We start from the raw sequence: 219,336 nt of genomic DNA, 5'->3' as shown, positions 1-219,336 counted from the left end.
GCTTAGATAGTACTGAGCTCTGGGCAAAATTTAGTCCTGCAGCCAAGACTGAAAGAGACTGTACAAGAGGAGGTCTTATATTTACCTCACCTTTAGGATAAAACCAAAACCAAAGTGTTAATCAAAAAAAATTCTGCCTCTCTGGGGTGAGGCAGGTTCACAACCAGGCAGATGTGGAGCCCAGTCAGAGCCCTCTGAGAGCCACCAGCCACCTCCAAACAACACTTGGCTTTTATCTCCTCTCTGGAGAGACTCCGGGGCTTAGGAAAGCCTCACCTCTGGTCAGCTCAAGTTACTCCAACAGGAATAATTCCAGATGATTCCTGCTCCCAGAGGAAGAGAAAGCCAGAGCCCAAGGTCTGCAGGTCTCAGTGCAGGGAAGACCAACAAGCTTACATGGAGTTCCATTTTCTCCCCAGAATTCCCTGCCAGTCTTCAATGCCCACAAGGCCCCTGGACTGCCAGCCCCAGAACTGCTTTATTGCCAACAGAAATAGGGCAGAGATTTCGTTACCAATTTTTAGCCAGGGAATTGCAGAACTGTGGTGGAAATCTGCCAGTCCCAGTCCCTCACCCCTTCAGTTTAAAACCCCAAAGACTTCAGTTCTTTCCTCCCAAAAGCCTATGCTGTTGTCCTATCCATCCCAAATGTAATTAATGTATTAAAAAAGTACTTTTCCATGAAAAAAGCAAAATATGTCCATTGGGTTGTATTTTCTATCCCCTGAAGATAATTTGCCCTTATTTTATGAGCACTTGGTACCAGAGATTCCCTTTAGAAACTGAAAATATTTAAAATAATTCTCTCTATATTAAGGAGAGCAGAAACATGGAAAAAATCTATGAAAGAAATACGAAAGTCCAGAGAGGCAGGGTAACCAAACAATAACCAAATCTCTGGAACACTTTCTCCCCTAACGTGAACTCCTAAAGTGCAAATCACAACATTCAAAACTCCAGAAATGCAGAGCAGCCTTTGTTATATCTGAAAACAGAGATACAGACCGATTATACCCAGGAGAAAAATACCTTAACATCATTCCTTGCAGGAGGACCTCTTTGAGTGAGCCATACCACGCTTTCAGCAGGGGTCTCTTAAACACCAACCACAGCCGATTGTGGTTTCGCTGCTGCAGGAAAACACTGGGATAATACTGTTTCCCAGCCTCGGTGTCACATTAAATCAGAAGCAAGGCTGTGGATTGCTGCTTTAGCCAGGAGATTCCAGGCAGAGACACTTTAGATCTGGCTCCCTGCAGCTAACAAAGCAAAAGCACACAGAGAGCCAGCCAGGTGGTTTGTGCTCACCGGGCCAGGGGCTTGCCTGCTTTGGGTGATGAATTGATTTCAGGATCCCTCCATGTCTGAGGGACTACCTGGAGATTTCCAGCTGTTGCCAGAGTGAACAGCTGGGGACAACAGGGCACCGACTCAGCACAGCTTCGTGCCTCGGTGATTGCTGGCTGCCACATTGGTGACCCTGGACAACTGGATGCTCTAAAACAAGCCCAACAGCCAAAGCATTTCTTGCCATAATGACAAACTACATGAAAAAAATCACTTAAATTTGTAATTGCTCCATCACCCCAGTCCACAGCAGACCTGAAATCAAACCAGTTACACTGATGGGATGGTCCAGCAGCAAATCAATTGACATAAAAAACGTTCCCGGTCACGAGTACAAAATCCACTGTTCAGAACTAGACCTCATCCCCCCCTTGGCAGCGAGCGCTGTCCCCCGGGCACCTGGGCAGGTCCGGTGCCAGCACCCAGCCTGCGGGATCGGGGATCCCCTTGCTCCCGAGCCGATTCCCACGATCCGCGGGGTGAATAAAGCCGCGTTTGTAACCGGCCTGACCCGCGCGTTAAGCGGCTGAGATCAGGCCTAAGGCCCTCCAGGAGCCGGGCGCGGACAAACGCACTCCTGCAGCGAGCCAACAAACGGGAACCCGCGCGGGCGGGCGACATCCGCGACAGTCGCGACAGCCGCGCGCCGCCCCCTCGCGGCCGGTAGATGGCGCTGGCGCACCGCGCAGCGCGTGCGGCCCCGCTGCCCCCGCGCTCCCGGGGCCGCGGGTTCGGGGCCCGCTCCCGCCCGGCCGCGCAGCGCGGGTCGCAGCTGCCGTCCCGGGGTTCTTACAGCGTTTGGAGCACGATTTAGCAACATAAAAAAATAAAAAGAATAAGAAAAAAAAGAAGAAATTACCATGAAAGCTTGAGCTGCTGCAACCCCCAGCAACTCCCGGGAATTCCTGTGCAGAGATGAATATGGATGAAAATCTATATTACCCCAGGCGCCGACTTAGCACAGGATGTTTATGAAATATTCCTGAAATGTAGTTTATTTACAAATCAAGTTATCCACTTATGTGAGATACTTAAAACATTGATGTGGTTAGTGGACTGTTATTATTATTACTTATCCCTTGTTACGCTCCAGGTGCTCTGCACGGTACCAGCCATGCACGGGAGGGCTTGGTCTCTCCTGCCAGGAACCTACAACGGACAGGCCTGGGCCAGATCTGGGGAAATTTTCCCTGAAATCAGGCTCTGGCTGGCGACAAGATGCCCGCTGAAACTGAGGAGGGAATAAAAGCTCTAAGGAATTTTTTTTTTTCCATTGGGTTTGTTTATTTGTTAGCTATAATTCCTCAGAATAGCGGCTGGATCAAAGTTCATTTCAAGCAATTTTGATCATGAAATAACCAGATCAGAAGCTGCTTCTTTCTTCCCTTCTTACGTATCTTCATCAGAGGCTTTTCCCTGCTGCCTTTGAGCACTAGGCAGCAGAGATCATGTACCCAGCCCTAACAAAACCCAGTTTCACACCATTAAAGGGAGGATAAATTGGAACACTCGCCAAGGACTAGACAAGCTTCAAAAGAATATTTTTAGCAAACCCCTGAGTCCTAACAATTTGTAAAATGAGAAAAATTCCTTAGCAGGCTCCTAGCTGTATTCCAGCACACGGAGCTCGCTCTCTGTGTACTGGCACTGCACTGTATGCAAATATCTGGCCTTTTCTGTGTTTGTCTGTGCATGTTTTGAGTAAGGGCACACTAAAGCACCATCCCTGCCTCATAGAGAAAGCTCTAACTGTGGTTGTTATCTGGATGTCATCTGTTGTATAACGCTGCAGTTGCATTTCTCCGGTTTTGTATTTTTTTTTAAATGGTGACTTCAAGTCCGCTTTCTCACACACATGTTAACGTTTTGCATCTGTAGCAAACCTGAGCTCCCTGAACAGGGTTTTGGAACAGGACAAACTTCATGGCTGGTGATTTCTGCGGAGGGTGTCCTTGCCAGGCAGAGCCGTGACACGCGGGACACAGAACCGAGCGCAGTGCAATGTAAGGGCAGAGGGGAGCAATTCTTTCCATGGAGAAGATTCTCTCCAACTCATCAAAACAGAGATAGACGCTGCCTGTAGAGAGTTTAAAATCACAGCAAGAACTTGTTACCCCTTTGGAACCTCTCTCTGGCCCGAGCCTGTGTCTCCAGGCGGTGCAGAGGGAATCGCTGGAGGTGCACGCGCAGCCCCTTCCCTTTTAACTGCCTCGCATCCCTGAGGAACAGAGGGAATTCTGTGCTTTACAGCAGGGTTGTTCTTTGTTTGTTGATTTGTTCCCCCTGTTCTATTTCAAGCCAGTATTTTAAATAAAAACCACCTAAAACAAATACCAGCTTCACAGAAAAAACCCCACTGTTAAACTACCCAATCTGGGGCACCCATATTATGTATATTTTGCATACACCATTTATTTTTCTTTGCCATTTTCTTTTACGAAATCATCCCCAAATAATCTCTTCCTGCCTATTAAAATTTCATTCTTTTTCACATCAAAGAGGTGGAAAATACGCACACAGTGGTTGAATCTTTGTTATTACGTGCTATGCTATTCCCCATCATATATTTAAACTCTTTCCTCAGGTAACCTTAAATTTTGCAAGTGCTTGGAGCAGCACAGGGACAGTGGGGTCCCCGTGCCAGTAATGAGCTCCCTCCAACCTTAGATCCCTGCCCACCAAATTACAGAGCTTTTTCCTGCATTATTTTTTCTTATTGAATATTGATTAAGAGCATAACTTGTTCATGAAGGGGGGAAAAAAAAAGAGCAAAACCTGCAATTTTAGAAGGTATAGCCAGAAAATTATTTCAGAGGGAGTTAATTGGCTAAAGCTGACCAAAAGCAAAAACACGGAACCCCTGAAACTCAAAGGCAAATATTCTGTCCTTAGCTCACCCCTTTGAGTGAGGTATTACAGCCCATCTCACACTGTTTGGAGAGTTATGCTCTTTGCACTGTGTAAATATGAAGCAGAGCAGAAGAGCCATCTCCCTTCTCGCTAAATTCCCTAAATTTTAGGGAATTTAAAGGCAGACCTTTAGCAGGCACTTTAAGCCCTTTGAATATAAAAATTTGCCCTTTCCCTCCTCAATAAAATCTGAAAAGGAAAAGCCCTTCAACAGCTTCCCTCTGGATGTTTTAAGGAAGTTCATCAACCAGACAAACACCAAATGCTGATGGAATGGGCATATTTTAAAAAATACATAATTTCTAAACTGATGTGCTTTGCTTCCAGTAGGAGCTGGCAGCAAGGGCTGGTAGGAATTTTGGTGTCTGTTGTGGACAATGTCAGATGACTTGGTCTCTTGTGCTCTTACGAATTTAGGAACTGCTGCAGTTATCTGTGAAGTCATTGTCCCTCTGAGTTCAGGGAGGTAAAAATGAAGTAGAATTAAAAGCTTTTAGAAAAAATACCTTAGATTGGTACTTATTTGAGAGGTCTTACAGTGCTGTGCCCATGTATATATATGAAAGATTGTTTACATGAGGCTTTTTAATGTTACAGATTCCCCTCCTATGAAGTTTCATTATTACATAAATGATGTCTTGAAAGCTGATTTTACATGTGAAAACTGAAAAGAGAAGCTTGAAGCATGGGTGCTAAGCCTGTGTACTGACATGTTTGAATTTTTTTTTAGGGCTCCTTAGCAGAAATAGCTCATATTTACAGTGAAATAAACCGCCTGCCTTTAATGGTCACTTTCCCAAAGCATCTGCTGAAAAGCTTTCATCCACGTGCTGCACCTGCTAAAATCAGATTAAAGAAGAAGCAAAGCTGTTTTCTAAAGAGTCCCTGTCTGGGGGGAGGGTGGAGAATTAAAAAAGGAGCTGCAATCAGCATTATTTAAAAAAAAAGTATTTTTTGGCATTGAAATAGGAAACTGAAAAGGTAATTCCTTTTTTTTTTTTCTTTTAACATGAAACAAGTACCTAAAATAAGACTGTGATAAAACCAGCAATAAAAGTCAGATTAAAAGCTCTCCTCTGGTAAAGATCTAATTCAAAGTATAAGAAAGTTTGTGACCAAATAAAAACTATCTCCATACCTAGCAATCCTCCAGTAGTTGGGGAGTATTCTGCAAAGAATGTATCTTTGCATTCTACCAATCTTTCAGGGCAGAAATACATCACCTTAGTTCAAAAATAGGTGTTTTAACGGTGTTGTTGGGTAAATGTTGAATTTTAATAAATTAAGTTACTAATTATTAATTTGGTGCTTGAACACCAGGGAAAAAATGCTTGGCTCTCAAAATTTGTCCTGTCTGAAGGGTAGAAATGAAAAGAAATAAAGCCCTGATGGACAGAATGTTTGTTTGGGTAATTACTAACAAAGACAGCTGTGATGTACCTAAAGAGCACATATCAGGTATCATTTCTGCTTTGCATACTGCGTCTGCTTTCAATATTTTTGGTCATTTCAGATCTCTGTGCAAAGTTATTTAACGCTGCCGTTTGTTGTGTAACACCAGTGTGTTCTGTGATACCGGTGTGCTGCTGGTTCAAAGGAGATGGCCCTGTGGAGCATCTTTTTGATGTCATGGCTTTTGCTAGAGGCTTTTGTTTAAAGCTTCCCACACACTGTCTGCTCTCTCCCCCGCTCTCTCTCCTGCTCACGTGTGGGAAACAGCAGAGTAATTTGCAATATAAATTACAAAATCAACTGTTGAGTATACAAATTGAATATGCATGAAAATATTGCATAATATTACTGTCTTCCTCAGCCTAATAAAGGTAAATATGTCTGAAATATTTGTTGGTGAAAGAGTTGGATATTTATATACTGTAGATATTAATTACAGTTGGGCTAATTTAAAGTTTCTGTTATTAATTCCCTTATAGTTTTTCTGTCATTGGGATTAACTGCAGCCACATACAAGCACAACCATTTGGTAATATTCTTAATTACAATGAGAAGCTGTTCCTCTTACAGATAAAACAGTGCTTTAACAAGTGCCTCCTAGTCTCTTTTGTTTATTCCAAATAAATATTAGCCCAGAAAAAAAAAAAAAAAAAGAGGAACCAACACTCTGAGAATAAAAATGGGCCATAAGGACTCAGAGGAGCAATAATTCTGGTGAGTGCTTAATTTCTTGTTTGGTTGAAAAAAGACTGGATTGGCTATTGACAGGTCCCTATCAATAGGCAGACCCCAGAGGTCTGGCTATTTGCACATGGCCTGATTGACTTGTCCTTAATAGACATATAATTGTTGACAAATACCTTCCAATAGACTGTGGCAGGCATGGCTGGCAGACAAAAGAGGCTTCCCTACGACCGGGAGCAGAGCCGAGCTGTTTGAGGGATGTGGCACCTTACCCAGGGAATAACCGGCTTCCCCGGAGAAGCTTCTGGAGAAAAACCTGCAAAACTGACCCTGTTCTTGTCCTCTGGTGGCTGACAGCCAGCTCAGACATAAAAAGCAGCATTGTCCAAAGGCTGTGTGGGATCCAGCCAGGGTGTCCCTTCTTCTAGACAACTTCAAACTTCAAAATACATCTTAATCACGACATGCAGCTTAATCATAACAGCAAACTCTGCACTGAGCCCCATCCTCTTCCCACAGCCTATGGTTTTTAAAGAGCACAACAAGAATTTTTCCTGTTATTGTTTGCTCTCTCTCAGATACTTTGTCCTCAGACATCCACTGCAGCTGTTACTTAGGGACAGGATCCCAGGGTAGGTGGCCCTTCTGCTGTTCTTAAGCCCTAATGTTTCCACTAATTCATTAAACAATATTGAAATATGAATTCTTAAGAGCAGAAAAGCCAAGGGCAGTGGCTGGAGGTGCACAGTACTGAAACATTCCAGTCTCCATTAATTCCTGCAGCTGCTGTGGGTGGTTGGTGCCTCCGAAAACAGAATTCAGAAATGGATGCTTAGTGTCGGTCACCCATTTATGAAAATCTTGGCTGACTTTCCAAGGCACCCCAGGAAATCATGATGGAGCCTGCAGTCTACAGCTAAGGATCTGGGTCTAAACACAGCCTCATTTTGTGCAGTGCCTTCACACACGCACACAATTCTAAATGAGAGACTTAAATAATACATTTACTGTGCTATTATTTTCTGTGTTAAATAACAGCACAGAAAAGAGAAAGAAGAGGTGTAGGCAAAGGGAAAAAAAAAGATAATAAACTGCATTTATCTGTCCTCAAGATAATAGTTCTATATTAGATATGTTGGGGCATTAATTACATGGATTTTTAGAATGTTTAGTACATTATAGGCATTGCAATACTTGTCACAAGACAAAAGGCCATTGAAATGATGCAGTACAGCCTTAGGCAGCCATAAAAGAACAAATTGTTCAAGTTTGTGCATCAGTGCGAGATCCAAAGAACCCTGGCTCCAAGAAAAATACCAGTGAAATTTAGAGATGTACCTACTGTGTGGATTTACCCAGAAGTGGGCTGAAGCCTGGACTCTTGCCTTGGTGTGCCTGCCTCTCCCTGTCAGCAGCAAGCTGAGAAATTGCTCCTGAAAGTTTGCCTTGCAGGATTTCTTCCCTTGGTCATTTTGGATTTAGTAACATTTCCCCCCTTGGGACACGGTGCCTGTCAGGTAGAGGTAACACCCTCACTCTGGAGCGTAAGTGACTCGCAGTGGGAAGGCAGAGAGGTGGAGGAGGAGGGTCAGGAAGTGCGCTCCTTAAATCTCTAAGCTAATGTCTTCAGCCTCCCACCTCTCAGCTCCCACACCTCTTTCCTCCCAAAGTAATAAAAACAAGCATTAAAAAAAGAGATACAGAGAGAAAAAAACCCCACAAACCAGTGCAGACTGTGATCACAGAGGCAAGCAAAGTAGGGTACAAATTAGTGTGACACCATCAAGGTGACACTGTAGACAACCTCTGACATCCAGCACAAAGCTGGATGCCTGGTGCCAAAAAGACCTTGAGCCTTGTCTTTGATTCTTATTGATCAAATACATAGATTAAATACAGTATCAGATGACAAGGCTAAAGCCTGGGATTCTGCGTACAGCGAAGACCCTCAAACATGAAAGAGCAGACAGACAACAGAGACAGAGAGACAGACGGAGAGATAGAATAATTGTATTGTGAATAAACAGGTGCAGGCTGAGGCAGGCAGCTCTATCGGGCAGATGGGCAGGGCTTTTTGTACTTACTGCACTTCTTACAGGTCATGAAATCCAAATGTCAATAATCTTAGGAATAAGGGACAATGTTTTTAACAGCAGTTTTGCAATCTCCAAACATTCCTGAGCATGTGCATCCTGTGACCAGCTGCTTCAAAATGGTGCATGCTGCGCCTGTCTGTGTATGTCCATTAATTCAGAATTACTCCAATTACAAGCTTTTGATGCTCCAAACCCCTCTTTCTAACCCAAAAGAGATGGAGAGCCCTCGGCCTGTCCAATCAGATCATTTTCCCTCCTGCCTGCAGCAGATGTAAGCAATTTACTTTTTTATTTCTGCATATTCAGTGCGAGCGGAGCTGTTGGTGACTTCTCACCCCGGAGCCTGCAGGATTCTAACCCTATCAAATTAAAGCATTTTGCTCACTTATTCCCAAGCGCTCGGCGGGTGCTTAGCAGGCCTCCCGCTGCATAGCAATGGCGGGCGTTCGTGTCCGCTCATACCCCGAGCCTAATCAGAGATTATTAAGGAAAATATACAGTGCTTTAATTTGATGAGACTGGTTATAGGTACTGCAGTTAAAGGTCACACTCTTACGTGTATCTCCCTCAGTCACTGTAATATTTTCCTCCAGCTCAACAATCCTCAGCTCCAAACAATAGGCCAAGGAGACACGTTTATTTTGGTCACGCTGTGATGAGCTCAATAGGGACAAAAATGAATTATTTAAAGTTCGCATAAACAAACAACCCGGGCCAGGTTCCCCTTAGCCCGCCCGCGCCCTCAGCAGTTTTGTGCACGAGTGTGTGTGTGCATGCTTGGTCCCGCTCTTGCCTTCAAAGAACTCGCAATAAAACCCTTCCTCAGCTGGAAGGTGAAGCCATTTAGATGCCAGCTCCAGACAGGATGGTGGCCAGTGGCCACTGCCTGCTGTTGGGTGAAACCCTGCTTGTTCAAGCCCTACAGAAGCACCTGGGAATGTCCCAGTGCCAGGTGCCTGGAAAGGACTTTTTAGCTGCTCTGAAAGCTTTCCCTACCCAGTAGGAAGTAATGGAGTTATCCAGGGAGAAAGAAACACTCACAAGGCCTGATCCGGCAGGCTCTGAGCCTTCCCACTGCCACAGTGGACACAGAAGGGTTCAGCTCAGCCCTACGTAATTCAGAGGTTGGGGGAGCGAGGGAAGGGCATCGACTCTGCCGTGCCCGCCTCTGCCATGGGAATCAGCTCCTGGCCTCTAAATCCTCACGGCTTCCAGCAGAGGCTCTGCGGCTGCGGGGAAGGGGGAGGGAGGGGACACAACAATTTTCTTCTTCTGTCAGCCTTAACTGTGCTGCCATTCGTTAAAATAGCAAGGTGTTTAGGCTCTTGTAAGAGCTGCGTGGTAGGGAGGGAAAGAGCAAGCCAGTGAGAGATGGGTGGGTTAATTCTAATCTCCTTTCAAGCCTAATGGTTTGAGCATATGTGTCCATGCAGCAGACCAACAGCAGGCTTATTTACCTCCAAAATTTACATGAGAATTGCTTTATGCAGCTGTATGTAAAAATTCAAACCACACAGTGTCACTGTATCACACAGGTCAATCCAAAGCCCAGTGGCATTATAGAAAGAGACAAAAGCCTCACCACTTCACCAGGGTTTCCTTTTGGACTGAAAGTTGCTCTATTAAAAAATGAAAAGCAAGAAAAACAAAAATGGGAGCCTATTTCCACTGCCACCCCCCTTCTAGATTCCCAAAAGGCTGCCGAAATTATGAGGACCTGGAGCCTGAGCCTGCTTTTGCCCCTCTCAGCAGGCTGCAGGGAGGCTGCAAAGGATGTCAGGATCGGGCCAGCTTCATTTTGTGTCTGTGAATAATCCCGTTAGCTGATCCCCAGGCATGGACTTTTTATATACACATTACTGATGGGCAGAGGCAGAAGAGTTCACAGAGGTGCGGTTTCAGTATTTATCCTAAACAGAGGCAGACAGGCTCAGGCTGCTTGGGATGCTACAGGCATCCTGCTCTGTCTGGTAAATTGCTTGTGATTGCCTGGTTGTTGGTTTGTTTTTCTCCCCCAGTCTGAAGGGTCTGTGATATCTTCAGAAAAGCCACAGCTATATGTGCTGTGCTGTATGAGGAAATACACATTTCTTCAGAGAGATGGGGGATCCTACATGGCAGAAGAAATCAGGATCTTTCAAAATCACCTCACTTATATTGTGCTACACTGATAGTACCCCATCTTTTTCCATATGAAATGTCATTCTGCTTCAGTACCCCTAATTCTACCTGTTTCTCAAGTAATCTGATCATCTTTGACTTCCAAATTTGACTGGTATTTCATGGTCTCATGCTGCATTAGCAGCCTCTGCAGTGGCACCCCCTTTAGAAAATGCACAAGTATATCAAGGGCCAAAAAGTTACCTGTACTTTTTTTAAACTTGGTAAAAACTTTTTCTGTGGAGGCTTGGGACAGTTCTTATTTTATTCTGAACCAATTATTCAGCCTTAATACCTGGACCTGGTATGCTTTTGTCTTTGATCAGAAAGAACTTGCCTGAAGGCCAGCTCAAGAGAGGTTCAAAGTCAAATGCTTTGATTTAAACCACTCTGCTCCCATCCATGAAAGAAGATGAGAAAGAGCTCTCTGGTATAAGACACAGATAAGTGCAATGCAGTGTCACATGCAGCATGACAATGCAAAGCATATGAAAAGAGATGTTTCGGGGAGCAGAGGGCTTCAAATACAAATCACCCAAACAGTCTGGTGGTTCTGGCAGTGGTAAAACACCCCAGGGACTACAGCAAAATTCCCCAGCCTGTGAGATGCTCCCCATATTCCACAGTAATGCAAGAAATAGAGATGTCAGCATGACCAAAGACCAGGATTCAGTTGTTTGTGGTCTGGGAGCCCCTGGAACATTTATTAGGGTCTTCGGAAGAGGATGGGATGCTGCTGGACCATTCCAGTTCTCTGAACAGTTCTTTCCTTGAGACTGTATTTTGCTACATAATTCCAAATAACCATTAACTATGTGACTATAAGGATCTTTCCAGAGTTGGAGCAAGCTAGAGACCCCTGCCTGATTATTTCAGAGAAAAGGAGCATGATTCCTAGTGCCTGCCATGGAAAGAAAACAGGAATCAGGCCCAGAAATCACCTTGGGTCTGCACAAAGAAAGGAAGCACAGACTTCTGATGGCAACGGGAGATTGCTCTCCTTCCCTACTTTCCTCAAACACCTTGATGAGTATTTCAGTCTTTGAACCCCCAGATGCTCAAAAAGAAAAAAAAATTCCCCTTGGCCTTCACACAGGAAATGAAATGCAGGAAACACAGTATCAAAATACAGCCTTGGACTGACAGTGTCACCATTTTATTGCTCGGGTTGTAATCACTCTTCGGGGGGGTGATCATTTCCCCATGTCCAGGAACGTGGCAGGCTGGCTGTACTGCCTGGAAATGCAGGAAGATGATTTTTCCCCATGCCATTCAGAACTTCACTTTGTTGACAAGAACTAAGGGAACAAAAAGAAGAGTTTTTCAGATATCCTTTTCCACTTCTGGTGAATGAAAGTAACTTTTCTTTAACTCTCAGTGCTGTGGCAAATACATTTAGTCACTGTATCCTGCTGGGTCTTTTCACTGGAGAAGGTTTTGATGGCAGAGCCCTTCTTTTCTCCACTGACTGGTACCTTAGACATTTTTCTGTCTTCTTCTTTTCATTAGTTTGCCCCTATCTATCCTTTCTAGTGTGCTGGTAATTTAAAAAGGAGAAGCCCAGAATTCATTGCAGCATAATACTACACCACTAAAGCAAACCAGATTTGATTTTTGCCTTGGAATGGGACCTGGGGCCTCTTTGGAGCAAGCTCTCTGGAGCCCATCCCTACAACTGCACTAGGGATTTCAGCAAGACTGCTCTGGTGTGTGGGCTCTGCTGGTCAAGGTCTCATTTCAAAACATACCTTAATGGGGGAATAGAAAACAGCCATGGTGCCAAGTTCCAGGGCTGCTATGTCACGTGTGGTGCCAGCAGCAGTGGCATCAGCAAAGGAGACAAGTGAAGAGTTTCTAATACTGAAAAAACCAACTCAGGCCACAAAAAAAAAAAGAGTTTGAGGGCAAGGCTTTAAAACTCTTCTTCCCCCCAACTCAATTATCAACATAAGGCAATCATGATTTAGAGATGATGCTTTCCTCATCCCGACTATCAAAACAGATTCTTTTTCAGGCTCTGTAAAGGGCTGTTATAAATGTATAATCCCACACAGCAAAAGAAAATCAAAATCAACATGCAAAAAAGCACACTGGGGCTGAGGACATGCAGTACAAGAGATCAAACCATCAGAGAAGTAAAACGCAGGGGAGGATGAACAAGGGCAGGAAAGAGACAGCGCAGGAGAAAGAGAATAATTAACAAACAGCATATGCTATAAGGAGCAGGAGACTCCAGCTCATAAAAGAAAACACTGGGCTCTCTACCTACACAGTAGTTCCAGAGGTCTTGAGATGAGAATGATGAGAAACTAATTTCCAAGGTGCACCTCAGATGTTTGGTGCACAACACCACAGAAGACCAGAGCCTGCTGCCATCAAAAAAATGCATCTTCCCAGAGGTGAAATTAAACTTTAATGCAACCTACCCTGTTAAACTATCCTGTCAGGCCAGCAAGGTGCTCATCTGCTGCTTACCAAGTGCGGGTTCTGGGAATGCTGCTCACTGTGCTGCTTCACCTGCACCATGGCTTGCTGAACTCCACACACTCCTTCCACACACCCCAGAATGACCCAGGTAAAATACAGAGGGAAATTTGACACACCTTGAAATCTATCCAGGTGAAAGGTGCTGTTAGATACCAGGATAGAAGGAAGGGGGGTTGTTTCTGGGTTCAGAAGTTCCTGCCATGTTCTCTCATGAGGGAGGATCTCTACTTTTTTGGTGTGCTGTCAGCCTCCACTTTTGGAAATGAGCAAATACTATTTCAGTGCTCTTCCTGAACACTAAGAGGGCACCTTTTGTAACCACTGCTTTTGTGAAAAAATGGGGGGTTGACTCCCATGGCATGACCTTCCTCCAGAGAGAGACAAATCTGCATGGATGTGACAAGAGAGCTCTTAAAATCTCTCCAAGCAGCTACGAGCCAGAAAGGGGAAAAAAAGAAGAGTTCAGAGAATCTTGAGAACACACCAAGGTTCATTAAATGTCATGGTGAGCCTTATGGAACTCTGGTCACTCGTTTCTTGCTGCAAAGCCTAATGCAATGTGTGTGTGTGATGTTTCCTTCTACACTGAGACAGGCCTGGAGCAGCCAGATTTTTGATTGCGACACAAAACTTTGGGATTCAAGCAGGAATTTGTAGTTTATAAGGACGTTGTGGAAGAGAGATGAGAGAAATGGGAACTTCAGAGAAATGTGTTGGATTTTGGAAAGGAAATGAACTGATCAGAACGTGATTTCAGCGAATGGAAAGAGAAAAAGGGAAAAAGGAATGAAAATTGCTGTGGGGGAAAGGATAGGTTGAGAGTGCAGAAAGTTTCACAAGCCTAAATGAACACTTTCCTTTTATTATCTCTGAAGAGTGGCAACATGATCCCTAACTGAGGATGAACACATGAAATTGCACATCCAGTAGCCACTGTAAGTTGTTAATAGAGCAGCGAAGTGCTGCACTGTAACACGGAGAGGGAACAGCAGCACCCACGCCCTTTGTACCCACTTCTTGCACCTTGTAGTATAATTTTCTTCTTCTTAGAGTAGATAAAGGGGATTTAGGGAAGACCTGTCAGTCAGACCCTAATAGCTTACTAGATTTCAGAACAAATTTGAGGAAAGAATCAAAAGGGGTAAAGGGCAGACATTTACCGTATGAGTTTCCTGGAGCTAGACTGTGCCCAGATACCCTGATAAAAAAATATTTCTTAAATTAAAATTCTAAAAATGTATCCAGTCTTCATTAACGTGTTTCAGCAGGTGCCACTTGGGAAGTACCCAGTTCACTGGGGGAAAATAGAGACTCAGTCAGAACTCTGAGGTCTGGGTTGGTGACCGGGGAAGGGAGGATGTGATGTACTGGAAGGGGAAATAGGGGGCTGGAGGGGAAATATTAGGGGAGTTCTTCAAAGATCAGCCTTTGGACTGATCTCATTTAATGCTTCATTAATAAACTTGGCACAAAAAGTAAGAGTGTTCAAATGAAATTTGCAGATTGTACAAAGTTGGGCGGCACCATCAACACAAACGAAAATTGCAATATCATGCAGGAAGAATTGGATGACCTTGGGGACAGAAGTAATAGAAATGGGATGAAATTGAACAGTACAAAATGCAAGGTCATGCACTAAAGGACTAATAATGAGAATTTCTGCTAGAAGCTGTTGGGAATGACAAAGGAAGAGAAAGACCTGGGTTTCCTAGTTGATTACAGGATAAATATGTGCCATAATATAATGCAACTGAAAAGAGAGATGCAATCCTGGGATTCATCACCTGTAATAGTGCTAATAATGACAGGAAAATATTAGTGCTACTGCACAAAGCACTGGTGAGACATTATCTGAAATACAATGTCAATTCTAGTTACCCATGCCCAAGAAGGCTGCATGCAAATTGGAGCAGAGAGTGCAAAGAGGACTATTACAATGAACAAGGAACTAGAGAGTTTCTGAGAGGAAACTAAAAGACAGCTTGTTCAGCCTACCTAAATGGTGGCTTAAAGGGACACTGATCCAATTCAGGAATGGTGGTGCCCATATGATCTGGATAAGGATATACGTGTGTAAAGGTGACCCAGGAAGACATGATTATAAATTGGTTTTAAATTCAGCTAATTTGGGAATTACAAGATGTTTCCAACCACTGGAGTAAAAGTTTCTGAAACGACTTTCTAGTGGGTGTAGTAGAAGGACAAAATCCCTGCCCAGAGCATTAAAATAGTTTTAGAATATAATCTAAGCAGATTATGAATTCTACAACATAACGTAACATGGTGGCCATGAGGCACCCATGGATTTGGTACTGTAAAGTGGATTTGATATTCCAGACACACATTCTTAGGTTTACAAGATGTCTTTTGTATTATTCCTTTAATGCCCAGCAAGATGGGAAGTGGCACCTCTTTGCCATTCAAGTGGATGACACCAGTAAATGAGAGAGTTTACAACACAAGAATCTTTTGGAGATAACAGTTAGTCATGCTAGTATCTTAAAAAGATAATGAAAAATTTAGTTCATGTGTGTATCATATCCTAAATTAATTTGGGGGAAAGATACTACTTTTTTTTTTTTTTAAGTTGAGAAGAACTGTGGATAAAAAATTGATTTTTCCTCATTCTAAGAGCCCACTTGCCAGCAGTAACCCATGTTCCTTGGTTTTCCCTGGAAATATGTCTTGATATCAATAATTTATGCAAAGTCCTAGTTTTGGTTGTCTATGACATATATCAGGTGCTATTGGTGCTCACGCAGCCCACTGTAAACAATTCTGGTTTTCAGAGACTCACTTTCATGTGAAAGGGAATATTAATAAGTGGTAAAACAATCTGGCAGTATCTGGGGTTCAAATCTCTGGGGTTTTTATATATATATATATATATTTGCCACAGTTTGCAAGAAAGGCTGAAGGGCTGTGAAGGAGCACCTCAGCAGAAAGCAGATATTTATTTTTGGTGGCTGGGAGGATGAATATTGACCCAATAGCTTTCAATATTGTACCCAACTACAGCATATGATCCTTCAACTTCATAAAGGCACAAGTTCCAAATACCTCCCCCACTGAATATTACAATAAAACACCTAAAATTTTAATAAGCGAGATATTAATGACATTTTAAATGCTGTGGCAGGGCATCGTCCTCACTGCCTGATCCTAAATGAAATTTTTCAGAAAATTAGTTTCTTCACTGAAAAACCCAACTTCAAACTGACCACTGTTATCTGTAAATTCTAATAAATAAGGCAAAAAAAATGCAAAAATATTCAGAAAAGTCTACACACACACACACTTTCAAGATTTTTTTAACCATATACATTGCTATCTCTCTCCAGACAATATTTTCAGTCCAAATATTGTTGGAACACATTAAAAAATAACATGAAAACAACCCAGATATTTTTTTATACAGGTCAAGCAAAATATTTTTGATAACCCAATGCACTTTGGGAGGGAGGATTTTTTTCTTGTGCAAAATATATATTTTTTTTTTCCCCCAAATGTCAGAAATGTCAGCTAAGCCTATTTTATAATTTTTTTCCTTTAATCTTAGTTATTGGATGAGAAAAATCAGTTATTCAGCTGCTCTAATAGCAACAGTTGGAGGGACAGAAGGGGAGATTTTACACTGCTGGAGTGTAAACACCTAAACTGGCCAATGCTGCTTGTGCCTAGCAAGTAATAATGATGAAATGAATTTGTCTAACTAATGCCTGGAGGATGTCTGTGATAGGAATGATATCAGAACTTCACAGCAAAACTAGCAGGGAGTCAGGCTCCACACAAAATACATAGGCACGTACAAATAGGAATATAAGTATATAAATAGGTAATAGGTGTATGTAAAAATGTAGTCAAATACGAGCACATGCCTACTTTGAAATTGTGTTATTCATTATGAATGCTTTTGCTGATTTGAAGCCTCACCTAAATATTGCATTAAGAAATGATTTTTAATTACAAACGTGACAGGCAGCTACAGCCATTTCTCCCTGCATTGACATGATAACATTATGTCACTGTAAATTCATGATTCGCTTTCTGAGGTAACTGGAATGGCCACGGGTGTGTAAATAAGGGAATGTGGGGATGTGCTGGAGAGTGCTGCTCTTTCCTGCTGTGTGGAATAACCTCATGTGCTGGAATTCAATTTGCCCGTTTACAGGGATGCGTCTTGGATGGGAAGTGTCATTGCTCTGCCTTGCCAAGCACTGCAGCTCCCACTATGGAAGCACAATGAAACCAAACAATTAGTTAGAATTATTGCTCTTAAAGAAAACTGATTTGCTTGTCTGTCTTCTAAGAGAAACTCAGTTACCGTATACCATCAACCTTGGCTTGACTGGCAGTGATTTCCCCGGTCTAGTCTGCTGGGAACCTTAAATGAACACGAGCAATTATAAACCCAAAGTCTTCAGCAATTTGTAGGCATTATCTCAGGATAATTGCCCTGAAACGTTCACATTGCAAAGCAAAGGTAGATAATTTAAAAATCCATCTTTCTCTGTCGGCACTGTGAGTTGGGCGTAACACTCCTCCCTCCTGTGGGCCTTGTAGCGGTGTAATAAAGCCTGGAATCAGTCCTTTGAAAAGGCCTATTGCTGTCTTTTAGAAAGCAAAGAGGCCAAGTCTCAGTTCAACCTTTTCTGGCTTTATTATTTTTATAAAATGAAACCCAAGTCTTATTTTCTGGCACAAACAGAAGAAAACTGGAATATTAAAAGTCAAGGGAACAAACCTGCCCTGAGGAGCTCTGCAGAATAACATCCATTGCAAGAAAACCTTCCTGCTCCCTGGGTAAGATAAGTATCCCTCAGAAGGAAACACTGGGTCTTGGCCTCCTCATGGCTGCCCATGCAGTAACGCAGCTTAGTATTTTCTGGGAGTTTTACTTACAAGCTTCTAAAAGTGCTCCTAAGTGCTCAGCTCCCTCTCTACGACTGGTAAAAACCTCCTGAGAAGTGCTGAACACTTCTCTCTTCTCATGACTCACAAAACTGCCTCATCTGTAGGTGGTTTCCTCAGTTCCTTGCCCCCATCCAACCGAGCAGGCAACTGAAATGCATTCACTGCCTGACTGTTTTATAGCAGTTCTTCCCTCCACTGCAAGGAAGGAAAGCTGCCTCTGGCTTACGAGCAAAGCACGGTGATCTCTGGGCTCCTTCTGCAAAGAACTAGCAGGAAGAAGGATGCTTGGAGTGAGGAGGAACAGAAAGGCTCACAACTCTCCAAATTTTCTTGGAGGCTTTCAGAAAAAGAAGCCATTGCTGTATTTTTTTCTTGCTTTGAAATAATCAAACCACACAAAAAACCCTTCAGTGGAACTGGACTCTTGCAAAGCCACAAAGCTCGTCTCAGTGAGGAACAGTGAGTACTGACTTCTGAGGAAGGAAGAAGAGGCTCCCAGAGCAAATACACCTGTTACAGTCAGTATCTCATACCTGTACTTCCATATATCAAAACTAAATTAGTCCAGCTCAGCATTTTCTAGAGAATTGTTACAAAAAAGGAATCATCAAAAATTAAAGCTGTACAAGCCCAAACCAAAGACTGGGTATCAGAAAGGCCACATAAAGAGTGCATTTACTAAAGAAGAAATCAGTGGAGTAACAGGTGTGTTGGAGATATCCAATAAATGCTTTGAGTGTTCTCCCAGTACCCTTCAGTTTGGAGCCCTTACTTTCCCATAGAGAGTAGGAGAAAATTCAAGGAACAAACGCTATTATCAAGGAAAAACCTCTGCAATATCCTGAGTTCCTGTAAATTTAATTGATTCTTGACAGTTCTGACCTTGGAATAAAACTTGAGTTTCAGAGACTGATCCAGTTCTTTGCACCACTTATGTGTTGTCTGTGAACACCATGAGAAGAATGGGACTTGAAAGCTTCCATCCTTCTGCACCCAAGTCCCTTTTCTCTTATCTCCCTCACTCCATTGTTTTTCACGCTCAGCTTATACTATAAAATTGCAAACTATCAACGTTGCCATGCTTCATCAGACCATTTCGGAGTCCATAACACACTCACTCCTGCTGCCTATCATGTTTGTTACTTGAGTTTCCTTCTGAAACGGGCCTTGTTCTCAGGCAGGGCTCCATTCACAGTGCTGGGACACTGCAAAGCATGACTGGACTGCAGGATATTGCCAGCTGTGCCAAACCCTTGGCCAGATCAGTCCAAAGGGTAGCACATGTACCCTCCCTCACTCCAGCACTGCCCGCTGCTGGAGCTGCCCAAGTGCACTTGTTTTCATAGGCCCTGGGGAGTTGGCTCTTTTCTCTCTCTATTTTTTTTTTTTTAAGTAATTGAGATGCAGAGTGAACAGGGGAGAGGAAAAATGGGAAAAGGGGAGTTATCAGCAAGAGGGCCAGCTGAGTGAGGTTGATGACCTGATTTCAAGCATACTGGGGGTACTCTGTGACCCCTGTAATTTTACTACCTCCTGAGTTATCGCTTGTGATTTTCACTGGAGTGAAATGACACATCAGGGAACAGTAAGGATTCCAGCAGTCCACAGACAGGCAGAATACAAAGTACCTACCAAAACAGCTGCTGTACCTCTGGCAAAGATATATTTTTAATCCTTTGGAATGGAGAGTCCAACTGCCTATCCAGGTCCCCTAAGGCTTTGTTAATTGAAAATGCTAGAGAAGGCACCTTTTATTTTTTTTTTACAATTGTGGGCCAAGCTCGCAGTGCAGAAGCTCCAGAGGCTTCTGTACTGTAGCTCTCAAGGAGATTAATCCAGTTTCAAATGTCCTCTCTTTGGACTTGTGGGACAGAGCTTGTTCCCCATGAAGACTCTTTTTTCTTTAATGACCAAACAGAAACTCCTTGCGTGCCCCAGTGGTGCTGGGCTCAGTGGAGTCCCACCAAATAGCAGGGGCTTGAAATCTCAGGTAGCTTAGCAACAACACAGTGTCCTATCAGAGACTGGACTGTATTAAAATAAAACAGTTCCAAGTAAAATACTCATCAAGAAACAGGTGATGTACGAAGAGATATTTCCTGCAAAAATAACAGAAACAGAATACATAGACTCTCTTTTGGGTGAAACTTCAGCTTGCACAAAAACCAGTTTTCTGCAGTGTTTGACACAGTCTCTGAGTTCATCATGGCTATCCTCAAAAAGAAAAAGCAAACATGAAACTTAAAATATTTGCTACATTCTGCTTTCAAGTTAAAAAAATGGTACCTTCTTGAAAAAACAGTGAAGTCCTGTTTCATTTCTAGTTGGAAAGGGGAAAATAGCTTTTATTTCAGATGGGTTGAAAAGAGCAAAAGCCAAAGTGACAGAACAGAAAGGATTATATACACTTTCCTTTATATGCAGAAAAATGCACTGAAAAAAGTTTAACCAAGACATTCCTGGCAAGATTTCTTGCTTGAATTGAAAAACCATTTTCTATTTAAAAAGTTTAGGCAAGGAAGTTTTGACTGAGTGCAGTATTCACACACCTTTTAAAAAGTGCTACAAGCTGAACATATAATTCCAAATCCCTCTGGAAAAGTCCTATAAAATTATTATCAAATAAATAGAATTGTATAATAATGACAGGAAACCATCTGTGAAATTGACTGGAGAATTAGTTCCCTGATAGCAGATGCAGACGGCAAGGCAAAAAGTGCTGTAGAAGTTTGTTCCCTCCAAAATGTGAATATTTTTAATCATTCAGTGAAAGATTTCTTTCTTTCTAACGGATTAATGTGTGAAGGGTCTCTGCACCAAAAGTGTGTGCTGAATACCTTTTAATTTTTAAAGAAGAAATCAAATCCAGATCATAACACTCATGGCTTCTGTCTTATTCAAGTGCTTGGAGCAGGGTGTGATTTGAATGCTGACACTGCCGACGTGCTGTTGCATCACAGTTTGTAACACGGGCACCTGTTTTACCCAAATCCCCAATTTTCCAACTGGTGCATTTTGTTCCAGGCAGGGGTTACCCGACATGACAGCACTTGTGCTGCAGGTGGCATAGGCCGGGTTTAACCAATGATCTACAGCTCACCTGACTCATCACACTGATGGCCTAATGCTGCCAACAGCGAGACAAGAGGGGGCAGAACAGATTTCTGCCTGTCCCAAAGAAGCAGAAGATCAGATGCTGCTCCTCAGAGCAGAGGCAATGGGAACTTTCAGGCGAGCAGCTTTGTTGCGATAGCTGGTCCTTCAGATCGCAACTGAAAACAAGGTTCCTAATACAAATTTGTGTGAACTTTCCCTCCCTCCTGTTCCCTCCATTGGCCTTGCAGAGCCTTTTGGCCATTTCAACTTAGAGCCTTAGGGCTTAATTATTAGTATGACAAGCTGAGCTTTCAGAGAGGTGAAGGGGGAGAGCAGAGGTGAAGTGGCTGGAGACATCCCGCCTCAATAGGGCACAGGCAGTGACGAGGCTTCGCTGCCTTTCCCAGCGTTGCTGGCTGAGCTTTCACAAACAGCTGGCTGGGGGCCCAGGTGGCCCATGGTCCTGTCCCTACCTTCAGTCTCTCCACTCTCTCTGGAGGGTACAAAGCTGCTTTTGGGACCCTGCTGTGATCTGAATATGGGAGCACTTGCTGTGCCCGCCAGCGCCCCATGGGGAGCAGCAGGCAGGTTTTTCTGTGCACACAGCCCTCTGTGTGTGCACACGTGCTCCCCAGGGCACAAACCCCTCCAAGTCCTCCTGACCTCTTAGTGCACCTTTCTGTTTTGATTCTTTTAAAACCCAAGACTTATGCTTTAGGTTTTGGCATGAGACAAGAAACAAAATAATCAACATCATTAGAAGGCAGCTCTCCTCTGTGCCCCTTGCCCCCATGCCACTTAGATGCTCCTCGCCCTTGTAATATTACTGTATGTATCAGACAAAACCCCACTATTTCATTGCCTTAAACAGGAAAATGTTTTCAACTCCCCTATGCGCTCCTGCCTAGTTCATGGCTTGATTTAATTTTACAAGGCAAGAGCTGGAACAATTATCTGATTCTTCATGTACAGCAGGCTTTCAGTGGTCATTTCTGAAGTTTTACTGGTTCATAACCTCTGTAATCAGAAGATCCAGTTAAAAAAAAAGAAACTAAGTGAACAGGCAGGAATCTGTTCATATTATCCCTTCCTAGCTGTCCAGGCTTTCATCCTCTTTTCTCCCACACATGCCCTTATTGCTCTGCTACTCACCCACCAATGAGGGTCTGTCAATGGCAGTGAGAGGTCAACATCAAAGCACTTTTACAGCTAGCAGCTTGCAGCTAATGCTGGCATTATGGAGAGAAATAGAGAGAGAGAGAGAAGCATAGGGATTGAATGAATGGCCCTCTCATATAGAAAGAGACCGAAGAATAGAACAAAACCTCCTATTCTCCCACTCTTTATAATACTCCTGGGCTGAGTGTGCGTATGTGGTACACAGCTGAGTTTGAACTGCATTAGCACTCTTTCAGTTTACAAACAAGAGGCCTAATTTAGAAGAAAAATCTCTTATCTGATTATTTCTTTGTGTTCACCCATGTGGTAAAAAAATGTCTGTACAGAGAAGGGAAGGGGGCTACAGAGGTGACTTATTAACTTCTTTGGCTGTATCATAATTGTGAAGGGCAATTGGGGGATCATTATTCATCCATAATTTTCAGACTTGAGGAAAAGAAGTAGTAAAACAGTCCCCCAAAAGATATTTCAATGTGGATTACTATTTTTCCAAAGAAGGTGTTGGAAAGACTGTGGGTCAGCCCCCCACCAACTGTATGACTGATGCCACTCTTACCTCCTGCCCACACAGAAACCCAGGAATTATTTCTGTCCCATGCAATTGACACTGAGATTGGATGTCTTCCTATAAATATGGTAGAGTGGATTTCACAATTATGGCCTCGGTAGAGTGGATTTCACAATTTGATGGAATTGCCACCTCATGCTAGGTGGGTAATTGCAATCACCTCTCCTGCCTCACCCAGCTCTGATTCTGCAGAGGGGAAAGGGAATTCAGGGCTGGTATGACTGCAAAGTTGTTACACAGAGACTCTAGCAGCAGGATTAGGCAGGAATATTGTTTCCAGGACTGACAACAGGTATCTTTTGTTTTTTCACCTTTCTCTGGAGTCTGGGACATCCCATCCTTCTAGCACTGCCCAGGTACATTACTTAACAAATATAATCAAAAAACCGTCTTGGATCACTCTGGCACTTTTTTAGTGACAAACCAAGGTTACAGTATTTAACTCATGTAATAAGGACCCTCAGCAAAAAAGATGCATAATGGTTACACTTATTTCACATCTCCACAGGTTATGCTATTCCCAAAAGATTGAATGTGATCTACTTGAAGTGGTCAAGTGAAGACCTATGGAGCCTTTGTGGGAGAGAAAGGCAGCTTGAAAGAAATACTGGGAAGAAGTTCTCACTTCCACCATCAGCAGATCCATGCAGTGTCACACCTCGAGAACCAAACCCTCTCTAGATCAGGGATTTCTGACAGCAAAAATTTGTTCATATCCATGCCCTAGCAAACAAATTTTACATCCATAACTGGGCTGTATGTCTACCCATTCAACCTGTAAATGCATCATCCCAGCTAAAACAGTCTTTACTCTGCACAGATTTACATCAGGGGAAACTACCGGGATACAAAAATCTTAGTGACTCTGAAAGTTTCACCATGTTTTTTCCTCCTTAGATTCAGGATGCAGAGATTACAGAATGGCTGGAAAAGTACAGAAGTGATAGGTACTGAATAAACCCTGATCTTGGAGACTAGCCTGAAGAAAGTATTTTGGAAAACAGCTGGATTGGTTTAGGGGAGCTTGTTTGCTGGGGGATTTGAATGCTCTATGTTTTCAGAGACAGGCCCTCCAAGTGTGACATGTAATGAATACCAAGACTTGCCTTTCAAGCATAAATATGACAGAGAGCTTAACCATGCAAGTATCTACTGCTCAAAAAATTCACTATGAGACCAGAAAAAACCAGAACAAGTAAACTACAGCATAAATACATCTGTGCCATGTAACTGCAGGAAGTCTTGATGCCTCGAATGCCTTTTGAATACTAATGCTTTTCTACTCTAGTACAGGAATTTTTCATGTTGAGTTTTGTAAGTATTACTTAATACACTTTTGAATCAGAAATCAGCATAATAAGCATAAGACAAATCCATCTATTTTTTCCCCTCTGTATCTTCTCACAGGATGGGAGTAACAGGGTACTTGTCTTAAAAAAATACAAACTAGTGGCCTTTGTGTAAGATGATGAATGTGCAACTTAGCTCACTATATACAGATTTGTTTTAAACAGAAAGCACTCCTAGTAACCTCAGAGAACTGTGTTCCAACCATGTTGGGCAAGAACTGCAAGTCCAGTAATCAATGAAGAAAGAGTGCTTGGTCAAAATTGGTGTTAATTGGTGGATAAGATTGACGACACCTGATCTCCCACCTACCCTTTCTGAGAGTGCCAAACACTTGTCCCTAGGCTATGAGCTAAAAAGGGCTGAAAGAATTATTTATATTACTGTCCTTTAGGGGTAACTGTTTTGGCCCTTTGAGCTCAGTAGAAGAGAAGCAGTCAGAGGATATTACTATTTTTATTATTACCATTTTTTTGCACACTCAATCAAAGCTAAGCCTGACTTTATAAATCTAATGGTTTAAAGTATTTGCCATGGCATTGATCTGTTTTGAAAATCCACACAGGAGCAGTAGGAAGCAGTTTAAGCAAGGAGTAGCCTTGGGAGCCAGAATACCAACTCGAAATTTTTTATTTATCTTCTTAAAGATGGCTGTGACGGTTCATTAGTGCACGTTCCTAAGTATAGACTGTTTCACACAGAAAAGAAGGACATAAATATTTAACCTTTGAAAAGGAACTCATTTACTGGAAATCCAACTTTATGAACTGAGGTTATAAATAACTCTGATGCGCTGCAATCAGCATACTATAATGAGATCATGTGAATGGCTGAGTTGTCTTTAACCTTTGATTGTTTAGAAGTGCAGTTATTCATTTGTGCTAAGGATTAGTGATGATGAGCACCGAAATGAAGCCGGGTACCACCAGGCCCAGGGCTGTATAGAAAACATCCCTGAAATGAAAGCAGTCCCCTCCCCTCCAGTTTCTACCCCCAGGATTTCTTTCATTCCCAGTAATTCACTTGTTGTCTGTCAAAACACTGAAAGGGACATATATTTCAACTTCATCTGTGGGGATTTTGTAATGCTAGAACAGAGCTTTTTCACTTTTCCAAAAGAGATCTCCTGAGGGAGGTCTGTTCAAGTTACACACTTTTTAAGCATTTGTATTAAAATGCCATGTGTAAAATACATTTTTTAAGGTATATTCTCCCACACAAAAATATCTGCTGCACAGTAGATACGTATTAGCACAACGCAGAGGAAATTCAAAAGTTTCAGCTCTACAGAGTCCTTCCTTGACATTGCTCTTGCAATTCCAAGTCTCTAGCAAAAGATGCCTGTGAGTAACCCAGGGAGGATAATTCTTGTTGGTATATTTTTTGGTTAATTGATTTTCAAAGCAGATGATTTAAAGATCATTACATTGCAATGTTTTATAGCAATGGAAAGCACTCCCAGCCTTCTGAAGACTTCCAAGACAGACCTAGATTAAATCTTACAATTTGTACCAGTGAAGCAAACCACTTACTCCTGTCTCCTTAAACTCGTAATAAATGCAGAAGGTGAATCATAGGACAGTTATGTAACCTGCCCAAGAATTACAGGAGAACACTGAGCAAAAAGACTAAGGGCCATAAATGTCCCAAAAATGCTCTTCAATGGGAAGGTTTGCAGGGTCATGTATTCCAAATATTGCCATTTTGCACAGCTTTACTTCTCTTGATCTGAAAGTATTTGCTGATTTTACAGGCCACTGCAACATACTTCACTGACCAATTTAATGATGAAATAGCCATGTTTTCAAAATTACTGATTTTAGGGTGAAAATAAGCTACTGATTCACCTCAAAATACAAAAAAACCCCCAACCCAATAACAACAACAAAAAAAACCCCCCAAGTGAAATGCAGAAAACATTCTTGACCAATCATTCTTTTATACAGAAAAATATGAATGCATTTTTTTCTCTAGTTCTGCTCACTTTCCTTAATACTTTGGGCTCGGGATTTGAACTGCGTTCTCGAGAGATGAAAAGCTTCTTCAGTACATAAGGATAATAGAACAAGCTGGTGTATGCTGAAAACACTGAATTTTTCATCCATTAGGAACATCTGCCTATTCCAGGAGGGATATCAGAAAACGTGTCCAGGCAGAAATAAAAATTGAGAAAACGTCTGTGGCAGCATTTGAAATAACCACAACAGGATAAATAATAAAATATTTACCATGACACGGTAAGGCTCTCTCACCATGGCAGTGTAGGGCAGGCTCCCCAACAACATACTTCCAGCATTAGGTCATGGAAGTGGTGTCAGAAGATGGTTTATTGTAAATTACGGCCTGGATTGCCATATATCCACTACACCTCTAGGAATCTGAACTCTGAAGTCATTTAGAGGTAGGGTTACATCTAGAAGAAAGGATATCTTCCCTGGGAGATAAAACAATACAGCACTTCTATGTTTTACAGATGTAGCAAGAGGAAAAAAAAAAACATTGGAAATGGACATCGAGCTGGGGAAAACTCTTCTGAAACCAGAAAACTTTTTCCAGAAAAAGCCAAATAAAAAGACTTGTTTCTTGAGCATTAATACTAACCCTGCCCCTCCTTTGGCCTTTAAACTGTAACACAGAGTCTGTATCTGATTTTAACTTCATCTCTTCTTATCACTTGGACAGAAATGCAGAAAATCTTTGCCATCTTTTTGCTCACCATGGTGTGTACTGTGGCTTGCACGGAACAGGCCAGCAAGAATAATGCCAATAAAAAGAGTCAAACCACACAGCCACTTTTGAAGTGGTATTCTATTAATCTGGATACCTTTCCCAGGCCTTTCTTCTTCTTCTGACTGCAGAAATTGGGGCACCCAAAACAGCAGCTATTCCTGATCTGTATCTCAGTTACCTCAGCAGTGGTGGCCCACCAGCATTGCATTTCAACAGATTGAAAGGCCACATTCCACTTAAAGGAATTCAATTAATGAATGAATTAATGTAATGAAACAATGAGAGCCAAATTAATGTTTTTAAAGTTAGAAATTTTGATGTTCTTTTTAAAATACAAAATGCTGATTTTTTTTTAACCCAAATAGGGTTAAAAAGCAGACTTCTCTCCCCTTTTTTCTCCAAGTCTTTTTAACTTTGATAAAGCTGATTAGGGACTGAAGGAGGTAGAAAGCTCCTTAAGTTATCCTTAAACACACCTCTTAAGTGGTGCCCCTGTGACACAGTTGTACATCATTGTTCCCTCTCAAAGCATACATGGAAAGACTCAGTGATTTCCTCAAAATTACACAGGCTATTGGCACCAAAACTTTTAGACAAATCCAAAAATTACCAAATTAAACTGCACCCCATTTTTCTGGAACACAGCCACTATGCCTAATTTTCCCTGAGGAAATAAATTACAATTAAATAAAAATTGAATGAATGAGGGAGGAGAAGCCTAAATATTAAACTATAAGTGTTGGAAGAGAATACAACTTTTTGGCTGATTCCACTGTGTCTATAAATTACAGCATAGCATAATGTATCATGTCTCAGATACAAGAAGAGCACTGAAAAGAATAATTTCATTTCTCATACACAGAGCTAATGAGGAATTACCATTTACATGTTCCATCATTCACTAGTACATATGGCTATAATTCAGGAATCGTGACAGTACAAAATCTATTACTCTAACAAAAGATTTGTATCAGACAATTATCTTGATGGTTCCTGTCTTGTTCTTGGAGTAGCAGCATATTCAAGGAGCTCTGTGACTTATCTGCCAGCTCTGGAAGTTCTTAGATACCAGAGAATCTCCCTCCTCAATCATAAAAACAGAGAAGAAAAACTAATGTTATTTTTATGAGTAACTTAAGAATGCTGGCATTGCCCTTCCTCCCTGCTTGGAGAGGCTGCAGTAAACCACTCACTGAGCCTATTCTTTCTGTTCTTTTAACAGGATTCCATGGCTGCATTTTTACCTGTGTTCTTCTTCAACTTTTATGTGTTATACAGTCAGTTTCTGAGGACTTGGCAATTCTTCTCCTCTGCACAAAGTAAGTGACTTTTCTTCCAAAAACACATTATATTATGATGTTACAAACTCTAAAGGTCATTAATTCATGATTTAATGTTGTATGGGACAGTAATTTTTTACTCCCCATACTTTCTGTAGAACTATAAACCAAAAGAAACCTCCAAATGAACTCTTTCATCCCTGAATATGATGCTTATATTCAGAGGCCTGTATCAAAAGCTATTTCTTGAAGTAGAATACAAGTAAATACATTATGAGCCATTGGGACACGGAATGAAGCCGTGAAATATTCAAATCCTGAATTTACTATTGACTCATTGTGCAAGCTTTCCCATGCCATTTCGCCTCCATAAATCTAGCTCTGAGGCTTCAATGACCACAGAACAAATTATGCCCAAATCCAACTGGGCCTATCTGGTTTCTGTCATGGTTTGACATCACCTGCTCCATTTTATAGCTCAACTTGCATTAGAAATCCATATCCAAACCCATGCAACCTCATCTGTGCAACAAAGTCCACGGAGAGAAGACCCATCTCTCTATTTAGGTTTTATGATAACTCTGTGAAGCTCTTCCTGGTCATAATTTTTCTCTCAATATCAAAGTAAATCTCTGTATTTTGATCCTCTACGCTGCTCCATAAGGCGGATATAAGGAACTTTTGAATGTGGTTTCAACTTCCATTTTCCACTGTAAAACTTTGCTTCCTGGAACGAGTATGAGAATCAAATGCATGTATTGACACTGTCTCTTTTATTTCCAGTGTCTTATCTAAGGAATTTTCAGTGAGTCTGTCAGATTCCTTGATTAAATCATACGCCTCAGCTTTGAGCCTGTTTTTCCCTCAGTTGACATCTCGCCCTAAATACAAGCTTCTGCTTAGGGCTACCTCTTCCTCATTCAACCTGTCAATCCTAAATTTATCAAAACTCAAGATGTGGATATCCTTTTAACCTATTTATCCACATTAGATAATTCTTGACTTCTCCCCAGGGAACGTTTCTGGGAAGCTTTCCATTCTTTTGTCTGCTTATTAGGCTTCAATGTTGTCACATTTATGCAATTTATTTGTACTTCTGACTTTCATTTCTTTCAGGAAATGACAATTCATTTGTGGAGGTCTGACTCAGTTAAGAAAAAGTCCATGGGATTTGAAAGCTCTGCTGCACCACTGAGGCTCCATCTGTAAAGAGACTTTGTCAGTTCTTTCCTGTAGCTGAAGATTCTGCCTTCCCAACAACAGGCTAGACTTCCTTATGACTTACACTTGATTTTATCTCCATTAGTGTAACTTACCACTTTCAATAGATTGACAGTTAAGTGATGAAGGAAGAGCTGGGACCTTCATAACTGCCTGGACCTGGAGACAATCTCTACAGTCTTGGCCACAACTTAACACTTGGAAAACCACATTAAAACATCAGGTGCGCATGAATACAGATGTTGGAGTCAGACCTCCATAGCTGAAAAGATAAAAAAGGTGAAATTGCTCTTCTTTTACTGTTTGTGTAGCTGAACACAGTGAGAAAGATGCAGAAAGGGTTGACCATCATCCCCCTCTTGCCCGTTATCATCATTTTTCTGTTCTGGAAATAGAATGATAAACTTGGATTCAGCCAGCCCCCGATTCAAATCCAAACTGGATCCAATTCAGGTCTCAGCCTACCTATCAAATATGCCCAGATACAATTAGCAGTCCTGCTGAACACAACCTGATTTTTCCAGTGGACAACATTAAGTGAAATCACTGAAGAAGGGATGCATTTAGCTGAAGAGCAACTATGCAGGTTCCAAGGACATCACATGCATTGCATCAGGAATAAATCTGTACGAAGGTGTTTTGCCACCAAATTTTTCCTTTTTTTTTCTCCTTCATGTCTGGAGGTGTCTGGAGCCCTATCAGTCTTTCATATAGCATATTACGTTCCCAAAATACACCAATGTGTCATCCTGTAAAAATAGTACCCAAAGTACCTTAACTATAAACTTTACTGTTTTATAGACACCTAAGTGAAAAAAAAAACAGGAAAATGAGGTTGTTGGATCCACACATTTTAACATGCAACTATATATTTCTCATCTGGGCTTGTCTTCAGAGCTATGATGAGCAGTTCAAACAATTTGTACACAAGCTATTGCTTGCAGTGCCTGGTAAAGTGGTGTTCAATTGTTATTCACACTCTCTCAACACATTCCCTATGGAACAAAATAGGAAGTTATAAGAAAGTGAGCAGGAAAATAGGATTAGAAGGTAAAGCATGGACTCAGGAAAAGGTTACAGCCCATTAAGTGACAGGCTGTCACGGTCATGTGCTGACTTAGCCCTGGTCACCCTCGTAAAAAGCACACATGTACATGGCTGTACAGATCTGCTATCACAGATCAGCAGCAGTAACTTGTTAAATCTGAGTCTTAATTCCCAAACAAATATGTCCATCACGCTAAATGGAAGTAGGTATGTGCCAATACACTACTGCGATTTAAAAAATTCACTGGAAGGACTAAAAATAGCTCCTAGAATACATTAAAAAAATGTGTTTCTGTGCTGTTCTTTGCGACACCCGTTACTTCACTTGTGAGAATGTTGCTACACCGTCCATCTTTATGAGATTATAGACCACAGAAAACACATGGGGAAGGCTGATTCTCTTCACATGAAGGCTTCTCTGCACCCATCTGGCAATATAAATAAAGCTTACTAGCGAGGATAGATGACACTCAGTTCCAGGCCCTTTACACTGCTAGACTGGTGCAAAGCAAAGAGCCAGTGTCTGGTGTTTGTCTGGCAAGAAGCAAATCTATTTTTGCTTATAGAACTCTGTGGCAGATCATCAGAATATAAAAAAAACCCAAACAACCCCACACCCAAACCCCAACCCCCAGCTATCTCACTTGTGCCTACTGGAGGAGAGCAGGCTGAAACAGCGCTGAAGACTCTGTTGAATCTTCCAGGACATTAATAACCAAGAACCACTAGAAATAACCATGGTAACAAACAGTAGCTAAGTACAGTACAATCACCCTGATTACCATAGAATTAGCACAAAACAAATGTTTATTTTTCCTAAATACGTGTATTATGATGATGATGATAGTGTTAGTAACTACCCCAAATTACAGAGTATTTGCCCAAAATGCCAATGGCATTGCATTAAATGCTTTGCTCTGCACTTGTTTTCAGACTTGCTTGTATTAATTGGTGTAAGAAGTGTATTTATAACTGATTCTTTCCTCACTCTTTCTTCCACCCTGTCCCCCCTCCCTGACTCTCCACCAACTTCATTAATTTGGATATCCATTGGATTCATTGATCACTTCACAGCTGACCACAACACTTTTCTGACATTAGTCATTGCACCATTAACCTTTTTTAGAATGCTCTCACCTAGTAGACAACACAGGTTTGATTTTAATTTACACTCAAGGATTTTGTATTCAAGGAATTGTACCATGAAAAATGAAAATACTAATTTAAACCAATAGAATATGTGCAGGGTTAAGTTCATTGAGGTACCGTGGTGCCATGTTAAAGGAAGTAGAAATATTGGTAGTGCAATGGGACTGTTTACTTTCTGTTTACTTTTCCTGAGCCCCTCTGTGTCTAATCCCACTTCTTGGCTTAATTCACTCTGCAAATGATTCTAGGATGTCATCTGAGTTCTCTGATGAACTCTCTCACTTCCACTGTGCCTCTGCTAATATTTGCTGGTTCCTGGCAAGCGTGTCTGGGAAGTTGACATGGCCAAAAGTCCTAAGCACTGCTCTTTCTGGCCCAGTTTATCTCCCCAGATTGAACACATTTGGAAATAATTTAAACTTCAAGATAAGAAAAATATTCTTGGGTATTGCAGGGACCACCAAGAAATTCTAGTAACACAGGTCCACTGGTTTATCAGTATACTAGATCTGGTGTAATAGTTAATGGCTTTCCTTTTAAGTATGGGGCCATCACTTTGTCAAGTGCAAAGAAGTCTTCAGTAGAAAAGAATCCAGCCCAAACTCACACATGGTTCTGCCACCTGGGACAATGAACACCAGATCGAGCAGGGAGTGACACTGAAAGGATGCTGAAAGTTAAACTAGAGGATGGAGGCAAAGCTGTTGAGTCTGGCAACTAGGATCTAGAATGAGATTGTCACACTGACTGACAGATATTCCATGGACCTGAGCTCCTTGTCACATTCACCTTGTATCAGTGGAAGTGCATCAACTAACATGCAATGACTCAAAATTTACACTGGTGCCAGTGAGAACAAAGGGAAAAAGCCCCGCAACAGAACAGGTTTTATAGGCACAACCTAGGGAAATGGTCAGCTGGTGCAAGTATCTGAAACTCTGAAGGGAACAGAACTAGGAGGTTATTTTGTGTGCACACATAGGGATGTTACAAAGCACATATTCCATAATTTTCATCATTCAGCACACATTTCCCTGCGACAAAAGCGCACACACACACACAGAGGGACACAAGCAGACACGGGTTCCGTCATTAGACACATCCTCTGCGTGTATTAAGATTCCCAGAAAGTTGAAGCTCCAGTGCAGTCCGAGACTCTCAGGCTGGGCTTGGTGTGAGCTGCACTGACAGCTGGCACTCGGCTGTGCTCAGCCCCCCTTTTGCAGTGTACAGCATCATGCTTCGACACGCGATTGAAGTAATTAGCTGCCGAGCGGCTGAACGTACCCCGCAGAGCACTGGTGTCTCGTCTGACACATCTGGGCACAGAAAGTAATTGAAACAGCTGCTTCTACCCATATGGCAGCAAAAGCTGGTGGTAGAGAGCCTGCTGGCTAGGCTGTACCAACCTCAGACAAATTAGCCATCATTAATCCCAGAATCTGACCAGCATACACACAGCCACTAATCAAGACATCTGGGGGAGGGGTGCTGGCTGGGAGGGGGAGGGAGGACTACCAGGGAAGAAAGAGGCCATTTAAGATTATTCTTAATGGCAACAAAGTGTGAAAAAAGAAAAAAAACAAAACCCAAGAAACCTAATACTTAAGGAAAAAAAAGCAACAAACAACACCCAGCAGACCACCACAGCCCTCCCTCACCAACACTTTTCTCAATCAGCTTGTCTAGGTGGCTTTGCCCACGCTGTTCATTAGAGAGCTGCTAAAATAGCAGCACTGCTTTCTGAAAGTGTCACACTGATATATGCACATGTCTGGCATCACACAAAGATTATAAATAGCGCTGTGTAATCTAAGAACCTGGGGTATTTTTACACTGTGGGGAATGCAGCAGTGAAGTCAAGTCTGTGGGTGAAAACTGGACCTGCCCTTGTATGTAGTTAGCTGAGGTGCACCCTCCTGTTCTGCAGGAGCAAGCGTGGGGCAAGCAGGCACATGTGGGCTGTTTTCTTTCATCTCTCTAATACCATTCTTGGCTCTGAACTTTGTCACCTGCAGTGAAGTTGTGCAAAACAGCGTGGCTCTTCTTGCCATTGCAAAATCCAGCGTGCAAGTGGGAGGACAGGGAAAACTTACACTTCAAAACCACAGACACACAGACTGCTGTGCAGTGGAGGAAGCAGTTTGTTAGGGCAGAAATGGATCATATGATGCCTATGGTATTCTGCCTCATGTTTGGATTATTTTGTGTCTAATAAGATGTGAGCCCTAATCTGAGTTTTTGCTGTTGCTGGGGTATTTATGGTCTCCCTCTGGATTCCCTGCAGTCTCTTTTTAATGGCTGAACTTACACAGCTCAGCCTTCACTTTCAGAAAGGTCATCCTTTTGGAGGGTTTTTCCTTACCCACCCACTCATGTTTCCTAAACTTACAGGAACAGAGCACCCAAGATTCTGCCCCAATATCACATGTTGAATGGTTGAATTTACCAGCCAATTTGAGAGTCACTGTGGGAACAGGCGTCCCAGCGACTGCACATGCCGCGCTGCTTCGGTCACAGCGCTAAAAGACCTTTGAGTGATGCCAAGTGCCTGTACATTAGCATTTTAGTTGGTTTCAGGAGTGTGCTTCTGATTAATCCTCCTTACTGTGCCTTGGCTGGAGCTGTGAAATGGCCTGGGCTGCTTTAGCTTCATCCATTCCACTTGGATGAATCCAAAGCAGAAGACACGTGCTGTGAGTGCACCTACTGCACTCCAGGTGCTAACAGGAGGAGAAAGAGCCAAGCCAAAAGCAGCCCCTCAAAACCAGGATAGCGTGGATGCAAACTCTGTGGTGTTTGACAGACCCTCCCCTTGCAGACTGCTTGCTAACACATCGTCTCCAACAGCACAACACTGGTGGTGTAGGGGTGTGATACAACAACCATGTGCATCACTCTGCTCTTACCATATTTACTCTGAGCGACCAAACTATGCTGCAATTTATTCACAAACTGCTAACGTTCTCCAAAAAAGCTCTTGGCACTGCTGCTTTCCTATTCATTTTAGCTGTTCTCTGCACTGCTCTGGTAGTACGAGTGGGATCACTAGCACAGGGTCCCACGGTGTCCCAAGCAGCACCACATTCCAAATTGTGGTTTAAAACAACCATGGATCTAGTCCCAGCCCCCAATTCCTCAGCTTTCAGATCCAGATATATGACAGGTTATTTTGCAAGGGGAAAATCCCATAAGCAAAGTGGAGAGGAGATTATAATCAGTGAACTGCATTGTGCCTGCACACCTCGCAGGTTTGCAAAGCAGACTCTCTCTGGCCCCACCAGTGCTTCATTATGATCTTAATCATGCACATCTCACTTTGCCCATGTGAGATGAAGAGTTTAAACCACTTGTCTTACACTAGAAGTAGAGACTCTTCCTGGATGTTCAGATAGGACTAAGTAGCAGTTTTGAGGTTATTTGGTGTTGGTGATCTCTCTCCCCTGCTCACATCTTGTCATGTCCCTCCAAGCTTGACTGTTCTGCAAAATCTGCTTTGTGGAGTACAATTTCTTACAGAGATTTGTAAAATTGGGATGCTTCCCTAAATAAATCTGCAATGTCTTTCTCCATTTGGAAGTCAGTTCTAATTGATACGCTGCTTTATGGTTCCTGGGATGAAAGATACGGTGTAAAAGTCTGTATTACATCATACCACTTTACAGCTTCACTGCCAGCTCATCTCAAGGAAGATGAGCTACAAGACAGCAATTGCACTGGTAATTAACTGAGTAAAAGACCTTATGGAAGGCACATGAAAGGCAAACATGATTTCTTTAGAAGGGTTTTCTCAAATGTGATTCCGTCTAGCAACACACTGTGGTTCCCTTGACATCCTAGTCCTGGTTTATTGTTTTAAACAAACCTATGTTACATAAGAAAAGTTTCTGTCTGGAAAGCTCTGCTGACAGCACATGCCTGATGACAAAGGAGGCCCATAATCTCCAGCACACTGGAAAAAATAGTACAAGCAATGTGACAGTCTTGGCTGCTGGAAGTGTCAATGCACTGGTTGTGTCCTGCCTGGCTCCTGAGGCACTGCTCAGACACAGCTTTGTGGGATGTGCCGGGTTGGAAGCAATGAGAGGAGAGTGAGGTGGCCCCTTGTGATTTGTTTATGGGAATGTTGCTTCCATCAATCTATGTCTGTGAGGGATGGAAGTGTGGTGTTAATGCTTCCCTTGATACATGGATCAGGTAACGTTGCCAAAATAATATCCCCCCCCCCCTTTTAGACATTCCACAGCTTCTGGATCCTGAAGGCAGATGTAAGTTTTGTCTTCTATAAAGGCATCTGCAACGTGGTCTTTTCTTTGGGTACAAATCCCTTTTTTTTGATTGCTTGGCTGGCAGGCTAAGGCACTCTTTACTATCAAGAAGGCCGTAAGAAGAGTCACAGGCTGAAATTTTTCTTTCAAATGCTGCTGGCCATTTTCTCTCCAAGTTTTTTCTTTATTCTACGCAGTTTTATTTCTATAGCTGGGCGCTGCAAATATTCTGCAATAATTTTGCTTCAGCAATATAAAATTGTGGGTGTTTTCCAAGAGCCATCTGGAATATCTTCTTTAATTTTTTTTTCCAGGTCTATCTCACAAGTTTTTCCAGATGCACATTTTCTTTTATGTAAAGGCAATTTATAATCTGATAGATTAGCACTCATTATGCACTAGTTGGTCCACTACTGAAACACCTGAAGTGGTGCCCACTTCCCTAATTCCCTAACAAATGTCCTGATGCAGCACTTCGTCTGGGATACATCCTAAAGCAAGTGAGAAAATGACTTACTGATCATCAGGCCTCATAGTCTGACATGTTTAGCTGTCCTGCCTAAGAACTTCAAGTAAATGAGATTTCCGTAATTTGGTGAATCAGCACAAATAAAACCAGAACAACCCCCCTCAGAGGTAAATTAACAAAGCATTTTCAACTGAACAGCTGAAATAGTTTCAAGTTCTGGAAGTAGAATCTAGATATTCAACTTTTTTTTTGGAAGACATTCTGCAGTTCAAACAAGTTGACAACACTGAAACAAATTAACTACACATTAGCATCAATTTGAGTCTGTGATCTTTTGTGAGGAAGCTTTGCTGAAATTCCTTTTGACAAAGGAATTTAGATTAAATGAAAAGAGATGGATGCAGGAACAGAGCAAAGCAAGAATTGGTTGCTATAATCCTGAAGTCTGTGTAAAATGCAAACAGGTGAAATGACAAGAGCAGGAGGAGATCAGGTAGTGCTGTGAGAAAGAAGAGAAACTCTGTCTGGCTCGGCTAAGTGATGACTAAGGCACAAAGAGTACTCTGGAAAGAAGAATGGCAAAATTCAGGGAATGCTTTAAGCAGCAGGAAAACTTTGCTGATGGGAGGATCTTTTAGCCTGTCAGTCTGAAAACTGAGTTCAGCTCTTTGAAACATTTGAAGTCTGACTTAAAATATATCGTAAACCTTGGTGGGAAATAGGGTTCTAGGCATGGAACAACCCTGAAATTGGAGAGAGGGAAACTTGGCACATCTGCATTGATTTTGCCTCTTCAGTTCTGCCATTGATCAGGACCACAGGTTGCTTTGGAAAAGGCAATGCCCTTTGCTTTTTCTATGGGAGTTGGACACTCTGCTTATCACCTTGCACATTACTTATCTGTGGAAAAAAGTGGAAGAGCAGCTTTTCCTGGCCAAGGATGCGAGAAAGGAAATGTGTATTTCTCCTTTCAAAGGATGGAATTTTGAGAAGTGTGGGTTTGAATGGTTGACTTTTAGCAGTAGCAATAAATACTCAGCATACGTGAGCACCTGCAAAGCTGCATTGGTAAACATCTAAAAAAAGGGACCTCTTCCCCCCCCCCCCCTTTGTCCACTACTATATTTATGAAACTAATTACATTTTTCAACAAGAGGATCACTGTTTTCGTTCCAATTTCCTTCCCAATTTGAGCCCCGGGCACAGGAACCACGCTGCACAATTAAAACAGTTAGCACAACACCTGGATTACAACTCTGCACTCGATTGGGGGCCATATGGTTTATTATTCCACGTCAAACCTCAGCCATGCATATATTCTCTCACATAAATGCAGCCCTTTGAAAGCCTATGTGCTTTATTTTTTTATATATGAGTAGCTGTTGCACAAACGAAAATTTCTGTGCTGCACTACAGCAGACAGTGGCCTGAAATGTTCAGTTTCCATAAAGGTTTGTTTCCAGGTATTTACGAAAAAGAAATAAAAATTCAATTTGAAACATCTGCAGTTCTTCATATGAAACCTGTCCTGAGGGCATGTTGTACCTGTGTCTCAAGCTTCCTGTCTGACCATACCAGGTTATGAATTAATTATTAATCTACATCTCACGTGTGCATGCTTGAAGAGGTGTTTATGTTACCAGTCTTTAAATACTTCTTCACTCAGATATTTTAAGTCACCTGCAAGGTCTGCTACCTACCTCTGCTAGAAACGTGTAGGCTCAAATCTATGGCATTGTCAGATTAAACTGCATTTGCAATGAGTATATAGGATTAAACAGGGTCTAAATTATTCTTTCATATATTTTATGAACAGGATTGTCCTTCAATATTCTATTAAAAAGTTGTTAGCCCAGAAAGTGAACTATCCTGGGCTGCAGCAGGATGGGCAGTGTGGGTAGGTAAGGGAGGTGACTCTGCTGAGGACATTATCATATCCTCTAGAATGTCTGTGGTCTCACCAGCTCAAATCACTTTATCTGTAAAGTTACAACCCTACCTGAGAAAGACAACAGGTTTGTAAATAGCACTGTTCACCTTTGTTGCCAAGCCCTTTTACCCCAAATTGTGTTTCCTTTATTTCACACTCTGCCTTCCTCTGTCCCTTAAGCAGCATCACTTTTTGTGTTGGGCTTCCACAGATCTCTTTTTTCATTTTTTAAATAGTTCTGAGAGCATGTTTTTAATTATAATCTGAGGAAGAAAATAAATGATATTTTTGGAGACCCCCTTGGAGCATTCTCAGGGTGGTTTGCTTATAAATCAAATTATTGAGGGCTTAATTGTGCAACCCTTCTGTCTTGCAAGCCCTTACTCATCTGAGTAAGTTCAGGGAGACTTCCCAGTGGGTAAATGCTCACCAACATGTGTGCACAATCTGGCATTACAGGAATATCACTCACATATTTTGTGGGCCAGTGTATTTCCAGTATTTGCAATGTGTTAGATACAGTTTAATGTTAAACAGCTGTTAGAAGTGATTTATCAACATTATGGGCCAGTTTCTAACATCCTTACTCAGAGTGGTACCTAACTCCTCAAGGAGTCCCTTTTAAAGCAGAAGGAATCACACACTGGAACATATCAGGATTCAGCCCTTGAAAGCTCAAGTCTGCTGAATACTTTGGCCTAGTCCTCCAAAATATTTAAACACACACTTAACTTTGAGCACATTCATATATGCCCTACATCTCTGTCCTCAGCAAAGAAAGCACTCAAAAAATCAAAAATGTAAATGCATTTTTAAAATTTTTCTGCAGGGTACTGATTTTGAAAGAGTTGCTAACATCTAATTATAGTTAAGTGCGTGCATAAGTTCTTTTGGTATTCTGCCTCAGTCACCAGCACCTTGCAGGATTGACCATGCCCAGAAGAAACAATTTCAAAACATATTAATCATCCAGTGACTGTCACTTATTGCTTTTAAATCTATCATATGTGGAGGGCTGGCATGGGGCTAAAATGCTGTAGCTAGGAAGTGCCTTTATCAAACTATGTAGAGGAATTTTTCTTAAGAAAACTAAAATACATGTATATGTGTGTGAGCTATGTGTATATACAGTGGATAGGTGCATATGCACATACTCATATTTCTGCATCTCAGCAAACGAAAACTTGTTTACTTCTGACCTTAACTTGATTTCAGAAACTGGATATATTCTACCAGGCCCCGTATGCAGGGACAGATATGCCACGTGATTAATTTAAATATTTCTTCTACAATCAACCATGCAAGCAACTGCTCTTCTGCCTATGGATTTATGGAAACCTCCCACTTTCCTGCTGGACATTAACAGAAAATTAAATACAAAGACAGGAGAAAGGAGACCAACACTTGTGTCAGCGAGCTCACTGGATCTCAGTCCATCTGTTAGTTTATAGGTTAATGTCCCACTCGTGCCCTTTCCTGTGAGATTACCCCTTGATTTCCCGGCGCATGATTTGGAAAACAAGACTCTGGAAGTCAGGCAAACACATTTGCTTGTAACAGAGAATATGGTTGATAAGATGCTCTGTAATAACAGACCCGTGCATCCTCCAACAAAATACAGCAAGACATGTAAGAAAAAAATTGGAAATTTAACTTTTAGTGATAGTGACTGCATGTAGAGCCTGCAGCAGTCTCATCCGTCTGACCTTGCTTTGTGAACTACAAATGACCTCACTGAAAAACAACAGAGACCTTTTCTTGCTCTAGGCTGTCTCTTGATTGTATCTCTTCCTTCAGGTTACTGTAACTGCTCTTTTCTAGGGGTTGGGAAGAAAAAAAAGAGAGAAGCAGAGTAGAAACACTTAGCTGAAGACCCAAAGGCCCCCCAGGCCTGCTTCTTCCTCAGTTCTACCATCACTCTATTAATAACAGACAACGTTTTCATTAAACGATGCACTTTCCCGCTCCAGGATAGACTTGAGTTTTCTGTACTGATCATTATAAAAGTCCCAGGAGGGCTCCTACAACCACACTGTCTTCACAACAGAGACAAGAACTATCTGTTCCTACACAAACCATACACTATAGTGATCCCAAGAGTGAAAGAGACCTAAAAACCCACAAGAGAAAGAGGTACGAAGCCTAGTTATCAAATTCCATCCTGCAGGATAAAAGCATCCCACATTCAAACTTCTCATATAAGGTCTTTGTGGATCAAAGGTTTCTCTGAGCTGCACCTGAATGGCAGGAAGCTGTTCCTTGTGCATGGCAATTGCCCTTGTTTTACTTGATTTTAAATTGAAGAACCTCCCTTATCATACTGAATCTTTTTCCAGTGCTGGGTGAGTTGTTGATGCATTTAAGAAACAGTCTTCTGTTCTGTTCATTTTAATACTTGAAGCAGTGACTTTCAAATTGTTGCCTCTTTCCCTCTCTTCTTTAAAGAATATTATTGATACCCACATAACTCCGTGTTAGGAAGGCCATTACTTTGGGCAGGGGGGTGCACAATCACATATGGTGACACCACCCCCTGGTCTGAGGAATTTTCAGTATAAAGAGACAATGCACAGCATCCAAAACTGAGCCCAGTCATCACCTTCCCCTTTCAGAATGGATGATATTCTCAGTACACCCTCTCCAATAGGTAAATTAAATCCTATTTTCATTTTCAAAGGCTCCCCTGTACTCTTAATCTTTTCTTATGAAAATTGGATGAAGAAAGTAAAAAGATCAATAACTTAAACATGAAAGTAATCAAGCTATCATGAATAACTGACTACAGGGAATTCCTCAAAGTACTTCCTTGGAGTTCTTGGAATAAAAGGCTACCAAAACCACTTATTTATAGAATATTAACTAAAATCTGGCTACAGGATAGCTAGATATGTAATAACATTATTTGAGTTAGCACTGCTCGTAAAACTCAAGTTCACGGTCTAAAAAAAGTTCTCAAGGATATTATCCCACCAGGAAAATAATGAAAATTTTACAGCTTGGAACTTTGTACTTAGAAAAATTATGACTATTTAAAATGTTCCATTACCAGCTGGAAACAGATTGTGTGGCCACTGGTACAGTTAATAATGCTGCTGGCATGCCAAACTCATAGGCACTGCTAGGCAGGGAGGATGAAATGGAGCTTCACTTTTTGGGTGGTCACCTTGATTTTCAGAGTAGGCTGCTCCATTGTAGCATCAGCTAATAAACTTGTAAGCCCTTGAATGAGGTTCCCTGTTTACTTATATATTCCAAACCATGGAACAGGAATGGTCCAGGCAGCAGCCACAGAGAACTTGCAACCAGCTAATGCTTCAGCAGTAAATAAACCTTCCTTCCCTGATGATCATTTTCATAAAGTCCTGGTCCACAAAAAGTACATACTCTGGATTTTTAAATGTCGTTATGCCTTGGAAATCTATATGACATAAACTTTTGCCTAAAAATCAATTCTGTGTTACAGTTTGATTAGCAGAAAATTGCCATCACATTTGTTTCTACATTTGTCTACCTCATGTCCTTTTCATTCATAGGCTGGACGATTTAAGCTTTCTTTAAAAACTCCCCAAGAAAGTCTGTGACATTAAAATGTCCTTTGATGCTCTTTCACTAAGCAGTGAATATTAACAGTTATGGTGACCCTGTTCCCTAATGTGTCTCTGTTGGATCAATAGCAGTTAAGTGCCACTGTTTTACAATTAAAGAGGGGATCATTTTAAATTTAAAAGCTCATAGCTAATTTTCTTCTTGGCACTTAATAGCATAATTCATTTTTGAAAAACCACATAGGGAGAGCATATACTTTATTCTTCGTCGGCAGCCTTACTGGGGCTAGTTTTAGTACTCATTGTTGCATTATGTATAATTTACAGCAATGCCCAGTCAAGCCATCCGCGTGGCAGGAAGTGTCATCTTGCTCCAAAATATGAGTTTGATCCATAGGCAAGAATTAGAGGAGGAACCTGCTGGCTTTACACCTCAGTGAACATCTCTCTGATAAGCATTTCGTACGACTCGCTTTCAGCATTTTGTTTCTGCACCTTCTTGCTAGGCAAGGCCTCAGCTCTTTGCAGGCTGAGGGGTTCTGCTCTGCTCAAAGAAGCCAACAGGCAGGCAGGAGTTGCTGATGTCTGGGCAATCCAGTAAGATAATATACACTGAGTAGCACAACTTTGCCCTTTCTACCTGCCAAAAAACACACACCATCTTCATTCCTATGAGTTTTTGTCTTGTTTTTATTTTGCAGCTGAAAAAAATGAACAGAAGAATTATGAAATATTTCCTGCTGGTTCTCCCTCAAGTTCCCCAGGGTTATTTTGAACACATGAATGATCTCAGATCTTAGATTTCCTACAGCTGAAAAGTACTTCTTGTAGGGCTTATCTGTGAGGGGACAGAAGTTGAGAAGAGAATGATGAGGTTTCTGGTGAGTAGAAGCTTTTCTGTTTCCAATGTTTCTACCCTAAGTATAGGAACTTAGGAGTTCCATGTACTCTTCAAGTACTGCAGTTTTAAAAACTGGTTCTTGTAGCCAAGATTTTGCAGTCCCTAAATTCAGGAGGCAGCCCATCGCCAAACAATACCAACTATTTTCAAAGAGGGAACATGGACATAGAACTGAAGGAAGTTTAGGACTACACTTCAGTAAAAGATGGCATGTCCTGAATTCAGTGTCTTTTCACACCAGAGCAGAGAGAAGCAACTGTCTGCAGCTGACAGCATCAAGATTGGGGTTTGTATGTGACTGCAGTCACAGCGGTGTTAAGGTGGTGTTGGGGCATTATTACCTGATTGTTTCAGTAATTTTGGGAAGATGAAACCTACTCTTCCCTGTTCCCCTTTCCCCCTGAATAATCCTTCAAGAACTCTAAAAGGTATTTGCAGAAAACAGCACTTCTGGCCCCCAGCTGACACTGATGGTAGCAGACAAATAAGCGTTCCTCATTTACAGGTAAAGACGAGCTGGGGCTTTTAACGTAAAAGCCCATCTTCATCCTGAATTAAATAAATTCTCTTTTAACAAATCACTTCTGTGCATTAGTAAAAAAATAACTGGAGCCACTGAGCTGCTGCAGTGTGATAAAGGCACATCAGAAAGAGGAAATGTTGGGTTAATGTGAGCTGGCCCCCCCGGGACACTCTCACCTAAATGGTCATCGCTGTAACCCAAGTCAGCAAGGGGACTGGCGGCTGGGAATGGCAGTAGATCAGGTTCTGACAAAGTGTGCTGCTCTAACACGCCTCTGTACAACACAATTGACTGCTTACACCAGGCGTTGCCTTGTTTCTGCCACGTTACACTTCTCACATTTCATGTAATAGTGTTTGCAAAGTGCTCCCAGTTTTCAATTAGCCAGCCTTGCCTTCCCCTCACACTCATCTGTGCCATTCCGGCTCAATCCAGAGGACTACCCAGAAGTTCAGTCTCTCAGACAAAAACTCTCAAGGCATGTGTTTCAAAGACACTGGTGGCAGTCTTGCATTTTTATTATTTTCTTTTTAAAGCTGGTCATTAGATGTAATTTATTCTGTACACTTCTGGGGAATCAAAATCAGGGATATAACTTCCCTTTACTTTCCTGCCCTAGGTGTACAAGATATTCCTAACAAAATAAGCAGTAACCACTTCATCTGCAGAGTAACCTTTCTGTGAGTGTCCTTCTACCTATTGATTTTCTGATCTCCATCACAAAATCTCAAACTACTGCTTCATACCCTGCTTCTCTTTGAAGTAGACTTATGTAATTGTATACAGAAAAAAAAATAAATCAAAGACCCAGGAGTTTTGCCTCCCCTCTCTGTGCCCTACCATGAAAACCACAATCACATTTGCCTTTTTTGTGTAATTACTCTCTTATACTCTTGTATATCCTGTACCTGTGTGAGATGGAGCACTCCATAGGCTTGGTTTTCATTAGGTACTAAGTGCTCACAAGTATCTGCAAGGCTGTCAGTCAGAAAATACACCACGTGATTTTCTAGGGCTGCAGTACTATGCTTATGAACCAGATACCACATGGTCACTTGAAACCAACTCATGTAAAACTTGATTTCAGACTCTCTTGGAGTTACAGAAGATTCAACCCAGTTACAGTTTATTTGCAAAACGCAGACACTGCAGGTAGCAAGCTAAATGGTCTGACAGGCTGAGCACTGACTTGGAAACCTCAGATGATCAGAAATCTTTAAGCAGGTTTGTGTTCAGTACGCCAGTTTCAAACAACTCTGAGAATTAACCAAACCAGCCTCCTGTAAGAATTTGATTTTTACACATCTCAACTCAGAAACCTCCCAGGATATGAACACCCCAGACTGTGGAACAAGAAATACTCTATCACACAAAACCAGATGCAAATGTAGTTCATGTTCTCAGTTTTCAGATCTGGATGTGAAACTGAGCTAAAATTATCTCTTAAACCCCAACTTTAATTACAAGAAACCAGTTATTTCCACTTGCCTGATCTAGAAAACAAAGAAGTGAGAATGTCTTGCTTTTTTTTCTCCTGTATTTCTAATAAGACATCAGATGAAAAGGAATAAAAACTACTATTTCTAAAACTTCTATGCCACAAAAACATCAGTTTAGAATGAAGAGTAAAACCCTATTTTAGTATATCTAACTGTTCTGTCTTCACAGTGGCAGTTGAAAAGGTAGTTTGTAATCAGTGATATTCAGCATGGCACAGGATCCTTTCTGGCAACCCAAGAAATGAAAGATGAAACAAAACCAGGGTATTTTGCCTGTTGCTGGAAAACCTCTGGCTCAAACCAGTCAGCTTAGCCTGGAGCAGGAATGAGCTGAAGCTGATTACAGTCAGGCAGGAGTCTTAACCAGGACTGGGAATGACTCTCTGTGTATGTGGATATTTTACCAGACATTTGGGGATGTTGGTGGTAAAACTCTTCTCATGGTACTTTCATCATCTGGAAGGTCCCCAGGTATGTCTACACAAGAGTCTGGGTATGAACAAGTTATAAGTGAAAATAGACCCCCTTCTTGAATAAGAATTGTAAACAAAAGCATCAGCTGGAGGAGTCTGACCTCTACTCTTAGCTAACATTCCGATGTCTGGAGAAGGAATCATTTTTGGTCCAATATATTTTCAAAACACTGAGAAAGGTCTGAGATATCAACCAGGCTTCAGACATGATCTGGAGGCCAGGGGCCCCCCTGCTGACTTTGTGGATTTGGACCAGGGCCACAGAGAAACAGCAATTCTTTCAGCTTGCATTAGAAGACAATTGCCATTTGTAGGCAATGTGTGAATATTCAGAGGACTTTATTACACTGAATCCAGTAAAGTTTTACTCTGTATTAAGTTATTGCAGTGTTTGAAACTGAGCTACAAAGTTTTGATTAAAAAAAAAAAAAATCAGTAAATTCCATATGGCTCCCAGGTGTTCCTCAGCCTGGTCCCCAGTTTCCCCTTTCCCCCTCACCAGAAAAAGAAAAAAGGGATCTGGATTTATACATAGAGATACCCTTCACTCTGCCACCACCCTGATATTATTGTATCCAGCACTGCAGACAAAGCTTGGAGCTTCCTGCACAGTATGGGCCCAGGTCTGCTTTCCCCCTATACAGCATTTACAGATGTTTCCAGGAAATTTGCTCCAGGCAGGTGAAGAAAGAAGTAAACTTTTTGGTTTTCCTCTATATTAATATTTCCTCCCTTGTCCCAACATCCATGTGTGATTCATTCTCCATTCGAGATGTTCACCTAAACAGGCACGAAGTCAGTCAGGATTTTATTTTAGACCTTGTTAGGTTATTTTTTAAAGCATGTTTATGAGTTTTCTTTTGTTCAGTTAATCTAACCACACAAAGTGTTTGAGTACAACCAAATCTTAGAGGTACCATCTTAGAAGTCACTTCCAATATTTTCCTTTTATTTATGACGTTGTAAAATGTTGCAGCACAGAAACAACCTTAACACCTTTCTTAGTTATTCATTTATCTTGATAGAAGAAAAACACAGTAAAATTTAAATTGATTCAGAGACATTTTTCAGTTACAAATCAAAATGGATTGTGTCATGTAAAACCACAGAACAAAACTCTGCACTTTCTCATTCTTTTTTTCCTAATTTTAAAACTTAGAAACTTCAGAAATGTAATTCTTCAGACTTCTACTCAAAAGTCTGCTGACATTTTTGTTGCTACAGGACAAATAGTTTTAAGTAGGTGAAACAAAAAGAATCACTCCAAGACATGGAAAAACTCAGCTAATGCTCCCTGCGATTTTGAGATAAGTTAAGTAGACTTCCCCACATTCAGCTCCTAAGTCTAATAGTTTTCCAGACACTCTCAAACACTGCAGGAAAAGTCAAGGAAAAAAATGCAAAAGCTCATGTGTCAATGAAAAGAAAATATATTTTCCTACTGAAGACTATTTTGGGACCAGGGAAAGGGACCAGCACAACAAAAACTGTACAAGTTTGTGGATATCTTTGTTCCTGTTTAGTGGGGAAGAACAGCGCAGCCCTTTGCCCAGGAAAGCTTGTCACTTTTACCCAACAGCTACTGTTTGTTCTCTTTTCTCTTCCTCCCTCTGCATGGTCTCTGGGTTGTTCTGCATTTCCTCAGTTTGCACACTTAAATTACCTTTCAATACAGGGCCCCTTCAGCCACTGGAACTTTTTAAATACATATATGTAGGTGACAGTTGTCTAGGGAGAAGTACATTTCCTTCTTCTGGTCCTTTATGCTAGAGTTGATGCCACACAATTCCCTAAATATGGGTATTTGCCATGGCAACAACTGCAGCACAGTTTTGCAGAACTCACCCCTTAAGTGGCTTAATGGATATGGTATTTATTCCCTTTCTGAAGATTTAGCTTCAGTGACACATTAATACAAACATAAATGGAGCAAATATTTGTGTGCTTCTTGGGAATAACAAAGGCACGTTTATCTGATACACACAGAAAAGACATTTTTGAACCTCATTAATACATGAGTAGAAGTCAATGGAGGAAAATGGATCTTGTTAACTGGCTTCTTGGATACCAATAAGCATCTCATTTGCCTTAAACATATCAACCTAGCAACACTATTTATTCAATATAGAATAATCAGTGACATTAGAGAGCCCCAGCATTGCACACAGAGGAATGATTAATCTATTATTCATTCCACAATAAAGACTCTGAGGGATTTACCATATGAAAAGTGATATTCAGAAAAAGAAGTGGTGGGTTTTTTTCCCTGACCTGTATGGGAATTCCTGTCCTAAGGGATGAATTCCATTGAATAACATTGAGAGTTTTGGTTGTGGGTTTTGCCTTTTTTTTTTTTTTTTTTTTTTTTTAAGTACCCTTCCTTCCTGCAAGGCAAGAGAGATATTCCAGAGGACTCTGGGACCGAGTACGTGGTATGAAAACACAGGCATGGAACTTTGTATAGGTTGTATCACTTTTATGCCTTCTGAAGAGAAGGAATTGTGTTGATTTGAGAAGTAGAAGCAGCTCTTTCTTTGCTGGTGCCCATCTTGCCAGGATGGTTGGTGTCGACACAAGGTTATATGCACATACAGACACTCGTGTATGTGCAGACTCCTGTGTACAGGGACAGCTGACAACAACAACTGTAAACCTCACACAAAACTGTCATCAGCCTGATGTCCACATCCAGAGGATATCCACAAGTCTTATACTGCACCCAGGAACCAAAACACCTCTGAGGACACCTTCCCTGCACACTCCAGCATGATGCCAGCTCGTGAACCAGATACCAGCTACTTCCATGAAGGCCACTAAACAACCAGACTGTGCACCTGCTTTGCAAAGTTTAGATGCAGCCATTAATTTTTTTTAATCAACTGTTTAATAATTATTAAGAATCATTCTGCTTACTCCGCAGTAACAGCCATGGTCTGAGCTACAGCACACCAGCAATCGAGCCCTGTACACAAACAGATGCACAGCTGTGCATTTAATTGGTGTCAAGATGGCACCTGAAAAGTAGTTATTTGAATATAGATTTAAATAACAGGACAGGTGACTTGCAATAACTACATGTGCATTTGTGTGGACAGCTTGGGATTCCGCTGTTTCAAAGACAAAAACTTCTTTAATTTCTTTCCTTCAGGAAGTTTCTTTGAGAAGCTAAGAGGCCATTACAATCAAGGAGAACTTTTGTGTAAGTAAGCACTAAGTAAAAATTATAGAACTGGGATTTAGATCATGAAACTGTCTAAAAGGCAAGTTGTTATTTGATTTTGAAATGTAATTGAAAATAAGAATAATGAAGATAACTCCAATTACTCTGGAATGGCCTTCTGCTCCTTGCAGTGTGTGCAGCGATTAACTAGCCTTTTATAGCACTTTGGGTTATTTTCCCTGGTGAGGGAAGATTTACCCAAGAATCCTTGGGTAAGAATAATTTGCTTTGGCAAAGGTATTTGCAGTAGAGCGGAGGGAGGTTGCTAACCTCCATCTCAGCCCACTCAGCTGATCAGCCCCTCTGGGCTGCCAGGGCAGGCCGAGGGAGGAACTGGAGGAGGAGGATTCTCCATGCCAGTTTGAGCAGGCAGCAACTTTGACCATCCTGGCTAGCACAAAATTAACCTTAGGGCTACATCACAACGTACCAGCCTCAGCACACCTGTAAACACCACTGAACTGAGTGTTTATGAAAAGAAAGCTGCACTTCCAAGAGCCTCTGGTGAATACTCCCACTTTACATTGTTGGACTCTGAATAAGCAGACCTCTTTGGTGCGTTTCTTTATTCTTTCACTATTAATTCTGGAGAGTCTACTGACATACATGAGTTATGTGTTGTCTTAGGATATTCCAGCAATACACTAGACTAAAAGCAATGGTAGCTTCTCTCATCAAGAACTCTACTGCATCTTACACTTGTCACCCATGTGCATCTTTACTGAACTCCAGAGATCTCAGAGAAAACACTTACTTTTTGATGACTAAAATAAGGGTGCTGGTTTTTGCCACAGTTTAGCTTAAATTATGCAAAACTCCAAGATATGCGAGGCATAAAGAAAGGAAGAACAAGGCCTTTAATTGAATTCAAGATCCATTTCAACTGAATTGCTAAAACCCTAAAACAGAAGAGCAGTTTTGCATTCCGCTAACATAATCCACCTCCATCCATGTTACTCCCCATGAGTCACACACACATAAACTCTCAGTGCACAAGATGCAAGAAAACACCACATAGCAAGCAGCTGAATCAGCCTCTCCTTTTAGGCCTTATATTTGCCCATGAAAATAGTGAATATTGAGACAGGACTATTCCAACTGTCATCTACAGCTCTTTGTTAGTGATAAGAAAGGAAATTTCTTCACTTGGAAATTCTGTTTTTTGTGCCAACAGCTGCATTGGTTCCTCTGCTGCTGTCAATAACTGTGTTCACTTTAGACCTTTCTAACACAGCATTTCAGAAACTGTTTGCTGCTTCTCAGCCCGCAGCAGAGTAATTCCATCTGTAGGGCTATGGCTCCTGGAGGAGACAGCATTTTTGTATTACTGTCCTCTAAATTATTTTGTAACACGGACAAGTGAAATGACAGGGGCAATTAAGAAGCAGAAGCACGTACCCTTTGTTCAGAGATTCAGGTCTTTAAAGCTTTAATTTACAGATCCTACAGAACAAGGCAGAGAGGCAGTGTTGGAATGTGACACATAGGAGCATTCCCCTGCTGGATGGCTGATGGATGAGCACTGGGATGTGCCTTTCCTTGCTCTCACAGCCTAGAGTGGATGGTCCCCCAGCAATGCTCACCTCATTGCCCTGCTCTGCCCACATTCCCCTAAGTATCAACACAGCTCCTCTCTCCCTCTCCACAGTTCCTTCTCCTCCTGCCTGCTTGGTCCTCTAACCCTCTACCCCCCTTCTCTCCCTGTGGTGATGTATTCCCACAGTCCTACCTGAGGCACTCCATGCAAAAAATCCCTCTTCTTGGTCCAAGTCAGTCTCCATGGCCCTAAACAGCACCCACAGCCTCCAGGAGGAGGCTGAGTAAAGCAGGGGAAAAATATCCCCTTGCACTGGTCAGCAATGGCACCATGAAACCACTGGAGCCCAGGCTGGCCAAGCACTTGGGGCCAGCAGCTGGCAGCAGTTACCTCAGGGTATGGAGGGCAGAGAGGCAGCCCAGGGCCAGGTGAACTCCTCAGCCCACTCACAGCTGTGGAAATGAGTTTCTAGATCATTCACCTCATCCCTGCACAAGGAGCAAATTTTCGATGGGGACCCCAAGGGGAGAGGGGTCATCTCTCCTGTACTACACCCATAGCTGGGGGAGACAGGAGACAAGTCCCTCAGAGAAGGGACACAGCAGCTGCTGTGAGAATGGGGGGAGCCTGGGAGTCATGGGGGGTCCCCACGAGCAAGAGGGGCCCATATCTCATTGTTCCCATGCAGGAGCAATCAATAGGGCTGTAATTACCACTGCTGCTATTTGGTGCACCTAAACAGGGGAGTGCAGCTTTGTGCCCGTTCTCCCATTGAGGATGCAGCTCTGCAAAACAGTCCTCTTATCCTTCTTTACATATTTATTACAACTCTTTAGACTGATCCATGCAAACTAAAGCAAAGCGACCAATGGAAAGGGGCTGGCTTGTGCCAGCAATCCCCAGACTGTCAAGCGATCACTGAAGATTGGACAGGTCCTGATGAAATAAATGTTGGCTGCTGACTCTTCCAATTTTGCAACACTCCTCTGTGTCACTGGAGCAGCCTTGTCCAAGATTGAGATATTTGCAAACTGTCATCTTTCATAAATATCTGGCTTGAGTGACACTTTGCCCCCCTCCATTTCCCTTTGAAATGTACCTAGCTGGCACGGAGCCTGCGGGATTTCATTGCTTGTGATAGGTGATTAGCAAAGAGATGATTTCCTCCTCCCTCCCCCTCCTCCCCTCTGCCAAAGGGCTGAGTGACAGGTCCAAAAGGCGAAAGGCAGACTGGGGAAGCAAATCTGCCAGAGGCAGAAGTGATGACACTCCGAAAACACTTCATTCATCTTGCCAAATTACAGGCTGGGCTGGGGACTGATGGAGACTGGAGGGGGGGGGAAGATAATCTCCTGCCTTTGCCTTGCATGTTCTGTGCTCAAAAAAATTGCAAAGCAGCTCCTGGAGCTTGAAGGATGCACCCCAAACCCCTGCAATTTCTGCTCTGTAATGCTCCCAGGCGAGCTGCTACCTGGCTCCAGCCTTGTGATGAGGCGCATTAAAAGTGTCGTAGTCATGGATGTCAGATCCCTTCAGCTCCCACAGGCTTCCTGCCTAGACGTCAACAATTGGGGCTGAGAGGGAATTTCAAACAGCACAATGAAGTAAGAAGTGTCTGGGCCTCCCAGACAGTGGAGCTGGTGCCACCTGCACAGCCTCCCCCTAATTTATCTGGTGGAGAACTGCTCAGAGGGCAAACCAGGCATTTGCGGTTGAGAGTTCCCTGGATCTGTTTTGGGAAGTTTCCAGCCTTTGAGAGGGTAATTTGGGAATGAACACAGGTGTGAGCCACTGATAATGTTGGTTCTCCATGAGCTGGGATGTCTTCTGAGCAACAGCAAAAACTAATTGTTTGCTTGGACAAAGTTCTGCACAAAACTTCTTTTTTTGAGAAGAGTACCAATTTGGAATGAGAAATCCATCGAATTTTTTTTTCTTTTTTTTCTCCTCAAAACATTATCTAAGGAATGGCTTGATTTGGGCTTTTTAATTTAGGGGATTTTTTTTCTGTTTCTGGGTTTGAAGTGGATGCCTGTCTCAAATGTAATTGCTTTTTTTTTAATCTTACATTTAATGGTTTAACATTGAAATGTTTCAGACTTGCCAATTAACTACTTCAACCCAAAGTATTTTGCCTGAATTCTCAACATGCCCAAAGTCTACTCTATTTACATTTTCAGACTTGACATTTCCTTTTAACAGTGAGATTGCTAACAAAGGAAATTATGTTTTCCTCCTGTCTTTGCCAATGGACATTGCAAGCAGTGATCATTGAATCTTAAAGTCACTTTTCCAACTGAAGAGCAAGTCAGTTATTTTAGCTGGTGCAATTGAAAGTCTCTCTCTTCTGTCACCCTGAAGTACTTCAAGAGATACACAAACCACTCCTGAAGAATGAGAGAGAATGATTTTATTTTTAATAATACATGAGTTTTTCGTTACATGTTAAAGGGAGAACATCAGATTGTGGTCTCTCCTAGGCTAGTCTAAGGCCTAGGGTGCACTCAAACACAGAATTAAAGCTGTTGTAAAAACTTACTTGAATTTTGTTGTATCAGAACTTACAGCTCAAATAGATGCTGATGTCACTTTTCATTTTTACTTGTGTAAATGAAGTCTTGGCTGGCTTTCTGTAGCATCATCGCTAGATGGTATCTCTCAGGATACACTGAAAATTGAGATCAGGCCATAATAAAGTGTGTTTCTAATAACAAAAATAGATGCCTTATACATTACAGAGTGAAGTGTCTACTCTGGACAGGAGAAGTATCACCAAAATTGATCCTTAGCTAATCATCCCAGAATCAAAACTGTCTGGGGTGGAAATGATGAACTGCACTGTCTCTGCTGGAAATGTTTGATACAAGCATGTTCATTAGGCATTTATTTGCTAAATTCTATTCAGCAGAAGTCATTCTGAAGAACATAAAAATTTTCTAACAATTGAATCCAAACATAACATGGTTCCCTTTTTCTCTTGAACACTCAAGATGTGCACAAATGGGACTCAGAATCTGCATGTTTCCAACTGCTGGGTGCCCTATATCCCAGTGCTCAGTATTGTCAGCTGGAAAAGACATTTCACTACAAGAAAATTATTAGATTTTTTTCCTTATTATATGAGCTTTTGCTTCTAAATTGGAAATGTTGGAAAATGACCATCATTTGGTGTTGGAACTGGGGAGTACCATCTAACATGAAAATGAAACACAGGAAGGATCAAAATGAGCCAACCTTTTCTGGTAGGCTTCACTAGTAAAAAGTGTGCAAAAAAAAAAAAATCTGATTTATTTTGAGAAGTTCTGTTCTGTCATCAATTAGCAATTTACAGCTTCAAAGATCTAACTGGGTATCTCATACAGTGTGAGGTAGGCCGGCCTAACAACGTAATATCCCTCCCCCTTCAGACTGAGAAACCTGGTAAGGGAAATTAAAATGAGTTTCTCAAGGATAAACATTGAGTTTGCAATGGAACAGAGATTAAAACTAGGGGGCCCTTTGTCTGCCTTCAACCACCTCACTGCTTTATACATGTTTGCATGCACCCAGATCTGCAGCCACACAGACAAACAGCAGAAAGGAACAACAGAGGGAGGGAGAGTGTGAATAAGCAAACCTGCATGTCAGCACATGGACAAATAACCCAGTTCTGCACCTACAGAGGAGTTCAGGTGAAGCTGAAGCACCTCCCTCAGTAATTGCAATTAAAAGTAAAAATCCTTCTCAGTTGTCCCTGCAGCTTAATTATTTTCCCCTGCAAAATTAGAATAAAAGAGAGAAGGGATCCCTCACCCAGAGTGCTTTAGGGTGTTGGGGGCTTTCTCTCGGGGGTGGGAGCTGTGATATGCAGCTCAGGTGAGTGGTGCCTGCCAGCAGAAGAGCAGCTGAGGCTGCTGCTCTCACCTTGGAGATGCCTCCTTGGAACTACGGATGAGGCCTCAGATCTGTAGAGAGGAGCAGGACTCATGCATCTGTTTAAGATTTCCCAGGGGTCATCTCCAAGGGTTTCTTAGCTGTACCCTGATGTCAGATGGTTCTGCATCAAGGCAGTGAGGTGTCTAAAGATTGTAGTGGATGTAGCCATCTAATTTTGGGAGATAAGGAGAAAGTGATAAATGCTACACATGTGAGCATGAGATGTGGCGTAACCCATCTGGCCACCTACAAACACATGTGTTGTACCCATGACAAGTTAATTGAGCATTAATCAGGATATAATCTCATACTGCTAATGCAAGTCATGATGTAATTTTACCTTTACTACTTATACAACTATGGCCATTATTATCCTGTTATAAATCGTATCACTTCAGACTGATGAATGACACCAGTTAATGTCTCTCTACCTAATTTGTTATTTCACATGGTGATGTAGCATTACTTTGATTTGGTTTTTACCCAGGGAAGCTGCCTTAGAGTTGTCTATACTGGACTTTTCCAGAACACTTGCAACAGAAGAAAAAAAAGAAGTTGGTATTTGTTTTTATTAAAAAATAAAAAGGAGGAGATTTTACCAGAGACAGTTGTTTGTTTTTCTTAGGATACTTACTCCTTTCCAGTGAGCCCAGCTCTGAGCAGAACCAGAGATACTTCAAGCAGCAATAACCAAAAATGCTGACTTGGAATTTAACACACATTTGGCCGTCCCCATGTTTGATGCAAGAATAAATAATTGCACATCCACACCACTCCCACAAGATGCACATAGGCCCACTTGTTCAGTGGCAAACAATTTAGCAGTGGCTGAAGAAGAAAAATGTCTGTGCTGGAATTACACAGACATTTTTTTTGGCTTTTGAAACTCACCTTTTTGCCTGCACACCTGTGTGTCCAACCCTTACACCTTGAAGCTTTTAGAAGTTCTGGGTGGCGGTTGTAGAACACTTTTTTTTGGTGATAAATAGGAAAATGCAGAGAGGGGACAGAGATCTAGAATGAGTTATTTTTCTAATGTTTTCCATTAAGCAGCAGCTGCTGTTTCCAAGCTGTCAGCTCTGTTGCCACGGTGATTTTGTGCGCATGGCACAGAGCGGGGCTGGTGGGTTCAGCGCATCCACCCTCCTGCGTGGCAATGTCACTGCATCAGTGAACTCCTGGATGAGCAAACCCCTTCCTCTGACTCTGGTGGGAATCAGGCTGCAGGAGCAGAACTCCTTGCTAAGGTCATTCAGCACTGCTCTTCTACACTGGCAGAGTCTTGTCTTCTCCCTTCCCCTGAAGAGGAACATATGAAACATTTCATTTTGACATTTTAAATTTCACATACAGTTCTTGGTCTTCTCCTCAAAGGACACAACAGATAACCTAAATAAGATCTTAAATATTTCAGGCAGTGGCAGCAAACACAGCCAACAAACCAAAACCAGTAATTGTCTGCACAACGCTGACCAGTGGCTTCAGTAGAACAACTTCTCCCCTAAATATTGTGCAAAGGTTAAAGAACTTTTTGAACTACACAGAGGACAACAGAGTCGTTTTGCGCAGAAAAGTGTCTACACAGAAACTAGGGGCTAATTTTGTTCCAATATTAAACTCAGTTTGCCTTTCAAAGTGCAACATTTTTCCAGTCTACAAGGTAGGACTCCAAGACAGGGAGAGCACCTTTTTCCATGGTTAGGGCATTATGAGAAATTTATGGTTTCTGAGGGTATAATGAATGCAGTAAGGAAGGTAAAACGTTCACAATTCTTTAATATACTGGTAAGAAAACCTTATCAGTTTACTGGAGAATCACAAATGGCAACAGGTCAGATCAAATTTCTCATGTGGCATAAAAATCATAAATGCAATTCCCAGGGCTACCTCAACTTTAATAAAATGAAGTCATCCATGTGTTGCTTTGTATTAATATTGCAACTAGGTTTAAGCATATATGAGCCATGGTTTTTCCTCAAGTGTTAAATCAAATTGAATCACAGGTTTTTATGAGTGATAAAATGATAATAGACCAGATCTGGTCAGCTAGGATAATAACTCGATTCAGTACTTTGGATGTAAGTGTTTAAGGTTTCCACAATAAAACTGTAATGTTATACCCTAAAGTGTGTTAATAACATTAAGTGATGTAACAGTGAAAGCGAACTGACAGAATGTAATACCCATAGGGCCGTCATAATAGAAATAATTTATAATGTAACAGCAATAAAATCTTTAATGTTATCTCAATCCAGTCCTGTCCCCAAGTCTGGGGTTTCAGATTACGTGTGATTTTTTTCTATGCATTTAAGTGTTAACTTAAAATAATTAAGAAAATGGTTTTCAAAGTGGAAGAGCTTTTCAAAGTTGCTGACCTGATAATAATACTATTAACTCTTTCCTTCCTACCAAATTCCCATGTGGCCAATAGCTGATATAAAAGGAGGTATATCTTTTTTGCTTCCATTTTTTTTTTTTCCTTTCAAAAGCAATTTGCAGCAATCAAGGAATAGGTAGGACTACCACACTGCATGAAAAAGGTATCCAATCCTCACCATTCTCACATCTAAACACAAACCCAAACCACACTGTAAAAGAGTTTGAACAAAGACCCAGTAAATGTCACCACACCATAAACACAAGGTTTGTGTTTGTGGCTACTTACAAGAGAAAGGGGAAGCCAATGGGATGTCTTCCCTCCTCACTGTGGCAAACCAAAACTTGTCCTGGAAGGGCCTTCTTGGATATTAGCAAATGCCCTTACCAGCAAAATGTTGGGATAAATTCCCTGGAGGGCCCATGGGATCTTTCACACTCAAATCTTCAAGAACAGAACTGATCAAACATCTCCAAGATGTGGACATAATGTGTTTTATCCAATCTATTAACAGAGAGGTAGATCAGAGAATCTCATGCATATGACAAAGTAATTTCCTCCATCTCATGCAGCATAAATATGTTTCCTGGAATCTCAATATGGACTGATGTTTAACATCTCTTAAGACCGTGATCTTTAGGAGATAAAGAGCTTTTTGCTTATTATTCTCTTCAAAACATATGAAAAGAACTAACCAGACAGACATGTGCACAGATCTTGCAAAATGTGCATGGAAACATAACATTTAGAAGTAAGCCAAAACCAATCTTTAATACTTAAACCAAGATTTATTTGTTTCAAGGTAAGGCATAGTTTTAGTCCTTCTTCCTGATCAAATTGCTTGCTGAGAATATTGACTGTTTCAGGCAGGAATACTAAGGGCTTTCTGTAATGTATGCCATGCCTTAGAGGAGCCAAACCAGAATAAATTCAGTATCTGAATTCTCTTGCAAACCCATCCAACTCAGGACTAATAACCTGCGCCTTTAGAAAATACTTCAGTATCAGACATACAAGATAGTTATTGTGCAATTAAGAAAAATCCTCTGACTCTCAGGTTCTCTCTGGACTCACCAGGGAATGCAGAAAAAAATAACTGGAACTGAACAGAGAAGCAGCTTATCATCTTGAAATATGCCAGGTTAATAGTCCCTTTAAAAGCAAATGTATCAGGAAAACATTAGATCCTTAGCCCTCTGTGACATAATTACACAGGCTTCTGATTAAACAGAGGCTCTCATTAAGTAAAACATTTTATTTTAGTTTCTTGTTGGTTGTTGGTATTATTGGGCTTCCTGCCCAATTCCAGCCAGGCTACCATATGAACAGTGAAAACAGCCAACATTGTTAGTACAATAACAACAACAACACTTGGCACTCACAGAATTCCCTTGATCTCAACATCTTACAGCAATTTACAGATATTACTTGGGTGCACCACGTGATGAAGTGGTGGAGCAGGTAAGATTGACCATGCTTATTTTACAGATGGATAAAGCAGGGCAGAGAGGGATTCACCTGGCTTTCCCTGGCTGCTAGAAAGTCAGTGGTAAGATCCAGAAGTCCTGAGGAGAAAACAACTTCGAATTACTGTTTCAACAACGAATGAACTTTTTTCCTCCCTCCTTAATTGCTGTTGTTCTTTACAGGTTCCTTGTAGCAGAAGAGGACTTGTGCTGTGAAAAATCAAGAGGGGATGCAAATCATACTGAAAGGCAATTAAGCATTGTTTATTATTTGTAGTTTAAGAAAGCCTGGTACAATTTCTCTCCAAAATAGATTTGGGGTGGTATATATAAAGCAGTAAGGACCTATTTTTGGCCGGCTAAGATGTAAAGTTTGCACTGTGAGTTAAAGAAGTAAGTAACAGAAGGATGTTTTAGTCTTTAGATCACCAAATCTGGCCCTTCAAACACATATAAAGAGGCTTCTTTGCAGAGCTTCCAGTGATGGGAATGTAAGAAGGACACTTTTTCATGGGATAAGGGATACATTTATAAATGCACAACCTCTGAGTTGCCAACAGCACTGAGCTTTTGTCCTCCCATCATCCTGATCCATCTTTGGCAAAGATACTCCTCCCCCAGTGGCTGTGAAGGGGGTTCTGGTAGACTAGAATGGATTTGTGCAGCCAAACTTACAAAAAAAGGCTCCAGTCTTCAGCCTGAGAAAGGGTGAATCAACTTTTGTCCTGCATCTGAGAACACCTCAGATGCTGAAAGCTGAGCACAGCTTACATTTGTTCATCATGGTGTGGGTGCAGGAGGAAAGTTTTGCAGAATACAGAGTTTCCCTTCACACATAGAGGGTTTAATCCCTAAGATTAATAAATATTTCTCAGTGGTGTGCTTGCTAGTAAGGAGAGTCATAGGTGATTTGCCACATTTCTGCCATAGCCAAGTAATTCTTTTTTTCTTTAGCCTAAAAGAGAGAACTTTGGTATCTTGGAGTATGAAGTGTTAACCTCCTCTTAGGCAGTGAGGTTTAGAAACAAAATCTCATGTAGTGCATATAAATATCATCTGTATCCAGATTCCACCAGTGTGGATTGTAATTGGCACTGCTGTGAATTATGTGTTACTGATACACACCAACACCCCCTGATTTGTAAGCTCAGGTGCCCCTTCCTGGCTGCAAAAATAAAACCCTAACACCTACGTGTAAACCTAATGGAGTCAGTATCAGAACAAGCTTTTAGGTCTGGGTGCATGTACTACAAGAGTAACAGAGGTGGAAACCTGCTTGTCACTTATTCAGCTGGATATGAACAACTGGCTTCAAAAGAAACTCAGGAGTGAAAGATTAAAGGGAAGATGACCATGAACTCTCCTTTCCCCAAAGAAGTTCAAAGCTTCCTGATTTAGGTTCTTATCGCACTATAAAGAGGGGAAGCAAGGAAGATAAAAATTTAAAAATAAATGATCTTTAAGAAATTATCCTCATCTGAGTGTCCTCCAATATGTCTGGTCCTCTAAGTGTTAAGTGAATTGTAACTAGATCCTAGGGAGACAGTTGCAACCTGGTTATCAGTGGCAGTAAATGGAAGATAATAGCCCCACTAGAGAGTTATGAAATGGCTTGTCTTTGAGCTGCCAAAGTGTTTAGGCTCTCTTTTATTATATTCACAGCGGTAATCCGATATGTCCTGACTTCTGTCATCTGTATGTAATGCTTATCAACTCTCTGCCAGTGATTCACCCCCTTGTCAGGGACAATTATTCCTCAAAGTGCTGAGGTTACGACTTAAGCAATATTATGACTGGAAAGAAAATATGAAAGGTGCAGCACATCACAGCGAGCAATCTTGAAGCTGACGTCAGAGTGGAGGAGAACATTGTTGATAAAAAAATAAGGCAAAACAGGAGTGTAGTACTGCTGTTCCCATAGCACTCCTGAGCTCTGCTAAGGTCATGCACACCTATGACGATGGTGATGGAGGATTTTCCCATTATTTTATTGGAGCTAGGTTTCCATACTTCCCTGGTCAGGTGTCTCTCTCAATTTCCCTTCTACGTCCCCATTTGAAGCCACTTAAAACTAAACAGGCAGAGTGTGTTCTGTCCCTCTAAATCTGCAGACAGGAGTTCAGCCCAGGAAATTAATTTTCCTCCAGAGGATCATAAAATGAAAAGCATAATCTAAGGGACAGAGGGCCCAATTTGCAGTTTTCAAGTTGCCTGAAATTACAGTAATGCCTGTGGTGAAATTCTCATCCAAGCACGTTCAGACCAACCTGTTCCATCACTCTTTTAGATGGCTCAGGCAAAACTGAAGTATATTTTGATCCTGAGCTTGTGACTAGGGGAGAGCACTGGGGATGCTAGTCAGTGTCATGGCACCATGAGGACAGCGCTGGAGAGCAGAAGGAAACCTGGGATCAGGGCACGGCCTCAGAGCACCAGAAGCTCAAGGCCATTGGGAGAGTGAGTGGCTGTGGCATTTCTTTGTCTCCTCTCATAGCAAGGGTTGACTGTGGCTTGGGAGCTTTGTCAAGGGCAGTGAGGAAAAGCAGCTGGTCAGTGAACATAATGGTGGAGACAGGGAGGCCAAAGAGGGGTGGCAGATGGTCCCAGGGGCCGTCCAGCTGACCAACAGCAGCACCTATGCCCTGCATGCACATGTGGCACCAGTCCAGGACGGGTTCTTAGGTGTCAGCCAGCACATAATTCACTGGATGGAGGGTTTCAGCCTACAGAGTAACAGAAGTGGAGGAAAACAATACCTCTCTGTGGTGTTTTGATAGTTCTTGGGCTCTACAAGTACAGTGCAAACTCTGTACTCCAGTCCATTTTGCAAACAAGGGGTTGAGAGAGGCCACTTCCCTGCTTAGAGGGTCATGTGGGTCCAATTGCAAGGTCAGGGAGGGTCCAATGTGAAGGCAAAACAAGTGGGGTTGGAGCATGGGAGGAGGGAGGAGGCACCCAGGGTTGAAAATGATGTCCCAAATCAGCTGGCTCAAATCAGAAAGTGGAGTCTCTTCTCTGGGCACAGAGCTGCGTGTAAGACAGGTCTCCTGTAAGGTTTGGTGTCACCACTGGTGCTGGGACATTTGGTGCTTCCTGCCAATGCACCAACAGGAGCCCACAGGAGTCCCAAGGGTCATGAGCAGCAGGGTCAGCTGTGCTTCCGTTGGGAGGAGAACAGCCTCCAAAAGCACTGAGGAGAGGGAATGAATCACTGTGCCTTGTCTAATATATTGCAGTAATGTAATATAACAGCAATAACCCCCAGAGTACCATCTGGTGAACTTGTGACTAAACACAGCTTGTTTTGCTCAAGGCACACAAGCAGTGGACAAGTATATATTTTATTCCTCCGCTTCACCCTGCCCAAGCACAAGTGGTAGCAAAACTGTTTCTGGGAATTTTAGACCATCTACAAATCAGAGCTGCAAGCAGTTATTTCTCCCCTCTGAAACACACAGGCAGCTCGCTCTGCAGGAGGGTGCTCAGCAGCATAAACTCCTGAGTCTCAGTTATGGCCACCAAAGTAGACAGAGACCTGATCTCAGCTGTTCACTCCGTGTTTCTGATGCTGCAAAATTCCCTCTTAAAGTCCTGTGCGTAGGTGGATGTTCCAGGTGATATTTCCCAGGGACGCAGGAGGCCTGACTCACCCATGAAGAATATTGGTGACTAGTTGCTCTGACCTTGGTCAGAGTTAATCCTGCAGGAATGAAAAGGTTCAGATTTCAGTACTCACTGGAAGAAAAGGGAAGAGAGGAGGAGCAGCCCCCTACTAACATAAAGACATGACCAGTGGCTCTGCCATCAGTTACAGCATTGCTTGCATTTGGCATTATATTATGAAAATACCTATTCAGAGTGGAAGATGAGATCAAAGACAACATTTCCGTAGCGATGACTTTAGCTCCACTTCACTCTTCTCCCTCTCCTCCTCCCGTCCTTCGCATTTCAAGGCTCCTGCTCTATTCATCTGCTCTGTGCCACCCCAGGTTTGTAACATCACATCAGCAGCAGCACTAATAACCCGTGATTCTTTCCCCCTATTGTGTTTGTCAGAGTCAGTAATCTGGGCACTACAGTGGCGCAGCACTGAAAAGCTACAGTGTGTTCCTATAGCAACCGACTAATCCGCAGGTGGAAGGTGATTGGGCACCTTTTGCACCGGAACAATAATTTGAAAGATCTTTTTCAGTGTGCTGTTCTGCAGCATGAGTTCATTGTATTGCAACCCACCACGAATCATTATAAGCTGTCAGGAAAATGCAGCCGCGGCCGCACAAATCACAGCGAGGAGAGACGACGTTTTCCAGCAACAAGCCCTTGAAATATTTCACGGCAGGTTAAGAGGCCAAATTGTGTATGGTGAGATATATTGTATAGGATAAAACAAAGAGCTTGTATAATAGCCAATGCTGACAGTCTCCAAGTCAGGGAATCCCAGTGAAGTGTAAGGCTGTGCATGAATATGAGTTTTCTTGAGCTGTGGAAGGAAAACAGCCATAATAAAAGAAAGTGCTGGGCAGAGCCCCCACGTTCGACTCTTCCAAAACCAATTACTCCCACCTGGCTATTCCCATTTCTACTAAAACATCTCCTGTTACAGAAGAGAATTTAATATTCTCTAATTGAAACCTCTAATTTAAGGCATTTGCTTGCTATCCTCAAAGTCTGAAATCCTGGCCTGGACTTTCACAGGGTGATTAGATATTGCAGAATCTCAAATTTTTGGCTATCCAAAGTCAAACTAAGAAACTTTCAAGAAATAAACAACGCTTTTCTTCTAAAAGTCAGGCCTCTTTATCTTTCTCACAGTTAAGTGGTCTGAACTTGAGGTAGGGAGTGATCTTCCCTGCCCATGGCAGGGGGCTTGGAACAAAATGATCTTTAAGCTCACTTCCAACCCAAACCATTCTAGGTTTCCCTGATCTTTCCAAGTAAACCAGCCCAAACCATGGAGTAAGTCTAGCATGAGAGAACAAGCATCTTCATACCAACCTCAAGCAACATTCCCTGTTATTTGCAGTCTATGTCTAATTTCTACTCTTTTTTTTTTTTTTTTTTTTAACTGGAGCAGATATAGTAGATATAGATAGAAACCTCTTTAAAGCTCGGTTGTAGAAGCAGATGCATTTCCCATACGGCCACTGCAGTGGAAGGTGAGAGCAGATCATGGAAATGATGTAACAGGCCCTGTCACAGGAAGGCAAAAAAGAAAATCTGTTAAAAACTTCAGTAAGAAGAGAGAAATAGCACAAGTGCTTCTTTACCTCAATTTGATCACATTGCAGAAAGAATATCTTTATTAAGTGCCTGGACTTAATAAAAATGTCAAAAACTCTCATTGCATAAATCAGCTTTTTCAAGATTTGTTGGGGTGATGGAGGGAGAAAACTTAAAAACAGAAGGCAAACAGAAGTTTAGTTATTAGGTTATGACTTCCAAGGCTGCAGCTTCAAAAGCTACCCTATATTTACTGGCCAAAGACTCCAACCTGGGACGCTTCCATCTAAAGCAAATCTCCTAAGTATGAGACAATGAAGTCAGTGTCTCATTTACAGCTGAAGAGTTTACAAAGCACATGTCCACTGAAAGATGAATCAACAAACAAACAGTACAGAACAGATACTGCCTTTATGACCCAACTGTTTTGCTCAGCCTGAAGTAGGATGAATAAAACGGATGAGGCAGGTTCACGTACTCAATCCAAACTGACAGAAGAAAAGCTTGGATGGGGTCTAGGATATCCCCCCTGAGACATTGGATTATTGAATATTCTACAGCAAATATCAGCATCTTCGTCCTTCTTCCCCCTCCTGCCTTTCCACCTACCTTATAAATCAGGACCTTTTCTCAAGGAAAGTTAAATGGTCAAATATCTCGGAAATTTTCTGAATAAACAATTTCCAGAAAAACATTAAAAACTTTTGACCATCTTTAATTGTGAAATGTATTGATTGTTCTTCTCAAGTAATGACATATTTTTGTTCCCTTCAGACGACTTGGATAGATAGCATTGTTTTTCTTTCCAAAGCACATCAAAGATCCCAAAGTTTGGCAGGCTTTCTGTTTTCTTTAAAAAAAGAAGGGGGGAAAAAGAAAGAAAAACATCAGCAAAACAAAGCTAAGAATAACTGCTCTTTTCTGAAGAGTTGTGGGCTTCTTCACTTCCAGATTCATGTCATGGTGCTCACTTCAGGGAGCTGCTGAGACACAGAGCCTGGAGGTGGGGAGGAGGAGAGGAATAGAAAGATCAGAGAATTGGCACGGGACACAGAGCCTTTTTCCTCTTGATGTTCAGGCTGAATCTAGACAAAGTCAGTCAGAACCCAGTGTCATCATGATTTTTAAACACTTTCATGGGCCATGCAAGGTCACACTGTAGCCTCTAACACAGGGGACAAGTTTCCACATATCTGCAGCTGGTACTTCATCGACAGCTCTGGTGATAGCTGGTCTCCAGTTTGTAGTATCTCAATTTTGCAAGTGAATAAATTCTAGAAATTGGCTGGATTTGGGTTAATCATGGCCTTTTCCATTCAGGACAAGGAATGCACATAAAGTACTGAGAGAGCTGAGTACCTCCCCCTTCTGCTCAAATGTTCAGAGGAAGCAGGTTGGTATTGCTGCAGAAAGGTTTTCAATTTTGAGAATGTTTTTGCCCCTGGACCCATTTTTCTTGATTTCCTTTCTCAGTCAGTGATTATGATTTACTTATCACAGACCTGCACTCCTGTGGCAGGATCTGATGTCTGTGCTATTGGTAAAATACCATGCACTATTGCCAGATGTTAAATATGAAGAAATAACGTCAAAACAATGCAAAAGAAATACCACCAGCTCTTAGTCTGTGAAGCAACTTTTATCTTGATTTACTGTGCAACTGAGCTTATTTACTGGTGTTCGAATCAGATTATTTTAAGGCTTAAAATTCTCCTGGTGGTTGTGGAACAAGTGGCAGAGTTTCCAAAGCTTCCCAAGCAGAGCTGCTTTGCTCTGAACTAAGAATAAGATATGAGGAAAGAGTAGGAAAAGAAGTGAAGATAATCTGAGGGAAATGCCAGCACGGCCTGCCTTATCACCCAAAATGTGATGTCACACTGAGCTGAAACGTGCAAACCTTCCCCACCATGGCCTGCTCCGGGGTAAAAACTACTTTTGGCTTTATGGGACTTTTAATGGACTGCTATCATCCAACAGCCCAGACACAGGGCTGCAGGAACTGGCAGTGCATGGCATTTCTGGAAAAATCCTGGAGGATTTTGTAGGATACCATCCCTGGTATGGAGCTGCACCCTGGCCCAGTTCACGTCGTGCCCACATTTTGAGGAATGAGCAGAAAGGCACAGTGACAGGGCAGCTGATACAAAACCCACTGAACTTCTCAGCTCGGCGTGATAAACAAAAGTGCATCACTTGGCTAACTTGTAAATGACTGGGGCAAAGAATACGTCCTCTGGATCAAGATGACAGGGTTCACTGCTAGAACAAATCACACAATATGTGAAGTTAGACTGTGACCTATTGCTTGGTACAATTATCTGACCTCCAAACAAAGCCTGGTGAAGATGGCAGCGATCCTGCATATAAAACAGAGCCTGGTGGAAAGTTGCTATTCTTCAAACCCGCATCTAGACATCTTTCAAGTGATTTCAGAATTTAGGGTGAAAGTGGATCTTAGGCCTTTTTTAAAAAAGCCATTTCAAATCCTCATTCATATCATAAATGCTTTTTTCTCCTTTTTTCTGCAGGCCACTGAAATCTCTGGGGCCATGACATTGTCTGGGACTGAATGCAGCCCCTTTTTATCATTATAAAGAAATAATGAAAGCATATGGTGGAGAGGCACTCATATTTCAGTGTATGGTGCCTTCCTCCTTCTCCATAACCAAGCCCTGAAGAATATATACTATGATGAGAACATTAAATATTTCCAACACACTAACAGAAAATTCCTAATAATTCAAAGTCATCCCTGCTGCCTAGTTTGATTGTAAGTTCAAAGTAAAAGAAACCAAACATATCCTCACTTTTGTGCATTAAACATCAGCAAGTGACCTGTATTTTATTACAGTACACAGCTGTTTTATCACATAAGTAAATAAATCACCATTGAACCAACTTTGGGAACGAAGATTTTGAATAATAACACAATTAAGTTTTCCCACAAAGTCCAAATAGCCCACTTGCTCATAGTTGCTACAAGCTGTGATTCCCACGTGAAAGATATCAACTTATTTCCTTTTCCTGTCAATCATCGGTACCAAGTGGGGCCCTGGTATGTCAGGTCATGACCTTTCACTCTGGGCATGAGCCTGAAAGCCACTAGTGAATCAACTAGTTTAATTATTTAGGCTGTTTTTAATAAATATAAAAATGTGGCCTTAAATATTTCACATGCTTGTTCAGTTTGGGCTTTCAAGGACCTCTCATCGGGCCCACCAGCCTGAAAGTGTGCTCTTATTGGTAGGAAAGCAGTCAATTAATAACCAAATCCAGCTTTTGGAATAAGGTTTATTTTGTTGATTTTGAGCTTCCTGGCTTGGGTGTCACTTGCTTGTTGGTTTAGAGGACAGGCTTTTTGTTATCTTTTTTTAAACTTAAGACTGTTTTTAATCAACACCAGCTATCGCCTATTTGCCTACCTCCCACAAAATGATCCTTTAATACAGATGCCAGCATGGGATTCACAGATTTCCATGTATGGTCTATTTTCCATATCCTCTTCACCTATGCGAAAAAAAAAAAGCAAACAAAAAACCAAGCAGGAAGAAATCCAGTATAGCAAAGTCCATATAAAACAATTATTTTAAAAATATTTATAATGTAATGTTGACAGGTTTGCTATTAGGTCCCTTAGCAGTGGACAGTTTTATTCCATTTTAGGTCAAAGTGTGATGACAACTTTCTTTGCTAAATTTCCTAACAATTTCTTTCAGCATGTAACTCCCATAATCTAAAAATCTAGGCCTGAACCAAGCTGCTGATTCTGCCCAAGATTCTGCGCAAGGAATATATAGTACCTACAACCATGTCAGTAGAACAAGGAGTAATACTTTCCCTGGATGTCAGGGGCAATGATTTATATTCCCCAAACCATTTATGCTTATTGCTCAACAAACTTCCCAGCTGGTTGACACAGGACAGAATTAAACTTGAGAAACTAATTGATGGTGTCTTTTTAAAGAATAAGCCTCTGAACTTGGACTGCCAGAGTTAACATTGCTTCTGAACATTCCTGAAATGTACAGAACTTTCCCAGCGTCTCTTAGATTTATTTTGTTCTTCTTTCCCCTAGTGCTCTAAAACTTCTCAAGAAAGTGAGTGTGAAGGGCTGTCTCTATTTATAGATGATAAACCCAATTCTTATCTTTCTCCCTCCTCTCCCCCCTGCCATGGTCCTGCATCAAAGAGAGGGCTTGGGGAAAGAGGAGAGAGATGCTCTTAGTCTGAATTTTCCAATCCCTCTCATGGGCTGCTGGGTCTGCAGGAAATATCAGCATGCCAAAATTTGCTTTTCTTTCATGCAGGAGTATTAATCTAAATGATGAAATATATCTCAAAAATGAAATTGCCGCAGCGTAGAGATCATCAAAAGTACTTTAATTGAATTATGCTTTGTTTGGGACAGTAGAAAACATTTAATCTCGATACTGTTTGAATTCTTCATTTTGCCTTAATGGCTTCAAGGTGTCCACAATAGCATGTTAGAATTTACAATATAATCAAACAAAAGTCAGCTGAAGCTGAAGCTTTATTGAAAGAAAGTGTCCTTGCCTGATAATGCTGCTCCTCAGCAATTTCAGCAAAATTGCTGTAGTCCAGAGAAATCTTTCCAATTCATCTAAGTCTGCATTTGATGAAAAGCTGCCTCCTAAGAAGTTTTCAATCCTCCTCCCTCAAGATGCACCAGCAGGAGCATGTGTTTATAACATGTGAGCAACCCCGAATCTCCTGGTGGAGGGGAGATCAAAATCAAAGCATCGATCCAAGGATCCACCACTTTGCAATCAGATATGGGAAGATGCTGAGGAGCAGTAGTGGTTCCGGGGGGCTTTGGGAGCGTGGGGAGTGCGCGGCATCGCTGGGAACACGCTGCAGCTTGCACTTACCTTATTTAGCTTTTCAAAGGCTGACCTCTCATGCACCAAGTTCAGCGACATAGCAGTCAACCTATTAATGTCCAAGGAAGCCGTGGACCAAATCAGACAGTTTAAATAACTCAGCTGTGAACACAGAACCCCATTATCATTTCTGTGAGGCCAATCTGAGCAGCTGATTCATCTTGAGCAGTTTACTCTGGACGAGAGGTCTCTGCCGCATCCATTTTAAGTTTTAAATCAGATGAGGGTGAAGAACTCTGCACTCAGACACTGTGTTGGGAGGTGCCATATAAAAGGACAGACAGGCAGAGAGGCTGGTATTAAAGGCCCTTATGTCCCATCATATTTTACTAGCTCTATTCTGACATAATTACTGATTCCAGTGGAATAAAAGCATGTAATGAAACAGACTTAGGAAACTGTATAGCTTTTATTCCCTTACAGGGCATATTTCCCTGGTAAACATGTCCTGGCTTTTCATGTATCTGATGGGTTTAGTCGTAGAAAAGCTGTATTTACCATATATTTCATTACCATGTATTTACAGCACAACCCACGAGAGGACCTAGCCCAGTTTTAGAAAATGATATGAGTTTCCTGATCCATATTTATTTTCTTCTTCCTTCTCTAGTGGGGGTTTACACCTTTTCTTACATGACCCTAAAGGCAGAAGAATGCTTCCACATTTTCAGCAATCTCTGACAGATCACACCTTTTGCATACTACCAAAATATTAACTGGACAGCAAACTTACGCGAGTCCTGAAACCAGCCTGTGAGATGCCAGAAACAACCGCACCTTACAGTTCTCTGACTCTCTTTCAATATGACCATGCAAGAAAATCACCATTATAAAACAGGAATGATGTAATTACATTACTCCTTTTCCCTTGGACTATTATTTCATCTAGTAGGCTGCTGCTTTTCAGACTTTATATGCGTATTCAGCAATTCCATAAATAAGATTTTCATTATCAACACTGAAATCCCCAACAGTTTTCAGCTCATAATGAGGTTTTCACTGTTCTCAGGCAACACTTGGAAAAGCCTTTTATATGATAAAATGAAGATGTGAGACAGACCGAGCAAGGTGTATGCGTTGCCAAAGGCATTACTTTCAAACAGTCCTCAATTTCTTCACTCAAACAGGTGGTGATCAGGTTCTAGTAAAAACAGACTTGAAATTATTTCAGTCATCCAGCCACTGGAAAAAAAAAAAAAAGAAAGAAAAGACAAAAAAAGCTGTTACTATAAGCTTCTTTACAGTCTCCAGAGAGCTCAACATAACATGTTTAGAAGAAATTTGCAAGCATTTAATTGATAAATTATGGCTTCCTGTAGGATGTTTCCAATAGTCACCCCCTCTTCTCTAAAGTTTAGACATGCTAATGCTTAGGAAGCGTGGAAAAAATAAGATCTTTGAAATGACATAACGAATTGATATATACAAAAAATGGTTCCCAACTTTCCTGTACACAAATCCAAGTATTGGTGAAGGCAAAGAGCTCCCAGAGTGCTGAGAAAAGGAGATAAAAGACAGGCTCAAGCCACACTGCAGTATCTGAACAGATTATTTGAGAGTGGAAAGCAGGTGTGGTTCAGATTTTATAACTGCCTCTTTGCCTCACAATGACAATGTACGGGGTTCATGTACTAACAGTGAAATGTGGGACCAAATTCTGCAGTGGAAGCCAGCCTGTAATTGAGGAAGGCAAAATATTTTAAATTTACGCTGAACTTGCATGCTTAAAAGCCTAATGAGCATTGGAAAGGTCACAAGAAATACAGGAACCTCATGTGACACTATTTTGTAGAAAGGTCAGACATTCTCCTTCAATTAAAATTAAGCTGTATTTATATCTTCCATACTTTGCATTAAAAAACAGGGGCTCGGTTCCAGAAGCTGAGAAACTACCAGATCCCTTCTGTATCTGACTTATTTGAGATGCCAAAATAACCTTGTGGAGTGGGAAGGTGAAGGGGATAAGCAGCTTCTGAAAGGCAAAGCAGTCCCACGGCTTTTACCAGAGACTGAAAGTATGGAGGGCCCAGACCCAAGAAAGTGTTTGTGCCCATGGAGACTTAAAATAACCACACAGGGCAGCCAGATCCTGGCATTAATGCTGTTTTTGAATGTCTAAAGTCACAGTGAGTTTTATGGCTACATGCCATGATGCTCTTTGAAGATTTAAGAAGTGTTGCATTTCATTTGAGATAACATGCTTTCGGAGTTGAATGGCAAGTTCCATAAATTCCTCTTGGATAAAATCTGAAGTAAACATCACAAAGTTTTGCATGGATTTCTTGCAATTAGTTTTGGAGCTTTTGTGTCAAACGGGACTGGAAAATGGCTGGCAATGTTTTATTTCACTTATTATACATAGATTTTGAGCATGCAAGTCTAAGCAAGAAATGTTTGGAGAGCATGGCTGTGCTGCATTTTTTTTTTTTCTGGAATAAGTGGCAGTTTTAATTAAAACAATTATACATGTCTTTGTTTTCTTCAACTTGTTTGATTTAGTTGGTTTCTTTAGCAACAAACAAAGCTTTCATGGCTTCTTCACGTTTGCACAGAATATTAATGTTGCTGCCTTTGATTTCAGAATCTTGTAGACTTCAGCAGCCTCTCAGCATTTTAGTCTCTAACACTGCTAAGATTATGTGAGCAGCAGAGATGGGGATGTGGATATCCCTGCACATGGGTCAGGGCAATCCCAAGCACAAATAGAGGCTGGGCAGAGGATAGACTGGGAGCAGCTCTGAGGAAAAGAACTTGAATCTGCTGCAGCAAGTCCAGAGGAGGCCATGGAGACGCTCTGAGGGTTGGAGCCCCTCTGCTCTGGAGCCAGGCTGGGAGAATGGGGGGTGTTCACCTGGAGAAGAGAAGGCTCCAGAGCCATCTTAGAAACCCTTCCAGTGCCTAAAGGGGCTCCAGGAGAGCTGGAGAGGGACTTTGGACAAGGGATGGAGGGACAGGACAAGGGGGAATAGCTTCATATGATTCTATGAGAGGCTCAGTAACCCAGCTGGGCAAAATGGACAGAAAAAGGGTGATCTGGTATTGTAAAAAGCTACTTCTGTCTGAGAATTCCAAAATTTGCAGTATCAATAACCTTCAAAACCTTCTGATCCACATTATAGCTGGCTCAAAGTTATGGGAAAAAAAAAGATGAGAGTGGTGGTGTTTCTTTTTTTCTGTAAAGCTTCTAATTTTCTTCCTTATTTTATTTTTAAACATTTTTGTTTATCATTGACACATGTATGCCTATGTTTGAGATATCAATTCATTTATCTTCAGAAATGTTGACACAAAAGATAAGAACCAGTATAAAAAGAACTGTTTTAATTTTGGTGCTTTTCAAAAGGAAAGGGAGCTTAAAAATGCATTTCTCTCTGAAAATGTGGGTTCAGATCTTGCCTCACACCCAAAATAAGAGTAACACTGGCATTTAGTTTCACATCACTAATTCTGCATGGTTTATCTCAACAGAAAAAGTAAAATAAATGTCTGGGCATTGCGGCTGTGCCCCAGAGGTGGCATTTGGGGTGGACTGGGCAGAATGGGGCAGGCAGTGCTGGGAGGGTCCAAGTTTGACCAGCATGGAGGGTTCAAATCCATCATGTGCCAGAGGAGAGAGCTAACAGTACATCTCTTGCTGCCTTCCCTCAAAATCCATCATTTAAAAGATCTGTTTTGTTTATGCCTGTTGCTGTTTTTAACATACATAGCTAAATCTCTATTTTTTTTTCCTGCTTATCCAGAAATCAGTATATTTTCCCTTCTCGAAGCTGTAACTTAATAAAAGCCAACCATTCCTTTCCAAAGAGTTACAGCTCCTCCCAGATGAGTACATCTAGGTCAGGTTTCAGCCTGGCATAAATATTGTATGCTTGAGAACTAACGGTCTGCAGAAATTGGGGTTCGTATTGGAACGCCTGACATAGCCTCGGCCATACCAGCACATGTGGGTGCTTGCTTTAATAAAAAACCCCTTAATCTCATTTGGCTCTACCTCACTGGCAGCTTGAAGTACTTGAATCAAACAGTACAGCTGTGAATTGTGACACTAGCTGGATGGAAGCCCAGAAAACTTTTCCCAGAGAAAACCCTTCAGGGAGGAAAAAAAAAGGAAAAAAAAAAAGAAAGAGAAGAAGAAGGAGGAGGGAAAAAAGCTTTGACAACTGAAATACAATAGAAGCCAAATACAAAACCCCACAACCAAACCTTGCCTCCCTCCAACCTGAATCTGAAACCAACCAGGAAACCAAAAGATAGATTGGACTCTTCTTAAAAAGGTTATTTTGTAAGGTAGAAGGGCCAACCTGGGCAGCCCTGAGCAATGGCCCTGGTCTGTATTTGCTGCAGTGCAGCAAATAAACAAAACTCAAGCCAAAGGATAGGAAAGCCTGAATTATACCACTCCTTCAAAATCCATTTAAAAGAAAAGGCAGCTTTGATTTGCATGAGGAAGAAGAAAAATATCCAACTGAGGAAATTAAAAGAGGGTTGGAAGCACAAGTGCCATAAAGCAGACCTAGCACAAGTGCGCTTGCAGTATTTATAATCTTATTTTTGCTTGAATCCTGATGACGATACCTTCCCCTAAAGCAGATAAACTGAGCAATATGGAAAAACAAAACAACAAAACCATAGAAAGTACATCTGAATGGGAGGAAATGTTCTTTTTCAGAAGGCAGCAGCCATACTCTGGAGTCATAAGGTCAAGAGGTGAATTTCTACTGAAGGAAAACATTAGAGCTGGATATTTCTCATCTGTCAGTCCCATTAAATACCATCTTTTAAGGACTCAGGACTGTGCATTGCGCCTTTCTTCAACTTAGCAGGATAATAAAGATTCTGTTGCCTTTTGCAGATGTTTAAAGACATGATGTGAAAGACAAATTCTCCAGCTAAAACCCTCAAGAAATGTCACTTCTGTGTCTTACTGAAGGAGCTCCAGCACATTCTCTACATAAACATCTGCCGGAAACATTTTAAAAAGGAGGCTGTTTAAATAATGGCTTTTGTAGGCTCGGTTGGGGTTTTTTTCCTCCTTTAAAGAAAAGAAAATGAATTTGTGGAAAGTTCCCTCTTCCAAAGCAACTTTCCTTTGCAAACATGCTTCAGCTAGGATGATCTGAGGGAGCAGCTATAAAATGAAGAAGAAATGTTGAAAATATTCCTTCAAAACATTCTATATCAATCACACCTCAGAGACAGTCATAAATCAGTGCTTTCTTTGACTTCAGAAAGTTGTTGCTCTTCATTGTTATGCTAACTTGTTTGTGACAATTATAGCAAGGCTCTCTTTACATAATAATTGGATTTTTCTATTAAATTTAACAGACAAGGAGAAAAAAAGGCAAAATAATAGCCAACATTCTGTTAAAAGTGGCGCATTTGAGGCATAAACTGAGAAAATGAAAGAGAAGGAAAAGAAATTGAGTTTATAGTCTTTTTACTGTAATTTGACTCCTCGTTCTATGTGACTAACACAAGTCTACCTACACTTCTTCATCTTTAAATGTCTGCCAGAGTGCTGGGCTCTGCAGTAACTGTGCCTGGGTACCAAAATGGATTAAGATTTTGGATGGGTTTAGCTTATTTTATGTTTATTAGAAAAAGATCTATACTTCTGGGTGCAGTACTTCTATTTCAAAGTGTCAGAAATCAGAGATAGTTGGAAACCCCTCTTAGGAAGTCCACCTGTTGCCAGATAAAAGGGTGTTTCTTCTAGCAATGACTATATATCCATTTTATGAATTGGGGGTGGTATTTAATGCAGTCTATTAAAAGCTTCATTAAACCCTGCACATTCCACATAAAAAAAAAAAATAAAACTTCCAAGGATTTTGGAAATGGTGCTGTAGGTGTGCAAATGCCATTAGGTGATTAATATAGTCTCTCTAACATATAATGATGTAGGGAGAGCTTTCACAAGAAATTTTATTATATAGAATATGGTTTTAAGATTAACATCAGAAGTGTGACTGCTTCTTCAGGACAGAGATGGAGAACGATGAATCCACAGCAATTTATCTGATAAGCAATCCAGAACTCCCATCTCCTTAACTAGGGGAGAGTGCAGGGGAAAGGCTGCCAGGCACTGTGGGGAAACAGGGGAAGTAAAAAACAATGCTGTAGTATTAGCAAGTAGATTGGTACAGTGTATTTTACACTCTGGTCAAAATCAGGAGAAAAAACGTCTGGCTGGAGATCTGCCTGATGGCATGGCTCAAGCAAGTGATGAGGAAAGAAAAAACTCTTCCACTTTTGCAGGGCTCAGATCTTTCCCATCACTAATGCCCATCCCACAGCATCATCTTTATCTGTGGATTTACCCACAGTATGCATAAAATTTACCTTCCGAAAGGCGTTGATACTTTCTTGGCTTTGGCAAGGTCTCAGATGTAAATGAAACTATTCTGGCAGAGGTATCTCAGAGGGAAAAAAGTTCCAAGAGTCCACAAAGTCATTTTTATCCCCCGGTTCTGGCTTCTCCTGGTGCTTGTCACTGATGGCATCATTACCTAAATCTTTATTTCTTGTGCTATGCAGTAAAAGCCCCCCAGTGTTAACCAACATACTCTTTCCTTTCTTCCTAAAAACCAAGAGAGGTGAGGACCTGATTTTCTTCTTGTTTAACATCCCTGATTGTCTCATAAAGCTCATTGAGTAAAACTGCTTTACAAACTTAAATACAGTAGATGCAGAAAACCATTAATATTTTCCAATTGTTTCTTATCTGTTGGTGATTTCTTTCACAAGTCACTAACAATTGTCTTTCTTGATGATTAGTTGCTATTGTATATCAGCTTGATTTTTGTATTCATATGCTTTCACAAAAAAGGTTGAAAGTTCAGTTTTTCCCAGTTTTCCCATCATGTAATAAAACATCTTCCGTGTGATCTTAGCTCCCAGAATCCCTCGTGACTTTGACTTCACTGCTGGACACACAACCTTGTAAAATTTGAAGTTCACTGGGTTTGTAAAGAAATTAATCTCTTTATTTGTGTGTCCCTTACAGATACATCAAGAAGTCTGTGTGATGCAGCATCCTCATAAAGTCAGTCTGATCTCCTCTGTATGAAAACTACAAACATCTCATTTAACACTTCCTTTAATAAATCCATTTGCTTTTCTAAAATATGTATATTTTTGTTTAGTGATATGAAAAAATGAAAATATCTAGGTAAGATTTTAGAACATATTCTAGGGTTTAAATGGAAAGATTCATGAACAGTTCTGTGCAGGGGTAACTTAAGTAATAAAGGATAGGGAAATTAATTCATCCTTTCCTATGCAGGAGTGAAGAAAGTCTTGTTGCTAATTTTACTCAAATAGTGATTGCTGATATTTACTCTACACTTCCTCTTAAAAAAACCCTCTAAACTGTACAAATCTCCCTGCACCACTCTAGCACAGCTGATAGACACCAGCTGTACTGTAAAATGAGAAGTTTCTGAACAGACAACGATTATCTGTCAGTGGATAATATCCTGTTCTGAATCACTAATGGCCTCTGCAAGGTTCAACGATGGGATATCAGAACAAGCTTAAGCATGAGCTTAAATATTTGCATGCAGTGAAAGCTGTGCCAGAGAGACGTCTGTATTAAAATATTTGTGATAATGATTTATTTTGAGGACTTTTCTGCAGAGTTTAGTGCCCAATCATTTTGTGGAACATTTTACCATTCTGTGTAAGATCTTAGTGAGTATTTCTGTGTGCAAGCCAGGCAGGGAATATACCTTTTTATTAGCAGAGCTGGTGTGATCCAGACAGGCGTAGTTTGATCTTTCCCACACTGACCTTCACATAACTTCATACCTGACCTGAATGAAGCACTGTCTCAAGGGTAAGGAACAACTTGCTCACGGAGAAGAAAATGATTATGCTGCTGAGTTATGTGATGCAGCTTTATAAGATGGAGTGTATTTTGGGTATGTGACTACAAAGCCTCATGTTTTGACAGTTATGCAGCATATGCAAAGGCCCATTTCATTTACAGAACCCAGGGGTACTCTAGAAAGCTTTCTCTATAAACATGGGTTACAGCCTATTCACAAAGGTGCTGCATTGCTTCCTTTCTTTCATTAACTGCCACACTCTAATTGTTAATTTGTGGCTAACATGCAAATAACAGCATTTTATCCCAGTAAGCAAAATTAGAATAGCTTTAGATTTGCACTTGATGCTGTGGGAAGATGCCAAATCCCAAGTGTCGAGTTTGGTTTTCATGTATTTGATTGTCAGAGATCTTTTCAGAGCTGGAAAATAAATATCTCCAAATAGCTGGAGTTTGTAGGTTTATTTTACCATGAATGAGTTTGTTTCTTAATCACATTTCTGGGAGCTGGGGATACTTAGTTTTAAAAAAGAGGGAAGTTGGGGCCTTCAGTGTGCATAATTCCTCTGGATAAAGAATGCTGCAGCTGAGTAGCAGTATTTTCAGGCCTCAAACACTCTCCTGTAATGACAGCTAACATTTTGCTAAAACAAAGAATGCAAATGAAAGCACTGCCACTACTACAGGCAGGAGCTTTACTGTTCAAGGTAAAGGGCCAGGCTTGCAGCAGGGGCTGGCAAAGACTAAAAATCTTTCAGCCTTTGGGCTCTTCCTGCACTTCAGTCAATATGAGGTTTCCCTGGCATACACAGACACCTCAGTTTTTTAATTGCCAAATGTTCCAAAAACTCTTTGAAGGAGGAGAGAAGGAAGTAGTTGAGAGTTTAAAAAAGAGGAGAAAAAAAGCCCTCAAACTTTCTCAATGTATTGATATTTTTCAAGGCAACGAGGGTGCCTTGAAAGGGTCCCTTGATGAAGGAGGGAGGTGGAAGAAAAGCCATTACCATGCTTACTTCCAGAAATTCTCCAGTTATTACTAGAAAAGCCATCCAAAAAGCGCTTGAAATTGGTGCTGCGTGCTGTTTATACTCTTTGGGAGGGAAGAAAAAAATCAGAACAAAACCCCAGACATCTTCTCCAAAGAAGGGAAAGGTCAGAAATTATCTGTGCTGCACTGATCAATTTACCCGAGTTGTCTTTCCATGGATTGTATTAATGGAACTTCATTTTCTTTTATTCAGCTCCTGGCCAATTTCTTCTTGACTCTTAAAAAGATCAATGAACACATCTCACTATCTTTGTACAAAATGAGCCACTATTTTTTCCTCAAAGTTTAAGGGACTTTATTATTTCATTTGTAATGGATTTTTCTGTCTCCTTTTTCTTTCCGCCCTTGTTGTGATTTCTCTGATCTATTCTTTCTTTTTCGTGGATTTTGTCTAAACTACCCAGGTTTGCTGTTCTGTGGAGTACAGGTAGGTAGGAAGTTGTCTTTAGGTCCAGTAATGTACAAACACTTAAGATTACACACAGCTCCTTCTTTAATGCTGGTGAGAGCCAGAAGAAACATCACTAAAGTGAGACTAAAATGAGAGCGTGTTGTTTGAGGAAATTTAACCAGCAGTATCAGTGAACTGAACTGTACTTCTAAACAGTCTCAGTAAAATCAATCAAATATTACTTACAGGAGAAAGGCTAACAAGTTATGGCCAGACAGGATTAAATTAAACCAGCAGGTGCTCTTTGGTTTCTCTTCTTTTTTTTTTTTTTTCCCCCTGTTAGTTTGTTTTGTGTGGTGGTGGTGGTGTTTTATGTGGGGGGTTTTTTCTTTTCTTTTCTTTTTTTTTTTTCCTAGTTTTGACAGACTGTAACTGGTTTTAACCCTACATTTTCATCCTCCAGCAAACATAACTGGTCTTTAAATGCAGCTTGCCTGGAATCTGCTCTTTGTTTATGCACATACAACACACACCACTTAAACACCAATGTACTGTCAGTTATTACATTCCTTATACATTCAAATCTTAAATTCTGCAGAGAAATTCAGTAATATCCTTAAACATAACTTTGCTACAAATACAGTCTTTTTCAAGAAATGTTGACAAATGAAAAAAAGCATAGTCTAAACATGGAAGCCAACTCCAATAACCTTCCAAATCTACCAAAATGAATTTTTATTCTGGTGGAAGTTCCGACACTGAAAACTGTGGGTTTAGTTAGTATTTGTAAAAGCAACCTCCCTACCCTACAAATGCTTAAATTATTCCTGGGAAATGAAGCTGTTAACATGAAATTGTTACAAATTACTGTTTTATTTCAGACAAGGTGAAATATTTCATCCTGGTTTTTACTTAAAAATAAAAAGAGAAAGTGAGTTTGAAATGATCATTTGAAATGTATTACTAAAGTCATAGTAAAAACATTTCTAAATTTCCAAATGCCATTTTTTGGAAATCGATCTGCTCTCCAAAGACTTTTTGATTTAGGCAGAATGGCATTCATTGAGCTAAAAAGCTTTCAATAAACAGTACTTAGCCTATAGGACACTGGAAGTTACAGTATCTCCCCTTACAAAAATCAACATTTTTGGGCCTTGCTGAAGATGCCTGGGACTGTTTCTCCTGCAGTGGAAATTGGTCATGTTAAGAGGGCTCATTCTTTTGGCCCTTCCAGGCTCACATCTGCAGACTGGAGCTGGAACTGGATGATTTTTCAGGTCCCTTCCAACCCAAACCATTCTATGACTACAGCTTATATTCAACACCTAAGGTGGTTTAGCAGAGCACAGATTCAGTAAAGAAAAGGAGCAAAAATAACAGATTTGCCTTCCATGTAGAAATACAAAAACATGGTTTCAAAAACAAAGACAAGTGCTCATTCCAAAATCCCAGAATGCCTAAAGTATTTCAGAAGTGGTGAAAAGAAAAGAAAAACCCTTTGGCAGTACTGCTACTCTCCATTTTCCCCATGCACAATCCTACTCCCATATGCAACTCCTGCCTCCCTTTGGCTGCTGTGCTGCTGTTAATAAGCCTGTGCTGTACATTTGGCATGATTTCCACCTTCCACTTGCCATTTATTCCTTTTACAACCTCCCTTGTTATAGGTCTAGTGTAGCAAACTGCTGCTTTATGGGAATTTGCAGCCCACTTGACATATGGTACAGGATCACTGGCCAAAATGGCAGTGGAGCACATAGGATTTTACAGCCCAAGTTCATTATCTGTCTTGTTCCAGGACTTACTTTGGTCTGTGCCCAATAGGAGCCTAAAATCCCAATCATGTGATAACAAGACTGGCTCCTCCACACATTTGTTGGACATCTCAATGGCTTCCACTCCTCTTGGAAGCAATCATGGACTGTGCTGGCATCCCCTCCCCATGAACAGCCGTGGCTGAGGGGCGTGAGGGGCATCAGCCTTTGCTTTTTCCCTCTGCTGGTAATCCTATGACAGTGAAACCATGGTGCTGCATGTTTCCCCACGCTGAACTTCCTGTATTGTTCAGATTTGTGTCACTGATGGATCAGGTCAGGGAAATCTCCCCTACAAATGAGTTTATGAAGCCTCACAAGGAGATGACTGGGAATGTGGATTCACCTCAGCACTGGCACCACTGCTCCTCTCCTTCAACCAGCAGTCAGAGCAGAGTTTCTCCTCATCGTGACAGGCATTAATTGATGCCTGTCCTGCACCAAAGCCACACACAAGAGCTTTGGTTTCTGAACTTGGACAAACATTTTGTCCAGTATGAGATGCCCTGCTCTGCACCCTACTAGAGGACCAGGTATAATCAGACACCTGGAATTTACCAAGTGTGCATCAAACATGTAAAATCTGTTCAGGTGTGATTTTTAGCCTAAATATTCCATACTGGGTCTATTTTCACTGGAAAGACAGCAACCTGAATTTTCAATGAGCCTTCCCATTTTCCTTCTGCTTAAACAAAAACAGATACCATTTTTATTTAAATTGCATAACTCTACAATGTGTAAAATTCTCCTCACTAGGTTCTCTCTGGCTTTCTTGCCACAGGTATTGCTGACACTTTCATTTAGACTCTGTGCTTTGGGCGCTCTGCCCCTTACACCGATTGTCAGGAGAACCACTTGTCACTTGTGGATTAAAACATTCCAGCAGGCACATTCATAGCACAAATCATTAGTTGCTCAATTTGATTCCAACCACAAACTTCTATCACAAAACTTCTGTGTTCCACAGGGGCAGCACATCTGTCTCCCTCCCACCATGATTCTGGTGAAAGGCTGGCTTTCTGCAAAATATTCAACGTCCCACTTCAGCTAAGACTTCTCACTTACAGAATGAGTCCACCCAGAAAAGTGTATGAGCTGTAAGTAGTCTGATAAATGAGATAAGTAGTGTTTTGAATTTAACAAAAAAACAAAAAAAACCCCAAAAGGTTTGTCAATAAAAATACTTGGTGGTTAAGCAAAGTTAATAGTCAAGTCAGGTAATACCACCAGGCCTTTTCCTGGGATCACGTATGTGTTGCATCCCAGGCTTCATCAGTATCCACATATTCTGTCAGATTCTGGATTGTTGCTTCCATGTACCCCAACTCCTTATGGCTTTTATTCCCTTGCTTTCATTTCCTTTCATTCTCGTTTCTCCTTATTGTTGTTGCTTCTTTGAAAAGATCAATGAACAAGTCTTACAGTCTTGGCGCAAAAAAGCCACTATTTTTCTTTAAACTTTAAAAGAATTCATTATTATTATTATTTCTCATAAGAGGGATGTTTGTATCTTTCTTCTTGCCTGTAGCCCCCCCCCCTGCAGCTAAACTTTCTGATGGGCCTTTGTGTTTAAAAGAGAATTAACAGCAAAGAATGCACAATTTGACTTAAAACATATTGATATTGTAAAATGAAGAGCCATTTAATGAATTTTTTGTCCCCAGTGAAGAGCCAGTGTAAGGAACAGTAGGGGCTGCAAATAAGACCTGAAAATGGCACTTTAATAGCAAAATGCATTTGTTTGAACAGTGCTTCCCTTTTCTAATGATTTTACAACATTGCCTCTCCTTTGTTGTCTTCATTAGTTGTCTGTGACCCATTCCAGTAAGAAAGGTAAAAAAATAAAACCATCCATCCAAATGTTTTAGACATCAGGCAAAACACCTATTAGTACAAGAAAGCACTCCAGTTGGTTGGTGCCCTGCCTTGGACACACACAAAAACCCACAAAAGCAAAATCCCAGATGACCCAAGCTCCCCAGCAAGTTCTTGCCTTGCAAAATTTTGCTTCTTGCCCATGAGAAGAAAGTAGAGCCTGGAGGAGGGGAGGTTGTTGACAGGGAAGATGCCATTAATATTTCTGGGATTGCAAGAGCATTGATACAACTGTTATTATTTTAACAGCACTTACAAGCACTGTTGAGCGTTAGGGACTGAAATACTGGTAGTTGTATTTGAGGCTTTATTTATTAATGCCTGTAAAATGCTTTGAGATCTTCAATTACAGGATTTTTACAGGGAAAACTTTTATATTGTCTTTAGCCACACCGGCCTCAATCCTCAGCTGAAAGTTGATAAATACAAGGGCCATACTGTCCTGTAATGCAAGTTAATGTAAAATAACCACAGAGCTCTCTCACTCAGATTGCTTGTGGCTACTTGCATCCCCTGGCTGGAGTTCAGGAGGGTGGTACATTGTGTCATGGTCAATCAGAACATCTCCTTTCTCACCCTGCTGCTCCCAAACCATTGTGCTTCCTGAAAAAACACAAGTTTTCCATCTTCCACCACCCTGGCCAGATTCACTGAAGGGTCTCAGTTGGTACAACTCCAGAGCCTGCTCAAGTCCATGTCCCTGGGATGCTGATATGATTTTGCTGCTCTGTACCTGTGCCACCTGTTTTGCAAGGATGCTCCACAACCTCATATCATACCATTCATTCCAATCCACGCCCCTTAGTCCTGGGAACATAGCCTGGGATGGACATGGTTGGACAGGAGATGACATAACCTGGTTTGGTAGTGCCAGCTGTAAAATTCACTACTCTTGTACCAGTTGTTAAAAATAATAGCACTTTTTAAGAAGTTCTTTTTACAGATCTTATTCTGGATTTTTTAAAGATCTGTCCTCAGCTTGCTGAGTTTCTTCTACTCCCATTCCATCAAGCTGGAAAAGACCTGTAGATTCCTACCCCATTAGCTGAAAGCTGCCCTGTCTGCACCACCTTAACCATTCTCTGTCCTCGGAGCCAGTCAATATTTCTTTGGCAGCACAAACTTTCCTGGAATTTTTTCATTACTCTACATGGCAAAGCCAAAAGCCATTAAAATGTGAGATATTGCTCAGAGACTTTTTGGAAAATCCAAAAATGGCATGTATTTAAAAGCAAACCATCTCAAAAGGAGTCGGATGATTTAAATATAATTAATTATGCTGTCTTTTCTTTTCTTTTCTTTTTTTCCCCCCACCTACTTGGAAAGCCAAACTACCTTAACTTGCCAAAACTTTGTTTCTCCAGACACACAGTAAGGGAAAGGCATTTTACAAGCCTTAGACAAAGGCCTCCTCTGCTCAGTCATTTAATATGTAACAATTTGAATATCTCAAGACACACCAGAATGAGGCAAAAGCTCTAAGACTGCAGAATGATGGGACAGTTGTCTTGGTGTTGATGGCAGGTAGCAGATGACATTGCTTGGATTTTCTGGGAGAAGGGAGAGGCTCTTTCATTCTGTGATGTTCTGTATTTTATTTGCTGCTCTCCATAACCATGGCTGGGGTTTCTGCTGTGCTCATGGAAAGGCCACCATAAAATCTCTATTCAACATTTGTGCCTGGAGTGTCCTGCAGTTTGAAATGTCTTACTATTTCAAGGAAGATTTATTGGCTTTAACGTGGGGAACAGTGAGCAAGGGGGAGGCACTTTCACTGCAGGTCTGGTCATGATGGAAACCCATTCCTGCCTTTCCTGGGTCAGCTTCCCCTGGCATATCAGACTGCAGATCTACATTAACTTGCAATTCCAGCTGTCATTCTGGGGTGGTATGTAGAAGGTGGGGGGGAAAATTTTGACTTGTGTTTTATTTTTCCCTTTTCCTTTTTTTAAAATTATATCTTGGGTTTTATAACATTAACAAAGGCTTGAAGCAACACCTTAGCACACCAGAAAAGATTAGTAACAACAATGTTAATAAGATGACACTGTGATGAAATAACAACACATTATTTTTCATAGTTTTCCAGCTTTTAACATGTCTCCTCAATCTATCAAATTATTGTTCTCTAAGTTTTTAACTTGACTGAGTTTTTAAAGAGAAAATCTCAATTCTAGTAAAGCACAAACAAAACAAAAGCTTTCTGCAACAATCAAGGACATTTTTAGATCTTGACTCATACTAGGATATCTTATAACTGATTGATAAATGACAAATTGCTGTTTAGGTAAAATGTGATTAACAGTAAATAATATATGATGGTTGTCATAGGCAGTGAATGAACAGAAATCATATTTACTCACCACCTACAATACTTCATATCTACTTATAACAGACTAATACTTCTGTAATAAATAACCATAACAAGGTCATAAATCAGCATTAAATGAAAGCACTGTTTTAGAAAGCCAAACTGAACATTACATGTTAGAACAAAGATTTTCAGCTTTTCTTAATAATAACTTGGTATTTGATTTCCTCAGTCCCATTCACACTACTGATTTTTCCTTAGCTGAATTCATTTAAAAGCAGGCGTAACCACACAGGATTTGCCTACTAATGAAAACACCATCAAAACCTAAGTCCCAGTTGCATAAATGGATTTCTTGTCTGAAATTAGCTCTGAGCACCCAGCATTACCACCCTTTACACCGGCAATATGTTTTTAACATACTGAAGACTGGTCTTAGACTGGCTACAACCCTGCTCCTGATCTCGTATGGGAGCACCAGAGGTGCTCATTCACGGAGCTGCTGCTGTTTAACACCACCTTGCCTTAAACCTTCATACCTTGTTAAAATAAAGAAAAATTAAATAACACAAAGCTTTTTAAACCTGCAGCATGGTTGGCAGGATGACAGTTTCCAGTCATGTCCCTTTGCCTGGTAGACCTCATGCAGTGCAGCACATGCGACACAGGACTGGGATAAGGCCATTTGTGTTTGATGAGAAACCTCTCAAACATTAGAAGTCTGCAGTGGAGGAGTGAACAGGAATGCAATATCTTACTCTGTGGTCCATCACGACTGCAAAAGTTTTTGCTTGGACAGGGAGCTTTGGGTTTTTAACAGTCTTCTGATTAAAACATTCTGTTAATTAAATAAAACTAAACCCCTGTGATATTCAGTGCTCCAGAGCTCGCTCTGACTGATCCAAGAGCTTTTGTTTATGACACAGAGACCAATTGATTTACACTTTTTGCTTTCAACAAGCCTCTTGTGAAGAACACAGTGACATGCTGAAGTGCCAAAGCAGAAGAAAGGCACACTGATGAAAACCAGACACTGCAGCCATTAGCATCGATCAGCAATTGATCAGTGTATGAGCAAGCAAAGAGGTACAGTATGGTTATTGTGTGTAACAAAACCTGATTTAATCTCCTTCAAAAGGTCTGTGTCCTGTGAAGGAGCTCTTTGGTTGGGAGGCACAAACTTCATTAGCACAAACCCAAGAGTCATGTAAGGAGCTTTGTCTTGCAGATTGTGGAGGTCCCTCCTTGTGCAGACAGGAGGATATGAAAACACTTTTCAGATGATGCATTAGTCAATCAATAGCTTCATGTCAAACAGGACCTTACCTATGTCCTTTGCTTATTTAATTAAATATTTCTCAAGACTGGCTAAAACCATGCTATCACATCACTACAAGAACATGATTGATTTTGGAGAATGAGTAGGGGAAGCAGGACAGCCGAGAAAGAACCTGAGATGCTGGAGATCCCTCATGTGTGTTGGATAGCAAACCTTTTTGTTTAGCCAGTAGCATTGACTTTGTTATGAGCAGGTTCTTCAAACTTAGATAACCCTGAAAGGGCTTTCTTTTAAGTGGAAAAAACCCACCCAACTGTCAGGTTGAAAGAGGCCTGTGAGTTAACTCCTATTACACTCAGTCTGAGCTAAAAAGACATCACTTTTCACTCTCACCCCAAGACCTAACGAGCTTCAGCACTTGAGATGTGAAAGACCAATAACTTAATCCACTGTTTGAAGCAATCCCTATTTTTAAAGCAGTGCTGTGTTTGATTAAGCCACTGTAAAGCTCAGCAGAGCTTTGTCAAGTTCAATTATACTCTTTAAGGTAAAAATGCCGTTTTACCTGAAATGTAAAACTTCAGTCTTATTGCATTTTTATAAGAAAATCAAGTATCATTTATTTACATCCAGACAGCCCCATCAATAGCAATCTATAGCTGGCAGGTGTTACAGGCCTGGATGTGTTTTAAAGGACTAAAATATTATCTTCTAGATTTATAGTTAAAAATATCGAACTGTTTTCAAAGGTGTGTGCAAATTCCCTGAAATGACAGCCAGAAAATACCCTTGTGATTATCACCGAGTGATTATGCAAGTCCTCATATGATTTGAACATTGTGGCTTTTACAAAAAAACCCTTTTCATCTCATCAAAACTCTCCTTGTTAGCCCAATGGAGTAGGTTTCTCACGATCCCACATTGACTGGTATTTGTCACCTTGCCTTTCTTAAACCTGTTACCTGGGTCACTCCATTCACTCTCTAACTATTGGCACAACATTAGATTTCTTCAAGTCCTCTGGAAAACCACCAGTGTTCCAAGGCATTAAAAATCAACACAAAATGCTCGGACAGTTCCTTGGCCACCTCTGTGAAAATTATTGGATGCAGGTTGTTCATATTCAATGTTATTAAAATGATCAGCTCTGGCATTTTTGGAAAAGAAACTATTTCAGCAGTGTCATGGTCCTGTGTGACTGTGTACCTTGGCTTTTTATCAAACACAGAACAGAAATGGTTTTGAGCACTTCTGATTTTTCTGCATTGTTTTTAAATATTCTATCATATCCACCCAGGAATACCCAAGCACAGTGTCCTGGTATTAACCCCTACCCTGCAATCCATGCATGTGCACATGCAGACACACACATTTTTTGACATTTTAGTGCCTTGGCTGAAAGTTTTCTATGTGTACTTTGGTCCTCATCATTTTTCTGTTCTTTCTAACATCTAGGCCATGTGGTATTACCAATTTGCCTTTTCTCCATTTGTTATATAACAGAGTTAATAAAGACTCATTTTCCTTCCAAGCTGGGGAGTTGAACAGTGTCACCTTTTTTTTTCATTGAACACAGAACTGAAGCAGAAATCTTGATACTATCTGTGATGGGGCTGATGCACCATTCCCACTCTTCATTCTTATGGGAATGTGATGATCAAGAGGACTTCCACTGATTGATCTCTAAATTCAGAAATGAGATACAACACTGTTCAAGTCAGACATGGACATCTCTGAGAAGAATTTGTGGAAAAAGGTATGTCACACACTGGAGCAGTTGTATCTTTGGCACTGGGGATCTCAAACTGCTCAATGTATTCTTGCATCAGTAGCATCTTTCAAACACTCAGATGTTCTAAGATAATAGAGTGAAGCAAATACTTAGGCACTAAAGGTTGCTTTTTTTCAAGCTTAAATGGGATTTGGAGGTCTCCAGGACTTTAAACTATCCTGCCAACTTCTTTGGTGGTTCAGACTCATACCAGTTATTCAGATTTCCAGATATTGGCCAAAACAATCCCAAACCCCAGCAAACAACGTCAAAGCATTTGCTAAATGTAAATCCCACATGCATTCTGTTTATGTGATTTTGTCAGCGGACTGCAATGGTGAGAGGAACAAAGGTGAACAGGAGGGTGATCAAATTGTTGTCCTCCCACTTGCTAACACAGAGAGATGGGGGCTGTACCATCAGGACATCTCAGAGGACAGATGTAAATCTGATATTAACCTCACCTGTGGTTTCCCTTATACTTTATAAACTGACTCTCTATGTAGTGTGAAATTCAGGCATTACCCTGTGAGCTGAAACAGCTCTGACCATTTACCAGAATGCCTTGGGAAGCTGAACAAACTTTCTCTCCATGCTGTGCTCCTGGCAACATGAAGTTTTCTCTCACTGGGGTTAAAATGTTTGAAAAGTGGAGCTCTATATAAAATTCTGTTTGTGTAGCTGAAGTTCTGACATTGTTTACCTGAAATGTTTCTATAATTCCTCAACTTTTGAGTTTCAGGTTGGTGATTTGCGAGTAGCAGATTGCACTCTCCTGAACTAAATCTAACAAGCGCCACAAAGTGAAAATAAACTGGAGAGACTTGAAATAAAAATCACTTCAAGAAATCTAAGCGTGGTGGGTTTTTTGTGTTGGTTTTTTTTTTTTTCTTTTCCTCCCACTTTAAGCCAACTAAACTCCCAACACATTCTGATCATCTCGCCACAGTGTGTCTGTGCTGGTGACAACTGATTCATGTGTACATTTACATATCCCCTCAGTGCCAGCAGCAGAATACAAAATGGGTCCTCCTGCTCTGGCAGATGACACAGCGCTGGCAAATCAGGAGGAGCTGTCAAAAACAGCTGTCCATTAAAAGAGTTTGCTGAAACAACTAAGAGCTGTTTGAAAATGCTAGGTGGTAGAATTTAATTGGAGTAGCAACTGTTCAAAATTAAGATTAAAAAGGACCAGTCGATACGGGGTTTCAGGTTTAAGGGGTGGTTTTACATATGGATATTTACATTTGGGATAGAAACAATTAAGTTTGCTGATTTCCTCTGCCTCTCTCTGCTTACAATCATGCTCCTTCCTCTGGGTCAGAAAGTTTGGGCATGTCCATAAGTGCACTGTTGCACATTAAGCACAGCAACTCCCCACACTGGCACCCAGACAGTGTTATTTTAGAGATACAGGGGAAATCCAGAAATTAATGTTTTTTTGGAAGCAGCCTGTGTGTGTGGGTGCAAACCCTGTCACGCTGCACTGCCGGTGTGTTGTCAGCTGCCCCTATGGACAGGGGACGTGGTCAGTTTTCCACAGTGGGAACAAAATGCCAGCACAGACGGCCCAAGCAGAGCTCCCAGCAAGAGTATTACATTACACCACGCACCCTGCCTAAACACCACGTTTGTCTCAGCACATAAAACTGCATGCACATAAATGAAGGACTTTATGAAGTTTTCCCTTTAGTATGAATGCAGTCTTGGGCAAACAGACCACTGAAACAGCCCAGAAAATTTCATTTTTCACTAGGAACTTGTTTTGAATGTGCTGGAGGCAGCGCTAAGCCCTGCTTTGGCTTAGGTGGTCTCTGAATCAGAAACTTGACGGTGGAATAAATGTAGCAGAATAGAAACACAGGCAAGCAAAACTGTTTGGCAAAAACTGAAGATCCTGCACATTCTCCCTAGTTCTAGTGGAATGTTTTGTAGAACAAAACCACTTGAAAAAATGCCGAAATGAAGTCAGTGTGTTTCATTTTGACAGTGTCAAAACAAAATTATTTCAATTTTGTGATTTAAAAGGTTTTGTATTTCAAAATTTTTCTATTTTTTCCTTCTTTTTCAATAAAAATATTCAAAATCCCAGGAAAAGGTTTCCTTCAAGCTCAAGTAAAAATGTTTCTCTTTTTGAGTACTTTTTTTTTTTCTTTCTCTGCAGCAGCTCAAGCACAGGCAGGCAGAAGATCTGCATTTAGTTCTTCATTTTTGAGACCAAGTCCTCATCGCAGCGCCTCGGGCACCAACTCTGCTTATGTGCTTTAGCTTGGCGCATCTGTAAGTGTGTGCCTTAAACATTTCTAGCACTTGGAATGCTTGGTACTTATTCTTTTCCTCACACAAGTGAAAATCTCCTTGGCTTTTACCTTTAGAAAGCAAACACTAACTGTCCATCACAGGGCAATGAATTTGTCAGCCAGTGAATTAGAGAGGCCATAAATATTAAGTACATACCCAAGATTTCTTCTTGCTTTAAAAGCAAAGACCTACATCTTGAAAGAATTCAGAATAGCCATGGCCATATTGCAACAGTATTTTGTAAATTTTAGTGCCATTGAACGTTTTTACCTTTGTTATCACTTGGACCCCAGCTTTGGTTTGTTTGCTTTAAATAAAATCTGCCTTAAAATGTAAAAAAAAAAAAAAAAAAAAGAAACCGTTGCAGCAAATCAAAAAGCATGTAGGCACTAAAATTAAATTTTCCATTCTGGTAGAAAAAAATAGAAGTTGAAAAGGCATTAGGCTCATTTTCCCAGCAGAAACCTTACAGTAATGCCTGTGACTGCAAGTCTATAGCTCAGTGTATGCAACGCATTGCAACTAGAAGTAGCAGTGACAGCTGGTGGGTTAGTAAACAGATTTCATTTCAGTTTTTGTCTGAAAATGATACAAATTTTTCTTTAATACGATTTTTCGCTACATCTTCTGTTTCCATCCAATGATGAGGTCCTTTCCAATTTGTATCCAAGCTCTGTTAAATATTTTATTTGACTTAACACACATAAATGAAACAAACAGAAATCATTTTGAAACACTTTGAGTGAAGTTTGCACTCTCTTGGAATGATTAAAAAATGTAGGTCCTAATGGAATTTGGAACAGGGTGGGCATAAATCGAGGGTATGCTAATGGCCTCGTATGTACAGAGTGTCACACAGCAATAAAACTTAACACATATTTTTATTGTTTTGCTTTAGAAGAGATGTATTTTTAATTCATATTTTCTGAATTTTCCTTCAGGAAATTCCTTTAAGTAATCATTTTCATTTTGTTTCCCTGTCCTTTCCTAAATTACCTCAAAAGCCTCCGAACTGAGGTAGGATTACAGAGAAAAAAACTTGGGAAAAAGGCAGAAAAAAGCGAATGCCTAAAGCGCCAAAAATCATAATCTAATGACACAAAAGCATGAAGGTTCACTCTGTTTGTTTGAGAGGTTATGTACAGGTAGGGAGGGAAAAAGACGGCTCTCCAAATGTATTGGGCAATTTTAATTAAAAAAATCCTATCTACATTTACATTAAAAATTACATGTAACATCTATTTTATGACAACTCACCTGTAAGTGTTCATTGGCAAGAGGGTAAATTTTGAGCTAGACACACCCCCAGCTCCCAGTAATGGGAACAGGGGTGGCTCATGGAATTCTGTGTGTGCAGGGTGTAGCCTTAGGGCAGCAGACAGACAAGTCTATGACGAAATCTGTCACTGCGTTTCTTCTTTTCATAGACAAATAATTTGTGCATACAGGCAGATAGATGTAGATGAGTTAGAAACATGCAAAGTTTAATACAGCTTCACTGCTTTGTTTCTATCACTGCAACCTCTTGCTGCAGAGACTTTACAGAAACAAGATCTAGAATCCTTTAATATAAATAAATAATAAAGTGACCCTGGATTGAAACTCTCTGTGTGACACTGGTGTGAGGTGGGAGGGTGTTGAGGCAAGTAGGACAGACCTGTGCTACAATCACAGCAGTGATTATGGAAGAGAAACCCTCATTATTTTCAACATTAATAAACCTTTTCTGTCCTCTCTAACCAGCCACTAAGTATGGGTTTCATGTCCCTGGATGCTGCAGAATCCACGGTTCATGAGTATTATCAGCCATGACCAACATGAGAAGGCACAGCTTTCATATGAGTTTGTGTATAAATCAATATACAACTGCATCGTAATCCAATACATTGCACAGACACTGATATAATCTTGCCATTAAAACATCACTTCCTATTTCCTTTTATTAAGGCCTTCGATTTAAAGATCAACTGCTCTGCACACCCTGCCCTGCCTCTGGTTTCAAAACACTCAGTTCAGCAAGGAATAATCAGCCCTGGGTACCCCAATATAATATCTTCACAATGTTTTTGTGGTTGTTATTCCAGTCCACAAAGAAGAGGTGAGTCTATGTAATGACAACCCCTGAGAAGCCAGAGATAGTTGCCATCTGCAAGAAATCCTAGTAACACAATTTCAGTGCCACCACCAGCTGATTGCACAGTGCAATGGCACTGCTAAGCTGCACCACACGTTTGCCATTAACAGCCAGGACCCAAGTTAAAATTCAAATGAGAAGTAACAGGTCTGTGTGTTTATGTACATGAGCTCCATGGTGGGAATAAAGATCTGTTGTCCACAGCTGAGATACAGATTGACATCAATAAAGAACTCTTAACTAAGAGTCTTCATTTCTGAGAAACCTTGGCATTTTTAGTAAGTTTTGTAAAGGCTTCAGGAATTGAAGGTCTAAAAAATTACTCTGATGAGGTCCAGTTAGAGGAGATGGAAAAGAGAATTTAAAGGAGTTAAAAAATGTACAAGTTCAGTGTGATTTTATCATAGAACATCCTGAGCTGGACAGGACTCACAAAGACCATCCAGTCCATATTTTCTCAATAGGGAACTTTAATACTGACAAGCCTGTTCATCTACTAAGCACAAAGCAAGCACAGTACTGGATGCTCTCTCATGGATGCGTTTCAGGATTGCAGGATCCAACACAACGGGCAGAGTGACGCACCCCTGGGGTGGAAGTTCTCAGATTTCCTTGAAATGACACTAAAACCTCTGCACACCAGGTCACTGGAAAGCTGCTCATGCTAAGTAAAGCTGCCATGGTGTTGCCAACAGGGCAAAATCCAAAAGCAATCTCTGGCTCCAGGTACATACAATGAGGTCGACTGCCCAGGCAGCTCAGCCAGAGCAAAGGCAGTCCTAAATACAATGATAAATTGAGAAATGAGGAAGGGGGATATATAAAAATGAGGGATCATTCTTAAATCAAAAGCTATGTCAGGTCACACCCCTCACTCATCTGTGTGTGCACTCCGTGATTCTCATTCAGTTCTTCTGGATTCTCAAACAAAGTGCGGAGTCCTAAAAATATTTGGAACTATTACAAAGCATAAATTATAAATGTGTCGAGAAAATGGAAAAAGGTGTCTTGGGCCTACTTAGAGCACAAAATGATCTCAACCATTATTCAACAATGATATGAAGATCTTTTATTTCATTTCTTCTTAACAGTTCCCTGTGTTTGCTATCATTTCTTGCCCAGCACCGTGTCAATAATTACTAAATTAGCAGGACGCCTGTACAATTTCAGCTAAAGTGTTATTACTGACAAGTCAAACAAAGAAAGCTGATCGAAAAGATGGGACTCCATCTCCTTATTTAAATGGACCGTGTTCACAGAAGAAGATTGAAACTCCTTTTTCTTCAAAGGAAGAAGGGAAAGGTATAGTTTACATTTTGTGCTGCTCAAGGACAGAGAGTCAGAGGAAATGCCTTTTTAATGTAAACCTCTTTTCATTTCCAAGGGACAAAAATGAAGGTTATTTAAAAGAATCATGCTTGGTGGAAGAAGTAATTATGTATTTTTTTCAAATCTCAGAAGAATAATGCTTTTATATTTCCCTGAGATGACCCAATTCTCTTTGTGATGTGCTCCCTTAAATGTAAGTGTGTTGACTTCTCTGAACCTCATTGTTTTTAGTATCTAAAGAAGCTCCTCTCATACCACGGTGTTGATTGATTTTGACTCCATACCAGTGCCCAAATTTTCATAAAGCTATTCCTGGTTTCTACAATCCACAAGTGAAAATGGTGTATAATATCTACTCCTGGAGAGCTCCAAAATACTCACGTGTAATGACACGTTCAAATTGGTTTTTTGAGAAGTATTGCACCAAATTCGTTGCTCATTTGGGCTGGAGAGCTCCATAATCTGGAAGATCCTAACAGAATTCCAAGATCATGCAGACCTTTCTTAATATTTATTTGATGTTATTTCTTTGTGGTAATTTTTGGTGGAATAAATGTGAGTACCTACTGGAACCCCTTAATGTGTGAAACAGGATGCAGTTCTGTAACCTTCCTCAGAGAAATATCCACCTTTACCCTTTCAATACTCCACCAGCTCCTTCCCCCCAAAAATTAAGAGCTTTCACAATCAGGAGTGACAGCTCTTTTGTTTTTTTGATCCAAATCACATATTTCAACCCTGTTGAAATTGTTCAGGGACAGGTTTTTTAGGTAGCAGACATGCAAATATAGAAAAAAAAGAAAAATATTAAAGAACCATAATCATTCTTACATGGCAAAGCAGAAAAGGAGACAAATTTTGTCAGTCTTAGTCATTCAACGATTCGTATGTGCTACCCCCCTAAATCTGGCATTTATTTAGTTGTTGTCACTTGTCATGTAAACAAGCCAGTGGGGACTACTTAAATCTATAAAATTAGACATTAGGTTTTAGGCCCTTTCATGTTTTTTTGATTAGGTCTCACTGGCTCTCTGGGCACTGCCTTAATGCAAATAAATAAACAATGATAAAGTTAACTACAGCATCTTACGGACCTTTTTCAAACCTTAAAAAACTATTTTATTTCAATTTTTTGGCAGAAGTTTTGCATTCATCTCTCACTAGCTCCAAAGCAAGTCAATTCTATTCCCACAGAGCTGAATCCAATTACTAATTTCACTTGTAGCACACCCTATTCCATTCCTTAATTCTCAGTCAAAGGAATAACTAGTTTAATATCTGTCATCTGCTACTTGCAATTCTACAATCTCACAGGCTGGGGTCCAATTATGCAAACTGAACCAATTTCTAGGCTAGAACCATATAGAAGTCATCTTTATCTCTCTAATCTGTCTGAAACTTTCTTCTTTTTTTTTTACAAAATTGACTGTTCTCAAAGCTTTAATTTTCATGAAAAGATTGAATACAGAAGACTTTTCCCCCCCCAAAACCACAAGTGTTTCAAAAAATGTGACCAACTGAAAGCAAAGAAACAGATTTGTACACAGATTTTTGGAAATGAGTGGCAATATTGCAGTAGACTTCACTTCAAAAAAGCACCAGTCCTTTTTAATGCTGAAGGTGTTTTTGAGGCTAACTGCAAAGTGATCTAGTGCTAATGACTTATTTCATTATTTGCTTTTTATTCCAAATCCTCTGTAAGGCCTTTAGGTATACATTTTCAGTTTCTGGGGATGCCACAGGAAATGTAGAATGACTTCAAGAAAATAAGAAAAACAGAACCTGAACCAGATAAAACTTGAATTTTTACGTTATCACACAGGGAGAAGGGATATTCTGTGAAAATGAAAGACAACTGATATTTGAATTTACTTCTTGCAGAACACACAAATGAATCTGTGGTGCTCTAGGCCACAAGATATTTATTGAGGATAAAAATTTAGCAAGAGACAAAAAAATTACTGAAGCAGTACTCTAAGACTCTTGATTGAATTACAGAAAATTAAATACTTTAAATAGTATTTAATCTCCATAGAAAAAGGAAACAGCTTTTCTCAATGAACAGATTATATCATGTTATTTATTAGGGAGTTTCTCGCACTCTCTTGTGAAGCATCTGGTTCTGATCACTGCTGGAATCAGTCTAGGGAAGTAGGTGGAATTGGTCTGGTCCTCACAGGCACGTTCACTACTACCCAAACAGAGCCATATCTGGGGTGAGACCTAGCTACACCTTTAGTAATGAGGAGCAACATCACACAAGGACAAATTAAACACACCTTCCCCTGCTATCGGGAGGATATGGCAGCAAAGGTAGAGCTAGTCAAACTGGACTTAGAAGTAAAGAATTAAAACCTACATGTTTGGAAGAAGAATAATGCTGTCTAGACAGCTTTGCATGATGTAAAGTCATTTTAGGCAGTTGGAAAATGGATGTCTGTCTACTTGAACCATCCTTGTTTGTACCTTCCCAGTCCACGCAAGAAGGAAACAATTATTGTTCATGCTAGGATAGATTTTCTCTTTAAGCACAATCATGATGGTGTTTACTTTGGCAGGGAACAAATTTAATGCTAGTTAAAACATTTTTTGTTGACTTTTACACTCATTACATGCTGTTGCAGCAACTCATGAAAATTATTAATAGAAATACAAATAGCCAAATGTTTTTTAAAATCACTGTTTGTTGCCTTTGAGTCAAGTAATCAGATCTTCGTATTTGGAGAACCGAGGTATTGAAGGAAAATTTGGCATTCTGAGGAATTAGTTCATTGCAGTGTATTTTGGAATACTAATGCTGTGTACGGAAGCTGAGAGTATGGTATAAAGGTTTAAAGAAACCCTAAAGATTTCTAAGCTTATCTCTAAATTATTATTTTTTTATCACTAAGAGTCCTGAGGGAATGTTTATAACTTCAAAGAAATCACAGCAACAGTGCAACGTAAACAGCTACTTCCAACTCAATCTGCTTGGCCAAGATTTATCTCCCCCACACGAGGCCGCCAACTGAAGTATCGACCATAAAAACAGTTACCCTACAAATAACTAAATAGGCGCTGGAGGAAAACGGGAATCTCATAAGGACAATTCAGATCCTAGACAGACTAAATTGCCTCCTTACAGTGCCTCTCTCACTCCATTGACTACATGGAGAGCCACAGGAGAGAATATCCTTAAGCACCCTGGTTAAGTGCCTAAAGTTAGGTGGAATAAATCTGAGCCCTGTGGGTGAAAGTCATTTTATACATGGGCTGATTCATGTTTATGTCTTTTTCCCATGCTACACATGCATCTGAAGTGGTTAAATGTGCATTTTTGTGTCCCTGGGCCCATTATTACATATAGTTTCATCCTGTTACAAGTGGAGTGCTGAAAGGGGTTTTAATGGAAATAGCAGTTTGTTCAACAGCATTTGAGACAATTGGCTTTGTGTATATATAGTGGGGTTCTGTAGAGTGTTCATGTCTATTCCTGTTTCTACTGAAAGAATGCTGTATCTCCTTTGTGAGAGAGAGACTTGGTCTCCCACAATGCAGTGTTAAATTCTCAGTAAGTACAACTCCACGCTGTCTATTAAGCAGGTGACCTTACTAAGTGGTCAGCTGGTTCTGTTTGCTCTTCCTTCAAAATCTATAAAAATCTATACTGAACATATGTCCACACATACAGATGTGTGAAACCATGCATAAGAATTATTGGCTGACACCGAATTTTAGGCACAAGGTAAATTCTTCTAGCAATGAAAACTCAAAGGAAACAACTGAATCTTTTAAGTATCCCTCATGGAGATCTCTTGAAAATACTATCCCCAAGGAGAAAATGTTATATCTCACTAGAGTTTACAGAAGAGGGATCACCAACAGTTTTCTGAGCAGGCATGGGTCACACACAGCTGGTGTTTTCCTGATCCCACCATTCCCACAGCTGCATGTCTAAACTTTGGCCACCCCTGAAAGTCTTCAGGCATGAAAAGTGGACTCACATTCTTAATATTGTGTACACTGTGTTTTTCCTTTACAATAACTCAGAGTTTCCCACCTTCTGGTAGGAAAATGTTGATTTAGTTGCAAGATCCTAACAGAGAACTAATTCTTAGGGAAGATGCAAATAGTGCGTGAAGGCAAAACAAACCCAGAGCCCTGATCTCAGTGCCTGGTGCGATTTGAAGTCTTCACACACACTCCAGGCACAGCAATGCCCAGCTGGACTTACAGCTGAAGGAATCCTCAACGAAAGTAATTTTGCAGGATCATCTTCTAGCCACAAACTCAATTTTTTAGCTGCCTGGGGCTGGTGCATCTTCTATGACATTATTCTTAGGAAAGGGTGTGGTACTGGCCATTTTGTAAAAAGATGATTGTTCATTTGGAAGGACTGTGGGCTGGGATCTTCAGCTCATGGGAACTGACACAGCCTCCAGCAGCAAAGCCAGCTGACACCTGCTGAGGACCTGGCTGACCAAATTTTAAATGCTGTACAAGTTTCACTCCCCAATACCAAATGCTATGATGTCTACATCAAACAGTCAATTACATGTGGGCTGCTTCTAAACAAAAGTTTTTCTAATTGTTTCAGATACACCATCTGTTTCTGATCAAAACCATGGTGAAACTGCAAACCCTCATAAACATCATCCTAGATTTCTCTTTTGAATGAAATCAGATTAGCACTGAAGGGTATAACTTCAAAGAGCTCTGAGGTGCTGTTGTTATCCAAATGTACATGACGACGCTCATGGGTCTTCCTTGCCAAGAGATCTCAAGGGAACAGCTTTCGTGCTAGTTTGTTTTTTTTTTTACCTACAGGTAAAATAACATTAAAAAGTCCTTTTCCAGTTTTTTTGTTGTTGTTGTTTCTAGAAAAAACTAGGCAGAAGTGGTTCAGGGCTTTATTATTTTCCTATAAAAACACTCCGAGATTGGTGGTTAAATAGATGTCAATAAATATTTCAGCTGAAATCCTTGGAGTGCTTTTTGTTTTACTATGGGCATCTCTTCCCATCTAGATAGAAATTTTGACTTTGACTTCAGGATATTTCTTAATATACTGCCCACAATAGTGTTTACATTCCCCAAGCAGGACTCCCTGCTTAGCCCATTCTTCTACTCAGAAATATACTTCAGCGTAGCTGGCATGAGACAAAAAAGCAAACTTCCCTTGGCCTAACACCAACACATTTCAACAAATCTTCTGATCAAAGTGCAAGAGAGAAATGAGAAACAAGAAAGGCAATAGTTGCAATAGCTCAACAGCTATTGCGGAATTTTTTTAGGGAACCAGAAACCATCCTTAAAGAATCTATATTGTGGCATTAAAGTATGAGCAGCATTTCAACAAAATACCAACAAGAAAACTTTCATCAAGGAAGTTTAACCATTTCTGTCAGTTTGGAGGTCAAAGAGGCAGAATGACAATACATCCCAGGGGGAAAAGGGCTTTCTCTGTAGGAGGGGAAGAGCAGGTGAAAAGGAGGGATGCATCTGGTTCCAGAAGTCTGGGTACCACCAGTACAATCCAACGGTGTGGGTTTGCAATGCTTTATAGAAAATGTGTCTCTCTTTGTGACTGTTCCTATGACATTGCGGGCAAAAACTTGCTCTTGGTTAATCTGGCACATCATAGCTGAATAACTCCAGATGTAATAATGTGGAATCTGTCCTGTTATATATATTTAAACCTGAACTTAGTGGATAAAAAGAAAATCCTTCAAATAATGAAAAAATAAAGAGGATAATGAAAGAATAAAGACAGCACAGTATGACTATGGCTTAAACACACCAACTCTGATCATGAGCCTGGTAATGAAACAGTGTTTACTGGCCATGATATTTTTATTTTCACTTAATCAAAAATATTTCCTGTGCGTAATTGCTTTGGAAGCTACAGCTCTAAGGCACGACACATTTTTGTGACGGCAACATCAACGTGTAGAGAGAAACATTAGTGCTCAGTGTCAAGCACACTTGAGTTTTTCAATACACTTGGAGGAAGATACTCATAAAGGCTCATCACAATGGCATGGAGGACTAATATTCCAGACAATTAGACTTTCTGCTTCAGATGCGACAATTCAAATGCGGATGTCTTTAAAGCACATTTTCATCCCCTTTATTGCTCACAGGAGGAAAAGAGATGCCTTTTTTGTTTATAAAATGTAGGGCTGAAAACTGTTTGAACAGATGCTGGAGACTGTAATATCTCACTTTCACTGTTGCAGAAACCACCACTTGGTCATCTCATGCCCCTTTCTCACTAAATCTCATATAAATATGATTATGACTTCAATTGTTATGGCTTGCAGAGGGTTGTAGGGGTAGAAAACATAAAGCTGGACTCAGTCATCTGAAAATCTTCCCTTTCCCTTCATGACATTTCCTTTAAAACTTACAAAATCTATCCTTGCTAAATAAAAGTTAAGGTCTTTGCCACCTGAATCTAAATTGAATGTAATTGGATACTTGTATGTCAAAGCACTCAGAGACATAAGTCCAGTTATCAGCACATCAATAGGAAGGCAATTGGGTCACAAGGTAACCTATAGTATATATGATATATCTTCTTAAAGCTGTTCTCAGAATCCAAGGAATTCTTTTGTTAGACACTGAGTGGATGTCTCTTATTAAGGGGGTGTTTATAATGGTGGACAATGCGATTCAGATATAGAGCCTACACTAGTCTTCCATCAAAGGTAGAGAGAAACCTAACAGCCTGAAATAAATCTCTGTAATGCTTCAATGGCAGAATGTTTCAGCAATTTTTAAATGCAGTTGTGAGCATCAGAACTGCGTCTGAACCTGATGGAGAGCACAAAGGTAAAGGAGACCTTGAAACGATCAAAAGCCACTTGTCCAAGTAATTACGCAGACAATTTCTAACATTTATTTTTCATGCCTAAACTAGTTAAGAAGCCTCAGCCAGCACAAGGAGGTACCCTGGCCTGGTGATATGGACAGAGGATTTCATCTTCCAACAAGGGATATAAAATGAAATTATAATTGCAGGCATAAGTCTTACAAAATATTCTTATGAAAGAAGAGAAGTCAAGAATAAAATTAAGTGATGAAATCCTAAACAGGAGGAAGTCTTTTAATTTTACCTTGTCCCTAATTTAACAAGCTTCAAGTTTAATCACAACTGGTAAGGCCAGTGCTTACTGTAGGACATATCAAATCCATAATCATTTAGCTGAAAATGGGGTTATGATGACAGGGCAGCAGCCTCATTGCTAATGCTGGCTACTAAGTAGATCAGTAAAGCCAAGTACCTGACTCTGATAAACTGAAATGTGCAGGTTTTCTGATACAGTGGCTTCATTTAGCACAGCCAAGTCTAAAGTACACTCAGACACACATAATTCTCCTTTATGGCACTCCTTACTGCACCATATGCACAGACTTCCCTTCCATCCCACCAAGCTATATAGATTTTCTAAATGCATGCAAATGTATCCAAGATGGCTCATTTTGTTATCAACTCCCCAAGTGCTAACATTCTAATCATTAACTAATTGTCTCTGTGCTCTATTGACAACTTGGCCACCTTCTTGCTAATTTTTGCTGACATGATGGAGGCCCTGAAGAACTGGGTTAACCTTTCAATGTCCATTGAAGATCCACAGGTCTGATGACGATTGATTGACCTGGCCTCTATGTTAGATAAAACCTCATCAGCTTTCCAAGTGATTTGTGTAATGAGGCATCAGTAATTGACGACAGGTAAGTGAACATAGAAGTCCCCTTCTTCATTGCTCTACAAAAATGAGTAGAAAATTCAAGTCTCTGTAATGAGTGCAAACTTGTAAAAGTTAGCATTAAATAGGGGTGAATACGTGTGCATTGTAATTTCATGAATTTTTTTCTTACAGATGTACACAGGAGCACAGGTGCAATGTTCTCCAAATATATCGCACTTTTTATATATAAGTGATCTGTGTTGCTTGTAAATGCATATGTATGTATGTGTATTACATAGATTTATTGTATTTGGGTTGTTACAGGAGCATATGCTCACTCTTGTGCTCTCATAAAATCTTCTGCATGGTTTAGGAGTCTATATAGCCCACATCAATCTGGATTATGATAATACAAAGCCACGAAATCTCTTCCGTTTCTAAGTGCTCACTAAATGTTCAAGGAATAGGCTCTAGCTGTCAATACAGATTCTTGGGTGTCCATCTAACCCTGGCTTTAGTAAGACTAAGAATTAAATGCTCTCAGATGAGCACAGGGTATTCGTCTAAGGATGGTTTTAAGGGTTAGGCCACACAACCTCCACCAGTTTTTTTTTCTGTAGGGATGACAGAAAATGCTGCAGCCTCATCTCTACATGAGTCAGCTCTGCTCCTCCCATTTCCAGTCATTTCTATGTGCTTCCACGCAAATTTATTTAAAGCACAACTCACCTCTGTGCCCTCAAGATGTACCCCAAAGGATAAAAAACTATTCCACAAATAGAAAGGGAACAAGCAGATTTGCTGTACCATAAACCTCTACACTTGTCTTCTTTTAATTTTATATTAAACAGCTATAAAACTATCCACAAGGGAAAATAATACAAGATGAAATAAGAGAAAATACTGGTAACAAAGAATGATTGTGTCACTCATCACAGCCAGCCAGAGAGCATAAAATGTTCCATATATGCAGACAGGTATGGAGATGTATACACCAAAAGCACATACATGTATGCTCAAAGGAAATATTAATGTAATATACTTGCTCAAAATTATTTCACCAAATTAAAAAATAAAAATGCCCATCCCAAATTCTGGGTTTTGTATCCTAGTTCATCTGTGGAAAGACAGATTCTGTCTGTCTTCCCTCTTTAGCACTGTGTCCCTGCACTTCCTTTATTCCTTTTGATTTTTTGTGCCAAAAACACTTGCAGTTTCCAGATAACTCTGATTTGGTGTCCATGTGGCCATCAGTGCTTTTCATCTGATGACATAGACAAAACTGGCAGCTCTTGTCAGAATCAAGCCAACATTATCTCACACACGTATGTGCATTTCTGTTTGATTATTTTGTAATTTTTTTTTCTGCAACTTGAACGTTTTCAGGAGTTCATATACTTTCCTTTCATATTTGTTTGGCATTGTATCACATATAGTAAAGTTAGTTTGATTATAATGATAATTAAAGAAGTAGAATTCTATAGAAAATCATAAGAGAATCCCAGAATAATTTAGATTGGAAAGGAACTTTCAGATCATCAAGTCCAACTGTTCTTTCAGCACTGCCAAATCCACCATTAAACCATGTCCCCAAGTGCACATCTACACATCTTTTAAATCCCTCCAAGGATGGTGACTCCACCACTGCCCTGGGCAGGGTTGGACAAAGCTTTGGGTGAAGAAATTTTCTATAGTATCCAAGTTAAACCTCCTCTGGTGCAACTTGAGGCAAAAAAAACCCAAAGAAACACCCTACTATTGCTCAACAATATCTCTCAACATCAAGAAAACACAAAATGTTTTAAAATGTTACTTAAAATGAAAATAGTTTTGGTTGAAACAAAAGACAATGGGTAAAATTCTGGCATAACTGAAATCAGTGGCAAAGCTGTTGCTGACTTCTTTGGGCAAAGGATTTATTTAATGTTTCTTATGTACCACAATGGGTTGTTACAGTCAAGTCCAGATTTCATTGAAGGAAACTTCCAGTTTCTTCAACCGCACTGCTTTGGACTTATCCCCTGAAAATCATGAACTTGATAAAACAAAAAAATGAAGATACACCAACCAACCACTTTCTACCAGCCCATTATCAAAAGATGACCACCAGCCCTCAATCCTTAAAAAATTCCAATTTTCCTCCTTATGATGCCACGTGTAATTTTGTTCGAAATACATCTGGTTTTTGTTTGGTTTTTTTGTTTGTTTGTTTGTTGGTTTGTTTTTGGTTTGTTTTTTCTTTTTTTTGCTGCTCTTTGGGGACAGTCCTATCCAAAACTTTTATCAGCATCAGACGAATTCTACAAAAGGTCTTGGCACAGACTCCCTGCACCTAAGCTTTGTCCTGGTCACTTTGATGCAGCCAAAGATTAGGTCCTCCTTTTCCATAGGCAGAGACCATTAGTTCTTAAATAGAACCAGAGGCCAGTTCAGTGCAGTCCAGGAGAAAAGCTGGCTGCACTTGATTCTAGAAAATAGCTGGATTTTCAGGAAGATCATGCAGAGAAGCATTTTTGATTTGAGGTGACAGTGATAAAATTTTCCACAGTGAGTTTACTGCCTGTCTAGGCTGTGAAACCCATTCCTCATCATTGTCTTGCACAGCATCAGTTCACAGGACCAGAACAGTACAGGTACTTCTTTATTTTTTTGTATCATTTTTGAAAATTGAATTTAGGTAAAATAAGGCAGACAGAGATCAGAAACATAAACACAGGAAACATCTTATAATTCAACATATCAGCATATTTTTCAAAAGGTCAGAAGTATCTTAAATGCTAGGAAATGAATCTATCATAAATATACAGAATTAATAACCTAAGTTTATAGGAGAGAGAATTTTTGTTCTTAAGATACTCATTACTTCCTTGTTTTAACATTTCTTTCTCTAAATTATGATTATTTTCTTTACTGTCAATTTGAGAATTGAATGAAAATCCTTAAATTTTATCACAGTCTTTGCAGTATATTAAAAAACATTTTATCAATATTGAAGCAATAGACTGAAATTATTATAGTGTATATATATATATATTTATATATACACACACACATTTATATTTGTATACACTCTCCTCTGCAAAAATCCCAGTATTTAAAAAGCTCATCTACTGGCATCTTCTACCTATCAACTTCAAACTTAAGTGTTAACATAGTGCACTGCTAATAATTCTTGTTTAATATTATTTGTTCTATAGTGAAAAATATACATGTGAGTGATGTTTAATATGTAAACCCCTTAAAAATTAATCAAGTCACATTTGTATTCAAACGACTGGAAATAGAAGCTTACCAGCTGACTAAAACAGAAAAATGAGGCCTTGGTGGAATATGCAACACATAAAGTACTGTTTTTGTTGATGAAATACGTTGCATCTTCTATATTAAGTAGTATGCAATGAATAAAAATCTAAATTGTGTGATAATATTTATGTTAAAACCAATAGTGAAAAAGGACACTTATTAATTAAGAATTAATCAATTTGACATCTCTACATAATTTTTAAATTAATGCAATAGCAAAAATTTTGTTAGAAGATGTTGATAGTTGAATGACAGAGACTTGAGATGGACATGGAGTATATGGGTACTGTTCTCAAGAGCACTCACAGGATTTAGGAATTTGAGTCTAACTTTCAAAGAACACCTCTGAAGCAGTTTATGTAGCAGGGATCTGCTCCAGAGCCCACACAACAATGGGAAGCCCATGGAAACATTCACACTTCCATCAGCTGGCTTAGATCTACACCTCCTTCCCAGAGATTTGATGCATTCCCACATTACAGACTACAGTCAGGAGCTTGTGACTCTTTGGGGTAGGCACAGGTCTGGTCAAGGAATTCATTACATGCATTGTACCTTTGGCTAAAATGAATATTAAAAGTAGCTCTGTGTATGGAATTATTTTCTTTGCTGCCCTTTTTCTCCACCCAAGAATGATTCCCCTTGATGAAATCCCAGATAAAAGTGCAGAGGAAACCTGGGAGTTACTTGGATGGTTCAACAAAGGGCCCTTATTTCTTATCTCACCTAAATCACCTCCCACAAATCTCAGTTTTAGGTTGAAAAAACAATGAATCATGCAGCAAGTGTTGGGTGAGGACCATTTCTGGTTGTTTCCACATTAAATCGAGGTAGGTGTGAAAATTCCACACAAGTAGTAGAACCAACACTCACAGTAACACTCCTTCCTCTCTGCTGGTTCCTATTACCAGAGGCAAAGCAGAAATCTGGCATCCATTACTAACGACAATAAGTAAACCTGGTGCTTAATCAATCTAATAAAGAATGTTGTTGCCTTGGGCAATTGCTTGTGTATGTTGCCTACCCACAGGACCACCAAGCTGAGCATCAGCAGAATTCCAGCGTTGGCTCAACCCACATGTGCTCGTGTTTTCCTGTTTCTAATGTAATTATTCTAAGTTATTCACAACATTATTAGTCTTTCCTATAAAGGGTGTTTTGGTGATTGCAGTTTTCTTCGAGGTGATCTCTTCAAGCCTTGTTCACAATCTCATGACCTATCTTCTTCAGCACTTGCTCTGAAAACAAACACAGGTACAAAAGCAATTTCTCCTCTGTATGGTGAAGGTACCAGCATGGGCTGTTTATGATGTAAGGCTGGGAAAGGAACTGTTTTTTACGCCTGATATAAATGACTTTAGGCACAAAACTGGAAATACATCAAGCTCCTCTACTGTTGTGCTTTTTTTTGAATAATTATATGTGAAAAGAGAGCACACTCTCTTTCTTCTGCTGCTCCCACCTACCCCACTCTAGCTTTGGCCAGGGACTCTTATCTGAAACCGGAGAAATCTCCATGAAAACAGTTTTGCAAAACCTGATCTTGGTTTCACTAACAAGCATGGTCTGGGCTGTGTTCTATGACAAGTGGTTTCTCAGAAATTCCCAGCTGCTTTTACTGCAATTCCCAATCCACTGCCCGTAAGTTTAGCTCAGTATTCCCTTGCTCGATACATTCTTCACTGAACACAAAGGCTGCAGCTCAGCAAGAGGAGCTCCCCAGGATTCACCTTCTTGTATAGCAGAGTCAGGGAATACCCTGCGTTGGAAGGGACCCACAGGGATCACCAAGTCCACAAACTCTGTGAGAGTTCTCGCTACTGCAAGGACTGACTCTACCTTCCGCTTTCATTACAGACATAATTTTTGCCTTTGCCCTCTACAGATTTTTCCAAAAGTTCTGAAAACAAGCGATGAGAGCCAAAGGATTTCTTTTTGGTTTAATATCTTAACAACTGGCTTGCTTTACCTTGCACTGACAAGTCATTCCTTCTGCAGTCAGCGCTACTACCTGCTCTTCCTGCTGATGCAATTTCCATGGCTCTCTCCCCTGAATTTCCATGGAATTAGTTTATTATTGTTTTCAAGGATGGGCAATCCAAATATGTTTTAAAGAAGTAGAATGTAAGAACTTTGAAAAACAAACTCTCAGCTGTCAACTTCCTCCATCAAGACTTTTTTTTTTTCTTGTTTGTTTGTTGGTTTGTTTTTGTTTTTTTAGTGAGCAGATTCAATGTTTGCATTAAATCATAGAATTCCAAATGGTTTGGGTTGGAAGGGGCATTAAAGCCCATCTTGTTCCACCCCCTGCCATGGGCAGGGATACCTACCACTATCCCAGGTTGCTCCAAGCCTCATCCAGCCTGGCCTTGGACACTTCCAGGGATGAGGCAGCCACAGCTTCTCTGGGCAACCTGTACCAGGGCCTCACCACCCTCACAGGGAAAGATTTCTTCCTAATATCTAATCTAAACCTTCTCTTCTTCAGATCAAGACCATTCCCCCTTGCCCTATCACTGCATGCCCTTGTAAAAGGACCCTCTCCAGCAATGGAAAAAATAATATTTGAACATACTTAGAAAATACAGACTTTTTTCTCTACTGAAAGGCAGAAGGGAGAAAAGGTAATCAGCATTATTCAAGCTCATTTAAGTAAACCAGAATTTTAATAAACAATCTATTAATTTTTCTTTAAAAAGACTGTATTGTCATTTAATATTTATAGGGCCATGTGACAGTTCTGTAAGGGCACAGCCCAATTACTTGCATGAAAACTATGTATTACCAGGAGTAAAGACAAAAGAATGTCAAAATATTCAACTATTTCCAAATGATTTCTACAAATACATGAACTTCCAAACCGCTTTTTATCCTCACAATACTCCTCACAGTGCTTTATTTAAGCAAGTACTCAAATTAATCTGTAGCTCAGCCAGACACATAGACACATGCTCATCTGTAAGTTTTTCTTCAATAAAAAACAGGTTTCAGTATGAAAATTCCTTAATTGGCTCACAATTTCCTGATTATCAGCAAATATTAAGAATGTTATATAAACTGCATTAAATTTACTGTTGATATGGGATGTTGAAATAATGTTTTAATAAAAATTACTCCAAACAAGTGCAAAGTTTTAGTGCTGATGACATTATTCCGACAGACTATCTCAGGCCACTTAGAGAACTCTAAGTAGGAGACAAACCATCCTCTGCCCCATGGTTCTGAATGGCTCAAAGTATGAAAAGTTGGAAATTTTCCCTTAAATTTAGCCCCTCCACAAGGGGCTTTAGAATGGAAATCTACACTAGCACGGCTGTGTATTGTTTTTTATTTCCCTTTGGTCATGCACTTTTTTACTAAGTTTTCATTTGTATCTCATTATTTCTAATGATTACCCTCAATTCAAAAGTGAATTAAGTCAGTGGGGAAACTTCCGTTACATTCAGTAGACTTTGAATTGAAATCCTAATTTTGTATTTTCCTATGTTTAAATTGTAAATAATTTTCTTTTAAAGTAATTGTTATGTAATGCCTTCAGCACATGGAAAGGGAACATATTTCAATTGAAATTATTACTAAAGAATAATACATCTTTTACAAAATGCATATATTAATGTTACTCATTACCACAGTTTAAAGTCCACATGTATATGTGCATGGAATAGCAACATACCTACTCTTTTCCTTTTTATTTTCCTGTTTTCAAAATACACTGGGTTCTTTTTTACTAGACTGAGTCTGTAGCTGGTATCAAAATCTTATTCCATGCTGAAGAAATGTGGTGTAGTCTGAATTTCCTCTGGATTTTCAAAATCAGCTTTGGGTTAATTTCTAATTTTCTACTTAGCAGCCAATGAAAATTGACAAATGGGAATTTCCCACGCAATTTGTTCTTTTCCAGTGTTATTTCTGTGGCTAGAAGCTATTAATACAAATTGCATTAAAAACCTCAGCTTCCATTGATGCTGTTCGCACAGTCAGAGCTTTCAGTATAATTTTACTACTTGATAGATGCCAGGTAGTTAACTCCTGTCATTTTTTTTTTTAAACAGACATTCCAGTTCAACAGCAGTGAAATGTACTTCCAGAAAGGTTTTCTGCTTCAATATTTTGCTAAGTCCCTTTTATAATTTTTCTGCAGCTAAAGAAAGGGGAAAAAATATTCCTTTTACATGTGTGGCTTTTGGAGATTGGTAAGAAAAATGTGAACAGAGTGGGGAGCAGGGGGAATCTTTTTCAGATGTTGTGATGTGAAGGTTTTTTTCTCTCTCGTCTCCCAAACCCTGTAGATGGAGCCCTCCACTAAGATCTTGCTGTATCTCTAGCACAGATTGACTTCTTTTGGGTTGATGATGATTGATCGTGTTGTTTTCTTCATTACTTTAAACCTAATCAGTGCTTGGTGTAATTTGAGTAATGATTGCTCATTATTGGCAATTGTGAAGTTTAAGGCTTTCTTCATTTCACCTCACAAGAGAGTCAGTGGGGAGATTCTCGTGCCTCCCCACTTGGGCAATGTTTGAGGTAAGAGAAGGGGGAACCATGACCACTGATAGGTGGTACTGAAAGCTTTCTGCAAGTTTATTACTGTGTGTTCTCCTGGTAGGGGGCTCCTGGTCTTACCCCCATCATCATATCCCATCATGAAAAAATGATTTTTTTAGCAGACTCTATCATTTAGGCCTTACTGAAATGCCTCACTCCAATAAATCATGCTATTTCCTAATATTGTGTCTTATAAAGTGGTACGGATGGATTTGCAAATAAAAGGGTTTTTCACTTCCCCTAAATGGAAAGAAGATAATGAATGAGGATCATATACAGGCCAAAACTCTATAGTTCCTCATTACCCAAATTCTGCTTTAACTTTGCTATTTTGAATTAAGAATAAGGGGAATTACTGCATAATGGAGTGGTTGATTTACAGGTGCTAAGCTTGGTAAGCAGAGAAAAAGATGCTAAGCTGCTCCATACCCGCAGGACACACCATGGGAGCCTGGCTAAGCCCTCCATTTGTGCTGAAATTATGCTAAGGACATAATGAAAATCTATACAAATCAAAAAATTTCAGATTCATGGTTCTGGGAGTAAGGGCAGTTTTTCTTCCCGGGCCTAATTCCACAGGTACAGCTACAGCACTACATAAGAGTAGATTATTATATGTAATGATTTGTCCAAACATAGCAATAAAGGGAAAAAATTGATACTTTCCATAGTATTGTTAATTCTTACCAACTGCTTCAACCATATTAAGCCAAAAGTCACATTTGATGTTTTCTCAGTTCAAAAAATTGCTGTGTAGTTGAGATAAAATACATGGTGCTTGCATTAGATACCACAGTTCCATCCATTCTATTTTCAAAGCCCTTATTTTATGCTTGCCTTGACACAGAGAATATGAGAGCCAATATTTTAATTAAAACATTGGGATTTTTTTCCATAAAAAAGAAATAATTTGCACTAAGCACACAAATACGAACCTCAATTTGCTCTACAGCAAAACCAGCTAATTCTGGGGTGAAAAGGTGTCCTGAGACATCAGTGGAGCTGGCGTGGAGCTGCTCGCCCTGCGCAGTTCCACGAGGCATTTTGTGGAAGAGGAAGCAGGGCTGGTTCCCTGCCTGTGCCACACGGAGCTGACACGGAACAGCCACGAGCACGGTATCAGTGACACGCTCGGCAGCCGAGGTGCCTTCACACAGGGAGGTCACGCGTGTCCCCCCGACAGATCACACTCAGCCTCGGGGGCACTGCCAGTGCGTGCAGCAGCGCTGATAGAAGCAGCCTTAGCCACAGAGCCGCCGCTTGCTGCAGGGGACAAGAGATCTCATTTGCTTAAGTTAGACCAGAGGAACCCAGCACGGATAAAGCTCGGCTTTTAAAATTTTTTTTCCCCTCCTCCTTGCTTTTTTTTTCTGGAGAGAGAGACACTGCCTTACTATGACTGTGGAAGTAGAAATAAATACATTCTGATATTATAACATCACAATAATGCGATCGTTTGGATTCATACCGAGAACAGTAAAAACAATATGCTTTCTGATTGAATTATTCAAGCTCGTAGCTTTTAAGTTTCAATTATAGATACAAACATTGTAGGCAAGAGAAACTGAACAATAAACAGCATTTTCTTGCTGAGGTATAAAAAGCAGTGAGTTGCGGAAAATGATTTTTTTAAAGATGAAAGTGTATCCCATCATTAAGATCAAATCTATGAGAGGAGAAGCTCTGCAAAGCACAGCGTTGCTATAGTACACTACTCCAGATGTAATCCCACACAGACTTCCTTGGCCATGATTCTGACTTATTCAGTAATTACAAGCAACAAAGAAAACGGGTGCCTGATAAGTGTATGTTCAAATACTGAGTTTAGATGAAAAGTAATTTGCAAAGCCATTAAAAGAAGGATAGAAAGCAAAAAGATGTTTTAAATTCTTCTTAAGAAATGCAAAAAATATTGCATGCCTTTTAAAAAAAATAAACAAAAACCAAACCACAAACGGTTTGTCATTGTTTGCAAAAATGCAGAGGGAAATTCTAAAGGCTGAGCGTGTGTTGGTGTCTGTGTGGTTTCTCAGATAAGGATTTGGACTCACACTATTTACATCCTAGAAGACTTCCACAAGATATGTTACAGTCTTACAGGCCTATATATGCAGAAACAAACTATATATTATACACATGCATATGTGAGTGAAAACAAATAAGAATCATTCAATTTAGTAAAGATTAAAAGCATAACAGAAAACCAGGGTATTTATAGCCTTAAATTGACTCACTATGTTCTTAACTGTAATCCATGTTGGTGATTCCACCCCCCTGAACAAGTCTGTGATCTTGTGTCTTCACTGGGGGGTGATGCTACAAGGATGTGTGCATGTAGTTATAATTTCTTTAATAGTCTCACAGAACCAGCTGCACTGCCTTGCAGGCTGGCGTTGCTGACCTAATGAGGCAAAACCACGTCTCGCTGCTTAACTCTGCGCCATGAGAAGCCAGGCTTAAGTCAAATGTTGAAGTTACTCTTTCAAAACACATGGAAGAGCAGAGCCACCTCATGTCTCAGCAGCTCTCATGATTTTTCTTCATAACTCAGGACAAAAAATAGTATTGCAAGCTTCATAAACTGTTATTAGCAAATTCACTTTTTATAGGGATTATGGGTTTGGATACATTTTAAAATGTAGAAGTGAAGAGGTCCCTTTCTGTGTGAGAATCAAAATAATCAGTTACTCTGAAAATTTAATTCAGCCTCCAAAGCCACTTTTTAATGAAAACTATTCATGGTCCAAACCATTCAGTTTGCTGCAGCACCTGGAAATATTTTTGACTGTGCAGGCACATTAGGAACTACTGTCCTGGAGATCCCAGAACTATTAACTCTTGCTTACTGGTCAGACTGGTTTTAAATGGCATTGCAGCTCCCTCCTTCACCCTGGGCCACTTGTTTGTGCTCTGGCAGAAAACTCATGAGAAAAGAAATGTCTCTGTCTGACAGGTTGGTTTTCAGAGATTTATCTGCCCCTTGATCTGCTCCTCTGGGTGTCTGCAGAGGTGCTCACCCAGGCACAAACCAGGGCTGGTACCCACGAAGAGAGGGTACAGAGTGGGAGCAAGACTTGTTTTCCTACAGACTTTGTTATATTGAATTAAGATATTCACCAAACCACAGTCGAAATTGTCTTTAATTTTGTCTTTAACTTCTCTAATAATGCAATGGCATTTACCTTCATCCTGGAAGGGGACAGCAAACAAGTTGGAGAACCGTAACTACACAGAAGGACAGTAATATTTCACAGCTTGTATTGCTTTACAGTTCTATTTTCCATTAGAAAATAACTGTGGAACACAGGTTAACATGGCTGAACCTACCTTTGTCTTTTTTTAACATGCACTTGTGGCCATTTTTCATAGAGGTAAATAAAATATATGATCAGGTTACACTTAAATAGATGGCAGATGCATAAAACTAGGCATGTGAGGTTTACTGATGAGCAAAAAATTAAATATTAAAAGCAATTTTTCCCTTTCTAATTGAATTTTGATTTGAGTTCTAATTTCTTGGTAAGCAATAAATATGTATGCCGGTCCATACACATACCCACACCCATAACTAAAGCACTTCTAAACCCAGGATTTTAACTTTTTGGCATATTTTTCATTTATCATCATGATTAGTTTTAGATTAGAGCAATATGTATTTCCATTTTAAGTTGTTTTGAAAGAGGTTCAATATTGATTGCACGTGTTTTCCCACATCAACATGAACAGAAAATGAATGATAAATACACTCACTGTGGACATTTTGAATACAGCAACATTTTGGGGGTTAATGAAGGTAAAGAAAAAGCTCTCAGATAGAATCATTGGCCTTCTGCCACAAAACTAGAGAAGTAAACTGGGGCTGTAATTTCCAGTTCTGAGAGAGCTGAAGTAAGATAGCAAAACTCCAGGCCTCCATGTATGGCACATCATCCTGCACATGAAGTTTGGGCCACGCTCCCCCAGGAATGGACAGCCATGGGGTGGTATTAATTGATAGAAACCACGGTCTAGTGGGTGCAATGGCATTCCTCTTTTATTTGGACGTATTGGAAGGAGAGGTGGATAGATGATACCATATGTCAGAAATAATTACAATGCTATTGAGTCTCTGTATGAAAAAGAGAAAAGTAATGACACTGGTGATGGCCAGAGAGAATAGAAAGCAGTATTTTTTTGGAAAAAAAAAGATCAGTGTCTGAAAGATCACCAGAACTGAAGCTCGGTGAAAAAAGCAAATTTTGAAGTCAATTCTTCTGGTTTTCAAGCAAGACAGCAACCTACGTTGCTGATAATTCATAAGAAATTTCAGTTAACTATTTGTGCGTGTTGGAAGAAGCCAAAAGTATCTTTTCAGCTAGATTTTCACATTTCACACAGCTGACTGACATTTATTTGTGATATCATCCAAAAGCAAACCCATACTTGCTGCCCTCAGTGTGGATCTTGCTGAGTCTTCCAAACAGAGAGGAGCCCATAAGAACAGATAGCAGGAGGACCAGCTTTTGAGGAAAGTTGAAGAATCAAAATGAAGAAAAAAGCAGAATTAAGGCACAGCCTCTGTTGCTATTGGGGCAAATGTGTCTGAATTGATTATTGAAAAACTCCTCTATGTTTTGAGTGCATTTGATGTGTTTCACTGAGCAACAAGAACTTAGCTAAAGGACTGTATGGCTGTGATGATTAACAAGATTAATTTGCATGAGAGATTGGTGCAGTCCTGGAACAGGAAAATATTGCAGCAACACACCCCTCAGAGAGACAAATGAAGCCAATAAGAGGAGCATTAAAGAGCTGAAAGTGATGCTCACAAGACTTATTTAAAAATCCACAATGGAACTGACTGGAAAGTTGAGAAGCTCCACTAAAATACACCCTGGCTTTACTAAATTGCTCCTGCCAGAGGACTTTTTGTCCCTAAAGTTCAGAAGCATTCCCACTGGGGAAGAGCAACAAATATGAGCTATTTACTAGAAGTTGTCTGAGGCAATATGTACTTCCCAAATCTTAAAAATGTTCAGTCCTATCTGAAATGACAGCAAACATTGTCCAGCAGTAATATTTAATGCAGAGCCAGATCAGAAGAACGAGGCCAATTTGTACCAGATGAAGAGCCAATGCACAGAGGTGCCTGCTGGTGCTGGGCTGTGTCTCTGGCTGCACTGACTGGAAAGCTCACACCAGCCCTCTGAGAGCTTTCCTGATAAAGGGATTGGGGATTTTTTTTGGACCAGTGGTGTCTCAGTGGCAGCAATTTCTCCAGCTGTATGAGATGGAGAATTCTGAGTTCCTGTCACTGCCTTGGCAATAAAGGCAAGTTGTGCAGAGCTTGGGAACTGAGGGAACTGAGCCATTTCTGAAGGACATTACGTGGATCATGTAGCTGTCTCCCGTATCAGGAGGCTGCTCTCCCTGTCTGAAGAGGTCCCACTCTCTCCTGTACTCCAATATTTTCCAGGCTGGCTGTGTGAGAATGTCCAGGGATGCCCTTCGACATTAAAGCAGCTGCTGAGTGAGTTCTAAGGCAGGATCACTCCAGTGGGAGAGCAAACCAGAGCATTTCCCAGCCATTGTCCCCCTCCTTGCTCAATGATGCACCCACATCATCATTACTCCAGACCAAAGGGCAGAATTTTTTGAAGCTTCTCGTTCAAGTCCTGGTAACATATAACTTGCAAGCATGCACTTTGACCCTCCCTGAGCTTGGAACGGTTCTCTCTGGCAACTGAGAGTATTTTTCCATCCTGCTGATGACTTAATTAAATAAATAAATCCTTGAGGCTGATATGGTTGCCTCGAGGTTTCATTCCTTGGCTGAATGCCCCTTCTTCTCCAACGTACTGTCAAGTATGGATAGGACAGCAAGGAAAAAGAAGATTCTGGTCCCCATTACTGTTCTTGTCACACTGGCTAGTGGAAATCAGAGGCCTTAATTTGGAGCTATGTAGGAAAAAGAACTAGAATAGGATTAGGACTACCCAGAGGCAGGTTCAGTATGAAAAATCTTTTTAAAGTGAAGAAGAACTGAAAATATGCTCCTTTTATAAAAGAGACCAAACCTTTGCAACATTAGTGGGAAGGATCTGCATGCTTCAAAGAGAAGCAAACATATTCAGTTCAGTCTTTTAGACAACAGTACTCCAAAGGGGAGACAACAATAACTGTTTGTTTTATACACATTGGTGCCATGCAGGGTGTAATGCTGAATGTCAGCTCTTATCTGCCATGAAAAGGCACTACCACCATAAACACCTGAGTGGAACTGATCCCCTGCAATCCCACATCATCCCTGTGGTATACAGACCTTTCCTGGGTTGTTTATTTGCTCAGATGATATGCCTCTGAGCAGCATGTCAGAAATCTGAACACTGATTAAACCTCACAGCTGACCTAACCTATCGGAAAGAAATGTTCATGTATTAAGCTGAATAAATTCTGCCCAGTTATAACTGTGAAACCCAAATACTATTCAAAATAGGCCAAAGACAGAAACCCAGAGTCAAACTATTTGCTCTCTTAGGAAGTCTGTCTAGAATTTTGCTATATAACATTAATAGTGCTTCAACGTGCCTGAGAGCCAGTTCTGTGGGGTCAGAAAGATGTCACACGATTTCAGATAAAATGAGATTTATTTAATACTAACAATACATATTTTATTCCACTGGTTTGAACTTGTTTTTGTTTGGGGCTTTTTGGATGTTTTTGATTTTTTTTTAAGAGCTCTCTCTGAAAAGGCAAAAAGAAGCTTTTTTGATCTATGTCAACTGTGAGACCAAGCATTCCTTCTTGGTTATTTATGAAAGACTTTCCTGGCTGACTCTTAGAGTCCTCCGTATCAGTTTAATCTTAATTAGTTTATTATTGCTCACTGTACAGACTAGGAAATCAAATTCCAAGTACAACATGGTTTAAAAAGTTTGTTTTATAATTCTACTCTTGGCATCCTCTCACTGTGTTTTCAGATGGCAGGGAAAAGTCCTTGGAACTCAACAATATTCAGAAAATTGTTTTGATTAGTAAAACTGTTATCCAGTCCTCTAGCTTGATCCCCAGGTGATTAACTTAGAGATAAAGTTAAAGTCTTGAAATGTTCAGCAACTACAAGGTGTATAGTACAACCACCCCCAGAGGATTCAAGCATTTTACAAACTATTTCCAAATGGGGGTCCATAAAATTTCAAGTCACTCCAACAGGTGGAAGCAGTTTTCTACTGCAGATCTCCTCCATCAGGTTGAGAAGGGAATTGTTTGAATCAGAAGCACCACAAAGAACAGTAAATGCCCCTGTTGAGAGTTCAAAACACTGACTTGAGCTGCTGTTTTTCATCATGGCACTGCCCAGAAGGCAGTGGTATGTGCTACAGGAAAAAAAAAATCAGCTTTAACCTGGTGCAGCAATGTTCCCTTACCCAGCTAATCCAGAGGACAGAAAATTAGGTATTTGCTTTTTGGACATCCTACTCTTCTTTCATTAAATTCATGAGCTTAATCTGCCCTGCGTTAAAATAGTTCAGGACAGCTTTTGGTGTATTCACCAAGTCTTCCCACCAAAGATTTTTGGGGGTGGCAATGAGGGGCATTGTCTACCAAATATACCAAGAGCTGCACTGGATATGCCCTGGGGTGCTCCTGGGCCTCAGCGGTTTGCGGAAGATGGGAAGCGGCTCAATGTCTCAACCCCACTTTTACTTAAAACAAATGAACCCATTATTCCAGTATTTCATATCAAAGGATCAGTGAAATGCCAGCCTTAATCTGAACCCACAAGCATAAAGAGGGTTAAAGTTGTCTCCAAATGTTATTTTAACATGGATTCTGTGTAGAAATTTTGATGGTAAAGAAGGAAAATCTGTAACTGACAAAAACTATGAAAATAATACAGAGTTATCAAACGTAACCATTTATGGCATGAAATATCTCCTCTGATATATCTTCTGTACTTCCAGCAGCAGTGTACATACATATTAAAAAGGAATTTGCCTGAAAGCATGTGATTAGATAACCCATCTCACATTTAATGTTAATTTACGAGCATTAGGTAAGTTCTTATGACACCTTTTTAAACCAATTCATTGCCACAGAGATGATCATTTATATCAGTCCTTGTACTCAGGTAGTAAAATTCCATAATTCACTTCACTAGGTAACTCTCCTAGCAGAAGCCTTCGCTAATGCTCAATATATTGTCATCAATACTAAGGAATACTATTATTTCTCACTAACAGTATTATTCATGACGAATGAAGATGCCCTGTACCTGCTACTGGTATCTTTGATGCTAAATAATCCTTTTTTTCTCTGAACATAAAGGCTCAGAGGAACGCATGGATTCAGCAGTTCTGTGTTTTAGCCACAGCTCTGCCACTCACTCCCCTCAGCGCCTCAGGCTACTCTTTTAATACTGCAAATATCGAAGGAGGCTTTCAGTGACTTTGTTGCACCAAGAGCTTCCACCACTCTTTCCTGTTCTCTCTCACAGCCTTTTGACAGAAGCAGAGGAGTGAGTCAATGGGAAGACACCTGCACTTTGGAAGTTATGGGAATCCAAGACACATGGTACTGGGTCTTCTGACACAGGGATTCCACTGGAAGAGTTACAGAGATACAGACAAAACCTTACAGTCCTGCTATCCACACAGCTACAACGAAAGCAGAAATTCAGCCACAGCCCAGTCCTGCCCTTGCTTTCGGGTGATATTTCCAGCAAACTGGCTCTTGTGAGTCTGATTGGGAAGTATGACTCATTTGATAAATCATTTCAAAGTTTCTAAAATATTGGAGATTTTGAAAGGGCAAAGTATTATTAGCATCACAAGAGGGGCTGAAATACAAAAAGCAGATTTGGATTTACGGCTTTCATTACTTTGCCAAAGCTGGGGTCTGAACACTCAGTTCAGTTTAGTCTGCAGATAGGGACCCGCTCTGACATTTAGATCGGGTTTCTGGTTTCAGATTCCAAATCCATTCAAAGTTGTGGTCTCTTTAATATTTATTGCAAAAGTTCAGATTGGCTTCACCCAGTGGCCCCGCAATGCTGTTGTAGCACCGTGGCCAGCTGGCGCTCCAGTCCCACAGCCGCAGCTGTGCTTTATACTCATGTCCCCATGCTGGCTTGAAGAGCTCAACTGAACCCAGCAACTTCAAGGAACAAAGGAAAGAAAGACACCAGAACACAAATGTCAATATGGGGTTCAAAATGGCATTTGGTAAAAGGACATCTAGCAATGCTGGCACTAAGAATATACTACAGGCTTGTGGAGCCACATATCACTCCATGAAATACTCACTAAATACAGTATGACACGAACTAATCTACATTACAGAATAGTCCTATAGGTTGGACAAATCTCATCTAGCAGTCTCTTGGGAAGAGTCTCTTTTTGAGCAGGAAAGAAACAGGAAATGCCCATTCCCTTTCCGGTATGGTGTGGCGCTCGATTCAGATGAAGTATCAATTAGCATTTTTCTTGATGAGTATTTGACAAACCATTATTTCAACTATTTCCACTGCCAGGTCTTTGGGAAAATTACACTCAGTGCCAAACAGTCTGTTAAAATCTTGCCTAACAAGTCTGCACGTTCCACACTTGAGAATTTAAGCAGATGCTTTATGTGGCTAAGAAAAAGAGCTCCCTCCCAGCATCCACGGTGTAATTTCAGGTTGCTTTAATGGTGTCCAAATTCCTCCCCACCAGACACATTTCCTACCAAATCATGAATAAAATACATCTTCTGCTCAGGCATTAAAACACAGAGGAGAAAACACATCCGCTGTGACGTCTTAATGAGGAAGGCTGAGAGAGAAAAGGTATGACTTGAGGTCCACAAACATAGAAGCAATGATGCTTTCTCTGGCATGTGTCCTCTGTAGGTACATCTTATAATGTCAGCTAACATACAGAAGTCAAGTTCAAAGATGTCAATATTGTATTATTCAAGGGATATTTGAAGTTGGAATACAAATCATGCTAAATAAAATATTATTGTTGTCTGGCACTTAACACATTACAAAAAGAGCAACCTGGTACTATGGAAGACAAGGATTACAAAGTGAGTTCAGGGCATGTGAAGCTGGGTAAATTCTGTTTGAGAAAATCTGTTACCCAAATCCCAGAATTCCAGATGACTATGGACAATCTCTAGGCCATTTGAGTCATGAGATAATTCAAATGTGACAGGAGCAGTTATTTCATGAGATTCTGACATTTGAGGCTGCAAACTTACAAGAATAAGTTTTGTGAGATACCAGGAAAGGAAAACCAGGGAAGAAAACTTCATTTTTGGAATTGAAGTGAAAGATTAAAGCCTGGGACACATTCCACCCAGTGATTGAAACTTCACTTCTTTCTTGTTATATCCACAAGGCTTTTTCATTTCTAAAACAGAATAAAAAATATTAAAATAAAATAGGAAAAATGAAGTAAAATAATGCTTGCTGATTACTAAGAACCTTCTAACAGAAGATGGAGGACAAGAGGCAGCTAAGATTTACATAGTTTTTTTCCAAGCATTGGTCTGTAATATACTTAAAGAATGTTTTACTCAAAATTACATGTATATTAATAGACCTGTTTCCTCTGCAATGTCTGACAATAGCTTCAGGTAGCTTTATGGAGTTCCCATCTTGAGACAATAGCCTCAGACCATGTAAAATCACTTCCCATGTGACAGAGATGGCTGCAACATTGTCCTCCTCTACCAACTCTCCAAATGGAAATGCAGTCATCTGCTCCTCTTCTGAGCACTTTGTGCTTATACCAGAGAGGAAGTGAAACTAAAAGCATAAATAAACTAGAATGAACACAGCCAGGTACATTTTAGACCCCTCAGACAGCGTGCCTCACCATATTGCTCTACAGTCATCCAGAGATGAGAAATCATTGTTATCAAGTTAGATGCTTCCTTGAATGGTTATTTAAACTAGTCAGTCCTGCCAAGCTCTCTCTTTTGCACAGATAGATTGGTGGGAAGAAACAGGCCAGCGAACTGGGAATTCAGACATGCACTCCAGCTCTGTGTGACAGTCACTTCGCCCCTTTGTCCCAGTTTTCCCGTTTGCAAGCTGGTATCAACAGCTACAAACTATCTGTGGCCTGGGGAACCAGTGCTGTTGTCCCCAGGAGATATTGGGAAAGCCAATACTCCCTGCCCAATGTCAACTTTGAGAATGAAAAATCTCTCTTCCTGTATTGTTCTTTCCCACACTACCTCAACTTCAAGGGCAATTTCCTGAAAATTTGGGTATTTTTTGTGGTAGGACAGAAAGAGACAAGGAAAGTTCTTCTGAACTGCTCATTCTGGTGTTTCACGTCAACAAACCTCACCAAAAACCTTAATTCCTGTGAACTCAACCACTCTCTCACCAGGTTGTGACTGACCAGTCTATAAGAGGTCTTGAAGTTTTCATCTAAGAAAGGAGTTAAGCAGTTTTATCAGAATTTTTTTTTTTTTTTTTAATATATATATTGAGCATCTTAGCTTTATACTGCACATATTCTACAGATCAGTGTTGTGTGTTTGTGTAAAACCCTGGATTACTGATTTTCATTTTCACAGCAAGTATCAGCTCTGGATACTTCCCGCACTTCTCAAGCCCATTACCAGACAGGCACCAGTCAGTGGCATTATTGCAAAGGTTAATTGTTTCCTTTTGCTGTGATATATAACAGTGACATCCAAACCAGAGCAGTTTGAGAACCACTGGTGAAGGATTAAGCCCATGGTAAGCGCATCGAGGTACTGCTGGCCCAGATTCCCTGCACAAATTAACACTGGTTTCCAGCTTTGCTAATGAACGGCTGTTACACTTCGCAGCTGGAGGTTTCTGCTGCAACAATTTCTGAAAGAATTTTTGAGGCAGAAGAGAAGGGACAGGCACAGAGACCGGGAAAGCTTAGTTATTGCAAGGGACCATCATTTGGACGTTTGCTTTAAGAGTGAATTATATATGATAATGGCTTCATTGTCATCAAATAGAATACAATTAATTTTATTTTTTAGTATGTTATCAGCAAGCAAACCACCAGTATTAGCTAGATACCATCTGGGAGTGACAGTTTCCTTATTACAAAATATGTAAAAATATGGACTCCCTTAAGGAATCTGTTGCACTACATCTGCTCCGATTTTTGTTATATGCTAATGGATTTTAACCCAGCATATGAAGCATGTAAAAAAAATAACAGAAAATTTTCAACTAAATTACTTGTTTCACATTTAAAGTGTCACAAAGACAGAGACAGCCACATATGCAGCCTTGGCTACAGGGGACTGGGAAGAAACAAAGAAGTAAGGAAGAGGCATTCTTACCTGCTGTTTTGCTATCCAAGCCTCTCTCTCAAGAGGAATTCTAGCTGCCCACATAATTAAGGCCCCTTGGTACGTGAAGGAAGGATTGGGACTATACACAGCTAAACCTCCAATAAGCTTAGGTGATAACAAAAGATTGTGGCCGCTGAAGTACAATTATCTTCCTTATTTCCCTCTGTTCATAATATTTTAAACAATCACAATGATTAAAATGGGCTATTACAATTAAGAGACTATTCTCCAGGGGAGAGGGTTGGATTTTCATGGTCTTCAGACATTTCCTTAACTTCTCTTGTACTGATCAGATCCCAAGAATCAGCTGGAATGGCAGACTACGCAGTGAGGTAATGAGGAGCTGTCTAGATTACACTGAGAATATGGTAGATTAAAAATCCTTTCTGCTGAAATATTGGTGTCATCAGTTTTTGAGAGAATGACCCATTAGCAGAGCTTGAAATAAATGCAAACACAGGGCAGAGGAGGGCTCGGGGGGTTTTTTCTGCTTTTTTTTTCCCCCCTGTACAATTATGTGGTGCTGTAGCTTTAGGCTAACAGGATTTTTGCACTTGTAAAGCAGTTTGGTATGAATTGCTTTTCCATGGATCTGTATCCCCAGGCCCTGCAATGTGAAATATTCCAGGCATTACTTTTTCATTAGCATCAACACAGGACATTTCTATGTATTAAGCACTAAAAAATATTTCATGATCTGTTTACACTTCATATTAATTAATTAGAGCTGGGAAGTTTTTGACTGCACATAAGCTTTTTGTGTAAGTTTTCCTTAAATAAAAGAAATACACTGCCAGCTGTGGAGTCCCCGAGATTTTCCAGACTATTTGGAAAGACTATCTCTATTCTTGCTTGCGTGTGTATAACCATGCATATATAAATATATACAGACACATATGGCCACACACATATATGCTCACATATACAAGATATTATTATTTACAGGTGCAAAGATGTAACTCTCAGTGAATTTCTAAATGCAATCTTTTCTAGAAAAAAAGTGTGTGATTGTACACTAAATGTGATCAACTTAAATTAATGTTCATAGGAGGGAAAACTACCTTACACCTTTAAAAATCAGCAGTTACATGCTTTATACAAGCTCTCCAGTGTGATAAATTGAAAGAGCTTCAGAAATATAAATTAAGTTTCACAGCACACGGGAAACCTGGATAGGTGTTCTTATGCCCACTAATAAACCCAAAGGGTAGATTTAGGTGTAAAGAATCTGACTGAGTGACAGGGCCAGGAAAGAACTCAAGTGTCCCCAAGGTCTATCTTCACCTTTCTAACAACCAGATCACATTGCTTCCAGACAAAGAAAGAATTCTCTAATCAAGACAGATGTATAAATCAAAACAGAATACTCTCCCTTTTATCCTTGGTGGCCCAAGTTCCAGATTTGCAATTTCTAAAATTTCTATACTGCTAATAAGGGAAATACACAAATGAAAAAGCTATGGCCAGATTATATGAATACTAACAATTTTTAAAATGGAAGAATAAAATGGAAGTGGGAAAGATATTTCTGGGAAGTATGTGGGATAGCTTTTAAAGAATAAATCTAAACTGAAATTCATTCCCAGATCTAACACTGTGGGTTGTATTTTGGTGCTTCCTATTGTTACATGACATAGTACCTGCTGAGTCCACTCTTCCTCGAGCAGGTTAGACAGTTCCACCCAAATAAATCAGTAAGTTTAGACACATGAGTGTCATAACAGGAAGCGATGGTTTATGGTGGATGTTTCTGGCTAGACATTACAGCTTGCCCCTCCTTGCCAAATGGGTGACTGCCGTCTCCCCGCAGAGAAAGTGCAGCTGGAATGACGACAAGGGATGGATTTCTGCTGGGCCCAGGGACGGCATCTGGGAACAACAGTGGGATTTAGTACCCTGGCTGGCAGGGAACACACAGCACTGCCTGGCTGACCCAAAGAATGAGCCTCAAGCCCCTGCGCTTTTGAAGAGGGATGGAGGAAAAAAGAAAGTGAGTAACTTGCCCTGTTAATGGTATAATGAAAGCAACCCTTCAGCGCCTCGCTCCCCTGTAGCATTCATTTCCATTTTCATGGAAACACTTTATAGTAAGTGGCAAAGTCGTCCTGCCTCCTTTGATACTTGCTGCAATAACAAATACTTGTGCTACATTTCACTGCATTAACAGTGCACCAAGCCTCTCTCAGTGAGCTCAAATGGACTTCAGCAGCTTGGGCAAGTGCTCAGATCAAAGTGATTGCTTTCTCTCTAGGGACAGGCTCACCCAAGAAAAGCCCACCTTTGGTATTTTATTTTGTTTCCCAATATTTTGGACAAATTTCCCAGGGCAGCCAAAGAAAAAACTCATTCGACCTTTGAAAAGAAAGTGAGTCCTGATGGAGGCACTTGTCCACACATCCCAGCCCCAGCACCTTAGATTTAGTCAAGATGTGCCCTCAGAAAATGTGTGACTTCAGCAGCCCTTTTTAGACACATTTTCTGGTTCCAAACCAGTGTCACCCTTGATTTCTGTCTTGGCACAGTCAAGAACACCAAGGTTTTCCCCATCAGTAGTAGGTAGCACTGACTTTGCAGTGTGTCGATTTTGGATTTGAGCAGTCACTGTGGAGTGCTGCATGGAAATTGAGGGTTCTCCCGTAGCAGAGTGTTAGAAAAGGCCAAGGGCTACTCTTTAATGACTCTCAGTGAATTCAGAGCCAGAGGATCACTCCAGTATCTTCCTAATAAGATGTACAGGAACAGATTTAAGTGGCACTTAATGTTTCTCCACCTACAGTACTTGCTGTCACTAGGTGCTAAATAAAAACGACTTACAACCCAGCCCTGAACTTTGTGAGCCAGCACAGCTGAGCAGGGCTCACTGAGGGCCCCACAGTTCAGGTTCATGGAGGTACAATTAAAATGCACAAGACAGATGCTCAGTGAACTCTAGCTTTTAGTATTTCACAAACAACCTGGATGCCTTTACTTCTGATCCCCAACAAAGATGTGTTTTCCTCCTGATACTGGTATTTAAGATTAATAACTAGCTATTTGGTTAAGGGAAGTTTTGCCACTGTAACTTTTTAAAGCACTACTTTTCCAGACATATTATCTCCCCAATAGTGCTGACTAAATGAGAGAGAAACATACACCAACTGAGGAGAAAAATCTTGGTCAACTGATGTCCAAAAAGGAGGGTAGTAAAAGAAATCCAGCCACTGCCCCCAGACTCCTGAGGTACCCATATTTGCTGCACCTCCTCCCCAAAACAGATGTCTCTTCATGCACAGTTACATGGGGTAGCTCAGTTTTGGACACTAATAATTCATGTGAGTTTATTGTCTAGTATCCCCACAAGCTATGGCATCTAGTAGTGGCGGGAAAGGGGAGAAAATATGGCATCTAAATATGCCTAACACTGCTGAATCAAGTGAAAACAGGGTCAACATTATAGTCTAGGGAACATAAGAGGGCCTGAGATGCCCTTTAACAAGTAGATCTGGAATGCTAGTTGGGAAGAGAGCAGCGTATTTCCCATGCTGATTTGGCATTTGTGTAGACATGGTACTTGAGCTCGCCATTAACTTAGATTATACTTTTATTTCCAGTGTCAAAAATTCCTTTGTAGAGAGAAGAGGAACATTTTTTTCCTTGGCTTCTTTCCATGTGTTACGTTGTACTGGAAACTTATCATTCCTTTCTCACCATGAAAATTTAATGTATCACTGAAACAACAGTGAGTATTCTGTGCAGTAGAGCAATCTGTGAGTAGCCAAAAACGGTTAATGAAGTCTATGTTCATTATACAAGATACCTGAAAAACCCTGGATGTCTGTATCCCAGGCTCCCAAACCAACTTACAAATTCTCTCTTTTCTCTTCTTGGTATTCATACACTTAATACCCAATCATCGCATCACTCACAACAGACAAGAACACTGCAATTCCAGCCTGGCACTGACCTCCAAATGTTTTTAAGGAGACACTAGCGAAGGAACTACTCAAAAGGCAGGCCACAGCAGAGGAAGAGTGAGAGGTCTGTTTCATGTCAGTGTTTCAAATTACCCCAAGGAAAGGAACGCACATTTTTGCTTCTGGGAAGCTGGCTTTGGCAAGTGGGCAAAACAGTGCAGGAGGTCTGATATGATGTCAATACCAGATCAAAGAGGCTCATCAAGTCAGCTAGTGAGTGAGCTGGGAGCCCTGGGAATTGCTGCTGGATTCCCTCTTGCTTTGGTGCTTTGCAGATTTCTTAAACTTAGCAATACAACCAAGAGCTGCTCTTTTCCTTGTCCTTGCAAATTAACAGATTGTTATTGAAGATACTATTTTAGATTTTCCCTACCTTTGATTGCTTTGAGCACTCAGCTTTCAGAGCACATTAGAAGCCCCCCACAGCCTCACTTTCTACCTGTAGTCCCTGTAGTCCCTGTAGTTCAGAGACTTTGTTTTCTTCTTCTGCTCCCTCCCTAAAGTTAGAGAACTGGTTAACTAAGAACTATCAGTACTGATTAGAAGATTTAACATATAAACTTCAGCGACAGCAACAGACTGACAAGTTGGGCTTTAGAAATGCTAAGAGACTTCTCTTTGCTTTTGAGAAAAGAGGTTGGAAAAAATAACTGAAGGACTCACGTCAGTAACGCATTTAAGAGCTCAGCTACCAACAGTTTAACTTCTATATTTTAACAACTGAAATACTCATGTCATTGTGGATTGAGACATAAAAGCAAATCATATTTCAGATGGAGTTAAATTAATTTATAAGACATACTGTCAAAGAAACTGCTTTACACAAGAAAAGCTTCACTCTAAGTTTGTTTCTGTTTGTTCAAAAACAAGCATACCTCGATGTCGTGATATTTAAAAGACATGGGGATATGATCTCATTTTGCTGTAGATCTGTGGCATGAGATTTGTGCAGGATAATTCAAAACAAGTGTTCTCAAACTCTCTCCTGGCTGTGGATCACAGCTTCAGAGACTCTGAATGGATTGCTAATTGGTGCCTGACAGGCAATCATGTACAGCAGCCACTCCATGACTCCCCACTCAGAGAAAAATAGGTAAGTGCACTGTGTATACACAGCTCCCTTATGGCGTGGTTACAAATGAGAGAAGGAAAACAAGTTGTGCTCACAAGGAGCGCTCAGGACCACTAGAAAGTGCCAAAAGCACAGAGTGAGAGCCACTGAATACAGAATATTCATCTTAAAATGTCAAATTGATACACACTTAGAGTGACAACATCTGGGGGTGGCTTAGTGGGTGGGAAGTGTTTGTTCAGCTTTTGAGGACTCAAATGTCCAACAAACTCTTTCCATTCATTTCAACAGCCTCTGGGTAGGCTCTTCAGTGTTCCTCTATTCATATCATTATTCTCCATCTATGTATCAGTGCAGGACACTTTCCTCTTGCCCACCAGGTGCAGGTGGCTTACAAATCATGGATGCTCCCATCCATTGGCTTTCCTTCCTTCCAACACATCTTTCTTGCATTCCAGCCTGCTCTTTATTTCTTAGTTTCCCACTCTGCTTTCCAAGTCTCACTGCAGGTCTGGTCTCCAGGGTCAGGCTCTGAGAGTGGTTCCCCCTGTTGTCTGCTTTTGCTCCCATTTTTGTGCTGACTTCCAGCTTGTTTACCTCCTTTCTTTATCTGCTGCCCCAATGATTAGAGATTAACAGAGTTGACACAACAGAAAAGAGTGGTACAATAGGAAATGACAGGTGACCTTTTTCAGGGCTGCTCACATGCCTGTTGCATATTTGATACTAATGAAGCTTTGCCAAAAATAAAAAGGATGAAACAACAACATTAATTTGTTTAAATATTAACTAATCCCATAGATATCCACATAGCTGCCATACTAAAATAAATCCCCAATAGCTTCTCCAGGTTCAGTGAAATTATTCCATATTTATAGGCAGTAAAACCAACACCAGAGTCCTGAAGAGTGATCTGAGCTTACAAAACAAACAGGAATCTGAGTGTGCTGAGGGATCTACACTCAAACAATTGGGACCCTCAGGTGATTGCAAAATTTGGAGTTAAGCCAAGCCTGCCATTTATTTTCTGGTTTGTTTGTTTTCAAGCACAGGTGTTGTGGGGTTTTTTTTCTATTATGTTCTTTTTTTTCTTTTTCCCAGCAGAGTAATACACTATTCCTTTAAAAGCCTGTGTTATTTTAGTGCAAAAGGGTCTCTCTCCTCCACTCTGCCTCTCAGCCTTGAGGTTCACATTGCACTGATAGCACTAATCTCTGAAGAACCTTTTCAGGATCAATGATTATAGTACTGCTAGCCCCTTGTTTTGCAGACTTTTAAAAAATAAAATAAAATAAAAAAAAAATAGCCAGCACAATCAGGACACATTCCTTTTCATCTCTGTCTTTCTCATAATTTTCCATGGCAGAGTTCATGTCAAAAATGCTTGGTTTCCACCCTCCACCCAATTGTAAGCTCTTCAAAGGGAGAGAATAAAAGTTGGAGCCTGAATCCCAGAGCAAATGCTCCTGCAGCCATGCTCGAGCCAGCTTTTGAAGTCTTTCGGCTCACCTCTTGATGCCAGGCAGGCCCCTATTATTACCAATGTTGTTAGCCATTTCAGCTCCATTTCCAGGCCTACATGGACAAGAGAGCAAGGGAGGCCCTTTCATGTCAGGCTTTGCAAAGCTGCTTCAGTGTTTGAAGGATGAAAGTCACTCTTGTTTGTTCTTGCTGCGGTGCACAACATTTGGCTTAAAAAATAGAGGACGTTGCCTTTCTTGAAGTGGACTGTGCATTGCTGGACACAATCAAGGCTAATGGCAGTTCTGCAGTCAAGGGGTTCAGGGCTGATTCTTTTTTTTTTTTCTTTAAAGAATGTAAACAGCCAAGTGTAGCGGCAGCAAGATCTTTTTTAATTTAGAAAAGAAAAATACGTTTGTGCAGATAGCAGGGGGAGAGGAATGGGGAGGAATCAGCCATTTCCTCATGGCACATGTACAGATGAGAGATTATTTTAATGAGGTTCAAGTAATGAGAACCCTTAATTCAGGGACACTGAGAGGAAAAGCTTTTACCCTGTCCTGGAAGCAGCCAAAACAAAGCTGACTTATCCTAGATACAGAAATGGTCTGTGAATCCCACAGAGAGCCTCTGCCTGGCTTTGGTGCACGACCTGGGGTTGGTGTGATCCCTCTTGCGACCTTCCCAGGGGAGGTCGGCAGGGGAGGATTAAAACTTCCTCTCTTTGACATTGTATCGACAGGTAGAGTTTTTCATCATGCCATCCTCTTTTTCAGGCTCATTAAGTCCTCTCTCAGTCCAGGAGTTTCCACCCACGCTTGTGTTTTGAAGGCAACAAGGGAGGGGATGAAAAGGGAGAAGGGGAGCAAAAAGAACCCCCCTGAAGCTGAACATAGTTTTTTGGGTAATGAAAACCTGGCATTCTGTGGTGGTGCCATCTTCCAGAAAAACTGCAGCAAACAAGGTTGCTGAGATAAGAGAACGCCAAGCAAGCGAGCAACTAAATAAATAAGTACATGGAGAAAGGAAGTTTTTGTTTTGATTTCTTGTTAGTCATGATATTTCGCCTTTTATCCCAGCGAAGTTCCCATCCACCCCCTCGAAATCTGGTGCTATATATTCCCCAGTAACAACAACAATGCTCAGAAGTCTGAGAGCAGGGAACGGGCGGTCAAATGTACTTCTTGGTCCAGCTGTGTTTAGTTTTCAGATGCCCATGTGTTCCTTGTTAGGCTGTCTTCCAGCCCTCCTCTGCCTTCTTTTCTATTCTTCACAGGCCAAAACTATGAACCAATTACAGACCACAGAGTCAGCTATTTACCCCCTCCTGCCTTTACACAGCTATTTCCTGCCTGCTATCAGCAAAGTCAGACAAAGATGACAACAAGCCCAAGGTTTTTACCATAAGTTGAACCATAAGCGGGGACCTGAAAACACCCTAAAGCTGTTATATTTTATGTAGGGGAAAATTTGAAAAGGATTATCTGAGCAAAGCAATCAGCTCCAGACTGAAATCTATCTTACTGGTGTTTATATGATAAAATAATTGCCATTTAGGCCTCTATCACACTTGGAATATGAATCATATGTCTGGAGGGCTCTCCTGCAGAGGTTTGGGGGCAGAGCTTCCTTCTTCACCATAGTAGCCTCTCTGGAGGTGCACATGGGTCTCCGGGCCAAAGAAAACAGTTGTGATTACAGAGTGATAGAGGCAGCCACATGCTGATTCAAAGACCTATAATCTTCTCCCCTTCACCCTCCCCCTCCCAAAAGCAACAAGTCTGTAAAACTCATTCACTTGCCAGAGGCTGTTTATTCTGTTTAATGGCCACCTATCACCCCTTCACTCATTCTTTTTAGATTTACTAGACAAGCACAAAGCAAATTAGTGCAAAATGCTTTCAGTCAAGTGTCAGGTGGAATCAGACTTGATGAATACTATACTGCTGGGCTTTATAACTGTAGGAACACATATACTGACAACATTGTCTCCTTCAATTAAAGCTATGCTGCCTGTTTGCTGAATCCCTTATAGAATCCTCCCCCCTTCCAAAAAAAAGAAAGAAATAGTCAAATTTATAACTTTCTGATATCCTATTTTAATAAAGACATTTTGACCTACACTGTGATGGTACAAATGGAGGAATCTCAATGCTAGAATTTTTTATGATGTGTTTCAAAAACGTGTTCTTCAAAGGAAATACTGCAGTGATACACTGATCTGCAGCAAAGTGTGGATATGTTCAAAAATAGCACCGTGTCGGAACCTTGTAATGTAATATTTATAGTATAAATCTCGCTAACTTACCATAGAAATGAGTCTCCATTGTTGCTTACCCATAAATACACAGGGCCAAAGGGGTGGGGGAAAGGGTGGAGAGGGGGGCTGGTTTCTCCTTGACAAGGCAGGGCAGAGGTGCACTCTCCCCCTCAAAGCTAATGCACGGAGCAGCGTGCGCACATCAGGGGAGAGCGTAACCCCAAGGGGAGCGCAGGGACTCCGAGCAGCGTGACTCCCATTAAAGTCAATAGGGGCCATGTGGCTGAAACCCACACACAGATCTCAGAAAATTCACCCCCTGAGCCAAAAACCCTTTCTCTGAAGATGGATTGTATCTGATGGGCACAGCTCAGAGTAATGAGCTGATGATGCCGTGCTGCCCCAGGGATGCAGCAAGCCTGCAACAGCATCCAGGAGCAGACAGCTACACCCGAAACAGGCACAGCGTGATAACAACCCCACCGATGGACTGGGATAGCTGCTTTGAAGAGAGAGAGACTACAAGCTTGCCTGGAAGAATGATTTCAGTCAGATCGCTATGGCCACGCAGGGGCCACCCTGCTCAGAGCCTGAATGACAGTGATGCTCCTCTGCCAGGGAAAACAGAGTGTGATGCTGCAGACTGACATTTGAATATGTGGGGTTTCCTGCAGGTAGAGCAAGATGGTGTTAGTCTCATCAAAGGCCACAGCTGTAAGAATTTTCATAACGACAACTCTGGAGAAAGCAGACACGGTAGAGAAGCTACAGAGAAACAATGTATTTTAAGGCATTCTGGTATCATGGATGCAATCCTCTGTCTCAAAGCCATCTTATGCTCCCTTTCAAAGCTTAAGAAGATTAAACAAAGATACTCCTATGAGCTACATTAAATAATCAAAGCATCCCCATTTCTTGGAATTCCAGTTAAACTGGCAAAGGACTCTGAAGTTGGAAGATATTCATAAATAAAAAGTATTATTATTCTCTACCCTCTTCAAGGTGCTGGATTTCACAGGTAAAGTTTGGTTCTGCACTCTATTACGGTGCCTAAAAGCAACCCTAAATAGGGATGAGAGAGATGAATAAGGACCTTTATGTAGGTGTATTCCATGAATGTCTTTTATGGATGCCAAGTTGAGGATCAAATCTAATTTACAGCTCTAAATTGGAAACATGCACAGACCCTCTGGAATGCATGTTATTAGTAAGTCAGCTTAGAAGTCTGCATTAACTCATGCCCAGTCACAGTAAGAAGAAAAATATAATAATTATTTCCTCTACTGCTCTTTGCTCTTTCTGAGAGCAGAAAGTGCCCAAATAAATTCAAGTTTAACTGAATGGGGCTGACCTGTTAATTTTGTTCTTATTCCCCCCCCACCCCCATAGTGAAGGGCAAATAGGCAAACTGTTCTCCTCCTCCTCAGCATTTGTACTTCTTAAGTTTAACATATCCTTTTTTTTTACCTTTCCAAACTTACTCTTAGCCCTTGGTTCCTTAATAAAACTACCCCATGATGAGAATGCATTCAGGATGAACATGGGAAGTAGGGGAAGGGGGAGAGAAGAAAGACCACCTTTAGATATTGCCTGACACAATGCCTCAGGCCACAGACTGGAAAGTGAAACTTAAGGCATAAAGATGGGTCAGATGTAACAGGTTTGCCAAGCACAAATGCTCTGAAAATCAGGAATTTTGATGCATAAGAATAAGGGGTGAATCATGTAAGAAGGGACAGACTATTCTCCACCTCACTTCTTTTGTCTTTCTAGAGGAAAACACAGACACAAAGGAGAGTATCCATCACCCACGTTTCAGCCATCTCTGTAAGTTTATAAATCTGTAAGTCATAATTAGTCACCTAGGCTCTGTCTATAGCCAGTAAAAGGAGACATGATAAAGGTTTTTCTTGCCATTTTAGTTCTGATATTTAAACAAGATCACAGAATCACTGAGATTGGAAAAGGCCTCCAATGTCACCAAGTCCAACCTTTGACCAAATACCCCTGTGCCCACTAAACCATGTCACAAAGTGCCACGTCTACTAATTTTTTGAACATTTTCAGGGATGGTGACTCCACCACTACCCTGGGCAGCCTGTTCCAATGCTTGACCACTCTCTCAGCAAAGAAATTTTTCCTAATATCCAAGCTGAACCTCTCCTGGATATATCCCTTTTAGAGGCTCCGCTGCCTCCATGGTGGCTACTACCTAAATTACTGCTCCAGATTTTGCAGAGGTACCTTCCTGTTCTTCCATCCAACCCCAGCTCTGGGGCTCCTCCAGTGAATTCATTCAACCACAAGGTGGCAAATCCTTTACCAGAAAATGGCATTTTCCTTTGCCCAGCAACCTGCCTTAGTAGCACACACACACAAAATCGTGCAGCACAGTTGCAGCAGGTATAAATCACAACAGTTTCACAGACCAGCATAAGCCTTTTCAGTGCTACAAGCTTTTTCTGAGGTTAGTGAAGAAAGAGAAAATTTTGATAAAAAATGGAAAAATGCATCATGAAAACATCTACCAAGGAATCCTGTGAAAAGAAACCTGTGGCATTTCCAGCAATTGTCTTCTCTCCACTGTGTTTTAATTTCCTATAGAATCTATCACAGGATTTTACTAATTCCACAGAGAGCTGAGAACCTGGTATTTAATCCTACCAGGAAAAAGCAGCTAAGAATAAAAATGCAACTTACAAATCAAAGGTGCAGAGTCATCCTTCCTACTAAATAATTCCCCAAGATTTAATATGCTAGCTTTAAAAAACAATTATGGAAACAAAACCTGTTTCAATTTCCTCTTTAATTTTAAGATGTGACTAATATTAAAGTAGGATCAGAGGCTCATATCTGAGGTACTTAAACCTGACTCTCTGTGTGTCACTGCTGTCTCACCTGGGGGGTTCTTTAAGGTTGTTTGAAGAAATGAAAGTTGTTGGCTTTAATTACTCTTCCTGAATGGTTACAGTGGGAAAAGTAGAAGGTTTCAGGAAGCTGGTTTTATCTTCGGTAAAAATGCTTTCTGAACATGCAATAAATGGGATAAATAATAAATAAAAATAAAAAGCAATAGAAGGCAGTTATTCAAATAACAATTGCAACATCTACAAGAATGAGGAACAGAAATCATCCTAACACCTAACTGCCATGCCTGTTCACTGCTGTGGTTTGGGTTATTGTCTGTGAACTCCAGAAAGATTTTAGAGAAATCTCTTTTAATTGTTCCCTGCCTTCTTGACTGAATAAAAAACATGTAACGATAGATTTTTAATCCTCCAGCTGGTTTTTTTTTGTAACATTAAAATTCTGCAATAGTTTGATTAATAATAAATAAAGGCCCAGAAGCCCAGCTTCTTCCACAGAAAGGATGACAAGCAGAGGCTGCAGTGATTTACCTCCATATTACTGGTAACAGAGATGCTCTGACCCAAAACATTCTTTGGAGATGAGCTCTGAGAACTGGACAAGAAAGAACAATGAGCAAATCTATTTTTTTGGAAGCCAAACAATGATGATTCAGCATCAGTAACACAGACAAAAGAATGATCACTGACCAAAGCCCAGCATGGGGTCTCTGGTGGCTGCAGGGAGTGTCACCACATCAACGGCTGTTTCACCTTGCTGGGTCATTGCCCTGGGCATGGGCAGTAGTGGCATGTCCATCCCCACTTTGATTTACTGCCTGTACTTTGACAACTGTTTCAAGCCTTCTCTTCCCACTGGCACAAACAATAGTCCATCCATGATGGTTCCTTCCTGTGGCTACCCCCAATTCAGAGGGAACAGCCCCAGTGAATGGTGCCAGGGAAATTACTCAAATTAAAGCAATCAGAGGGAAGGATGCCCCCTGGCCAGGAGCAGCAGAACAAACCTGGGATCAGACTGAGGTTAGAGGTTGGCACAAAAATACAGGAAAGCTTCATCTCTTTCCTTTTCAGTGCTGGGCTTCATCAACTATTGACCTGCAGGTGTCTGCAGGGAAAACGTGTGACTGGGGAGGATCAAAGGGATTTCCTTCTCATCTAGGGAAGGTGTGAGGCCTGAAGACTCAGCACGAAAGAGGAATGCTGGCAAGATCTATAGGAAAGCAGAAGGGATCACAACACAAACACTGAGGAACCTGAAGGAGGTCAAAGGAGGACAACCAGTCTTGAAGGAAGCGGGGTGGGAGACAAGAGAATGCATCCAGATGGATCAAATCCTCATGTAGCCTGCACAGCACGTGACTGGAGGGAAGAGGCTGTGCTCTTCCTCCTTAGTGCAAAACTACTTCTCTTGTTATACCCACGTCACAGAAACCAGCATATGGCTTGCTAGCTCCAAAGGTTGTTATACTGACAGCATTTCCTAGCGTAACGTGAAGCCATAATCTGCTGCTGACTGGAAGTGAGGAAAAGCCAATGCTTTCTGCTGCCTAACCACAGAGCTGAGAGTCAGGAGTCTGAATAATTTTTCCAGCTCAGCCAGTGGTTCACTCCATACTGTCGATTACAGCACTTGGACTCGCTTCTCAGTGGTGAAAGGAAAGGGTAACAACATTTCCTATTGTTGGGTGACTTGAAACTTAATTAATGTTTTCTAAGTGTGATGACCCTCAAAGGGGAGATGCCAAACATCACAAAGCACTTGGCACCACTTTTCTCTCTCTCAGTCTCCAAGTCAGCTAAGCGTTTTGATTATCATAAAATCACACAATAATCTGTGTCTTTTCTGCCTGTTACTGCTAGTGGATTCATGACAAGAACTGCATAAAAATGATTCCACTTTCCCAGACTCCACAACTCATATGGCAGGCCAAGAGAGAACCTGACAAAGAAGTGAACTCATCTGCACCCATGTCACTTTTTCCCCTATATTTTACAGCTTCAGAGAAGTGTGCTGAAGCTCACTCCCTGTTACCTGGTTGGCAGGTCCTGCTCAGAAATTATTTCGTTCATTATCGGTACATCTTCAGAACTGGATGCTTTTACACTTCCAAAGAGTAAGCGCCATAAAGTGGTTGAGAAAAATGCATTGGCTGCCATAAACCAGCCTCTGTTGGATGCACTAAATATGTCAAAGCAAACTCAGATGGTCCTTTAACTCGGTAGCTGTGGCATCATGGGGAAAAGTGCTTCTCCTCCCAGCAAGCAAGACCAACTTAAGGACTCCACATGATTTCTCCCTTGTGAAACAAAATGTAGATTTTATTACCTGCTATGTAACTTGCTCTATTTATGGTTTGCATAATTTTTCCTGTGTTCAAATACATTTCATTTTTATCGGCTTCAGTGGCTTTAAACTGATAGAGCCAAAGCCTGAACTGGGGCATTTAAAGACATCTCAGAAACTCCAAGGCAGAGGCAAGGCTTGCTATTATGTGTATTTTTAGGCCAAGTTTTTACCTCTGTTATTACTCCTAAAATACCTCCCTGAGCCTTCACAGTTCTCATTTTACCCTCAGTACAAATTGGGATAATCCCTGCTTTTGGACAAGACTCACTATCCAATCCAGACAGCCCATATCCTAAACCTACTGCAAAGTATGATTTCCTGAACATTTCAAAGTTGGATTACAGTACCAGTTGAGTGCATGATTTAAAAATAGAAATCAAAAACCCTTAAATATGGCCATAGAAAAATGACACCACATCTTGCAATGTTCCTTTAAAAAAAAAGGAGGAAAAGAAAAAAAAGCAAATAAAAGATGGCTGACTGCCAGAGTTTTGCGTTAACTTGAAGTGCAGAGGTGATTTTTAATGCTTCAAACATCATTCATGAAATACTATATATATAATTTGTACTCAAAATAACATGCAAGCTCTCCAAGGAAACATTAAAATAAATAGCTTCTTTAACTCTTTTGTACCTTGATCGTATCTTATTTTGATGAATCAATAAAAGAGGGACGTAAGATTGATGGAGGACAGATCAGTAGGGCAATCATGTACTTTATTACATATTTATGAGTCTGAAAGATCAAAGGATGTTTTTATGCACATAACTTGGCAAATGCGTTTTGCCACGTTCAGATATATTCCAAGTGACTTTAGCAGGAATGTGAAAGAAGTTGGCATGCTGCCCACAGAGCTATTTGGTAAGACTTTGAATGATGGTGGGATTACAAACCATGATAATAAAAACACATACAGCATAACATCGATGCATGTAAACAGTATATCCAAATGCATATGTGTGATTGTATAATGTGTGTATATACAACATATTGCAATTTCTGTGCACGTTCTTATATATCCAACTACAGCCTGGACTCAACAGCTCCTCACACACTGGAAATCTCCCTTTCTCTTTTAGCAGACTCCACATCAGGCCTCCAGTGCAAACAAAAGAAGGGAAAAGAGTGTCCTTTGACCAGAAAACTTGAGTTTATAGGCTGCCATGCACAAACATAAGGAAATTACAACATTTGCAATTAGATTCTTTCATCAGCACAGGACACCCATTCTTTGGGTCACTGTCAGATGCTACTCCTGCTACATGGGCACTAAGATGGAAGAAATACCTCTGTTAGCATCAGAACCTGTAATCCCACCTTCTCCCAGCTTTTGCATATGGACATTTCACATCCTAAGATCTCATTGCTCCTGTTTTTATACATTAAATGCCTCAGCATGAAAGAGAGGAGAGCATCCTGCTTGCCCAGGGCATGCACCGTCACCCAACCGCTCCCATGTCCATGCAGGACCACATGGAACCCGGAGAAAGGGGTGAAGAGCTCATGAAGTGCATTTCAATCATTCTCACTATCCCTGACACAGAAACATTGAATAAATCTACACTACAGCTGGAAGGAGGTTTGCAGCAGAGTTAGAGCAGCCCAAGGAGGTTGAATACTAGTAATAAAATTAACGTGTCAGGAACTTTGGGGTAATGAGTGTCTGGAAGGGAGAGGGCTACTGAATTTCATTAGTACTGATAGGTATTTGTGATCTAGAAGAGTTTATTCTGGTCCCCAAGAGATGCAGGACAAGTCACTTGTTCATATGATTTGGAGAACATAATTTTCCTATTAGTCCAATCTCAAATACTGCTCCTTTCAGAAATACTCATTGCTAACAACAGAGCTGAGGGACTGTACTTGAGATCTCTGCAAATCTGACCCAAGGTGGGCCTCAAATAGGGCTAAAATATTCATGCACCCAGAGTCATCAGACCCCCTTCTTATGTCCTCAAAACATAACTGTCACTCATTTCTTAATTGCAAAGTGATAATACAGCTTCCCAGACACAGAGGGGATTGACTAAGAAAATAACTCTTGTGAAGATACAGAGATTGACAGAAAAGCATGTATCTTCCTCAAACCAAGACAGCAGAACTGCAACCATTCTTCTTTTACGATTTTCTTACTATGATTTAGAAGTTAATGGTAAATTTTTTATTAGATTTAGCAGAACTTGATTGATTCAAAGATGCTGTAGAGGCCTGTCAAAATGTGCTAAAATATACAGTATCTGCCAACACCCCATAGGGAACATCAGGATATTACCTGCAGCTACAGGAGGGGGCTTTGGGATCTGTCACTGCTTGAAAGGTGCTACCAACATTTAAAAGAAAAAGCTAGTGAAAATGAGGTTTATTTTATTTTTTATATCAAGGTTCATGTGGGTTATTAGAGTCCCAGTGCAGAGGTGTTAGGTATGGAAAAGCCAACTACCTTCATCTCTCCTATTGCATTCTTGAGTCAGGTAAATAAGGTGTCACTCAGGCTAGGTCAGAGTCTCACACAACGGTAACACACTTGATGGTATCACAGATCATGCCAGAGACTTTGTCCAGTCATTAGGGCTGGGATGGATTCAGGCTGGGGGCTCTGGCTATGAAAAACCACCACAGCAGGTTTCTCTTTCTGCTGCTCCCTCTCCTTTTGCTCTCCTTCCCTGTCCTTGCCCCTTTGTGACTGCTCCAGAGCCCACACAGATACCTCTGTGTTTGTGCTCCTTCATCCATTTGGACACTACGCGTCTTCCAGCTCAACCTCACTGACTTTGAACCTCAATTTTCCATTTTTTATTTTTTTCATGTCAGTGTGAGCTTTGGTGGCCTCAGTAATCCTTTGACTTTGATGTTTACACCCTCTCAGCACCAGCAAGGTGTACCCATGATCTGGGGCAGGCATCACTTCACAGGTCTTTATTACTCTGTGCACATTTTGTTCATTCTTCACAAGTCATTCTCTCAAGTTTCCTCATCTATTTATTTCTCTCTTTTCTGAACTATCTTCCTTTTGTTGGCATCATTGTCACTGAAGTGCCCAGAAAAGAAGCATTCCAATATCTGCTGGATCAGACCCTATTTGCTGTGCCTACCCTAAGTACTATTAAGGAACCTCTCATCCTGATATCTTCCCAAGTGGTCACCTTAATGACAGTCCTAGACAGCCCAGGCTCTAAAGTAATTTCTGCTACTGGCAGATTTGTTGCTCTTTGCTATTTTTCCCAAGTTTCACCTGTGTTTATCAATAGTTACTTCCACAAAGGTCTCCTCAGTGTCTCAGGATTGATTCAATGAAGACTTTAAGCTGCTGTATAGAGTTAAGCACATGAATAAGCTTTCATTTGAAGACAGTAGGACTAAATGGCTCGCAAGACAATATACATTTAAGTGTTTTTCTGTAAATTAAGCTGTAATTGTTCAACAGTCTTGTGGGATTTTTCTTTTTAAGGAAAAAACAGCAACCCAAACAGCCCGTCTCTGAATTTCTGGTTACCCGCTGGTAGCAAGGCTGTTATTTTCCAAAACTACTGATGGATTCCTTTAGTTCAAATGTTTATTAACATAACAACTATTAAAAACCACACCTCACCATATCCCCAAGACACACCCAGGTCCTTCTGTGTGTGGAACTCAGCAATCAAGAGTGTTAGGAGACAGCTGTGAGCTCCAACAGCACTAGGTAACATTGGATTGCAGCAAACTTAACAACTTTGTTATTTCAAATATTAGCACTACTGACGAACCTTTACTCTGTTTCAGCAGACATATAATTAATTCTTTTACTAGACCTGCAGGAGAAGGTTTCTCTCCCCAGGAAGGGGCTTTGGCAGATTTGCTGGCAGCATTTCAGGTGGGTGGGTTCAATTTATAGTTCTAGCCACAAGCTTTTGTTCATATCCAGGGAAGTGCCCTGAAGTTAGTCTGGGCTTAATTATGCAGCTATAAATCCTTTGACTGCAAGCTGATTTAGCCCATATTCTGTCTGAGCTTCATCAGGGCATCCTTTCACAGGGTGACAGGAAGTAGAGGATGATAAAACAGAAGCATTCCTGATCTTTCCCACCCTCCGTGGAGAGCTGGAATAGGGATGGACCATGCATTGTTTCATTCCTACATGCCCCCAGAATGATTTTGGAGGGTGGCAGGCAGCACAAGAAAACACATGTACAGGACCATTCTCAGAGCTCACCAGGACAGATGATACTGCTGTTTTACAAGGACAGGAAGAGCCAAGGGAAGGCAGTGAATGGTTTCAACTTAGGAGATACATACCAAAATGCTCCACAAAGACAAGAATGCTTAAAAACTGCTGAATCTGACAAACCAACATGTCAGCAAACAACTATATAAACAGGTTTTCCTGTTGCTGTCTTATTTAGACACAAAGAGAAAGGAGAAAATTAAAGATGGCAGCACGCTGATATTGCTCATGGATGCTGTCATCTGTCATGCTCTCTAGCCTGGTACTCAGCTCAGCTGGCTAGGAAGCTGTATCCACACAACTTGAAGTGAGAATTTAAAAGAAGAGTTACGCTGGTTCACATAGCTATGTGGACATGTTTACTGCAGTGTAATAGCTTAATTTGAATTTGTTAATGTTAATTAGAAACGCATTTAATGAACTTTGAATAAGTTGCCATTATGCCAAAGCAAAATTATCCATACAGGCTTTTAGTCAGCTTAACTATCTGCATTTAAAACCTCTTCAGATCATGCCAGAATAACTTTTTTTGCATAGAGAAATTCTGACACAGAAAAAACCCCCCCACTCTCACTCAGCTGGAAAAGACAGTGGCTTGATGTAATCCCCATTGTCAATATGTTTATTGTCACGTACAGCTCAGGATCAAAGGACATGCAGCCAGAAGATCTAATTAAAAAGTGAGGATGTAATAGACAAGCCTCATCTTCTGCTCAATCAGCTCTTACTTAGTCCTGAGATCTGAATTTCACACAGGCTAGCACAGGCCTAGAGGTCAAGAGATTTACTCTTCATCTGAATCCAGAGAGGCTCCTTGTCTTGTCCTTTGCTTCTGAAACAAGATCTTCTGTTTTGTATAGCTAACTCAACCCAGCCCAGCTCCAAACCTTTCACATTATCCAGCTGTGATATGTTTAGCTATGATAAAGCTTTCCTTGCCTTCAGATTTGTTTTCAGGTTTCAGTCTGGGGGCTGATTTTTTTTCCTTCTTTTCTTTTTTAATCAGAGGCCAAATATAGTAGAAAGTTTCCAACTGTGGACTGCCCTTTTATGTCATCAAGTGTTATGAAACTCTCTGTTCTAAAGTAACTGCAATAGTTGCTTATTCTCATTGTTTCTGTACAAAACCAGTAAGATCTCATACACGGCACACCTGGGAATAATGATAACTCTGCTCATTTTCTTCTTTAGGGGAAGATTGTGGTGACTGTAGTCCAAATAACAATGTATTATTTGGGCTGGCCTGCTGGCAAGGTCTGAGGTAGGATCAGAGGATCCTCAGTGACTGAGTTTAGACTATAAATCATTACTGCCCCTCACTGAGAAGGGTAACTGAGTGACCCCAAACAGTTTAGATGAACTTGGTTTATTTTGCTATGTGATAGACTAGGATCATACCTGTCCTTAACCTTTAAGAGCTTATGTGCGTTTCCATCAGTTTCTTCCACTTAAAACACTGATCACAGAATTATAGACTAATTTAGGTTGCAAGGGATGCTGGAGGGTCATCTGGTCCAACCTCTGTCTCAAAGCGGGGCCAACTTTGAAGCTGGGTATTAAAAACATTTGCAGTCTTATGAAATCATCTCTCTAGGCTTTGTGAACACTAATCAAGAGAGGCTGATACCAGGCCTGTGAAGTCAGTATGAACCTCATCAAGGGTACAGAGGTGCAGAAAGTTGAAATTTTCTGCCCTCAAAGTTAATAAAAAAGCTTCCAGTGAGCAGGAGAGGAATTCAACTCCAAGCCTACAGCTGACCAGGGAACATAACGCACAGCTTCAGCTACAATGCAAAGCTCATTTCTTTGTCTTTCTTACAACAAACATGTTTCCTTGAACCTTAATTTTCTGGCTAACTATGCTCCGCTTTACACCTGAGATGAAATAAAAGATGAGATTTCATGTGAGGAAGAAGACACCCATCATCACTTCTGCCTCACTTTCAAATTTACAAATTAATTCAGAGCGGAAATATTGAAAAGAGATGCAAGAATGACAGCATGTCCCAGTGCAGGTTGTTTGCAGTGGACTACAACTTTTCAGTGTCTGTTTGAGCTGTTGGGTTTATTATTGTTTCATGCTGAAAAAACCCGAGAAGCTTCTACCAGGCAGTTTGGCCATTTCTGAGAACAATCACACCAGTTGGTTTTGAAAGGTTTAGAATTTTTTTAGTGAAGTTCCACTAATGTGCATTGAGGGACTGTCTCAAAATGTGGTAGAGGCCAATGCAGGGACAGAGAGGTATCGTTCACTGTCCTCATGAATATTCAACAAAACGTGGCCAAATTATAATCCTCTGCAAATCACCATCTGCATATGCTCGGTGGAGGTTTGTTAGAGGGTAGCAGCACAATTCCCAGAGCATTCTGTCTTAATTGCATATATGCCATATCTCCCACAGGGCTGCATGCCAACCACATGGGCCTGCTCCATGCCCACCTCATCCACTGACCTGGATTCTTCCACAAACTGCACCTCAGGAGGGGCTGCAGCTCGGCTTCAATTCACGCACAAGGAAAAAAGTGGGTATTTCCAGAACTTGAGAGTTGCTATGACAGAAGAAGAGGTAAGTTCTAGACGTAGCAAGAAAGCAGAAGGAAGTTAACATGGTGTTCAGGCTGCACATTTGAATAAGAGATTAAGATGGTAATAAAATATTTACCCACATTAATTTTTCCTGGTGACAAAGCATCTGGGATGAGATGTCAAAGAGATGAGCAGATGTCTAGGCTTGGCTGCTCTAAGGCAAGTCAGTGCAGCAGTATCTCCATTAGGAAAGAAGTGGGGGTGATAACAGCCAAAATTATTATTACAATGGAAATTATTTGGATGTGGATGAATATGAGTTCAGAGAACACTGCTTGAAGAGTTAAAAAAAAATAAATTAAAAATGGCGGCCCATGAAGGTCACTGTAGGAGCAAACAGAAAGTGAATAGAAGAAACAGGTTCCAGGACAGAATATTTTTAACCAAGATTTCAAGACAGAGATTATAATGAGGTCTGTCAGATGTAGCCAAAATGTCAAAAAACATATGAACGAAATAATGGCCTTGAGATCTGGCCCTGAAGAGCTTACTGGGGACCTTGGCAAGAGCAGTTCCACTGGAGTGGAGAGAACAGAAGCTAGAATGAAATACAGAGTATTATTATACACCACAGTGATTGGCACCAGAGGGATCTGTTCATCCCATGGGCCATTTACTGGGACCTCATGGGCTAAACCCTTAACTCAGCTAAATTGGCTTAACTCCTCCAGAAATTTCATCAGTTTACATCCCTCAGAAGTTCCATCCAGAGAAGAAATGCTAAAAACATGGTGGGTTTTTAATTCATTTTGAATTTTAAGTTTATTTTAACCTTCCTATATGAAATAATCCCCACATTCTGTAATAAGTAATCCATATCCCCAAACATCTCAGAGCCCAACATGTTTTGTTTCTTTACATTGTCTCAACATTGCAAAATTAGGCAGATCTTAAGCTAGCTGCTCTCATTACACAGTGTGATGAATCTGAAAGGGGAACAAACTCCAGGATGAATGATTAGGCATCCAGTCTTACAATAGCTTTCTTTCCTTACACACTCCTCTTCCTATCAATTTCTTTTAAAAAATGAAAACAAAAAAACCCCACTTGCTATAAATTAACTGAATTATTAATCTCTTCTCCTTCACAGACTTTGCATGTTGGACAATAGCCAGGGGATGGCAGTACCATGTGCTGTTGCAGGTATTCCCCTCAGAGATAGGACACATACATATTCCTAGACATGCAATAAAACCTGGATCTTTAAGGGAAGTATGAGATGATCTCCCTTGACACTTTGCTTTTTAAATCATCTCTTCGGTGATTTAAAACCAACAAGTTTGAACAAGTCTGAAATCAGATCTCTTTGACCATCGGTGACGTCGGAGCTAGAATTATATGGAAAACGCAGTGCTTAGACTAAAAATTAGCAAGTGCTCTCCAGAAGGAACAAAAAAGGTATAAATTATGTCTGATTGAACAAACACAACTCCACTGTTGAACAGCCACTCAATGAAGAGGGCAGGGAGAGGCAATGGAGCACGGTAATGTGTAATATTACTAGTCAATGGGCTGTGTGCTGCAGTGGGCTCCCAAACGCTAGAGGTGTCAGGGAGATAAATAGCAGAGTGTCCTCCTCAAAAATATGATTAATACCCTCCTCGGTCCACTGCTGAAGATGTAGTGGGTGCAGCTGGTTTGGACAGCAGTTGCATAGAGGAAAATTCCAGGACGATTGCAGCAGAGCAGAGAGGGCAAAGAGTAGGACAAGTAGTCAACTGAGTGGGAGTGCTGAGCCCCTACAAGGGGAGAAGTAGGCCAGAGCTGGCAAAGGTCTTTTGGCTGCTGTTTAAGTAATGTTTATAGAACTTTCATGCATGCACAACTGAGTTTCGAGTTCATGATCTTTGGAGGAAAAAAGGGAGAGAAGCATGTTCGAGTTCATTGTCTCTTCTAATAGTCATGCCAGAGGTGGCTTTCAAGGAGCCGTTCTTCTCTCCTAACCTGCTCCCCTGCAAAGCCTGTACATCACAGAAAAAGCAGGTGGAAAACTGAAAAATAACAAATGAATAAAAAAATAAACTAAGAAAGCATTTTTTTTTTCCATGCAGCCAACTGTAATTTCCTGAGAAAGCCAGGAGTGTGTCAAGCGGGGTTTTCACACTGTATCGTTTTCAAGGAATCCTCTAAAATTCTCAGAAAACATCCTTTCATGCTTCTGTTGTCACAGCACTCAGGGGAGACTGTCCAGAGCTCAAATTCCCAGCATTAGAATCTGAACACACTATAATGTAACTAATGCTCCCGAAATCAAACAAAGGCAGAGGGCTACGGATGGCTTTATTTCTTAGGGCAGTGATCCCTGCCTTTGTTGGTTTGCAGGCAACAATACCAAGCAAGCACTAGATTACCAGCAACGCCATATTATCTACCGTCTTGCATCCACAATGAATGTCTCAGGGTCACCCGTGAAAGCCTTGGGTGGGGATGAATGCCTCGGGCAATCAGGCTCCCATCAGCAAGGAGGTGCTGCAAAAGCTGCAGGCACCAGGCTGCTGCTGAACGGAAGGACACACGTGTTATTAAACACACAAACACCTCACGAGCAGGATACACATAAGTACTTCTGTTTAGCTTCAAATGACAAAAAAATAGGATGGGGGGAAGGAAAAGTTCCAGTGGATTATTGATCTGAAAGACAGTGATTAATAATCACCAGTTTAGTATTCTGCATCACCACTGCCTGTCACACTTCCCTGGAAACAGGATTAATATAAGAAGATATTATATATGTGAGCAAGGCACTAAGGTAGCACTGTATTGATCTGAACTTTAGAGCTGTTCAGTGCCATTAACAAAAACAAAAAGAATGCAAGCACTTGCAAAAAGGAGGATGGCAGACAGAAGGAAAGTAGTTGTTTTTTGTTTTGCAAATTGCCAGCAGCCTGCTCATCTCTGCAATGAGATTCAAGAATCACCAGCTACAGACCCTTGGTAAACTCAGTGTAACCTGCCCCACATCAACCAGCACAGGCACAAAGCCTTTTCCTCACTGTTTCCAGGGCAGGTCCCTGACTGTAACACAGAAAGTTGATGTAAGAGGTGACATACCCCCAAGGACCCACTTCCAATCCTACAGGAACAGCACTGCTTTCCAAGAGAATTTAGAGAAGGGTGTATTTTTTGAAACATTACATAATCCAAAGAACTGTAATGCTCATTAAAAAAAAAGTCTAGCCTGACATGCACAGAGTGTTTTAAGAAAGAAGAAAGCAAAGTAAAATAAAGCTGGTTAATGTATTTAAAGACACTTTCAATGAAATTAAAGTCATTTAACTGCTTTATTAAACCACTGTCTCAAATTCACTTTGTTCTTTTTCTACCTTTTTGTTTCTGCATAAAGAGGGGGCACCACTATTTGTTCAACATAATATTAAGCATACTCTGCTACTCAATTAGTAAACATGTCAAGAGGTGGGTTAGTTATTCATGGTTCAGGGGCACAGCCCCCTTTCAAAAGAACTTTTTTTTTCACTCTAATGAAATGATGGATAATCTGGAAGTAGGTGCTTTAAGAAGATATTAATCATTCTCTGTGGTAATGTTAATCATGCGTTCCATCATCTCCAGATGCTGTGCATCACCTTCCTCGGAGATAAAGGGCACCCAAGCCAGCAGAGTCCTTTTGATCACCTTTCTCACAGTAACTCTCATAAGGCATTAAAAGAAGTATTCACATTTCAGGGCATCCTTAAAAATGAAATAGAAAGTGGGAGAGTGAGGTAATGGAGGGATTCATGGACTTCAATCTTGACCCTGTCATTACTTATGCTGCCCAGATGGGAGGTGCATAGTTCTTTCGTCCTTTGTCCTAATCTTTGACATTTTTCAATGCAATGTTTGGAATGAATGAGGTATGAGAAAAACCCTGATCACAGGAAATAGAAAATTAATTCACAAAAGATTTGAGGAAGGGAGGTGAGGGGAGAAGCAAAGGGAAAAAAAAAAAATCAACCTTCACCTTCTGTGAAGAAAAATCCAACAAATTTATTCCCTCACAGCCTGCTATTCCATTCTTAGAAAACATTAGCAGAAGTCAGGTCAGATTTATCTCTGAGTACTGTCTGTGATGTCTCTTCCAGTTAATAAAACACACTGCCACCACAGAGACTTCTGGCCAATTAGACCATTTTATGACTAATCTTTTATAGTTTTTCTTCTTTTTTTTAAGCTACATATAAACCTAGGGCATATCTTAGATGGCTGAAATATCTCCTTTTGCAGACTTAGATGCTTCAGAGACCCTAACGCCTGGAGAAGAAACTTTGAAGGTCTCCTAAAGCTAAAAAGTTACTTTCTATAAACTGTTGAATAAAGATAAACCACAGGGGACCATACCCACTCAAAGGCAGGCGGTGTTTCTGTCACAGCATGTAAGTGTTGAGGAGAAAAGAAGTTGTGTGAACTTGAAATAAAATAATCCAACTTTCTTAAATCCAAGTTTAAATACCAAATCCATATGCAGAGGAACTGCCCGCCTCTCTTAGACAGTCAGTGATCCCCACCAAATGTCACTCATTATGTACTACTCTATGAGGTAAGTTAAAAAAAAAGGAAATTTCACAGGATATTTAAAAACCATTACACCCAGAGATGTTTTTGAAAATATTTCAACCAAGCTGTAGTCACCACCTTCTGCGGTTTAGATGGAATGATGATGAAATACCTTTTTTTTTTTCAGAATTTAAAGTAAGACAGATAATTACCCATACCACAGGTTTCATACAAATATAGCTGTATTTCCTAGAATGCTAAACAGCTGCTCAAAGTTTCTGCACCTTGATCTGGTAAAGAGAGTTTGCTCTTCCTAATTCTCAAAAATGGGTCATGTTACAACCCCCCATTTTTATCCGTTTTTTTTTACCCTTGCCTCTTTGAAAGGAAAACCTAAAGCAGAGGGCTGACACTGAGCCATGTCTGGGCAGTACCCTGTGGTCAGTGTCCCTTGGGCAGCTGTAGGAAGGACATACTGTGTAGTAAATAACCCACACTTCACTGAGTATGATAAAAGTACCCTTTTTCACATAGGAGATATCCCACAGTCCCACCTGTGAGACACCAGAGGGAAGAAACACCACCTTCATGCTTTGCCAGTGATATTAAGGAGCTTTATGTGCATTGAGTTCTGCATGTGCTATGCTCAGTTGCCTTCGGAAATATGGATAAACAGCATTATCCAACACTACAGAATATATGTAAACCAGTCCCTTACTTTTTCCTTTTTCTCCAGTAATTCCTGGAAAAAAAATTCCACCCTTTCTCTGATACAAAGCTGCCTCTCTATATGCACTAACTCTGAAGCTTTAGACAAATTACATCCTAATGTACTGAGGATCTTTGCAGGGAATTTATGTAGCGCAAAAATTTGATCCAATCTTTGCAGCAATTCCTGTTCTATTTTGCATTCCCCGGTGTTGCCTCCCAAGCAGTACACACTGTATAACATAAGATCATTGGTACAGGCCCTTTGTAGACAGCAAAGCTGAGAGACTAATGGATGTCTGAAATGTGAATGTTTTTTCATTCCTTGTGATCTTGTTAACATATGTGTATTTAATGGTGGTAGCATTATTTCTGACTTACACCATTACACTACATTACAGTTGCTATTAATTATGCTTGCTATTAGGAACAGTTGCATGTTTACAGATTTTTTTTTTTCATGGGCAGTTCTAATTTAGTTTTGTAAAGACAACTATTGTATCACTCAGTTTTTACAGTCCACACAGTGCCATGGGAAATGTACTTATATTTAAATAGGCACAAGACTGAAATTAGAACTGTTGTCAAATTTAGAAAAAGAACTAAGATTTACAGGCCCTTGGTAAGAAAATTTCTGACTTCAGAACATAGTGCTTCATTATTCTTGTAAAGTGAAATGCCTCAAATTAAATGTAAGTGAAACACAGTCTTAACAATTGCCAGAATTTCAAAGTGGCTTCAACTCTTCCTTCACTCAAGTGTGTACAGATCTGTTCTGAAAATCACTAAGAGCTGGGACATCAAAATGCAGGTACATTAAATGGAGCTTGATCAGGAAAATTAGCAGTTACAGAGCTGAAGGGTATTTGGTGGATCCAAGGTGAATATGTTGATATACATCCTTTGTGAAATCCTGGAGTGGTTTCCAGGAGAAATAGGTACGAAGTCTCCCACTTTATTTCTTCTGGGAAGTGAAGTACTCTTTCATTATTGATAAGATAGAGAGCTGTCTTTTCTATTCATTGCACTCAGCTCACATTGATAGATGGTATGTAAAAATTTCATTTTGGATGGCAGAATTCGAGTACAGTGATACAATGGTGCTTTGTGGATACAATCTATAAATCTTGAAAAAAGAAGGAAAAAATAATGCTTTCTGTCATCACGGATAGCAGATTTAGATCATGAAAGTTACCCACAATAGTAAGCCAAATGCATTCACCTTACCTCACAAGTATTTTGGTTGATAGGGTCAGGAAATACAGAATTTGCTGAAGTTCATTAGACTTCTTTTGTAAGTATGTTTGTGAACATGGAAAAAAGGAGCTAAAATACCTTCCAAATCATCCTGGAAACTATCCAAGGCATTGTGAAGAATCTTTTTAAGAATTTACTTACTAAATTTTTGCATGAAAAATAGATATCCTGATCCTTATTAGCAACTCTGTAGAGTGGAAGATTATTTATCCAGACTGTGGGCCAAATCTGGACTCAACATTGCTCCTTATGCTAAAATCCTATTATTGTCACAAGTGATTTCCTTGAAGAGAGAAGAGACAGTGTGCCAAGGCCACAGAATTTCATTTTAATACTTTGATTTCACCAATCTTGGAAATACTTCCCACAAGAATTTGGCTCTGAAAGGTGGAAATTTCCTGAAAAGTTAATCTGAACTGATTGTTCACTACTTTGAACCAGTATCTCACAAGAATGGTTGTCTTCTGTTTTCAAAGGCCTGTGATATTTCTGTGATGAAACATAAACTCAACAAGGAAACACAAAGCAGTCTGCTGGAACCGCGTTGCAGAGGCAACTGAACAAACAGCTGGTTAAAGGATTAAAGCCAAAACAAAGGACTCTTTGAAGGTCTCTCTAAGTTTTAGATAGCAATGGGAATCTTTTGAAATGGGGGCACAGTAGAGCTGCTACAGAAAGAGAAAGGTTTGGGACCTTTCCCATTTCAGAGATACTGAAACTCTGCAGCACTGTCTGGTGAGTCTCTGGCAATGACAGAAGGCAGTAAAGGATAATAAGTAGATGAACATTACGCCTTCATAATTCCAATTCACTTTTAAACAAAAATCTTCAGTCTTTGGAAGGATCCAAAGTGTTTTTCTTTATTAACTGATTGTCATTGTCATGTTCCAGTTAATATTACCTTCCCCTCTTTAGCCCACTTTGCCTCTCCCTTTAAATGAATTACTACTTTTCAGCACAATTAAGTGTTTGAAGCAACCAGGAGATACAGTTTAAGCACAGTAAAAATGTCCAATTGAAAAGGCTAAAGATCAATATCAAAGGTCTAAAAGGTTAGACCAATCCTATCAGCTTCAGGGGAAAGCTGGTGCTAAGCTACCCTTGAAGAAAGAGCTAATGGCCCACAGATGATCTTTGTTCAACCTGGTTTCTCCCGTTTAAAAAGAAATCCTCCCTTTATTGAACACTGTAATTTTCCCATTGCTGAAAATGCAGAAGCTTTAAATTCCAATTTTAGTTGTGCTGAAAGATGGGAAATAGTTTCTTTTAAATACTTTTCTTTATGAAAGAAGACAATACAGGCTGCCTATTGGCCCTCATTATCCCCATCTCGATTTGACTTGCCTACCTGCTCCACTGCACTGGTTCAAGACAATTAATCCTAATATTCAACCCTCCTGGTGTAATTTCTCATCTTGGCAGGTCTCTTTCTATAATGACTAAGGGGGAGTGGCCAAATTCTCAAAACCTCTGGGGTGAGCCGGATACATTTCCACAAACACAGACAACAATTCGATCCTGATATGTTAATGAAATGTGGTGTTATCAAACCAAAGTGAGTATTTAGAGCCACCGCCCAAATGAAACACACACTACTGGTCATTATATTACAGACAAACAGGGAAGTCTGACGATATGGAAAAAGGGCATTGTAGGCAACTATTGTTTTATGTTTCAGAGACAGCTGATGTTGAAGAAATATTTGTATTATTTTCCTAATTACACCACCAAAATCTCTGCATAAAACTCTCAGGTGCTTTAACCAATGTGTTTATCAGTGAACTAGTCACATCTGTCTGTGAAATGGATGTTGGATGGGGATTATGGTCAAGAATCAGTTCCTAGACAGAAAGATGTAAATCTAGAGTTATCCCACTGGTAGTAACAGAGTTAATTCTGTTTTAGATACTTCAAACCAGAGTGGAATATAACTGGGATTCTGCTCCTGACATCTACCTGTCTGTCTTGCTTCCTCCCCTGGAGGCAGCAGGAACACCAAAAATGCCTGACCAAGAGAATAGCCATTGGCATCTTTTTTCCCCAAGTCGATGCCATTTAATCAACTGAGTCTTCATTCCCCAAGAGATAAAGGGGTATCCAGGCAGAGGTAACTGTGGGGTAAAATACTCTGTTGCTACAGTTCTGCTATTCCAGTCACTCCAGTAACAGACCCTGGGTGTAAACTGATAATTAGATGTGATTTCTTTGCGTCTGGAGAAGATTCATTCTAACTTGCATTAGGTAAGATTTAGACCTACAGTCGTACAACAGGTGAGGAAACCAGAAGTTGCACTGGATTTCATAAAGGTTTAGAATCTCCATATTTACAGAACTATGAATAATCTTAATATTCTATTTCTTTGGGGTTTTTGTCTTTGAAATACTAAAAGAAAGCATAACCAAGGCTGAGGAAATGAAGATTCACCACAACCAGTGATACCTTTTCTGCAGGTAATGCTGTAGCTCCCAGAGCTATTTGAGTGGTTCTGCATGGCAGGGTATGGGGTATTTCTCCTGTTAGGAAGTGAAACTCCCATGGTCTTAATCAAAGGCACCATGCACATCTAACCATGGAAGATCTACAGCACATATCAGTTTCTGAGTCACAGCCTCAGTGGCACAATATACGAGCAGTCGTGGGTTTGCAGCATGAATTTACACCAGCTGACAAGCAGGCAAGCCAGAGAGTAAAGCTGCTTTAACTCAGCATAAAAAATTATTAGCTTTTTATAACCATTTCTCACATGGCAGTGGTGTCATGGAAGGATTTTATACCACCATAGTCTACTGCCTCTTCTTTATGCCAGGACTTTTTATAACTACAGGTTGAATGGGATTGGTGAATTGATCCATCAAAAGAGAAACAAAACCTAAGGTCTTCTCTTTCATGGCTTTTTCAGGCAAATCAGTTCCCCAAGTCAAGCCACCACATGGCTGCACAGACAGACACACCAGCTCAAAGCACAGTAAAGCATGGAATGAAAACAAATAATAGGAAATGTTGGATTATTAATTTTGGTGTTGTGACTGAATAAATGCAAGCTGCATCTGCATGCCTTTGGGCACACACGGAAAGGTAAAAGAGTGGGGAAATAAAAATACACTTCCATATAGTACTTAGAAGTACAATCCATAATATTTTTTTTAGAAAGTCTTATCGGTACAAGGTCAATGTAGTAAATATTTCTGACTTCCATTCACATCTACATTCTCCTCAGATCTAAAATGGATATTTGAAAGTTATAAATATTTCCACTGAAATCAGCATTTAGGCCAGTAGCAAGCTTATTTCTTAAGGACCTATTTTATTTTTATTTTATTTTGTTTTGTTTTACTTTCCTTATTTTATTCTATTTCCTTTTTGCCTGTTAATTCAACATAGAAGAGGTAACATGTCGGTCTTGCCAAGATGCTTTCACCTTCTCTGAGTATGCTTCAAAAGAATAGTGGTGTTTTATTAGCTGATATTGATCATAAAGCAAATGGCAATATATTGGCTTAGCCAGGCAAACATATCCATACTCAGAAAGATGAAACCTACTTTTATTTTAAACTAGAATTACGGTCTATATAACTACCAGGACTTAGTCAAAGGTCATAGGGAGCAACGAAAATCTTTATCAAAAGTTAGGACATGCTATAATAAATATTTGAGCCAAATCAACTAAAACACATTCTACTTTTTTTTCTTTTTTCTTTTTTTTTTTTTTGGTGTTATCAAAGGGAATAAAATCTCCCTTTGCTTCACACATTATAAATTCAGGGCAACTCAGGAAATTGCTCATTAGAAAATGAACTTAAGTCATATGTGACCAAAGGCAGAGGGAGCTACTCCTGTTCTGACTGACTGACTTGGCTGTACCGATAACCTGCACAGTGGAATGTTTGCTGCTGTTGGCTGACAGACTTGTGGATCAAGAACTATTTGTTTCAAAAATTCACAAATTATTCCAAGTAATCATTAGGCTGATAAAAGTTGTGATCTATGCCTTGGAGAATTTGGGAACAGTAAAAATCAGAAAAGTTAATTGAAGGAGTTATTTATTATCCATTATTTGGTAAATTATTCAGTCACTGAAGCTATGCAAGGCTTTGAAACCTCATATTAACAAATAAGTCCTTAAATATATTAGCCTAATAGCCTGATTTCCAAATTAACTGCTATGAACTTACCTGGGAAAAGTGAATCTCTGGTGAGTATTTTACAGTGAGAACACTACACTCCTGTCTCCATCTGATAGTTATTTTGTACCCTGAGGCACGTGGCTTGATTTAGCCTAGACACTAACTACAAATGTCATTTCCATTCATATGGCCCTAACTCAGTAAAAAAATTAAACATATGCTCAAGACCCTGAGAAGTCAACTTCTCACATGTTGAACATTAAGCACAGTCTTACATCCTTCGTTAAATTCTGGTCAGAAGGATCAGGATTATCCAAGTGCTTAGAGATGAACATGTTTTTATTTGCTTTGCTCAATTAGGACTATAATGATCTCATTCTGTTTTGCAGATTCCAAAGCTGCCTGCTTCAATAACCATTATGGTTTTTTACCCCACAATGAAAACTAGAAATTTTTGAATCCTCTGTTGGTTTAGCTGCAGTATTTCACTGTCCATCAATTCCTCTGTTGAGGCTGCAGTTTTTATACCCCAGGTGAGTGGATAGCAGTAATTCTGGGTTACAGAAAGATACTGAACATCCAAGCTCTGATGAACAAGAGCTCTGATTCATAACCATATTGGATTAATCATGGGGCTGCAAAAGGTTACTGCCCCAGCTGTCTACCTCCCCTTATCTCCAAGGTTACTCTGTTGGAAGTTATCTTGTCAGTCACTGCAGATAAACCCAGCAATAAATGGGAATTAAACACATCTGGTTGATCCTAAGGATGGGAAAGTGTAAACATGATGGATCCCTCTCAAGTCCTGGAAAAAACTGTATTTCTAAAACCTGGAGGCAACTGCCCAGTTTCAAAGGGAAATGAAACATCATGGAAGAGCAGGAAAAACAACTCCCACAGCTTAAAACCTTGTGAATTTCAGATAATTTTCTTAAGTTTAAGCACAACATTATTATTCTATCTGCTTATGTTCCACTCTTACTTTCAGAATAAAAAAATTTCAGCAAGTCACAGATGTTTATATTATAGAATTGTATATTGAGAACAATACATAGAATAACTATTTCACTTCTCAAACAATTCAGCTAGCCAGAAAAGATTGCAAATAAATCCTGCCACTAGATTTCTGCACAAATCTGTTAGTCAATACCACTACCATATATTTTTATTTCTGCGTTTTGAGGTGTGCACCCTTTGTACTATGAGAATAACATTTCTGCTGTCACTCCAGAGCATTATCCTCTGCACAGCTACTCCCAGCACCTCACAGCTAATTGTGCCTCTCCCTGCTTTGCTCTTGCCTGGAAACATTAGGTGACATCCCTTTAAGCTTCCACACCGGTGTTAGAAACAACTGGTCAGTGCCAAAGAATCACAGGCTATGTTGTCTCTGCCTCTGGAGTGACCAGAGCCAGGGGGAGCACACTTTGCTGCCTTGGTCACAGAATCACACAGAAATCCACTTTCCTCCCTTAAATGACTGAAAATCAGTAATAACCAGGCTGAAATCAATGGAGCTTTACTGCTGTACGCTGTGTTAACACGAGGTGTGAATCTGCCTTTGGATCCAGATTCTGCAGCGGGGAATGGTGAGCAGGAATGCTCCGATTGCTCTGACTTCACTTGCCAGTTGCTGATATTAACTCTATATATTTTAAGCAGACACTTGCAGTTTCTCAGATGTCTTCTCTTTCCCATTTATTAGTTGAGTTATATTTTAAGGGTGCTGAGAGATTTACTGTCAATGTATAAGATGTATTCATTTTGGTTAAGGCAAAATCCTTGTGCTAGGATCCAAATGTTGGACACATCTGTTAGCAGGCTAAGGAATGACCCTGTGTTATTATTTTTTAAACCTGACAGCTCACACATTTGAAAATTGCATAAAAATATGTAGCTTAGCAGCTCTGCCTTCTCTTTGTACTATTTGCTCACATCCGGATCCATTTTTTCCCTTGCCTGAAGCAGAGGAAGGACAACCCCATATCAATTGCTCTCTACGCCAGATCACATTAGGGAAACCCCCAACTTTTCATTTCAAATCAGCAGCATCTTTCCTTTGATCCAGAAGACCACAGCTGGGAAGCTGACATGACTCTGCCTCGTGCTTCCCCTGCTCTGAGCCCCTCTAACGAATTCTAGCAGAGTCACCTCTGCTCAGTTTTAGCAGAACCTTTTCCTCCTGTCACTGACAGAGCAGCAGAATTAATCACACTCAGCCCAACTAACGTTAACAATCTGTCAAAGTGGCCAACGAAATGCTTCATCTACTGTAACTAGAAAATTCACCTGAAAACCTGCTGATTTGTCCTGGCACTTCTGCCTGTAGGACAAAACAGAAACCACCTTTTTTCCCCCCTTGTTCTCTTTTCAATATTTGCCACCTCCTCTTTTGTTGCTTTTTTAAAAATTATTTTATTTTGCTTGTCTTGGTTTTGTTTTATTCCCTTACAGTAGTTCAGAATTCACTGAGTGTGAAAAAGATTTCTGTTTAAAGAAATGCTCATGCAGTATTCTCTCCTTGATGACATGTGGGCCTTTACTGTTGACACCAAGCCAGGAATTGTTGGAAGTTTTTGCAATAACGTCAACGACTCAATACAGTGACTTCATGATGCTTGTGCCCTAGTGGATTTTGAAAGATGTTTGACTTCTAGCTATTTACATATCAAAGAAGTGGTGATGCTGTGGGTAAACTCTCCCTCACAGGTGGATCTGCCGTACACAAGCAACTGGAAGGGAAGTCCCTGTTACCTGTCTAGGACAATGCTGTAAATCATGGACTTCACCTTGTAAGAGTGACTCTTGCAGCAAAACATCTGGGTTGCTCCAGAAAGTGATTTTTAATGTTGTCTCTCTAAAGTGATCTTAGTAAGACATTTTCTATGTATCATACAAATGGAGTCTAATGACCCTTGCAGTGAACATTTTGTCATCTGCTCCTGAGTAAAAATGGGGTAAAACCCAGTAAAAATCAGAAGGCCAGATTTTCCAATCTTTTTTTACAAAGACATAAATAGCAATTAAAATAAGATTAATTATATTAATACTCAAACATATTTTGTCAGGTTTTCTGCTTGGAAACTGATGAGAGAGAGAATTTGCTCAAACAATCCACATTTCCCCAGCCAGTCACCAAGGCTGCTGGAACCTCCAGGGCAGCTTAATGAATCCCAGTGTTTGCTTTCCTGCAGTGGACTCCCTAGCACTACCCTGTTTTAATGGAAAAGGCCTGTCTTCACATTAGGACACAAATATGATCCAGAAGACCAGAATGTGTAAGAAATTACTAAATTGATTAACCACGGCATTTTAGTTTTTGTTATCTTTGGCTTAGCTTGTTTTTACTCCCACTTTTTTTTTTTTTCTTCTGGATTCTAGGGTCCTCATGCAGGACCACTGGACTTGCAGGGCAATGGGGAGCCTGAAATCCATCCCCGAACCAGCAACTTCAAACACCAGATCAGTTCCATGGTTTTAAAGGTCCTCTAATTCTTTCAAAATATTAATCAGGATTTACCATTCTATGGATAATCTAGAGAAAAGGACTGGGGTTTTTGGTCTAGTTGTAGCTCCCAAAAGATTAACTTTTTAAAAAATTTCCCATCTCTCAATGCTTTTAGACCAAATGATTTAAGGACACCAGGAGACCAGGGGGAAACTTCCAAGATGTATATGGTGTTACCTGGCTCATGAAGTTGGGCAGAATCACAACACAGGATCATTCAATTATGGCAGGAAAATTACAGAACAACTATTTTATTGTTATTTTTAGCAGAGCCAAAGTGCAACATATTATTGGCTTGCAGCATCCAGTGGCAAACTGTTAATGCATGTAAGGCTCTTGTTCAACAACACCCATAAACATATTTCCCACATCTGTATCTAAATATCTGTTTGACTTCAATAGGTTTTAAGCATGTGCTCAGAATTAACCTCTGTGCTTTTCCTGATGTGGGGCTCTGCGTAGGTAAAACATCCCAGTCAGGTTCACAATCCAGTTCTTTCCAAACTCCAGGTACTATTCCGTACGTAAGACTAGAGGTAAGGAGGTAGATATGCATTGGCAGAACCAAGATTTTGAAGTTCTTATTGGGGGTTTTCTTGTGCTTTACAGATTTCCAAATGTTCAGAATGAAAAGCCCTTGAGCAATTTTTAGCATCTCAAGTAATCCACCCTAAATAAAGTACTTGTGCCTTCTGGCACCTCTCAAACAGCAGCGTTTGAACTGCTGGTGTTCATCCAATCTAAACGATTCTGAGTCTGTGACTTCCCTGGAAGCCCAAGGTGTGACTCTGGAGAACAGACGGACTGGGACAACCAGAGGGGAAACACTTCTGAGGAGGACCTTGGGTCTGTAGAGGGAAAAAGAACTAACTGCTCTGTTACATCACAGAGAGCTCTAAGATTCACTTTTATCTAAGCTTTGTCTTCAGACGTCTGTCCCATTAAGAAAAAGTTAAACTTAAGCTGGCACTAATATGTCTACTTATTTATCAGAAGAAAACGGATAATCAGCACTGCAAAAAACCATTTTCAGCCTCTTCTAACTACCAGAAAAAGGATGTGCAGTTTGAACCATGAGAAACTAGTTCCTCTCATTTGTGTGGTTTTGCCTTCTGCTATGCTCTTGAAAGTAAGCAACTCATTACTACAACACAGAAAAGCAAATTAAAATATCCATTTCCTATTGGAAATTGTCCACCTTAAAATGAAAACCGAACATGCCTTTCTTCCCCAATAAAATACTACACCATTGCAACTGGAACTAATTTGGTGGTAGCCTCAGAAATAAAGCAAAAGGTTCAGCTGCAAGGAGGCAAGGGTGTCCACAGCCAGGTCAAAGCTGTGGTAACACTCCACGGCAATCCAGGAGGGGCTTGCACGGCTCTGGCTGCACAGGGTGGGCCTTTAGCTCTCCAGGCTGTCAATCTGCCACTACTCACACACACTAAATCTACTCTTGTATTTAAAGAAGTGGCATTATTGATCCTTTTCACTTCCCCCCCCCCCCCCCCCCCCCCCCCCCCCCCCCATTCCAAGGCCACTACAGGCCACTGAAAAAGAAAAAGAGATGCACACATACACAGACAGACAGCAAAACTCAGGCAGCACTTTAGTTTTAAGTAACAAGTACCAAAACTGCTGACCTTGATGCAATTTTTTAAATCAGGGGATAGTAATATACAGCCCAGATAACACTATATTTTCTTTATTACCCTGAACTGTACTTAATTGATATAACTCCGTGGGAGGATTAGCTTTTATACAAACACCCACACTCTGTTGTATGGCCATTCCCTAAGGAGAGCACTGCTCATATATTTCTCTTAATGTGGCTTTGCAAATTGGTCATTGCACAGTCATATGCTCAGCAACACTACTTAGATGTTTAGCATTCATTGATTATTTTTTTAAATGCTGAAATCGTTGGAGTGACTGATGGTTGCTTAGATATATAATTCTTAACCACTAACTCCTAGCATCTTTGACTAATTATCAGACAAATTTTGTTACTTTATATATATATATATATATATATCTTCAGTTGTGATGTGTAGATGGAAAAACACATATGATGGATTAAGACAGAATAACATGATCCTTAATTTAGCTGCTTTCTGGGGTAAGAGAGGAAGAACTTAATGGAAACTCCAGGGCCTTTTGTTTCCTTTGGGTGAGGGGATTTACACACTACCTAAGTGTTAGCACATTTAGCAGCTTCAAGGCCAAATTCATCCTGAAAGGAAAGCCAGAGACATATCTGCTCTGCTGCATGAATTTGCATCAAGATTTCAAACTATGTGAGGAAGATACTAAGAAATATGCTGTGAACATAAATTCTATAAGAAGGTAGAAAACACAATGGATCTAAAAGTACCATTGTCTCTTAATGCTTTGGTGTGTCAGAAGGGAAAATGAGACCCCATAGGCCAACTTGGAAATCTGTGGATTGACCAATATGCTGCTCTGCCTCCTAAACCTAAAGATAAAATTACTTCTATGTAATGGGGAAGAAACAGTGCTGCTCAATAGCATTCAACTAACCTGCAGTGGTCTGCATATTGAGAGAGAGATTACTCACCTGGAAATTGGGCTGCCTCCTGACAACAAAACACCCTTGATTCAACTGGCAGCACCAGGGAATCACTTCGTTTTTGGATGGTGAATCATATGCCTACACCGAGCTCAGAATTGCAGGCTTACAGGTGTTACCACTCTATTAGTGATTTTCTTGGAAGTATTGAAGTTTTCCTCACACCCCCAAGGCAGAGAGTCACAGGATTTTCAGGTTGATTTTGAAAGACCAAAACATACTTTCCTAGTCCTCACAGCTACGGGGGTAACTGAAAATATCAGATCTGAAAACATCAATCAGGTTTAAATGTAAGATTCAGAATCCACAGGGCAAAAAAACCCCCATGACTATGACATCTGTTAATTTTTATAGCCTACTTTCTGAAGAGAAAATGTATGTGATCAGAAGGTGTTTATGCTGGGGAAAGGGAAGGACACACTCGACAAAAATAATGATACTCTAACAAGCCTTGTGAAAACAGGTGGCTGTGTAGAAGTGGCTGTGTCTGTTCCATCAGTGGCCAGAGGGAAAAGCACAAGCATGGGGACACACTGGATTAGGCACAAGAGCATCCACCAAAGAAACTGCAGCTACAGGAAAATCTGTTGAAACTGGCAGTAAATTATGAAAAAAACAAATCATGAAGGAACTGTTTCTTTTGTGCCAGAACTTACAAAACTAATTGCTTGCTAAAAAAGGACTCATGATTTCAAAGCCAGTCTCATATTTTTTGAAATTTTACAATTAGCAATGAGACCTAAAGCAATTTGCAAATATCAGGCTGAACAGTACTGCTCCAGTGCAAGCAAAAGTTGCAGAATCAGAGCACTAAACCTTTAGATGATACTGAAAAATTACTCCTGATGAGGTAACCTAGAACATCTCTGCACATGGAAGTACAACAGGCCAGGCTGAGGAATAAAACAAGGGAAGCCTAGGAAAACACTACTGTGCATAATCAGAAAGGTTTTGCTGCTAGAGAAACTTCGACACATCTAATTGATACTGAATCCGTGAGATTTAAATACAGTGTATGCAAATTAAGACATCTATATTCCATCAAACTCATCCAGAAGAATTCACACGTACCAGAGTCTCATTTGTCTGCAAGGAATGTGCAGACATGAAATCTGGCCTGTCTGCAGATTACGTTCTCAGACACATGGTCAGGATCTCATTTCTGGTTTTCATAATCCTGTGTGTGCATATTTATTTATTGGTCTCTGGATATATCACAGACTGGATCCTTTCCTCTGCTCTAGAAGCTACACATGCATCTGTTGGTGAGAGGCTGCCTCACGAGTAGTTCACCTGTCTATGCAGGTCTCTCTGAAGCTGAGGAAACACCAGCTGTTGCTGCAGACATCCTGATGTCTCCTTGAGTTCTTAGAACCTGACTGAGGACCCCTGACAGCCATGGCTAACCTCCAGCATGTTCTGCCTGCCATGGCCTCCCTGCTGAGCTGCAGGGAGCTAAAACACATCAGGAAAGACTGAAGATTCCTCTAACACATACCTGTGCTCCCCATCCCTGGAAGTGTTCTAGGCTAGGTTGGACGGGGCATGGGACAACCTGGTCTAGTGGAACTGGATGATCTTTAAGGTCCCTTCCAACCCAAAGCAGTCTATGATTCTATTATTCTGTACTTTGGGTTGTCTTGTAGCCTGGCACATGAACCTGCACAGTTTCCATGCAACAACCCTGTTTTGTTGACAGAAATCTCTTAATCACAGGAGGGTCACAAGCCATTTTACAGCACCCGCAGAACCAGTCTGAAGCCAGGTTGGTTGTTCCCTTGACATTGCTAAGAACATGACTGAATACACACAGTTCCTCAATTTTAAATGGTTTTCTTATCACAAAATATTTGCAGCTGAGAAAGAGATTAGAGTTCAATCCTCAACCCATTTCTCTTACCAAAAAACATGAGTAAAAGTGCCAAATACAGCAAAAAAAACCCCCCAAGCCTCCAATTAAATTAAGACAATACCAAGCATCTGTGTGGTTTTCTTGTCTCACTTCAGCGAATCTGAAGAAGAGTCATTGCCTGCGAGATACACCAGAAGTCTTTTGTTGATATCATAGTGCTGACAAGTGTAATAGTGACAGCAACATCATGTGAAATTATAACAGGAATCTTCCTTTCAGCAGTAGGTCTTGATAAATTGGACATGCTGATTCCTGCTATTAGTTGCAAGGTAGTGTGGCATCTCTCCTTTTTTCCTTAACAGGCACTAATTATTGAGCATCAAATAGCGTAAAATATAACAGCTGTGCATACTGTCAGTGCTATATGGGCTGCTGAAGGTGTCTGTGTGTGCATATGCCAATGTGTGAGCAACTGACAGTGGGTGGTTTTGCTGTTTGCTTTATAAATGCATCTGAATAAACTGGATTATTTTTCAGGGCAGTGGAAATTCAACTGGTTTACAGCTGAGTTAACAAGGAGAAACCGGTTTCTAGAATGCTTGTGATGACTTTGCTGCAGTGCTGGAGGAACCCGAGTGTTTCAGACTGCTGGGCATGGCTGGGAAGCAGCTGAGGAACATGAAAGTTCTTGAAGAATAACGACATTTTTTCCTACCCTGAATGCCTATCTCACAAATCCCAACTAAATTATTAACATGTTTTCAGGAGAAGAAAATAGGAAGTTCCAGCATTTGAAAAACAGGAGAAGAAAAGAAGAGGGGAAAAAAACATCAAGAGAAACCAAAATCTTGATGTACTATTTTAAGCTTTTATAGGCAAGTGTGCCAAATAGTGGGAACAGTTCAAACAGCAGGTGAAAGTTTGCTGCCAAAAGCTTTCAGTCCAAAGAAACTTTTTCCTTTGTGAGATGATTTAAACTGTAAACCATAAATACCCTGGTACCTCCCTGACCAAGATAACAACCTCGGGGAAAAAAAAAAAGGAAAAAAAAAAAAGAAACCCCTAAAAATATTACTGCAACCTGTTTTATGGTAAGGTCAGGCTCTTAATCAGTTTCGGGGTATAGCTCTTGAAACGAGAATGAAAGACTTTCTCCCTGAATAGTTTGCTCTCCTCAGGTTATAGTGAAATAAAATATGTAAAGTTTTTTGCTTCTGAGTGTTAGAGCTGCTCTTTTAACTTTCCTTTTAAGTTGGAAAAATGCAGTGAATAGAATCATTCTTTTCAACTCAAAACTTCTTCATGAAGGGTTGAGTCTTTTTTTTGTGGTTGCACTGGTACTAACACACCAGCTTCAGGTGACCTTTACAAGTATCACATGGAGGCTTTATCCTGATTAAAATGGTTTTCTACACAGAAGGGGAAGGCCTGTGACACCACTCCGAACAAAACCTCTGCAGGACAAGGTGTAAAAGGATAAAATATATTGCTTCCTCTAAGAGGAATGGAAAAAAGGACTGAGAGATTCTGAATAAGAGAGAGACATGAAAACCTGTGTTTCATTTTGATTAATTCTGCACAGTTCTTCTTTAAGCAAATGACTAATGTGGCCTCTGACCCAACAGGAGAATTCTTTTAGCTCCATCCTTCAGGAAACCCAAAGAAACAGTGCTAGGGTTACACCTAATGCTGACCTACCTCATCCATCTGCTTCCAGTGACCAAATGTCAAGTTCATATTCTTCTCCCATCGATGAAGGGGTGGGGAAGGGAAGAGAGAGAGGATAAAATTGCAGTAACTTAATACTGGCATCAAGATTTATTTACTGTTGATCACAGCTGGTGGACTTTTTGTATCTTGCATATGTGCAAGGCTGCCTGGGTCAAGGTGCATATGCCAATGAGAGAAAAGCAGGGATAAAGTGCAGGAGAGAGGAAGGCCTGAGGATGTACCAAACCAACAAGGAATGAAAGTAAATTTATAGTTATGTGATCTGAGGCCAGAGGGAGGCCTGGGCAACAATGCTCCCTGACCATAAAAATGTGCCGGCTGCTGATGGGTGTTAATGGTAAGGGGGGGTTATGGAGTCAGGCACTGGGGGTGGGTGGACATTTGGGAAGTGAGATGTTAGAGGGGTAAATGAATCAAAAGAATGGAGGTGGTGATGTCGTGCTTACAACTGTGTGTGTGCCCTGCTTCCGCCGTCACCTTCTGACACGCATAGATAAAAAAATTAAGGAAAGACAAAAATAAAAAATTCAGGAGAAAGGAAAAGAAGGATGCAGGGAATATGATGAGGAGCCCAACTGGCATTTTGTGCTGCTAACGTGCATGACATTTCAAGAACTGTACTTTGCATTTTCCTTTTAATTGTTCTGCCCTTTTGTTCCCCGTGCACAGTGTGTGCCATAGCACTCTGACTCTCTGAGGGCAGCTAGGAGATGTGCTCATGTGCACTTTGGGTTCACAAGTCCCCCATTTTCAATTAGCAGATGAATAAAGCATGCAGGACAGAGGGTTGTTTTTGATTGCATGTTTTCAATTAAAATATTTTCTTTCTCTCTCTTCCTTCTCCTCCCCCTCTAATAAGTCTCCCCTCTCCTGAACCCACACTCAGACCACTACAGAATCTTCCTGCTCCAGTGTTTGCAGTACTACCTGCTGGACTTGGTGGAACAATTGCATTACAGGCATTTATACCTCTGATTGTCATCAACAACCGGGACAAGGATGCAAGGACACTGGAATACCAATCCCCATTAGCCTGTGGCAGCTGCTGCTCAAGGAGAGCCAGGTACTCACCATAATGAGATCACGAAACACCAAATTTCCTTTGATTGTGACTTCCAGCCCAAACAGCAAAGAAAGAAAACTGCTTTCCCTGAGTGGTCTGGAACCTGTTCTTCCCTTTTGAGCTGGAGTAATGGTCTAACTCAGGATCCACTGAATCAGGCCCAAGCAAACTTAGTTAAAATGCAGGTAAAAGTGACTTCTGAGTAGGGAAGTTTCTTTTAACCGATTTCAATGTGTTGGTTTCTTTTTTCTCTTGTTTACTAAAACTTCATTAAATCTCATTCCTTTTCAATGAATATCTGATAAACCGTTTTAAATGAGTCTCAGCCAAACCTGTATTTGATCAGTATGGGAAAAAACCAACTATGCTACAGCTAAACAGGCATATTTTTCTGGAACATATTGAAACAGATTTTCTGAAAAATAAACAGAGTAGAAGGCTATTGAAACACAAGAATCAGTTAATGAAGAATATCTTCTAACTTGCAAAATTCTGAGACTTCCCAGATTTCTAGGTACAAGACCACATACCACTCTTCCCACCTATACTGTGCTATTGTTTATTGCACATAAACATCCTGGAAAATGTTGGATGCACAGACCTAGTTTATATTTGTGTATAAAGAAGATGTTGTACAAAGTCAGTGACAACTTTCAGAGTTCATCTGTAAAACGCTAATGAAATATTGAGTTGATTGCAACATATTCACTGTAGAATTTTTAAGGGAAAGATCATATGACCTTGGTTTTGATATAATTCACTGGTTAAAAATGAAAACAATTTAAAAATTTGTAAGCCACACCAATCTACATTATGCTGAGTACACTTCTTTCTGCCACAAACTGCCAGAGAATATCCCCGTTAAAGATAAAGCACATGTTAACCCCTACGAGAGTCACCTAGAATAAATGTTGCTGGTATTTTATCCATACAATTGCACTTTTTCCTTTTTTTTTTTTTCCCCCTAAGAAGCACACTGGTCAAACATACCAAGTGCCTCTTGTTAGAAGTTATCACTTCAGAAGGGAATTTGCAATCTGTAGCACTGCAGCCCTTGGATGGGATCGTGAGTTCCTAACCTCCCTGGGTCTGGCCTTTGAGCAGAACTTGAGAGAAGGAGGGGGGGAAATGAGAGAGAGAATGAGAGAGAGCAAAAGGATGAAGAAGAAAAGCAAAATAAATCAAAAGCAGCTTTCTTGGTAACACCAACATCACAAAGGCCAAGTGTAAAAGGACCAGGGCTCTAATGATATCAATTAGGCTCAACCCTCTATGTCATTTTAGATATATTGTACCCGCTGAGTATACTTAAGTCCATATGTATAAGGTCATTTACTGGGTCCAGAACATAACAAATTATCAGCAAAGGGTTTGGGATTTTTTTTTCCTTTTCTCCCTAACACTTTCCACTTTCTGAAATAAATTACAGCTCATAATGGTTTCATGTTGAGAACTAATTTTACTTAATTTTTTTTTCCTGCTATACCAGGGGAAACGATTACTATATCATTGCGTATGCTCATTGCACAATGAACTAAAAAAAAAACCAACTTGTTAGATTTTCTTGGATATCTTTCCTCAGCTAAGACAGGTGACTTCCTTTTGAGATGTCATGGTATAATTGATATCAAAGGTGCCAAAGAGATAGTCTCTACAAGACATTATCTGCCTTGGCTAATCTTTCCCAGCGTCCTTCATTACACTGTGGGTTTCTTCACAGCAGCATAATTTCATATTCATTCTGAAGGGAAACAGTAAACTGCTAAGAAAAGCAGAGCAAGAGTCTTCAATATTTTCTGTTTGAATCTCTTGGCAGGCCTTCAGAAACATGTCATCTTGTTCTATCAGCAGCATCTCAGGATGTGGTGACCACCTAAAGGCACACTTGAAGGCTGACAATAAACTTGTGCTACTCCCTACATTTCCTATAACAACAGGCTTCATGCTGGATTTGCCGTCATTTTTCAGTCTCTTGGAGAGGAACTATGCCAATTTGGGCAAACACAGTGGAATCTTGTTACACAAATTGAGTCAGTTCAGACTGTAGCTCAACTGTGCTTTTCATGATTAGGCAGAAATGTTATTTTTACTGAGGATACACAATTATTGCATATGATGTTGAATGGCAACACCATTTCCACTGGAATCATTAGAGGGAGGTTGTTTGGTCTTGTGCAAGGTGGGATACCTGAAGCTATGCCAGACACAGGTCTCACAGAGCAGTGTTTGTCACTGCCACTGGATAATACATGGTGTTATTTTCATAGGGGTTACATGTGTCTCCTGCTCCCACCAGGCATCCTGTGGGCACCCCCTTTGCCAATTAGCACCAATGAGATCAATGAAAGATTGATCGGTCGGGATAGGAAAATCAATAGTGTGGTGGTCAGGGCACTCACCTCAGCTGTGGGAAACCCAGGCTCAAGACCCTGCTCTAATGAATGCTCAATTATTTATGCAAAGTAGAAGGGTCTGGCAGAACAGATTGAGGAAGTCTATCCCAGTAAAACTACCCATTTGGGGTTGGAACAACCCTCCCTAGGGATGGAGGAGGCTGTTAAACTGGAGCCCCTGGCTGAACCAGGAAGTTCCCCCAGGAACACAGAGCTCTTTTTTTTTTTGGTAAAGTGGTAAGTTTCCAACCCAAGTTTCAGATGAGGCAAATGAGAATTTCAAACAGCTCTGCATGTAAATCTGTCCTACTGATCCCCACTCAGCCATGGCTATACCAGAGCTCCTGGGTTCTGCTGAAAGAGAAAACAAAGGTTTGTTCAGGCCCTGGCTATGTTCATATGTAGCCAGTGACAACCAGGTGGCCAAGGGACTCTTGATTACAAGTCTTACCATAAAACTCAGCTGTTATGAACTTTTTTATCACCATCTCTTGTCATTAAATCTTGCTTTCAACTCCCAGCTTTTTTCCATCTCCTTGATAAATGCTATGCAACCTAGAATTTACTTTTATTCCCACTCTCCTTTGGTTCTCTTCCTCATTGAGGACCTGCATGTCTGCTACATATTTATTAAAAAGCAAAAGAAATATTCTGTTTACCTTCCTCTATATTTATTATAGTTTATGTATCAGAAGTAAAAGGAATATACAGGAAAAAAAGAAAGAAATCAGCATTCAGATTGGTTCTTTAAAACACAAAGTTTCAAAAATTCATCCTTTTACTTCATCCTGAGGATTTCCCTTTGTATCCCTGTTTAGTAGTGATGGCATCCCTTTTGTGCCTCTCCTGTGAAGTGCTCAGGTTGGAGCCGGGTCCATCCCTGCACCTATTCCTGGGACAGCACAGAGAGCACCAGACTCTGGGGCCTTTAAGTGCTTCTGTACTGAAGCAGAAGCACTCATCTTATTCCTCTCATTCCCCCCAGTACAAACGGATGCTTGCATGTCATGCCTGCATCACCCCAGATGTTTGGTTTGCCATAATTTCATTCCTCCTACTGTAGGGAATTAAACAAGGTCTCCAACTGGGAAGTTTCATCCCCTTAAACCTCCTAAACACAGGGGCTATTCAGGTCTTGGAAAATCCAAGCTACACTCTGCAAAACCGTCTACCTCAACAAATCTGAAAAGCTGCCTGGTGGTTCTGTAGTTGGATCCTTCAGGGATGTTCCTGAGGTTTGATGGAAAAAGGGGTGGAATTCAGGAAAGGTAGGAGGACTCTTACTCCTTGTAAGCAGAGGCATAAGTAGAGAGCAGGAACTGGACCTTAGCTGGCAACTCTAAAATATAAATCTTTACCAACCTGAGTTACCAATTAACTGCACTAACTGTGGAAAACAACAGCAATGGAGGCACACTTAGCTGTGGTTTTTCCAAGATCCTGCTTCAATACATGCCCCCCATCTTGGAAAGGCACTTTGTCCACTAATGTACATGGAAGAAAGTGAAACCTCGTGTCTATCACTCAAAGACTAATTTCTGGTCCTTTTCTCCTACTCCACATCTCCAGCCTGTATGAATATTATTCCTCTACTTCTATTTCCACTTATTGAATCTGAATACTAAAAAAATTATATGAAAGCCAAGCAGTGAAGGGTCTCTATATGCCTTTTAATTTTTTTTATTATTTTTTAAAAAGCTTTAAACTGAAAAAACAATCTGATAAATTAATTCTCAGGTGTGAGCATAAAATAAGACGTCCTTTAGGAGTTGGGAATTAGCCCAAGAGCATCAGAGATACAGTGGCAAAGGGCATGCTTTAAGAATACCAAAAAAGATTTTGTAACAAATTAAGCTGGGGATGAAGCTGTGCCTGATGTTACAGGCCATTATTATGCACAGTTATGAAACACTGGTATGCATTAATAATAAAGATCAGTGTCGCCTTCTAGGGAAAAATTGAGCATTCTTTTAATTAACTTAAATTTTTCATCAAATTGATTGAAAAGCTCTCATCCTTTTTTACTTTCATGTAGCCCTACATTTTATGCCGTAGGCTGAAAGCAGTTTTATCTTGAATACTTGGTGTTTTTGAAAGAGTCCATGTGTTATGAGTTAAAAAAAAAAAAGAATAAAAAAATCACAGCAACAACCTAGAAGCAAGCTGGGGCATGAAATGAGAAAAAATTGGTAGTGGCTTTCAAGTAAATCACTTTTTCAAATTTGGTGTTTATCTTTGAGGGAAAGAAAGGAAATGCCTTTTCCCTGGCAGGGTGGCAGGGCTTTGGAGGGGTAGGACCTGAGCACATGGCATCCAGTTGGAACTGGGGAGAGCCCTGAGCTCTTCTCCATCACCACTGGCTCCTGCTTGCTTTGGTTTCTTCTCTGAGTGGAAGTGCTGACAGCCTCCAGGCTCTGCTCATGTAGCATGAGGGTATGAGCCCTTCCCAGAGAACTGGGTTGGGATACTGCTGGAGCAGTTTTAGGGCACTGTTTGGGGCACTTGCCCACACGCCTGGACAGTCACAGCAGCTTCTCTGTTGCCATCACACTCCCCTGCAGCGACGCAGGGGCAGTACTTAATGCAAAGAATTTGGGCTTTCTCTAACTGGAAATTTTCAGTCCATTTCCTGCACGGAAATCTCATTCCCAGGACAGCACGTACAAAAAATATACTTCACATACACTGCTCCACTCACTGATATTCCTGCAGAGCAAGGTCTGGAGGTGACACTGGGCCACTACTCCCACTTGATGTGGGGCAAACAAATCCTCCAGAGCAAGGGGATCCATAGCTACTCATTCAAGGAGGCTGAAGCATCCATTGCACCTTCCCAGCGGTGCTGAGGTCCTCCTTGGGACATGTCTTCAGCACAAACACCCACAGACTCCCTCTGGGCTGGATGGGAGTTCAGGTTCAGAAGCCACACAGCTACAATAGGGTAAGGCTACTCCAAAGTCCAGCTGTGAGGCAGTGAGAGCCTGTAGATATGTGAAGTGAAAGACCTGGGTATATTCTTTTAGACCTGTTCTTTGTTCTTTTTTTTTTTTTTTTGCACTTTAGGATGAATGCTTAAAGGGAAGCAAATGGCTCACAGGTTGGTATTTGCATTACATAGCTCAGTACCTAAACTAAATCAATGGAAGATTTTCATTAAGATCAGCATCAAACCTTTTGGATCCTGAAAGAACTGAGGGGAAAACAGGAAGGAGTGAAGGGGAAAGGGGAGATAAATGGATAGAATAAAATATTTTCCTTATTCACCACAAAAGTATATTAATCTTCACAGCTTATATTTCCTGTGCATCTATGCCATCACAGTCCTCTCCTCCCCGTTACCTATTAACATTCTACAGTGACTGAACAGAAACATTTGATATTTTAAAACATGGCCTACAGTCATAAAAGCTGACCACGTGAGAGCTGACAGGATCAGCACAGCACAGGAGCTATCGGCCAGGGTACTTGTATGGGAAATTACTTTTATACTGGAAACCTCCATGGAACAGCTGTGTGCGTCAGGCTGATTCTGCAGCTGACATTTCTATCTGAGCTGGAATGAACCAATATCCCATACTGGTGGGAAAGGCCACAGGAGATGCTGGATCCAATTCGCCTCTCCCTTTTACGGGTGTAAAACAGGCGCTTAACAAGATTTCATAGCTATAATGCTGGGCTGAGGATCAAGCCAGTTCTTCTGGTGGAGATGAGAAAATCAAAATCCCGCAAACAATTCTGCCTACAGTATTTCATTAAACTTTTCATAAAGGTAGAGATATGAGAGGAGTTCCAACCTCATTTGTAATCAGCAGCAATGTTCTCATTGACTCCAATAGGGCCAGGAATTGCACCTATTAAATATATTATTCTCACAAAATTCTAATTGAAGCAATTACATCCTCCCATCCTAAATCCCACCTGGATTTTCAGCTGGATATTGCATTCTTCAATTTCTGGCCTCATACCCTTGTCTAGTGTTTCTGTGCACCATTAAACAACTGCTGCATTTCATATCTGAAGCAGGTGCAATTACATATCAGGTTTTTACGTGTGAAAAGTACTTTAGGATATTCTAGGGTGAAAGGTACAATATGACTATGAGATATTGAGCCTTTCTCACAGTTAAATCCACTTTACGGCTCCACACATTTCTAAAGAAGTGTAACTTAGAAATCAGCATACACTCTTCAGTGTAAAAGAAACTCTAAGAAAATAATTTTGACTAAAACACATACAGTGCAAAAATACTTCCATTATGTGACCATTTTAAGCAAAATTTTCAAGCTGCTTTTAAAAAGTCTTTTGTTGCCATGTTTGCAGTTGTTAATAAATAGCTCCTAATCTATATTTTTATCCAGGCCCATTCCCTTTTTGCCTTGCCATTCTTTTAATGTGTACAGCACCTTATCCAGCAGTACACAAGATTAAAGTTCCTCTCATTGACATAGAATGAAGGCAAATTATACCGTTTGCAAGAGAAGAGATAATAAAGGGGGAGTCTATAAAAATACTTTGATGAATTATATAGTGGCAATTTTCTGACATTAGTAATGTAGGGCAGAAGACAGTGTTTCTGATATATAGATGTAAATTCATCATCCAGACTGCATTAAAGAAAACTACATAAGATTCCTTGATTTTTGGATTGCTTACAAGAGCAATCAGGAAAATGTTAGAGTCTTTTCCAAGGAAGCTCCCTTAGTGCAAAAGGTGAAGAATTACATAGATGAAATAGGTACCCTTTTGTGCTAACCATCATAAAAACAGAGCCAAAAGACTTGCAGCAGTCTGCACCTACATATGGAGGGAAGCACTTTGTACTCTAAGCTGAATAACTAACCACAGCTGGAAAAATCAGTTCTTTATTTTAGATAGAAATATATATATGTCCACAAAGAGATAGATATATAGATATTTTATATACGTATATACATATGGATTGGTTTGCTTGTTTCTTAAAGAAGAGAATATCCAATTCCCTGTTTTTAAAATAACGTATGAAAGACCAGCTGGTAGAGAAGGACAGAAGGACACAATATAGATTGCACACAGTAAGTCCTAGGAAAGGGATCACAGCAGTAGCTCACAAATTTTGTTTACCAGTTTCCTTTTACTGAAGTATTCAAAGTGCTTCATTAGTTCAGAAAATATTTTTTAACAGGATAAACTACTCATGTGATAAAATGAACTGTTTTCAACTCCAAATTTAGGAAAACAATGTATATTGTAGCTTTACTACTTTGTACCAGGAACCTGGTGGTCTTTTAATTTTTCTTAGAATCATAGAGAGGAAAATTCTGAAAGGGAGTACTTTGGGGAACTTTCTTAGATGCTGAGTGTTCAGATTTTTGTTACTCAACCTTTCTATCAGACAGATGCAAGGATGGAAAAGTGCAGAGAAAAAGGAAAGAAGTAGAAATGAGAGGATATGTTATAAAAGTTAATAAATCAGTTTATCAATGGCATAAAATGAGTGGCTACAAAAAGCACTGAGGGTTCAGAGCTGCTTGAAACTCCCATCAGATACCAGAACTTCATCAAAGCTGGTGGCAAAGCCTGTCTGAACCCTTGGCATCTCTGCCAAGTCTGTGCCCTTTCAGCACTTCAGTGGACAAGCAGGGTGGGATGATGTCAGTTTATTTTTCCCTCAGACTTTGTCTCCACACGCACATGATTCTCCTAAGCATATCCATGATCTGGTCCCAGCACCACAGCTTCTGCAGCTTTTAAAAACAACAACAGGACATGATTTCTCATAGACCAAAGACGTCAGCTCTGTCTGACCCCTCAGTGTCCTCATTCTCAGCACACTACGTTCTGGGTGCAGTGTAAACATGGAGCTCAGGGTCACATCCTGATCTGCATGTCCAGCGGGGTGCACAAGCACTTTCTGCAGTGCAGGGAACAGCCCCAAAGCACACAGGATTCTATCCTTATTTATTCTCATTTCATTTCTTTTTCCCCCACTCCCACACCAGTTTTGGCCGTTACAGAAAATAATGTGTTCGTGGGTGGATTCAAGACGTCAGAGAGAGAGAACAAGCACTGCTGTTAACTTTGTAGTAAGGCAGGGAACAATATTAAAGAAGTAGAAATCAAGGAGCGGGGCTGCAGCAGCAGCAGCTCATCCACAGCAATAACAACGCGCAAAGGCAAGCCATGGCAACTGAAAGAAGGCTGGAATCTCGCATGCCCATGGTCTTGTTCTTATTATTACAACACAGCGTGACTAAAAATATCAAACCAAACAAAAGAAATTCCTGCAGGCAAGGGGTAAGAGAGGAGGCCGACCACTGCTGGAAATGGAACTTATTGTTCACCTAAGTAGTGCAGCGGGGAACAGAAATCACAGAAGCAAAGGCCAAGATCAACAGCAGGAGCAGCACTGAAAGTAACAACAATGTTCCTGAACAAGGAGCCACAGACTCCAGAAGAGGGGAGTTAGAAAGGGGCTTCCCACCCTCTCCATCCCTCCAGCAAATCAGCCAGACTGAACACAGGCTGGATGGATCACTCTGCTTCAGGGGATGCTGCAGCATCCTGGGGTGGATCTGGGCATGGCTGAGGGATTATGGGCCCTTCAGGTATCAGCCCTCAGGTGACCCAAAGCTCTCAAGCAGGGATCAAAACCCCTGTGGGATCCTGTTCAGCAAGGTCCTGTGGGGCCAAGGGAGGAAGGGCAGCACTGCCAGGCTCCCAGCTGAGCCACCCTTGAGGGAGGCTGAGAAACAGCTGGATGCTCTTGCATCTGGAGAACCCACATCTGGGCTGCTGGCACAGAACTCCAGGATTCTGGGGGAGTTTGGACCCAGGACCTGGGGAGCCCAAGGCTGTCGGTACCCTGGACACAGGCTTTGAGAGCCTGGCACACGGGTTATTGGGGCACCAGGATTTGGCTCCTTGTTGTGTGGCTGGCTTCAGCAGAGACCTGATTAGTTTCTGTGGCCAGAGCATGTCCATAAACCACTATCTTTTTGCCTAGCTGAGCATTTTCTGACAGAAATCTTCTCCTGGGGTGCTCTCTGGCCAGCCCTAGCTCAGAGCAGCTGTGCACAGAGAGAGAATGCTGAACTCTCTGAATGTGGAAATATGCAGGAATTATCTATACAGCTAACTGGTAATAAAACTATTATTAATGGCCATATTGTTGCTTTGCACTCCTGTGATACCTTCTAGAAAATCCCCAAACCATTTCACAAGTTAATGAGCCAAAAAACCTTCCATGCTGGACTGCCAGGCAAGAATTTTTATTACCTCCTTTTCTCTTCTAACTCCTCCAGCCATGATCAGTTTTCTTTGGCCAGTCTGTTCTCCAGCATCACACTTAACTTCTTACAAGAGAGCTGTTCCTTCCTGTTCCATACTCCCCTGCGAAACTCTGCCCAGTGGCAGGAGTAAGAACACAGGAGAAGTATCCAGTCTAAGACCCAGAAGAGGGGACTGTGACCCAGGGCACTTAGAGTGAGAGTTTTATAAGGTAAAGTGCTGTGGAGGATTGTGGAGCTGCAAGAGAGGCACAGCTGAGGACTGGGAATAGGTTTAAGGGGACAGAGCCTGTGGAGTCACAGTCTCAGCTGGTCTAAACCAGCGCAGCTCTGATCACTGGAACTCCAGTGCAAAGTTCATTTCAAGAAAGAAAATGATGGCTGGATAACACAGTGCTCAAAAATGCATCATCCTTTAATGTAAAAAGGGATTAACCGTGCTGTGAGATGGTGACAGGCCTAGGATTTCATCTTTCCAGGACAGAACTGCCGTCTGTAATTCTACATCTGTATAATTTTCCCTTTTAGATTGTCACTTAGTAATGAATAAATATTTGTTTCCCATGTCACAGCTCCTTTCCATTCTTCCAATTTCTCCTACATTAGGCTGTTTATAAAGGATGCTCCCGGGATGGAGAAACAGGCCCTGAGATCTCAGAGATGATCCTGTCTTTAAGCTTCCACCGCTGCTCCACCTGCCTCATTCCATCCTTTTTAGCATCACACCATGCATTGAATACGTAATTTTCTCCCTCACTGCCTGTCAAACACACATTTTTTCTGTGCTTGTATATCCCAATCTATAGAAATTCCCCCAACTTGTGCATACATCAGCCACATAGTAAAACAAAGGCTTTTATGTATTCAAACAGATGATAGATGGATTAGAAAGACATAGCTAATGTGACTCTTACTTTCAATGGAGCTTTAACTGACTGAAAGCACATAGTTCATGTTAAGTCTTTGTTGAAATTCCTATCAGTAATATGCATATTGAATCATGAGAATAAACATAAAATGTCACAAGCTCTCTTTTTTTTTTTTTTTCCTCATGGTGGTTGCAATTTCAATCTATTTGTTATAATCAGGGAAAACAGTGTGCCATGCTGGAATAGCTGAGCCTCTGATTCATTTCTGTGGACTGGTGATAGTGCAAGCTACAGCCTGGAAGAACATTCCTTGCCACCAGGCTGGTATTAATTTCGTGTTCAAAAGGGGCTATATTGTCAATGTGACACTTTAATCAGCCACCAAAGTGACTCTGGGAACGCAGACTTCACAATCAATGTCAATGTATTTCATGTAGTTTCAATACCGCTTCGTCATTTCGCTTCAGAAGCGCGCAAGGAGGGTCAATACATTTCATTAGTTTGTTTCATCTAAAGGACAGTACAACATCAGAACTTTGATTATATTATAAGAATTGCCTTAATGTGACACCAGATTCCCTGATTGTGCAACACCAGGCACTGAAGTGCTAGAGGGCACTCGAATTATCCTTCACCCACGCACAGCCAAGAAGCACCCGTGAAGGGTGCTATAAAAGGGGGAGAAGATAAGAGGATGCTGACAATTTGCATAATACACAGTGGATTACAGCTCCTCTAAATACATTATGAAACTTGAAAAAAATATCCTTAATTTTCAAGGACACCAGTTGCCATAAATCAGATATCTGTCACTTAGAAAACCTCTTTATAAAATGCTTGGCATATCTAGGTAGGGCATGCAGTTATTTATCACTCATAAAAACATAAACTAAGTACAAATATCTATTTTCATGACAAGGATTCCTTTAAAAAAAAAGAAAAAAGAGAATGTGAACCCTTATGGAAACATCAACGTGAACTTATTCCAAGGTAAACACATGCAAGTAGGCCGATTTTTAGTATTTGCACCATTTGTACAACTGTTTTACTAGGAGTCTGATTAATCAGATAGGAGACAGGTGCATGTTATTATGTAACTGCCTTGAAGAAAAAAAGAAGAAGTAAGAGGAAAAAACCCAAGTAGGAGCTTGGCTGAGTGAAGTTATAGGAAAATCACTGGGGAAAAAGAAGAGTTCAATAGTCAGCATTTGTATGTACCACAGGGAAGGATGTGAATTGGGCTTTACTTTAAAATGAACAGAGATAAGCCATACTGAAGGCACATTATTGATCTAATTTCTTGGTTGTTCCAAGCATTTCAGATTTGTCTACTACATCAGATGAGAATGAAACAGTTTGTATGTTTAGGTGGTGTTTTTTCAGATTCCATATGACAGATGTCATTTCACAATATGCTCAGCGCTGACAATTTCAAGTATTTGGAATTAAAAGCAGTATACTGGTTTATCCCAGCCAAAGATCCAGCCCAAATTTTACTCTCCTCAATGTTTCTAATACCAAGATTTTTTTCCAAAGAAATGAATATCAACCAGGTACCTCAGTGACTGCAGGCATTACTAGCCCACATATTTTTCCTAAACTTGCTGAAGTTTCTACATTTCTGTCCGCTACTTAGACTGCTGGAAGTCCTTACAAGCTTTGTATATATAACAAGAACATTCCATTCAGAATAAGAAAAAATTGTCAGAGTCAATGCTTTCAAATTCAATCCAGTCAGTTGTTCAATTCATTCACTACAATCAGGCAGAAGGATGATTTTTATTTAGCCACAAGGTCCCTCTTAACAAGAGAGTAAGTTTTCTTCAAAGTTTTCTCAAAGTATCAGGTGCCATCATGGGTAAAACAGACCTATGGTTATGAAAAACCCCATCCGACCAAAACAAAAGCTCAAGGAAGCCCCTCTCCTGTGCCATCTCTCCCTATCATAACCAAACTGAAAATCAAAGAACAAAAATTGTACCATTGATAACACTTAGAGAGACAATAAATATCACTGTACAAATCTGATTGCAATGCCAATAATCTGCTGCTTACTCTAGTTGTTAAAAGAAAGAAAGGAAGATTACATTGCTTTGAATTTTTTTTCTCTCCCATTTGCAACAACTGCAGTTGAGAACAGTGAGAAGAGGAATTACAAAACATGATGGTGACTCCAAAACAAGATTTGTTAACCTCAGAAGGTTCAGATGTCTCTAGTCAGAGAAAGTATCAGGGAGGATTTTTCAAAATAGCTCAGTGTTGATCTAAACTTTCTTCAGCTGAAGTAAACAATCAAACTCCCTGTGAAAGAAGAGTCAGTGACTTTGAAAGTGATACTTACAAAGAAAAATACTTCTGCTGGCTTTGATCATGTAATTGAGATAGGAGTTTAACAAGATCAAGATTCTCAAGATTTCTTCTTGGACTTAAATATTGACTCTTACATTTAATTACTGACTAAATAACCTCTGAACTGCTGAATTTATTAACCGTAAAGTTCACTTTGGCACGAGATGTTACTCGTAGACTTCATGTTTCATCTCAACAGTAGTACTGATCACACCAACTCTGTGTGGACTGCTTCAAATAAACAGATGAGAAAGCCCACTTGGCAGTTCTTGAATATTTAAATATTGTAAATTGAGAGCTGAAAATGTTATAGCTTAAGACACATTTATGTATTCATATTCATTAAAGACATTAATTTTGGAAAACCCATGCTCCCCGGTTTGCATCACTTTAGATCCCAGAATTCCTTCAATGGACATAATTTTGCACACTTAAAAAGACCAGTTCTCAGGAGGAACCATAAACTGCTTTGGAAATGCTGCTGGTGAGGAGTGAAATGGACCATCCCTGTGAATAAGCCTAAGGAACATGTGTCTGAATTCACATTACAGCCTGATCTCATCAGTTCACTTCAAACCTGAGGGTTCTTTGAAAGCCATGCTCAGAAAGCAATTTGTCTACAGCTAAAACTCACTGGTAGTTCAGATGATGTTTTAAGCGATGCTCATTGCAACTCAAGACAACACTTTTTCTTTCAGTTTTGTTATAAAACTTTCACATGTCCAGGTTTGTACCACGTATTTGCCAACATGAGTCAAAAAAAGGCTTTGTGTCTCACTGTGGGGTCTTGCTATCAGTGATCTGATTTTACTGAAAATCTCTGGACAGACATTTAGATTATTTTCTTGTAAAGCAGTTTTAGATTATCTTCTCATAAAATAATTTTATATTATCTTCTCATATAATAGCTTTACAGAGACTAGAGCCAGATCACTCCTTTTTTTTTTATTTTTAAAGAAGTGGTGTTGCACAAATAGGGAGGGTTTGACACAGAGGAGTACAGACAGTTTTATGTTTTATTACAGTGCTAAAAAGGATTTCTGCAGTGTGCTGTATCTGTGTAAAACTTCTCACTATTTTAATAAACCCTAGTGGCATAGATGTTAATTTTAGCTGGGTAAGAATTTGGCCCAATGTGTAGAAATTTTTATCTACAATGTAGGATTTTATCTGAGGGTTTGGGGTAGGAAATTTGGGAGATTTTTCTGCAATTATGAGGATGTTTTCCTCTATTCAGTTTTACTGTTGGGATAGTCTTTGACTACTATCTTAGTAAACTGAGTGAATAAAAAGGCAGGAAGATACAGTGTTCTACACTAAAATAAGCACCTTCTGTTATCAGTAAAATACAGATTTTGAGAGGAGTTAGCACCTTCCAGGATTTGGCTTAATAAAAGCAGTGGAGACTTCAAATTTAACTGCAAATTCCCTTAGACGCACAGAATTTATGGCAAAATTCCACCAGAAATAAGAACAAAGTAAGAAATCTTGAACATACACACACACTTAATATGTCAAAATAGAATTGAGATATTAGATGCAGAGTTAAAAATGTAGGAAACTTTGGGACTTTTTTCCTTGAAAGCTGGTGTAAAAGATAAAGAAAGAGAACTTAGTACTAACTAAAAAAAACCCCAAAACATAATGGAAGAGGGGTATAGTAATGGATGGAAACACTCATAGCACAACTAATCAAATCTTTTTAATTACAAAAATAAAATAACCACATCAAGTCGAACAATAAGGATGTGGGCAAAATTAGCTTTAATTTTAACAGCAATAAGGAGCATCAAAAATTGCTGAAAGAGAAGAAGAGAGAGATTTGCATCTTTGCACGGGTCTGATTTTGTGAGCAGTGAAACACATCCAACCCCACACAACCATCTGCTGAGGGCAAGCAGCTGAGGCTGGACCTTTTCCTGAGCTGCCCTTGCTGTAGGCTCAGGTGTTACCCTGAACCTCCAGGAAGCTTTAAAAGGTGAGAGAAGGTCTCTCTTGTTGAAGGACCTGTGAGTCACAGCCAGTGCTCCAACACCTGGATCTGCCCATCAGTAACTGCAATCAAGCAAAGGGCAGCAATGGGCTCTGAATAGGAAAGACCCACCTGGAAACAGGATTGCCTAGGAACAGATGCCTGAATTTAATCACCAAAAAAGCCCTCAAAACTGGTGGGATAAAACAGTTAGGACACATGGGAAAGATGTGTTCACTCCAGGAAAACTCAAAACTTTGGGATATAAGGATAAAATCCTCCTAGGATCCAAAGCTGAGTCCAGCAGCATTAAAACTGAAGCCTGCCTTGAAGGAAACTTGTCTCCATGCCCACAGGGCCCAAATGTATCTTAAAGAACTAGATCTTGAAGAGCAAAAGTAATTAAAAAAGACAGGGCTTTTACAAAATACTTTAAAAAAGTTCGAAAATATCAAGCCAGGTGTCAATCGTCAAAAAAAATTTATCAATTCAGCTATTTCAAAAAGTACCCTTAATACACAGTAGAGACATTTCCCCCATCTGAAAAACTCTGACCATATATGTACATCCCAGTCTACAATAAATCACAGCAAAGATCAGTTGCACATTTTAAATACTTTGAAATGATGTATTAAATTTTTATCCTCCCAAAATAATAACTACCTAACACTGACCAGGCACATATTTTAAAGTGGGATGTTTTCAACTGACTTCAATAACTTACAAATAGTTGAAGTAGATTTGCTTTGTTTAAAAAAAAAAAAAAAAAAAAAAAAAAAGCAAAGTCAAGACCTTTCTTCCCAAGATCTAACCTAGAGAATATTTTGACAGCTAAATTATAAACTATGAGAACCAGGGGAGTTGTTATGGACCATCAACTATAGTGAAGCCAGGGAGTGTTATTCAATTAATCATTTTACTCATTAGAGGTAAGTAAAAGCCAAAATAAAGTTAATCAAAGTCTTTTATACCCTGTGTTTAGAGCAGCTCCCTGTGTCTTGATGGATTCTTCTTGTACCAGGGACAACGTTTCAAAGACAGATCAATAAACAGAGATTCCTGAAGTTCTGAAAATTAACACCTTTCTCTAGTTATAAGTCAATCAGGAAATAATACCAAAAAGAGTTGAAGAAGTCAACACAAGTTCAGTGGGACCTTAACATGTGTGTCCCAAATTGCTAGATTTAAGTCGTTCTATTTTTCCAAGCAGCTAATTTTCCCTTTTTGAAGTACTCACAGAAGGTCAGGATCAGTTTAAACATCAAAGCTTATGAATTAAACAGCTTCATGGAAAACAGAGGAAGGAAAGTTGCCTGAAGTAAGACTCTGCAGTGATGCAACGTGGCCCACCTCCTTTCCAGGCCAAATTGGGTGTTTGGGTATCAGTCCAAGGCTGCACTGGCACACCGGAGTGGAGCTGAGAGCGTGGCTTACCTTACATACTCATAGAAATACACACATCCCCCTCCTCAAGGGTCTTTTGTCCCCGAAAAAAACCCCTCTTTGACTAATTCTATGCTTTCAACTATCAACTGAATTTTTATGGATTTCTGCTGACATGTTTTATAATGTTTCAAAACATGGTAGGAAAGACAATACATGAAGTATGAACATCGATTGCTAGAAAATAATCCACAACGCAAGGTCTCTGGAAATTTATCAATAAAAGAAGCTCAGTGAAAATAGTTCTTCTTTAGAAGAAAACAGGGCTGCTTCTTTTAATCCATTTCTAAGACAATGCTCTTTTGACAACTATTGTTAAAATGCCTTTTCAATAGTTGTTACTCTAATTTCATTTCTATTCAGCAGGCCTAAACACAGTATATACTTTCAGAACAAAATTAGTAAAAATTTAATTCTGAACATAAAGGCATTTATGATTAATAACCTTTTATCGTGATGACTAATGGAAGACTTCCATGAACTCTGCAGTTTTGATTCCTTTGGGAATTTTAAGAGAGGGCACTTATATAAACATAGCCAAGTTGGCTTAGAAACTGAGCCAGAAATCGCAAAATCAGATTCAGTTCTATGGCCAAATCTAGAAGTGTTATGATAATACTGAAACAAAAACCCTTGTGTCACCCTTCAGCATCTCAAAACCTCCAGAAAATGCCGTGATGGGCAGAACGACAGAGCAGAGAGGTCGAAATGGGATCTGTAAATGTTGAGGCTCATCTGCTCTCCCAGCCACTCCTTAAAACCGTCTGCCAGAATTATTGCCTTCCATTTGCTGCTCCATCAAACAATACAGGAGGCATCATTCAGCAAATCAAAGGTGTGTCTAACCCCTGAAGATAAACTCTATCCACAAGCCAGTTGATGCCCTCGTCATGCTGAGCCGATGTTGAAAAACATTTCCCAGAAGAGCTCAGCCAGATTCTCAAAGCAAAATGTCTCAGCGTGGCTCAGCGCTGGCTGACTTGTGCTGGTGGGACTCCACTAATTTCTTTGGAACTGCATCAGCAGTAAAATCAAAGAAAACAGCGATAAATCAGATTTTTTTCTTTACCTTTGCCATCTCTGCTGCTGTGCTTTAGTGGCATAAATGATAAAAAAAAAAGGTGCAAATGTAATACTATCAAACATATGTGGAGGATGTGTTCCATTTTCCACAAACAACATTTGTTTTATGAGCTGAGCTCCTGGAGTTACGTTCTTCATACAAAGGAAAAAAGGAACAGAAAAGGAATTGTGTGAGTTATTTGGCCATTTCTAACTTCACAAAAGTGCTTTCTCAGTTTTATATTTCAGGTTAGAAGGTAAATAAGATTTGAGAATATGGTAGTTTTTTAAAAACCTCTACCCCAAAAGTATGAAGTGGATGGTCCACTGCAGGGAAGACATGCTACACTGATGAGACAAATCCCCTAGTTCAAGCAGGGTGCTCGGCTCCAGCCAGGACATCATTCCACTGTCTTTTAAGAAGATTTATTGTTATTCCGAAATAAGCTGTACACAAAGAAGCAGAAGAGTAATAGCAAAGAGATAAAAGTAGTCAAAGTCCTCAGTGTATTAATTCACCAATGCATTTTTTAAACACATAACTTTTTTAGAATGCAAATGGCTACTCTGCTGGCACTTGGGATTCGCGTTAAAATAGCCTGTAGAATGTTCTTTTTTTTTTTTTAACATGCTTAAAACCCAAGTAAAACAATATTCAGTGTATGTCTGGGGCCAGTTGTCATTTGTGGGGAGTAATGGGCTTCATTAATTTCATGGCTATCTGACATTCACTCCCTTCTTCCTTTGAATTCTGAATAGCAATGGTTAAAATAATATTTTAAACTGCAAGTGTTGACCTTTCCAAGGTGGGTCCCTACCTCAGGGAAGGTGAAGGGCAGGTGTCCTGCTGAGATAATGTCACTCCTCAGCTTGCTGAAATCCATTGTGAAGAGCACTCGGAGTGTGACGTTATCCCAGCACAAGCCGTGCCCCCCGGAGTGCCCTACTGCTGGAATGACAGTGCTGAAAGGTGGTCAGAGGATGGCAACGAAGGGAAAGTTTTACATAGGGATGGTGGCTCGATGTAGTGCAGCTGGTTAAAATAATTAACAAATACCGAACTGACGGAACAACCAAAATTCCAATCCTACCCAGAGGACAGCTTCCAGAAAATGCCATGGGTACAATAATTCATCTAATATCCGGTCTAATATTCAATCCTTGAATCAGCTGCTGCAATCCTACACCAGTCAGAGCCATTCATATTAGAGTGAAATCTGCAAAACTTCATAAAAGTCAAGTGGATGTCAATGGGACTATCGTGAGCTATTATGGGAAATGTATTCAAGCTATGATACAATGCCAATGGACAATTCATGACTAAATTATTTGCTGTGATTTATTTGCCACCATATCTCTCTTTGTGGCAATCATGTGGGAGATTTTCCAGGTTTACAACTAGTCCTGGAACAAACACATGCTGCATTCGCATTCGAGATGGAGGGAATATCAAGACAATTTCTTAATCAAACTAACCCCAAAGTTCTTACCTTAAGGCCTCTCTCCAATATATTTCCTAGCGAAACAAATTACTACCGTCAAAGCCCTGTACCAGACCACAGGTGTGTGAGGAGGAGAGCTGGAAGGAGGGGAAAGGCACTCCACAAAGCTCAGGATGGAGTGCTGCCAACAAAAATGTGTGGCTGTTGAATTAGAGACACTTGTAGTGACCCAGTAAAGCCAGTCACTGTGGGCTAAACTTGCGCTCAAGCTTGCAGGGGCAGAAAGGGAGAAACAGCACCATTTTTACTGAGAAGTCTGGCTTTCTATTTTCAACCTGCCCTTCCTTTCTCAGCTATGGTACCTCCTCTCCAAGGAGGCATTTTGGCTGGCATTGAGACCCAATAGCTCCAACTGCAGCGCCAAACCTTTGGCAGCAGCCATGGGCACAGACAGCAAAATCCAACCCTCCTCCTCAGAGACAGGCAAGATCCGTATGGCTGAAGGTGCTAGCACTTTTCTAAACTGTTTTAGTCCATCTCTAATGGAAATCTAATGGAAATCATAAATTACTGAAAAAGGTCCACAGGTGCTGAAATTTACTACTGTGTTGACTGCTGGCAAGGTCTGAAAGTGAGGAACAATGCAAGATGTGCTAGGAAAATGAAATATTTATGACATTCATATTCTCCCTCAAGCTTAAAAAAAAGGCACCCAGCAAACCTTTTGCTTAGTGACCAAATAATAAAGCCAAAAAGTGAAAAACAAAACAAACGTGTGGAGAAAAAAGGAAAAAACCTTGACCCATGCAGGTGTTTTTAAAACTATCACTGCAAAGGGGATCTTTCTCATAGCAGGTCATGGGGTTTATTTATTTTATTATTTAGAGTATTGTAATTTTATCTGAGCGTAAGAATAAATTGGTCTCAATGAAGAGAACAACGGAATGGCTCATCATGTTAAACTCTGAATAATCAATGACATTTCTCAATATGCTATTCAGTACAGTACATTGTTAGATATTATATGCACAGAGAGGAAGTTGAGATAATTTTTCCCACAAGTAAACGCTTGCCATAGTTATAGTAGTTTGCATGAGACAGGAATGACTTGGAGCAAGGACAACAAAAAAGCAGGGGGGAAATTACACTACAGATTTGATCTGGCTTCCACAATCAGTTTGGCAATTGGTTTCTTTGGGAACAGCTTCAAGCCTTGCAAGAATTAATGAAAAATAAAGGTTGGCTTTGAGCAGGATCGGCACAAAAAATAATGTGAATGGCATGAAAGATTTTGATTTTATGCATTAGACATGGGCAGGGGGTGAAGAACAATCACTTCTAGATTTTCCAAATATGGAGTTGGATATGAACGTGGTGGCAGTCCTGTTTTAAACAATTCACACCTAGTTGCACCTTGCAGGCTCCGCAATCACTCTGATGTCTACCATATGTGCAGAACGACAATTTAAAAAATGGGGTGACACAAAAGCTAGGATCTTTCTCATAAGGTGCAGATCTACTCCTATAACACACTTTGGCTTTTAACGCCAATTCTTTAAAGCTAAGCCTATGCTTGAGAGTCAAGGACAAGTTGGGTTTTATTCACAAAGATAGAAAGTGAGTACAAAGAGACAAGTAAATGACCCTGCCATCAAACCCAGATGCAGAGAGCCCGCGGGAGACTGTGTGTCCTTCAGATTGACCTGACTGTCCCTCCAAGCCCGAGAACATTTTGGATTATGACTCCTGTCTTCCTCTCCCTGGAATGTACCATACATGACAGATCAAGCCTGATTTCTAAATGACTCCACAAGAGGTCACCACAAGACGAACAAATTGTTGTCATGGATGTTGCAATGTCATTCCTTAAATTTCACAGATGTTGGTATCTATCTGCTGAATTGGACAGGAAGGACTTCAAGGGAAAAGGGGATGACGAGTCATCCTTGTGGCATCCGGCACCTCAGCAAGGTCAGAAAGGAAATGGGCTCAGAGCCTAATGATGTGAGTGATGTTATCTGTGTTTCACAGGATTGGCCTTCTATTCCTTGTGGAGTTGGGGCGTTGAGAACGCACCTGCACCGTGAAACAGAGTGTGCCAGAGAGACACCCGAGTTAGAATGGTTTGAGCTACTTCTGAGAGTGAAAAAGCACAGCCACGTATGCAGAGAGCTCCAACACCTCCACTCGTTTGCAGCTGAGAGGCAGAACTAATGAACGTGTTGCTGCTGCAGCCACGCTGAGCCGGTGCCTCTGGCTGTGCTGTGAGACCATGCAGCTCTCCTGGGAGCCATGGGCTGTGCCATCCCAGTGCTCCTGGTGGGGACCAGCTGAGCCTCAGGGAAATATCATCGAAGTCTGGTCTATCCACAAGCTGTCTCCTCCAGCCCACTGATAAACCCATCAAATTAAAATGAAGAGCAGGCACTTGGTAAGAGTTCATGTTTTAGACAGCTTACTGAGAAACTGTTGGAGGTCAGAGTGACATTAATACCCCACAACCCAGGGACAGAATTGGAACTGGATGGAAACTTTCTCCAGCCCCCGCTCAGCAAAACATTTAAGTATAGACTCACCCAGAAGCATTACAGCTGGCTTATTCATACACTTCATATGGAGCACGGGAAAATACGTGCCTTTTAAAAAAAAAAAGCACTGTCTGGGATCTAAAGAGACAGATAAACCAATATGTTCATTTCTGGTTTGCTTGTGACATTCGAAAGGTTCAGGAGCTGTGAAATTCTGAGTCTGGAAACCGTTTCCCAGTGCTGTTTTGTGTGCTGATTTGATTTGTACAAGGATCAGCCTGAGACAGGTCACGGAGAGCAAATCACTTTAGTAGGCTAAACAGTAGTAATAATTTTAAGTGCTATTTTCCCCTTGAGATTAATTTTATTTTCTAATATAACCAGAGGCCAGTCAGAGAAAGAGGAGAAGAGAATGACATTTTCCTGGATCCTAAAAGAAAGCTTAATGATGGAGAGGGGGTTCAAAGATAATGGAAAACGGGGAAAGGCAACTGTAATAACACAGGAAGACTTTACATTTATGGCGGATGAAATTCACCCTTATGTACAGGGCTAGGACAAGGATCATAAAGTTTAAATGTTTACCCAGCACAGAGGTGGATTTCACCCCTGGTTACTTGTCTGTCCTCCAAGTCTGCACACACAGAGCTGAGAAAAACAGAGCCATAGCCCAGGATAAGGCTCTCAGACCAGCAGGCTAACACAACACTGTTTCTATTTTATGCACAAAGCAGAAGTGTCAAAGATGTACTAAATAACAAAGACTGCTTTAAGGATGTCAATAGACAGGTGTGCGTATAAAGAGAGAAGAGGAAAAGTGGTTTGGAATCAAATAAACCAAAAAAATCAGCAGGAATGTCTTTCCCCCTGTATGATGTTACATGGATGAACTACAAAGGTCCAGGCAGCCTTTCCCCAGTCGCTAAAAAGAAGCTTTTTCCCAAAATCCAGCAGAAACTCTGACTTCTCCAGACAAAAAGGACAGTGACTGATCCCTGGGTGTAGCAGCCCAATTGCATCCATTCTCCGTGTGCTTCACCATTCCTGCAGGATGCATTTCCACATCTTCATTCTTCATAATGTCTCACCCATGCCCATTTACAACTTCCCATATAAACACAGACACTTCCTCAAAACATTCTTTAAGACCATTGTTTGCCAGCACTGTCACAAACTGTGTTCAAGAGTTGACTAATAATTTGCAGAAAAATCTTACAGCAACTGTAGATTGTGTGGTCCTAAAGTTACAAGCAAACAAATAATTTCATATGAAGAAATCATGTATTTCCTGTAGTTAGGCGTTCTCTAACTTTAAATCAGCTTCCAACAGATGTAATGAAAAACTCTTAGTAGCTTCTGTGGGGTGTGGACTGTGTTCTATGGCCTTTTAGAAAAACAGCCATGTTAAGTTCATCAAAAGCCTCTGCAAATCGATGCTGATTTGGGTAAAATGCTGAATGAGAAGAGTAAGGATCAGGATAATTTTGTAAAAGGCAATATTACTTTCTAAAAGACACTATTGTATTTCTACCTTTCTTTCACTTTTCTTTAGATATTGAAGATGAAAACAGCAGAATAAAAAGTGTAAAATGTTGTGAATTAAATTCAAGCCTTTTTTATTTAAAGGAAAAGAGCCAAAACAGGAACATGTATCACAAACTCAGACTTCCAGTTTAGGAGGAGGTAGCTTTGGCTTTTATTTCTAAACTTTAAAACAAAACAAAAGAACAAAAAAACCCAAACATATTTATATAATCTTGAAACTGAAAATCTAAACCCAGCCTAAGTAATGGAACTAAAGCTCATCTGCATGTTCAGCTCCTGAGTTGCCTCCTCTGAAACTCCCTCTGGATTGTCCGTAAGGCAGCACAGCCATGGAGGATTAAACGTTAATCAAACACCAACTACAGTTTTAATCTTGCAGGCACTTACATACATAAAAAACTTCCTACATGCAAGTAGCCCTTTTGAGTTCAAAGCATTTGCTTTACCTATATGAAGTTATTTACATGCACAAGTGTTTGCAGGTTCAAGGCCTATAACCTGAAAAGCACAATAATGTTTTCAATAGTCCCTCTTGAGCTACTCCATGGCAGTTTACTCTGGGAAGGGAAGGAGTTTCTGAGTATCTATCGTCCTAACTAGTGTTCTTCATCCAGGCTCTCTCTGATTCTTCACAACTCACCAGATTTAAAAATATGGTATTTTGTACAACTGTTTTACTGGAGATGCAAAGCATATGGTAAATTTTGAGTAAACTGTGTGCCCTTCCCTAGAGAAAATAAATTTAAAAATAAACCTGCTATAGAGTCTATAAAAAGGCATCACATTTACAACACACAACTAAGTCACTGCTGCACAATACAAAAAAATTAAGACAGCTTGAACGAATACAACTTTCCTAAGCAAACTAGGGGAAGTACAGGGAATTGGTGCAAAAGAAATCTAAAAATCAAAGTGACATTGTTGGCACTAAATTTTCCCTCCATTAAAGTATCTTATTGTCATGTTTATCCTCCAAACTGTCCTCCCTGCATCCAAAATGGACCAGTCTGCCTCACTTAGGAGTTGATTCAGCAGCAGGATCTACAGGGATGCACATCTGCCATGTTGTGAAGCCCAGTTCTTTTCCCATACAAAATGCTCTATAGATGGCAATTTTTTTCCTCCGGTACTAAATATAATGAGTCCTGCAGTGGAACTTGGCAGCTCCTTAGCATTGTACAGCAATTACCAGGAAGAAGGGAAGAACACCATAATTTCCAAATGAAAGAATGGGGAATTAGATGAGCATAATGTAGTTCTCCACTGGAATAAGGATGGGATGCTGGAATTCTATGGCATATTTTTACACATACAAATGGACTCTTCTGATTTCGGAGATGCTCAGAGCAGCATAAATAGTCTTTTGTCAACTAAAAATCAGCCCGTCCCTGAAGTCAAGGGAGTTTCCACTACCTGAAGAAAAGACTTTGTATTTCTTGTCATAAATATCTTGCTTGGAATTGGAGAGCACGTTGTAAAGAGGGAAATAGAACAGAGCTGATAAATAAAGCAAAATATACTGCGCCAGCCATTTAGATTGCCCCCAAAGCAACTCCTTTCTCCTTTTCTCCTGAGCTTGAGCCTACATGAGAAAAGAGTGACCCCTCATTAATACCCTCCTTACAGACTGCTTATTGTTTTTACTTGTTTTATTTCCTTGCACTTGGAAATAGAAGCAATAAATTTCCAGGGAAATGAAACTCACTTATCAGATTTTCCAAGCCTCAAGTTTCATATTAGGAAAGGGAAGGAAAAAAAAAAATCATTCTAAAGGGACTTGGTACAGCTGTAAACCAATATGTGGAAGCTGTATCAGAGAATAAACCCTCCTGGTAGACTCCCTGTTATAAGCCTCAAGTTTCAGTCAGAAATTTTCTTGAAAGGGCCAACAAATTTACAGGGCAAGTATTTAGTGATTCACAATCCAGGCCCCTCAAATCAAATCAATGTAACTGACATTTAATAAGATCAAATATGGTCATGTCTGAAACAAAACGTGGATGGGCAGTGATTGTCTTTCACAAACCATCTTTACCAGATTTTTTTTTTATTTTTCCTTCCAACAAAGTTGTTTTTTTTTTTTAATCTAACACCCTGATGGGAAAAACAGGAATAAGAAATTTCCCAATTGAAAAAGTTCTGTTCACTCCTCAAAAATGTTTCAACTTTTTTTCATGTTTTCTAATAGACAGGTATTTTCCCTAATGCAAGTTCACTAATCACTGCCCAGTTCTCTTTCTCAGTGCCCTTCCAACTGACCTTGCTGAGAATTCACCTCGCACAGAGACCAGGACAGGGTCAGGCTGACAGAGAAAATCTTGGACCAGGCTCTACCACCAATTATCACATTATAAATCAAGATTAGTACCACAAAATTTAGTGCAATGGGTCTAGAATTAAATCTCTCCAGCAAGAACTTAGTTCACACAGAGAAATCCTTCCATGGGGGTAAATATCAATGCTGGGGAAGGGGGTGCAGGGCAAGGCTGTTTCAAACCACTGGCCAAAGTGAAAGGAATTTAGAAGCTTTTAAAACTCATTTTAAAAGGCCGTGTCTGGCATAAAAAATTCCTATTGCTCGTGTTTATGCACAATTCTACACAGTGATAGAGAACCAGAGAACGAAAGAGTTGTCAAATCCCTGAGCACACGGGAGCACAGGAGCACGGGGAGCAGGCAGGGATGCAGGCAGGGATGCAGGCAGGGATGCAGGCAGGGTCACCTCTGCCAGCAGCTTTGCCTGCAGCACTTTATTCCCCGACACCCGGGACTGACCGGGCTTCTGCCTCCGAGCAGCTCTTCCAGACTGTCAGGCAAGCCTTAAATACTACATCAAAGTTGCTGTTAGATTCCACCGAGGAGACACTTCAATGTGTCCCAATCAGGCCTTAATCTTTAAGTGCTGTTTTTTCTCTCTCTCTTAAGGATCATGCTGGTTTTTCCCTCTCCCCAAGAGCTCTAGCTGAGCCAAAGCAAGCATCGCTCAGCCATCAAAACAAGCCAGAGCAAAATAATCCCTTTTTTTTTTTCCTGATGACTACCACGAGGAGGCACTGCAGCCTGCTTTATGGAAGGAATTTTTTAATTATTAAAAAAAAAAAAAAAAAAAAAAAAAAAGAGGCAGGAAAGAAAAGAGAAGAGGAGAGGGAGGAAAAAAAAAAAAAGGAACTAGCCACCCTGGTGAAGTGTCTATTCGACACCAGCACAGCTCTGGTGTCATTCCCTATTTAATGGCTGTCAGTGAGGGGGAAAGACAACGTGGTGGGTAATTAAAACCAAATTGCAGGCAGGAGATGACTGCAGAAGGATGATATTGTCATTAATACTGATTTAACATGCACCTGGGTAAGGTGAGAGAGTGCAGCTAGGGAAATCGCAAAGGCACCAGGGCTGCCTAATTTAAAGATGTAGGGTTTCCAGCCGAAGCATGTTTAAAACCCGAATAAAACCATCATATTATGACAGCGGATATAAAACTGAAACAAATGTGCTACACATGTCTGTTAAAAAGGAAAAACTCTCCAACCCTGTGTTCACAGCAAAGCAAGCACTGCGTCCTCTCTGAAGTTCAAAAGTATTTTTTTTAAAGAAGGGTTTTTGTTGGGTTCTCTCATATCTTGGTTTCCAATGTGTCCGGTGCTTCCTCTGCTTTTACAAAGCTGACTGACAAGAAGGGATCTTTGTTAGATGGAGGGGGAAAAAAGAAACCCACTGAAAAATCCAGTCTGTCTCACAGAAAAAAATTCTGCTCCATTAATATTTCAGGGAGTAAAGATCCCCCACCTCACATTTAGTGCAGGACTGTGGTACAATTCATTTGTGAAGAAAGGAAACTGTGGACTAGCTACTGAGACAGGAGATAAAACAAGGAAAGTTTGTAAATGATAGCATGTTTCAGACTCCAGAGTTTTGTGTCATTCCAGTCCTGACCGGCTTCGTTCCCAAGGCTCAATCCCAGATCCAGTAGGGCTGGGTAAATCTTGTTGTCTGCCCAGCATATTGCTAAATGCAATGTACAGCAGCAGCTCTTAATTATAAATTCAGCTACTGGACTTTTCCTTAGTGAAACAACGCAGTTCAAATCTTTAAAAAAAATTTTATGACACCTAAAGGTGAAAAAATGTATTTTACAAAACCTATACTCCTCCCCCCCTCTTTTTAATTTTTTTTCTTTCTGAGAATTCACTCTCTGGACATCACATCAAGTTAAAATAACTGAAAGGGGGGGTTGCAGCCTTCACAGGAAACATATTCTTATACAGGAAAATGTTCAAACTACAGCTGAAATTGGGGTATGAACTGATAAATCTCCTTTTAGTTTAATTGTAAATGAAATGTGTTTATGGAAATGACCACCTTTCTATCTTACTCTTGAAAGCTGAGTCATTAAAGAAATCATGAAGATATACACACGTTCCAGAGAGAAAACATATTCAAAGGCAAGACATCAAATGAAAAAAAAAAAAAAAATTAAAGGCAAAATAAAAATAAAGGCAAAGATAAAAGAGCTCAGGTAGAAAAAAATAAGGGTGATGGGTCCTGACCCAAAGGCTGTTGAAATTCACAGCGAAGTTCTAAAAATTCAGTAGACTTGATCAAACTCCTAACAGACATTATTATGACAGGATTTCACTGTTTCATTTTCCCTTTTGCAAGAATCTGAAAGGTACAATTAGACTTTTAATTAAACCGCAGAAATGTTTGTCACCTTCTGACGATTTGCACGATTTTTTTACAATTCACAATTACCTGTGAATTAAATACTCCTCTTCCCCTCTCCACTCCCAGCGCTGCAAACAGGGACCAGCAAGCTGTCCCTCTGCTTGGGGGCTGCTGCTTTTGGGGGCACGAGCGGGTTTGCAGAGTTGGCTGGCGGGAGAGAGTTCGGAAAATGCTCATTTCCCGAGGGTGCTGCAAAAGGACTTCAGCTCCGGGTCAGATCATACGCAGACACCTTGAAAGGTAGGTGTCAAGTATGCGGGATTCGCAAAAGCACCCATGAAAGGAGGGCGAGGGGCGGCACACGCGGAGCCGAGGGACCGAGCCGCCTGCCCGCGGTGCCCGGCTGTGCCAGCGCCCGGCCACGACACGGCCCCGGTGCCACCGGCCCCGCTCCCTGCTGCAGAACCGGGATAATTCACCACCTTGCTGGGGGGCAGCAAAGATAAAGGCATCGCTCTCTGGAAAAGCACTCCGATTTCGTGACAAGACAGGCAGCGAAGGACCCAGGCAGGCAGGTGCTGTTTCTCCCCGGGCTGGACGCAGAACAGACAAGCTGCTAGAAACGACTGGCAGAAAAACACGAGATCTGCCGAAGTCAGTATGAGTTTCACTGACTTGTACCGAATAGACTTGGAAAACAGCTTCAGTATCAACAGTTTCTAAATTAAAACCTGTTTAGGTGATCATCAGATCATGCACTTGCTTGCCTGTTTCACCCGAATTATCTTTTTCCCCATATCCTAAAAACTGCAACTCCAGTGACACTCACAAACAACATATGTTGGTCTGATGAACATAACATCAGCTTTTTTTTTTCCCTGTGTGTCTGTGTATGAATATTTTATGGCTCAGTATTTTCCAGATCCAAGATCAGAATTCAGCTATCAATTTTCTGGACCATGACACTCCATTTTCTTAATTGATAGTAATTTAAAAATCAAGTGACTTATTTGCAGTCTACTTTCTTGTTTAAGAAAAAAAGGAAGCAGACATCTTTATAATAGCTGCCTAGAGAAATGTCATGACAAATTGCAGCATAGATCAGAAATACTACTTAGCAAAGAGCTTAATACAAGCAGCTTAATACATAAATACGAAAAACTACGAGCAGGATAAAAAAAATAGAATCCTAATCTCTTTTGCTCAACTTTGAAATCTCTAAGGCCCACATCCTAAAAAACCTCAGTGCTTTATTTTACGATCACAAGGAGCCCTCCTCAAGTTAGTAACTTTATTAAAGTACATGCATGAACATCCACTGTGATAAGACCTAAGTCCATATTCTAGTTGGGAATATTGGTTGCATTTTTCCCTTTCTGTTCCTTCTTTTCTCTCACTTATAAAATACATATTCTGTTATGATTTCATCTGTCTAAATAGAGGGATTCAGATAAACTACTTCCACTACTGCATCAAAGCATGATCTAAACATTTGGATATGAACCAATTAAATTCTCCTTTTCACTTTGAAAAACTTGCCAGAGGAATAGCTTTCTTTCCATATTAGTTGTTTGAGAGTTAGGGGGATTTTCTCCTTATTCAGGTCCCTATAATAAAACCTATCCAAGGACAGTTAATTTGGAAATTTTTAGGGTTTTTTTAATATAAATAAAACAGATTATGTTGTAATTTCTTTTATGACACAAGGTTAAAGCATAAGAGCGTCTAATATTTTTTATGTTTGGTTCACTCTAAATTCAGAGAAAAAATCCAGAGAAAAAAGTCGCTTTCCAAATTCTGTCATCTCTGCGCTTACAAACAAAGGGAGTTATATGCAATAAGCTCTGTGCTAACAAGGCTTCAGGTACCAAAAAAGAAAGTTGTGTGATCCTCAAGTATCCCCAGATAAGGAAGTGATCAGTCTTCAAAGCAACTGATAATTCACGGACAGAAAACAACAATGCTCAACCCAATAAAAGCAGCTCTTCTGCAGCGAGTTGGAAATCTGACCCCATTCCCAATAGCTGACTGCAATAAAGCACAGAAAATCATGAAGCAGCTACCTGACACTTAATACTGGGTTATTATTAGAAAACTATTTTCTTGCGGAAAAAAGAAAAAAAAAAAAAGTAATTTTCTTGTACTGCTACAAGGAAAAGGCAAATAACATCTCTTTCACCTTTTAAAAATACTAATGCCTCTATATTGAGTTTATTTGCAGTTGAAGTAAGAAATACATGGGACAAAGCTTCCCTAGGTGCAAAGTGATAGTGCTCTGTGGGCTTCAGTGTAGCTATTTTCATTTATTCTAGGTCTGGACCTGGCAGAGGAGTTTTTCATTTTTTTTTTTCCCCCCCTCGGAAAGGTAACAGCTGCCAGCAGCAAACCCAGAAACACGCAGTTTCTGTTATATTTTGCTTTCAGATGAAATGGAATGTCTTCGGGGAGCCCAGAGGCATGCTAATGAGACAGGTTCAATGGAGATGGACACACTGAGGCAGCACCTTGGCCCCTGCTCTGGCTGCCCTGCGTGCGGAGCACGGCTCAGCGGCTGGAGAGGTGCCCTAAGGGGGGCATGGGAGGATTTCCATTGCACAGGGATTCTTGCTTATGAACTTTCATTAACACAGGGTTAATTTCTAAGGACACTGAAGAGTCAAAATGTCTTGCAATTGTTCCAGGACTGCTACACAGAGCCATTTTTTATACAAAAAAAAAAAAAAAAAAAAAAAAAAATTATTTGGATTCATGCAAATGTATTTTGTTTGCAAAGGGGAATACTGAATGTTGGACTTGTTTTAACTCAGCAAATACTGTAATATTAATGTATTCACTGAGTGGATTAGGAAATTTATCTTGTAATTTGTTGCTGCTACTAGTTGTCATTTTTGATTCCTGGAAAAATGAAATAAGATTTAACTTCAAAAAGTTCTTCTTTATTATCTAATTAAATAAAGGTGGCAGATTAATTGACTAATTGGTGCTCATGTATAGATGGAGACATATGGAAAGGATTTAAGATTAGACATATGGAAAGGATTTCTAAGATCTGTAAGACTGTGAGCAGCATTTTATCAGATGTTTTGTATACAACACGTGACCTGCACAAAATGCTGCATTCAGCATATACGCCAGATTCATAAATGGGTACATCTGAAATTCAGCCTCGTGGACATATTCACAATCAGCAAAGATGCAGACTAGTAATTCCATTTTGGACACAAACCCGGCAACAAGGAGGAATCTTAAATACATACTAAAATGCCATAATAAATAGTGATTTTTAATTTTTTTTTTTCTTTTTTAGGGCCAGACCCTACCATTCATACTCACACTGAGTTATACACAAACACTTGAAAAATACCCATTCAAGCGGGTGGCAGCACGAAAGTGCCAGACTCTGAGTAAGATCTCAGCTGGCTGAGTTTAACGTGCACACAGAGGGACAAGGAGGGAAGGTATGGGGATTTAAGCCACTCCATTTCAGTATTAATTCACAGGGAGGTGGTCTAGACAGCGGAACTCAACGCCACAATGTACACACAGAGCCAACAGATACAACCACGCTCGCAGCAAAAAAAGAAAAAGACTGAGTCAGAGAAGCCTTGCAAGAGAAAAACAGTTACATTTTGTTAGGTTAATGGGTTGCAATATCCCTGCCACATCTGCAATGGTTTTAGAGGATTTATACCTGTAGTGAAGCAAATGATGACCGCATTGCATTATCGTCTTTCAAATAAATACAATATATTCTTGAAATACTGCTTTGGTCAAATGCCTGGGATTCTTGTTCAACTCCAGCAAAGATTTTGACTACAACTCAGAATTGCAATGCCTCTTTGGGAATTATAATAGAGCAACTTGCTACAAGTAAAAAGGTGGATGCTTTTACTCCCAAAAGAAAGAAAAGGTCTATGTCATTGCTACCCTGAAAATGACATTTGAACTTGGGATTTGTGTAAATGTAGTAATGAAATCTTGAAACACTGTAAGAATATATCAGCTAGAGAACCCTTCACAAGGGGCCAAATCAGTAAAGATGGCACTCTGTGTAAAGTTATCACCTAGAAAAGGCAGTTTTTTTACTCCAATAGAGGTAGAAAAAGCCAGCAGTCACCCTACAGCTCATGGAGGTGCCAATGTTGGAAGAGACAGGCTCTCTGACTACACTGAGAAGAAACCCTATTAATATTTTTTAAAATTCCTTACATGAAATAGGAATTGCCTCCATTCATGATCTTGGAGCAGTCACAGCTCTGGAATTAGTATAATTTCCTACAGCCTTATCCCAATACCCCTGAGGAGTTTAGCATGCCATGATACCAAAGCAACTCAATTTTCAGCTCCTGGTGCAAATGGCCCATAAATAAGGAACGATTTGAAGACACTGGTTCAGTTTACCCTCTGGAACGTGGGTACCCCATTATTCTGACAGCACCATTCCATGTTTACTTATCCCAGCTGGGATAGTAACTCTTAGTCAAAATATGCCCAGGTACCCACAATGCCCACAAATAATGAATAAGAAATTTGAAGATACTGATACTTTCCCTCAATTTATTTTTCTGGAAGTAGCAAAATATCCCAGTTTGTCAAAGTTAAAAGCCTTAACACTTCCTAATCCTAACCATAACCTTAACCCAGCCCCAGCCCCTGGGAACCTAGGCCTGGGAACCCAGCGCTGCCTGCAAATCAAAATTCCTTCAAAGCTCCTGATACTTTGCTCTTGTTTTATCTCCAGGAATTTGCTAAGTCCCACACTGGCTGCTGTCTCCCTGTTTTTTCTACTGCACGGCCTCACTCCAGCTGAAAGCAGACAACACCACCAGGTTTCCCTCCCAGAAACTGGGACATTCCCCAGCGTGTGACACTAAGCACTTCTGACCCCAACCCTAACTCTAACCTAACTAAGCTTGGGAACTGAAGAGAGACTCACAGATTAGTCACGCTTTTTGTTCACCTGTCTGAAAGTTGCAAAAGACCACTGCCCCTCCTGCACTACAGACCCCAAAACTGGACCTTATTCCTAACCTTAGGTAGGCATGGGAAACATCTGCCAGCCTCCAGCACAGAATGGGAGAGCAGACAGAAGAAAAAACAGGGGTTCAATCCAGCATGTCCAGAGCAGGGCTGATTATGGCAAACCTTTTATTAAAAGCATCTCAGATTGTATATTAAATAATTTAGTAGTGCTTACTTTAGGAAATCTAAGAAAACATGTATAAACTAGTCTCATAAAAACCTAATTTTATGTAGTGAACAGTGTGTGCCAATTTCCTTATGGTTAGTAAGAGTATAAAGCATCTCAATACACTGTGAGGGACTGAAACAGGCAAGCTACATACAAAAGTACACTAATAATACTGTTAATAATATCTGCTTACTACTTATATAATAACTAATGGAGGAAAGGGGAAATATGCGTTGGGAAATCCTCTTATTTTTGAAAGGTTATAACCCAGCCTTCATGTTCACTTTCACGGTAAGCCCAAATTTCCTTCTCAATCCTACACTTAAAACAAGAGAGAAGTAAAAGATTGAATCAAGACTGTGAGTTCAGAGAAATACTGTATACATTAAAATAAGAATTAATAATGCCTCAGAGGATCTTAAAAACTGTTGACAGACCCATGTGTCCCCCTATCCAGATTTGTCCGTGTGTGTTGTTTCCAAATGTGAGATTTAACTAAGTGTGTCAGGTACCAACTCATATTTTTCTTATTTTCTGTCACGTGCATCAGCTGGTCCTTTCCTCTAACAAAGGAAGCACAAATTGTCGTGGAGGTGACTCACTAGAAATACGTCTTAAAGATGAGTTTGGTGAAAAAAAAAATAGAAAAACATTGGAAAAACAAAACTGTCCCTGCTATAGTCATGTTCTCTGATGTTGCAGAACTCGGTGTTTTCCTGCAATCCCACCCAGGTTGCCCATTCCCAATTTACAGGGCCCGCACGCCTCCCCATGCAGCAGCTGCGGCAACTGAAAGTAATTATCACTCCAGACACAATAAGGTGTTAAAGGTAGTGGCAAGCATTTTGTGCAAAAAGAAAAAAAATTAGGAAAAGGGAACCTGATGAAAGGAGATTAGTGTCTGTTAGTCTTTTGGAGAGGAACAGGGGAAAGCAAAGAGGGGGAGCGAAATAATAAATAACCCCAATCCTTAGGGAATACTTGCATATGTGGCAGACAATGAAATAAAAGTTTTCTTTGAAGAGTGAGTTCCTTTTCGGATGAAGTAAGCGGCACCAAAACGAAATCACAGAGTTATGTTACAGCTGATGTATAACTGATCAAAAGAGCAACAGGATGGAGTTAAGAGGCTGAGAAAAAGAGAATTAAACCAAAACATACTTCTTTGGAAAACAACCTACAGGACCCAGGGAATGGGAATAGCCACTGCCGGGCAGCTCGAAGAGGCTCTATCTAAGGAGCAGCCTGGCAGCCTGTTCAATACCTGTCCTGAGCTTCTTTGGGGGGTGGGAGGGAAAGGGAAGAGACAGCACACGCGGGAGGGAAGATCTTACTGGAGAAGTTGTCAGAGGCAAGGCAGGGAGGGCACGGAAGAATACGAGTTCGCTCCCAGGAACGGCAGAGAGGTCGGATCTGTTCTGGCTCTCTGTCTCTTTCCAGGGGATCTAATTTGCAGTGAAGCCCCTGGGACTCCTGTCTCCGGCACTGGTAGGAATGAGATCACAGCCTGAGTATTTGTTCTACATTTTCCAAGAAAGTAGAATTTAGTGCAGCAAAGGACTCCCATAAGGATCTCTGTGAATGACTCAGGTACACACACACCGAGAAATGTGCGGGAGCTGTAGAGGGAAGGGATTTTTTTTAGCTTTGTTACATTTCTGCAAGGGGTACAGGTTTATTTATTTATATAGGTAATAGCTGCTCATTCTGATCCTACTTTCACCAGTTTTTTCTCTGAAGTAATTCCACTGATGATTTAATGCCTGCTGAATTGATGGTGGGGGTATTCCCAGCCTTTCCAGGCATGGTCGGCTCTGCTACGGGGCAGTGTCCAGCAGCTATAGATGAAATCAGTGATAACCCCTTCGGCTAGCACAAAAACCTGGAATACAGGCTGTAATCAAGAATATCCAGTCTTTTCAGTGAGTAAACCCACACTTTAGCTGTCTACCTCCTAATTTCTGTGGTAAGTTCTGGATGCTGATCAGTCTCCTCTTTATTTAGTGAAGCACAATTAGAATCTGACACAGAGCAATGTGAAATATTTTCAAAGAAATTGCACCCAACTCGTCTTCTTTGATAGAAGCTTCCAATTCAACAGAGCTCAAAGCTAAAAAATAGAGAAATTGCAGTCTATGGAGCATTCAAAGCAAGGACCGGTTTGTACAGCTGTAAACTAATGTACATGTTTTCACAGAGATTTTCTGCATTTGAATAGCTCTGACTTCAAGCTACACAAACCTTTCCACTTGTCTTTTGTACTGGAGATTTTTGAATGCTGTAAAATCCCCAGCTTTGGAAATGTGACCAGTTACAAATTTAAGTGAAGAGTCATGATTTGGTTTGGTTTTTGTTCGCAAATCCCTGCAAACCAAATGACACCCTTATTGGCAGAGCAAAATAACCCCTCCAGTGCCCCTTGCAAAACATCTTCCAGCCTCATGGAGCCAGAAATTAGCTCAGATGTTCCAGAGTAAAAAGAAAAAAAACCACCCAGGGCCAACTGGAAAGCATCATCACATACAGCAGAGCAGGCCTGCAGCATCGACTCTGATGTGTCCTTGACACATCTTCTCTCTAGGTGGTAGAAGAAAGGTGCTATCAACAGGTGACTAAGGAAGGGAGAGGCAACATATGTGCATAAATATATATATACCACACATGGAAGTCTAGTGCTTCCTGACCCAACTTTCAGCTGCTGCCTGCCTTATTTCTAGCTACTTCCTTGATCAAAAGTAAGATGATACATCACCTTAGCAGGCACTCAGCTGCAACTGAAGCAGGACGATGCTCCTTGGACTTCTTTTGGGAGTATAGGAATCTACTGATTACACTGTTCCTTTAGAAGTTTGTTCCTTCAGTCGAAATCCCCCCTCATTTCCTCCACCCACTGTTGAATCTCTGTAGCAAGTGCCAGAAATTAATTAGTATGTATTGGGACAACAGGATGTGGCACTTGGGGACATGGTTTAGCGGTGGACATGGCGATGCTGGGTCAGTGGTTGGAATTTATGATCTCAGAGGTCTTTTCCAACCCTAAAAATTCAGTGGTTCTAAACACAAGCTAATTGTTGCTTGTGTCACTACACAGCATTATCAGTTCAGTTCATTTCCATATCACTGGTGCTAGAATTTTATGGGATAAATCAGTCAGATATGCCATATTCAATGGCTATGTGTTTTCAGTTTCTGAAGCTAGCAAAAAAATTAAGAAGAATTTTTAAAAAGATAAAAAACAATCAGGACATTAGTCAATCTGCAGAAGAAAATTTAAGAAAAAATAAAATTGTTTATAGCTTTTATTCATTGTGAGAGGGAGCTACTTTATATGGGCTAAAGTAAATAAAAATACTGGGTGGTGTAAAAGGTCTAGTAAGGACATGTCTAGAGGAGGTTGGGGCTACTGATTTTGTTTAAGGGAGTATCTCCTTCAAATGCTTGTACTTGCAGGCAACTCATGGTGAAGTGATCAAAGTTACCTTTATATGCACACATTGACACAACTGGCCTCAAAGTCACCTGAAGTGTGTGAAAACATTAATTGACACAAAGGTGAGTACTAAAAAAGGAGCTGTTGTGGACTCAAAACTGTGTAGCAGCACTTGAAAGCTATAAAAGTGTAACACAACACACGCATTAAACGATTCCACGTTGTTAACACAAGCCATTACACTGATGCCCTGCAATGTTTCCTTTGCCACTTCTCTCATATTAAGAGAATGTTTTTCTAGACCTTCATCATTCCCTGAAGCAAAAACTGCTGTCTGGAAAGAACAAGACCCAAAGGATTGTATGGCATTATTTGTTCATCCACAGGCAAGAAAGGCACAAACACCATTCAGTTCCTCCTGACTAAGACAGACAGCATACTACAAAATCTTCAGAGTGATTCCTTCCCCAGCACTTTTGCTGATTGGGGAACAGATTTTCAGAATTATACAGGGAGGAATCCAAAATTCTGTTGATCAACAGCCAGCAATTCAGATATTAAGTTGTTTGTGATCCATCACTTCAGTCTTTTTCTGAAATTGCCTCATGGGGAAACACTACAAAATAAAATTTCAATACTCCCATAAGCTCCAAATAAAGCTTTTCCTTTTGATTGCCTCTATCTCATCTGCCTGCTTAGATTTGTGTGTCTAGTTAAGTGAATACAGAAGACCATACACTTGAAATGAAAACTACAGAGAGTACACTCTTGACTTGTTACCATAATTTACCTTCTAAGTGGAACCTCTTATGAGCCTTCTCAATTATATTTAAAATGACTGCACCTTTATTTCAACACAGTGTACACGCTGAACCTGGGAAGGTCGAAAATCCTGAGCTGATGTAAAATTGCAGAGCCTCATCAAAATTCACTGGGGAGTCCTGACTTACACCAGCCCACACAGGGCCCCCAGAACCCATCAAACCGCAGTGCTTCTCCCATGGGGAACCATATTAGTGTTAAGCAATAAAATGAAGTTGCTTTTGTGTCTAATGTTGATTTTTTTTCTGATATGAAACTTTAGTTTATGCTTTTTCGTGCAACAATACCTTGAATGCATGGCAGGTTTACACTGAAAAACATGCTTTAAAAATACTTGTTAAATGCTGAAGGTTTGACAGTACCTTTAAATAATACTGGGGAAAAAAATGCACAAGAACATTTTGGTAGCGGAATGAAAAATGCTGCAGTTTACAGCTCTGTATGTCACCGAGAAATTAGTATAGATTTTTTTTTCCAGGACCACTGTCAGGGCTGGCAGGCCTAAAATTAGACATACCAGGTATGCACTTCACACTGTCCCTCAGGTCTGCCTGTCAGCTCCCTGGGAACAAGATTCCTGTATATTTCAATACCCTTCCTGCTCCGCGGATCCCCAAGAACAAAGCCGACGGGCAGAGGCAGCACTTCATGACACGCATCTCTGCAAGCAGGAAACAACCCATCACCTTGGGGGTTGCTGCCGAGGGTCGCCTATTTAAAAAGCAGCATTTGGAAATAAAGAAACATTTAGATGGAATCCAGAATAGTGGGAACTGAAAGGCGGGTGACTGGGCTGTTTTAAAATATTCAGTCCTATTTTGAAGTGATAATCAGATATGAACTGAAAAAATAAATCAATGACTTCTCCAGTGATAAACTATCAATATTAACTAAAGGTCAAGAACAGTTAGATTTTGTTTGTCTTAGACATTGCTTTTCACAGTTGACATTAATTCATTTTAAACCTGCACCATTTGCCACTGCTTCTTTATTTCTTTTTTTTTTTTTTTTTTTTGGAACAAAACCTGACTGTAGGGTTTCATTTACTACATCATTTACCTTTTTCCAATTACACAAATGACTGAAGTTGACAGTGGCATGTTTTTGAGTATAAATATGATAATTTACTACTGGGAAAGAGATAACATGATCCTCTTTATTCTGCCATACTCTGCTTGCAACGCTGTGCAGAATCTTAATTGAAAGATTTTTAAATAGTAGCTAAAACATTGTTTCGGTTTTGTTGTTGTTTTGTTGGTTTTTTTTAAATAACAGCTCTTGAAGCATTTTCTTTTCTTCTACTATGTGTCCTTTTGCTCCTGCTTTTCATCCATTCTGGTATAACCGACTCTGTCTGGATCATGAGTTATCATTGGCTGCCAGTGGAATGCTACAATGCAATTTGTCTTATTGAAACATGGGCTAGCCCCACATGGCTGCAAAGAATCATTCACTTTCTAATAAATCAAACATTTGGTAAAATTCCTTCTTCTCTGACATGAAACGGTGGGACAGACAATGCCGCCTGCGAGCTGAGAGGAGATGGTGATAAAAACGCCTTTTTTGTTCAGCGCTACTGAATTATTTTGTGATTAGTGAATCTACTAATTTTGCAACTACCAAATCCAGGCTCGTATCCTTGGCTGGTATTTTTTTTCCTTTCAAATTCAATCACTGTACTATTTGTCTACTGTAAATAGAATGTTTCTACACTTTACATAATTATCAACATTGTTTTTCCATTTAACAGAGAGAAAATCCGTGCCCTTTCGTAATCACTGCAAATTTTGCCATGAAAACATGGAATTCTAAAGCCATGCTATTATGTCTCTGACAATCTTGGAAAAATATTTATCTGATAGAAGGCTCAAAATTATGGAATATGAAAGGCGCAAAGAAGAAATAAATTAATTTTTTTTTGTAGTGTCACTAAAACTTTGGAAGTTACCATGAGTGTCACTTCTCTGCAGCTGTAGCTTTTCTGCCAAATCTTTGGAAGTCAGGTTATCTGGAGGGGACATCTGGGATTTGCAACAGTAATTACAATATATTTTGAACTGCGGAAGTGACATTATGGCTATCATCTCCTCAGGAAGAGGGATAAGCCAGGATGAATCCTGAGAGTCCATCAATCCCCACCAACTGCATCTGAGCAGCTCACAGCTGAGTGTTAGACTTGTGCATTAAGTTCCTCACATGAGATCTTTTAGGATGGCTTTATTACTTCTCACATTTTATGCTGGTGTTAGGGTCTCTTAATGCTGATAATTCTATCTGCTAAGATGCCAAACATCCCCTGTCAGGAATGTCGTTCCTAAAACATTCAGACACGTCCGCCAAGCCAAAGCTGCCTTTTATCTTATGATTTAGGAAGAGGAGGGAATTATGGCTCCCTTCTACCAGTTTATGATTCCAAGATTTAGAACCTGCACAGAATCTGTACCATATGTTTGACCACGATCTGTGCAAACTTTGCTCGGAACACAGTCCTGTAACGCAGCCCAAACAACCCCGTGGTGCTGAGAGGTGGCAGGAGGGGGGATTTCCCATCAAAGGCTGGGAACGGCCATAAAACAGCAGTGACAACCTGCAGGAAGCACTGGGACCCTTCCATAGCAATGCAAAAACAACCTTAATGGAGTTTATGGAGTCACAGCTCAGCCACAGACATCTTTAGGACACAAAGGAAGGCAGGACCCTTGAGGAATCCTACATCTCGCTGTTCTCCCAGCAGCAGAGCAGTGTCAGCTGGTCACATCTGGATCCAACAAATGAGGGAAGATAGGGCTACTTCACTACCTCTTGGAGGTTCCCTGAGATCCTTCTGTCTGGTTTGAAGACAGGTTCAACTTGTGCCCTGGTTAAGGTTTGTGTTTGAGTAAGAGACATGTCATTAACACCAGTAAAACCAGTTCAGCAGCAGACCAGGAGGGAGAGGCTCTACTGGAGAGTTCAAGAAAATGGGACATAGTGCAAAAACTACTTTTTCAGCTTTCCTGACCCATAGACATGTGGGAAGGAACTTCTCTTGAGAATTAATTTCATGGAAGACTTACAAGAGCTTGTAGTGCTGACCTACATGCTGAGATCAGGCAACAGGGAACTGTAGCTGGAAACTCTGCCAAATCTGCTTTGTCACCACAAGATCAGAAAAACTCTTATTGGCTTCCATAGGCCAGAACTGGACCCAAAATGCAGGAAGATCACCTATCATAAAATCCCCTCCAGATTGCAAATTTGTGATCAAATATTTAATGCGACACCTGGGAATTCACCCAGTGGGAACCAAAACCCAAGGCAGTAAAGGATTAGCAGCTTGCACTGCTTTTTGCATGGCATTAACTACGGTCAAGGTCAATTTAGGCTGAGTCTCTACAAATTTTTTAAGATTTACAAATACCTTTACAAATTTTTTTCCCCTCCAATTGCAACTGCAATAATTCTACATATTAGGAACAGGGTCTAATCCGAATGACTTTGCTTTGATTTAGCCTGTTTACATTTAAATCATGTATCAGTCTGGTTCTAATTAAAGCTCCTTACTGGCACCTATGTAGGAAAAGTCCATTTATTTCCAGTCATTCTTTTGATGTAAACAAAATCTTTGTCCTGCAGCTATATCTTAACTAGGTTAGGAGGCACAACAGCTATGTAATGGTATCATGTGCACTTCAGTCACTGCATATATTATTTTTGCCAACTTCTAAGTAAATTAGCACCACCAGCAGTCTACCTAGAGTGGCTTAATCACAGACTTGAGTGATTAATTCTTGAAAATTCTTGAGTCCCTTTCCCAACAGTGTAACTTATAGTCAGCCTGATCCCAAGGCACTAAGGAACCTTGCTGACCCCCTTGCCTCATCTGTAAAGTGGGGATAACAATATGGGGTGGAAAAAGGATGTACTGGTAATATTTGTAAAGTGCTTTGAAGATGCTGAGAGTGCCAAGTGTTATCATGGTTTCTAAGCTCTGAAATGTTTGATATGATTATGTGCACACATAATTTTTAATGGTAATTCAGAGCGCAAATTAGAGACGATATTTACATTTCTTCCAGGCAAGCTTAATTTCCAGTTATCAAGGAAAATATCTATTGCACAAATAGGGTATCAGCTATTCAAAAGTTCCCTCAGGGCCTACCAGTTCTATAGCATGCCATTTTTTTTAAGCTGTCCATGAGATGACAGACTGTAGCAGTTCCCTTGGAGGTATTATGGATTACTGATGAAACAATAACCAGAAGTAGTATTTTCCCATCAAAACTGGAGCCTGGGGTTTTTGTTGTTGTTGTTATTTTTCTCCTAACAACACATGCTTTCAGAAAGACTTTGCCTTCATTTATATGCAATTTGCAATCCTATATAAACAACCCGTGAAAATATAATTAAATTCATAATGGACTTTTTTTAAGCAAAAGTCTGTAATTCGCTTCTGTTGAAAGTGCAGAATTGTCAGTCTTTGGACTTGGAAAATCCAGCATTTCTGTTTGCTAAAGAAAACCATCTGTGTTTAGTAGACAACTTCTACTGCAGCTTCTACACTGCAGAAGTCTTGGGCTTTTGAAGAGACCACAGTGCAGAACATGGATTTAAAATACAATGAAAAGAAATTAAAAGACAAAAAGAGAAATTCTAAGAAGTTAGAACCCTGTTTAGGCTGCTTATCAGTGACACGAGAGAAGATGGTGCAGTTCACAGAGCCCTGGTCAAAATACCCCATGTAACAGTAAATTATCAGAACACAAACCCATGAAGACATAGCAGTGCTTAACTCCTGAAACCAGAAGAGTTGGTCACCTAGGTGCTTCTATGGCTCTGAAGGGTAATCTCTGTGTCAGAGTTTCCCACCAGCAAAACACATACAATACATATATAATAATAATATATAATATATAAAATATAATATATAACACAGATGCTCCTTGCAATGAAAATTCCATTAAATGTCAGTATTTCAGTGACAACAAGGACCACAGAAGTCTTTGAATTTCCTTTGCTATGCTCCTTTACCCATTCACCTGCAAAACTGCGTAATATAATGGAATCACAGAACGCCAAAATACCTGAAGCTGGGGAAAGGCACCTCTGGTGCTTCCCTGTCCAGCTCAAGTCCAACAGGTTGCTGAAGGTTGTGTCCAGATGAGTTTTGATTCTCTCCAATGCTGGCGGCCCCACAGCTTCTTTCAGCACATGTTCTAGTGTTGACCAGACTCACAGGAAACATTTTCCTGTGTTTAAATGGAATTTCCTCTAACAGCTGTTTGTTACATCAACTAGAAGCCAAAAGGCCAAATGTCACCTTGATAAAAAGTTCACCATACCAAATAAACAGCAAACCCATAATCAGAAACGATGCATTTCAACGTGTGCATCTTAAACTGCAGATCCTCAGCTCTGCAAGCTGCCCAGCCCAGATCAGTGTGTGGTCACATCCTCAGGGTCCAATTCCCTTTCATACCTTGCCAGACTGGAGCCAATACTGGGGACAACACACTTTCATCAGAATACTTTTCAAAGTATGGGGGAATTTGGAAAGACACTGTGCTGATTTTAATGCATTGCAATCCCTATTGCCTGTCTCAGTGAAATTCCTGACAGCTGGTTTAATTCATGTCTAGATTCTCTGAAACCTTCTCGTATTTTCTCCACATACAGCTTACCTCAAATGCCTGGACTTCCTTCAAAAAAGTTGCAAAATATACACATTTCAAACTGGGAAAGCAGAGATACAGTGCAGTGGGAGCATCAGGCACAGGAATCTCAACTAAAGCATGTTCAAAATAAATAACTTGTCAGGATGTGTATACTACATACGCATTGGGGATATTTATTGAAGATTAGTTTAACACTCTTCTGTCTGAAGGAATGAGGGTGGCTGAAGATCCCAGCCTGCCATGTGCTCCCAGTTTTGCATGTGTATGGCCACACTCTTTCCTTTGAGTTGCACCAGATAACAATGCTGGGTAGCATTTCAGTATTTTTTTTGAAGACTGATTTTGCTTTTTAGTGTTCCTGTCCTCCACAGCCAGGAAAGCTTTTGGTTTTCAGCTCTCCTATTTTTGTTTGATTGTTTCTCTGAGATCCAGAGATCTCAGTCTCCCCTTTTCCCTGTAGCCTTTGTCTCTCTCAGCCTCTGTTCTGATGGTGAAAATGCTGTGCATTAAGCAGACCCACCCAGTGCCACTAAAAGTGGGGGAGAAAGAAAAGAGAGAAAAAAAGGGTTGTGTATCAGACCCTTAATGTTTAGATTCTTGAATGCATAACATTTAGAAAGATATCTGAAATAAAGGCCTCTCTGTTCAAACAATCTGTGCATCAAACAACTTGGGACCTTGGGAACTCCTGGCCAATTGCTACGAGTTTGCGCTCCCCTCACTCAAGGGAGGTCTGAAATGTCAAAATCTTCTGTCGTCCCACTTGTCACATCACATCCCACAAAGGAACATGGAAGCCATCATCCACTCTGCTGTTTATTGTCATGAAACCCCATAAATACTCACTCTCCATAAACAGTAACAGTCCAATTAAAGCACTCTTTACCAAGCGTGATCATTTTCAGACAGAAAGTATTGATTTATCCACCTATGGGCACTGCATAGAAACATCTCTTAATGAGAATGATAGTGACCTCTGAACTCTGCTCTTTCACCCTGTAATATACTCTCTCAATTTTCTGTTAAGTGGTCTAGTGGCACATCAGCAGAGATGGGAAGACACTCTGATTCTTTAATGTCGACACTGGAAGGCTCGCAAGGAATGCTCAAATCTTCATTGTAATGGGAGGTGAACAGAAAGGTCACTTATATGCAGGGCTTTCAGCTTGTTTGACAAGGCTTCTTTAATAAGTGAAATCTTGTTGGGGTGCACTTGTCCGTCAACTGCCTTTGCCACTCAGCTCCAACACAGCCAAACACAAACAGTCCCTGTCACATCGCCTGGCTCTGGAGTCGCTTCACCTGCCCAGAAATCCTTGGCAAAATTTACAGGTCGGTCGGCTGGAGGTGTTTTAGCAAGCAAGGGTAGGAAGCAAAAGAGACCCTTGATTTTGTTCAGCAGCTTAAATTTGTGAGCTTACTGCGTGTGTAATTGACAGCAGACATGGAGCACTAAACCAGCGCATCCGTTACTTTGATTAATCCTCCTTTGGAGTGTGATATTGTTTGATATACAGTGCAGGGCTGACACAGGTTACTGTAATGCCACTTTACCAAACAGATTACAAAATTGTGCAGGGAGTATACAGCACTCGTGCAGATAAATACACACAAGAGGAAATTCTAACAGCTTTTAATTTCCATGCTTTTCAGTTTTATTGTTGTAAATGCAACTCTTTATAGGACTAATGACACAGGCTGGCTCGGCTGAGTCAATTACACCAGTAGGCACTTGGATCAGATATTTCTCCTGCTTTCCATTTGCACTGTCTACGCTTCTGATATTTGACTAAATTACATTGCACCGTGGTGCATTGGCACTTGCCATATGTTATATCTCAGAGCATTTTAAAGGACAATAACAAAAAATAATAATATACAACACGCAGTTCAAAGTGGGGACGCAGGCAGGAGTGTCAATCATTATGAGCTACATTCAGCAAATAGCCGGGAGTGTTGCGTTCCCGTGTCCTCTAATCTGTGCTGGTGTTAAATGAGTAGGAAAGTTGGTAAGGATGCCAGGGACATTGACTGCTCTCAACTGTGTGGGACTACTTGTACATGTCTGTGAGTGCGCGTGTTTGTTTGTTTTGGGGCAGGAGGGATATTTGGTGAATTTTAGTGCTCATGAAAGTTAGACAGCAACAGCACCATCTGTCCTACCACACAGAGCGCCACAAACTTCCTCCACACAGATCTGCCAATGCACTTCAGCTCTGACCTCCAACACCCCTTCAATTCCAGTAATGAGTCTGCAGCATCTCTTGAGAAGAAACTGTCAATTGTTCTGATTTCTGCTAAATTGTGTTATGCTTAGCAGTGTGGGCAACTGCCCACTGGTGACTAGCCTGAGGCCACTAAACTCCAATCCCAACCTTGCCGTCTGGAGGTGAAGAGCTTGTTTAATACACCCAGGCACCATTTTATGAGCCTCATCTCCTTTATACTACACTCACTCATCAAAAATAAGCAGAACAAATCTGCATTTAAAGTCAATTCAGAACAAGGGATGAGGTTTTGTGTCTCTCCCTTCAGAACTTTCTCTGACCCTGGGAATTTCTGACTCTAAACTCTAGTGCAGAGTGCCCAAGGAACGATCCTTCTCTACAAGCCAGTTTGCCAGGCATATATCCCTCGGGATTGAGTTCCATGAATGGGGTGGCAAGACCTGCCACGTTTGTTCTGAGAAAACTCTATAATATTGACAAAAGTAGATTACTATATCACTGTGTCTTCCTTAAATTTGACTCAAAATCAACTCAAAGTACTTTAACTGTGGCAATCACTACATTTGTTACCCACACAATGGTCTCATAATAACCATTAAGGAATAAATAAAGCCATTCTTAAATGTATGAATGTTCTACCTAAACCTTCTTTTCCTATGTTTCATGTACAATTTAGATCTGGGTCTTTTTTTGTCATTGTTTCTAAATGGCAACTTTCTAACATTGATATTTGGATTGTGCAGGAGTGCTGCTCTGATTTTTCACATTTGATTGCAACAGAGGGAAGCTGGCCTATACTAATGAACTAAGAATTTGCCAGACTTGATCTGGTTCATAGTTGCTAAAGATGCTGGTGTGATCTCTTCAAATCATTGGTTTGAGACATTTCAAAAGGACGTGCAAGAAATTATGATGGTTTGGGGTAACTTTACAACGTTGAAGATTTGATTTTACTCTTTAGTCGGCTAAAATGTGGGGCTTTACATTCCCTTCCAAATGGGTTAGCCTCAAACATTTTAATTATGGATATTATTATCCACAAGGATGTTAAAACTCTCTCTAAATCTTGCTCTCAGATCTGGGAATGGAGATCTGCAGCTCAGGGTGAACATTTGGCTACAGCAGTTTTGACCAAATTAAATGAATGAACGATATTAACAAGTAATCTAATTAAGTGCATATTACTATGTTTGTGTATATTCCACAGTCCATGCCACCTACCATAAAAGTATTAGAGCTCATCGGTGCAAAGAATATTGCCTTCAACTCCAGTAAAAGGAATAATTTCCCTGCAGGGCAGTAACACTCTTCAACATGGCGAATAGCCACAGGCTGCGGGGTTGTGACTTTATGGTAAATAGCTGCCTCTTTCATCAAAAGAGCAATGAATTGGAAGAGCCCCTGGTGAAATGTATGAGGGTAATTTGATTTCTTCAGGTATAAACATGCAACCCACTCGTTTTCAGGCACCGCTAATTAGGCTGGGTTATCCAGATGCCTTGGGGTAATTATTTTGGCTGTACTTACTGATAGCTGGGAGGGTTGCGAATGTCAGCCGTGTTCTTTCCCACCTTTGGCCACGGTCCCAGTGATTCATACTGCAGTGATCCCAAGCAAGCATCCATTCTAAGGGGCATAATTCTACACCCTCAATAAACATGTCCAATCCTCAGCTTCCATTAGGGTTACTTAGAGTTTTCTGACTGATGGTCAGACACACAGGCAAAGCAATGTCCCCATTCCTTTGTGTGCCTTTAAGTGAAAAACTAAGAGAGACGGCTTGCTTCCCTTTGTTTTACATGTTTTTAAGGGCAATTTTTTTTCAGCAATTCAGTTCAGTGAAAAAATTGTAGTAAATTACACTGCCCAATTAAAAAAAAAAAAGAAAAAAAGCAGGTATATGCAAAGGAAATCATTATTCCCAGTGATAAAATGCAGCTATCCATGGAGCCAGACACCACAGAATTGTGCTCAACCACTGATTACAGCAACATCAAGTATTAAAGCAAAGCCCTGCGTTTTCAGACACTGAGACTGTGTGACCAAATCCTGCAGGAACAGCACCACAGCATGGCCAGGACCTGGTCAGGGCTGAAATATGACCAACAAAGATCTGATATTAAAAGATATTCTTGGTATTGCCAGCTAGACCATAACGGAGTCCATAGGAGATCACCTCTACATCACACCCCAATCTGTCATTTCTCGTAAGATGACATTCCCCCTTCCTTTGGGGGTTGGAATGAGATAATCTTTAAGGTTTCTTCCAATCCAAACCAGCAAGAGTCTCAGAGAGCCACAAAGTGTCCTGCTCCAGCTAGAATCTGGGAAGCAGTGATGATACAACTCCATGGCCTGGAACATCCTCAAATCACCCAACAGCGTAGGCTTGAACTGATTTAGGGATGGGAACAAAACTACCCTTCCCTTGAGCATTCAGCAACAATTTTTGGGGCAGCACCATGCCTTTTGGACAGTCTCCTGCTCTTCTGCTTGTGCACTGCAGCCTTATTCCACAGTGAGAGTATTTGGATGGTTTGGGCAATTCCTCCATCCCGCTTCAAACAGAGGGATTTTTTCTCCCTCCTTGGAGGCAAACTAAAGAGCAGGACACTCTCTCTATGCCTGCATACACACAAGCAGCTCTGCTTCTCCCCACTTCTGCTGCTGACACTGGTCAGATATTGTAATTTTCTCCAACTGAACCCTTTACGTGACAAAGAACTCCTTGTGCTGGGAAAGGCCACTCATGGGAGCAACAGTTTGCCAGCCTCTAGTGCTGATTTCTCTGCTAATAACACAAGGGGGAGAAACTGTTGTTAATATTCAAACCTCTGAGATTTATTAGCTTTTTGTGCAATGCACATTTGTAAGTGTAAATGATGCAGAAAATTCATGTACATGATAATCAATTAAGAGCAGTATTTTACACGAAAACCAAGACTCCACACACTGCGTAAATGACATGCTTTACTCTAAATTGACCTAATACATTTCCAGGAATGTGTCAATTAAAATTTTAGCCTTTTGGAAGAGGGGGAGAAAGACTATGAAATCAAAGCTATTAAATACTGGGAATAAAATCAGAATATTGGTTTCCAGCTGGCAAAGTAAGAGAAGCTAAAATTTTAAAGAAATAAAGAAGCCAACCAAAAAAAATTTAGAAAAGGAAACAAAACAAACCCTCCCCAAACCCACAGAATTAGGTACTACTTGCTGCTGCCCCACTCTCAAACATTTCACTCTCTGTTTTCTGATATTTTGATTTGTTGGATTGTTGTTGGTTATTCTAACAAAGGGAGATTATAGGAGGCAAAACAGTACTGCTATCCCTTCAGAATATATAATGTATATATAATAGGTAGCCTCTGATTTAGACCCACCTCCCTACCACATCATAGTTAAATAAAGGGGAAATAGTTATTTTGAAAATGGCACAAGCTATTTCTATATATAACAACATATTTTCTGTAACATAGAGGAGGTCTTTCCACAGTTATGGTTCAAAATATTTTTATGCAACAAAATTAAATCAAATCAGTGCTTTGCTCTTCTGTAGTTTGTTTTCTTCCTGTGTTTTACCCAGCTCAGAGGATGTGACTGACCCCAGCCAGTTACTCTTTCAAGATTTTTGTGTCTTCTTTGTGTGCAATGTTTAAGCAGTATTTGTACTAAAAAAACTTAAAAGAAACCACAAGACTTCTAATATTTAACAGGAATTGCTAAAATTGACAAGTCCCAGACAGGAGAACCTTCCCTTCCCAAAGCCTGCCTGCAACAGGAAGAACTTGTATGTGGGGACAGGAGAACATTTGAGCAGAGTTCCTTAAAAATAATTATAATTACAGAAATAATCAGTGCTCAGGAACCAAGAATCAGGCCCAAGAACTCAGTAAGTTTTTCCTGTCAAGCATTTGTTCCCATGGACTGAAGGATCAGAGATGCCAGCTTCCCTTAACTAGGAACAAAATATTACCATGTCTGTCTCTTTGTAACTGTATTCCTGCAGATCCAATGGGGAGATTATTTTAAAATTAATTAAGAAGTCTTCCCAATTTTGAGCGTCTGATTTTTTTTCCTCCAACAATTTCACTGCTGGATGTCAGCTCCTTCCTCTTGCATCTTAAGCCTCTGAGCTCCAGCTAGCATTTAAGAAATGGTCCATTCGCAATTTGTACACTGTATTTTTTCGTAGGCTGCTTCATTTGTAATTAAAATGCAAAAGGCAGAGATGGAGTTGACATTCCAAGCTAGTTCCAGCTGGAGCCAAAGGACAACAAACGCAGCAGACCAGCCACAGAGGTGCAGCAGGATTTTTTTCTTCATGCTTTCTGAAAAGCATTTGAACCCCCATCCAGTCAGGAGGGAGAATCCATTCAGTTCTTTTCATCAGTAATTGTCTTCCCCAAAATAGCCACCATTATCACCATTTTTGGGCTGGGGGAGGGAGTTTCATATACCATACACCCAGGCACTGCTGCAAAAGAAAACCAAAGGGAACAAAGCCAGTTTTAATTAAAGCCATGGTTAATAGTGGCTTCTCAAAAGTGTCAATCATAAATTCCAAACCAGAGATAAATTCCACCATCCACTTCTACAGCTCTACATTCCTGCATCTGTAAGTGTTGCAATATGGAGCAGTGGGCATTCATGTATGCGTGGATTCGTGTGCACGTGTTTCTTTGGACAGTAGATGATGGGGGGGGTTTTTTTGCCTTTTTATCTTTTTTTTTGCGTGTGTTTGCCATGTCTTTTTGTCTGGTGGCAGCTGTTTCTTCTGACCTCTCCCATCTAAAACTGCTGGGGTGTGCAGTTCCAGTGGACCTCAGGGGGCTTTGGCAGAAACTGTTGTTTACCATCTCATGGAAGATGTTTTTTTTGTGCACAGATCACACATAATAACGATAATGATCAGGCTCTGAGCTCATATGCACTGATCTTCATGACACAGACTGAAGAAGCACCTGAAGTAACATATTTTTTAAAAAAATAAATGTGGGATAATATAATTTCCATTCATGTTTTGGCTAATTATGTGGAGGTGCTCTTCCCCAGACTTCATTAATGTGGTCTGTCTAGTGATGAGCAAGTTTTCTTTTCATACTCCAGTCCATTTATATTTATTATTACAGCTGAAGGGAGTAGCTGTCCTTTCCTCCTTAGAAAAGCAGTCCATAAAAACCTGTGAGAAGATTCCATCCCAGAAAAATAAATGACATTTTCTGTCTCATCCAGGTGCTGGGTCTGGCACCACCAACTGATGTGAGCCTGGGCAGAACCCTTCCCATCACCTTCCACAGGCTGAGGATCAGGCTCTGAGCTACACATTGATACCAGTATTTATTCTCTTAGTGTTTTATCTCTCTTGGAAGGAAGGTAAAGTAATAAACCTGTGTCTTCCACAAGTAAATTTCCCTGTCCCTGGCAGTTGCGTTCTCAAACACTTGGACACGAATGAGCTGCTGAGGGGCAGAAATGCTCTGTGCATTTTTAAACGTCTTTTTATTGTGTGAGACTCACTTTAATGCATTTCTTACGTGAAAAAACTCCAGCAGGACCTAATCTTGTAAGGAGCTGAACATTTCCAGCTTAAATACCAATTGCCCTTCCATTCCCACTAGATCATGAAGAAAAAAAGGCTTTCACTCCTTCCAGCATTGGGCCAAGGAGGAATATTTCACAGGCATTCCTTATCCTAGATCCATGCCATGAGCTGGATTCTTGCTGCTGGAAAACAGCATCGCTCCAGCACAGAAGCAGCTCCAAAATGCTGCTGCAGGGTTGAACCAAACCCCACACAGCCATGCCATTACCCCAAGTCAATATAAACCCACAAGGAAGGAACCACAGTGTTCCAAACCAGCTCACCAACAGTCACGCTGGGGATGTATTCCCCCCGATTTAAAATAACTTCCCAAGTAATGGTTTTATTTCATTCGCTTTTCTTTTTTATATTACCTTTTTATACCCAAAACTTTAAACACTCAATTGTTTGTTTTATGATGCCTTTTATAGTTTTGGCAGCTAGTGCAGTGCCACGTAAAGAATTTTAAGAATACTCATTCACTCACAATGCAATTTAAAACTCTTCCCAGATGAACCAAATTTACAATATTAATTACTTTGTGAAGACATCTTGTGGTTTTTAAGTTGCTTATATGTAGTAAATGGTTTAGAATTACGGGGATTTACAGACAAAATTCTCCTTTAAATGCAATGCTTAAACATATATAGCAATCTAGTAAGAAAAAAGCAATGTGAATCTTCTTTTTTTCCCTCCAGAATGTATGTTCAATCTTTTTACTTTTTTCAGCTAGTTGGGAGATTTGTTCCTTCACCAAAAGAATGTTTCAGTGCAATCTAATTCCAGCTAGAAGTGCTATTCCAGAGAATAAGATCTATTGTGTGGTTTATTTTTCAGGAGAAGTATATTTAGTTTTAGTGAGACTCATAAGCTTATAAACTACCTACCAAAAAAAAAAAAAAAAATCCAGCCATAAATCTTTGCTTCCTTATTTTTAATTGTAAAACTCTATTACTGTCACTCAAAGGGTTAATGATTCTCTTGGCTGGAGGACAATTCATTCTAGGGCTAAACGCAATGACAAATAACCATTATTCTTTCCAACTGCACTGATAATCGGGACAGCTTAAACATTTTCGCCAGTATAAGTGAAACCATTAATCCTCTTGGATTTCACGATAAGCGGTGACTGCGAAATAATGACTGTGTCATTGCAGGCAAGAAAAAATGTTAACAATTAAAACAAGTTAGCCATTATCTTACAGAGTACTGAATCGCTTTCACATTTCATTAGCAATATTGTAAGTGATATGTACCTTATTAAAAAGCTCTTATTATCCAAGAAACCTAATTAGTCAAAATCTCTCAGTCACTGGTTTAATTTTCTAATAATATAAATGCTGTGTTGGGTAATGCACTGTAAGGAAAAGTTGGCTGTTTGTCCAAAAAAAAGTTCCAACAAGAAATTCAAAAATCTTACTTAAGATGAGAGGTACAGCAAAAGGAAATACAGTTTTCTTACTCAGTATCAGGTGAATTAGCATTTTGTGAAATCTACTGCCTGGGCATATAAGTGTAGAAAAATCATTTTCTCCCCTCAATGTTTAAGCAAATTGCTCAGTGTTATATTGAATGAAAGGTCTGAGAAAAAGGCAGAGGAACTTTTTGTCAAGCTGCAAGAGGCATTTTCATTCTCCTCACACTCAACCCTGAAGCTTCCTATAAATGAAGCTGATGAACTAACACCTGGGACACAGCTACACCTGGAAACACACAAGAAAGAAGCTTCTGCATTTCTTGAAGGCAATGTCAGAGATCACACCTTCAAATCCTCCAGGCTTTAGCCTCTAAGCCCCAAAAAAAAGACCAAAAGTAATACTATCATTGCTCTGGCTGCTTTTAAAAAACACACCGCGGCTACTAAAAATATCTCCTCTTGTTTTCCCAGCCATTGTTTTTTTCTTGGTCAGCAAAATGAGACTTGGGAGGGAGGGAGGGAGGGAAAGATGTGTTTGAGCACAGGGCTGTGCCAGAGTGCCGCCACGGACAGAGCGCAGCTCCCGGAGCATTCCTGGGAGCACTCAGCTGCATGGCTCGGTCCCTGCTCCCTGCTCTCAGATCTGTAAAATATTAGACTTCAACTGATACAAAAGAGTTGCAAGCCAAAGGTCCTCTCTCAAAAAAGTGACTATAAGAAGCTGATGAAGTCAGAATATTTTTTTTAATACCAAATAAAGCACGTTTGGATTGACCAAAACACTCACAAAATCCTACTGAATTAGGCAGATGCTTTCAGACTAAAGTTGAATTATTTCCTCTTTTTTACTATAGAAAGAAGTCCTGAAAATTACACAAAATGTTTCATTTCAGATCATACAATTCATACAGATTCATATTTTAAAAAAATATCATTTTTGTAATGAATATAACTTTTTCTTCATGAGGGAAGGCTAAAGATGTTTTGACAGAGTGACCTAATTCCTCCCTTCCTCCCCTTCTTCTCCTTGCCTCTGCTCCCCTGCATATAAGCCTTTGATTTGCACAGAGAACTAAAAAAACAATTATTCAGAATAGAAATCGTGCAGAAGTTAATACTCCATCCACAAAGAGATACTTAGGTAGCCCTCTCAGTCTTTCTTTTATTTTGCTTTTAAATGTCCTACCTGCTCCCAAATCTAATTAGAGAGGCTGGACAATGCTGTTTGCCATGTTCTCACTGTACATCAGCACCATATTTTCAGTTTTGAATTTGCAAACTATCCCCTCAAATTCTGATGCTCCATAATTTAAATACTTTGCTCCTTTCCATTAGAGCTTCCCAAACTCCCTTAGAGTTGCAGCAGCAATTGAACTGTAAAATTAAGGTTTGGTTTCCAGTGAGCAAATGTTTGGACATGGGATTCTGGCTCATATTTAGCAATTAAGAATGTGCATTTGAGCTGACAAGATAATCTGACTTCCATATCTCTCACAGCAGGAGTTTTGATCCCATGTTAGTGTTTAACATATGGGGGTTTTATACATTACATTAATGTGGCTGTAATATGGAGTCAAAACACATTTCCAAACAGAGCTCCTTTCTTTCAAAAGGTTTTCCTAAAACAACGAAAGTAATAGTTTTCATATTATAATAAAAGCCTGTGGGAGAGGAGTAAGATGGTTATTTTCATTTGCCACTCCATGAAAAATCCTGGCCTTACAGCAAATACTTTAACTAAACCTTATCAACTGTACTTTTAGCAAAAAATCAATTCTCTTCATGAGGAAAAAGAAGTCTAAGAGCAAACTCTACATGACGTCTCTCACCCTCTTTTCCTAATACAAAGGTGCTCAAACACCACAGAGAAGAGGACATGATCAAAGACCAAATAACGTTCTCCAGAAGAAGCCAGTTGCAAAAATATTGACAATTACCACAATTTTTTTTCCCCTTGGTTATTGCTTTCGAGTTTTATTCCTATCTCTTTAAATCTAATTTTATAAAATTTTCTTGTCCTTGAACTACCAATTATATTGGGGTGGGAGCTAAGACTGTGTTTTATGCAGGTATTGGCTCAGTGTGTGCTCATCAAAGACACTACATGAGGAACTTCGTATACTGTCAGCTACAAATAATATTTGCAGCAGCAACTTGGGTCACTCGCAGATATTTCAAAGTGAAAATGGCAGCTGAACTCCATTCCCTTAAAATTTCCCCACAGGTTTTAAAATTCAGGAATAATTGCTTTTCTTTGTTTTTCTTGCTGTTTTTACCACCATTGTTATTTCTTTGATAGGGCCAAACCTGTCAAACCTTAGGTGACAATTATGGAGAGGATTTATATTTGCTTTCATCCTGCTAAGATCATATTAGTGTTTCCCTGATAGAAACACAAAATTAAATAATAACATGTAACAGGCATAGAGTCTCTTATCATCTCTAAAAAGTACTTACATAAAAACATAAATGTGGGGGGAAAGCACTTGAATTAATAAACTAATATTCACAGGGAACATGGCATCAAGACTCTAACCTACAGTACATGGCTGCAATGTGTATTTCCATCTTCAACCCTTGTTGAAGTCGTTCCCTATGCCACAGGAAAGATTCTAGGTTTATTTTCCCCCTAAACATGAAACTTATTAAATTCAATTTAGTCTGGCCTTTCCTAGCCGCTGGGAGAGGATGATATATTTTTTCTCTTCAGGCTGGACTGCGCTTAAACACAACCAGGGATTCATGCAAAACCATTCAAGACTAAGGCAAGTGCTTCGGGGGGGCAGGAAAAAAAAAAAACTATAGCTGTTTCTACAGTAAATTGTCAAGTGATGTGTTGCTTCAGGATGGGTCAAATCAGCTGAAAGTCAGATCCTGGCTTTGCCAATGAGTCACAACTTTATCAGGTCCTGCCTCTGGTTATTACTGCCAATGTGACCGGCTTGTAACGAAGGAAATGCTAGTGCAGAGCTCGGCCTGTCGTGTTCTATATCATCTCCGGGCCTCAGCCTGTGTCTGCAGGTGTTTCTCTGTATTGAATCTCCCTGGGGAATCTTCGGCTTCACAGCAAAAGCCGGCTGAAGTGAAAGTGATTTGATTTGGATCCTATTACAGGCACTTTACCTCTTCTATTTCCGTGATAATAGCAGATTGGAGTCGATTATTGTACCGGGAGGGAAGTTAATGTGTTGTCGAGAAACATTGGTAAAAGTGGCACAGGAAAAGGCACATAAATAAAAGTTTAGAGTGAAGCAAAAATCTGGGAGGCAAACCTGCATAAGTGTCTTTCTCAGCTCCTACCAGTCTCTGAATGGCCCTGGATCCTTTTCTGTCATTATTCCGATTTTTAAAAATGAGGGATTTCTTCTTGTTTTAATTTTGTCGCTCCTCCACATCTTTAGGGCAAGAGTTTTCCTCCCCCACCCCAGCCCGTCGGGAAACTCAGCCACCCAAACAGAGTTGCCGCAAGGACTGAGTTTGCACTGATTATCTTGCTTTGCATTCCCTGGAGTCTAAAAGTTTGCCAGCCTCAACTAATGCACCTCAGAGAATCACAGAAGCAGGAATGAAACCCTAGCTGGGTTTGAAAGAGGCACTTTATGTCCGTTCACAAAAGAAAAGAAAAACATTGAAAAATTTCCAAGAACTCCTGCTAGGTGACAAAGTAGCATTTGTAAGATGCCCTTCAGTGCTCCTTCAACTTCAATACTGAAACCTTTGTGTTCTCTGTGGTGCAGCTTCAGATGGAAGTGATACCGGGTTAGAAAAACATGCTACATCAAACAAGACGTGGCTAATAAGATGGAACAATCAGGTTTTGCTCTGATTTCAAATGTTCACTGAAAAAAATTTTGTGTAGCTCACCCATATGCTTGATCATATTTTAAGTAGCAGGCTGAAAAAAAAAATTGTCATTGAAATTGTGACTTTCAGCCAAAGACTTTTCCAAGCCAGACACATAAATAAAGCATTACTGAAACGTAACCGCTGTTAAACACAATAAACGGGCACACAGCAGCACAGCCTGAATGGGGTGAGATTTGGGAAGCAGGGCGTGGGAAGGGGATCTGGCCAATTTGGGGAACATGCCAGCGTAAAAATACTAATGCATAGAAGTTCCACACAAGCCCTGTCATCTTCTCTTCATCCTTTTTACAACAATGAAATAGGCAGCTCTTCTACTTCTCTCATTTCCATCTCCATCTTTTTCCTTTGTTTATATCTGAAATTAATGGCCAATGCCCCAAAACTACTTCTTTATTTAAATACTTTTGCTGTTGCTTTGAGAAACTAGCATTTTGCAGCTCAAGTGTAGTCTTATGTCAGACAAAATTCTGGTTAACAAGTAATGAAAGAAATAAATACCACCATTAATTTTCTCAAAAAGCTATTTTTTAAACTCCTCTTTGTTTTCTCAGCTTTTAAGACATACATTATGTTTTTAAACTTTATCACTTTTAGGGCACTATTTTCACATGACTGAGCTACACACAGCATTGAATTTGATTCAGCAGACAGTTGCTTGGGCATGGCTGAGTGGATCAATCAAAAGAGCACAATTTGATTACAGACTGGAGTGGTCTAGAGATATGCTGGCAGCCCTGTTTGCATTGCTTCAGGGTCCTGACATTTCATCCTCTTCCTGCTTTAAAATACCCAGAAGACTGATGGCTTCTATATTTTTGAATATCTTCACCTGTGGGAGGGAAGTACAGTCCCCAGGCACATCACTTACATCTGAAATTTTGTACATTTATTCACACCTATGCAAAGCAAACACCAGGGAGACAGAATGCCCTGCCAATCCCAACTGGAACATCCACATCCACCTTTACCTACAAATGCCAAGCCAGAGTACAGCAGGAGTCAGGGCCCAAATTGTTGAAAGAAAGTATGTTCCCTTAGAAGTCTCAAACAGGCAGGAAAGGGGGCAAAGCTGTCTTTTTGAGGCTAAGGCACAAAGAACAGGGCTATAATCTCACAGAATCAACAGACTTCATGGCATCAGGTGTCCTTACAGGAAGAAAATGGGATATGCACATCCTGTCCTGCCCCCCTCATGATACAACAGGCATAAAATTGCCTGTACACTGTCTGCACAACAAACTCCTAGATCCCTGCTCTTCTCCATTACCACTAAACTGTGAAATGACACGTGTCATTCCAGTAAAAAATGAAAGCTATTAAATTTTCATGGATGTTTAATTTCCAAATGCTGAATTATTTTTGTATGGAGAAGCTCAAAAATGTAGATAAATTCTCAATTCCTCTTACAACCATCACATGGGATTAGTTGGATTTTTTTTTTCTAAACATAAAAAAGTGATGAAATTTTATACTGAAATATAATTCATTTTGACATCCAAGAGCCCCACCTACACAATCAATCCAGCAAAGCAGAGATCTACCTGCAAAATGTTTTGGCATTGCCAGGTCTGCATGTTGTGCAGACAAATGCTTCAGCTTCAGGGTATTGCTCAACTGCTCACTGTGTGTCAGACCAAAACTGCACTAAATCACTACAAACTTCTTCACTGGCCTGCAGGGGCTTTGCAATGTTCTGGGTTTC

General features: G+C 40.5%; 1 long non-coding RNA gene across 10 annotated transcripts; it reads right to left on the bottom strand.

Moving 5' to 3' along the window:
* Positions 1-52,425: 52,425 nt before the first annotated feature.
* LOC116450619 lies at positions 52,426-196,082 on the bottom strand. 10 transcript variants are annotated; one of them, XR_004242868.1, is made up of 8 exons: positions 195,967-196,081; positions 68,972-69,093; positions 67,900-67,960; positions 66,433-66,517; positions 62,888-63,860; positions 57,843-61,490; positions 56,613-56,828; positions 52,426-55,246 (listed from the first exon to the last, which is right to left on the bottom strand). It is a non-coding gene; the product is annotated as an uncharacterized LOC116450619 (long non-coding RNA). The 10 variants fall into 10 exon arrangements; XR_004242865.1 differs by adding an exon at positions 61,640-62,270 and having other exon boundaries at positions 66,433-69,093; positions 195,967-196,082; XR_004242862.1 differs by having other exon boundaries at positions 52,426-52,700; positions 54,839-55,246; positions 66,433-69,093; positions 195,967-196,082.
* Between the last annotated feature and the right edge of the window lie 23,254 nt (positions 196,083-219,336).

Source organism: Corvus moneduloides, chromosome 13 (genome assembly GCF_009650955.1).
Source record: "Corvus moneduloides isolate bCorMon1 chromosome 13, bCorMon1.pri, whole genome shotgun sequence".
Taxonomy (NCBI): domain Eukaryota; kingdom Metazoa; phylum Chordata; class Aves; order Passeriformes; family Corvidae; genus Corvus; species Corvus moneduloides.
The sequence above is the reverse complement of the archived record's forward strand: the minus strand, read 5'-3'. Positions and strand labels throughout refer to the sequence as shown.